At 43.5% G+C, this 288,358-nt stretch overlaps 3 protein-coding genes, 1 long non-coding RNA gene, 1 other non-coding gene and 1 pseudogene across 10 annotated transcripts; 3 read left to right on the top strand and 3 right to left on the bottom strand.

Moving 5' to 3' along the window:
* Positions 1–68,427: 68,427 nt before the first annotated feature.
* On the bottom strand, positions 68,428–68,534 carry LOC147378207 (U6 spliceosomal RNA). The gene has a single exon (XR_015154005.1). It is a non-coding gene; the product is annotated as a U6 spliceosomal RNA (small nuclear RNA).
* Positions 68,535–71,828: 3,294 nt separating this feature from the next.
* Positions 71,829–88,451, top strand: DDX18 (DEAD-box helicase 18). Its single transcript, XM_086367418.1, has 14 exons — positions 71,829–71,993; positions 74,165–74,722; positions 77,150–77,290; positions 78,677–78,812; positions 79,399–79,499; positions 79,619–79,818; positions 79,911–80,025; positions 81,874–82,013; positions 83,022–83,183; positions 83,519–83,671; positions 84,283–84,396; positions 85,751–85,807; positions 86,130–86,307; positions 86,769–88,451. Exons 1-14 carry the CDS (start codon positions 71,909–71,911, stop codon positions 86,909–86,911), a joined length of 2,283 nt encoding a protein of 760 aa, XP_086223544.1. The 5' UTR covers positions 71,829–71,908; the 3' UTR covers positions 86,912–88,451.
* Positions 88,452–108,426: 19,975 nt separating this feature from the next.
* On the top strand, positions 108,427–131,629 carry LOC147378205 (5-hydroxytryptamine receptor 5B). Of its 2 annotated transcripts, XR_015151502.1 has the most exons (3): positions 108,427–112,256; positions 129,010–129,504; positions 129,941–131,629. XR_015151502.1 is itself a non-coding variant. In XM_086367399.1 (2 exons), exons 1-2 carry the CDS (start codon positions 111,468–111,470, stop codon positions 129,340–129,342), a joined length of 1,122 nt encoding a protein of 373 aa, XP_086223525.1. In that variant the 5' UTR covers positions 108,427–111,467; the 3' UTR covers positions 129,343–131,629. The 2 variants fall into 2 exon arrangements, 1 of the variants encoding a protein (XP_086223525.1); XM_086367399.1 differs by having other exon boundaries at positions 129,010–131,629.
* Positions 131,630–136,778: 5,149 nt separating this feature from the next.
* Positions 136,779–240,219, bottom strand: CCDC93 (CCC complex scaffolding subunit CCDC93). Of its 4 annotated transcripts, XM_086367335.1 has the most exons (25): positions 240,022–240,219; positions 235,768–235,881; positions 233,692–233,786; positions 226,431–226,542; positions 220,363–220,461; positions 219,436–219,492; positions 206,328–206,428; positions 205,722–205,739; positions 199,512–199,548; positions 196,679–196,771; positions 196,256–196,306; positions 195,314–195,400; positions 175,416–175,532; positions 171,588–171,650; positions 162,272–162,345; positions 161,367–161,448; positions 160,140–160,211; positions 158,838–158,891; positions 157,188–157,250; positions 154,400–154,508; positions 152,339–152,421; positions 150,095–150,132; positions 148,316–148,400; positions 145,941–146,054; positions 136,779–141,468 (listed from the first exon to the last, which is right to left on the bottom strand). In XM_086367335.1, exons 1-25 carry the CDS (start codon positions 240,061–240,063, stop codon positions 141,415–141,417), a joined length of 1,914 nt encoding a protein of 637 aa, XP_086223461.1. In that variant the 5' UTR covers positions 240,064–240,219; the 3' UTR covers positions 136,779–141,414. The 4 variants fall into 4 exon arrangements, with proteins under 4 accessions (XP_086223461.1, XP_086223468.1, XP_086223479.1 ...); XM_086367342.1 differs by lacking the exon at positions 205,722–205,739; XM_086367353.1 differs by lacking the exon at positions 220,363–220,461.
* Positions 189,165–189,716, bottom strand: LOC147378204 (large ribosomal subunit protein eL42-like; annotated as a pseudogene). Its single transcript, XR_015151497.1, has one exon. The product of XR_015151497.1 is annotated as a large ribosomal subunit protein eL42-like (transcript).
* Positions 240,062–259,280, top strand: LOC147378202 (uncharacterized). The gene is made up of 2 exons (XR_015151498.1): positions 240,062–240,422; positions 258,962–259,280. It is a non-coding gene; the product is annotated as an uncharacterized LOC147378202 (long non-coding RNA).
* The last annotated feature ends 29,078 nt before the right edge of the window (positions 259,281–288,358 follow it).

Below are 288,358 nucleotides of genomic sequence, written 5' to 3'. Positions count from 1 at the left end.
ATTCCTTACCACTTGAGCCATCGGGGAAACCCATTCACCACCCTTACCATTTCAGTTAATTTTGGATTGCATGAAGCTCCAAAAGACATTAGATTGCAGTCTGCTTGTTTCCCACCAGCTATGTGTGGGGAATTCCTACAATTCCTTCCTGACTCTGTCTAGCATCCCCTGCTGCAGGACTGCTCCTTCCCTCCCAAGCCAATTTCAATACCAGCAAACCAGTGCATCCATATCTAGATATCATAGCACTTCTTGTTTGATGTTCAAATGAACTATATGTAAGCTTTTTCAGAGGAGTCACTGTGGTGTGTGCATTGTGTTCCTCCAATATAACATAGTTTCTAGCACATAGACAGTTTTCAATAAACGCTTATTGACCTGAAGATCTCTAAGGAAAGAGAGTACTCTTCTCACTCAATAATCACTAAAGGTTTACAGAAATCAGACACAGGGGAAAGCAGTAAGTCAGTAACTCATTTCATCAATTCACCTGGTAACTCCTTAAGGAATTAACTCTAAGAAATAAAGGTTTTTCTTTCCTTCATTAAATTCAGCATACTTCCTAGAATCTCCTAGAGTTTCATATTAAGGATTCTCAGTTAATTGAGTAGACTTTTGAATCAAAGACCTCAACAAAAGGGTCTACAATTAATTACAGCAGTAAGATCTAACACAGCATTTTCACTTTTTCTAAAAAGCACCTTTCCATTTGATAAATAAAAGCTCTCAGGTCACTGTCTTTGAAATTCTTCTGTGCCTCTTACAATGGGTTGAAGAAATGCCTCACATGTCTTGGTAAGAACCTCTTGGCTGTCTCAAGAGCTGAGCTGAGGTTCTGGAGACTAGAAACCACTTCTGGTGCTCCCTTTATGAAAGCTCATGACCTTAGGCGTATATATCAACTCCTGTTCCTCAGCTTCCCCATATGAAAAATAGGAATAATAATCTTGCCTACCTAATCAAGACTATCAGCTTCAATTCTTCTTACACCATGACCAAGCATCACTGCAGCTGTTGGAGGCTTCCTCAGCACTGCTCGTGTACACATTCCCATTAAGAAAAATATTTGATGCTGCTGTGGTGGCCTACATATTCTAAAAACAACCACAGCATATCTCTAGCTTCACATACTCTTTCAGTATTTTGCCACTTCCCCCATGGAGAGTTGGAATCTATTTCCCCTTCCCCTGACTCTGAACAAGTCTTCATGATGGTTTCTGTAAACAGAATATATGAAAACTATGTTGCATAAGATTTGAGGTTAGGTTTTAAAAGGTGACATATCTATCCATCCTTTCATCCCTCTACCCATTCTTCAATATGTTTTATTTTTTTGGATGCATTTCAAAGTAAGTTGCAAAGAGAATTCCCTGGTGGCCCAGTGGTTAGGACTCCAGTCTTCCCACTGCAGGGAGCCCAGGTTCAATCGCTGTATGGGGAAATAAGATCCCCCAAAACACATGGTATAGCAAAAAAATGGAGACATCAATACATTTCATCCCTAAATACTTCAGCATGCACGTCACTAAGTAGAGCCTAATATTTATTTGCAGTTCTATTTTGGCAAAATATATGTAAAGTGAAATGTACAAGTCTTACATGCCCAGCTGATGAACTTTATTTCTTGATCTCACTCATTGATATTTGGGGTTGTTTGTTACCAGAGCATAACCCAGCCTATCCTTGATGATTCATCTATTTTATGCTATGATGTCACTCCCTAGTTTCCTTAAATCTTTCCTTCAGTCTGCCACACATGCAGCCTGGAATTGGTGGACTGGGGGGAGGGGAGGGCCAAGGAGGTCTCCAGTCTAGTGATGTGGTAACAAAATGGGACAGTGCCAGAGTAGTCAGAGCTCAAGCAGAGATTAAGAACTCTAAACAAGCAGACTGGTGTGAGAGGCAACTTGAAGAATTGCAAGTATTCCTTCTCCTTCTCTCCACTCCCACCAAGACTACTAGAAAATATTGGAAGGGAAAATATAAGAGTATCCCCTTATACCCTGGCTGGGGATTATAGCCAACTTGACTTGACTTTGCTGGCCTGGTTGATTAACATTTCCTCCTTGAACACTTTCTTGGTTTGGCCACCAGGATCACCCTCTCTCCTGATTTTCCTCTTGCCTTCCTGGATACTCATTTTCAGACTCCAGTTTCTCCTCACTTCTAAATGTTGAGGCACTTCAGAGACCAATGTCTGCATCTCTTCTCTTTGCCTTCCATACTTACCCCTTTACAGATCACATCTAGCTCCATGTCTATAAATACAATCAATATGATAAAAATTCTCAAATTTACATCTCCAGCATGGATTTCTCCCCTGAACTTCAGACTTAATAATCTGACAGCCAAGCTAACATCACTACCATTAAGTGTAACAGGCACCTCAAACTTAACATGTCCAGAATGGAACTCCTGATCATTCCCCCAACTTTCATTCCTCTTGTTGTCTTCCCCAACTAGGTCATGTTCATGGCAACTTTCTCCTTACAGTTGCTCAAGCCCAAAACCTTGTAATTGGCTTAGATCTCTCTCTCTCTCTGTCTCTCTGTCTCCCCCTTCTCTGTCTCTATCTATCTTTATCTTTCTTTATCTTTCTCATTATTATGTTAAGATTCAGTCTTATCTTTACCTTTAGAGTTTATCAAGATTCTGATGATTTCTAGACAGTTTTACCCCTACTGTCTTGGCTAAGCTATCTCCATCTTTCCCCTGGATTATGTCAATAGATTCCCCATAGGTTTTTCTGACTCTATCTTTGACCTCAACAATCTATTTTCAGCCTATCAGCCTGAGCAATTTAGTTACACGTAAGTGAGAACACAGCATGCTTCTGCTTACACCTTTCCAAGGATTTCCCGCTCACTGAGCTAAAGTCCTTACCAAGCTATAAAACCCTGCCTGATTTGGTCTCCCCTTACCTCATAACCTCATCTCCTTCTCTACTCCCTCTCATTCACTGCTCTCCAAACACATGTGTCCCTTGTCTATTCTCAAATATATCAAGCACCCTCCTGCCTGGCCTAAATCAAGGGAGTGTTCTGCTAACCTAATTAAAAGGTGTACTCAGTCACAGGGGCTTCCCTGGTGGCTCAGCAGTAAAGAATCCGTGTGCAATGCAGGAGACAGGGATTCAATCCCTGGGTCAGGAAGATCCCCTGGAGGAGGGCATGGCAACCCACTCCAGTATTCTTGCCTGGAGAATTCCATGGACAGAGGAGCTTGGTGGGCTACAGTCCATGGGGTCACAAAAAGTCAGACATGACTGAAGCAACTTAGCAGGCAAGTACTCAGTCACAGGTGCTCAGAATATCAATTATGTCCACAAGGATGAGACTGATTTTCTCCTTCTAATCTGCAGGTATCAATACAAAGGCAGCAATCTGCTTTTATGGACACAAGAGGACCTGTCATAGCTCTAAGCTTTGCATCCACTTTGCATCTTCCCATGGGACTATCCAAAAGAGAAAGCAAGGGAAGTACTAGCAAAGGGGCTTGTATCTCAAGTGTCTTATCTTATCAGAAAGGCAAAGCTTTTCCAAAGGGCACCAGCAAATCTCCTCTCACACAACTCACTGTACAGCATACCCAGTAGCAAAGGGGAAGGTAATTACTGAGAACTAAAATATTACCTGCCGTATCAGTAAACAAAGGATGTTGCAGCCATCAAGTCATCACACTTCAGCTGCTGAGATGGTGACCCCTGAGGGAACTCAGCATGGAGACAAGGATGGGGTTTGTCTGCAGCCACTCAACTGTGCATCCAGAGGAGACACAGGATGAGAAAGCACAGCACACTGGCCCCAGGCAGCTGAGGTGCATATCAAAGGAATGATTTTAGTGAGCCTAGAATCTTGCATCTTCCCATACATAGGAAAGTGCTAAATTCCTTAATCTGAGATATCTGGTTTTCTTTCATTAATAGTAATCTTTTGCTGCTGCTGCTGCTGCTAAGTCACTTCAGTCGTGTCTGACTCTGTGCAACCCCATAGGCGGAAGCCTACCAGGCTCCCTAATAGTTCAGTTGGTAAAGAATCCGCCTGTAATACAGGAGACCCTGGTTCGATTCCTGGGTCAGGTAGATCCTGTTCCAACTATCTGGTTTTTGTTGCAAAATCTCCTGGATATCCTGCCCCCCACCTCTGTTGTCTTTTTAGAACAGTTTTCTCAGTGTTATCTGAGATGCTGATCCTGGACTTGAAGTCCTCAGAAAGTCCACCAAATAAAACATAACTCTCAACTTTTAGGTTGTGCATTTTCTTCAGATGACATTACCATGATAGTCACCATCCACCTCACCGAGTCTGAGCGCGTTGTGGCAACATCAAGCAGACACTGTAGGAACAAAGGAGGAATGGGACAACCACTAGATTCATAAAGAGGAGCCCTGAGCTCAAGACTTGCTCTGCTGTGAACTTTATGACATTTATAAGTACTGCCTCCCTTGTAGATCAGTTTCCTCACCTGCAAAGTGAGGCTTGGCTAGCCATTCCCTTCCAGATACAATTTTCTCTTATTCTGTGAACTTCCATGTGTCGTTGTAAAGATTTGAGTCTTCCTATGTACCGCTCCTCATGTATGTATACAACTCCTGAAATGATGGAAACACTGGGGTGTCCTTGATCATCTATTTTAAAAAGAGAAGGGAAGTTTTAATGAGAACATTCTGTACTGCTAGTACCCTGCTGGTCTTCAAGAATAAAGGATCTTTTTCTACCATTACTGGCATTTAAAGAACAGCCTTGCAGATTCAGTAATTAGGTCTCAAAATTATTCAGCATAAAATTATGGCTTCCCAACAATTATTCTAGTGAGGAAGTTAGAATGACCCTCTCCTATCTGTGTTGCTAACAGTAATTCCTAGCCATTATCTTATTACTCAATTTAAAAATGAGAAGATGGAGACCATGAGACCAGGATTTCTGTCATTACCAGAATACAGTATTGAAGTTCTTATATGACCATGTGAATAGGCTTGGCCACCTGCTCTCTTAGAGTCATTTGTGCTGAGAAGTGGAAAACAAACAGTGAGCTCCAAAACATCCAGGGGAAGGCATAGAAAGATTAGTCTATTTGTTGAAGATGAGAATGAAAAAAAATAGAGGACTAAATCACGTGTTTTTAGTTATTGCATGAATAAAGTGACAAATAAATCAAATGCTTTGCCAGAACAAATCAGCCATCTTACTTCCTTGCTCCCTCTGCCTTTGGCAATGACTCACCTTGACTATTATCATTTGTTGGCCCCACTTCTTTGATTCTCATTTTCCTGCAATAGAAATTGCAAAAATACTTAGAAAGAGAAAATCACAGTTCAGCCTTCTGCCCTTGCACACAGAGATTCTTTCAGCTCACCTCTTACCTGAGTGGAACTAACATTGATTCAGGTAAGCCCTCCCTCAGCAGCTCAGTTTCCATAGGGTGTGTCAACCTTACCCCCCTTACCTAGCTGTTAGGGTCTCTGGATTCATCCTGCAATGCTGACACAAAATGTAAATACCTTAAACGTTTGCCCAGAACATTAAACATGCTGCTGGCTTCTGGTATTTATCAAAAGCTGAATTTAAAGAAAAATAAGTGTTTTTGGAGAATGTGTAAAATCTATCGTTTTTATCCTTCCATCCAGATATTCTAAAGTTCACTCTTAAATTAAGCTAGACAAGCAGAAATTGTGAACAAAGACTGTTTTTGCCCCTTTTCCTTTGCATACTGACTTGGGCTTTGGTGTGACATCATCAGTCTACATTGAGAAACACAAGAGACACCCCAGTGGAATCCCAGGTCACTACATAGAGGATGCCGAGGACACTGCTGTATTATATGGTGTGCTCATTAGGGTGAATCCAAGAAAGAATGTTATTCTTACCATAACATCAAAATGAATTGTGCCTCTCCTTAGAGATGGATTTGTTTTTATTCTCATGTACTCTAAATAGTATAGCCAATCAGATGTTCCTTCTCATTTAGTTACTAGAATACTTACAGAACAATCTGAGGCCCATCTGTTTCAAGAGTAACAGATTGCATACCCTGCATTTTTGTTTTGCCTTCATTCCCGGCTTTTTTTCATACCAACACCAATAACTTTTCTCTTTGTTTCTAACCTAATTCTTTTATATATATGTGTGTGTGTGTGTGTGTGTGTGTGTGAATATATATATATATATATATATATATATATATATATATATGGGTATAATTGCTTTACAATGTTATGTTATATAACAAAGTGAATCAGCTAAATATATTATATATATACCCACCTCGCTTGTGGGGCTTCCCTGATAGCTCAGTTGGTAAAGAATCCACCTGCAGTGCAACAGACCCCTGTTCGATTCCTGGGTTGGGAAGATCCCCTGGAGAAGGGATAAGCTACCCACTCCAGTATTTTGGCCTGGAGAATTCCATGGACTGTAGAGGCCATGGGGTCGCAGAGTCGGACATGACTGGGCAGCTTTCACTTTCACTTTTGCTCATGGACCTCCCTCCCCTTCTCTATCCCACCCATCCAGGTCATCATAGAGCACTAAGCTGAGCTTCCTGTCCTTTAGAGCAGGTTCCCAGTAGCTATCTATTTCATACACAGTAGCGTATATATGTCAATCCTATTCTCCCATTTAGTCCCACTCTCCCCTTACCCCACAGCATCCACATGTCTGTTATCTATGTCTGTGTCTCTGTTTCTGCCCTGAAAATAGATTCATCTGTACCATTTTTCTAGACCCCACATATATGCATTAATATATAACATTTATTTTTTTTTTCTTTCTGACTTACTTCACTCTGTATGACAGATTCTAGGGCCATCACTCCCAAATTTGTTCTACAAGGTCACCATAACCCTGATACCAAAACCAGATAAAGATGTCACACACACGAAAAAAGAAAACTATAGACCAACATCACTAATGAACATAGACACAAAAGTCCTCAACAAAGTACTAGCAAACAGAATCCAACAGCCACAAGATCATATACCATGATCAAGAGGAATTTATCCCTAGAATAAAAGGATTCTTCAATATACACAAATCTCAATTAATCCTATTTATGGTGTTTTGAAAAATTAAATGTACTCTTTTAAGTGATCTGAATCATTTATGGATAATGCAGCTTCCAAGTAATGTCAAACCCTTGCAACCTCACGGACTGTAGCCCACCAGGCTCCTCTGCCCATGAGATTTTCCAGGCAAGAATACTGGATTGGGTTGCCATTTCCTTCTCCAGGTTATCTTCCCAATTCAGGGATTGAACCCTGGTCTCCTGTGTGGCAGGCAGATTCTTTACCGACTGAGCTACCAGGGAAGCTCAGGGAAGCTTTATGAGTAATAGAGGGAGAGAAATATATTAATCTGTTCAGACAAACTAACATGAAAGTCAATCTTACCAAATTTTAAGAAGTATTTTAGATGTGGTTCTGCTTCCCAAAACCTCTGGGAGACATGGTAATATGCACGAGATAATCTGATGATTTCCTCATAAGTGCCAACTAACCAGTGCTTCAGCCCACAGTGGCTCAAGCATCTTTGGGAAGGCTGTGTTTAACAACTGTGCAGAGGAATAACTAATGGTGGGAAGCAACATGGCAACTGAGTATTGTCATAGAACTGGGAGAATGAAGGCTAATCAGATCAGATCAGTCGCTCAGTCGTGTCCGACTCTTTGCGACCCCATGAATCACAGCACGCCAGGCCTCCCTGTCTATCACCAACTCCTGAGTTCACTCAGACTCATGTCCATCGAGTCAGTGATGCCATCCAGCCATCTCATCCTCTGTCTTCCCCTTCTCCTCCTGCCCCCAATCCCTCCCAGCATCAGAGTCTTTTCCAATGAGTCAACTCTGGAATGAAGGCTAATATTGTGTGTTTTATTAAACATACAACTTTTTGCCAAAGCCCAGCCTTAGCATGGTAAGGAGCAACATGTGAAAGATTCCAAAAGTTTGACTAAAGGAAAGTTGATGGCACAGAATGTCATGTCAGAGCAAATCAGATAGTGTGTGATATCCATAACAATTCCACACAAACTTAATCCACCACCTTAGTTGATTAGATCGTGTAATTGTCACATGTATAGATTAGGAAGCTTCACTTTTACTCAGAATGAAGAAAGTTTAAGATTGAAAATGAAAAATACAAATTGCTGGTAATATCAGCTGCTGTAAAGACAAATATAGCTTGCAAAATTGTTAAAGGCTAAATCTTTACATTCTCTGGACTGAATATTGGGAGGCAGGAGGTGGGATCTACAATGGATGTAATTCAATTCTTGTATTATATGTTGCTAAAATGACATTGCCTGATATTAAAAATTCTTATGAAATAAAAAAAATCATCAGAAATAAAATGCAAGTCTTGAAAAATTGCGCCTTCCATCCCAGCCTCATTCCAAATCAAAATATGTACCTCTTTTATTCATAAAATGATACATATACTTATGAATAAAAGTGCGAAGCTGGGCATTTTGAAATGAGTTATCTAACCTCTGAAAGCAAATAAGATCATTTCCTTTCACATCTCTTCACTCTTAGCAATTACCTGACTGAATTTTAACCTGACTCTGAACAGGGAGGGAGCATCTCTTTGGCCTGGCTGAATAATACAGCATCTATATGCATGTTTTCTTCCTTTCTAAAAGCCTATATCTTAATAAGATTTTTTATTAATTTCTTCAACAGATTTCCACCATCAGATGTGCTGGTCATGCATCACAAATAGCCCACATTTTAGTGGTTACTGGTCATTATGTAAGTGAAGAAGGAAACATCTCCTTCTGTGCAACTCAATGATTTAATAATTATTAATGAGACATGATGGCTTTGTACATTTCTGACAGATGATTAAGTTCACTATAAATGTTTAACATTGCTCTCCGAGGCCTGGAGATGTGATGCCAGACGCCTACCCATCCTTCACACAATCAGAAAAGACAAATTAGATTATGGCAATATGGCATATTATTGATTTTTTTGTAATTATTTACAAACTGCAGGTAAAATGTAAAATGAGAAAAAGCATGTATGATGATGGCAGGTCAATATACTTGCAAGATTTCCCCCTATACTCCTTTGAAAGCAATTTATCTTGTAGGCAGTGGTGTTAGGATAAGTCAGGCCAGCTTCTTGAGCTGTCTTCTTGCATCAAGCTCTGGATGGCTGGAGGAGCCTCGTCTTTACCCTTTCTGTCAATCCTTGCACACAGGAGCTTTGACCCACAGACCAAAGTTGCCAGTCAAGATCACTTCAAATTTTGTTAAATATAGATTCTTGAACCTCTCCTCACCCAATTAAACCAGAATCTCTTGAGGTAGATATGATCTTGGGTAGCCTCAGTGTTAAAAAGAAAGCTGAGCACCGAACAACTCATGCTTTTGAATTGTGGTGTTGGAGAAGACTCTTGGGAGTTCCTTGGACTGCAAGGAGATCAAACCAATCAATCCTAAAGGAAGTCAACCCTGAGTATTCATTGGAAGGACTAAAGATGAAGCTGAAGCTCCAATGCTTCGGCCACATGATGTGAAGAACTGACTCATTGGAAAATTATGTAAACGAAGAGGGGAACATCTCCTTCCCAGACCCTGATGCTGGAAAAGACTGAAGGCAGGAGGAGAAGTGGGCAACAGAGGATGTGCTGGTTGGATGGCATCACCGACTCAGTGGACATAAGTTTAAGCAAGCTCTGGGAGTTGGTGACAAACAGGAAAGCCTGGTGTGCTGCAGTCCATGGAGTCGCAAAGGGTTCACACGACTGAGTGACTGAATTGAACTGAACTGAGCCTCCGGCTTTGGCCTGCAGTGAAAAGCAGCGTTTGAATTTCCAACCAGAGGTTGGGAAAGCATCAAATCCTAGCCACTAGACCAATGATCAGTGACAAGGCCCTGGCCCTTTGACTTTGCAGAAAGGGACTTTCAGAAAGAAAGTAGTGAAACAAGCAGTGTTTATTAGGAGGAAAAAAAGAAAAAAAAAACTACAGTATGTGGGGATAGACACGTGGGAGAACTCAGAGAAAGTCCCTGAGTCATGCCCTCAGGGTAGTTTAAGTTACTTTTATGGGACATTTCTTCCAGTTTTCCTTTGCCCAGTCATTTTGATTTGCCTAGTTCACAGTCCATATTTGGAATATTTCAGGATCTTCCCATGTGTATGTGCACATCTCTTACCCAAGGTGGATCTACCAAAGAGGGCTACAGGTATGATCACTCACCTAGAGCCAGATATCCTAGAATGTGAAATCAAGTGGGTCTTAGGAAGCATCACTACCAACAAAGCTAGTGGAGGTTACGGAACTCCAGTTGAGCTGTTTCAAATCCTAAAAGATGATGCTGTGAAAGTGCTGCACTCAATATGCCAACAAATTTGGAAAACTCAGCAGTGGCCACAGGACTGGAAAAGGTCAGTTTTCATTCCAATCCCAAATAAAGGCAACGCCAAAGAATGTTCAAACTACCACACATTGCACTCATCTCACACACTAGCAAAGTAGTGCTCAAATTCTCCAAGCCAGGCTTCAAAAGTATGTGAACTGTGAACTTCTAGATGTTCAAGCTGGATTTAGAAAAGGCAGAGGAACCAGAGATCAAATTGCCAACATCTGCTGGATCATCACAAAAGCAAGAGAGTTCCAGAAAAGCATCTACTTTTGTTTTATTGACTACGCCAAAGCCTTTGACCGTGTGGATCACAACAAACTGTAGAAAATTCTTAAAGAGATGGGAATACCAGACCACCTGATCTGCCTCCTGAGAAATCTATATGCAGGTCAAGAAGCAACAGCTAGAACTGGACATGGAACAACAGATTGGTTCCAAATCAGGAAAGGAGTACATTAAGGCTGTATATTGTCAGTCTGCTTATTTAACTAATATGAAGAGTACATCATGAGAACTGCTGGGCTGGATGAAGCACAAGCTGGAATCAAGATTGCTGGGAGAAATATCAATAACCTCAGAAATGCAGATGACACCACTCTTATCACAGAGAGCAAAGAGGAACTAAGAGCCTCTTGATGAAAGTGAAAGAGGAGAGTGAAAAAGTTAGCTTAAAACTCAACATTCAGAAAACGAAGATCATGGCATCTGGTCCCATCACTTCATGGCAAATAGATGGGGAAATAGTGGAAACAGTGGCTGACTTTATTTTGCGGGGCTCAAAATCACTGCAGATGGTGATTGCCGCCATGAAATTAAAAGACGCTTGCTCCTTGGAAGAAAAGTTATGGCCAACCTAGACAGCATATCAAAAGGAAGAGACATTACTTTACAAACAAAGATCCATCTAGTCAAAGCTATGGTTTTTCCAGTAGTCATGTACAGATGTGAGAGTTGGACTATAAAGAAAGCTGAGCACTGAAGAATTGATGCTTTTGACCTGTGGTGTTGGAGAAGACTCTTGAGAGTCCCTTAGACAGCAAGGAGACCCAACCAGTCCACCCTAAAGGAGATCAGTACTGAATATTCATTGGAAGGAGTGATGCTGAAGCTGAAACTCCAATACTTTGGCCACCTGATGTGAAGAACTGACTCCTTGGAAAAGACCCTGATGCTGGGAAAGATTGAAAGCAGGAAGAGAAGGGGATGACAGAGGATGAAATGGTTGGATAGCATCACCAATGCAATGGATGAGTTTGAGCAGGCTCTGGGAGTTGGTAATGGACAAGGAAGCCTGGTGTGCTGCAGTCCATGGAGTCGCAAAGAGTTGGACACAACTGAGTGACTGAACTGAATTGAACTGATGGGTAGAGCAACTCTTAACATAACTCCCCTTTTAACTTTCAAGGAGCTCTTCTGCATATTTGTGGTTGGGATGGTCTCCTGACTTCAAAAATGAGAAATATATGGTTGGGGTAGGGCCTAGCCTCATCTCTTAATTGTCCTGCTATCCTTGTCTTAGAGATTTGGTCCACAGAGAATGAATCTCCTAACTCTTTACCCTGGGTAGAGCCCATCTACCTCCTGCCTCAGTCAGAAGTATCAGTACTTTATTTCTAACTTCAAATGTTTCTAAAATATAGCCAGACTTGGAGAACCCCTACATACCATGGGCTTCCAAGTGGTGCTAGTGGTAAGGAATCCACCTGCCAGTGCAGGAAACACAAGAGAAGGAAGATCCCCTGGAGTAGGAAATGGTGACCCACTCCAGTACTCTTGCCTTGAAAGATTCCATGGACAGAGGAACCTAGTGGGCTATGGTCTATGGAGTCACAAAGAGTGAGACATACGGAGCATACATACACACAATATATATACCATCTGCTGTGCCATATTCAAAACATGAACCCAAAATTCTTTGACAGGCCTCTCATTAAGAGGAGCAATCTAGGGCCCCTCATCTAGAATCTGATCTCCATGACAACTTGACCAAAACATTAAAGCAAAAGTGACACCACGCCAGTTTCCAAGATCAGTCCTTACCAACTGGCAGCTTCTATTTCCTTCTTGTCTCTTAAGACTTCATTCTTGGAATCTAGCTACCATACTCTGAGGAAGCCCAAGCAGCCTGCAGGGAGGGGCGGCTCATTTGGAGAGAAAAGGAGGCTCTGACCAAGAGTTTAGCTGAGCCACCAGACTTACAGCTCTATGAATGAGCCACCTTGGAAGTGACTCACAGTAGGCAGTGCACAATAAACTTGTCCAAGGTCTCATCACAGAGACATGCTGTCCCTGCCAACCCCTGGCCAGACTTCAGATTCAGGAGCAAAATAAATAAACATCATTATTTTAAGCCATTAAATTTATGCAGTGGTTTGTTAGGCAAGAAATAACCAGAACATCTGTTTACCCAACTGGTGTCATGGAGAGGGATTTGCTTTTTTAAAAGTTGAATGACAAGCATTAATGGGCTTAATGCTTTTAAAAAATGCAGGCTTTGGGGTGGTCCCAAGATGGTGGAGGAATAGGGTGGAGAGACCACTTTCTCCCCCACAAATTCATGAAAAGATCATTTGAATGCTGAGCAACTTCCACAAAACAACTTCTGAACACTGGGGGAGAACACTAGGCACCCAGCAAGGCAGCCCATTATCTTTGAAAAGAGGTAGGACAAAATATAAAAGACGAAGAGACAAAAGAGTTAGGGACAGAGACCTGACCTGGGGAGGGAGTCATGAAGGAGAAGTTTCCAAACAGTAGGAAATCCTGTCACAGGTGGGTCTATGGGGAGTTTTGGAATCTCAGAGGGCAACATAACCTGGAGGGAAAAAAAAAAACACACAAAGAATATGCACCTACCGCAACTGCCAGCAGAGAAGTAGCCCAGATGCTCGTGTCCTCCACCAGCAAGCAGGGGCTGGACAGGGAGGTGCGGCTGCATAATCAGAGCTTAGAGTAAGGACCAGGCTTGAATGCTCTGAGAATGATCTGAGGGAGCCAACGTGAGATAGCAACTCAAACTGTGGGAGCACCAGAGAGCAAAAAAAGAGAGAACTTTCCTGTGAAAGGCTCTAACGCACAGCCTGGCCTACTCACAGAACAAAGGATTGAGCGAATACCAAAGGAGAGCTGCTGCTGCTGCTGCTGCTAAGTCGCTTCAGTCGTGTCCAACTCTGTGCGACCCCATAGACGGCAGCCCACCAGGCTCCCCCATCCCTGGGATTCTCCAGGCAAGAATACTGGAGTGGGTTGCCATTTCCTTCTCCAATGCATGAAAGTGGAAAGTCAAAGTGGATTCGTTCAGTTGTGCCTGACTCTTAGCGACCCCATGGACTGCAGCCTACCAGGCTCTTCTGTCCATGGATTTTCCAGGCAAGAGTACTGGAGTGCGGTGCCATTGCCTACAGCTAGCTGGCTGCATACAGCCCCCTCCCTCCGCCCCCCCACCCAGGCCACCCGCTGCCAGAGGCAGAAAGGCATGTGAACGACAGCCAGAGCCAGAAGGCAAGAGGCTGCTGCAATCTCAGCCCCAGAGACCAGCGTCCTCCACCAAACTGTGAGCAGGCTCCCGGTTGCTAACCATGTCTTCCTGGGACCCTGGATGGTTGACATCTGCCAGGAGGGTCAGAGCCTGAGATCAGCTCCCCAGAGGAGACACACAGCACACTTGAGACGGTGCTCTCACGGCACACTCGGGAAACCCAGCGGCTGGGAACAAGGAGGTGATTAAGATGCACAGCCCACCTGGGACAGTGTGCTAACCAAGCACCTGGTTGTCTTAGCTGCTCAGACCTGGGAAGAGCACAAAACGCACACCCAACTGAGTCTGTGCCCTTGCAGAGTACCCGAGAACCTGAGCAGCTTAGACCTGGGAAGTGCACGAAATGCAGACCCTACTTTGGACAGTGCCCCTGCAGAGCACCCTAGAGCCTGAGCAGTGTAGACCCAGGAAGCACATGCCACAGTGAGCTGGGGCAAACCCAGTGTGGTCCAGACACTGTGAACACTCCCCCCACACACAAGTGATATTTGTTTGCAGTGTCTCTCCCTCCCCACAACACAACTGAACAAGTGAGCCTAAATAAGTGACCACCTTCACCCGCTTGTGTCAGGATTGAAATTAGACACTGAAGAGACTTGCAAAAAAGGAAGCCAAAATACACAAAGAAGAGGGAACTGCTCTGGAAGTGACAGGGGCAACAGATTAAAACCCTGTGGTTGACACTGACTAAGCATTGGAGGGGGCCTATAGACTTTGAGGACAACTACAGGCTGGAACAAGGAACTATCTGAAACTGAACTGACCCCACACTGCCCACAACAGCTGCAGAGAAATTCCTAGATATATTTTACTGTTATCACTTTTTAATTTTTTTAAATTTCTTTATTACTCCTTTAATTTTCATTTTTATAACATACTATTATCTTGCAAAAAAAAGACCCTAGTTCTAAAGCAAATTTCACATATATATTTTTGTTAATTTTTGTGATTGATTTTGTTCGTATTTTTAATATTGTTTTTTTGAGAATATAACCTCTACTCTAGATTTTTAATCTTTGCTTTTTTGGTATTTGTTATCAGTTTTGTTTAAGAAGCTAATATTCAGTATCCATTTTCACTTAGCAGTGTGATTACTGGCTTGACTGCTCTCTCACTTTTGACTCTGCCTTTTCTCTCCCAGGTCACCTTTATCTCCTCCCTCCCCTTTCTCTTCTCTGTGTAACTCTGAATCTCTCTGGGTGTCCCAGACTGTGGAGAGCACTTAGGGAATTGATTACTGGCTATATTGCTCTCTCCCCTTTTGACTCCCCCTCTTCTCCTCCTGGTTACCTCTATCTCCCTCCTCCCTCTTCTCTTCTCCATGTAGTTCTGTGAATCTCTCTGGGTGTCCCTCACTGTGGAGAATTGTTTCACCATTAACTTAGATGTTTTATCATCTATGCTGTATGGATGGAGAAGTCTTAAGGCTACTTTAAAAATAATACTGAAAGCCAGAGGCAGGAGGCTTAACTCCAGAAATTGAGAACATTGGAGAATGCCTGATTCCAAGGAACATTAATAGACAAGAGCTCACCCAAAAGCCTCCATACCTACACTGAAACCAAGCTCCACCCAAGAGCCAGCAAGCTCCAGAGCAAGACATAAAACACTAATTCTCCAGCAAAGCAGGAACACAGCCCTAATCATTAAAAGACAGGCTTCCCAAAGCCATGCCAAACCCATAGACACCCCAAAACTCACTATTGGACACTTAATTGCACTTCAGAGAGAAGAGATTCAGCTCCACCCACCAGAACACAAATGCAAGCTCCCCTAACCAGGAAACCTTGACAAGCCACTAGTCCAACCCCACTCACAGGGAGCAGGCTCCCCAATAAAGAGGAACCATGAACTTCCAGCCTACAGAAAGGGTATCCCAAACACAGCAATATAAACAAAATGAAAAGGTAGAGGAATATTCAGCAGGTAAAGGAACATGATAAATGCCCACCAAACCAAACAAAATAGAAGGAGATAGGGAGTCTACTTGAAAAAGAATTCAGAATAATGATAGTACAGATGATCCAAAATCTTGCAAACAAAATGGAGTTAAGGATAAATAGACTAGAGACAAGGATTGAGAAGATGCAAGAAATGTTTAACAAGGACCTAATGGCACCCCACTCCAGTACTCTTGCCTGGAAAATCCCATGGATGGAGGAGCCTCCTAGGCTCCAGTCCATGGGGTCGCTAAGAGTCAGGCACAACTGAGCGACTTCACTTTCACTTTTCACTTTCATGCATTGGAGAAGGAAATGGCAACCCACTCCAGTATTCTTGCCTGGAGAATCCCAGGGACAGAGGAGCCTGGTAGGAGGCCATCTATGGGGTCACACAGAGTCGGACATGACTGAAGCGACTTAGCAGCAGCAGAAGAAGAAGAAATAAAGAAAAGCCGATCAATAACGAATAATGCAATAAATGAGATCAAAAGCACTCTGGAGGGAATCAGCAGTAGAATAACTGAGGCAAAAGATAGGATAAGTGAGGTGGAAGATAGAATGGTGGAAATAAATGAAGCAGAGAGGAAAAAAGAAAAAAGAATTAAAAGAAATGAGGACAACCTCAGACACCTCTGGGAAAATGTTAAATGCCCCAACATTCGAATCATAGGAGTCCCAGAAGAAGACAAAAAGAAAGGGTGTGAGAAAATACTTGAGGAGATAATAGTTGAAAACTTCCCTAAAATGGGGAAGGAAATAGCCATCCAAGTCCAATAAAACCAGAGAGTCCCAAACAGGATAAACCCAAGGCAAAACGCCCCAAGATACATATTAATCAAATTAATGAAGATCAAACACAAAGACCAAATATTTAAAGCAGCAAGGGAAAAGCAACAACACACAAGGGGATCCCCATAAGGATAACAGCTGACCTTTCAATAGAAACTCTTCAAGCCAGAAGGGAATGGCAGGACATACTTAAAGTGATGAAAGAGAAAAACCTACAGCCCAGATTACTGTACCCAGCAAGGATCTCATTCAAATATGAAGGAGAAATCAAAATCTTTACAGACAAGCAAAAGCTTAGAGCATTCAACACCACCAAACCAGCTCTTCAACAAATGCAAAAAGATCTTCTCTAGACAGGAAACACAGAAAAGGTTTATAAACTCGAACCCAAAACAACAAAGTAAATGGCAGTGGGATCATACTTATCAATAATTACCTTATATGCTAATGGGTTGAATGTCCCAACCAAAAGACAAAGACTTGCTGAATGGATACAAAAACAAGACCCCTATATATGCTATCTTCAAGAGACCCACCTCAAACCAAGGGACACATACAAACTGAAAGTGAAGGGCTGTAAAAGATATTTCATACAAATGGAGACCAAAAGAAAGCATGAGTAGCAATACTCATATCAGATAAAATAGACTTTGAAATAAAGACTGTGAAAAGAGAAAGAAGGACACTACATAATGATCAATCTAAGAAGACATAACAATTATAAATATATATGCATCCAACATAGGAGCACCATAATATGTAAGGCAAATACTAACAAGTGTGAAAGGGGAAATTAACAGTAACACAATAATAGTAGGAGACTTTAATACCTCACTCACACCTATGGATAAATCAACCAAACAGAAACTTAGCAAGGAAACACAAAGTTTAAATGATACAATGGACTAGTTAGACCTAATTGATATCTATAGGATTTTTCACCCCAAAACAATGAATTTCATCTTTTTCTCAAGTGACAAAGAACACTCCAGGATAGATCACATCCTGGGCCATAAATCTAACTTTGGTAAATTCAAAAAATTTAAATCATTTCAAGCATCTTTTCTGATCACAGTGCAGTAAGATTAATGTCAACTACAGGAAAAACAACTATTAAAAGTACAAACATATGGAGGCTGAACAACATGCTTCTGAATAACCAACAAATCATGGAAGAAATCAAAAATGGAATCAAATATGGATAGAAACAAAGGAAAATGAAAACACAGCAACCCAAAACCTATGGGAGTCAGTAAAAGCAGTGTTAAGGGGAAGGTTCATAGCAATACAAGCTTACCTCAAGAAACAAGAGAAAAATCAAATAAATAACCTAATTTTACACCTAAAGCAACTAGAAAAAGAAGAAGTTAAGAACCCCAGGGTTAGTAGAAGAAATAAATCATAAAAATTAGAGCAGAAATAAATGAAAAAGAAACAAAGGAGGCTTTAGCCAAAATCAACAAAGCTAAAAGCTGGTTCTTTGAGAAGATAAATAAAATAGACAAACCATTAGCCAGACTCATCAAGAAAAAAAGGGAGAAGAATCTAAATCAACAAAATTAGACATGAAAATGGAGAAATCACAGCAGACTGCACAGAAATACAAAGGATTATAAGAGACTACTATCAGCAATTATATGCCAATAAAATGGACAACTTGGAAGAAATGGACAAATCCTTAGAAAAGTACAACCTTCCAAAACTGAACCAGGAAGAAATAGAAAATCTTAACAGACCCATCACAAGCATGGAACTAGAAACTGTAATCAAAAATCTTCCAACAAACAAAAGCCTGGGACCAGATGACTCCACAGGTGAATTCTACCAAAAATTTAGAGAACTAACACCTATCCTACTCAAACTCTTCCAGAAAATTGCAGAGGAAGGTAAACTTCCAAACTCATTCTATGAGGCCACCATCACCCTAATACCAAAACCAGAGAAAGATGCCACATAAAAAGAAAACTACAGGCCAATATCACTGATGAATGTAGATGCAAAAATCTTCAACAAAATTCTAGCAAACAGAATCCAACAACATATTTAAAAATCATATATCATAACCAAGTGGGCTTTATCCCAGGGATGTAAGGATTCTTCAATACAATTTGCAATTTGCAATTCTTCAATTTGCAAATCAATCAATGTGATACACTGCATTAACAAATTGAAAGATAAAATACATATTTCAATAGATGCAGAGAAAGCCTTTGAAAAAATTCAACACCCATTTATGATTAAAAAAAAAAAAAAACCTCTCCAGAAAGCAGGCATAGAAGGAACATACCTCAACATAATAAAAGAAAGCCATCTACAATAAATCCACACCAAACATTATCCTCGATGGTGAAAAATTGAAAGCATTTCCCCTAAAGTCAGAAATAAGACAAGGGTCCCCACTCTCACCACTACTGTTCAACATAGTTTTGGAAGCTTTAGCCACAACAATCAGAGAAGAAAAAGAAATAAAAGGAATCCAGATTGAAAAAGAAGAAGTAAAATTCTCACTGTTTGCAGATGACATGATCCTCTACATAGAAAACCCTAAAGACCCCACCAGAAAATTACTAGAGCTAATCAACAAATAAGTAAAGTTGCAGATATAAAATTAATACACAGAAATCACATTAACAATGGGAAAACAGAAAAAGAAATTAAGGAAACAATCCCATTCACCATTGTGACAACAAGAATAAAATACTTAGGAATAAATCTACCTAAAGAAACAAAAGACCTGTATATAGAAAACTATAAAACACTGATGAAAGAAACCAAAGAGGACACAAATAGATGGAGGAAATATACCATGTTCATGTATCGGAAGAATCAATATAGTGAAAATGAGTATACTACCCAAAGCAATCTACAGATTCAATGCAATCCCTATCAAGCTGCCAACGGTATTTTTCACAGAACTAGCACAAATAATTTCACAATTTGTATGGAAATACAAAAAATCTTGAAATTCCAAAGCAATCTTGAGAAAAAAGAATGGAACTGGAGGAATCAACCTGCCTGACTTGAGACTATATTACAAAGCTACAGCCATCAAGACAGTATGGTACTGGCATGAAGACAGAAATATAGATCAATGGAACAAAATAGAAAGCCCAGAGATAAACCCACGCACCTATGGCCAGCTTATCTTTGACAAAGGAGGCAAAAATACACAGTGGAGAAAAAACAATCTCTATAACAAGTGGCGCTAGGAAAACTGGTCAACCACCTGTAAAGGAATGAAACTAGAACACTTTCTAATACCATACACAAAAATAAACTCAAAATGGACTAAAGATCTAAATGTAAGATCAGAAACTATAAAACTCCTGGAATAAAACATAGTCAAAACACTCTTTGATATAAATCACAGCAGGATCCTCTATGACCCACCTCCCAGACTAATGGAAATAAAAACAAAAATAAACAAATGGGACCTAATTAAACTTAAAAGCTTTTGCACAATGAAGGAAACTATAACCAAGAAAAAAGACAGCCTTCAGAATGGGAGAAAATAATAGCAAATGAAGCAACTGACAAAGAATTAATCTCAAAAATATACAAGCAGCTCTTGCAGCTCAATACCAGAAAAGTAAACCCAATCAAAAAATATGCCAAAGAACTAAACAGACATTTCTCCAAAGAAGACATACAGATGGCTAACAAACACATGAAAAGATGCTCAACATCACTCATTATCAGAGAAATGAAAATCAAAACCACAATGAGGTACCATGTCATGCCAATCAGAATGGCTGCTATCAAAAAGTCTACAAACAATAAATGGTGGAGAAGGTGTGGAGAAAAGGGAACCCTCTTATACTGTTGGTGGGAATGCAAGCTACTACAAGACCTTTTAGAACTAACACCCAAAAAAGATGTCCTTTTCATTATAGGGGACTGGAATGCAAAAGTAAGAAGTCAAGAAACACCTGGAGTAACAGACAAATTTGGCCTTGGAATATGGAATGAAGCAGGGCAAAGGCTAATAGAGTTTTCCCAAGAGAACACACTGGTCATAGCAAATATCCTCTTCCAACAACATAAGAGAAGACTCTACACATGGACATTACCAGATGATCAACACCGAAATCCGAATGATTATATTCTTTGCAGCCAAAGATGGAGACGCTCTATACAGTCAGCAAAACAAGACCGGGAGCTGACTGTGGCTCAGATCATTAACTTCTTATTGCCAAATTCAGACTCACATTGAAGAAAGTAGGGAAAACCACTAGACAATTCAGGTATGACCTAAATCAAATCCCTTATGATTATACAGTGGAAGTGAGAAATAGATTTAAGGGACTAGATCTGATAAATAGAGTGCCTGATGAACTATGGATGGACATAGTTCATTCGTGACATTGTACAGGAGACAGGGATCAAGACTGTCCCCATGGAAAAGAAATGCAAAAAAAGCAAAATGGCTGTCTGGAGAGGCCTTACAAATAGCTGTGAAAAGAAGAGAAGTGAAAAGCAAAGGAGAAAAGGAAAGATATAAGCATCTGAATGCAGAGTTCCAAAGAATAGCAAGAAGAGATAAGATAGCCTTCCTCAGCAATCAATGCAAAGAAATAGAGGAAAACAACAGAATGGGAAAGACTAGAGATTTCTTCAAGAAAATTAAGATACCAAGGGAACATTTCATGCAAAGATGGGCTCAATAAAGGACAGAAATGGTATGGACCTAACAGAAGCAGAAGATATTAAGAAGAGATGGTAAGAATACACAGAAGAACTGTACAAAAAAGATCTTCACAACCCAGATAATCATGATGGTGTGATCACTCACCTAGAGCCAGACATCCTGGAATGTGAAGTCAAGTGGGCCTTAGAAAGCATCACTACGAACAAAGCTAGTGGAGGTGATGGAATTCCAGTTGAGCTATTTCAAATCCTGAAAGATGATGCTGTGAAAGTGCTGCACTCAATATGCCAGAAAATTTGGAAAACTCAGCAGTGGCCACAGGACGGGAAAAGGTCAGTTTTTATTCCAATCCCAAAGAAAGGCAATGCCAAAGAATGCTCAAACTACTGCACAATTGCACTCATCTCACACACTAGTAAAGGGATGCTCAAAATTCTCCAAGCCAGGCTTCAGCAATACATGAACCATGAACTTCCAGATGTTCAAGCTGGTTTTAGAATAGGCAGAGGAACCAGAAATCAAATTGCCAACATCCACTGGATCATCAAAAAAGCAAGAGAGTTCCAGAAAAACATCAACTTCTGCTTTATTGACTATGCCAAAGCCTTTGACTGTGTGGATCACAATAAACTGTAGAAAATTCTGAAAGAGATGAGAATACCAGACCACCTGACCTGCCTCTTGAGAAATCTGTATGCAGGTCAGGAAGCAACAGTTAGAACTGGACATGGAACAACAGACTGGTTCCAAATAGGAAAAGGAATACATCAAGGCTGTATATTCTCACCCTGTTTATACTTCTATGCAAAGTACATCATGAGAAACGCTGAGCTGGAAGAAGCACAAATTGCACAAAAAGCACAAATTGGAATCAAGATTGCAGGGAGAAATATCAATAACCTCAGATATGCAGATGACACCACCCGTATGGCAGAAAATGAAGAGGAACTAAAAAGCCTCTTGATGAAAGTGAAAGAGGAGAGTGAAAAAGTTGGCCTAAAGCTCAGCATTCAGAAAACTAAGATCATGGCATCTGGTCCCATCACTTCATGGGAAATAGATGGGGAAACAGTGGAAACAGTGTCAGACTTTATTTTGGGGGGCTCCAAAATCACTGCAGATGGTGATTGCAGCCATGAAATTAAAAGACACTTACTCCTTGGAAGGAAAGTTATGACCAACCTAGATAGCATATTCAAAAGCAGAGACATTACTTTGCCAACAAACATCCGTCTAGTCAAGGTTATAGTTTTTCCAGTGGTCATGTATGGATGTGAGAGTTGAACTGTGAAGAAAGCTGAGCACTGAAGAATTGATGCTTTTGAACTGTGGTGTTGCAGAAGACTCTTGAGACTCGCTTGGACTGCAAGGAGGTCCAACCAGTCCATTCTAAAGGAGGTCAGTCCTGGGTGTTCTTTGGAAGGAATGATGCTAAAGCTGAAACTCCAGTACTTTGGCCACCTCATGCAAAGAGTTGACTCATTGGAAAAGACTCTGATCCTGGGAGGGATTGGGGGCAGGAGGAGAAGGGGACGACAGAGAGTGAGATGGCTAGATGGCATCACTGACTCTATGAACATGGGTTTGGGTTAACTCTTGGAGTTTGTGACGAACAGGGAGGCCTGGCATGCTGCAATTCATGGGGTCACAAAGAGTCAGACACGACTGAGCTACTGAACTGAACTGAACTGAACAGCCACTAAGGAGAACAGTGTGGAAATTCCTTAAAAAACTGGAAATAGAACTCCCATACGACCCAGCTATCCCACTGCTAGGCATACACACCAAGGAAACCAGAATTGAAAGAGACACACATACCCCAATGTTCATCACAGCACTGTTTAAAATAGCTAAGACATGGAAGAAACCTAGATGTCCATCAGCAGACAAATGGATAATAAAGCTGTGGTACATATACATAATAGAATACTCAGTTTCAGTTCAGTTTGGTCGCTCAGTCGTGTCCAACTCTTTGCAACCCCATGAATTGCAGCACGCCAGGCCTCCCTGTCCATCACCATCTCCCGGAGTTCACTCAAACTTACGTCCATCAAGTCAGTGATGCCATCCAGCCATCTCATCCTCTGTCATCCCCTTCTCCTCCTGCCCCCAATCCCTCCCAGCATCACAGTCTTTTCCAATGAGTCAACTCTTCACATGAGGTGGCCAAAGTATTGGAGTTTCAGCTTTAGCATCATTCCTTTCAAAGAACACCCAGGACTGATCTCCTTTAGAATGGACTGGTTGGATCTCCTTGCAGTCCAAGGGACTCGCAAGCGTCTCCTTCAACACCACAGTTCCAAAGCATCAATTCTTCAGTGCTCAGCTTTCTTCACAGTCCAACTCTCACATCCATACATGACCACTGGAAAAACCACTCAGCTATTAAAAAGAACTCATGAGAATCAGTTCTAATGAGGTGGATGAAACTGGACCTATTATACAGAGTGAAGTAAGTCAGAAATAAAAACACCAACACAGTATATTAACGCATATATATGGAATTTAGAAAAATGGTAATGATGACCCTATATCAATACAGCAAAAAAGACACAGATTTAAGGAACAGACTTTAGAATTCTGTGGGAAAAAGCGAGGGTGGGATGATTTGAGAGAATAGCACTGAAACATGTATATTACCATATGTAAAATAGATAACCAGTCCAATTTCAATGCATGAAACAGGGCACTCAAAGTCAGCGCAGTGGGACAACCCAGAGGGATGGGATCGGGAGGGAGTGGGAGGGGGGTTTGGGATGGGGGACAGTGTGTACCCAGGGCTGATTCATGTCAATGTATGGCAAAAATCACCACAATGTTGTAAGTAATTAGCCTCCAATTAAAATAAAGTAATTAATTTCTTTTAAATGCAGGCTTCCACCATCTCTTTGGCTGAAATAATGAAATTCTTTTTTCTTAATACATGGTATAGCTTCTCCATGAAGCCTTCACAATGTACATTAATTTTCTGCAATTTTTTCCAATCATCTCATCTTATTTACAAAATTAACTATCCCTTTAGTTACATAAAATACAAGATCAAAATATTGGATATTGATTTTCCTTTGAAAGATAGTTTGGTGAGAAGATAACTGTAGTCTTTGAAGAGCCAAATTCTGGGGAAAATGTATAAAGGCTTAGATGGAATTGATTTAAAAAAAATCAGATTGAATAAGTAAAGAATGCAATGATGGATAGAAAAATTACCATATAAGAGTGGGAGGGGGTTGTCTACATAGTGAGGAGTTAAGTGCAAACAGTGGGCCTTAGTGTATTCACCAGTCAGCTCCAGCTGCTGTAACAAAATGCTACAGACTTGGGTGTCCTAAACAACAGAAATATGTTTCCTTGAAGTTCTATAAGCAGGTAATCCAAGATCAAGGTGCCAAGATTGGTTTCTAGTGAGACCTCTCCTCTTGACTTGAAGACAGCTGCCTTCTTATTATGATTTTTCCTCTGCACATGTTGGAGAGAGAGAGAGATCTGGTGTCTCTTTCTCTTCTTATAAGGATATCATTCCTATCAGATTAGCCCTCAGTCCTTATACTTCATTTAACCTTAATTACGTCCTTAAAAGCCCTATCTCTAAATACAGTCACATTGTTTGTTAAAGCGTCAACGTACAGATTTTAAGAGGGCACAATGCAGTCCATAACAGAATGGGAAATTGGGAATCCTTGGGGAAAGTGGAGAAGATCTAGACAAAAATATACCTTTCCTATGTGCCCCAGGACGGGTGGTCTTTTGATCATTATTCTTACAAATGGCAATGACAATAATAACCATCACTGACCAAAAACCAAGTACCTGATATTTCACTTTATCATGTTTGCTCCTCAAAACAACTCCATAAAATAGATTATATTTTCCTCATTCTTTACAACTAAGGAAGCTGAACACAAGCAATTTCAATAGCTTATCCGTCAGCTCATAGCTAGTGAAAATCATAAGAATTTGAAAACAGGTCTGTGGACTTCAAAGCTTCCATTTGCAATGCTAAACCAAGCCACCTATTTCTTTCATTCCTTTGTCCATTCAAAAATTATTAATTGAGCACCCATATCATCCAGGTTCTATGTGTGACCCTAGGGGTGCAAAGTCAAGCTGCGCCTTTCCAAAGAAAAAATTATTCTGACACTATCTTAGATAGTAAGGAAGACTTTATTCAAGGAACCACTGCAATGTTGTGGGGTACGAGGGGGCAGTTGCAACAGGAGAGAAGATCAGGATCAACCCTGACTATATCAAGGACATAGGGGTTTACAGCCAGAGTAGGATAAAAAATTACTAAGAGGTAACAGTAGGGATAACAATCCTTGCTAGACCGACTCAAAAGTAGTCTTGCCAGAGACAGAGCAGTGCGATAAGATGTTGAGTGTGGGGGATTTAATTAGATATGAAGGGTAGGGGATTTTTTTGATAGACTGACCCAGCAGGATTTTTGTTTAAACTGGACTACGTGGCCTGAGGACAGGGTCCAAATCAAACTCTAGACCAGAAGAGGACTCAGAGGAGCCTGACTAAAGTTGGGTCAAGGAGAGAGTCTTTGCTACCTTGCTTACAAAGAGCTTAGAGTTTAACGACAAGAAAGACACCAGTGACCAAATTGCAATGTGGCAAGATAAATCTGTGGATATTATTCCATGCAAATCACTAGGCTTCCTCCAGTTCTCAGAAAAAAGTCTTTGGGCCCATATACTCTGGTTTTGAAATTTGGCAGAGAAAAGCACAGGAGGTGCTGTAGGTACCCTTTTTGAAGCCAAGCTGGTGATGTCATGGTCAGGAGACTGGAAGCACTTGAGAATGATCTTGACCATGGATCAGGTTCCACTTCTTTTTGACACTCAGTAGCTTCAGAAATCCAAGTTATCCCCAGAGGCCTCCCATACAGGTTTCCTCAGAGCAAATCAGTCATTTCTTCATGACACAGTCTTTGTTTTTCTTCTCATCTGTTTCCTTGGGGCCACTAACCAAATTCACAATTTGTGTTCAGCCAGGCCAGAAGCACAGGATGCTATGGGACCATCCTTGCCTCTTGATTCCATTTTTGTTTTAAAATCTGGATTCCTTGGAAGGGCCAAAAGCAATCTGCTCCTAAATTGACTGGCTTTAAGAACTCCAGCAGAATTAATGGTGCTGGTTTACCCCAGTTCCCAAAGCAAACCTGGATATACTGCCAGATTGACTGGAAATGGCCCAACTTGATTCTGAAATTGCTCCTAGAGACTGGAGGCACATGAAGGTTTTCTGGGGCTGTTTAATCACTGACCAGGATTGCCAAGAGGATCCCAAGGGAAGAAGCCTCGAGAGGTTCCTATTGTCCATACCTCACGTCCTCTGCTTCCTCCACCACCAGTTCTGTACACTTGTATCTCTTCCAGTCTCCTCTGTGCTAGAGGCCTCACCTCTGTCTCCAACCTGCCAAGCAAAAATAGCACAGAAATTATTATATATTTTTTTAATATTTGAGACTACTTTTTGCCCTACACTCTCCAAAACACAGCACTGTTGAAAATACTTAGATGTGCCATATAAAACAAGAAAATTGCAATAATTTGTCCCAAAGATTTTCAGAAAAGAATGTAAAACACTAGCGTATTTACATAGTCTTTAGCTCAGAGTGTTATATTTCTATTATATATTTAGTTGGACTTCCCTGATAGCTCAGCTGGTAAAGTATCCACCTGCAATGCAGGAGACCCCAATTCAATTCCTGGGTCGGGAAGATCTTCTGGAGAAGGGATAGGCTACCCACTCCAGTATTCTTGGGCTTCCCTGTTGGCTCAGATGGTAAAGAATCCACCTGCAATGAAGGAAACCTGGGTTCAACCCCTGGGTTGGGAAGATCCCCTGGAGAAAGGAATGGCTACCCACTCCAGTATTATGGCCTGGAGAATTCCATGGACTGTATAATCCATGGGGTCGCAAAGAGTCAGACACGACTAGGTAACTTTCACTTTCATATATTTAGGTACAGACCTACCTTTTCTTTTATTCCTAAGTTCTGCTTTTTTATTGGAATATGATTGCTTTACAATGTTGTGTTAGTTTCTACTGTACAACACTGTGAATCAGCTATATGTGTACATAATCCCCTCCATCTTGAGCTTCCTTCCCACCCACCCCCATCCCATCCCTCTATGGCATCACAGAGCACTGAGCTGAGTTCGCTGTTCTATGTAACAGCTTCCCACGAGCTATCTATTTTACACATGGTAGCGTATATCTGTCAATGCTACTCTCTCAATTCTTCCCCCTCCATCCCCCTCTGTGCCCACAAGTCCATTCTCTACATCTGTGCCTCTGTTCCTGCCCTACAAATTGATTCATCCTAGAATTTATATACTGACAAACTTGTATTTTCAAACTCCAAGGTATTTCCACAAGACAGTTTATATCTGGAGCAGCCCTGGAGTCTATGCCCTGGCTGATAAAGGATTTAGATGTCTGAGGATGTCAGGCAAAATTCCAGTGAGCAAGGAGCATGAGATGACCTAAAAGAAGGAGCTAGGATGAGAGACAGTAAGTTTGGGAAAACCCTCTTTCCTGATGGACAACAGAAACAACTGAAATGCCCTGGGGTTCACCGTGGCAAACAGTGCAAATGACTGAAATCCTCTTCTTTCCACAGATGTCAATCAGGGAAGGGGTTCTCAAGACAGGACAGGGAAGAAATCAGGTAGCTGCATAGTCAAATTGCTGAATTCTTTCAGCTGTGTAATATTGCCAGCACAAGTTTGGAAATGTGTTTAGATATTCTCAGTGATGTAAATAAACCATCCGAGTTCTGTTATACTCTATTAGAAGAGATAGGAAAGGGGTCACATATTCAGTGACCTCATACCTGGTCATGACCTAGAAAACATCACTAAGGCAGGTAATATACAGAGTGAAGCTCCTCGGATGTAGCATCACTGGATGTAACATAAGCATAAGGGTGGGAGACCAACAGGACATGCCTGAGAGTTGGATTTGACCCTCAGTCAGCCTGTTTTAAGACTTCTGTGACCCAGAAGTTCTAGGATGGTGAACATACAGACTTCTATAATGTGATAGTTAATTTTATGTCAACTTGACTGGGCCATGGGGTGTCCAGATATTTGGTCAAACATTATTCTGGGTGTATCTGTTGCTGGAGTAGATTTAAATCAGTAGACTGAGTAAAGCAAATTGCCCTCTTAGTGTGGGTGGATCCCATCTAATCTGTTGAAGTCTTGAATAGAGTAGAAAGGTTGAATAACCAAGAATTTCTCTCTGCCTATCTTCAAACTGCTATGTCAGTCTTCTCCTGCCTTTGGACTTAGACTGAAAGTGAAACTTACTCCATCTACTCTCCTGGGTTTCCAACTTGCTGACTGCAGACCTTGGGACTTGCAAACGTTCATGATCATGTGTGCCAATCCATAGGATTATATAACTGTATGCATGTTACATAATCAAACATGATGTCCTATTTGTTCTGTTTCTCTGCAGAACCCTGACTAACATTCTTAGTAACCTTGAGGTGGATAAATCAGCCCCTGTTTCAACAGAGGAATCAAGTGACTGACAAACAGACAGATGGACAGAGACAGAAAGACAGAAACAGATGCAAACAGGTACAGAGCAGAGACACACATCAGAAGCAATAGAAAGGAACAGAACAAACAAACACACAAAAGAGAAAAACAGCAGATAGGCATGCACACAGACAGATACACACACAGAGGCAGAAGCACGAAGACGGGAAAAAGATGAGAAAAAATACAGTAGCTCAAGCTTTTCTCTATGACGTGCTCACAGAGCTTTATTTCTCTATTTCAGGAGTACATCTGAGGGGAAAACATTCCTCTTATATCTTAAATGCACCTCTGCCCAGTCAGAAGCAGCTGCCAAAGATGCCTGTGAGCCAACTGCCTGAGTGGACTGCACAGTGTCCAGGAGGAAAGGAACAGCTCCGACCCATCACAGATACATACTAACCTGCAACCACATCCCAAGCCTGAGACCCGGTCTCACCTCTGCAGGTGACACCAGGTAAAGACCGTGCCCTGTAAATGGGCATCTCAACACAGCTCCCCATTAGTCAGCTCAGACCTGACTCCCTCCTCCCCTGGGGCCAATTAAATCAGAATCTCTGAGGCTGGATCATCGCTGCTTTTTCTAAGCTCCTCAGGGGAGCCAGGAAGCAAAGAGGTCTGGGTTCTACTGCTTAGTGTCATACTCCTGGGTTGCAGAGTTCAAACCTGAGAGCAATGCAAGTCACCAGGTTCAATGACATTTGTCACCTGGGCACGTGACAGTTACCACTGACATCCCACAAGGTCTGCTTTCTATGCCACTCTTTTCTAATATTTATTTATTTGCTTGACTGCCCCAAGTCTCAGTTGCCGCATACAGGATTTTTTTTAGTTGTGGCATTTGGGATCTTAGTTGCAGTATGTGGGATCTATAGTTGCAGTGTGTGGGATCTAGTTCCCTGACCAGGGATCGAACCTGGGCTCTGAGCATTGGAAGCACAGTGTTTCCATCACTTCCACTGGACCATCAGGGAAGTCCCTCTATGCCACTTTCAAAGCTCCAAAGAGCAGGGACTAAAAACACAACCTCACATGGTCACTCCTTGGTGCCAGGTTAAGTGCTCTGCATTAACATTTCCTCGTTTACTCTCACAGCATCCTGTCTCATATGGATATTATCTCCGTTTTCCAGGTAAGGAAACAGGTCAGAGAGGTTAAATGGTTTGCTAAGATCAAATAACCAGAACGTGACAGAGGCGGGATTTGCAACCAGATCTTCCACTCTGCGGCACAGAAAATACAGTGAGGAAGGAGAAGCTCTGGGTTTTCTTCCTTTCATGTTTCATGCTGTCTTCCACACAGATGGTTCTGGTAACAACCAGAATCACCTTCTGTGCAGAATCAGGAAGGCACCCGGGGCTTCTGTCTCGGTGATTTTATTCTGGCCACGCCGAGTGCACCATACGCCGTCACTTACTTCAGCCTGGCCTGGGAAAAGACACAATTAGAGCAACAGCCCATCACAAGTGAGGGGGTGGAAGAGCTTAAGTTTCTTCATTGACTTTAATTAAGCTCACCAGAGAAGTAAATCACAAGGGACTCTGCAGAACTTTCTTTAGTTTTATTTATCTTATTCTTAATTCCAATTTAACAAAAAAATATTTTCCTCAAACCTACTCCACCGGGTTAGAGCTTTCTTTATCTATTAAGAAACAGTGCCATCTACTGACACATTTTCACAATGTTCATATAAACCGTGGAAAAAATAATTACTGTTGTTTTTACACCTTAGTTATGAACACTGTTCTGCTCTTAAAACCATATATATTATTTTCTTTTATAGAGCAAATGACAAATGGGTTTGGAATTACAGTAGGACTTTTACCAGCAGGTGTTGAAAAGTGGAGCCTACAAATCAAGATTTGATGAAGTGGGGAGCCAGCTGGCCAGCTCTTAGATGTGGAGCCAAGGTGCCCTGCACAGCAGTGACCACATCTGTTCACCTGAAACTGCTTGGGAGCTACACAGCCAACCCTGGAGGGCATGAACCCAAAATATCAAATCCCTAGGAGTCAATCTAAAAATGGCTGTCTGAGGAGGCCTTACAAATAGCTGTGAAAGAAGAGAAGTGAAAAACAAAGGAGAAAAGGAAAGATATAGCCATTTCAATGAAGAGTTCCAAAGAGTAGGAAGGAGAGATAATAAAGCCTTCCTCAGTGATCAATGCAAAGAAATAGAAGAAAACAATAGAATGGGAAAGACTAGAGATCGCTTCAAGAAAATTAGACATACCAAGGGAACGTTTCATGCAAAGATGGGCTCGATAAAGGACAAATATGGTATAGACCTAACAGAAGCAGAGGATATTAAGAAGAGGTGGCAAGAATACACAGAACTGTACAAAAAAGATCTTCACGACCCAGATAATCACTATAGTGTGATCACTCACACTCATCTACAGCCAGACATCCTGGGATGTGAAGTCAAGTGGGCCTTAGGAAACATCACTACAAACAAAGCTAGTGGAGGTGATAAAATTCCAGTTGAGCTATTTCAAATTCTAAAAGATGATGCTGTGAAAGTGCTGCACTCAATACACCGGCAAATTTGGAAAACTCAGCAGTAGCTACAAGACTGGAAAAGGTCAGTTTTCATTCCAATCCCAAAGAAAGGCAATGCCAAAGAATGCTCAAACTATCACATAATTGCACTCATTTCACACGCTAGTAAAGTAATGCTCAAAATAAGCCAGGCTTGAGTAATACATGAACTGTGAACTTCCAGATGTTCAAGATGGTTTTAGAAAAGGCAGAGGAACCGAGATCAAATTGCCAACATCCATTGGATCATCGAAAAAGCAAGAGAATTCCAGAAAAACATCTATTTCTGCTTTATTGACTATGCCAAAGCCTTTGACTGTGTGGATCACAATAAACTTTGGAAAATTCTGAAAGAGTTGGAAATACCAGACCACCTGACCTGCCTCTTGAGAAACCTGTTTGCAGGTCAGGAAGCAACAGTTAGAACTGGACATGGAACAACAGACTGGTTCCAAATAGGAAAAGGAGTACGTCAAGGCTGTGTATTGTCACCCTGCTTATTTAACTTGTACACAGAGTACATCATGAGAAATGCTGGGCTGGAAGAAGCACAAGCTAGAATCAAGATTGCTGGGAGAAATATCAATAACCTCAGATATTCAGATGACACCACCTTTATGGCAGAAAGTAAAGAAGAACTAAAGAGCCTCTTGATGAAAGTGAAAAAGGAGAGTGAAAAAGTTGGTTTAAAGCTCAACATTCAGAAAGCTAAGATCATGGCATCCAGTCCCATCACTTCATGGAAAATAGGTGGAGAAACAGTGGCTGACTTTATTTTGGGGAGCTCCAAAATCACTGCAGATGGTGATTGCAGCCCTGAAATTAAAAGACTCTTACTCCTTGAAAGGAGAGTTAGGGCCAACCTAGACAGTATATTAAAAAGCAGAGACATTACTTTGCAAACAAAGGTCCGTCTAGTCAAGGCTATGGTTTTTCCAGTAGTCATGTATGGATGTGAGAGTTGGACTATAAAGAAAGCTGAGCACTGAAGAACTGATGCTTTTGAACTGTGGTGTTGGAGAAGACTCTTGAGAGTCCCTTGGACTGCAAGGAGATCCAACCAGTCCATCCTAAAGGAGACCAGTCCTGGGTGTTCATTGGAAGGACAGATGTTGAAGTTGAAACTCCAATACTCTGGCTACCTGATGAGAAGAACTGACTCATTAGAAAAGACCTTGATGCTGGGAAAGATTGAGGGCAGGAGGAGAAGGGGACAACAGAGGATGAGATGGCTGAATGGCATCACCGACTCAACGGACATAAGTTTGGGTAAACTCCGGGAGCTGGTGATGGACAGGGAGGCCTGGCGTGCTGCGGTTCATGGGATCGCAAAGAGTCAGACACGACTGGGAGACTGAACTGAACTGAACTGAATCTAAAAATAAGTGTGTTTGACTGCTAGACAGGAAATTAGAACATTATTAAGAGAAATCAGATCATATCAGATCAGTCACTCAGTTGTGTCCAACTCTTTGCGACCCCATGAATCACAGCACGCCAGGCCTCCCTGTCCATCACCAACTCCCAGAGTTCACCCAGACTCACGTCCATCGAGTCAGTGATGCCATCCAGCCATCTCATCCTCTGTCTTCCCCTTCTCCTCCTGCCCCCAATCCCTCCCAGCATCAGAGTCTTTTCCAATGAGTCAACTCTTCGCATGAGGTGGCCAAAGTACTGGAGTTTCAGCTTTAGCATCATTCCTTCCAAAGAAATCCCAGGGCTGATTTCCTTCAAGGTGTATGTAAATAAATGGATACCCTTTATGGGTTGGGATACTTAGTCACAACAGGAGTAAAATATCCCCTCAAGAGAATAAAATTGGTTCAGGAGGGATGAAAAATCTCACTATCCTTATCTGTGTGTAAGGCACAAATATATAATATATCAGTGGCATTATCATTTCATGAAGGTAGAAGGGTAATTAGGGAGGGAAAATCTAAGAAAGACTCTTTAGGGGAATATTAGGGAAAAAAAGGTTGAGAAGCACTAAATTAGAAGATGCGATAATATAAATATACCAAGTCTTCTAAACCAGTTTATAGATTTAATTCACTTTTAATGAAAACTCCAACAGAGTGTGTGTGTGTGTGTGTGTGTGTGTGTGTGTGTAAACTGACAAGATGATCATACATGTACATTGAAGGGAAAGGAAGGCTGAGCAGTGTACTCTGTATCAAGACTCACCATAGTGCTGCAGTAGCAGGACAGTGTGGGCCTGGCCCAGGGCAGGCTGAGACCAGTGTAGACTGAAGGGCCCAGAAACAGACTCATGTACTTTTGGACACTTGGTTTACAGAAGAGTGGAGAAAGGACTATCTGGTCAGCAAATGGCACTTGGATTTCCATATGAGAGAAATGAAAACTGATGCTTCATAATTTCTGGCAGATTATAGACATAAATGTGAAAGTCAAAACAACAAAGCTTCTAGATCAGAGGTTCTTAGAGTGTAGAGCCCAGAGCAGCAGGGTCAGCACTCCCTGAGCAAGAAAGCGGCATGCAGCCCACACAGCCGGGCTCACATGAGCTCTCCAGCTGCCACTGATGCACAGGCGAGTTTGAGAGCCACCGTTCTAGATGCTAATTTAGGGGAATGCTTGCATGATCAAGGTAAAACATTTTTAAAAAGGCTTCCCAAACAAAACATAACTATAAAGGAAAAGATAGGTAAATAAAAGTGTAGCTCTTGTGTTCAGCAAAAGATACTGTAAAGTTAAAAGGCAAACTATGTGGAAGAAGAAATTTGCAACATAAAACTGACAAAGTCTCATATCCAGAGCTTGTAAAGAATTATCAGTAAGAAAAAGACAGCCCAAAGGAAAAATGGGCAAGAGACCTCAACAGACATTCCTTAGAAGAGGACGTCCAAATGGGCAGGTGCCCAGTGTATTTGGAAATTAGAAAAATAAAGGTCAAAACTACAGTGTGATGTATTTACCGATCTATCAGAATAACTGAAATTAAAAAGACTGTCAACATCCAAGTGTTTGTTGGTGAGACTGTAGAACAGGAGTTGGCAAACTTTTCTTGTAAAGGGTCAAATACTAAAATTTTTTAGGTTGTGCAGTCAAGAGATAAAACCAATGTATATACACATATTTATGTATACGTGGTGTTTATATACATACATGTTACGTTTTATAATTCTAGTTATATAGTTAAAAACTGTAAAATACACTTATATTCATGTATATACACATATTCCATGTTTAAGTCTGCTTCTTGGCACTAGATATTCAATGTACAAAATAAATGAATCAGTTACCTTTTAGAAAGTATGTTTCTCTTTAATTAACATATTAATTATATAAACAAAATAAATTGTATTTCCTCTAGAGCTGATGTCAGTCTCAATTTCCACATTTGCAAGAGAATGGATCATCAGCTTTCACTCCAAATACTTTGATAATGTGTTTCGTAAAGACATTTTAAGACTGCAGGATGATACTTGAAGGCACTTTTGAGACATGCCTTGCCAAATGTTGTCACTTCTCTACTTGAGCTGTTCTTAGGCGTTCCCAGGTGGCACTAGTGGTAAAGAATCTGCCTGCCAATGCAGGAGACTCAGGCTCAATCCCTGGGTCAGGAAGACCCCCTGGAGGAGATGGTAAGCCCCCCCAGTATTCTTGCAGGGATTTGGAGACAGTTGAGCATCTGAACAATAGAAGACTGAACCCAGGAATCTATAAACACAAAAATATTCAACAAAGGAGCCACATTCAGTACTGCCTTATTTATTCAGTGATGTGAGGGAAGGTAGCTCTTCTGATACATTGAGTTTCTTTCTTTGCATTCAGTAATTTATCCATTCAACAAACATTTCCCTAGAGCACACCATGCCAAAACTTTTATTTTCACCATTTTAATGCAAATATTTCTGAAATATTTTGTATCTTTTTCTGCCTTTTACACAAAGAAGACTGCGTATAATTTAATCTTTTCTTAATGACTCAACCTCATTATGGAACCAAACTGTACTCTAAAATGTTGGCTATACATTTTAACTGAGAAGCTTCATTATACAATTATATGTATAATTCATATATATATGAAATAGATAAAAAGAAAAGCTGAAATGAGAAACAGGAGTGTGGCAACTTCCCCCACCCCACTTGGTATTCCAGGAACAACACAGAAAACCAACACTTCAGGAATTATCATTGGAAACCTCTGGTATACTCAGTCATATGCAACTCTTTGTGACCCTATGGACTGTAGCTCACCAGGCTCCTCTGTCCATGGGACTTCCCAGACAAGAATACTGGAGTGGGCTGCCATTTCCTATTTCAAGAAACCTCTGGTACCACTTTCAAAGTGGTACCAGAGTAACACTTTCAAAGGCTGATGAAAGATAAAAGACTACTCCTGTGTTCAATGATCCTAAATTACTGTCCAAAATTGCTCTCTTGTTTTAAGTCTGAATGTGCTTTATAGTGTCCTTCTCAATGGTGGCAATGGCTGCTTATCAGCATGACTCCCTGTAGCTACTCTCCTCTGCTCACCCGCCCTCAGTACTGTGGTTTCTGCAGATGAGAAATCAAAAGAATCACAGCAGTCTTCGTACGAGTGTGGGTAGATCAAGATTCCAGAGAGGCTCCTTCTTGAATAAATACCATGGGCTTTAGATTCTGGACCTTGAGTGATCTATTTTGACAGTTACACATCTGTTTTTCTAATTTCCAGGTTGCTAAATGTATCAACTTAGAAGATGAAGTGTAAGTGTTAGTTGCTCAGTTGTGCCTGACCCTTTACGACCCCATGGACTGTAGCCCACCCAGGTTTCTCTGTCTATGGGATTCTCCAGGCAAGAATGCTGGAGAAGGTAGCCATTCCCTTCTCCAGGGGATCTTCCCCACCCAGGGATCAAACCGGGGTCTCTCACATTGCAGGCAGATTCTTTACTGTCTGAGTCACCAGGGAAGCTCAGAGTTTGGGAAACCACAGTTTTAATGGAACAGAATGTAGTATCTGATTTCACATATGTATAAAATCTAAAATGTGGACAATGTCTCAGAAGACTTCTCTACTCACCAGATCTATGTTACTTGAATCTCTCCTTCCAGTTCTTGCCAAGTGGTTATCTGTTTATCATTGAATATAGAGCCAGAGAACTTTCTGGATTAGTTCTATATTTATTCAAGCCTTACTAGAATCTTTTCATGTATTATTAAATATTTGTATTTGGCATAATTTTAATTTTGAATTCGATGCAGGTTTCAGTAAAACTATAAAATTCTTCAAAATACTTGAGACCACGTATACTTCAGGTAAGTGATGCTAAACCTATAAAAATTAATTCAAAATATAAGCAGTATAAACAAATAATCTTTCATAGCTTCCCAGTAAATAGAGCCTTACTTCCTCTATCTAATTTTAAATAGTATGAATTCCTTCTCCCCAAAAGAGATCATTTAAATAAAAAATAACAGCATTTTTAAATGATGCATAAACTATTGATAGCTATCTGTGAGAAATATTTCTCTAAAAACTTAAATAAATTGCCCAGATTAATTTTTTTTTTTTTAATTAAGGCTACAAATTATATCCCCTTTGAGCAATTAACAGTTGCCTTGCAGGTACCACAATTAATTATTCATTTGAAAATAATTCAAGGTTCTTGACATATAACTAAGGGAAATTCAGGATAGATCTGATGCAAAGAATGGAATGTTAAGAAAACTCACCACACACTCAGAACAGACTTTGTGAATTCCCAGCTATTTTAGCTCAGTAGAAAGGTAGAGGGAAAAAAGTTTTTTTTTGCTTTTTGCTTTGAATTTAAGAAGAAGAGAATCTTTTTTCTTACCACAACAAATATCAAATTTACACAAAACCTTAGCTCATCACATAGAAGCCAAGGCATAAAAGATTATTCAACATTACAGTAAAAAATTGTAAAACACATAGTACATCAAAGCCATTTCATCAGCTGCTGCTACATTCTGGGCAACAGTATCCATGGGAGAAAGCCAAATGTTAAACAGGGACCAAGGCACCCCTCCAATTTGCACCGAGGATATTTTATCAGCTCTGCTCACTGAAAGAGATTATAGTCCTTGAAACCAGATAGAAACGCTTTCAGGGCCCCCTGGTGGTGATTTACAGACCTTGGACGTCAGATGAAAACGACTATGAATCAAATAAATCAAAACAGCCAGGGCCCAAGACCAGGTTCTACAAACAAACATCTCCTCTCCAGGACGCTTAACATTTGTGTGTGTATTGTTTGTCTATCTCAGCCAGAGGTGATTCAATCTCCCGACATGTAGCCTCCCACAGTTAAAGTGTTTTTTCATGCCTCTCAACTTGATACAACTTTAAAAAAAAAAATGTTTAGTGCCTTGACACAAATAACTCTCTCCCTCTCCCTCTTTAGAAAATTTTAACCAAAAGCATATTGTACAATACTGTGCTTAGTGTTGTACAATACAAACATAAATCTGCATGGAGTCTACTTATTTACTTATTCTCAGCACTGGCAAATGAATTACTGTTGGCTTAAATCTTTTAAGTGTCAATATGTTGTCAGAAGTAGTGGATTTAATAGGATAGAAAGGAGTATATAATGATGTTGACCAAGAACTGCAACCCCCCAAAAAGGAAGCTAATCAATGACCTCTTAAATCTGGAATGGTCTACCTCGCCAGATGAGATTGATCCAATCAACCACTCTTCTAAATCTAACAGAGAGGTATATGGCCTAAGTAGAGCCTGAACTCACCAAAGGGCTTCCCAGGTGGCCTTCCAGGTGAGCAAAGAACCCACCTTCCAATGAAGGAGACATAAGAGACACAGCTTCGATCCCTGGATTGGGAAGATCCCCTGGAGGAGGGTATGGCAACCCACTCCAGTATTTTCGCCTGGAGAATCCCATGGACAGAGGAACCTGGCAGGCTACAGTCCGTGGGGTCACAAAGAGTTGGACAAGACTGAAGCAACTCAGCACGCACAATGAATTCATCAAAGAAACTAAACAACATGTTCAACACTTGGCCAAGTATTATAATCAACTGAGAAGTGTTTTGTAATGAGGAAGCCAGCCTACTCCCAGAGATTCTGGTTTAATTGCTTTGGAGTGAGGCCTGGACTTCAGTACTTTGTAGAAGCTCTCCAGATCATTCTTAAGGACAGTCAGGGCTGAGAAACCCTGCACTGTTCCCACAGGCTCCAAGCCAGGCAGTCAGTCCGGCTGCGGGCATGTCTGCTTGTGGCTGAGTCCAGACTACAAAGGGTTACTTGTCTCTTTCAAGTTGCGAACAAAATAAGGTGTTAGGTAGGAAGCTAGGCATGAGCAAGGAGGGGTGGCCTAGCAGAAAAGGCTGCAAGCGGATCTCTAAACCCCAACCCAGACACACCCAGGAGAGCTGGCAGATACACTACAAAGTTACTACAGAGACTTTTCCAACTCCTGACTACCTGCCCTAGGCACACAGTGGATACAAACTAACCACAGAGACTTACTCAAGTAACCTTAGGCAGCTAGGAGCCCATTCAGTTCAGTTCAGTGGCTCAGCTCAGTCCTGTCAGACTCTTTGCGACCCCATGAATTGCAGCACTCCAGGCCTCCCTGCCCATTAAGGGTCCATAAACATATACATATGATTATAATAGGCTGAATTATGGGAAGACACACAAAGAGCCTGCTGGTATACAACTTGCAATTGTCAACTGGCCTTGAGTGTGTGCCCATTTGCATCTCCTTTCATTGACTGGTGGTGGGTTCAAGCCCTATTTTGCACAGGGCACAACCAAAAGTAGGAAACAGGAAGTATAAAAAGGGAACCCAAGAGAGTTAAGGATGATGACTCCTTTGGGACTGGGCTGCTTCCATGTCTTGGGAGTGTCTGTCTAATAAAAGATCTGTCTGCTTGAGCTGAATGGGAACTATTAGTTCTCTGTTGTCTTAAATCTTTTAATCTGTTATTCCATATTTTTGTTAAAACAAGAACTGAAGCAGAGAAATAAACTCACCTGACAAAAGTGTAACCTCACCACAGTTTATATTGAAGTTACATTGTTGGAAAATTCTGTGTATGCTGCTGCTGCTAAGTCACTTCAGTCGTGTCCAACTCTGCGACCCCATAGACGGCAGCCCACCAGGCTCTGCCATCCCTGGGATTCTCCAGGCAAGAATACTGGAGTCGGTTGTCATTTCCTTCTCTACTGTGTATGCTAAAAGTCATGCAAAAATACTTTGTGTTTCTATGTAAAATGGAGTTCAGTTCCAAGCTCAGATGATTAAACACATAAATATGTACAGAAGTCTTGTTTGAAGTGAGACTTTCTATATCTTGTATAGAAGACTGTCCTGTGAGCTTTAGGATAACACTCTGTTCCTCTCCTGCTAAATGCTTCCAATCATTTTGGGATGTAAACAAAAATGCTCCCACGGATTTCCAAAGATCCTCCTTGGTGGCAGTACTGCCTCCATGAGAGGTGAGTAACAGCAGCCTTTGACTTTAGTACTTAACACAAGCCCTGTGCCCTCACAGAACCCTGCTTTTCCTTTGTCATGACACATCCCCATGTAAATATTCAGTTATTGTCTGACACCTTCATACTCAGGGCACCAAGAGAACAGTGACTATGTCTGTATTTTGCTCACCATTGTATTCCTAGTTCTTTGCATGGTGCCAGCACAGAGTGGGAACTCAATCAGGTCTGCTGAATGAGTGACTGAACATGATTTCTCTGGTGCTGAGTGCTGGCCAGAAAAGGTACTAATGGGAGTCCAGAACATTTAACAGGACTGTTACCTTGATTATTAGAGTTCAAATGTTTCTTTCCTGTTGTCTTAGATCAGGTTGCTATAACAAAATCCCATAGACTAGGTGGCGTTATAAACAATGGAAGTTTATTTTTCACAGTTCTAGGAGATGAAAGTCCAAATTCATGTTGCCAGCATGGTGAGGACCCTCTTTCTGTTGCAGAGATTTGACATCTCAAAGTTCCACGTTCAGGTTGCCAGCATGGTGAGGACTCTTGTTGTTGCACAGTTGGCGTCTCATTGTATCCTTATGTGTAGACATAAGGTGGAAGTGAGCTCAGATAGTTCGCTTCAGTTTAGTTCAGTCACTCGGTTGTGTCAGACTCTTTGTGATCCCATGGACTGCAGCACACCAGGCTTCCCTGTGCATCACCAACTCCCTGAGCTTGCTCAAACTCACATCTATCAAGTCAATGATGCCATCCAATCTCTCATCCTCTGTCATCCCCTTCTCCTTCTGCCTTCAATCTTTCCCAGCATCAGGGTCTTTTCAAATGAGCCAGTTCTTTCAATCAGGTGGCCAAAGTATTAGAGTTTCAGCATCAGCATCAGTCCTTCCAATGAATATTCAGGACTGATTTCATTTAGGATTGACTGGTTTGATCTCCTTGCAGTCCAAGGGACTCTCAAGAGTCTTCTCCAACACCACAGTTCAAAACTATCAATTCTTTGGCTCTCAGCTTTCTTTATAATCCACCTCTCACATCCATATATGATTACTGTAAAAACCATAACTTTGACTAGACAAACCTTTGTTGGCAAATTAATGTCTCTGCTTTTTAATATGCTATCTAGATAGGTAAAGCTTTTCTTCCAAGGAGCAAGCATCTTTTAATTTCAGGGCTGCAAGCACCATCTGCAGTGATTTTGGAGCCCTCAAAAATAGCCTCTCACTGTTTAATTTTTTCTCCATGTATTTGCCATGAAGTGATGGGATCAGATGCCATGATCTTAGTTTTCTGAATGTTGAGTTTTAAACCAACTTTTTCACTCTCCTCTTTCACTCTCATCAAGAGGCTCTTTAGTTCTTCTTTGCTTTCTGCCATAAGGGTGGTGTCATCTGCATATCTGAGGTTATTGATATTTCTCTCAGCAATCTTGATTCCAGCTTGTGCTTCATCGAGCCCAGCATTTCTCATGATGTATTCTGCATATAAGTTAAACAAGCAGGTTGATAATATATAGCCTTAACGTACTCCTTTCCCGATTTGGAACCAATCTGTTGTTCCATGTCTAGTTCTACCTGCTGCTTCACCTGCATACAGATTTCTCAGGAGACAGGTCAAGTGGTCTGGTATTCCCATCTCTTTAAGAGTTTTCCACTGTTTGTTGTGCTCCACACAGTCAAAGACTTTGGTGTAGTCAAAAAAGCAGGAGAGTTCCTGAAAAACATCTGCTTTATATGTTTTTCTGGAACTCTCCTGCTTTTTTGATGATCCAACAGATGTTGACAATTTGATCTCTGGTTCTTCTGCCTTTTATAAAACCAGCTTGAACATCTGGAAGTTCATGGTTCATGTACTGTTGAGACCTGGCTTGGAAAATTTTGAGCATGAGTTTGCTAGCATGTGAGATGAGTGAAATTGTGCGGTAGTTTGAACATTTTTTGGCATTGCCTTTCTTTGGGATTGAAATGAAAACTGACCTGTTCCAGGCCTGTGGCCACTGCTGAATTTTCCAAATTTGCTGGCATATTGAGTGCCAAACTTTCACAGCATCATCTTTTAGGATTTGAAATAGCTCAACTGGAATTCCATCACCCCCACTAGCTTTGTTGGTAGTGATGCTTCCTAAGACCCACTTGACTTTGCATTCCAGGATGTCTGACTCTTGGTGAGTGATCACACTATCATGGTTATCTGGGTCATGAAGATCTTTTTTGCATAATTCTTCTGTGTATTCTTGCCACCTCTTCTTAATATCTTCTGCTTCTCTTAGATTCATTTCAGTCTTTTATTGTGCCCATCTTTGCATGAAATATTCCCTCAGTATCTCTAATTTTCTAGAAGAGATCTCTAGTCTTTCCCATTCTGTTGTTTTCCTCTATTTCTTTGCATTGATCACTGAGGAAGGCTTTCTTATCTCTCCTTGCTATTCTTTGGAACTCTGCATTCAAATGGGTATATCTTTCCTTTTCTCCTTTGCCTTTTGCTTCTCTTCTTTTCTCAGCTTTTTGTAAGGTCACCTCAGACAACCATTTTGCCTTTTTGCATTTCTTATTCATGGGAATGGTCTTGATCACTGCCTCCTGTACAGTGTCACGAACATCTTTCCATAGTTCTTCAGGCACTCTACCTATCGGATCTAATCCCTTGAATCTACTTGTTACTTCCACTGTATAATCATAAGGGATTTGATTTAGGTCATATCTGAATGGTCTACTGGTTTTCCCTACTTTCTTCAATTTAAATCTGAATTTTGCAATAAGGAATTCATGATCTGAGCCACAGTCAGCTCCCAGTCTTGTTTTTGCTGACTGTATAGAGCTTCTCCATCTTTGGCTGCAATAATCAATCTGATTTAAGTATTGACTGTCTGGTGATGTCCATGTGTACAGTTTTCTCTTGTGTGGTTGGAAGAGGGTGTTTGCTATGACCAGTGTGTTCTCTTGGCAAAACTCTGTTAGCCTTTGCCCTGCTTCATTTGTACTCCAAGGCAAAATTTGCCTGTTACTCCAGGTGTTTCTTGACTTCCTACTTTTTCATTCCAGTCCCCTATGATAAAAAGAACATCTTTTTTTGGTGTTAGTTCTAGAAGGTCTTGTAGGTCTTCATGGAACCATTCAACTTCAGCTTCTTCAGCATTAATGGTTGGGGCATAGACTTAGATTACTGTGATATTGAATGGTTTGCCTTGGAAACAAACAGCAATCATTCTATCATTTTTGAGATTGCATCCAAGAGATAAGAAAGCCTTCTTCAGCGATCAATGAAAAGAAATAGAGGAAAACAACAGAATGGGAAAGACTAGGGATTTCTTCAAGAAAATCAGAGATACCAAAGGAACATTTCATGCAAAGATGGGCTCAATAAAAGACAGAAATGGTATGGACCTAACAGAAGCAGAAGATATTAAGAAGAGGTGGCAAGAATACACAGAAGAACTGTACAAAAAAGATCTTCACGACCCAGATTATCACGATGGTGTGATCACTGACCTAGAGCCAGACATCCTGGAATGTGAAGTCAAGTGGGCCTTAGAAAGCATCACTATGAACAAAGCTAGTGGAGGTGACGGAATTCCAGCTGAGCTATTCCAAATCCTGAAAGATGATGCTGTGAAAGTGCTGCACTCAATACACCAGCAAATTTGGAAAACTCAGCAGTAGCTACAAGACTGGAAAAGGTCAGTTTTCATTCCAATCCCAAAGAAAGGCAATGCCAAAGAATGCTCAAACTACCGCACAATTGCACTCATCTCACACGCTAGTAAAGTAATGCTCAAAATTCTCCAAGCCAGGCTTCAGCAATATGTGAACCATGAACTTCCTGATGTTCAAGCTGGTTTTAGAAAAGGCAGAGGAACCGAGATCAAATTGCCAACATCCGCTGGATCACGGAAAAAGCAAGAGAGTTCCAGAAAAGCATCTATTTCTGCTTTCTTGACTATGCCAAAGCCTTTGACTGTATGGATTACAATAAACTGGAAAATTCTGAAAGAGATGGGAATACCAGACCACCTGATCTGCCTCTTGAGAAATCTGTATGCAGGTCAGGAAGCAACAGTTAGAACTGGACATGGAACAACAGACTGGTTCCAAATAGGAAAATGAGTTCGTCAAGGCTGTATATTGTCACCCTGTTTATTTAACTTATATGCAGAGTACATCATGACAAACGCTGGACTGGAAGAAACACAAGCTAGAATCAAGATTGCAGGGAGAAATATCAATAACCTCAGATATGCAGATGACACCACCCTTATGGCAGAAAGTGAAGAGGAACTAAAAAGCCTCTTGATGAAAGTGAAAGTGGAGAGTGAAAAAGTTGACTTAAAGCTCAACATTCAGAAAAGGAAGATCATGGCATCTGGTCCCATCACTTCATGGGAAATAGATGGGGAAACAGTGTCAGACTTTATTTTCTGGGCTCCAAAATCACTGCAGATGGTGACTTCAGCCATGAAATTAAAAGACACTTACTCCTTGGAAGGAAAGTTATGACCAACCTAGATAGCATATTCAAAAGCAGAGACATTACTTTGCCAACAAAGGTTCGTCTAGTCAAGGCTATGGTTTTTCCTGTGATCATGTATGGATGTGAGAGTTGGACTGTGAAGAAGGCTGAGCGCCGAAGAATTGATGCTTTTGAACTGTGGTGTTGCAGAAGACTCTTGAGAGTCCCTTGGACTGCAAGGAGATCCAACCAGTCCATTCTGAAGGAGATCAGCCCTGGGATTTCTTTGGAAGGAATGATGCTAAAGCTGAAACTTCAGTACTTTGGGCACCTTGTGTGAAGAGTTGACTCATTGGAAAAGACTCTGATGCTGGGAGGGATTGGGGGCAGGAGGAGAAGGGGACAACAGAGGATGAGATGGCTGGATGGCATCACTGACTCGATGGACGTGAGTCTGGGTGAACTCCAGGAGTTGGTGATGGACAGGGAGGCCTGGTGTGCTGCGATTCATGGGGTCGCAAAGAGTTGGACACAACGGAGCGACTGATCTGATTTGATCTGACTGCATTTCAGACTCTTGTTGACTATGAGGGCTACTCCATATCTTCTAAGTAGTTACAAGGGCAGATAGTTACAAGGGAATTAATTCCATTCATGAGGACCCCACCTTCATGACCTCATCTAATCTCAGCCACCTCCCAAAGGCTCCGCCTCCTAATGCCTTGAGGGCTGTAGAGTTTCCACATAAGAATTGGCGAGTGACACAAAGGATGGGGGGAAGGGATAGTTAGGGAGTTGGGTATTGACACACTGCTATACTTAAAATAGACAACCAACAAGGACCTACTGAATAGCACAGGGAACTCTGCTCAATGTTCATGGCAGCCTGGATGTGAAGGTAGTTTGGGGGAGAATGGATACATGTATATGTATCACTGAGTCCCTTAGCTGTTCACCTGAAACTATCACAACATTGTTTGTTAATCAACTATACCCAATGCAAAATAAAACGTTTTTTAAAAAATAAAATAGATAACCAACAAAGATCTACTGAACCTAAGCACAGGGAATTCTGCTCAATATTACCTTACAACCTAAATGGGGCAAGAATTTGAAAAAGAATAGATACATACACACATATAACTGAATCACTTTGTTGCCCACCTGAAACTATCACAACATTGTTAATCAAGTATACTCCAATATAAAATAGAAAGTTTAAAAAATGAATTAGGAGGTGTAACACAAACATTTGATCCATAACACTTGTTAAATTGAATACATTTTTCCTTAATAATTACCAAGTTAAGTTTGTGCTCTCATTTACAGTAATACCAAAGTAAGAGCCAAACCACATGGTTCATCATAAGCCCTCAAATATAGGTGAAAGGACCAGAATAAAAGGTTGTCATAAAAGCTAATCTGGAAGAGGTAGAAACAGAGAGCTTCTGGTTCAACTTACTGTCTTCAGGTTATTCACAATTAATATGAGTGGTCAGGGTAATTAAGCACCTGGAAATTATTCATATATTCAAGTTATCACAATTGCTTTATTTCACATGTGATTATCAAAGACAGAAAGAGTTACTCCAAACTACAAAACTCACTGAAAACTAGCCAAATCCATTCACCATGGGCTAAAAGAGGGTTTGATCAGGCATATGACACAGAAGAGAAAAAAGATAAATATTTTTGATATCAGATCTTAAGAGCTTCCTCATTATAAGTGATATATATTTGAGTCTCTCTTGTCAACATATTTTTATGATATAGAAGGAGATATCATCAAATCACATAAATCTGTCCCAGTTTATTTACATTCTTATTTTTTATTAATGTTTTTATTTTTAATTGAAGGATAATTGCTTTATAATATTGTGTTGGTTTCTGCCATACATCAGCATGAATCAGCCACAGGTATACATATGTCCCCTTCCTCCTGAACCTCCTTCCCACCTCGCACCCCATCTCACACCTCTAGGTTTTCACAGAGCACTGGATTTGAGCTTCCTATGTTATACAGAAAATTGACCTTAGGTAACAAGCCCAAGGACTGCAAGGAGAACCAACCAGTCCATCCTAAAGGAGATCAGTCCTGGGTGTTCTTTGGAAGGACTGATGCTAAAGCTGAAACTCCAGTACTTTGTCCACCTCATGCTAAGAGTTGACTCATTGGAAAAGACTCTGATGCTGGGAGGGATTGGGGGCAGGAAGAGAAGGGAACGACAGAGGATGAGATGGCTGGATGGCATCACCAACTTGATGAACATGAGTTGGGGTGAACTCCGGGAGTTGGTGATGGACAGGGAGGCCTGGCATGCTGCAATTCATGGGGTCGCAGAGTCGGACACAACTGAGCAACTGAACTGAACAAGTCCAAAGAGCAAACAGACAAGATTTAAGCAACAGGATAAAGACTTCCAGAAAGGATGGCTCTGGGGAAAAAAATATAATCCCATGGTAAGAAAATATTCATGATAATTACAATTTTTTAAAATTAAAACAAATAGTAAAGAAAAAAAGATACTAAATTATTTACATGAAAAACAAGACAAGTAAAATAACATCTCTGTCAAGTCATATTTGTATGTGAACAGTGAAGTAAGCATTAACTAATAATTAAGAACTATAGCATGACTATGTCAGGAAGGATTAAGAGGAGATCCTATTTAATATAGGAGAAAACTCCTATCTTTATAAAAAGCCAGGAAAGCCTAAAATTTTTAGACTAAGATATAGCAATATATAGGTTTCTGAGAAACAAGATGCTGTTCACTAGAAGAGAGAGCTTAGCACGTTAAAAGAAGTTGCCACTGGGATTAAGACTGAAGTAGGAGACTTATTTTTATTGCAAATGTCAAGATATTTTTTCTTTTATTATTTACTACTATTATCTTAATAACTTTTTAGTACTTAAGCTTCTGAGAAGGTTAGTAACCAAAGAGAATGAGCCACAGAAGCTTTTAAAGGAAATATTTATCCCATTCTGAACCTTGTTGAAAGTAGTATGATTTAGTACACTGTTTCAGTCACAAAAATCCAAATTCTCAAGACCTCAAGTACAAGTGCAGAACTTGAGCAATTACTGCTATATTTTCTCAGACACTGCTTTAGGAGCAGACTGTGAACTGAAAACTTCAAACTCACAACCATTATGACTTAAGCTAAACTGCACATTTCTGGGTGACTTTGTGACCATAAGTTACCTTAAGAGCTGAAAGCAGTGAATGAAGTCTACAGGTTTAGCCCATATTTTTATTTGTCGGTATGTGTGCATGAATCAATATCTCGTTGTGACTTCTTAAAAAAAAAAAAAATATATATATATATATATAGTTGAATAGGTATAAAGAACTGCAGTGTACTCTGTTGAAAAAAAGAGAGATTGTGTTTCTTTTATTAAGAACCTTCATGTTGAAAGAAAAAAGAAGTTTGTTACAGAAAAACCCTGTTCCCTAGGGAAAACAGGGATTTTTATTATTTCAGAATGATGAGCCTGTCAGTCTGTAAGTCATGAGTTAGAAGCAGCATCTGAAGCTGTGATTAATCAGCTCACTATTTAGTTGACCCTATGTAGCCTTCACAGTAAGTATAAAGATCTGCAGTGCTAATGATGCTTCAAGTAGCAACAATGGAAGTAGGTTCTTAACAACAAAATTCTTTGAAGCTTTCTAAGTAAATGTGGGGTCTGTGGAGAGGTGATCTAGTAAACAGGACTTTGTGCATTATAGTTCAAATCCTGTGCCTCTCAAAGGCTTCATTCTTCCCCTGCCCAAGGTGTCTGAGCTGTACTGGGAAGAGGCCATGCAAAGAACTAAAGTAGGACTGAGAGCATGTTCATTCATTCCAGTCTTTCCTACTGAGTCCTGATTACATGCCAGGCACCACACTGTGTGCTGGAAGACAAATACAACATGTGCCCTCGACACCCAAAGCTCAGAGTACAAAAAACATATTTTTGATGAGCTCTCTGGCTACTTCCAGCCTGTATAAGGCTTCCTTTACAGACACTACATAGCAAGCCAGAGGAACACATTATTGGCATTGTTGCTATTGTTGTTCAGTTGATAAGTTGTGTCTGATTCTTTGAGACCCCATGGAATGCAGCACACTAGGCTTCCCAGTCCTTCACTATCTCCCGGAGCTTGCTCAAACTCAAGTCCATTGAGTCGGTGATTCCATCCAACCATTTCATCCTCTGTTGCCTACTTCTCCTCTTGCCCTCAATCTTTCCCAGCATCAGGGTCTTTTCCAATGAGTCAACTCTTCACATCATGTGTCCAAAGCATTGGAGCTTCAGCTTCAACATCAGTCCTTCTAATGAATATTCAAGGTTGATTTCCTTTGGGATCAACTGGTTTGATCTCCTTGCAGTCCAAGGGACTCTCAAGAGTCTTCTCCAGCATCAGTTCTTCAGTGCTCAGCCTTGTTTATGGACCAACTCACTATGTATTATTGGCATTATACAACGTTTATTGATAGGACTGTTCCAAGCATTTGATGTGTACTTATTCATTTCATTCTCTCAACAGCCATGCTGCTGCTGCTGCTGCTAAGTTGCTTCAGTCGTGTCCAATTCTGTGCGACCCCATAGACAGCAGCCCACCAGGCTCCCCTGTCCCTGGGATTCTCCAGGCAAGAATACTGGAGTGAGTAGCCATTTCCTTCTCCAATGCATGAAAGTGAAAAGTCAAAGTGAAGTTGCTCAGTCGTGTCCAACTCTTAGCGACCCCATGGACTGCAGCCTACCAGGCTCCTCCATCCATGGGATTTTCCAGGCAAGAGTACTGGAGTGGGGTGCCACTGCCTTCTCTGCAACAGCCATGCTAGGTAGTTACTAACATCATCTTCATTTTACAGATAAGGAAACAAAACACAAAAATATAAGTATCTGACCCCAAGTTTACACAGCCTGACCCTATGACTTTGTAAGTATTGGGGATACCAGTTGATTAGCCTTCTCACACAGACATAAGGCAAACCAGGTAAAAAGGTGGAGGAGAATTAAGAGACATTCTTATTTCATAGCTACAGTGAATTTCCCCAAGAAAAGGGGAGAATCAACACCAACATAGCTGCCTAGATTGGCACTGAGCTAACACAGTATGCTCATGCAAGCCTTCCTTTGTCCACACCTGTCCTGTCACCTTAGGAAGTCACATGCTTGTGAATTCGTAGCCAACTACTTGCAAAAATGAGCCCATGAGAGTGTAGCACTAAGTGTAAGACGTGGTCATCTCAAGTTGAGCAGAGATTTAAAGAAAGAGGGGCAGAGGGGAGGGGAGGTGGGGAAAAGCAAGAGAAAATGACTAACCATGTATACTGTTCTAGCACCTTCAGCTCCATTGCACCTGGAGACGTCTACTGCATGGGACAATGAGCCATGCACGTGGCAGGAAGATACACGCAGCTGCCCCCTAAGAGTCAACTAGAACACACAGGTGTGTCACAGAAGGACCAGCAATGCCTACAGGAATGTCCTAGAAAGTTCTTTGTCCATGGAAACTTCTGGGGCAGTTTGCCACCCTCTGTTCAGGCCATGTGGTAGAGAGCTCAGTAAGGGACAGTGACTGGAAAAATAGGTCGAGTAACCTCCCCATTGTCAATATGTGATTGTTTGCCTAAGAAGAAAGTACTTTCAACCAACGACAGTAACAAAAAGAACCAGACTTCTCTGGCCTGGTTCAGTGATAAAGAATCCGCCTGTCATTGTAGGAGACATGGGTTGGATCCTGGATCCAGAAAGATCCCACATGCCCTGGAGCAGCTGAGCCCATGTGCCACAATTATTGCCTGTGCTCTAGAGCCCGTGTTCCACGACAAGAGAAACCACCATAATGAGAATCCCATGCACCGAAATGAGACAGCAGCTCCCACTCACTACAGCTAGGGAGGAGCCCACACATACGAAGACCCAAAACTGAATAAATAAATAAAATGATTGTTTTTAAAGGAGAAGAACCAATTTGCCATGGAAAATCTAGAAAGCAAATGGCTCTGCATTTTTTCCTCCCCCTTCTCACTGACCCACCCATGGAACAAGCACAAGAAGAGGGAAGAAGAAAAGTAGCAGACAGCTGCCTCGCTTCTCCCCTTAGATCTTTGGAGAGGAACACCTAGACTGCCCTAGAGGGAGAAGGGACATTTGAACTGAATAAGAGGTTGACATACTCAATAGGTAGATTTTTTTTTTTAATAAGTAAAGATGAAAAGTTAGAGAATCAAGCTGAACTATGTCTAAGGAAACCTCACAAAACAGCAGATACAAGGATCTGACAGGACAGGATAAGAGTTTAAAAAGTCAAAGTGTAAAATGTTTGCACCTCAGTGAGCCTGAGATCCTCAGTCAAACCAGTTTATGCTCATGCTCAGTCACTCAGTCGTGTCTGACTCTTCGTGACCCCACTGACTGTAGCCTGCCAGGCTCCTCTGGCCTTGGGATTTTCCAGGCAAGAAAACTGGAGCGGGTTGCCATTCCTCCTCCTGGGGAATCTTCCTGACCCAGGGATCAAACTGATGTCTTCTGTGTCTCCTGTATTGACAGGTGGATTCTTTACCACTGAATCACCTGGGAAGCCCATTAAACTAATAATAGTCTGAAAAAAATATTCAATTAATATGAAAATAATCTCAAGATATATCTTAAACTATGAAGTCCAAAATATGAGACATTTTTGTATTATCCTAGGCTGAATAATTCAAGTTTGAGGCTAATTCAATGGCTAATTATAAATGATCTACTACTATCAATGAATACTTGATGTGAAACATGAAGTTTATTTTAAAAATTAATAAATAGCGAGTATAAAATATACCATGTGTACTGGACAGAGATAAGCAATTAATGCCTATAAGACAGATGAGATTAGCACTAAATATCAAAATTCTAAAGAAATAACTGATTTTCACTTGGATTTGTGCCTGAATCCTGAGCCAGATTGGCCACTGAGCCATCATCAGTATTTGGTATTTCTCAGCTCATATGTTTCATAGAGTGATTAAGAAATAACTTTTAAAGGGTGCTGCTGCTGCTGCTAAGTCGCTTCAGTCGTGTCGGACTCTGTGCGACCCCATAGATGGCAGCCCACCAGGCTCCTCTGTCCCTGGGATTCTCCAGGCAAGAACACTGGAGTGGGTTGCCATTTCCTTCTCCAGTACGTGAAAGTGAAAAGTGAAAGTGAAGTCGCTCAGTTGTGTCCGACTCCTAGCGACCCCATGGACTGCAGCCTACCAGGCTCCTCCATCCATGGGATTTTCCAGGCAAGAGTACTGGAGTGGGGTGCCATTGCCTTCTCTGTGAATAGACTGATAAGTCATCCCAAGGAAATGTACCTTCTTGTTTCTTTTCTGCCTCAAAAAAATATTTTAACCTGAAGTACAGGCTAAGATCGGGTTTTCCTGGTGGCTCAGGAGTAAAGAGTTCGCCTACAATGCAGGAAACGCAGGAGAAGCCGTGGTTTGATCCCTGGGTCGGGAAGATCCCAGGAGAAGGAAATAGCAAGTCACTTCAGTATTCTTGCCTGAGAAATCCCATGGACAGAGGAGCCTGGTGGAGCTACAGTGGTTGCTAAAGAGCTGGACACTGGACTTAGCGACTAAACAACAACACACAGGCTAAGGTCAGGCCTCCCAGGACAGTATATGGAGATCCCACCAATGTTGGGCCTAATTCTCCTTTCCTGATACGGGGGCCACTTGGCCCCTATGTTTTAGTGGAATTGTGTTCTTTGTATAAAACCAGAAAATGTGGTCCCCATGTCAGAGTAACTACAGGGCCCAAGCGTTGAAACAGAAGACCCCATATGATGCACCAAAGATCCCATGTGTTGTGACTAAGACCCAACACAGACAAATAAATAAATAATTTTTAAAAGAAGAATACATTTCTTCTTTTAAATTTCTCATCAATCAGCATGCCTAGTGTTTGTGTCAGAGGGGACCCAGCTGCACCTTCTTCCAAGAGAAAAGCTGTCACAGTTCCCCTGAGCCTCTATATAGAAAGCTGATACCCCAACATTGCTTCCAGCTCTGGCATTCTATGAATCTTTCCAGACACAATAACTCTGCCTCGTCCATCCCAGATCGGGCCCCCAGAGCCCCGTCTGGAAAACAAGTCAGATGTTCTGGCAAAAAGGATGAGTGAGTCTGTGCACAATTTCACATAAACCCAAGTGAGGAAAACTTCGGAAGTTTGCAGCAGACTGTTCTCCATAATAGGCTGAAGAATCAAGCCAGCTACTCATAAATTTCATATTTTTAGTATAATGTTCAATTAAGGTGTATGAAGATACACTCCTTCAGGTTTTCAATAACTATAACTCTAAAAATGGATAAGCAGCATCGGTTTTCAATGTGGCACTTCAAGAGAATATCATTTCCATAATCATAACCCTCCACCTAGGGCAAATGCATCCTCTTTCCTTTGATGAAGAAAGGTGACCCAGTTAGAGATGTTCTTCCCAATCAGTCACATGAATGTAGTTAGAATTTCAACTCACATTTCCAGTATAAAATACAGAAATCCTTCCACCAGATGCTTTGATGGGTGCAGTTTAATTAAACTTACTCAAAAACAATAACATGAATATGTGAGGGATTCATTTCCCTTGCCTCTCATGTTCTCACCTTAGTAGAAATGCCAGTCCTCAGCTCTAGGTCTTCCCCACAGTTTTTGGTCTTAACTTGTTGTCCCTATTCCTACTGAACTCGCTTTTAATTCTGCTCCATGTGCATGAATAATAGCTGATTATGTCCTTCAGTTTCTAGGGGTATTATAAGTATTACCTCAAGATGTATTGGAGGTATTTTATATAAACTAAATAGGGCTTCCCTGGTGGCTCAGTGGTAAAGACTCCACCTGCCAATGCAGAAGATGCAAGAGACTCAGGTTTGATCCCTGGGTTGGGAAGGTCCCCTGGAGGAGGAAATGGCAACCCACTCCAGTGTTCTTGCCTGGAAAATTCCATGGACAGAGGAACCAGGTGGGCTACAATCCATGCAGTTCCAAAGAGTTAGACATGACTGAGCACACACACAAACACACGTATTGTATTACATGTCATTTCAATATATTTATACATTATAAATTGTTATATATTTATAGACATATGATACTGTTAGAGACTAATTTATTACTCCCATAATAGCTTACCACCCCCACTGTACCCTCAATGAACACCCTCTATAGGTATCACCTTCTATAGGTAACGGCTCTCTTTTTGATAATATTAACCAGTAAATCTCAACAGTTTTATCCTCCAAATTTACCCTTGATTCTTACTTTTCTTTCCATTTTCCCTGTCATTAATTTATCTAAATAATTTAAATCAATTCACTGAGTGCCTACTATGTACAAGGCAAGAGTTCTGGAACCCCAAGACAGTATTTCTGTCTTTAAGTGGCTCACAGTGTACTAGAAAGAAAGATAGTGAAGAGAACACAGTACATTCAGGGTGAAGGAAGTACCAGCAGAAACACAACACACATGCAATCTCCAGGAGGGAGTCAGCAGCCCTGCCCCCGAGGTTTGGGGGAGCTCCGCAAAGGGGGCCGCATTGAAGCTGAGTCTTGAAGGATGACAAGAAGGAAGCTGATGGGTGGGCAAAACGAAGCAGAGGCAGGGAAGGAGGGACGGGTGTGCCAGGCAACAGAGATCACATCAGGGCATGAAACAAGCACTGTGAAATCCCATCACTTCATTCCTGGATAGCAAAACAGCTACAAGCTAATAATCCGACTGCCAACGCAGAGGACACAGGTTAGATCCCTGGTCTGGGAAGGTCCTACACGCTGAGGGGCAATTAAGCCCATACGCCACAACTACTGAGCCTGCACCCTAGAGCCTTTGCTCCACAACAAGAGAAGCCACTGCAATGAAAAGCCTGCACACCGAAACTAGAGAAAGCAACTAAACAAAGACCAGGCACAGCCAAAAATAGATAAATAAATATTCTTTAAAAATTCTCTCCCTTATCCAATTCCTCCTGACCATTACTGACCACAACAAAACAAAACAAAAACAAAATCCTCCAAAAGCATAACTTTGGTCACCTCCCCCCACACACACCTTTCCCAAGAGTCTATATTGTAATAAATTATGCTTTAAATCTCTTATTTAAGGACCTTAATGGTCTATACCCATATTTCCTTATCTTCCCTATAACTTACTCAACTGCTCTTAAAAATTTCTAATGACTCCACCTACTCCCTTGCTGATAGGAGGTTTAAGTTTAACCACACCTCACACATCCATTACATTATTCCACAACCAAACCTATAGACACTTAGGGCCAAGTGTTACTGTCCCTCTTTTACCTGCTCCATTTGCCAAAACCACTGGGCAATTGACATCACAGGCTAAGAATTTTATACAGCAAAAACATTTGCCTCATTGAGTCTGTCTTCTCCATCTGCCCATAGGTACCCAAGTGTCAATCCATCCCTACCTTCTCTCATTCAAAAGATATCTGTGGGCCATCTATTATATGTTGTCAGTGTTGTTTAGTCTCTCAGTCATGTCCGACTCTTTTGCGACTCCGTGGACTGTAGCCCACAAGTCTCCTTTGTCCATGGGATTTCCCAGGCAAGCATTCTGGAGTGAGTTGCCATTTCTTCCCCCAAGGGATCTTTCTGGATCAGAGATCAAACCCTTGTCTCCTGCATTGGCAAGTGGATTCTTTACCACTGAGCCACCTGGGAAGCCCCTCCATTACATGTACTTCTTAAGCTGAATGTTCCTACTAAACCCATTTTCCCTTTCCCCTTTCTCCTCTCCACCACTGCCCTCCAAGCTTTCTTTCTCTTCCTGCATTCTATGCTGCACATCTCAAGCTGGAAGTTTCAGAAGCATCTTCTCTGCTCTTCCCTTGCTCTTAACTGCCTCATCCAGCTGGTCACCCAGTTATGTTCATTCTTTCTCAGAAAGTATATTCAAACTCCCCTTGTTCCAATCCATGACCTTCACAACATCGCTACTGAACCATTGCAACAGCCACCATGGATCATCTTGCCTCTATTCTCTCCACTGTGTCAGAGAGGTATTCTTGAAGCAGGGTGTCAAACATTTATTGTGGGCCTCCCTAATTCCAGGTACTGTGCTGGTTTTGGAAGTCCAAATGAGAAGGAAGACATCTCTGACTTTCACCAAAAGTGTGGGAGTTTTGGCTAATTTAACTTTATATTACCAAACACCTAGCCAATTACCTGTCATTTAATCATTGATGAATAGATACTAGTTGGAAAGAATTAGTGAATACATGAAAAGTTCTAAGTGTACACAATCTCTAAAGATGAATGAAATAACATTCCTGTCTTCAAGAAAGGAAAATTAGCTGTGAAGCAAAGATCCAAACAATAGGTGCAACACAGGTAGGTATCTGATAAATTGCTTAAAACCAGTCGGTGAAGAGTCAGACTTCTCACAGTTTTCACTGCAGTAAAACAGATGGTTGGAGGTAGCAGTTGCTTCTCTAAACTCACCCTCTGAAAGTGGTCCATTTTCTAAATATTTTAGGAAAATTCGTTGACCTGGTGGCTGTTGAAATTATTATGAAAAAAAAAATTATCACATAAATCGCAACACACCCCTGGGAAAGATGGGGTAAGTGAGCATGGCGAAAAGGGAAATCTTAGGTTGCACTCCTGTAAAATAAAGAACCAGTAAAAATGACATGTTGGGAAATAAGATGTAGAATTTACCAGCTCTGGCTGGTAGCCACTACACTCATTTACTCACATGGATTAGTTAGAAAATGGCAAAAATCCTGGGACAGAAAACAGACAGTAATGGAAAAACTGGTGAAATCTGAATAAACCTATAATTTAATTAATAGTAATTTACCAATGTTAATGTCTTAATTTTGACAAACGTCTTAAAGCTACATAAGCTGTTAACATAAGGAAAGCTAGTTGGCTCATACTATCATTGCAACATTTTTGTAGATCTAAAGTCATGCTGGGACTTCCCTGGACGTCCAGTGGTTGACTCTGGGCTTGCATTGCAGGGAGCACTGATTCAATCCCTGGTTGGGGAACTAGGATTCCACATGCCACTCAGTGTGGCCAAACAAAAACAAACAGAAAAATTCATGACAAATAAAAAGGGTCTTAAAGTAAATCCCAATTCTGAACTCTTATTTCCACTAGGTACTGGATAAGCAAGGATGAGTCTACGATTCAATCACCAATGAACAGACTGGATCAGTGGTCAGACTGGAAGGCTCAGGAGGCAGATAGTCAAAGGAAACTGTCTTTTTGAAGTTCTCACTTCCTTCACACCCACACCACCAATCCCTACTCAAGCCTCGCTCCCCAAGCCTAGCCCCAGGGCTGGACTCCACTCTACTCCACTGCTCTTCTGATCCTGTACAGTTATTAATGAAATATTAAGACCGTCTTTGCCAGCCTTTTCTCTGACCTCAGATCTTTGCATGACTGACTTTGGCTCCACAAAAATACCTCCCACCCTGAGCAGCAAACTGCCCTGGCTCCCCACCCATCTCTCACTATTATATTACATCATCTTGTGTTAATGTCTCTCCAGCATTTAGCTGCCTGTAAAGTTATCCTGTTCGTTCACTTATTTGCCTGATTAACATCTGTCTCCCCTCTCTAGGCAGTAAGCTCCCTAAAAACAAGGACATTGCCTGTCTTATTCACTGCTGATTCTCAGGGCCCAAAGCAGTACCTGGCTCAGAGTAGATTTTCTTTTTAATTATTTATCTTTGGCTGTGCTGGGTCTTTGTTGCTACACATGGAGTTTCTCCAGTTGCAGTGAACGGGGCGACTCCCTAGCTGCGGTGCCCAGCTTTCTCATTGCAGTGTCTTCTGTTGTTGCAGAGCATGGGCTCCAGCGCTCACAGGCTTCAGTAGTTGTGGCCCAAAGGCTCTAGAGTGTGGGTTCTGTAGTTGTGGTGCACTGCCTTAGTTGCCCAAGGCATGTGGGATCCTCCCAGACCAGGGATTAAAGTCATGTCCCCTGCACTGGCAGGGGAATTCTAAACCACTGGACCACCAGCGAAGCCCTAATTTTTTTTTTTTTTTCAGTAACAAATGAATACTTATTGAGGGAAAGTTTTGTTATATGCTTTATACCCACTCCAGTCCCTAGAACTAGCTATAATAATCATATATATCAATAATCAATAATGACTTGGAGAATTGAATTGTACAATGCTCCCTAAAATGCTCTCTCATTTTCACATCTGTCAGTTCACTGAAGAAGACATTTCTCAAGCACCTGCCATCTGTTTAGGACACTACAGAAATACAGAGAACCAGGGTCAAGCCTTGAAGAAGGCAATAGCAATCCACTCCAGTACTCTTGCCTGGAAAATCCCATAGACAGAGCAGCCTGGTAGACTGCAGTCCATGAGGTCGCTAAGAGTCGGACACGACTGAGCGACTTCACTTTCACTTTTCACTTTCCTGCATTGGAGAAGGAAATGGCAACCCACTCCAGTGTTCTTGCCTGGAGAATCCCAGGGATGGGGGAGCCTGGTGGGGGGCCGTCTCTGTGGTCGCACAGAGTCGGACACAACTGAAGTAACGCAGCAGCAGCAGCAGCAGCAGCAGCAGCAGCAGCAGGATCAAGCCAATTGAAGGACGCAATACCCTGCTTATTTATAGTAATGTAACACTTTCCTATATATTATAGGTGGCTAGCCCCGACCGGTACGCTGAGGAAGCTGAAGTTGAACGGTTCTATGAAGACCTACAAGACCTTTTAGAACTAACACCCCAAAAAGATGTCCTTTTCATTATAGGGGACTGGAATGCAAAAGTAGGAAGTCAAGAAACACCTGAAGTAACAGGCAAATTTGGCCTTGGAGTATGGAATGAAGCAGGGCAAATGCTAATAGAGTTTTGCCAAGAGAATGCACTGGTAATAGCAAACACCCTCTTCCAACAACACAAGAGAAGACTCTACACATGGACATCACCAGATGGTCAACACTGAAATCAGATTGATTATATTCTTTGCAGCCAAAGATGGAGACGCTCTATACAATCAACAAAAACAAGACCAGGAGCTGACTGTGGCTCAGATCATGAACTTCTTATAGCCAAATTCAGACTTAAATTGAAGAAAGTAGGGAAAACCACTAGACCATTAAGATACGACCTAAATCAAATCCCTTATGATTATACAGTGGAAGTGAGAAATAAATTTAAGGGCCTAGATCTGATAGATAGAGTGCCTGATGAAATATGGAATGAGGTTCATGACATTGTACAGGAGACAGGGATCAAGACCATCCCCATGGAAAAGAAATGCAAAATAGCAAAATGGCTGTCTGGAAAGGCCTTACAAATAGCTGTGAAAAGAAGAGAAGCAAAAAGCAAAGGAGAAAAGGAAAGATATAAGCATCTAAATGCAGAGTTCCAAAGAATAGCAAGAAAAAGATAAGAAAGCCTTCCTCAGCAATCAATGCAAAGAGAGGAAAACAACAGAATGGGAAAGACTAGAAATCGCTCCAAGAAAATTAGAGACACCAAGGGAATATTTCATGCAAAGATGGGCTCGATAAAGGACAGAAAAGGTATGGATCTAACAGAAGTAGAAGATATTATGAAGAGGTGGCAAGAATACACAGAAGAACTGTACAAAAAAGACCTTTATGACCAAGATAATCACGATGGTGTGATCACTGACCTAGAGCCAGACATCCTGGAATGTGAAGTCAAGTGGGCCTTAGGAAGCATCACTACAAACAAAGCTAGTGGAGGTGATGGAATTCCAGTTGAGCTATTCCAAATCCTGAAAGATGATGCTGGGAAAGTGCTGCACTCAATATGCCAGCAAATTTGGAAAACTCAGCAGTGGCCCCAGGACTGGAAAAGGTCAGGTTTCATTCCAATCCCAACGAAAGGCAATGCCAAAGAATGCTCAAACTACCACACAATTGCACTCATCTCACATGCTAGTAAAGTAATGCTCAAAATTCTCCAAGCCAGGCTTCAGCAATACGTGAACCATGAACTTCCAGATGTTCAAGCTGGTTTTAGAAAAGGCAGAGGAACCAGAGATCAAATTGCCAACATCTGCTGGATCATGGAAAAAGCAAGAGAGTTCCAGAAAAGCATCTATTTCTGCTTTCTTGACTATGCCAAAGCCTTTGACTGTGTGGATCACAATAAACTGTGGAAAATTCTGAAAGAGATGAGAATACCAGACCACCTGACCTGCCTCTTGAGAAACCTGTATGCGGGTCAGGAAGCAACAGTTAGAACTGGACATGGAAAAACAGACTGGTTCCAAATAGAAAAAGGAGTATGTCAAGGCTGTATATTGTCACCCTGCTTATTTAACTTATATGCAGAGTACATCATGAGAAACGCTGGGCTGGAAGAAGCACAAACTGGAATCAAGATTGCCGGGAGAAATATCAATAACTTCAGATATGCAGATGACACCACCCTTATGGCAGAAAGTGCTAAAAAGCCTCTTGATGAAAGTGAAAGAGGAGAGTGAAAAAGTTGACTTAAAGCTCAACACTCAGAAAATGAAGATCATGGCATCTGGTCCCATCACTTGATGGGAAATAGATGGGGAAACAGTGGAAACAGTGTCAGACTTTATTTTTTGGGCTCCAAAATCACTGCAGATGGTGACTTCAGCCATGAAATTAAAAGACGCTTATTCCTTGGAAGGAAAGTTATGACCAACCTAGACAGCATATTTTAAAGCACAGACATTACTTTGTCAATAAACGTCCTTCTAGTCAAGGTTTTTCCTGTGGTCATGTACGGATGTGAGAGTTGGACTGTGAAGAAAACTGAGAACTGAAGAATTGATGCTTTTGAACTGTGGTGTTGGAAAAGATTCTTGAAAGTCCCTTGGACTGCAAGGAGATCCAACCAGTCCATCCTAAAGGAGATTAGTTCTGGGTGTTCTTTGGAAGGAGTGATGCTGAAGCTGAAAACTCCAATACTTTGGCCACCTCATGCGAAGAATTGACCCAGTGGAAAAGACTCTGATGCTGGGAGGGACTGGGGGCAGGAGGAGAAGGGGATGACAGAGGATGAGATGGCTGGATGGCATCACCAACTTGATGGACATGAGTTTGGGTAAACTCCAGGAGTTGGTGATGGACAGGGAGGCCTGGCGTCCTGAGAGTCATGGGGTCGCAAAGAGTCGGACACAACTGAGCGACTGAACTGAACTCACTGAACCTTACAAAGAATAGCATCTAAAATTTTCTAGAAATTTATTTCAAGCCTCCAAATGCAGTGATTAGAGAGTGAGTCAGTTATTTTGGATTAAATTCTAAGGGGTTTGTGAAATAGACTGATTTCTTTTCTCAGTGAAGTGAGCTTGTTTTTATTTGAATCAGAAGAAATTTTGTACACACAAATCTGCTTTTTATTTTACAAACATTTGTCTAAGGCTTAAGGATCTCAAATGAAATCGAAAGAACAGTAGGGGGAAGGCACGATCCACATTATATTTAAATATTTTTAGAAGGCAAATAAAAGACAGCATCTCTAGTCCCTGTTCTTCCTGCCTGTAGCCCAATGCATGTGCACAGTGAGCATTAAATGAACAAATTAAGTCTATTCCCAACCCCATTCCCAGACCTGTCACGTGCTTCCCTTCTCACTGTGCAGTTTATCACAGCTGTTTTGCACGCAAGATATGTAAGCTCCACAGAGGCAAGCCACATCAATCTTATCCACAGTTCTACTCCCAGAGCTTAGCACTCATCAATCACATATTCCTGGCACAAATATGCTCAGAAAATAATTGCAAAATAAGTTAACTGAGAAGTGAATATGTTCTGGGGAGAAAGATACCCGAGATGAGGAACACAGGCAAAAAGTTTTAATGACTTAAAAATATATACTAAATAGATACTAAGATAGGCTCTAGCAGTGAGGGACCAAAGAATTTTCAGAGATATATGTTTTTAATTGCCACCTCCCCAAATCTCACAGATTGTTTTCTGAAGTCCAATTCAGTGATGCTCATTTGTTTAAAAGACCTGTCTTGGAAATTCACTCTATTAAAACATCCACCTCTAATTTTAAAGGTTGATGTAAGGTTATCATCTCTCATCCTTTCATTATAATCTAGAAAAAATGGCATCAGTAGCCTTATATGTGACTACTGAAAGGTTGTCAATCCCTGAAATTGAGCATTCCCATGCACTTTAAGGGAAGATGAAATCTGTATTAATTGTTGCATCAACTAATGAGTGAAGGATTTGAAAATCCCTCAAGTGATTTTCAAAGTCACAGACCCAATACTCAGGTGTGTAGTCATGTGTGTGTGTGTGTGTGTGTGTGTGTGTATAGACAGAAACAGATATATACGTGTATAGATTCTGTGCTCTTCTATGCGATGGTCAGATTCAACCACAAGAGAAGGCACAGGAGAGGGTCAAGTAAACTTTATTGTACTCATTGGTACTAGAATCAGGAGGTATGCCATACCATGCAAGGCCACGTGGGAAAGCACCAGCACCCCACACAGGCAGAAGCAGCAGGACCAAAGTGGGAGCATAGGCCACAGTCTTTACTGGTTGCTCTTCAGGAAAAGCATGGCAAGGCAAAATAAGCAGTTTGCAGTTGACTAGTTTGGATAATTTAATTGGATGTAAGCTGTAGCAGGGGCTTCCCAGCTGGCTCAACAGTAAAGAATCTGCCTGCAATGCAGGAGACATGAGTTCAATCCCAAGGTCGGGAAGATCCCCTGGAGAAGAAAATGGCAACCTACTTCAGTATTCTTGCCTGGAGAAATCCCATGGACAGAGGAGCCTGAAAGGACTGAAGTCCATGGGGTTGCAAAGAGTCAGACACAACTGAGTGACTGAGCATCAGTTCAGTTCAGTTCAGTTCAGATCATTCGCTCAGTCGTGTCCTTGCGACCCCATGAATCGCAGCACGCCAGGCCTCCCTATCCATCACCAACACCCAAAGTTCACTGAGACTCATGTCCATCCAGTCAGTGATGCCATCCAGCCATCTCATCCTCAGTCATCCCCTTCTCCTCCTGCCCCCAATCCCTCCCAGCATCAGAGTCTTTTCCAATGAGTCAACTCTGCATGAGGTGGCCAAAGTACTGGAGTTTCAGCTTTAGCATCATTCCTTCCAAAGAACACCCAGGGCTGATCTCCTTTAGAATGGACTGGTTGGATCTCCTTGCAGTCCAAGGGACTCTCAAAAGTCTTCTCCAACACCACAGTTCAAAAGCATCAATTCTTCTGTGTTCAGCCTTCTTCACAATCCAACTCTCACATCCATACATGACCACAGGAAAAACCATAGCCTTGACTAGATGGACCTTTGTTGGCAAAGTAATGTCTCTGCTTTTGAATATGCTATCTAGGTTGGTCATAACTTTCCTTCCAAGGAATAAGAGTCTTTCAATTGCATGGCTGCAATCACCATCTGCAGTGATTTTGGAGCCCAAGAAAATAAAGTCTGACACTGTTCCCACTGTTTCCCCATCTATTTCCCATGAAGTGATGGGACTGGATGCCATGATCTTCGTTTTCTGAATGTTGAGCCAACTTTTTCACTCTCCACTTTCACTTTCATCAAGAGGCTTTTTAGTTCCTCTTCACTTTCTGCCATAAGGGTGGTGTCATCTGCATATCTGAGGTTATTGATATTTCTCCCAGCAATCTTGATTCCAGCTTGTGCTTCTTCCAGCCCAGCATTTCTCATGATGTACTCTGCATATAAGTTAAATAAGCAGAGTGACAATATACAGCCTTGACGTACTCCTTTTCCTATTTGGAACCAGTCTATTTTTCCATGTCCAGTTCTAACTGTTGCTTCCTGACCTGCATACAGATTTCTCAAGAGGCAGGTCACACAATCTATAGGAGTGGCCCCTAGTTTCTTGGTGCCTGGCTCTGGGATGATTAAGGTAGAGAAATATCACCTCCAGGGGTACACAAGCCAGATGGAAGAAGTAGAGCTCTGCATTAGTTAGTTTGCGTTTTATAGGCATGCTCTTGGCTAAGTCATTTGCTATATCTCTAAAAATTGGCTAGTCCCCAAAGGAGCAATCTGTCCAGTCAGAAAATGTTTTTTAATATGTCAAAACTTCATAATATACAAAAAATTAAATATAAACAATATAATATATATATGAATATATTTAAACTGATATACATCTATTTAAACTGCCATATGTAGGGTAAGGGAGTCAGAGAAGGTGAGGTTCAGAAAAACAAGACTGGCATTTTATAGGAACAGATCACCTTTAATGAGGCCAGAAGGGGTAGCAGTCAGATTAGTGAGCTGCTGCACTAACCCAAGAAAAAAGTATATATAGGTATATATGTGGAAGTCTACTGTCTTAAGGGGGCCCATTCTTCTCCAAGGTTGTTCGGATTAGTTCTCTCTTAAACAACTGGGGCAAGGAATTCTGGAGATCCGCTAGAGGCTGAGACTGGCTGGGAGCTGGATGTAATCAACTTTAATGTCCATTTTTTTCTTCGGGTGAGAGAGTTTTTTGTTTTGCATAGAGTGGTGGGGAGGACACGGAGGGGAGTTTTAACTCCAGGCTGTTTTGAGCCTTGCAACTTTCCTTCATTCCAGACCCTAAGGAATATTTTAAAAAGAGAAAGAGAAGTGGGCGTCATAAATATTCAGGGCTTGTTCATGCTGATAAATGAGGGTCAGGGGTTTGTGGTCTGGGAGGAAGGAAGTCTAAGGCCCATAGTGTTGATCTTCTATTCTAGCCATCAGGGTCTCCAGCAAAAGAACAGTCTTGACTTGGTCTCAGGAAATGGCTCATATTCGGTCTTGGAGGAATCCCTGGAAAAGATTAAACAAACAAGGCCCAAAGGTGAGTAGGAGGATGATAAAAATGAATGGCCCTAGAAGGGGTAAAAGTTATAAAAAGTTCCTTGTAGCCACAGGGTGGAGATGTAATCTTTAACATGTCCGAACATGGATCCTTGAGGACTCGAGACCCAGATAATCTGCCAGAAGTTGTTCCAGGAATAATTGCAGCTGTGAGACCTATTGGCTCATCCATCACCATTTGGGGCCGGTGGAAGCTGTGAGAACTTTGGAGTTGTAGGGCTTGTGTGAGAAACTTGCTAAGTATTAGTCTGGCAACAATTTTCATAATTGGGGCTGCATAACCTTTTTTAACCAAGTGATGTGTACCCAAGGGGTGATTTCTTTTAATTTTGCAGCAGTAGGGGTCAGCAAAATTACCACATAGGGGCCTTGCCATTTTGGCGTTAGATCTGAGTGGGACTGCGTTGTCATATAGACCTTGTCTCCTATTTGAAGGGATGGGTATGGAAGATTGGAATGTGGTCGAGGGAGTAGGTCATCCATATGTTGACAAAGGGCATCTTGTGTCTGGGCAAGTAAAGGAAAAGGAAGGTAGCGTGGCAGTTGGGGACCATCCTGGGAGGGAAGGAGGCCTAATGGTACTATGGGCCTCCCATACCTGGCCTGGAATGGACTGATACTTAAGGGTTGTTTTTTTGTTTTGTTTTGTTTTGTAAGGCCTGGACCTTTAAGAGGGCTAAAAGGAGGAGTTTAGTCCAGTCTTGATGAAGTTCAATTGTTAATTTGGTCAGAGTTTCTTTTAGGACTCAGTTGGCTCTCTCAACCTTACCAGAAGACTGGGGATGATAAGGAATGTGAAACCTCCAAGGAACTTGAAGGGCTCGTGCAATATTTGGGGTGATTTGGGATATGAACTTGGGCCTGTTGTCAGACTGGAGGGAGGAAGGCATTCCAAACCTGGGGAGGATTTCAGTAAGAATAAGGCAAGCCACAGTAGAGGCTCGTTTGTTGGTAGTCGGGAAAGCTTCGATCCATCCAGAATATGTACCTACGAAGACTAGGAGAAATTTAACCCTTTTTACGGGTGGCATGTGGGTGAAATCTACCTGCCAGTCTTGTAGGAAGATGTCCACGAATTTGGTGGGTGGGGAAAGGAGGTGGGTGAATGTTAGCATTAGGATTTGTCCTCTGACAAATGGTACAAGTTTGGGTCAGATTATTTAAATAAGTCACATCGTCCTTAGTCAGTTCAATAAAGTTCTGAAGGAAAGCCTTAAGTACTTTTGCAGAGGGGTTGAAAAGGGAATGCAAATATGAAAGTAATGTGCGGACATTAGGCTCTTCAATTTGGGCTATAGTAAAGACAGGACTAACAGAGGTGGCCTGCTGCTTTGCTTTGTGATCTGCTATATTGTTATAAAAGGAGATAGGACCATGTCACTGATGTCCCTGGCAATGTATTACAGCAGCTTGTTTTGGGAGCTGAGCCTCATGGAGGAGTTCAGAAATAAAAGTAGCATTGAGAATAGGTGTGCCCTTCTGAGTCAGGAATCCCCTCTCCCTCCAGATTATAATGTTAGAATGTAATATGTTATAGACATACTTGGAGTCAGTGTGAATGTTTACACTGTAAATGTAAATGTTTACAGTGTAAACGTTTACACAAGGTGGCCATCCAAGCATGACAAGATCGAGTTGTTTAGATAAGTAAGCTAGAGGGCCCCATATGTCCCCCCTTTTTTGGCACAGAATCCCTAAGGCATGTCCTTGTTGAGAATGTACAAAAAGGAAAAAAGGCTTGGCATAATCAGGTAAGTAAAGAGAAGGGGCCTGTAGTAAATGTTTGATGAGAGTTTGTATTGGGGTGTGGAGAGAGGCGGGGGCCAACAAGGGTTCATCTAAGTTTCCTTGAGTAGCTTGGTAGAGAGGTTTTGCGTGGAGGGCAAAATTTGGGACCCATATTCGGAAGAAGTTTAATAGACCTAATAAAGCAGTTCCCTCTTGCTTTGGGCCCTGGGGGTCTGTGTCAAGGCTCGAAGTCTCTGCTGGAATTATTTTGGATGTGGGAGTGAGACGCAATCCCATGTAATCCATGGGATCCAGTGGTCCAATCCACCACTGACAGTGCTGGAAGCAATTTGTGTTTTGGAGAGCAAGACTCTGTAGCCCCAGTTGTCTAGCGCATTTAATACTGTCGCAGTGTGGACCAGGCAGTTATGGCGAGAGGAACTACATAACAATAAATCATCTACACATTGGAGTGAGGTAGTAGAGCCTAGGTCTAAAGTTTGTAGGTCCAGACTGAAGCAACTTAGCAGTAGTAGCAGTTGAAGGGCTTGACCGAAAAATTGAGGGCTATCTCTGAACCCTTGTGGTAAAACAGTACAAATTAATTGTTGAGATTGATATGTGTCTGTGTCTGTCCAGGTGAAGGCAAATAGGGGCTGTGAAGAGTGGTGTAGAGGTATAGTAAAAAAAGCATCTTTGAGGTCCAATACCATGAAATAGAGTATGTCAGTAGGAATATGTGAGAAAAGGGTATAGGGATTAGTGACCATGGGGTGTATGGATATTATGGCCTCATTGATCTTGTGAAGATCTTGGACTAGATGCCAGGAGTGGGGTCCCTTTTTGACTGCCAGTATAGGGGTATTATGAGGAGAACAGATAGGCCACAAAAGGCTGGCTTTGAGCAGTCGGGAGAGTATTGGTTTAAGTCCTTGTCAGGATTGTGTGGTCAGGGTATATTGAGTTTGGGTTCTTACCTAAGAGGGATTTTTAAGAAACACCTTTATGGGGAATGGTGTCAGGCTACTCCTGAGGATCTATCAGGGGAAGGTCAGGGGGCAGGTTTTGGGAGTGAGGGCTGGCCAAGGGTTCTGGTGTCATTTGGATGCAAAGAATTGATATGGAATCTAAGAATGGGAGGTTTATAGACGTTTGTAGCTTAGCCAGAAGATCGCGTCCCATCAATGCCATTGGGCACTGAGGAACCAGTATAAAAGAATGTATTAGTGTTGCCTTACCACAGGAACAAAGAGTGGAGGGGTTATTTTGGGATAGAAAGAGATGCCTGAGACCCCTTCGATGGCCACTTCTGAAGGTTGGAGAGGGCCCTTAAAGGTTAAAAGTGAAAAGGCCACTCCAGTGTCTGTTAGGAATGAGACTTTGTGTCCGGCCGCCGTGCCAGACCTGAAGCTCCAAGTCTGTCTGTATGGGGCAGACTTGGGGTCTGGAGCTTGGGCTCCATCACTGGAACAATTCAGGCACAGCTGAATCATCCCTCACTTCATCTGAGAAACCATGGTCTAGGGTGCCAGGGCCCCCTTGAGTCTGGTTCCTGGCCCATTATTGTTGGGCCTGGGGTGGACCCTGAGATTTGGTGGGTAGGAAAGTTATGACCAACCTAGATAGCATATTCAAAAGCAGAGACATTACTTTGCCAACAAAGGTTCGTCTAGTCAAGGCTATGGTTTTTCCTGTGGTCATGTATGGATGTGACAGTTGGACTGTGAAGAAGGCTGAGCGGCGAAGAATTGATGCTTTTGAACTGTGGTGTTAGAGAAGACTCTTGTGAGTCCCTTGGACTGCAAGGAGATCCAACCAGTCCATTCTGAAGGAGATCAGCCCTGGGATTTCTTTGGAAGGAATGATGCTAAAGCTGAAACTCCAGTACTTTGGCTGCCTCATGCGAAGAGTTGACTCATTGGAAAAGACTCTGTTGCTGGGAGGGATTGGGGGCAAGAGGAGAAGGGGACGACAGAGGATGAGATGGCTGGATGGCATCACTGACTCGATGGACGTGAGTCTCAGTGAACTCTGGGTGTTGGTGATGGACAGGGAGGCCTGGCATGCTGCGATTCATGGGGTCGCAAAGAGTCGGACACAACTGAGCAACTGATCTGATCTGATCTGATCTGTGTGAGGACAATCCATTTTCCACCCCATTGTTTGCAGGTGGGGCAGGGTTTGGTGGGTGGCTGGAGGTTTGGGCAGGACTTAGCCCAGTGTCCTGTTTGGTTACATCTGAAGCAGGGGCCTGAAGGGTTAGGTCCCATACAGGTGGGCCAAGGTTGATGGGCCAAAGGCGTTGAGTTTTTTTCTTGGATAGCTGCAGCAAATAAAGCATATTTGACCTTTCTTTCTTTTTCGTTTTTAACTTCTTCCTCCGTATTGTTGAAAACTTTAAAGGCTATTTCTAGGAGATCTTGCTGAGGGGTTTCGGGGCCCTTCTCTAACTGGCATAGTTTTTGGCAAATATCAGGGGCTGCCTGGCTTATGAATTAGATGTGTAGGTACAGAAGTCTGGCAGGGGTGGAAATATCTACATTAGGGTATTTTTGGACTGCCTCAGTAAGTCGTGAAAGAAAAAGGGCAAGATTTTCATACTTTTTTTTTTTTTAAATATGGAACGCTTCACGAATTTGCGTGTCATCCTTGCGCAGGGGCCATGCTAATCTTCTCTGTATCGTTCCAATTTTAGTATATGTGCTGCCGAAGCGAGCACCATACTTTTCTTAAAGCACTTCCCTAATCTAATTGTAGTTAACATGAATGTGAGAACTTTTCAGCATTCCTTCTAATAAACAGGTGATCATATGATCATACCGGATGCCAGAATCACCTGCTTGAAATGTCCACCGTGGCTTAGTTAAAGGGACTGCATCATCAGCTACCAGATTAGTCCTACCTTGGTTATGGAGTTGATCAGCATGAGTCAGGGCTGCCTGCCATATCTGTTCCTTTTCATCAGGGGTTAAAGTGGCATTTAGGACGTCATAAAGATCATTCCAGGTTAAATGATATGCTTGTGTAAGGTGGAGGAATCCTTTTCTATATCTAGTAGGATTTTTTGAAAATGATCCCAATTTTTCTTCAATTTGGCTCTTACCAAACATTGAGAAAGGCACATGAACTCATGTAGGGCCCTCTGGTCCCACTACCTCTCTGAGAGGGAACATGTATTTGCTTCAGGTCCTGGCCAATGGAAGGGGGTGGAAATCTCTTCAGGGGTTTTGGAGTCATGGCTTCCCATTTTGGAGGAAGAAGGGCTAGAGGATGGGGTCTGTCTCTGGAAGTTTTTCTCCAGGGCAGTAGGGAGGAGGCTCATCTGCCAGGTCAAAATTGGGGACTCAGGGTTTAGGGGGCCTTTTAGGGGCTTTAGATTTGGATTCTTTTGTAATGGAGGGGGAGAGAGAGAAGAACAGGATTTGATAGGGAGAAGAGTCCTTGCAGAGAGAAGGACGGCTTCTAAGATCCCAGAAGGCTTGAATATAGGGGACCTCTGACCATTTGCCATTCCATTTGAGGAAGTTAGTGAGATCTGATAAAATATTGAAAGTCCTGAACTCAGACCAGAGGTTTTGGTTATCCAGTTTGTATCGAGGCCAAATTTGAGTGCAAAGTGACTCTAGTTTATGAACCTTGAGATTGGTCAAGAGTAGAAGTTTGAGGTTTTGTTTTACACAGGCCAAGGGAGAGTCCCACAGGACAGATTGGCTTGACCCCGTAGCAAATGGCTAGTGACTGTCCGGTCGAGAGAAAAGATCGTCACCTAATCTTTTGACCGGGTAAAGAGAGAGAGAGAGAGACTCTGAAGGAGGGAGAGGCATCCCCCACAAACCTCCCCAGAAGGCCTTTTGGCCAGAGCATTCCTCAGGAACCCAGAAAGGACAATAGTCTATGGCGCCCTACAGTACCATCCAAGCTTACCTGGGCTACTGGGTCAGGAGAGAATTCCTGGTGGATGAAGGGAGGTCGAATGGCAAGAGGCCTCTGTCCTGCAGTTGGTTGGTCTCGTGGAAAAGAAAGTGTAGAGAAGAGGAAGAAAGAGAGAGAGGCCAATATTCTTTGGGTTACGTGGAAAACCAATAAAGCCCTGCACAGAACTTGTACTGCTCACGAAGGCACAGGGCGTCCTCTCAAGGAGGTCTTGAAAGCCCGGGCAGGGAAGTGAGCTCATCAGGCTTCCACACTCCAAAGAGCTGGCTGTGGAGAACGAGAAGGAACCTCAATTGCCCACCCGGGTTTCGGCACCAAAAATGTAGGGTAAGGGAGTCAGAGAAGGCAAGGTTTGAAAAATGGCACTTTACAGGAACAGATCACCTTTAATGAGGCCAGAAGGGGCAGCAGTCAGATTAGTGAGCTGCTGCACTAACCCAAGAAAAGAGTAAGTATATATAGGCATATATGTGGAAATCTACTGTCTTAAGGGGGTCCATTCTTCTCCAAGGTTGTTCGGATTAGTTATCTCTTAAACAGCTGGGGTAAGCAATTCTGGAGATCTGCCAGAGGCTGGGACCGGATGCGAGCTGGGCGTAATCAACTTTAATGTCCATTTTTTTCTTTGGGTGAAAGAGTTCTTTGTTTTGCATAGAATGGTGGGGAGGACTCAGAGGGGGCTGTTTTGAGCTGTGTAACTTTTCTTCACCATATATGTGTGTGTGTGTGTGTGTGTGTATACATATATGTATATATGTGTGTATATATACAACCTGAGAGATATGTGTGTATATATCTGTATGTGTGTGTCAGTTTAAATTTCTGACTCATTCTTTAACCTGCCTAATCGGTAACAACTTAAGCACATTATGGGTTGCCTCTGTTTTCTAGTACAATTCAATATGATTTCTCAATTTACTTACATTCTGTTTGAACTCCCTCCCAAGTTTTCTTCATCTCCCTTCTTCTCTATAATTATGTCTAATCCCTACTAGCTCAGGTCCTGCCACTCCACCAAACAAATTATTCTAGCTTTCATTAACCCTTCCAATTATTGTTCAGTTCAAACTGATTATTGCCAAGAGGAATTTGAGCCCACCAAGACCAATTTTTTTAAAAAAATATGAATTTCTCCATGAACTAGCTCAAATTTTTAAGGTAACCATTTTTTTTAAAATGTACCCTCCTCCACACACACACATAAAAAGGTCTACTAGCCAATCAGATTGTAATTTCTGTTCAGCACTTCTAAAGGGTCTATGCATGTGAGCTTTGGGGGTTTTAAACCTGAACTTTTCAAACTGGAGCTAATCAGTTAGTAGAGTAGTAGAATCAATTTTAATGCACACTAATCATTGGCTCAGAGGTTAAAGCATCTGCCTCCAATGCGAGAGACCCGGGTTCGATCCCTGGGTCGGGAAATCTCCTGGAGAAGAAAATGGCAACCCACTCCAGTATTCTTGCCTGGAGAATCCCATGGACGGAGGAGCCTGGTAGGCTACAAGTTCACGGGGTCACAAAGAGTCGGACACGACTGAGCGACTTCACTTCACTTCAATCAGAATATTTAATGAATTCAGAATTTAGGACGGGATGAATGGTATCAAAGGAAAAACATAAGAGTGAAACAAGTTAGATTGCTTTGAGAAATGTTATATTTACATTGCGGAGTAGCAAGCGACATAGAAATTGAATGTATTTCTCACCAAGGAGAGTGGTCAACAAGTTTGGAAACACATATCTGTGAGACTTAGGTATTACTCAACTTAAGTCGTCCAGAATCCGAAAAGAATAGGAACAGAACGGAGAAGGTAGACTGCCTAAGGCCTTGATTCTTCACTCTTCCCCCAGGGAAGCTCAAACAAAACCAAGTAGCAAGGGTGCGCGCAGCTGGCTCAGATACAATGGGAACCCCGTGCCGGGTCGCGCCTCCTTTCCCCGAGAGGGCGCTGCACAGAATCCTTTCTCCAAGGGTAGGACGGCGCGCGCGCCCGGAAGCACTTCCACCCCGGACGCATTTCCTCTACGCACCAAGGGTGCTCCCATGACGCATTTCCGGCTGGCTGCACTGAGCACGTGTGACTCGAGAGGAAATAACGTCATTTGGGAGAGCCGAAAAGCTGGGCTGTGGCGCCGCGGTGAAGGCTCTTTATCTACAACATGTCTCATTTACCGATGAAACTTCTACGCAAGAAGATCGAGAAGCGGAACCTCAAATTGCGACAACGAAACCTAAAGCTCCAGGGTGAGCTGCGCTGAACCTCTCGGCGGCCCGGGTTGTGGAGGGAGCCTGCACGTGGGCCGTGGCGCGCTACGGACTTGGTGACTGCGGCCCCGGTGTGGCGCTGGCAGCTTCCCCCAGAGCACGCGTGTTTGGGGAGCGGGGAGAGGCAACCCTGGGCAGCGCAGGTGCCGGCCCAGCGCAGGTGCTGACTCTGCGTTGCCCAGATCTTTCAACATCAGTTTCTCCTTTCAGAACGCGGACAGGACCCCGGTTGATTTTCTTTCCAGCTGTGCTTGCAGCTGAACCAGGCTGCCCCATTTGCACCCTCCCTATTCCGATTCCTTCACGACCACTAGGATCCACCTCATCCCCAACCCCCATTTCCCAGCAGACACGTGGGACTTTCTCATCCCCACGCATCTTCCTTTCACATCATCGATTTCTTGTGTGTATCGTTTCAAAACAAGCTGGCTGTCTCTCACTTCACGGACATGCCTGGTACCCTTGCTTTCGCCTATCTACCTGCACTCTGTCTCGACTCCTGCAGAACTTCCTCTCCTAAAGTGTCGCAGGCGCGGTCATACGCGTGATGCATATGCTCGTGCCCTGTCTTCCCTCTACTCCTCACTTTAAGTTACACATTTCTTGGGAGCTTCTGCGTATTTGTGTCCATAGCAAAGACCATTGCAAAGCATTTTACCTGAATGTGCTGCAGTCCATGAGGTCGCTAAGAGTCGGACACGACTGAGCGACTTCACTTTGACTTCACTTTCATGCATTGGAAAAGGAAATGGCAACCCACTCCAGTATTCTTGCCTGGAGAATCCCAGGGACGGGGGAGCCTGGTGGGCTGCCGTCTATGGGGTCGCACAGAGTCGGACACGACTGAAGCGACCTAGCAGCAGCAGCACGTTTCTTTACCTACCTCGGTTGCAGTCCTAAAATCCTTACAGGGGAGCAGACATCTTGAAGTTAGTTATGTCAGCCTTTTTAGGTCTTGTATAACAGCAGTCCCTAACCTTTTTGGCACCAGGGACTGGTTTCATGAAAGACAGTTTTTCATGGTGATTAGTGGGGCCGGGGCGGGGAGGTGGGAGTCAGCGGTTCCGGATGATTCAAGCCCGAATTACATTTATTGTGCACTTTATTTATATTATTGTTATATCAGCTCCCACCTAAGATCATCAGGCATTAGATCCCAGAGGTTGGGGACCTCTGCCCTGTTAGACTTAAGACCCCCTAGGGCAATGTTGGAGGCATACTGCCTTACAGTAGTTGGTTTTGTACAGAGATCAGTTGATTGAAAGAAATCCTGGAGGAGGGAACAAGTGTGTGAATTTTAGGAATAATGTTTTTTAAGTCCCCTAATGTTTACATTTCCTATGGAATAACAAAGCATTGCTGACTACGTCCGGAGAAGGCAATGGCACCCCACTCCAGTACTCTTGCCTGGAAAATCCCATGGATGGAGGAGCCTCCTAGGCTCCAGTCTATGGGGTCGCTAAGAGTCAGGCACGACTGAGCGACTTCACTTTCACTTTTCACTTTCATGCATTGGAGAAGGAAATGGCAACCCACTCCAGTATTCTTGCCTGGAGAATCCCAGGGACAGAGGAGCCTGGTGGGCTGCTGTCTATGGGGTTGCACAGTCGGACACGACTGAAGCGACTTAGCAACAGCAGCAGCAGCTGACTACGTCTTGGTAGTTTAAGATAACAAAAGGTAGTACTTTGTCAATGTATAAACAGAAACTTGTAAAACATTGTTAGGCATTTATGTACAATAAATATCAAGGCAAATAAGTAGTTTCATCAACAGAATTTTCAGTTCGCTGACAGGTGAGAAAGATTTGTCAAATACTTAATATGTATGTTTTGTAAGTACCATTGTTTGGTCCCATCTGTTTAAATATTTAACCTCATTGAAGTTTTCTTGTTTCAGACTTTTGTCTCCTTATGAACAGAGAGGTGGTTTTTTTGAAGTTACAAAATCAATGCAGCATTCCCTCCCTGTTTTTAATTTATTTGTGCTGCAGTGGAGTACTATAAAACTGGAACTCATTTTAACGTACACAACAGGAAAGTAAAAGCTAGGTCATTTCAGTACTGGAAGCCATGGCATTCCATGAGGGATTGCAGGGTCTCTAAGCAAGCCTCTCCTTTGTCATGATGTGTTTTTCCCTTTTTAAACAGGTGCCTCAGCCGTGAGCCTGTCAGAAACTCAAAATGGAGATGTGCCTGAAGAAACAGTGGGAGATGGAAAAGTTAAAAAGTCCTTAAAGCAGTCTGTGAGTGTGGGCTTGTCAGAAGCCCCAAATGGAGATATAGCTAAAGAAACAGTAGGAAGCAGAAAAGTTAAAAAGTCCCTAAAACAACCTATGAGTGCTGGGTTGGCAGAAACCCAAAATGGAGACACATCTGAAGAAGCAGGAGTAAGTGGAAAAGTGAAGAAGTCCCGAAAACAATCTATGAATGCGAGCGTGTCGGAAGCCAGCAATGGAGTCCTGCCTAGGGAAGCCACGGAAAATGTCAAAGCTAAAAAATCTGTTAAAGAGTCTGTAAATGTAGGCATGTCAGAAGCCCAAAATGGAGATGTTTTTAAAGGAACAGGGGAAAATGTCAAAGTTAAAAAAGCCTCCAAGAAATCCACCACATTGACCAGTGGAGAAGCAGCAATGCAGTCTCCCAATTCAGAATCAAAAAAGAAGAAGAAGAAGAAAAAGAGAAAAGTAGTGGATGATGCTGGGCCTGGTATGTACTTTTATTTTTTTTAACTTAAGCCATTAAGTTTTTCAAGTTATCATTCTGCCTTTCCTCTTTTTATTGTAATGTCCGCATGACATGCAAGGCTCCCCCCCCACCCTTACTGGCATGCAAGAAACCAGCCTGGTAGCTAGAGGAAACATCAGAGGAAGGTGCAGTTTAAGTTTTCTCAGAATACTGCTCTTCTTTGGCAGTTAACTGTCTGAGCTTTTTATAAAGTGTACTCTGACATAATATTTTAGATCTACCTATTTCCAAAGAGAATTGTGGAATTACTGACACTAAAGAAATCCGGGCTGGTTTAGAATCCATCTTCTTGAGTCTTTATGAATCAGAGACTTAACATTAATGATTCTTTCACTCACCTCTTTTTTTCCCTGGTTCCTTTTTCCCCACAATAAATTCCTATCTATTCAGAGCAGCATAATGATAATTAAAGTATGCAAAAATAGCAACTGGGAAACTTCTGAATAAATGGAACATTAATTTCCTAGTGAGTAGAATGGCCAGGATTGGGGAAGAGGGGTACTTTCATTTAGAAGATTATTGGACTGAATAAGTTTAGGTGAAAGAACAGGCATTTTAATTGAACTGTGAGTAGGCAGAGATTTCAGGGGAGGGTCGAACAGGTATCAGCAAACTGTTCAGCCTTCTGCCTGTTTTTGCAGACATGCTTAACCGGAACCCTGTGATACCCATTTGTTTACTTGACCTTTGTGATGACAGACCATACAGCCTACAAAACCTAAAGTGTTTACAGATCTGGTTCTTTGTAGATAACATTTGCCAACTCCTGTGTTAGCATGTCCTATTCACCTTTTGTCGGAAATAAAGTTTTCATCTAGAAAGATGCTTTGGATTTTTCAGACATGCCTGGCTGTGTTTTTACTGCCTACAGACTATAATGCGTTTGTAAATTATGAGAAACTGCTTAAACAAAAAGTGAAACAAGACAGAGACTAAAGCGTGAGGATTGACATTACAATTTTGATTTAAAGTGATTGTAATCCTGTTCTAAAATTGTTAGTGCCTTTGGGATTCTTATTCTGAGTATGCTGGAGGAAGTGAAATTTCTACTCTGAAGCACTGAATCACAGGACTGGAAATTTAAATCCTATTGATAACCTTGAAGAACTGTTTTAACAAGAAGAGAAGTCATAAGCCTTGAAGTCCAGCTGATAGTATTCATGGCCTTTGAACGTGTGGGTCGTACAGAGTTGATCATTTCCCAGAAAGGTGGTCATAAGGTCCAAGGAAGAGGCCAGTCCTGGGTTACAGAGTCCTGAGTTCCGGTTTAGGTCAATTCTGTTCTAACTAACATCACTAACTGCCATGAATTTTTAAAAGCACAGCATGGAGTTAACCTATTTGGCCCAGAGTAGAACATTTAAGAGCATGATGGGAGGTAGGACTAGGAAGGTAGTTTAGGGGACTGTGTTTTGAAAGTTGTGAATGTATGCTAAGAATGAAGAGCTAGGAAACCTTCCCTCTCCTCTTACCACTTACATTCAAGGAAGCAGCCAGCCAGTTTCTGTCACCCAGCTGAGTAGGTTGTTGCCCTTGCTTTGTAATCTGTCTCAAGTAGTATAAAGAGCCTTTTGTGTTTCTGTTCCCCTTTAAGACAAAATTAGCTTTTATAGAAAATTTGTGTTATGAGAGGAAAAAGTGCTTGTTATGGGTTTTTTTTTTTAATTAATCACTTGACCTTGTCTCCTTAATGAATTTTATAGAATTGGGAGTGTTTAGTTCAGCTTATAAAAAATTTCTTACTTAAGACAGTATAATAAGTAGTAAGTCAGAGAAGGAAGTATTATATCACTTATATGTGGAATCTGAAAAAATAGTACAAATGAACTTACAAAACAGAAACAGACTCAGAAACATAGAAAACAAATGTATAGTTACCAAAGGGGAAGGGGGGATGAATAAGTTGGGAGTATGGGATTAACAGGTGTTACTACCATCTATAATAGATGATAAGGATTTACTGTATAGCACAGGGAACCATTCAATATAATGAAGGATTTTTTTCTAAATATCAGTAATGCATATACCTATAACGTATGCATAACTGAATCAGTTTGCTGTTTACCTGAAACCAACACAATATTGTAAATCAACTATACTTTAATAAATACATATACTGTATGTAGTATATATGTGTATATATATACACAAAGAAGCCTAAAAAATAAAGCTTTGTTAGCAGATCTGCGTGTCCTGCTTGAGTTTTTTAATACAGCCAGATTTTTTTTAATCAGGAAAAAGAGGTTCTTAGCAAATTAAAACTGTAAATGTGTTAAGCTTTTGAAAATATGCTTTTTTTTTTTTTGCATCACACATCTGTTATTTTATGATCTCATTTGGTATTCTTGTTTTTAAAAAATTGGGGGGTATTTGTCCTTTAAACCAAAGATTCCAAAAAAGCAAAAGCTGAGGACATAGGAGAGGCTGAAGATGGTGCCCAGGCTCCTGAAGAAACAGAAAACCGTGTGGAGAAGCCAGATGACGAGGGTGAGGACAGCGAAGTGCACAGCCTGCCCCTGGGACTGACAGGTGATTATCAAAGTGTTTTTCCAGGTAGATTTCTAAAGTGTCACACCTCCCTGGATTATAGGATTTAAAGGTTCAGTTGTAGCATTTATTGACAAGACATGGTTTTATATCTAATTGCTGCTTTTTATCTTCCACATTGTGTGCTTTAGTTCTTATTTCTTTCTCTTATTTTTCCTTTTTCTTTATTCCTAACATTAAATATTTTGACATGCACACAAATAGCTCTCAGGGTCCTCTATGTCTTTGGTTTGTCACTTTCCATGTTACAGTAGGAAAGTCATTGGCATGGAAGTCTGGAGCCCAGAGGTTTAATGCTGGCTCCATTACTAACAGACAAGGATGAAATTAACATTACTGAGGGGCGTGTGCCAGGGTCACCTCTTCTGACCTCCATTTCTTTATCTGTAAAGTCAAGAGTTTAGAATCAATTGCTCCTATCTAGAAACGTCTAGCAGTTACTTGAGTTATTTGGTTTGAGGTTTTTGTTTATTAAAATAGTGAAGCCCACAACCCAACCTTTGCAATCAGAATTGCAAAGGTTATTACGGCAGTGGTTCTCAAGCAGGGTAATTTTACCTCCTAAGTAGGGGGACCCATCCCAGTTTTCCCATTTAAGGGGGTGCAACCCTTCAACCTCCTCTGTCCCAGGTAAACAATGGGAGCAGGTGACAAGTGTCCAGTGAGTAGAGGTCAGAGACGCTGCAGGACCTCCTATAATGCATAGGACAGCCTCTCACAGCAAAGAATTATCCATCCCAAGATGTCAGTGGTGCCAGGGTTGCCAGCGCCTGGGTTATAGCTGGGGTGTGTGTTGAGCAGGGAGCTCCCAGGTAGTCTGATGCCTTCCCCTGCTGGTGACCCACCGCACGCCTGATATATAGGTACATTCTCACCATCTGGGGCCATCTCTGACTCTTCTCAGTTGTCTTTTTTGGAGAGTTGCTATTTTGATTGATTTCATACTCAGTTTTTATACTGAGTGTTTTCTTTCTTTATTGCAGACTTCCTAAACATTTCATTTCTCTCTGAATTTTCCCCTGAAAGCCTCACACCACCACCCCTGCCCCAGTGTGCCCCCACCTTAGCATTTTTATTTCACATAAGTCCCTTGATTGTACCACCTCGCCAACTCTTTGTTATTTCATTACAGTATAGGCTTTAGATTACACAGCCGTTAGCAGTGGAGAAACTTGCAACAAGTATAAGATCTTTTTCTTGTTATATAGGAATGGTTGGTGTTTAGTCTTTTCTTATTGGAAGAAGCTCTTCTAAAGAAGCTTGACATCAACCCAGTAATGTTTTCAATCAGCAAAACAAATTTAGGAAACGCAATATTAACTGTTCAGAAAAGGTAAATTTGTTAATGATAAACTGTCTTCTGTTTAGGAGCTTTTGAGGATACTTCATTTGATTCTCTGACTAATCTTGTCAATGAGAACACTCTGAAGGCAATAAAAGAAATGGGCTTTACAAACATGACTGAAATTCAACATAAAAGTATCAGACCACTTCTGGAAGGCAGGTATGGTTAACATTGAGGTTTGGGCATTGGTCCTGGGCTTCCCAAGTGGTGCTAGTGGTAAGGAATTTACCTGCCAGTGCAGGAGATGGAAGAGATGCGGGTTTGATCCCTGAGTCAGGAAGATCCCCTGGAGAGGGAAATTCTTGCCTGGGAAATCCCATGAATAGAGGAGCCTGATGGGCTACAGTCCATGGGGTCGCAAAGAGTTGGACATGCCTGAGCACGCACACATACACACACTTAATATCTCTGTTTTTAGTGCCAATAGTTTGGGGAAAAAATACCAGTATGTTCTATGGATCTCACATTGTGTTTGATAATATACCTAACCTTCGTTAAAGGCTTTAGGTTATTTATTGATGTTGGAGAAAATTGTTCACTTCTGTTTTTAGCACAATTGTTATTTCTGAGTTAAGTGTTTAACCCACATGATTGATTTCAGTGATAGAGAAGGTGGGGACTCTTTTCTTGTTATAATCTAGCCTCAGTGCCTCAAACATGTGTCGTAGTCCATGGTAGGTATTCAGTAAATACTTGCTGCATGAGTAGAGCAAATATTTTTCTCCTTTTCCGTTTTATTTTTTAGGGATCTTCTAGCAGCTGCAAAAACAGGCAGTGGTAAAACGCTGGCATTTCTCATCCCTGCAGTTGAACTTATTGTTAAGTTAAAGTTCATGCCCAGGAATGGTAAGCCTGTGAGCCCGCTGTTTCTGTGAGAATCTTACTAGAAGTCTGTCATGACTGTGGGCGCACTCCTGGTGTAACTACAGTTTGACTTTGACCATATATCCTGTTTTACTTTTTAGGAACAGGAGTCCTTATTCTCTCACCTACTAGGGAACTGGCCATGCAGACTTTTGGTGTCCTTAAGGAGCTGATGACACACCATGTTCACACATACGGGTTAATAATGGGTGGCAGTAACAGGTCTGCTGAAGCTCAGAAGCTTGCCAATGGGATCAACATCGTCGTGGCCACACCAGGCCGTCTCCTGGACCACATGCAGGTAAGAGGACACTGTCGTGAAGCCCCATCTTCTGTCTGTGTGAAACGTACACTTCGCAGCTAACAGTTTTTTTCTGTCCTTTGTCTTGTCAGAATACCCCAGGGTTTATGTATAAAAACCTACAGTGTCTGGTTATTGATGAGGCTGATCGTATCTTGGATGTTGGGTTTGAAGAGGAATTAAAGCAAATCATTAAACTTCTGCCAAGTAAGTGGGTTGCATCTTCATGTGGTTTGCAGAGCAGCTGTTGGAAGTAGTTGAGAATTTTTCCTGTATGAAAACTGTTAATGTCAGCATTTTAATTTAACCAAGTGAGGTTGTTGTGCTGGTCAGCCTTAGAGGTAGTTTGCAATATATACATCGATCTTACTGGTAACTTACTACAATGGTTTTGCCATTTGAGAGCTTACAGTGCAAGTTAAACAGTTTTAACGTATGTCTCGTTCCTGTCCATCCCTGCCACCCCATCTCTCATCCTCCAGTAGTCATCGACTTGGTGCCTTCTGTGTTATGTTTAAGTCGTATGTACCTCGGTTATAGTACTTGAAACATTTATAAACTGCTTATATCTATAACAGTGTGGTTCCGTGCCTTATACGATTTGTTTCTTACTGCTTCATCGAGGTATAATTAACATCATAATCTTTACATGTTTTTACATGTAAAGATTGTTATGTTTTAAGTATATAATTTGATACATTTTGTCCTATTTACACCTTGAAGCCATCACCACAGTCAATACAGTGAATATTCTCATAACTCTCAAAGATCACTTTATGTCCCTTTGTGGTCCCTCCCTCTCTCCCTCAGTAGCAACAGCCCTCCCCTGCTTACAACAACTGCTCACAGGTCTCCTCTCTCACAGGTGGCTGTTGGTCTGCCCTCTGTCAGTGTAGATCAGTTTGCATTTTTCAGGGATTCGTATGAATGGAATCATATGGTATTACTGTCTTTTTGTCTCTTCTTGTGCTCAGCAAATTCTGTGATTTGTCTGTGCCATTACATTTTCAATAGTTCTTTGCTTTGTTCCTCCCTGGCATTCTATTGTTTAAATATGCCACAACTTGTTTATCCATTTAATTGTTGATGGATGACTAGGTTGTTAACAGTTTTGGTCTGTTACATATAAGGTGGCTATGAACATCCACCTACAACTCTTTATGGGTGTATATCGCCTTTTCTGTGGTGTGATTATCTAGGAATGGAGTGACGGGTGTTATGTTTAATTTGTATCATTTTACATCCCCATCAGCAGAGTATGGAAGTTCCAGTCGTTCCTGTTAAGTCGTTCCTGTTAAGTCTTGAAATTAGGTAGTGTTAATACTCCAACTTTGTTAATTTGTTTGTCTGTTCCCATCGTTTGCATTTCTGTATGAATGTTAGAATGTTTGTCAGTCTCTGTAATATCGATCATTGGTGGAAGATAAAGTTGGGTCCTTCAGCACATGAATGAGGTAGATCTCCATTTATCAGCTTCCTAATTTCTCTCAGAAGTGTTTCAGAGTTTTCACTGTACAGGTTTTTTCATACCTTACATGTAAAATTTTCCCCTTTATTGTTTTCATGTCTGATTGCACTGGCCAGACCCTCCAGTGTACTCCTGAGTAGAACTGGCGAAAGAACACATCTTTATCTCACTCCTGGTCTTAGGTGGGAAAGCATTCGGTCTCAGCACTAAGTGTGATGCAGATGCTGCACGTCTAGATGCCCTGTATAAGACTGAGGATGATCCCTTTCGTTCCTAGTCTGCTGTTTCTTAAATCAGGAATAAATGTTAAATTCTGATAGATGCTTATATTTCTGAATTCACTTTGCTAAAATTTTGTTAAAGATGAGTTGGAAAGCTGTCCTAAGTGAGCTTTAGCGGAAATTGTCCATTTCAACTCAGTTGTCAAATCTATAGACATAAAGTTGCCCTCGCTGTTCCTCTCTTACTGTCTATAGTGATACCATGTTTCTATTTTCTGAAAGTTCTACTTAACGCATCTTTAGTTGTGAAGCCGTTCTAAAAATTCCCTGAAAAATTTGGGTTATTTTTCTATGGTTGTGTTTCAGCACGCAGACAGACCATGCTCTTCTCTGCCACACAAACTCGAAAAGTTGAAGACCTGGCGAGGATTTCTCTGAAAAAGGAGCCTTTGTATGTTGGTGTTGATGATGATAAAGCTAATGCAACTGTAGACGGTCTTGAGCAGGTACTTCTTGTCACTGCCTTCCATTTTAAGGATATCCTTTGATGTTTCCTTGGAAGTGTTTGGAGGATCCTCTAAAAAGCAAATGGGTTAACGAACTTAATAAAATACCACCAAGTTTATAGGAGTAAAATGAATTTTGTTGTTCAATAATATCTTGCGCTAAGATGTGAGGTGAGTTAGAAGGTGGAGAGGCTGGTTTCAAGCATGTAACTGTGGAAATGAGGTGACAAAGAGCCAAAACAGCTTGAGTCTTTTGATGAGTAAAATATTTCTTTCCTGTAACAATTTAGCTTACAAACCTTTCATTGGTTGTTTAGTTTTTAAAAATATATTCACCTAGCTTTGTGATCGGAGAAGGCAATGGCACCCCACTCCAGTACTCTTGCCTGGAAAATCCCATAGACGGAGGAGCCTGGTGGGCTGCAGTCCATGGGGTTGCAACTGAGCGACTTCACTTTCACTTTTCACTTTCATGCATTGGAGAAGGAAATGGCAACCCACTCCAGTGTTCTTGCCTGGAGAATCCCAGGGACGGCGGAGCCTGGTGGGCTGCCGTCTCTGGGGTCACAAAGAGTCGGACATGACTGAAGTGACTTAGCAGCAGCAGCAGCTTTGTGATATTGTTTAGGATAGTGCACTTCAGCTGTGGTTATTTAGGATCTTGCCTTTAAGGACCTTCTAAAAATGAATCATTGATACATTTTGAAGGTTCCAGTTAATAGAGGTATTGGTATTACTATGATTACAAGAACTTGATAACCAGTAGTCTCAGAAATACGGAAAATATTTAGTATCCAGTGATTATAGCCAATAAAAGGAATCGAAAGATTTAAAATCAGTCTTATTTTAGGACTGCATTATTATAATGAAGGTAGTAATTTTGCTATAGGTGAGGCTTAACAGTGTATACGCCATGTTAATCTGTTCTCTCCATCAGATTATATTGGTTCATGAAGTTCAAAGTGTCCATTCGATTATTTTGAGTCTGTTCACTTGAACCTCTTCTAGGGGTATGTTGTCTGTCCTTCTGAAAAGAGATTCCTCCTGCTCTTCACATTCCTTAAGAAGAACCGGAAGAAGAAACTAATGGTTTTCTTTTCATCCTGTAAGTCCGTGAAATACCACTATGAGTTGCTGAACTACATCGATTTGCCTGTCCTGGCCATTCATGTAAGTGGTTATGATAAGCTTATTACAAACAGCTTACACTTAGCGAGTTATGTAGGTTGTGGGGATTACGGTATTGTCCTTGCCTCCAAACATAGTTCTGAGTAATTTGGACAAATAACAGGTGATGGGTCCTGTGAGGAGGGAATTTTGCTGGGGGTGGGGGCAGGCAGTGGGAACCTGAGAGGAGGAACCGATGCCATCGCTTGGGGAAACAGGCCGGGTACTGAACTTGACATAAAGCAGCTAACAGTTCCACAGTTTAGGGGTTCTACACCGAGACCTCCCACAAATAGTCTCAAATTTCCTCTGCAGTGGATGTTTTGCTTTGGTTCTAGGGAAGGCAAAAACAGAACAAGCGTACGACCACGTTCTTCCAGTTTTGCAGTGCGGATTCGGGGATCTTGTTGTGCACAGACGTGGCAGCTAGAGGGCTGGATATCCCTGAAGTGGACTGGATTGTTCAGTATGACCCTCCCGATGACCCCAAGGTAACTGGCATCCTCTAGTTATCTCCCCAGGTTCCCTGAGAAGTACCCCATCCCACAGATTATTCCTCAAGCGGCTCCAGTCATGCTTCAGCGTACAGCCATACAGCGACTCTGCAGTATCTCAGTGATGCTTCCAGCGTTTAAGGCTTTCACAGGACCCAGAGAGGGTGTGCAAGGAAATTTGAGAGGCATCAGTGGGACTTAACTTAGGAACATTGCCTGCTTGGGGCAGTCTATTAAACAGCAGTAGATGTCAGAGGAATAAAATGTGCTTATGGAGATAGATGCCAGTCTTTAGTATATGTAGTAAAATAAGTTTTTTTAGGTATTTTCAACAAAAGGTAGATTATATAAGTTGTCAGCCATTTGAATGTTTGCAAAAGCCCTTATGAAGTTGAAGCACACTTACTAGTCATTTGATTGGATCATAGAATTAATGTGAATGTCCTGTCCAGCTCTCCTTGGCCTCGGTACTATCTCTGTGGGGATGGTGCCTGCAGAAGGGATGGGGGACCACTAGCTTTGGGGAGCACGGCGATAGGCTGTGTGGCAAGCACCAAGGTTGCCGTGCAAGCCAGTGTATTACCTCAGGTCTTCTCTCTCCACCAAAGGAGTACATTCACCGTGTGGGCAGAACAGCCAGAGGCCTGAATGGAAGAGGGCACGCCTTGCTCATTTTGCGCCCTGAAGAATTGGGTTTCCTTCGCTACCTGAAGCAATCCAAGGTAAAGATCTTCACGTGGAAAACCTTACACTAGGGACAGATTCCTCTACGCAAGAATTGTTTGCCGGTGCACATGGCCTCAGGCACCGTTTCTAGGTGTGTCCAAGGGGTTCCTAGTTGTTACCATTCTGTTAGGACAGTTGGTGCAGCGGTTTAGCAAATGAGCCTTCTGTGGGTCTTGTCCAGGAAATATGAGCCAAAAACTACCCACAAAGCACTGTGCTTGAGCCCTGTGTCACTCAGGGGGCGTCCCTGTCCCTAGTCTTCCCACAGCCCTGTTGGAAGCCTCCTCTGCTCCTGCTCCCCTCCTGTCTTCACCTCACCCAAAGCTGCAGGGAGGCCATCTCCTCCTACCCCTTCCCCTTCCGGGCCCCAGTCCTTGCCTGGCAGTTAGCGCTTTACTGTCTGTAATCTCGGACCAAAAAGATAACTTCAGCCCTGAATCCGCCCTTCTGTCATGAGCTCCAGCATGGCCGCTGCTTATTGCCTTTCCTTAGTCTGCTGTTTTGAAAAGTGGGTTCTGTTTTAACTCCTCTGATTCTGGGCTCAGTCCACCCTCCTCTGACTTTGGCCTTTGTGCTGCCGAGTCTTGTGAATGCTTGTCGGCCTTGTCTTTCCTGGCATTTGCCTCCTTGTTGGCACAGTGTTGCCTGGTGGATTTTCCCCCACCACCCAACTAGCAGCAGGTCCTAGAAATTGCCATCCCGCCTTTGCAGTTTTTCTCTAGCTACCTGGTTCCTGGTTCCTCTGGGAGGGTGTTGCTGATCTCATCCCTCCTTCGTGTGCCCCCAGCCCAGGTGCTTATCAAGTTGTCTGCCCACTCACCTGTCTCCACCCAGGGCCTGGGACTCGGGGGGCTGTTCTTTTTCCCCAGCACCTGCATGGGCACTTTTCCAGTTGTCTCATAAGAGATGACTGGTAAGAAATCCCTCCTGTAGGAGCTGGTGGTCACAAACACCAGTTTCAGAAGCCCTGGTGTCACAGACCCCATCACAGGGCAGTGTGGTGTCAGGGCAGCTTTCCCAACACTGAGAGAAGAGCTAGTGGTTCTGTAAACTAGAAGCTGAAAGCTGCTTCATCACATCGCATCCACAGAGATGTTTATTTAGAGAAGAGTGCATCGGTGCATATCATTGCCCCACTTAGTTTCACAGCTTTTCTTTGAGGAGGGTTCCATTCAGAGTGCATTAGGAGAGGGGAGGTACACCTCTCCCATTGGCATTGGGAGACAGGGAAACAGGTGTCTGGCCCATGAAATTGAAGTTCCACAAGCCTTTTCCCTTCCGTCTCATGAGTGACTGATGAGTTGCATCAGACCAACCCGGTTTACTAACCTGCATGCTTTTGTTTTCTAGGTTCCATTAAGTGAATTTGAGTTTTCCTGGTCTAAAATTTCTGACATTCAGTCTCAGGTATGTGGGAGGGGTGGAGGGCGGGGGGGCATCCCAACCCTGCCTCTGTGGTGTCTCATTAACAGTCACTCTCCCCCAAGCCTCCCTTTCCATAAGTGGGAAGTCTGGACTTGAGTGACCATTGCTGTGTCCTGCGGTGCTGGTGAGCACATTCCTATACTGTCTACCTGGTTTCAGCCTGTACCTTACATGAATTTTGTCATTATTCTTACTGCACCCGGATTTTGCAGATATTACAAAGCTTGGAGCAAGTGTTTTGGAACAAATGTTATAGATGAATTGTGCTTTCTTGTATTAAAGCCAATATTTATTTCTGTTTCAGCTTGAAAAACTGATTGAAAAGAACTACTTCCTTCATAAGTCAGCCCAGGAAGCATATAAGTCATACATTCGAGCCTATGATTCCCATTCCCTGAAACAGATCTTCAATGTTAATAACTTAAATTTGCCTCAGGTTGCTCTGTCATTTGGCTTCAAGGTGCCTCCTTTTGTTGATTTGAGTATCCTTTTCTGTGTGGTTATAAATTTGTCCAGGAACTATGGGCCAGAAGCTTGACCAGGGGCTCTGGGGCTTAGCACTCAGGTTGGCTTGTGCTCTGGCTGAGGCCTGGGGCCCAGATGGTCATCTCAGGCACTGACCTCGTGTCAGTGCTCGCGTGGGGTAGTCAGGGTGGAGACGACAGAGACGAGACAGTTTATGGCTTTAAAAAAGGACAGTGGAATTTGAGTGGCAAAGAGAGCCAGGGAAGTTGTAATATGTTAAGTATTAACGGGGTTTAAAAATCCTACCTGCTAGTTTTAGCCCCCGGTCATGTGGCCACTCCTGATTCGAGTGTTCACATTGTGGTGGCTCAGGGAGGGGTGGTGGGGCCCCAGGTATACAGCTGGCTGGTTCTCCCCTAGGTGGTGGTTTGGAGTTGGTTGTCTTTGTGTTGCTGGATTTCCTTAATGCCCCCTTTAGATGTGAACACCAATGACGGCAAAGTTAGAAAGCGAGGCGGTGGCGGTGGATTTGGCTACCAGAAAGCCAAGAAAGTCGAGAAGTCCAAGATCTTCAAACACATAAGCAAGAAGCCATCTGACAGCAGGCAGTTCTCTCACTGAAGACATACCTTTGTCCTGAAACGGATTTTCTTTTTCTTGCTGTAAGAAAGGAATTTGTGTTACTTTAGGATTTGGACTCTTCTAACGAGTATGAATTGACTTGGGTTGCCGGCACTGAGGTTTCCAGTGAGTCTCCTTTTTGGGGATATAAAACAGGTCACGATGCCTTGATTGCCCAAGAGCAAAGCAATGCATCTTTCTAGTCTTTGTGATGATAGGATATTTCTAAGTGTAAATCTTTTTTTTTCCCCAAACTTGTTACTGTTTTAATGTAATTCTTCTGGTACCTTGCCTTCCTAGTGTCTGAAGCCTCTTGTGACTTGGATTGCTGTGTCAGCCCGCCAGAAAGGGCAGGTGACCCGACACTGGACAGGTGGTGGTGGTGCAGAAAAATTGTCTCAATTTTTTTTTTGGTTTCAGTTTTTTCTTGGACCTTAACAGTAGTTTTTTGACCCCTCCTGAAAATGTTGCTGTGTGAAAGGGCAGAGAGCTTTGGGAAATCCCTAAGAAGCACCTTCAGTTAAGGGGGCACTGGGCTTTTATATGCCAGACTTTGAAACAATGAGCCTTTCTCCATTTTACTTTTTCAGGAGTAAGAAATATGGGTTGTCATTGTTATTTGAATAAAGCTCCCATAGCAGTCCTGACATTGAGAGTAGGTTGGGGGAAATCCCAGATATTTTAGTTTCATTTACAAGTGTAGTCTCTGCTGTTCTCCATTTGGTCACTTAGCAGACTGAGGCACAAAGAGCGGTGGCACTCCTCAGTCAGATTTGTTTCTTTGAAGTGGTTTCGATTTTGATGAGTCCTTCCAACCCGAAATACTTCCAACAGTATTTAGAAGGCAAAAGCATCTTTTTGAGAAAAACTGCCTCTTCCAGACCCATAAAACGAAAATAGATTTATGGTGAAAACTGAAAGTGAGCACACAGCACAATAGCAAAGGCAGTGGTTTGGTCAGATGGAATTTTTGTTGTAGTAATTTTTGATTTCTGGTGTGTTTGATGTTTTATTTCTAGTGTGTTTTGTAACTACAAAATGGTTATTACGTTTTATAGTAATTTAAAACCAAAGTTGCTAGCATCATTTTACCGTTGTACCAGTTAATATTCAGATTCCTATTAAATGTGCTAAGAATATTAAATGTCGAAGAAATAGTCTGGTAAACAGCATTCCAGTAGGTAAAGAATGATACTGTCCCACATCTGGGCTTGACCACCGTCCCCCTCGCTGGACATGTCCTGGGCTTCAGACCTTGATTGTTGGACTCCTGGCGTTTAATACCTGTTTCTCTTTACAGTGACTTTTCTTTGTTTCAGAAATAATCATGTTTCAAAAAGTACACAAAAGCAGAGAAGAATATTTAATCACTGAACAGAAGCAAATACTGTTAATATTTTGATACTTAATCTTCCAGTGTTTTGTATATGTACTTTTAAATTTTTTTTATCAAAAGTGAAGTTAAATGATCCTCTACCCAGTATTTGTAACCATCTTGTTTCGTAACTTATTTTCCTGTGTCATTAAATAATTACATCAACTTTGTATCATTTATTACTGCTTTCACCTTGCTTGGTCCAGCCTGGACTTGAGTCCTGGATGCCTGCCTATCCCACCCAGCCTGTCTCTCCTTGTTACATTGTGTCTGGTGTCCATTGGTCTTGCCATTTGTGAGAAAAGCATATAAACAGTGGAAAGATTATTCTTACTCCTATAATGGCTAACCTCAGGACTTGCTGGGAGTCCTATGTGAGATTATGCTCACAAGGCCAGTCCAGCCTAGGGACATCCAGACAACCTGCCTGGCCAGGATTCACATGGGAGGGAGCCAGTCACCAGAATCTGCAAGGCCCATTTGCACACAGAGAGGACCGCTTAAGTCCCTGTGCTAAGAGCACAGCTGCAGGTGGCGTGTGTGGGGCCATTAATTTGACGAACAGGATTGAATGGTCTCTTTATCCAGCAAGGCCAGGCAGCATCACTATCCAAGTAGGAACCTTTAGGTCCTGCGGGCTGCAGGTGGTGTCATTGCAATTTCTAGATTTCTTTTGGTCTTAACTGCCCAGGTGCAAGCTGAATTCAAATTTAAAAGGGTCTTGTTTATTCAAAAATTCGTAGTAGTTAAAAAGTCTGGGACCAGAATGCCTGGATTCCAATTCCAGTTCTCTTTCCTGGGCCTATTAAATGAGTAGAACAAAGAATACCAAAACCTGCTTTGTAAGGTGGTATGAATTGAATGTAGTAACATGTAAGGTACTAGGATGGTGTCCAGTATAAAGCACTCGGTACCTGTTGGCTGTCTTTATCAGTACATAAATCCTACACGGAAGGCCCGCTTCCCAACAGCAGTAGGTACACGGACTCTGAAAAGCCTGAACCAGCTTGGGCCTTTTGGAGAATAGACCAAGGATTTTTGACAGTCCAGGTCCCCTGGAATTCTGATCAGACCTAAGTTTTGGGAAGTGTTCCAATCTTGTCATACCTTCTTAAGACAACCATCAGGTAGATTGATGCAGTTTTCAAGGCTACTCTTCAGACTAGGTATTCTGGTAGAACAATGACTTCATAAACCGTAAATCTTTATGAATTAAGAGCCTGCTAGGTGCCAGAAACTGTGGAAGACACAGATGCATATGGCTGAGCTCTTAGGAACCTTGGAGGTCTAGAGAAGTTGTCATGAGCAATTGTAACATTGTTTTCCAAGTCATGTGACAGATGCAGATACATAGAGATCCCAGCTATTTCTAAGCCTGGAAATTCTGCATCCTTGGATTCTGGCAGACTTCAGCTGAAAAAGAGGTGTTGGAACCTTCTCCATCTATGGATGACAGACTGTTGTTCTGGGACATGAGTTCCCAAATGCCACACAATGTACCACACAAGAAACCCTGAGAATTTTAAGATTTTTCTTGCCCCATGCCCAAGAGATTTAGCAGAGCAAAGGAATCGGTGATTCTCAGCACGCTGGGTGTGAGAACATCCAGTCTAGAATACAAACACATACACGATCTTGGTAAACCTTGTAATGCTATCATCTTGCAAAATAAAAATGCCCAAGACAGGAAAGGGTGTTAGTGTATTTAGTTATCCACAAAGCAGGGTGGCAAGAGGAAACACCTAAGACTTCTGGTAAGAAACAGCTGTGCCTTTGTTTGAATGCCTCATGTGGGAAAGCACAGCATAGGGCAGCCTTGGCCCCCATGTCTCCCCTAGACAGGCAGAGTCTCAAGATTCCCTGACAGTGCTCCATTCAGTTGGGATCCAGTTGGTTGGTGTTCACACAGGAGATGTCACATAGAGACAGCCATTCTTCTCTCTAGGACCCAGCATCTTCATTTGTTCGAGGGGCCGAGGATCATCTGATCTCCTGCCTGTGTTCAGAGAGCATGCCATGTAAGTCCTCCTGGGTTGTCAGGATCACCTCCCATTGGAAAGCAGAAAAGCCTCCCCTGTAGTCAGAAGGGCTATAATTTATGTATAAACGGAAAGGCTTCCCAGGTGGTCAAGAACCCATCTGCCAATGCAGGAAACAGAGCGTGCGTTCAATCCCTGAACTGAGAACAACAGAAAAGGGATCGGATGGGTCAGAAACAGAACAATGTCTTTTCGGACTTTTCTTGCTGTTGTACACCCTCTCCCCACGATGAAAACGTCATGGTTTCAGATACTTTAGGCCAGTAAAGCTAGGGAGGTGTCATACAATTCCTGCGAGTCCGCATCGCGCCAGCAGGGAGCGCCTTCAGCCGGCAGACCCCTCTGCGCCGGATCCCCGGATTGATCGTCCTCAATTTGTTGGCACAAGAGGGCGACAGGGAGGTCCCTACCGCTACCCGGGGGAGAGTGGGGGCGGCCACTAGCCAGGCTCCATCCTGCTCAGGGTAGGCGCGTGTGTCTCTAGATGCAGATGGGACACAGCAGCGAGCCTGCGCCCTTGATCCCCGACAGAGCGGGCGGTGCTGGCCAGGGCACAGGAGGCGTGGCTCGCAGCCCTGTTAACCAGGGCCGTCTTGCCTGGAAAATCCCCATGGACAGAGGAGCCTGGCTGGCCACAGTCCATGGAGTCGGAGTCAAACGCGACTGTAGTGATTGAGCACGCAGGGTGATAGAGGAATATTTTTAAAGGTCAGAAACCGCACGAGCAGTGGTCTCAACTTTGTTCAGATAAACTGTATTTGAGCATCTAATAAGGGTAAACCAGGTAATAACTAGACCAGGTAGCTCAGCTGGTAAAGAATCTGCCTGCAATGCAGGAGACCCTGCTTCCATTCCTGGATTGGGAAGATCCTCTGGAGAGGGGATGTGCTACCCACTCCAGTATTCTTGGGCTTCCCTGGTGGTTTAGCTGGTAAAGAATCCACATGCAATGTGGGAGACCTGGGTTGGATCCCTGGGTTGGGAAGATCCTGGAGAAGGGAAAGACTATCTACTCTGGTATTCTGGCCCGGAGAATTCCATAGACTACAGTCCATGGGGTTGCAAAGAGTCAGACAGGACTGAGTGACTCACTTTATGACTTGCCTGGTGGCTCAGACTGTAAAGAGTCTGCATGCAGTGCAGGAGACCTGGGTTCAATATAGGTTCAGTCCCTAGGTTGGGAAGATGATCTGGAGAAGGAAATGGCAACCCACTCCAGTGTTCTTGCCTGGAGGACCCCACGGACCAGGGAGCCTGGTGGGCTGCCACCTATTGGGTCGCACACAGTCAGACATGACTGAAGTGACTTAGCAGCAGCACACAAGGATTCTATGAACCAATATGATAAGCCTTTCAGAAATGTTCACTGCTATTAGCAGAAAAGGACATGTACTTTCGGAAGCAATAAGAGTCCAGGCGGAGAACCTGGGCAGAAGTCAGAGAAAGGAGGCTGGAAAGCCAAGCCATGAAGTTTGGATTTCAATTTGGTTTGCAATGGAGAAAAAGCAGGTGCTATATCAAATTGGGCATCAGGATTCGTGCTGGCTAATGGGTGTTTACGGTGGAGATATTGTTCCCTTGTGGCTTAGCCACTCAGTCATGCCTGACCCCCTGGACTGTACCCAGGCTCCTCTGTCCATGGGATTCTCTAGACAAGAATACTGGAGCAGGTTGCCATTTCCTCCTGCAGAGGATCTTCCTGACCCAGGGATCAAACCCACATCTCCTGCACTACAGACAGATTCATTACCATGGAGGCACCAGGGTGGCTTAGAATGGAGAGGACCAGGGTGAAACTGGAGGTGGGGAAAGGTAGGAATTAGGGAAAGAAGCACAGATATGAGACATTGTCATTCCAGACACACACCAAAGGAGGCGAGGGTGAAACCCGAATAGCTCGAAAAAGACCATGTGCTGACCACAAAGACAGGGGAGCAGAGAGAAAGGCGGTGGTTGTTGTAAGAATGAAATAAATCAACAAATGCAAAGCAGCTTCTGACACAGCAAGGACTGAACATGTTTTAACCCTCTTGTCTCCCATTATGAAAATGCTGTCTTGTCTTGCCTTGTAATTATTTCATGTGGCAAAGTTTTAGCTTCTGGGCCAGTTCATCAGCATACATACAAATATTTTCCAAGTCTCCAATTTTCTTGCTGATCATTTTTGTACTTTGTGCTTACACCTATTTCATATGGAAATTTTCTTCTTTGTTTCCTGATGTCTCTGCATCTAGACCAGTGGTTGCAACGAAGGTGAGTTTGTCTCACAGGTGACATTTGACAATGTCTGCAGACATTTTTGGTCGTCACGATTGGGAGGATGCTGCCAACACTTGGTGGGCATGAGCCAGAGATGGCGCTAAACATCCAAGAGTGCACAGGACAAGCCTCCACAGCAGAGAATTATCCAGCCCCAAATGTCAGTAGCATCAGGAATGGCAATCACTGATCTAGACCCTCCTTGAGGGCATGGCTGGATCTTATTTATCTTTGTACCCCTTGGTTCTAGCACAGAATGTGGGCTTAATAAACAAGGATCAAATAGAAAAGAAATCAGGAAATTTATGATTTACGGGCAAGAAGAAGGACTTCATTTGGAGCAAGTCAATGTTGAGAATTCAGCAGGATCCCAGGGAAAGAGGCATGGGGGACCAGAAGTCAAAAGAGAATTTGGAGCAGGACACTTTGAGCCATTCCACCACCCATGAGCATGGTGTTGAGTAACTGCTTTGTATGAGGTGCTGTGCTAGATGCTGTGGCATCAGAGCTGAGCAACCCCATCCTTACTTGTAAAGAATTCATGGTCCACAGGAGGTAGAGACACAGAGAAGTAAATCCAGTAGGAGCAGAGCTTGTGGGAGCCCCGAGGATGGGCCACTAATGCTGCCTGGGAATTCATGGATAATGTGAACATTGACCAGAGATACGAGGGACCAGGAGACATCGCCTGGGTGAAGAAGAAGAGAGAGACTGGAGGATATTCCAGGCAATGGGAATTGCTCTTGCCAAGAGAGAAGGGTGCCAACGCCTGGCTGAGCTGCATGAAAAGATGGTGAGGACTGAGGTGTGTGGTGGGGAATAGCAGATATTTGGAAAAGGGTGAAGCATTTGTGGATGGACAGAAAGAGGGTGGTGAAGAGTTTTGAACAGTAGCCATGTGGTATCCTGTGTAATGAGCCCCAATTTCCTGTTAAATAAAAGAGTTCTTGAACTGCCACTTTGTCTAAGTTAAGAGCTGCTGTAGTGTCCTGGAAAGGTAGTGCTGCTTACTTTTTTAGGATAGACAAGGCTTAACCATATCCTTGGGCAAAGGAGAGAGAGAGAGAGAGATTGAAGATAGAAAAGAGAAAGTGAGGGTAGTTGACGAAGAAGTTAGGCAGAGAAGGCTGGCAGGTGAGTAACTGATTTAAGTAGGACACTTTGCTGTTGGATGTCTTCCTCACTCTAAGTAAAGTTAAGAAATGTTTGTTTCCTAAGAGTGTCCCAGAGCATACTTGGCTTTGAGGTGTAAGGTGGCATTCTAGCTCCCCTGGCATGAGGTCCTGGAGGGTTTTCAGCTCCATAGGAATCCAGGTGAAAAGACCAGGTTCTGGTTAAGACAGGAGTACCTAAGATATGTTGGGATCTGTGGCAGCCAAAATAATGCTCCCCCCCCCAATAATGCCCACATCCTAATCCCCAGAAACCATGACTGCATTACCTCACATGAGAAAAGAAGTTTGTGGATGTGATTAAGTGATGATCTTGAGATGCAATGTTATCCTGAATTATCCAGGATGGGCCTGCCGTCATCATAGGGTGCTTATAAGAGGAAGGCAAGAGGGTCAGAGAAGGTGACAACAGAAGCAGAGATCAGAGGGTCGGGGAGAGATTTGAAGGTACTGCCCAGCCAACTTTGAAGATGGAGGAAGGGCTGTTAGCCAAGGAATGTAGACAGATGCTGGAAGCTGGAAAAGGCAAGGAAAGCTTCTCCCTGGAGCCTCCAAAATGCTCTGCTGACAGTTGATTTTAGTTCAGGGAGGCCCACTTTGGACTTCTGATTACTGTAGGATAAATTTGTGCTGTTTTACACCACTAAGTGTCCGGTAATTCATTACAGCAGCCGTAGGAAACTAATATAGCATCTTTCCCCATTTCCAGTTGAAAGACTTCTTTGCACATGTGCACATTTCACGGGATCTTGGTGACCATTTAGAAGACAGAATCTGTAAAATACTGGACTTCTCTGTTCAACCTTGGAACAGGTTTCACAGCTGTGGAAACTGGAGTTTAAATCTTAATAGAACTCCACAGGAATTAAAGACGCTTTAAAACAGGCTATATTTTGACCTCAAATTAGGCATCTGGCAGTCTCATTACAGACTCTCCTGCAGACCCCACTGTGGCAAAGAATTAAATTCACCAGCATTCTCTGCTTCCGAGGAAGTGTCCTCTGAGAATTGCAGCTGGATTGAACCTTCATCTGTGAGGACAGAGCACAGCAACATCCCTAACATGTTTGTTTCCCTTAATCCTTTCAAGTGCCTTTGGGGAATAAACGGTAGCGCAGTGGTTGAAGTCTTCAGTTTTTTAGCTCACCTTCATTTCCTTCAACTCTAAGTAACTGCTTTACATGCTAGAATAGGTTACCATAGCAATATTTTCTGAGCAATAGGTGGGCTGAATTGCACTATTGAAGACTCACAGGAGAAAATATGAAATAACAACCTGAGAAAGTCCAGCGAGCTGCAGAGAGTCGAGACTATTAAAACAAGGGGCTCAATGGGTTCCCTTGTGATCGATCAGAAACACTGTAGCCCCCAGCTCGAATCAAGTGCTGTGTGGGCAACTGTGAATCACTCCCCAAATCCCCACCTCCTCATCTCCAAGTCACCCATCCACGAAGCTCAAATGCTAAAAACAAATGAGGAGAGGGGGAATCTTTGAAATTCATATCCACAATGGGTACTTGACAAAGCTCTCCTATGGGAATCCTGGGAAGGTGGTGGTCATCATGCCAGGATAATTTTTGGATCTTTCTGCATACCCACATAAAAAGGGAGCAACCAAAGAGCAAAAAAATCCACAGGAAAAAAAAAAAAGAAAAAGCCACAGGCAATAATTACAACAAAAAGTAGGTTACAGAGAATCCTGTTGAATCCCACAGCACAAGTGGGTGGGACAAAGCAGCCAACAGCCACAGACCTGTTTGTTATTGGCAAAGTGCAGGAGGAAATGATGGGAAACCATGCAGTAGCCAATGGACCTAAGAACAGGAGCACCCCCAAAATAACCAACAAGGGGGCAATTTGCGACCAGCTGCTGAAACGAGGTTTTCCCACTCTATCGTGAGTAAGGGCAAAGTCAGAAGGGCTGGAGGAGTCTAGCCGCTTTGAACTCTTTTTGATAGCTCTATTGAGATATAATATAGAGGCATATTGGGCTTCCTAGGTGGTGCTAGTGGTAAAGAACCTGGCTGCTAATGCAGGAGATGTCAGAGACTCGGATTTGATCCCTGGGTCAGGAAGATCCCCTGGAGGAGGGCTTGGCAACCCACTCCAGTACTCTTGCCTGGAGAATCCCCATGGACAGAGGAGCCTGGCGGGCCAGAGTCCATAGGGTCATAAAGAGTCAGACACAACTGAAGCAACTGGGCACACACTCATAGAGGTATATTACTATAAAATTCTAGTACCATACAGTTTCACCCCTGAAAGTGTTTTTCATGTATTCAAGAAGCTGTGCAACTATCACCACCATCAATTTTAGAACATTGTCACCACCTCAAAAGTAAACCTGTACCCATTAGCAGTTCCCCCATTCTCCCTGCCTCTGGTCACTGACAATCACTAATATACTTTCTGTCTTTATAAATGTACCTATTCTGTATCATTCTTATAATTGGAATCATACAATATGAGTCCTTTTGTGCCTGGCTTCTTTCACTTAGCATGTTTTCAAGGTTTATCCATGTTATCACACAAACTTTTCAGGGCTTCCCAGGTGGCTCAGTGGCAAAGAATCTGCCTGCCAGTGCACAAGATGCAAGAGACCCGGGTTTGATCCCTGGGTTGCGAAGATCCCCTGGGGGAAGAAATAGCAACGCCTGGAAAATTCCATGGACAGAGGAACCTGGTGGGTACAGTCTGTGCCATTACAAAGAGCTGCGCGTGAGTGACTGAGCACCCTCACATGAACTACATTCCCTTTTAAGGCCAAATAATAATCCACTGTACAAATATACCAAATTTTATTTATTCATTTGTCCATTGATTGGCATTTGGGTTGTTTCTGTGTTGGGGTGTTATAAAAAATGCTGTCATGAACATTTGTGTACAAGTACTTATGTGGACACAAATTTTCATCTCTCTTGGAGTAGAATTGCTGAGTCAAATAGTAACTCATGTTTAATTTTTTTGTGGAACTGCCAGGCTGTTTTCCAAAGTGTCTGCACCATTTACATTTTTAACAGCATTGCACGAAGGTTCTGATTTCTTCACATCCTTGACGAAACTGGTTAACGTCCAACTGTTGATTGTAGCCATCTAAGTGTAAAGTGATGTCTCATTGTGGTTTTGATTTTTATTTCTTTGTTAACTAATGATGTCATGAAGATTTTCCTCCTAAAAATTGCAGAGTTGTAGCTCTTACATTTTGGTCTTTGATCTATTTTAGTTAATTTTTGTATATGGTGTAAAATAAGGATCTAACATCATTCTTTCACGTGTAGATAACCAGCTGTTCCAGCACCACTTTTTAAAGAGGATGTTCTTTCCCTCATTGGATGGTCTTGGCATCGATGTCAAAAGCCAACTGCCCATAAATATATGGGGTTATTTTTGGACTCCCTATTTCAGAGGTCTGTTTTACCTCTCCTTATGCCAGTACCACACTATTTTGATTATTCTGATTTTATAGTAACTTTTAAACTTGGGGATTATGAGTCCTACAACTCTACTTTTCTTTTACAAAATAATTTTGGCTATTTGGGGGGGGGTCCCTTAAGATTCTGTATAAATTTTAGGATCAGGTTTTTTATTCTGTGAGAAGGTCGATGTGATTTTGATAGGGATTACGTTGAATTTGTAGATCACACTGGGAAGTATTTCTGTCTTAACAATAGTGTCTTCCAACGCATGGGTATAAGATGTCTCCCTATTTATTAAAGTCTTTTGAAATTTCTTTCAGCAATATTTTGTAGTTTTAATTTACAAGTCTTGAACCTTTTTGGTTGATTTTATTCCTAAGTATTTTATTCTTTTTAATGATATTGTAAATGAAATTTAAAATTTCCTTTTTGAATTACTCATAGCTTGGGTGTGGAAATATAATTCATTTTGCATGTTGATCTTATTGCCTGCAACTCTGATGGATTTGCTTATTAGTTCTCATAGTTTTTTGTAAATTCTTTAGTGTTTTCTTCATATAACACCATGTTATCTGTGACATGTCTTAGTTCTTTCTTTCTGGTTTGGATGTCTTTTATATATTTTCCTGTCTAATTGCTGTGGCTTAAACTATGGTGAACAGAAGTATTGAAAGTGGGCATCCTTGTTTTGTCCCTAATCTCAGGGGGAAAGCTTTTAGACTTTCATCATTGAATGTGATGTTAGCTATGGGTTTCTCATATATATCCTTTATTATGTTAACAAAGTTCTCTTCTAATCCTAGTTTATGTATTTTTTTATCTTGGAAGGGTGATAAATTCCTCAAATGCCTTTTTTCCCCTGCATGCATAATTTTTTTAAAGATTTGGGAACAACACTCAAAGATTACCCTATATTTATTCTCGAGTTCATGTTTAAAACATACCAAAAAAAGAAAGTTTTATTTTCCACCGTGATTGACTGCCATTAGCCTTTCTTAAAGTCAGTAAGGAAACTAACAGCTAGTATTTGGCTGGCTGGGGAAGTTTTTAAACAAAGACAGTCTGAGGATTTCCAGAATTTGTCATGGAATCAATCATGACAGGGAAACGCGTGGGTCTGGTTGTAATGACTTCCTCATTCCTGTATCATTTCACCCTCAATGAAGAACACTATGATACTGGTAGCTTCATATCTTGCCAACAGAATATATATGTTATTCAAAAGATACAACAAGGACTAGCAGCTCTTTTGACTAGATGAATTCAACTGTCAAATTACTGAGGAAACAGAAAAATCTCCACTGGACCGTACAGGCATAACACAAGAGACTTGAGAAAGAAAAACAGAGAAAATCCTCCATGACAAGATCATCAGGGAAGTGAAAAGCAATTTGAATGGAGAGCTTTATAAATGTGAGCTCCTTTAAGGCAGCTTAGGTCAAATTTATCTATTTTTTAAAAGATTTGCAAAAAAAAATCAATAGAGAGCTAGTTTATTAAAACTGTTGCAAAGAAAGGGAAAAGAAATATACACATATTTCTACAATTAGGAATGAAATATGAACCACAATGAGTTACCACTTCACACCTACTAGGATGTGTATAGTTTTAAAAACAAGTGCTGGTGAGGATGTGGAGAAATTGTAACTCTCACACTTTGCTGGGTAGACTGTAAAAGGGTGCAGTTGCTGTGGAAAGCAGTTTCTATCCTAGCCTCCTGTGTTTTTCTTTCTTCTTTTCAGAGCCTACCCACCAACAAGTCCCAATACTTACAACACCTCCTCCAGGAAGCCCCACCTCACTGCTCTCTCCCTACTGAAGTTACCTCCTGTGTGTTTTGAATAGTGACTTATGACTCTTCGTTAGAAATCATCTTGTATTGCTCTCAACCTATTGAATGTGCACTTTTTCATCCATCAAACTGTGTCTTCGCCACTCTACCTCATCACAGATACTGCAGGTGCGGTTCCCTAGGACACAGATGCTAGGATGGAGACTGATGTGCAGGAAGTTTACTGGGGTGTGACTCAGAGGAAAACATCACCTTCTGGGGCTGAGCAGAAGCTGTGCTGAGACGCGATCTCCAAGAAGTCACAGTTAAGCCCCTTGGTTCTGAAGCTGAGATGACCCATCTAAGTCTCAGGTTGGGAAATGTGGGCTGAGACTTTATACTGCGTGTTGATCTTGGCTGAAGGGTCCTGGCAGGGGCTGCAACCTGGGCCGGGAGCTTCCTTCAGTGAAGGCAATTCCAGAGGATCTCAGGGGTATAGAGGGCTGTTGGCAGAAGCTTCCCCCAGCAGCCAGAGGACCGAGTCCTTCTATCCTAAAAGTGGAACTGGGTGTCAACCCTGAGGGCTAAAAGTAAGTCAGGAAAGAAAAGGGGAGACAGATGGAAAAGATGAAAAAGGGGAGGGGTCCATCAGTTTACTTTGCGTCTTGTTTGGAGCCAGATGTAATAAGGTAGTCACTCCCTTATTAGGGCGACGAGCTGCAAGGAGGCGAGAGAACCACCATGCAGGGTGGTGAAGTTGTCCTGTCTAAGGGGCTCTGCTGGTCACTGGCTGAGCCAGGATTTGTGCCCACGAGTGTTAGGCCCAGCCTGAGTCCCCCTTCACTGTCCTCCTGGTTGGCACACTGAGCCTCCGGTAACAGTAACATCATCATTTGGAAAGTATCTGGAGATGCTGAAGGAAAAGTGGGCGCAAAACCAAGAAAGACAATTTTGCAAATCCTCTGCTTTCTTTGTAATCCTTAGAGACTGAAAGAAAAAGTTCACAGAAGGAAAATAATTCTGTGCATGATAGAGGTATTTCTGAAAGGTAAACATTGCCTAAAATGAGCATATCCAGAGACCAGACTTTCTGTAAAGCTCAGAAAAGAATTCAAACTTTTTGAGATATAAAGAGTGTGCCTGGAATATGCTGGAAATCTGAAATTACAAACATCAAAGAAAGTCCATGGCGGAGGCATGATAATGACTCCCTATTACCACTCGAAGAAGATCAAATTCCAGTGACAAGAAAGATCCGAACGACAGCGGCAGGGAGGAGGAAGTGGAAGGCAGAGGTGAGCCCAGCTGGCATGATTTGGGCAACTTGAAAGTAGTATTCCCGCTTCCAACTTCCAAAGCTCATTTAGCGGTCAGTTATCACACCAGGAGAATAGGGACCACGGAGGCCATTCCTGAAGCGCAAGAATCTGAGTTTATGAGAACAACACTGAGAACACCACTCCTCTCTCCTGCTTCCCCCCACACTGGGAAAGAATTAAAGTCCAAGGCTTCTAGAAATCATGAAACCTTCTTCCCCCAAGGATCTTGGGCAGAATTGGGGTTTTTATCCAAGAGTGTGAGGCAGGACAGTGAGTGAGGGATTTTTCCTAGAATCTGTACTTAAATCCATGCCTTCTTCAAAATATTTCATGCTTTTCTCTCACACTTTGCAGTTAAAATTCACCAGCAAGCTAGAGATTGGTAGGATATTTCTTTATGGCTCTCTGTATTCATCCTGTAAAGCTGTAAATTAAATTTACCAAATATCATCTGATCTTGATCTATTTTTCTAACCAGTACTTCTCTCCATGGGGTGTTTCCTAGTTCACCTTTCTGAATGAAGAGACTTGGAGACCTTTGATTTATTTTGTTTTCTAAGCACAGTTTTCTTTTGCTCCTCTGGGGTTAGAAATGGCAACCATTGGTCATTCTAGGGTTGACGGCTCAGTTACAGGTGTGTGTGAGCTCAGTCACTCAGTTGTGTCCGACTCTTTGCAACCCCATGGACTGTAGCCCACCAGGTTCTTCTGTTGGGATTTTTACAGGCAAGAATTCTGGAGCAGGTTGCTATTTCCTCCTCCAGGGGATCGAACTCACATCTCCTGTGTCTCCTATATTGGCAGGCTGATTCTTTACCACTGAGCCACCTGGGAAGATCCGGAGTTAAATCAACTGGTCCTTGAAGCTCAGATAGGGTGAAGGATAAAAATTAGCCTGCAGGGAGGAATGTGAGTAATTCCAGATCTCATTACAGCCCTCCATCTCAATTTTGCCTTTCTGCTTAAAATGTAAAAGTCCACCTAGAAGACAACCGCTCTCTTCCATGCTCCCCCTTGTTTTCCTTATTCTGCTTTAACTCCTTCCCATGCGGGGAGGTAGCCTATGGAACATGAGCCAGAGGGCAGAGTTCTCAGTTCAGTGGGGCCAACCTGGGATGTGACCTATTGGTGCAAGGTCCTGGTGGTAGTCTTTATTATCATTATTGACACTGGAGAACTTTTAGCTGTAGGCCAAGAATCTTTGCTAGAAGTCCTTGCTTTAGTAAGAAAGGAAGGATTTTCAAGGGTTGAGGTTTGAATGGGGAAAAAACATTACCTTGTTTACCATGGAAAAGAAAGCAGCTAGGGAGAACATGGAGCCCACCTGCTAATTAAAACTCTTAAGACTTGTAGGAGGAACAATTACCATAAGGCACTATCTCTCCCACGTTCCAGCAAACAAATTAGCTTCAACACCCACATGGTGGAAAAACAAACATCAATTATGCCTGGATGCTTCCTTGAACAAGCTTTCTCTTCCCTATCTCTATCTGATCGTTAATGTTACTTTAATAGTGGGTTGCAGATAAGAAAAATTATTTTCACTCACTTCTATTCTAAAGCAAAGCCACCAGCAGTGGGGACAGTGGGATCAACTCAAACCCAGATTAACTCCTCCTTGTGTGTGAGGTGAGAAAAAATACCTTTTTCAACTCCAGATAGAACACAAATCTCTGGGTGGCTGAGGACCAGTGATAGTCATTCATAGCATAGGAGAGGAATATGCTTTTGTTAGATTTCAATCTAAAATATAATTGAAGAAATATGCCTTAAAATAGTTTCATAAAGGCAGATGGCATTATAGCATATGTTAATGTACAGAGGATGTGTTTCTAGATGTATTTCTAACTATAGATATAATGGGGTACCTGGCTGAGACTAGCCCCCATGCTTTTTAAAACCCTGATAAAGACCAGCAGTGGGTGTGAGGAGGAGAGATGGGTATTTTAAGGTCGCAGGCAGTTATTGCTTTCTTTGGAGGAGCAGGCCTGAATTTCACCTTTGCTGGCAGGCAGCTCCTCTGAGCATTTTGGTTATGCCAGGACAGGAGCACAATCCTTTCAACAGAGAATTTTAGGAACCACAAGGAGGGAAACTGGTTTGCATGGTTTCATAAAAGAGCATGTTCACTGTGTGTGAACTCCTGGTCACATTCCCCAAATATTCTCCAAATATGGATTTAGACTATTCTATCCTTACATTTTGTTTATTCTTGAGGTGTGTGTGTGTGAGAGCGCATGCTCTTGAGGAAGCATTCTTGTTCAAGAATTTAACAGCTGTATTAGGAGCAAAAAGGAGCTGGGACAGTAACAGGAAGGACACAGTGAGACGTCTTCATTTCACACTTGCTTTATAAAGCTTCACACAAAGCGTCATTGTGACTGAATAACTGCTTCCAAGGAAGGTATCTCTTTGGATTTTCATATTGCCTAAGTGAGGACAGAGACTAAGGAAAGGCCTTAGGAGGATGGTTTGTTTCTGATCGGAATAGACATCCTAAGGGCCAGATACCCCAAAAATGGGATGGGCTGTGAAGATTGAGGGGTTGAGGCTGGAACCCCAGACTGGTGCGAACTCCTCGTGGGCCCCCACTTGGAGGGACCTTATCACCTACAATAGGGTGATTCGGAACAGCCATATCCAATGCTCAGTGCTGTCTTCTGTGTGATTCCTGGGCAACTAAGCCAGGGGACCATGCCAATGTTGAGGAACTTTCTCTGGAAAGAGGTAGGAAGGGAAACTAGTAGGACTAAGACTTCTGTGGTGGAGCAGGACATTTGAGATGGGAGATGCTGGCCAGAGAGACAAGTCTGAATCACCCAAGTCAGTGGTTCTTAGCTGCACTGGTTTTGATCCCCAGGGAACGTCTGGAGACATTTGTGGTTGTCACACCTGGAGAGATGCTTCTAGTATCTAGTGGGTGGAGGTCAAAGGTGCCGCTAAATATCCTATAACAACTAACCCCATCCCCCACAGCAAAGAATGATCTAACCCAAAATGTCAACAGTGCTCAGATTGAGGAACTCTGGCTTAGACAGAGGTAGTAAATGCACTTGGATGTTCATATGCAAATATAATGCAAGCTGAGTCCTTAATAATCCAAAAGAAAAGGTTGTCTGGCAAGAAAACAACACAAATAAATGTGTCTGTTGAGGATCTAGCATGTGTCAGATTTTGTCACGTGTTTTGGGGTTCCGGAAGCCAATAGGACAAACTTCTTTTCCTCGTGGAATTTATAGTTGGGAGAGGAGACCCCTAAGAATCGTGTATGTTTCTGATCATAATTATGCTATTGGCTCTTGTGAATTAACTCATTGAATTCTCCCTATAACCCTGTGAAATATGTGCTCCTATAATAACCCATTTAATAAGACACTAAAGCCTATGGACGTAAGTACCTTGTCCAGAGTCCCACTGCTGACAGTGAGTCCCAATCTTTATAGCTTTTAAAATTGTTTTTATCACCAAATAGACTTTAGAGCTTCACTAGCTATGTGATTTTGGAAGCTTAATTTATCTTGCTTCTTCTTTTATGTGTAGAATGGACATAATGAAAGTATCACAGAAAGTTGTTGAGAAAAGTAAATATGTTGATTGATAGAAAGTGTTTGCACATAGTGAAGGTTAATAAGTCATGTAAGGAAAGTGAAGAGAGAAGAGCTGAAAACCTGCTTTAGACCAGTGTCCCCCAAAGTGTGATGATAGGATCAGCAAGAACATCTGGGAGATTTTTAGAAATGCAAGCTCCTGGAAATTCCTGATAGTCCAGGGGATAACCATGCTCCCAGTGCCAGGGGCCAGGGTTCAATCCCTGGTCTGGGAACTAAGATCCCACATACAGCAACTATTGAGCCCTCGCACAACTTAAGAAGCCTGTGCACTGAAGACTGTGCAATGTGACTGTGCAGTGAAGACCCAGAACAGCCAAAATAAATAATTTTTTAAATTATTTTTTAATTTAAAAATTGCAAGCTCTTGCCCCCAGCTCAGGCCCAACTCTGGGACTGGGCCCTAGCATCTGGGTTCAACAAGCTCTGTGGGTAATTCTGATGCAGGTTGAAGTTCAAGAACTCATGCATGAGACCCTTCTGAGGGCAGTGGTGTTTAGGCTGACACGGGAGTGCTTCTTTACCCAGTCCTAACTTCCTCCCCAACTACAAACTGTTCTGTTTTTTCAGTTTTTTTGGAACTCTATATTTCCTCCCTTCCCTTTTGCTGTTTCTTCACTTTTGCTTGGCTTCTTGACTGATCCCTTCTCCTTACCATCTATGACCAGGTATCTTCCTTGATACACTTCCACACCCTCAACTGCTCTCCACCTGTTACCAAGTCTGAGATCGCTCTGCTCCCGCAAGATAAGTCAATGAATCTGAGCAAGGTGTTGGGTTCAGGAAAGGACTTTATCCAGCTGACCCATGGATGGAGAAGATGGAAGGCTAGCACCTCAAAATAACCATTTTTTTCCAGGCCTGCTTGCCAGGTTCTTTCATGGATCAGGCATGGGAGTAAGAGGTGAAGAAAACAAAGTTAAAAAAACTATTCAGTCCTTGCAAACATCCCCTAGAATGGCAAACCTCAGGCACAGGAATGTTTTAGTTTCATTTCCTTACAGTCCTGCTCAGGTGGGCTTCTCTGGTTATCTCCCTGAGGCAGGCCATCATGTATGCTTACAAAAGGGACAGGATGCGGGTTAAAGTCACAGAAGCAGATTCAGCATAAATTCAAAATTAACCCTTCCAGTTTACACACCTTCAGTGAGTTCTTGACTCTCATTCCTTCACTCGCTCATTCATTCACGCATGCATAGATGCTCACTGAGCCATGGGAACAAGGGCAAGGAGAACCCAGCCATATTCTCAGGATCCCTGCTGCCTTTCAGTAAGAGGCAGAAACACAGTCCTGTCCCAGGACTGCCTCAGGGTCCAGCCAGAGCAAGGTCACTGCTGAGGCTGGGGCTGAGGCAGAGGTGGGGACCAGGACCAGCTTCTCAAAGGAGATGACACTTAAATAGGTCTGAGAGTTGATGAACTGATCGGATAGGAAAAGAGCCTGATAAAATAATGTTAAAAACCATCTGGAGAGCACAAGGGCAATAATACAAAGGGACAAAGGCTTTTTTAATAAAAGCAGAAGAAGGTCATTGCGGGAGATGCCTGGAAGCACTAAAGCATGGAATCCTCTGATTAAGGATGAAGGACATGTTCCACCTCTGTTTTCTTTAAGAGCAACACCTGACAAACCAGAAGTGAATGAACTGCAGGCACTTGCGGATCCGTCTCTGCCGGTCCCTTTGCTTTGTTTTTGTTCTTTTGTCTCCAAGCCTCTGCTCACCCCTCTTCCTCAGATGGCTATGCCTCCGTCCTCCTCCTCCACCTCCCCCAGGGAAAGTCCTCCTGTCTTTTAGTGTCCAGGTCAAAAGCTGCACCCTCTCTGCTCCTTCTCATTGGAAGTGACTCCTCTCCCGCAGCAAAACCAGATACCTTTGTTTCTACTTCTAATCAGCTGTTGGCACATTCTGCTGCATTCTAGTCCCATCACAGATAGATTTTGTTCTGTGTTGGATGAAAAGTCTTCAGGGTCAGAATAACATCTCACCTGCCTCTGAACCTCCCAATGTCTTGCCCCCAGGAGTCAGGACTGGGCTTTGCTGCACAGAATCACACACAACCCAGGTATGAGAAGGCAGATCACCAATTCCTGCTGGGACACACACAACAATGAGTCCAGAGAAATCAAAAAGTTAAATTCCTAAATCTATCCATAAACTTTAGTAACAGAAATAAAGGGCAGGAAAGTAACATCATTACAAAGTAAATTAAGAACATTGGTGGAGACAAAATCAATGGGTCTTATCTTATAAAAGAAAAAAATTTACTCAACAAAATGTAATAAAATTATAAATGCAAAGAGAGGAATGACAGAAAAAAAAGTATATGACAACAACAAGGATGAAAATCTGCTCTTTAATTACACTGAAATTGATCAATAGTATCCAGATTCTGATACAAAGTAGTTAAAGGGGATGAACAGTTTCTACACAAGAATATATACATAATAAAAATAACCATGTGGAAAAATCAGGGTTTTTTTAGCCATTGAAGAAAAGCAAACTAAAACAATTAAAATAAAATATTATACCCCAATTAAACACTTTTTTCCCTAATAAAAAATTGATTTTGGCAGGACTCTAGGTCTCTCTCTTGTTTCTCCAATGCCAGAGCTAACACAACATGAATCCATTAAATCTCTCTAGGGTACACTTTGAAAATATGTAAAAAGAGCAATCACACAATTCCTACAGTTCTACTCAGTTACTAAATTTGGGAGGAAAATATATCAAGGAAATAACCTCAAAAGGGTGAAAGAATTCTGCTAATTATAATTTTTAAAACAATTGTATTTGTTTATTCATTTCTGGCTGTGCTGGGTCGTCCACTGCTGCTCAGGCTTTTTCTCTAACTATGGCGAGTGGACTAGTTGCAGTGTGCAGGCTTCTCAGTGTGCTGGCTTCTCTTGTTGCAGCGCACAGGCTCTACGGCATGCAGGCTTCTGTGGTGGTGGCACGTGGGCTCAGTCGTGGCAGCTCACAGGCATCTAGAGCACCGGCTCAGTAGTTATGTATGGGCTTAGTTGCTCTTTAGCATGTGGGATCTTCCCAGACCAAGGACTGAACCCAAATCTCCTGCATAGGCAGGCGAATTCTTTTACCACTGAGCCACCAGGGAAGCCCTGCTAATTGTAATTGGAAAATCAGCAAACCAAAGACCTGACAAGAACTGGGCAGGGCCTAGGAGTTTACCCTGTTTGCAGGCTAACAAGCCACCGTGTAACTTTTTCATAGATGCTGTCATCCCAGGCCAAAGGCAGAAGACTATTCCTCTGGGCAGAAGCTGCAGCCGGAGCTCCATGCTCATGTGTACTGCTCTCCATGTTTCCCAAGTCCATGGGGTTCTAGAAAGGGCCCCAGGCTGGAGCCTGCATAGGCAGGGGGCTGGGTTACAGAGAGGAACACTTAGCTTGGGGGACTCCTCAGGGTCATAGTAATGGAAGCAAGCTTGCCCTTGGCCCAGGGGGAGGGACTCCTTCACCCTGTAAGGTGGCTTGCTGCACAAACAACTCTAAGAGATAGCCTGGATGATAATGAATCATGATAACCTTGGCCTGCCCTATATGAATGTGCAGGGGGTTTAGGGCCCTGGATCACCTCTCCCAACTGTGCTTCATTTACTCATTCAATATATCCATTCAAATTTATTGTCACCTTCTATGTACCTGGCACTAAAATACAGCTGACCCTTGAACAACAGGGGTGTGAACTGCACAGGTACACTTATACACAGATTTTTTTTTCCCTATAAATACCTCTTACAGTACCATTCAACCAAGCAGTTGGTTGAATCAGTGGATGTAGAATTGCAGATAGGAGGACTGATTGTAAAGTTATAGGTAGATTTTCCACAGTGCAGCACCCCGAATCCCCAGCCCCAGCGTCAACTGTAGATGCTCAGGATACAGTGGTGAATATATTTCCTGCCTAAGAAAAGCTTGGGCTTTCCTTGTGGCTCAGACAGTAAAGAATCCTCCTACAATGCAGGAGACCCCCTGGAGAAGGGAAGGGCAACCCACTCCACTATTCTTGCCTGGTGAATTCTATGGGCAGAGGAGCCTGGTAGGCTACTGTCAATGGGTTGTAAAGAGCTGGACACCACTGAGCAACTAACAAATACTTTCACTTTTCTTTCAAAAAGAGCTTACATAGTAGGGAGGCAGATATCAAAAAGGAATTAAATAAATAACCTGATTTACATGAACTGTTGTGAAGACATTATGAAGAGTGGGGCAGAGTTGCCTTTAGATAGAGTGATGGATTGTAGATCCGATGATCAGGGATGGTCTGAGATGGTAACACTGGACCAGAGACCATAAGGAAATAAGCAAATGAGCCACATGACTACCTGAGGGAAGAGCATCCCAGTGACCAGTATACCCACACCCCATAGCACTGGGAATGGGATCTGCTTGTCACCTTCAAGGAACAAGAGCCAGGGTGTCTGGAGTGTGGTGAGCAGAGAGTAGTCAGAGATGAGAGTAGGAAAGCCCAAGAGACAATACAGTTTTGTAATGGGCACAATATAGCTTTTTAAAATGACAAACAGACTTTTCACATGAAACAATTTATTAAAAAGAGTTCAGTAGGGTGGGAGGTGGGAAAGAGGCCCAAGAGGGATGGAACATATGTATATCTATGGTTGATCGATGTTGATGTATGGCAGAAACCAACACGATATTGTAATTATCCTTCAATTAAATCATCTTAAATAAGTTTTAAAAAAGAGTTCAATAAAAACCATCAAACTGAACCCCCAGTCCAGTGTATGGAGGTCTGCTTGGTATTAAGGACAGATGCGGGAGGGGATCAGAAGAGCTGAGCTTTGCCCCCACCATCAGTTAACAGGCAACAAACCTCTTGCTGTTTCTCCATCTGCAAGTGGGTAAGATCAAGTGAAATAAAAGGTGTGAATGTATTTTGTGGCTACAAATACTTGAGAGAGTACCACTGTAAAAACACAATCTACATCAAAAGGTCACAAGAAAATGGAATTTAAGCTTTGAAATAGAAATTTAAAATACTAGCAGCAGCCATCATTTATTGAACTCTTAGTAAACTATTAAACTATAGCTTTATAATAATCTCATGACAGATATAACTATCCTCATTTTTTAAATGAGAAAACGGTCTCAGAAAGCTTAAGTTGCTCAAGTCTCTGACCTAATACATGGAACAACATAAAAAAACATAACTATGAAGAGAGTATATATAGCAATATGAAAAATATTAAGAAAAATATGCAAAATAAAAAATTGATTTTAGGCATGAAAAATGTATGTGGATAGATGCAAAGAACGGAAAACAAAAGCATGCCCTGCATCTGACTGGAGCAAGATGAATACTTTTACATTGTTGATATTTTTTGCTCTTGTTAGAATGTTTGCCCAATAAGAGAGGGAGAAAATTCTTGTGAAACTATTTCAAAGACTAGTCACCATTTCTTTCTAAAGGATGGTGTTTGTCATGTCAATTTTCTCAACACCATCCCAAATCCAGCTTTTTCCACGTTTCATGCAAACCCTGCTCCTCAGCATTTACACCCGCTTGTCCATCTCCTGGTGGCTTGACTACTCACACTACTACTCACACTCACACTACTCACACAGCTATTCACACTCTGGCCAGGTCCCATCCTCCATTTATCTCTGCGCAACACTGAAATGCCTTCCTAACAATTCACTAAGCCTAAGGACTTCTCCCAGGAGAAGGCAATGGCAACCCACTCCAGAACTCTTGCCTGGAAAATCCCACGGACGGAGGAGCCTGATAGGCTGCAGTCCATGGGGTCGCGAAGAGTCGGACACCACTGAGAGACTTCACTTTCCCTTTTCACTTTCATGCATTGGAGAAGGAAATGGCGACCCACTCCAGTGTTCTTGCCTGGCGAATCTCAGGGACGGCGGGGCCTGGTGGGCTGCCATCTATGGGGTTGCACAGAGTCGGACACGACTGAAGCGACTTAGCAGCAGCAGCAGCAGCAAAGGCTTCTCCCACCACAGCATCACCCCTCTGTGATCCCTGAACAGTTCATCAATTTCCGATACTTGTTATCAACCACTTGATCATTATGCCTGAAAGTCCAAGTATTTTTACTCTGACTCCTTTGCCTGGATTGAGTCTGTGTGTGTCACCAAGAACAGTCCCACACAGGATGCAGAGCAAACGTCCCCAGTCTTTGAATGAATAAGGAAGGGAGAGCAAGGACATTCTTGCTGTCCTTGATCCCCAAAGATTTCTCCAGATGCCAGGGTGTGGGATGCCCAGAGGACCAGGGAAGAGCCCCCATCACCCACTGCAGCTTAGGGCATTTTTCCACAGAGAGCCCCTTCTGTGGACCCTGCTCAGCCTGAGGCTAGGTGTTAATAAGAAACCAGTGGCTGACGGTTAATAAGAAACCAAGCTGCTCTGACAAGAGATGGGACAGTTTGGGCTCTATGTTCTTTACATTTCTATTCTACTCCCAGGAACAGGCTGTAAGGCAGCTTTAAGTTGATTGCATTATGATTGAACTATTTTTTAAAATGTAGGAGACTGAAAACGGGGGCGGCGGGGCGGGTTAGGGGAATTTCATTTCTCATTGGTTTCCACCTTTGTCCAGGGGTCAAAAAAATATAACTCCATCTTCACCCTGGATATGAAGAACTGGAAGACGTGCGCTAGGATCAGGAACTTGGACAACTGCTAAGGGAGGGCGGGGTGGAAAGCGAGTAAGGTTGGGTTAGAGACAGAGAGGAGGTGGTGGACACGCCCTCATCAGGGCCTCGGCCAAAAAGCTTAGAAGCCGAGTTCTTTCTCTGTAGAGCCAGAGAGAGAACTTCTCAAGGCAGCACGAATCCTCAGAGGGGCAGAAGTGTAGTAAGGGAAGCCGCAGGCAGGATGGAGCCGGGTCGAGGCGCTTCCTCCTTGACGTACCTAACACCCGAGTCTCCTATTCACAGATACTTAGGATGGAGATCGAAGACAGCAGAACCTCTCTGTCCCGTAGAGGGCGGGTCCCTCTGTTTCTAGAGGTCAAACTGTACCTCAGGCGAGTCCCAGGGGTCCGGCTGCGGAATTCCTAGGCGATTGTGAACCTTCGGGGAGTCTCGCGTTAGGGTTCTCTCGGCGCAGAGGGGAGAGGGAGACCCACGGGACAGCCTGAAGGCCCTGCTCCAGTCGGCTGGTTCTCCAGACAACGCCGCCCACGCCCATCCCGGGTGCAGCTCTGCTCAGACTCCCGCCGGGCTCGGAGTCGCTGGCCACTCTCCAAACCCACTCTGCGCGCGGACACTCGCCATACCCTCGGATTCCCAGCCCTATGACAGCCCGCTCCCCTGGGAACAGCGAGGCAAGGCAGGAGGGAATGGCTCAGGGACTAAGGTGGAGGAGTTGGACTCCTGAGGGGGCCCACTTTTTTCTCCACTGGAAAAGAGACCCAGGAGGACTCAAAGGCGAGGCGCCAGAGGGGTGGGGAGCTGCGGCCCAATAAGGGACCAGAGTAGGGCGAACTGGACTCCTCTCTGCCCTCCCCATCACGCAAGGCCCCCTTCCACGCCCTCACTCGCCGCGTCCACCCCGAGCCCAGGGCGCGCTTGCGTCCCCGCGGGGGAACCGGGATGCCGCGCGCTATGGAAGCAGCTAACCTCTCTGTGGCCTCCACCGGCGTCGCCCTTCGCCTGGGACCCGAAGCCTTCAGCAGTAGCCCAAACCCTAGCGGGGTCATCGGATCGACCCCAGGTGGTGCGGCCCCGCCGGGTCGAGAACCGCCTTTCTCCGTCTTCTCGGTACTGGTAGTGACGCTGCTGGTGCTGCTGATAGCGGCCACGTTCCTGTGGAACCTGCTGGTTCTGGTCACCATCCTGCGGGTCCGCGCCTTTCACCGTGTGCCGCATAACTTGGTGGCCTCGACGGCCGTGTCGGACGTGCTAGTGGCAGCGCTGGTAATGCCCCTGAGCCTGGTGAGCGAGCTGTCGGCGGGGCGACGGTGGCTGCTGGGCCGGAGTCTATGCCACGTGTGGATCTCCTTCGACGTGATGTGCTGCACCGCCAGCATTTGGAACGTGGCGGCCATAGCCCTGGACCGCTACTGGACTATCACGCGCCACCTGCAGTACACGCTGCGCACCCGCCGCCGCGCCTCGATGCTCATGATCGCGCTCACCTGGGCGCTCTCCGCTCTCATCGCCCTCGCACCACTGCTCTTCGGCTGGGGCGAGGCGTACGACGCTCGACTCCAGCGCTGCCAGGTGAGCCAGGAACCCTCCTACGCCGTCTTCTCCACCTGTGGCGCCTTCTATCTGCCGCTTGGCGTGGTGCTGTTTGTCTATTGGAAGATATATAAGGCGGCCAAGTTTCGCTTCGGTCGCCGCTGCAGGGCTGTGCTGCCCTTGCCCTCCACCGTGCAGGTGAGGCGCGGGTTGGGGAATGGGGATTTGGGAAAGGGGTCGCTGAGGGACGAGGAAGCCTGGCGAAAGGGAGAGCTGGAGGTGCAAGTTTGCATACTTGGCGGAAGCTTTTCAGGTTGGCCACTCGGAGCGCACGCGGAGTTTGCCATCTGCTCTGCTGCATCGCACGCGGGGGAGCTCAGCACTCGCGCCTGGCGTGCACACGAAGGGTTCATGAGTAGATGGTGCGCGGGGAGGGGCGGGGCGGGGGAAGGAGTTCCAGCACCTACCCACTAGGACTGGAGCTGGAGCGGGCACCGCGGCACCACGCGGCTGAGAGGGGCGGCAGGAGCAGTGTTGCTCGGTAGCGTTGAGCTCGCGGCGGATCCCCTGTGCCCTCCGTTGCTTTTCTCCTGGAGCTATTGTATCCGTGGGAGTCAGTCGCCAGTTTCCTAGCCGCGGCTAGACCAAGCGTTACCGCAGGAGGCTGGAAATTCGTCCTGCCGTTGAACCTTCTGTGACCATTCGCCCCGTATTTTTGTCTCCACTGCACCCTCATTCACCCCTGCAGTCCCGAGACTATTCACTCTATTGGCCAGCTTCCTGCCAAGGGGAAAGGGAGGATAAAAATGAATCCAAGTATCACTTTTCTTTCACTGTCTCAACCTCAGTGGTATCCTTCAGTGACAGGACATTGGGGCAGTTACTTAATCTCTGTGGGCGTTGTTTCCTCCTCTTTAGACGTAATAGGGCTCTTGGCTTACGTGAGATAAAGAATGCAGACACTTGGCACAGTGCCTGGCAAACGGGGGTGAAGGGGTCGCAGTGCTGCCTGGAGCGAGGGGACCCTCAGGGCCAGGGCGTTGCCGGGCAATCTACAATGGGCGCCGGAAACGAATGAATGAATGAGGGAGGAACCTGCATTTGGCAAAACTTCTCTCCACTGTCTTTAGAATGGGGACTTTCTGCCTTATTTGTTTGTTTTTTAGTCTGTAATTCCTGTCAGACTCTTGAGACCCCATGGACTCTAGCCCACCAGGCTCCTCTGTCCATGGGGTTCTCCAGGCAAGAATACTGGAGTGGACTGCCTTTTCCTCCTCCTGGGGATCGTCCCAACCCAGGGATCGAACTTGCACAGCGGTAGATTCTTTACTGCTGAGCCACCTGGGAAGCCCCTCTGCCTTTTGGCCAGACCCTAATAGATCCTAGCTCCCTCCTCACCCTGGAAGCCTCGAACTTTTCTTTTGGGTGAGTGTGGGCTTAGGAATTATTGCCTCTTTCCTAATACAATGTATGGACCAGGGGAAGGGGACATGAGGAGGGAAAGAAAGAGGGTAAGTTTTTTTCTTGTTAGCTTTGTTTTAATTTTGTAAGTTAACTCAGATGCTTAGGTTATTCAAATGTGTGTATTTTTAAAAGCAGGCATCTCCCGCCCCCGACACCCTTCATGAAATGGCAGAGGAGTTTTGTCGGATAAAACGGGGAATGTCAAGTCTATAATTGGAAAGTGTTGTTAGGGGAGAGCTTTATTCAGAATTAATGATATCCTTTGAAAGGTCCCTTGGAAATGCCTGGGGTGATTATCCTTTTTCTATCTGATTGCCAAGGCAGGGCAGACTTTTACTAGCTACATCGATCCAGGGTGCACCCAGAGAAATCATGGTGAAATGGATGCCAGAAAGGCTTGCCATGCCTGAGTTTAGTATTCATTTTTGACAGACCCTGTTCAAGCAGTTGATAACAAAGCAGATGTGCCTGGATGATGGGGGACCTGGACAATCAGGATGGTCACTTGTAGGGGGAAAGTTCTCTGGGAGGCAGGGCAGCCTGGTGATTTAGCCACCTGCCAGCAATGAGCTTCTTTCACATTTTGGGCTGCAAGCTTTCTCCTCTAAGACACAACATTGGTCTAAGTCATGGCTAAGAGTCTTGAATCATATGATGCTGAGGTTGTAGATGAGATGGGTTCCAGAACATCCTGCTTCTTTAGGCTCCAGCAAGCCATCACTCAAACTCCTGGGTAATGTTGCAGAGTCAACAGTTGCAAGCTTGTTGACCACACCCAAACAGAAATTTTAACCTGCCAGAAATACATTAATTCTAATGTGCCAGAAATACTCTGTCTGTGCCTTCCCCCACCTGCTTTATAAAACAATTTAATTGGAGGATAGTTGGTTTATGATGTGTTGGTTTCTGCTGTACAACAACATGAATCAGCCATAAGTATATATACTTCCCCTCTCTCTTGAGCCTCCTTTGCACCCCTCTAGGTCATCCCACCCTTCTAGGTCATCACAGAGGCGCGTCTGGGCTCCGTGTGTTATACAGCAGCTTCTCACTAGCTCTCTGTTTCACACATGCTAGTGCATATATGTCAGTGCCACTCTCTCAGTTTATCCCACCCTCTCCTTCCACCCCTGTGTCCATAAGACCATCCTCTACATCTGTGTTGCTATTCTTGCCCTGCAAATAGGTTCATTAGGACCATTTTCTAGATTCCATATATATGCATTAACATGTGATATTTGTTTTTCTCTTCCTGACTCATTTCACTCTGTATAACCTGTTTTTCTCTGCATTCCAGGGGAAATGAGTAGAGCTGAATTTAGGTCCTGCAAAATGTCTTTATTGCTTTCTGTGGGTGATGGGAGCACTTAGGAAGGCAGAAGGCCTCTGGTCATGAGGTTGTGCACACCCTTCACCTTTTTCAGGATGCTGTGACTAGGTTCCCAACACTAAAATGGGATCAGGGAGGGATCTGCAATCATGCCTCAAGTTTTGAAAGTAGACATGGAAAGAAATGCTGACTGAGTGAGTTCCCTCTTGCAGGCACAGTGACCCTTTACCTTCTTCCTCTTATTTAATCCTCAGGCTCCAGACACATTGGCCATACAGTGTCTGTTTGTCAGGATAAGCTAAGATACGCAGAGTAACAGAATCCCCAGACTAATGGTTTAACCCAGTCTCACTCAAAGTTCAGTGTGGGTCCGGTGGCCCTGCCCCTGCTCTCTGCTCTTCTCCAGGCTTGTGGGTCCAGGCCCCTTGTCATCTTTAAGTTATGCTGTCTTGAACATGTGGTTTCTGAGGTTGCTGTGGAAGAGGAAGTGAGACCTGGAAATACAGCAGCTTCTACCTGCCTTACCCAGAAGAGTCCCTTCTGTTCACAGTCCATTGGCCAGATGCTGGCTGTGAAGGCTAGGGGAACTTATGGCTCTTTGGTGAGCATTAACCATCTTTGCCTCATAGCTCTCATTTTTGTTGTTGTTCAGTCTTTAAGTCAAGTATTACTCTTTGTGACTCCATGGACTATAGCATGCCAGGCTTCCCTGTCCTTCACTATCTCTCAGAGCTTGCTCAAACTCATGTCCATTGAGTTTGTGATGCCATCCAACCGTGACAGAGGATGATCTGTCATCCCCTTCTCCTCCTGCCCTCAATCTTTCCCAGCATCAGGATCTTTTCCAATGAGTTGGCTCTTCACATCAGGTGGCCAAAGTATTGGAGCTTCAGCTTCAGCACCAGTCCTTCCAGTGAATATTCAGAATTGATTTCCTTTAGGATGGACTGGTTTGATTTCTTTGTAGTCCAAGTGACTCTCCAGAGTCTTCTCCAGCACCACAGTTCAGATGATCCAATTCAGGTGCCATAAAGTGAGTTCATCCATGACCTCACTGTTACTGGGTGGAGAAGCTAAAGTCTGTCCTGGATCTATCAATAAAATCACTGTTCTTTTCATCCCTTTTTCATTATGATGTGCTTTCTCCAGGAATTTAATTTCTGAGCACTGTCACAAGCATCTACTTCATGGGAGTGAGACAGTTGTATCCCAGTCAAGGTTGGTCATGGGGATGTCAACTGAAAAAAAAATACAACCTAAAAGTTGAGAATTCTGTTTTCTTTAGCAGACTTTCTGAGAACTGCATCCTGGAAGACATGTTCTCAGATAGCTCTGAGGTTACTCATTGTGTCATCTCGTTGCAACCCCATGGGCTGTAGCCTACCAGGCTCCTCTGTTCATAGGGTTTTCCAGGCAAGAATACTGGAGTGGGTCTCCATTTCCTTCTCCGGGTGATCTTCCTGACACTGGGATCCAACCTGTGTCTCCTGCATTGGCAGGTGGATTCTATACCTCCTGAGCCATTGCAGAAGCCCGTCCATAGGGAGCAGGATCTCAAAACTGTGAACGCCTTTGTAGGAGAGTTGAACACAAGTGAATACAGAGGCACCACCCGCTTCTCTCATCCTTTTTCCCATCTCATAGATGGGACACCATGATGTAGTATATTCTGCGGTCCCTAATGCATCCCCCATGGGTTATAATTCTTTCCTACTATCCTATACTCTTTACTGCTTAGAAGAGGAAAACAGCAAAGTCAATAGAGATCGTTTGTTTGATTTTTAAAATGCAACATCAAACATTTTGTTCGTTTTAATTGTTTGTCTGATAGCTGTGCCTGATACCAGGGCATGCTTATTTATTAGGCATAGTGGATACACCACCGAGAGCCGCCAGACTTTTAGGGGCCCATGGAAATTGTTTAATTTCTTTTAGAGGGAAAGTGAATATAACAGTAATGAATATGTAATAATGAGTTCAGCCTTGATTATATTAGTCTTTATAATAATATGATCATAAAATATAATTTTAATATTTTTTAATGGAAGAATGGCCCACAGAGGCACGGATGCCTCAGGCTCAAGAAGGTTATAATGCAGCCTTGGTTGATACCTTCTTTCATTCACTCAATCAATAAACATGTGCTGGGAGACAGCGTGCACATTGGTTAAGAACCTGGGATTTGGAAACAAGGAGACCTGGATTTCAATTCTTTTTGTGCCACTTATTAACTCTCTAGCCAAGTGAGTTCAACTCCATCTGCATTTCCCTGTAGGTAAAATAGAAATATTGCTATCTGCCTCTTAACATTCTTATGAAGGGTAGATGAGATAACAGTGTATATGGAGTAACTAAAATAGTAAACCCTAAATGATGGCCACTGTACTATTTTCATTACTATTTTTTGCAATTTTTCTTATAAGTTATACTAACTTATAAGTTATAAATAATAAATTATTATTTTATACCTCTTACTGCTGTTACTCACCATTATAGGTGGATTAGTTATTTATTTCTTAACAATTACTCCTATCTTTAGTGTCTTAAAACAACAAACATGTATGAACTCAGTTTCTGTGGGTCTGGCATTGGGAACAACTTAGCTGGGTGGTCTGGTCCAAGGCCTTTTGTGGTTATAGCTGTGGCTCACACGGCTGTCAGTGGGAGGTCTCTAAAGGGCTGCTTGAGTGTCATCCCCAACATGGTAGCTGGCTTCCCCTAGTCTGAGAGTGAGGCAAGGGGAAAACTGCAATGCCTTTTATGATCTGTCTCAGAAGCTACATTCCATCACTTCCCTTAAAATCTATTCATTAGAAGTGAGTCACTAACTCCACCCCACCCTCAAGAGAAGGCGAATTAGGCTCCACTTTTGGGACATGAGTGAATGAACCTGTGAATGTATTTTAAAATCACCACAAAAGGCCACGCAGATGGTATTCAAGGTTATTTGACTTGTACTGGCCTGTGTACCAGGCAACATGGTAGCCTCTGAGGTTTCATAGAAGTGGTCTCTGCTCTCCGGGGATTCATGTTAGTAAACTACAATTACAGAATTATAAATGTAATAAAGTCTTAAATTATTTTATTTTCTCATCTGTGCTAGGTCTTCATTGCTGCACGAGGTCTTTCTCTTGCCGCTTGGTTGTGGCAAGCGGGAGCTACTCTCTAGTCGTGGTGTGCGGTCTTACTGAAGTGGCTTTTCTTGTTGTGGATCACAGGCTCTTGGACACACAGGCTTCAGTAGTTGTGACTTGCAGACTCCAGAGCTTGGGCTCAGCAACTGTGACGCACAGGCTTAGTTGTCCCGCAGCATGTAGGATCTTCCTGGACCAGGGGTTGAACTTGTGTCCCCTGCTTTAGCAGTCAGATTCTTAACCACTGGATCACCAGGGAAGTCTACAGTAATGTCTTACAGGTGTTCTGTCCAGAGTACAGTGGTCTTGAAAGATGGACAATATTTGGAAAAACACTTTGTAACCTGTAAAAGTCAAAATAAATGTGTAATATTGAACTATCGGGTTTGTAATGACTTGGACCTGAGTTTTAGGTAATGTCATATTACAAAATATTTGCCTCTCCAAACTAATCCTTCAGATTAGATTTGTGTTGTAAGCATACAGCATATAAGCCCTAAGTTACCTAAAAACTATACAGAACACTTGATGTTCTTGTCACATCTTCAATGTTTACTCGTCATTTGTTCCACCCCAAAGACTAAGGGGCTGTTGGTCTTGTGGACCTAGCCACGTGTGGGACCAGAGTTCAGTCAGAGCTAAGCTCTGGGAAGAGGATGGTGGAAAATCACCACCCTCATTCTGATTCCATCTATTAAAAGAAATATGACTCAAACCAGTCCTATGCCAGCATGCAAGACTATTTTAACCTTAGAAAAGTAAATTTTATTCATCAAATTGTAAGGTTATTTTAACTTTAGAAAAGTGAAGTTTGTTCATCAAATTGTATGGTAACAATACATCTGGCTTATCATTTGATTCTTTTAAGACTGATATCTAATTGTCTGAGAGTTTTCAGAACTACTTGCGTGGACAAAGGAGCATTTTCTCTAGACTTTTTAGAAATATCCCTGGCTTTCCCCTCGCTATAAACTTCTTCTTTGTTCTCTTCCATCATTACACTCATTCTGCCTCTTTATCTCTGCTTCTATTTCTCTTTTCCCTGGTTGGATTGTTGGGGAAAGTGCAGGGGAGACGAAGGGGGATGTAGACAAGGGGGATGGTGCAGGGATCAGGTGTCTTCCCCAGTGACCTTGCAACAAGCTACTTCTTAAATCCGTGTAGTTCTTGGAGAAGATTGAGTTTCTCGGTAGAAGAATGAGATTCAAATTCCATGGTTATTAACCCTTTCATGGGTCACAGAATTCCTTGAAAATTAAAGAAAGCTTTGGACTTGCTGCTCAGAAAGGCTTGTAGGCGCCTGCTTGCCCAGTGTGCCTACGGCACTGCTTGAAGCCCATTTGGAGGGTGATCCTCAGTCTTGCCTCCCTCCCACTCTTCAGAAGAATGGAACCCACAGTGCAGTAGGAACTGGGACTCTCCACAGCATGGCAGTGTTTGTCAGGGGAGCCATGGCCCCCTATGCAGCCATGTCAGGACACTGAGGCTGGAGGATGCCTGTGCAAAAGGCAAAACTTTCCCACTCTCCATTATACCCTCCTTCTATGCCAAGACTCTTTGGCCTGGGAGTTTGGGGACTTCAAGATAGAACTTTAACAGAGGACCTTCCATTGTCCTCCACCCGTAAAAGAGGATGACTAGATCAGATGATATTAGAACTGAAACAAATGTGGTGTAATTTTAAGTAACACACTTGATTACAGTTTCCCTTTCTCAGTACTAACTCCAGTGAGTCCTTAGCCATCCCAGGGTAATTAAGCACCCCCCACCACCAAATTCCTATTTTCCAAATATAATAATAGTAGCGAATGTCTTTTATGTTATGATCATACCCGAGTTTAGCATAACGGTTCTTTGTGGTGTATATAATTACACTCAAGGGAAAGGTAATTTTTTTTCAAGCCCAGCAGTGCTCTGCTTTTATTACTCTGTTTTTTTGTTTTTTTTTTTAAACAAGGAAACATCTTTATTTTCTGGTTTCTTTTGCACAAGGGAAGCTGCTGAGAAAACTTCCTGTTGTAGTTTGTTAGACAAGTTTTAGACAGCTTCTGTTTACTTTGAGGGGCTATTTTGGTTAGTTTTCTCTTCAAGGTGCCTTTGAGAAGTACAACTTGGAGCTTGGTTGTCTCTGTACAGCATGGGCAGAGAGAATGGTGCCCTGGGTACTCCATCTCCTGACCCTTTGAGTTCTGGATAGAAATGGGGAATTCCAGTTACAATCCGGATTGCGTTCAGCCAAGACTGGATGCCGCTCAATGTCCTCTGTCCTCTCCCAGAGGTCTCAGGGCTTGATTAGTCACCAGGGAGTGTGTCCCCACCGCCAGCCTCATGAAGAGCCTCGCTGTACAGGATGCCTGACCTGTGTGTCACCACCCCGACCAGTTGGTTTCAGAAGTGATTAGGAGCCGTTTTTCTTTTTCTAGTTCTTCTCAGGGTGTTCATCTGACAACATTCAGTTCAGTTCAGTTCAGTTCAGTCGCTCAGTTGTGTCCGACTCTTTGAGACCCCATGAATCGCAGCACGCCAGGCCTCCCTGTCCATCACCATCTCCCGGAGTTCACTCAGACTCACGTCCATCCAGTCAGTGATGCCATCCAGCCATCTCATCCTCTGTCGTCCTCTTCTCCTCCTGCCCCCAATCCCTCCCAGCATCAGAGTCTTTTCCAATGAGTCAACTCTTAGCATGAGGTGGCCAAAGTCCTGGAGTTTCAGCTTTAGCATCATTCCTTCCAAAGAAATCCCAGGGCTGATCTCCTTCAGAATGGACTGGTTGGATCTCCTTGCAGTTCAAGGGACTCTCAAGAGTCTTCTCCAACACCACAGTTCAAAAGCATCAATTCTTTGGCACTCAGCCTTCTTCACAGTCCAACTCTCACATCCATACATGACTACTGGAAAAACCATAGCCTTGACTAGATGGACCTTTGTTGGCAAAGTAATGTCTCTGCCTTTGAATATTCTATCCAGGTTGGTCATAACTTTCCTTCCAAGGAGTAAGCGTCTTTTAATTTCATGGCTGCAGTCACCATCTGCAGTGATTTTGGAGCCCCCAAAAGTAAAGTCTGACACTGCTTCCACTGTTTCCCCAAACATTGGCGGTTTACAAATGTCTGTGGGTGTTTTCTGAAGCAGCTGGATTTTTTTTTTAATTAGAGGGGAGGGAAGGGACATTCCTTTTACTTAAAGGGGACATAAAGTTGACATTTCTGAGATCCTGCCATGTATTATTGTCTCACTGTCATCCTCCAGGAAGCCCACCATACATGACAGATAAAGACCTTCATCGCTGGAAATGTAAAAATGGGAGCTCAGATTGGAATCCTGTCTAATCACTAATTTGCTCTGAGCCTTGGTTTCCTTATTCCTTAGTGACTGGCTACTGTTATAACTGAGTAAGGTGGGGTGTGGAACCACACGGCCAAGTAGCAGACAACGGTCAGGAACTCTGAAAGTCTGAGATTTTTCCCTGCTGGCAAGCTGACAAGTCAGCCTACCCTAGTTTACTGGATACTGACAAAAGACACGAGACTTCTGGGTCAGAGTCAAAGGACGTTCTTACTCGTGTTACACAGGCAGCATGAATTTCATGTGTGCGTTTGTTCTCTTCCCTTCCAAGTCCCATGCGACTGACATGGAGTGGGCCAGCTGGATTTGCATCACAAATAGTAGGGAAACTCCCAGATTAGGGAACTCAAGTCTGTATTGTCCAGGACTGAACAATATATAAACCTGCCCTTTGCTTTTCAGAAACCTGAATCTTTAATAATGGGTTGCAAGTAAATCTGTCTTCTTTTCTACCGGGAGATACTCTCTCACTCTTCCAAGGCTGTTTGTTATACAGACATCCTTGACAGGCTGGTCAGAAACAAGAGCTGTCAGTGCCTTTGCTGGCAAATGTGTAGAAACACAAGAGACTTAAGGAGACTTGTCTCCCCCAAATAACTATTTATTTAGTGTTTGTTGAGATTTTACTATAGACCATACATTACACTAGGTGCCGGGAACACTTCAGTGGACAGGACACTCATGTCCCTGCCCTCCTGGAGTGTTGATTGTGACACAATATTCACAATCAGAATGAAGATTCAGAATCCATGTCTTGGTATCAGAGTGCTTATGAGAATAGTGGGACAGGATATTTGAAATTGGGACTTCATGGAAAATTCCAGTACGTACTCCATATGCACTAGTCTACTCTAGTGTTAGTTGCTCAGTCACGTCCAACTCTTCGTGATGCCTGGGACTGTAACCTGCCAGGCTTTTCTGTCCATGGGATTCTCCAGGCAAGAATACTGGAGTGGGTTGCCATTCCGTTCTCCAGATCTTCTTGACCCAGGGACTGAACCCAGGTCTCCTGCATTGCAGGCAGATTCTTTACTGTCTGAGCCACCAGGGAAGCCCCAGTAGATGATTAATAAATGTCAGCATATATTGTCGGGCTGATTTGGTCCTTAATTAATTTTAGATGGAAAAGCCTCAGATTCTATGGAGATGTTTAGGTGAACTCATCTTTTAGGTCATGTCTCACAGTGGCAGAGAGAAGCCAAAGAGGCCTGGAGCCGGACAGATGGGCAGGCACCTTGGTTCTGCTTTACCCTGCTCATGTGACCTTGCTCGTAGCATCTGATATCTCCACACTTATGTGTACTCAAAGCACCTGTCCTTTTGCAGCAGGACAGAAGGTGGCAGGTGCTACTGGTTGTGTGCCTTCAACAGTCAGTATTTTTACCTTCAGATTAGTGGATTCTAGGAGTCTGAGACCTCTGAAGCCAGAAATGGTCTGTTTTATAATAGGTGTAGAGAGGATTGTCAGGGCTTCCCTGGTGGCTCAGACAGTAAAGAATGTGCCTGCATTGCGGGAGATCTGGGGTTCAATGCTTGGGTCAGGAAGATGCCCTGGAGAAGGAAATGGCAACCCACTCCAGAACTCTTGCCTGGAGAATTCCATGGACAGAGGAGCCTGTCAGGGCTACAGTTCAAAGGATCATAAAAAGTTGGACATGACTGAGTGTCCAACTGCTAGAGAGCATTGTCAGGGCAAAGAGGCTAAGGAGACATCCAACCAAAGAGGAAAGATGGAGAAGCTCAGGGCTGGCCCCAGAGCTGACTGCTAGAGCACCTAGACATTTACCAGGAAGCCGGAATCATTCATTCTGAAGGCATCCCAAGCATAAATGTGATCCTAAAAATAGGTTCTGTGTTTTCTCAGCTGTCAAATGGAGATAATTGCCTGAAGGTTTGGCATGAGGGCAGATCAGATCAGTCGCTGACTCATGTCCAACTCTTTGCGACCCCATGAACTGCAGCACGCCAGGCCTCCCTGTCCATCACAAACTCCCGGAGTTCACTGAGACTCACGTCCATCGAGTCAGTGATGCCATCCAGCCATCTCATCCTCTGTCGTCCCCTTCTCCTCCTGCCCCCAATCCCTCCCAGCATCAGAGTCTTTTCCAATGAGTCAACTCTTCGCATGAGGTGGCCAAAGTACTGGAGTTTCAGCTTTAGCATCATTCCTTCCAAAGAAATCCCAGGGCTGATCTCCTTCAGAATGGACTGGTTGGATCTCCTTGCAGTCCAAGGGACTCTCAAGAGTCTTCTCCAACACCACAGTTCAAAAGCATCAATTCTTCAGCGCTCAGCCTTCTTCACAGTCCAACTCTCACATCCATACTTGACCACAGGAAAAACCATAGCCTTGACTAGATGGAACTTTGTTGGCCAAGTAATGTCTCTGCTTTTGAATATGCTATCTAGGTTGGTCATAACTTTCCTTCCAAGGAGTAAGCGTCTTTTAATTTCATGGCTGCAGTCACCATCTGTAGTGATTTTGGAGCCCAGAAAAATAAAGTCTGACACTGTTTCCACTGTTTCCCCATCTATTTCCCATGAAGTGATGGGACCGGATGCCATGATCTTCGTTTCCTGAATGTTGAGCTTTAAGCCACCTTTTTCACTCTCCACTTTCACCTTCATCAAGAGGCTTTTGAGTTCCTCTTCACTTTCTGCCATAAGGGTGGTGTCATCTGCATATCTGAGGTTATTGATATTTCTCCCAGCAATCTTGATTCCAGCTTGTGTTTCTTCCAGTCCAGCGTTTGTCATGATGTACTCTGCATATAAGTTAAATAAACAGGGTGACAATATACAGCCTTGACAAACTCCTTTTCCTATTTGGAACCAGTCTGTTTTTCCATGTCCAGTTCTAGCTATTGCTTCCTGACCTGCATACAGATTTCTCAAGAGGCAGGTCAGATGGTCTGGTATTCCCATCTCTTTCAGAATTTTCCACAGTTTATTGTGATCCACACAGTCAAAGGCTTTGGCATAGTCAAGAAAGCAAAAATAGATGTTTTTCTGGAACTCTCTTGCTTTTTCCATGATCCAGCAGATGTTGGCAATTTGATCTCTGGTTCCTCTGCCTTTTCTAAAACCAGCTTGAACATCAGGAAGTTCATGGTTCACATATTGCTGAAGCCTGGCTTGGAGAATTTTGAGCATTACTTTACTAGCATGTGAGATGAGTGCAATTGTGCGGTAGTTTGAGCATTCTTTGGCATTGCCTTTCTTTGGGATTGGAATGAAAACTGACCTTTTCCAGTCCTGTGGCCACTGCTGAGTTTTCCAAATTTGCTGGCATATTGAGTGCAGCACTTTCCCAGCATCATCTTTCAGGATTTGGAATAGCTCAGCTGGAATTCCATCACCTCCACTAGCTTTGTTCGTAGTGATGCTTTCTAAGGCCCACTTGACTTCACATTCCAGGATGTCTGGCTCTACGTCAGTGATCCCACCATCGTGATTATCTGGGTCGTAAGACAGTAGGTGTTGCAAGAGGGCATCAGAGGCCAAACATACTGAAACCATACTCACAGAAAACTGGTCAATCTAATCACACTAGGACCACAGCCTTGTCTAACTCAATGAAACTAAGCCATGCCTGTGGGGCAACCCAAGACGGGCGGGTCATGGTGGAGAGATCTGACAGAATGTGGTCCACTGGAGAAGGGAAAGGCAAACCACTTCAGTATTCCTGCCTTGAGAACCCCATGAACAGTATGAAAAGGCAAAATGATAGGATACTGAAAGAGAAACTCCCCAGGTCAGTAGGGGCCCAATATGCTACTGGAGATCAGTGGAGAAATAACTCCAGAAAGAATGAAGGGATGGAGCCAAAGCAAAAAGAATACCCAGCTGTGGATGTGACTGGTGATAGAAGCAAGGTCTGATGCTATAAAGAGCAATATTGCACAGGAATCTGGAATGTCAGGTCCATGAATCAAGGCAAATTGGAAGTGGTCAAACAAGAGATGGCAAGAGTGAATGTCGACATTCTAGGAATCAGTGAACTGAAATGGACTGGAATGGGTGAATTTAACTCAGATGACCATTATATCTACTACTGCAGGCAGGAATCCCTCAGAAGAAATGGAGTGGCCATCATGGTCAACAAAAGAGTCTGAAATGCAGTACTTGGATGCAATCTCAAAAACGACACAATGATCTCTGTTCGTTTCCAAGGCAAACCATTCAATATCACAGTAATCCAAGTCTATGCCCCAACCAGTAACGCTGAAGAAGCTGAAGTTGAACGGTTCTATGAAGACCTACAAGACCTTTTAGAACTAACACCCAAAAAAGATGTCCTTTTCATTATAGGGGACTGGAATGCAAAAGTAGGAAGTCAAGAAACACCTGGAGTAACAGGCAATTTTGGCCTTGGAATACGGAATGAAACAGGGCAAAGACTAATAGAGTTTTGCCAGGTAAATGCACTTGTCATAACAAACACCCTCTTCCAACAACACAAGAGAAGACTCTACACATGGACATCACCAGATGGTCAACACTGAAATCAGATTGATTATATTCTTTGCAGCCAAAGATGGAAAGGCTCTATACAGTCAGCAAAAACAAGACCAGGAGCTGACTGTGGCTCAGACCATGAACTCCTTATTGCCAAATTCAGACTTAAATTGAAGAAAGCAGGGAAAACCACTAGACCATTCGGGTATGACCTAAATCAAATCCCTTATGATTATACAGTGGAAGTGAGAAATAGATTTAAGGGCCTAGATCTGATAGATAGAGTGCCTGATGAACTATGGAATGAGGTTCGTGACATTGTACAGGAGACAGGGGTCAAGACCATCCCCATGGAAAAGAAATGCAAAAAAGCAAAATGGCTGTCTGGGGAGGCCTTACAAATAGCTGTGAAAAGAAGTGAAGCGAACAGCATAGGAGAAAAGGAAAGATATAAACATCTGAATGCAGAGTTGCAAAGAATAGCAAGAAGAGATAAGAAAGCCTTCTTCAGAGATCAGTGCAAAGAAATAGAGGAAAACAACAGAATGGGAAAGACTAGGGATCTCTTCAAGAAAATCAGAGATACCAAAGGAACATTTCATGCAAAGATGGGCTCGATAAAGGCATGAGGGCGAATCAGAGTTATTCATTACAAGTGTCTGTTTTACAGTGGCTTTTCTGGAATTGTTCTTTGTGTCTTTTGGTTTTCTGTTTCTTCAGATGAGAAAAGCCATGCTTGTCAATCTTCTAGCAAACCAGGGTCTGACCTCATTGACTTGTTGACTTTGAGGCTGTTCTGGAAAGATTCCATGTCTGTCCTGTCCCTCTGCACAGGGTGCAGCAGGCTCAGGTGGAGCAGAGGGGGACTCTGCTGAATGCTGCAGTGGTAGAGGCTGAGGTGCTCTAAACCTAGTTAATTAGTGGATTCGCCTTTTCTGTTTCTCTTCCCCCAGGATCCCTTTGAACTGAATTGACCCCATGTGTTTCTTTTGTAGCATGACAAGGATTTGGAATTGTGTTAAGCGAGGAAGGAATTCAAGTGCCTGGGAGGTCATTGCGGTCGGCAGAGAAATCTTTTCAAAAGTGCCCATTAATCAGCTGAATGGGAGGAAGACAGACAAACCACCTACCGCTGCCCCTCATGCCCTGATGATATTGCTTCCTGAGCACAGTAGACCGCTAGTACTTGTAGGTGATTTCAGGATGTCACGTTCCCCTCAGACTTCCATTAGTGGGTGATGGTCATCCTTCCTGTGAGAACTGGTCAGTGTCACCTCTTCTAAAGGGGACGGATGAGCTTCAGCTCCCACCTGCCTCAGGGGCACCAGAAACCTTGGGATGGCTCATTAAAGAGGGGGTGCCCGCTGGTCTGCACAGGGTGCGTGTTTGCAGAGCCAGGACTTTGTAAGGGGCAGAGGGGTAGGGAGGAGTGAAGGGCTGGCTGGTCTGTCCTGGAGTCACCTGCCTTTTCCTTCTGTCTCTCTGAGTGGCAGGCGGGAAGAGGCTGGGTTTACACTCAGAAAAGAAAGGACTCAATTTTGTCCATATCACCATGATCTGTTTCAGGATGACTTACTGATTTTCCAAATAAATAGAGATGAGTGTTGGGAGGAGGTAGCAGAGACGGAGAATTTGAGGGTAGATCTTAGAGTGAGGAGCCCCAGGTTTGCACAGATCAGACCACCTGGGTGCCTTCTAAGCTCCATCCTCTCCAGGTGAGAGGAACTCGGCCTCTTCCCTTGGAGCCTCGAAGTCGGGTGGCTCTCCTGATGGCTGCTGCCAGTTGTGTCTGCGAGAGAAACTAGCTGCAGTCCTTGCCTGGGAGCCCCTTGCCTCTGTGTTTTCTCCAGCATCATGACTGGCAGCATTCTGGAAAGGAAGAGACATTCAGGTGAGGAACATGTGGTTGAAATGATCAGTCAACGTGGCAACTGTTTCCTAGGCACTGACTGGGTGTCAGGTGGTGCTGCCAGGCAGGTGCTGTACAAGGAAAACCCAGCCTGCTGTGCTTCAGCTTGGGCCAGAGGGACACCACGTGTAACACCATGATCACACACATGGCTACAAAGGAGGGGAACATGGTACCAGATCACAGAGATACGTGATTGAGTTTAAAGGGGCAACAGGGCTGCTCTGAGGCTGGTGGCCTTTAAGCTGAGACTCAAGAGGTAGATAGGAAGTGACCAAAGGCCAGGGGTGAGAGGGTGGAGTGCAGCCAGAGGCTCCTTAAGTGGCAGCTAATTATCACCACAAAGTCACTTACACTTTGTTTATTTTAAGCTAGGCAATACAAAATTATCTGCTAATTTAAAATCATCTCCTAATTCACTTAACACAGTAATCATTTAATTTCTTGCAATATTGATGTTTACAGGCAGCCTGCCTCTCTGGCTGTGAGCTTTGTGAGGGGCAGGCCTGGGTCTGTTCCATTCAGGGTCCGGGTCCCAGCCCCACCCCCCTCCATGAGTACTGAGTTGTGAGTGCCTGTGGCAGGGGGTTGTGCTGGGCGCACACACACATTCCCAGTGCTCATTCACAATCGCCTTATGGCGGGGAGGGGGCTTGGTCACCTAGCTTCATACACAGGAAATGGCTTGGCCAGTGGGGCTGGAGCTCAAGCCAGGGTCTGACACCAAGGCGCGTGTTCTTAAGTGCCTCCCCCTGTCCCCCTTTTTAGATCATATTATTATTTGATTGGAATTCCCTGGTGGCTCAGATGGTAAAGAATTATTTATTCTAATATCTGACATTGTGGGGACCACCACCACTCTCAGTCTCTGAAGAACCTTTAGGACATATTTTAACCTACAGTTTCAAGAACTTTCTTACCTGGCATTAATCTTTGGGGGTGGATTATGGCATCAGTTGGGCTTCCCTGATGGCTCAGGAGTTAAGAATATACCTGCAATGCAGGAGGCACAGGAGGTGCCCATTTGATCCCTGGGTCAGGAAGATCCCCTGGGGGAAGAAATGGCAACCCACTCCAGTGTTCTTGCCTGGAAAATTCCATGAACAGAGGAGCCTGGCGGTCTACAGTCCTGCCTGTAGGGTCACAAAGAGTACTACACGACTGAGCACACATATCCGATGATGATGGCATCAGGGCATCTTGTATGGGGCTGGAGGGGAGGGGCTGGCCAAGGTTGGGTGTATTGTATGTCACTGTACTGCCCAGCGTTATGCATTTTATCTTTGAGTTATGCATTTCCTCTGTTCGCAGGTAAAGGAGGACCCTCAGGAGGCTGAGATGGTGTTCACGGCCCGCCACCCCACGGTGGCCTTCCAGACGAGCGGAGCCTCGTGGCGGGAGCAGAAGGAGAAGCGGGCAGCCGTGATGGTGGGCATCCTCATCGGCGTGTTTGTGCTGTGCTGGATCCCCTTCTTCCTGGCCGAGCTCATCGGCCCCCTCTGTGCCTGCAGCCTGCCCCCCATCTGGAAAAGCGTGTTCCTGTGGCTTGGCTACTCCAACTCTTTCTTCAATCCCCTGATTTACACAGCTTTTAACAAGAACTACAACAATGCCTTCAAGAACCTTTTCACCAAGCAGAGATAAACCCAGGGCTTGGAGAGGGGAGGGAACTGGAATTTCTCCCCTTCATTTGTGATCTGGGCCAGAGCTGTCCCACCGCTGAGCATTAATGACATTTGGGAACCATACCACTTGGGCCTGGACTACAGGAGCAGCGATGCCAAAGGCCCTCCAGAAAGACAGCAGGTAGGTGGCAAGTGTGCAGCTATGCCCTCTCACCGAGTGATGCAGACATTGCTAATCGATCTCAGCATATCTTCCCACTGAGCTGGAACTCAGCCTAAGAATCCTTTCTGGACAGTGCATTCGGCAGTTATTGCTAATTGGCCAGAATTCATACAAGACTGGCATCCCAGGTGGGGCTAGTGGTAAAGAAGCTGCCTGCCAATGCAGGAAATGTAACAGACATGGGTTCAATCCCTGCATTGGGAAGATCCCCTGGAGGAAGGCATGATAACCCATGCTGGCATTTTCGCCTGGAGAATCCCATGGACAGAAGAGCCTGGCAAGCTACAGTTCATAGGGTTTCAAAGAGATGGACATGACTGAAGCAACTGAGATTTGCTCTGTCCTTTATCTGAAGCTGATTTGCTCTTCCTTTATCTCATTACCATATTCTCAGCACAGGGCCCAGTGACCTGTTTGGTGGCAGAACGAGTACCTGGACTCAAGTTTGCCTGAATCTTGACATGGGAAAATGAAGAGAACACAACCGAAATCTGACTGGATTGCATTCAATGTTGGCTTGCATTTTGTACCATGAGACCCACACATGGTGTAGTGGTTCCACTTGTACTTTTCTACTTGGATTCCAGCAAGGGGCCTTAGAGGAAGAGTCTAGGTATGGTTTGGAAGAGGGGGCAGTGATATTTTTAGGCTTCCTCTCACTATTGGATAGGATGCTTTATCATTGTGTTCATTTGACCTGGGCCTTGACTTAATGTAAGATCATTATAGAAGCATCCCGGGCAGAGGGAATCATTTACATTGAGTACTTCTTAAAAGCAAGTTGTTTGCTGACTAATTTGATGGCAACTTCTGTTGGACCTTTCAGACTTGAAATTTTTCTTTACTTAGGCCTTCCCTGACTACTCACTATAATTACAAAATGCTCAATTTCTGAGACAGATCAGTTCAGTTCAGTTGCTCAGATGTGTCCGACTCTTTGTGACCTCAGGAACTGCAGCACGCCACACCTCCCTATCCATCACCAACTCCCGGAGTCTACCCAAACCCATGTCCATTGAGTTGATGATGCCATCCAACCATCTCATCCTCTGTCGTCCCCTTCTCCTCCTGCCCTCAATCTTTCCCAGCATCAATGAGTCAGTTCTTTGCATCAGGTGACCAAAGTATTGGAGTTTTCAGCTTCAACATCAATCCTTCCAATGAACACCCAGGACTGATCTCCTTTAGGATGGACTGGTTGGATCTCCTTGCAGTCCAAGGGACTCTCAAGAGTCTTCTCCAACACCACAGTTCAAAAGCATCAATTCTTTGGTGCTCAGCTTTCTTTATAGTCCAACTCTTACATCCATACATGACTACTGGAAAAACCATAGCCTTGACTAGATGGACCTTTGTTGACAAAGTAATGCCTCTGCTTTTTAATATGCTGTCTAGGTTGGCCATAACTTTCCTTCCAAGGAGTGTCTTTTAATTTCATGGCTGCAGTCACCATCTACAGTGATTTTGGAGTCCCCAAAGATAAAGTCAGCTACTGTTTCCACTGTTTCCCCATCTATTTCCCCTGAAGTGATGGGACCAGATGCCATGACCTTAGTTTTCTGAATGTTGAGCTGTAAGCCAACTTTTTCACTCTCCTCTTTTACTTTCATCAAGAGGCTTTTTAGTGCCTCTTCACTTTCTGCCATAAGGGTGGTGTCATCTGCATGTCTTGGAGAAGGCAATGGCACCCCACTCCAGTACTCTTGCCTGGAAAATCCCATGGATGGAGGAGCCTGGTGGGCTCCATGGGGTTGCTAAGAGTCGGACACGACTGAGTGACTTCACTTTCACTTCTTCACTTTCATGCATTGGAGAAGGAAATGGCAACCCACTCCAGTGCTCTTGCCTGGAGAATCCCAGGGGCAGGAGAGCCTGGTGGGCTGATGTCTATGGGGTCACACACAGTTGGACACGACTGAAGTGACTTAGCAGCAGCAGCATCTGCATATCTGAGGTTATTGAGACAGATCAATTGATGATTAACTTTATGTAAGGATGTACTTGTAATTCCTTTTATTTTTGAACTTTTTATTTTGTATTGGAGTATATGGCTATACCCTAATAAAAAAAAGTTCAAAAATGATCAATGTTTTGATTTAGTGTCAGGTAAACAAGCAAAAAGCAAAGGAGAAAACGAAAGATAGAAGCATCTGAATGCAGAGTTCCAAAGAATAGCAAGAAGAGATAAGAAAGCCTTCCTCAGCGATCAATGCAAAGAAATAGAGGAAAACAAAAGAATGGGAAAGACTAGAGATCTCTTCAAGAAAATTAGAGATACCAAGGGAACATTTCAGGCAAAGATAAAGGACAGAAATGGTATGGACTTAACAGAAGCAGAAGATATTAAGAAGAGGTGGCAAGAATACACAGAAGAACTGTACAAAAAAGATCTTCACAACCAAGATAATCATGATGGTGTGATCACTGACCTAGAGCCAGACATCCTGGAATGTGAAGTCAAGTGGGCCTTAGAAAGCATGACTACGAACAAAGCTAGTGGAGGTGATGGAATTCCAGTTGAGCTATTTCGAATCCTGGAAGATGATGTTGTGAAAGTGCTGCACTCAATATGCCAGCAAATTTGGAAAACTCAGCAGTGGCCACAGGACTGGAAAAGGTCAGTTTTCATTCTAATCCCAAAGAAAGGCAATGCCAAAGAATGCTCAAACTACCGCACAATTGCACTCATCTCACATGCTAGTAAAGTAATGCTCAAAATTCTCCAAGCCAGGCTTCAGCAATACGTGAACCGTGAACTTGCAGATGTTCAAGCTGGTTTTAGAAAAGGCAGAGGAACCAGAGATCAAATTGCCAACATCCGCTGGATCATGGAAAAAGCAAAAGAGTTCCAGAAAAACATCTATTTCTGCTTTATTGACTATGCCAAAGCCTTTGACTGTGTGGATCACAATAAACTGTGGAAAATTCTGAAAGAGATGGGAATACCAGACCACCTGACCTGCCTCTTGAGAAATTTGTATGCAGGTCAGGAAGCAACAGTTAGAACTGGACATGGAACAACAGACTGGTTCTAAATAGGAAAAGGAGTACATCAAGGCTGTATATTGTCACTCTGCTTATTTAACTTATATGCAGAGTACATCATGAGAAACACTGGGCTGGAAGAAGTACAAGCTGGAATCAAGGTTGCTGGGAGAAATATCAATAACCTCAGATATGCAGATGACACCACTCTTATGACAGAAAATGAAGAGGAACTAAAAAGCCTCTTGATGAAAGTGAAAGAGGAGAGTGAAAAAGTTGGCTTAAAGCTCAACATTCAGAAAACAAAGATCATGGCATCTGGTCCCATCACTTCATGGGAAATAGATGGGAAAACAGTGGAAACAATGTTAGATTTTATTTTTTGGGGCTCCAAAATCACTACAGATGGTGACCGCAGCCATGAAATTAAAAGACGCTCACTCCTTGGAAGGAAAGTTATGACCAACCTAGATAGCATATTGAAAACAGAGACATTACTTTGCCAACAAAGGTTCGTCTAGTCAAGGCTATAGTTTTTCCTGTGGTCATGTATGGATGTGAGAGTTGGACTGTGAAGAAAGCTAAATGCCGAAGAATTGATGCTTCTGAACTGTGGTGTTGGAGAAGACTCTTGAGAGTCCCTTGGACTGCAAGGAGATCCAACCAGTCCATTCTAAAGGAGATCAGCCCTGGGTGTTCTTTGGAAGGAATGATGCTAAAGCTGAAACTCCAGTACTTTGGCCACCCATGTGAAGAGCTGACTCATTGGAAAAGACTCTGATGCTGGGAGGGATTGAGGGCAGGAGGAGAAGGGGATGACAGAGGATGAGATGGCTGGATGGCATCACCGACTCGATGGACGTGAGTTTGAGTGAACTCTGGGAGTTGGTGATGGACAGGGAGGCCTGGCGTGCTGCAATTCATGGGGTTGCAAAGAGTTGGACATGACTGAGCGACTGAACTGAACTGAACTGAAACAGCAAAGGGACTCAGCCATACATATCCATGTATCCATATGTAATTTAATACAGAATATCAGAAATAGAAATCTATTGACAAAATATCAGATTTACAGTAAATATTGCAGGAACTTCCTTAAGCCTAGTCTCTGTTCTGCCTCAAATCTCTCTGCCTGTAGGACATGGGAGACAAGGCCAGGAGGCTGTAACTGGAATTAATCTTGTCAGGATTTATTTGCTGATTAAGTTATCACTGAAGGGTCTTCATGTCCAAATCCAGTTCCATAAAGTTCCAGGCCTGTAGGGTGGATGTGGCTAACCTGGCAGTTTTATCAATTTTGTCCTGTATAAAGCATGCCATTTTTCTCCCATTTATCATGGCCCCCATGTTTCTTCAGGCATGTCTGAGGGAAATCTGGATTCTGTTCACAACTGCTGTCCTCTGTGAACATCTCTTCCATGTGGGGGTACCACCCTAGAAGTCTTCTCTTTGGCCCCTGACCTGCTCCCTCTGCACTGAAGCTGGATGGTACAGAGGAGTGTCTTTTAAACTCCAGGTCAAGTTGCCATGAAATCAGTTGGTGATCATCTCAGTCACTTATGTTCTCAACATCTGCACACAATCACTGCAGAATCTTAGTGGTGTATAGCAACAAGCCTCCTCTGCTGAGGTGTCTGTGAGTCACTGGGATTTCACTGGTTCAGGCTGGGCTCTTCTGGGCTCAGCTGCAAGCTGCAGGTTGGTCTCTGTCTGCTCCATGTGTGTCTGAACCTCCTCTGGCCAGCAGGGTAAGTTCTTCTCCAGAGAGGCTACAAGAGGGCAAGTCCAATACACAGCATGTTCTCAAACCTTTGCTCCTGTCAAGGCTGCTAACAACCCAAGACCAGGCTGAGCCCAAACTCAAGGGGTGAGGAAGCACATTCCACCTGCCAGGGTGCTGTGACAAGGGTGTCTGCTCTGGGGAGTGAAGAATGGAATCCAGTACAGTAGTTAGCATTTAAGTAGAACAGGAAAATTAAGTAGAACAGGAAAAACATTAGACTAGTATGGAAAGGGTATGCATTGTCTCTTAAAACTTTGTCTCAGGTGTGTTTCATGTAGATTATCAGTCATTGCTTAGCTGGGCTCCCTGTTTCTGCCCCTGCCTCCCCTGTAGTCTGTAGTCAGCATACCACCAGAGGTGTCTTTGTTGAAATCTTGTCAAAACCCTCCCATGGTTCCCCACACAGGTCCCCTTCCTGCTCCCCAGACTCACCTGCTGTGTGTGCTCCAACCTACACCTTGATACCTGCTCCTCTCTATGCCTGGAACTCTCCTCACACTGGTATCTACCTATGTGACTCATTCCTTCACTCATAGTGAGGTTTTGCTTATTAATATTTATTTAGTGCTAAGAACATAAATATCCTAAAGAAGGGGAAGACAATTAAGAAAGAGCAATTTTTTCTAAATAGGATTTTCATAATGAAAACACTCGTGAGTCAAACTTCTGAAACAGAAAAGCACACAAATCTAGAAAAATGCAAAATACTTTTTCTCTCTTACCTGAATTAACCTGAAGTGAAAGTGAAAGTGTTAGTTGCTCAGTCATGTCTGACTCTTTGAGACCCCATTGACTGTACAGCTCACCAGGCTCATCTGTCCATGGAATTCTGTAGTCAAGAATACTGGAGTGGGTTGCCATTCCCCTTCTACAGGGGATCTTCTTGACCCAAGGATTGAACCTGGGTCTCCTGCACTGCAGGCTGATTCTTTACCAACAGAGCCACCAGAGAAGCCCTGAATTAACCTGACAACACCTAGAATATCAACTTTGAGAGTAATTTTAAATCATGCAAAAAATAGTACTGGTAGCATTAAACCATAAAAAAAGTATCTGGCTTATATGTGACAAAAATAAAATGAAAGCAAGTAAAAGTAAACAGTTTATAGAATTCAGAGACAATCAGTGTGTCTAAAAAGTGAAAGAAAGGCAATTAAGGACAGGAGACACTTTGCAAAGCAGAATGCTACGGCAATGTCTACTGCTAGCCTAGATGAAAACAGGAGACTGTGAACACTGAGAATCACTGATGCGATGGATAAAAGTGTAGTGTCTCTAATAGGCAGCAGATCACCTGGCCCTCTGGTAAAAACTTCAGAACATAAACCGACGCAGTTTTCAGTTAAGAACGTAAAGTTTTATTCTCTGACCACTCATTATAAAATTGCAGCCATCACCGCTGTACGGGCCAGTCCTGAGCCGCGTCTTTGCTGAGTCAGCACATTGAAGCAGCATGTGACACAGTGTGTGCATTGCCTGTTTATGTGTGTTTCCCCACAGGAGTATAGCCCTAGGGAAACAGGTTCCTTTGCCTGCTTGGATCTATTCCCAGGGCCTGACCCAGAGCAGAACCTCAAATGTTTGTTGGTTGAATGAAGGAGTGAACAGGGATTTTTCTCATAGAACAAGAAATATGGAGACAAGTGGTCCCCAGGTTGGTTTGGAAGTGTGTCATGCCTTCAGGGAGCCAGGCTCTTTTCAGCCTTTCACTCCGCTGAGCTCAGAGTGCTGGGAGGTCCTTTCTGATGCTCTCGAGATGGTGAAGCCTGCTCCAAACCCCTTGCCCTTCCCCAACGAGCTGCCAGAACAGAAGCTCTTCTCTGCCATCTCAAGTTGATTATCAGTGGGAAGGTCTCCTCTGTGCTGGCCATGACTGGGTTAGACACCCATGTGTAAACCAATTCTTGGCAAATAGAATTAATGACTGTTTTCAAATGGCTGTCATGATTCCTCTCCTGGGGCTGCACACATTGCCACCTGGAGCTGAACAAAATCGGTACTGTAAAAACCATTTGGAAAACAAAGGGATGGGAAAGGATCACCCACAGCAGGTTTCCATGCGAGACAGGTGGGGCTCCCCTTGGACCATGGCTCAGAGGTGCCATCTTCAGTTATTAAAGCCCAAAGCCAGGGGAGCAGGGGTTCTATTGTGATCCTCAAGAGACGGAGGTGACCGTGCAGCAGCCATGGTCTGTCCCAGGATGCAGCCACTTCACCGTCCATCCCCCACTGTCCCTCGCACTGCCACTCAACCCACACAATGAGAGCAGAGCACCCCCCACTGCTTCATCTCCCCAGAGTTCTTCCAGAAGAGGAGGCCCCCTCTTCACTTCCCTGTTTTCCCTAAGACCTGAGAAAATGAGATCAACTACTTTGGGCTCAAGGACTTTAAATTTCTAAGGAAAGCGGATTTACTGACCAAAAATCTGACACCTTGTTTCTTTTTTTAAAAATGTAAACAAAGTGAAAATTTAAAAACTTTATTTTTTTAATAGATATTACATGTACATGGTACAAAATTCAAAAGATACAAAACATAAACTGTGAAAAGTAACCCCCACCGCTCATCCCAGAGGCAGCCGAAGCTGTCAGGTTCCTGTGGATCCCCCTAGAGATTCTCTAACTATGCGCGCACACAAGAAGTATATATACAGCCACATTTTCCCCACCCTCTTCATTTTCAGAAACAAACACTAGTAAGCCAAGTCTTTATCTCCACTTAACCATGCATCTTAGGGATCATTCCATGGTAGTAGATAGAGAATAGCTTAATATACCATTGTATGGATTTGCCACAATTTATTTAACCACTGCCCTATGTTGGTGGCAGTTTCCATCTTCTTGCTATTACAAATAATGCTGAAATGCAAATCCTTGTATATAGGAAAAATCCTTAGACGTAGCATTGCTGACCTGAAAGGTTTGTGCATTTGCACTTTTGATAGACACTGTCTGACTGACCTCCATGCAGTTGTACCGTGCATACTTCCGCCAACACAGTATGCTTCCAGGGTGCTTCCCACTGCTTGGTTTCATGTGGCTCAGTCATTTAACCAGCCAGGCTACCTTTATGCATGGTTTACTTTGAGCCAAGACATACTCCTGACCTAATCTCTGACAATAGTATGTTCCGTTTCCCCCCCACTCCCCCCATCTGCATGGGGGGCAAAAACCATCTGCAAAAAGTAATGCCTTTGAAAGGTCTGAAACCTCGGACACCCTTCTCATCTCAGCCATCAAGGTTACAGTGTAACAAACACTCTGAGACTCTCTAAAGTGGCTGAATAAAATCACCCCCTCATTCTCAAGCTAAGCACAAATCAGATGAAAGGTTCAATCTAAACTCTGCTAATACAAGGACACATAGCTGCGGTTTGTAGAAGCTATTTTACCCAGCCAGAGTTTCCTGATCACCCACTTTACTCAGACGCCAGGGAGACTGCAGAGAACACCACAGGTGACGTCCTTGCCTTTGCCGCTTACACCCCAGAGTGGAGGCAGCCAACAGGGGTCGCACAGGACTAAGGGAGTGTGCCGTCAAGACGGAAAGCAGGGGAGAGGGCAGGGTGTGGTCAGGGATGCAGGCTGACACCGAGGCATCTGTGCGAGCATCAGGTGTCTGGGAAAGCCCTTGTCCACAGTCTTGGAGGGAGAGAGGTCCAGGCAGAGGCAAGGCAGTGTGAGCCTGGCATCTCTGAGGAACTGACGAAAGGCTGACGTGGAGAGTCCATCGTATTCCCCACGTCCTCAAAGAGGCTGCAGACCAGCTGCTAAATCCCCCCTAACATTTCTACACATTTACTGTGAGGACAGGGAGACTATAACATTATTTTTTTATATAGCATTTTTAGCCTATCACCGTGTGCTATGAGACAGAACTGTCATGGCTGGGGCAAAGGACCAAGAGAAGGCCTGGGGACTCTGAGGACACATCACACAAGGCCCTTCTCTTGGCCAGTGCCAGCCACTTGGACAGATGTTGGGCCCTCGCCCTACGGGGGCTCTTCACTGTCCGGCTGTGTAGCGAGTCATGCTTAAGGCCACCAATGGCCATGAACGACTCAGAGCACTTCCTTCCTCAGTTTCATTCAAGTCAGTTAACTGCATCTCAGGCTCAAGCCATGGTAACTTGTTGCTAAAAGGCCACTTCCCTGATCACCTGCAGAGAGGGCAACACGAGGCTGTGCTGAGGTGACAGGGATCAGGTGGCATAGGTTTGCAGGCCATGGGCCCAAAGTGCCCTCAGGCAAGACTGCTCTGGTCAATGTGACAGCTCGAGGTCCCCCCTGTCTCCTGCGCCTGGTTTCAGGAGGCCCAGGAGCTGCAGGGATTGTCAGGGAGTGAATCCTCAGCCTGGGAAAGGTCTCCTGTCTACCAGCCCGTCTGCCTTCTGGTTTTGCTGGCAGGACAGCCAGCTCTCCACAGAACACGGGCAATGAACCCAGTTAAAACCACATCCTGCAGACTCTAATGAGAGCTTAGGCCTGATGCACTTGGGCTGTGCCCACTCAGGCTCCTGACGAGTAACCTCGGCACCTCCCTTGGTGCAATTAGCTGAGCAGTGACCTAGGAGCCTGAATCCAGGCCAAGGACAGTAACAAACGCAACCCGAGTGTCTTCTCAGGTGCCTGGAGGTCGTCAGTCTGTCCTGCTCACAGCGGCTCTGACTCCCTAAGGTGCACATGGAATGGGGGCCCAGCCCAGGGGCTTCCTGAGAATCCTAGGCACCAGCTGCCAGCAAGCTCACTGCCCTGACTGAACAGGGAGGACAGACTGCTCCTGGGGAAATCTCCTTCTCCTGGTAGCATATGTTTTACAACTGTGATGTTATTTTTCATCTCCAGAAAAGCCTGTGGGCTCAGCAGAGCAGCCAGCCATCCTCTGCACATACAGAATGGGTCCTGGGAGGCCCCCTGACCTCTGAGGCCTGACTATATAAAGCACATTTAACGTCCTCTTTACTCACAAAGGCACTATCCGTGCTGTGGGTTATCTGTAGCAAACAGAATTCTCAAGACTGGCTTTTGCAGTTTAATTCAAGATATGTTCAAGGAACAGAAACGGATTTATTATCTTTTTCAGGCCTTATCCCTTAGTCCTAAGGGACCAAAAAATGGAAACAACATCTCCTGATACCTCCCTATACCAAAACCGAATGAAACTCTGTGGAAACACAGCCCAAAGTCAATACCCCCACTTCCGGAAGACGCATCAGTTCCTCTGGATTAGCCATGCCCAACTTTCTTCAGTCATCCAGAGAGGGGGTTGCCACCATGATCCCCAGGATAACCCATTTCTCCTCCCACAACCTGGGGACAACACACAAATAGTCTACCTGCTCACAAGTTGTTAGGCCTGTGAGCTTCTCAGCAAGATCACCAAAGTGTTTTCCTGAACCTGAGATAGTTTACAGTTTTACCGTCCCCACCTTCCCTTGCCCCTGGAGCTCTACCTGCACTCTGGCAACCACTGGCTTCAGCCTCACTGAGTCCTTTCAAAATCCACAGGCTACCAGCACCCACCCAGGCGGAGAAGTACATGATCAGGAACAGTGCCATCAGCACGTGGGGGCACGGGGAGCAGCCTCCTCACTGGGTGGGCCTTGCTGGACCAGCACAGAAGCCAAGGGTCGTTGATCCAGCATGAGATTCTTTAAGTCTGTACACACCAGCCCTGCTTACTCCACACATTAGGGAACTAAAACCGAGCACAATGTCCCTGCAGCTGCACGCAGCATGCTCACTGCACGTTTAAGCTTTTACGTTTCATAGCCCAAACCTGCTGACTGGTACCTGCAAGGCTTGTGTGGAATGATGTGCAAGCCTTGCTCATGCTGGGTTCACTGACCCTGAACAATTCCTGAGGGCCGGGGCAGAAGGGGCTGTTTGGATGGACTCCTTCCGGGAGAAACCGTAAAGCCCTCTGTCTTTCCTTCAAGGCTCTGCAAAGGGTGAGTCTCTGCCCACCTTTCCGGACTAGTCTCTAAAGCCCCCTGCAGAGACTGGCCACCCACCCCTCTCCCAACAAGCATGCCTTATACTCTCCCTGCACTCTCTGAGTTTTAATCACATCTGTACTTTATCCAAAATGGCTTTTCCACTAATCTCTATTCAACTGTGATTCCTCCTTCGGATCCAGCCCAACCCAGCTGGCTCCGTGAAAACTTCTGGATCTCTGCACGCCTGGCTGCTCTTCCTGCTCGGACACCCTCAGCACCTGCTCAAGGCCGGTCCCTCCAGGATTTACACACTGGCCTGGACGGGGGTGACTGTGGGCGAGCCTGCCTCTGGGTCCAGCCCTGACCTATGCACAGCAGGGAGCATGTGATGTACTCCTAGTGAGAATGCACAAGACCACCCACAGACTGGCTGAGACTCACAGGAGAGCAGGGAGCGGTGAGGTGTCATTCTTACGTGCCAAGCTGAGGTCTTTTTTTTTTTTTTTTTGGTGAGATGAACTTGGGTGAGTGTGATGAAGCCAAGGGCAGACACTGAGTTTTCATTCTAGTTGCTACACCATTAAGGTTGCTGAGCAGCCCCCGAGGGACCAGGAACAAAAGGCATCACGGCAAGTGAGAGGCCCAAGTGACCAATATTCACATGGGCTGGTCGTTCAGCTAAAAGCCTTGTTTACTAAGAAAAGAAAAGTCCCCGTGGTCAAGCTCTGGGGCCACGTGCTGGAAGCCTGGGTGCAGGGTCTGTGTCCCCCTGCTCAGTGCTTCCTCCTCAGCAGCTGCTCAACTAACATTACTGAACAAATGAATTCCTCTTTATTCAGAGTCCATTCAAATACAGGTACCTTCATATGTGCAATGTTACTGGAGAAATAAAAGTAGAATCGACACAGAGAACAAACACTGCCCACATTTCTTCACTGGAGGATGGGTGTTATCCAAGCCACAATGTCTGCACCGTCCGATCCCATGGACAACAGCCACCATGGAGATGAAATGTGAGCAAACAGGAGGAAGAAAATATCCCGTGTTGAGATCATCACACCTACATCTCTGCTGCAGTGTCCAGAACCATTTCACCATCTCGGAGCTGATACATGGCGTTTAGACTAAGACATCAATGACGTGCGATGATGTCTGGGAATGTTCAAGAGGCCTTGGCTTTCACTTTGGACAGCAACATCTCGTTCTTGCGGCCTTCCTGCAGGGGAAACAGAAAGAGAGAGCAGAGAGGTGGGGACCGTGTTATCGCCCACCTCTGCATCCTTCCCTGTCCCTGGAGAGGCCTGTGGATCAGTGGACAGGCCTCCTTTTCCATTGCCACCAGTGTAGGGAAGGTTCCTGGACACACGCTGACCTTCAAGGCCCCAACAGTTACAAAGACTGACTGTCAGACTGAGGACAGGAGAAGATTAGGCACTGTCATCCCCAAAGACTTCAATCCCCAAGGGGCAGAAGCAGAAAGCAGACACTTCTCTGATCTTGGATGCCTCCAGTGAGGAAGGGGAAAGTCTTGGACACCACGGCCCAAGGAGTCCTAAGAGACAGCAGATGGAGCATGAAGAAGAGCTCTTACTCCACAAGAGCGAAGGTTAAGAATACCCTCAGCTTTAACAGAGAAACCCACAGCAGACAGAGGGAGAGAAACATATCGAGGGACACCTCTCCCATAAAGTGAGCTGTAGGAAACCCATCACTGAGGGTGCTGCAGGATGTGGACAAGGTCACTGGCCTCATCCCCTGTGTGCAGAGTCTGGCATCCAGGGTACAAGGCCATGGCTGTGTTGTTTTGAATCCCCTTCTTCCACAGCATCTCACTGTGCGTCCTCCTCCCCGTTTGCAGTGGCCTTGATAGCTCAGGATACTTTCGTCTGCTCGCACATCATGTCCACTTCCTCCCTGGACCGCAAGGAGCCCAGTTTATAGTGAGAGGTGAGCATGGAAGGGGAAGGACCTCGAGGGGTTGAGCCTTCAGTCACCACGCTGCCACTTAGTGTGGAAGAAAAACTTAGTCACCCTTGGCCCTTTCTGCATCCAAGACCCCCAAAGTCCCCAAAGATGTTTCCACCTCCCTGGGCCTGGCCAGATGCTCCCACTTCTCTGGAGGCCCTTTGCTCTTGGCTGCAGTGACTCTGGTTCATCCTCAGGGTTTCTGTATACCTTCCATTCAGAGCTAGGGAGGGCTGGGTGGGTGTGAAGCTGAGTTGTTCTGCCAGAAGCAAGATACTCTGACATTTTTTAAGCACATGTTTTTGGAGGGGGAGATAACTTCTAGGGGGTGGGAAGAGAAAGAAGGTGAAGATGAGTAACATTTGTTGTGTTAGAGAAGTTGAGAAGAAAGTTTTCTTATTTAAAATGAGTTATTGAGATTTGCTTGGGGGAAAAGCCTCCAGTACCAAAAAAAACAAAAAACGTAAGTGGGGAGCAGTAAAGATGAATATAACAGGCAGAGAGGCATACTATTACACTGGTAGACTGCTTTCTCTAGTTCTGTGTGTTTTTGAAAATTTCCATAAGAAAAAGATAAACAATATAATAAGGAATAAATAAGTTTTAATTGTTATTCACATAACGTTATGAAGGAGGAAAAAACAAAAAATAACCCGAAAACTAAAAACCTCAGAAGCATCAAAACTGCTATGGCAAAATCCCCAGCAGGGGTCGTTCTTCTCATCACACCACACTGAGACGAGGCTTCACGTTTTTGGTAAAGACATTTCAGGTGGTCATGCCTGGTGTGTGAGCACTACTTAATTCATGCAATCTCCTGGAAGCCTTTCAGGAGATGACAGAATGATATTGTCTGCCAGTTCAAAGCAAATACAGAGAAAGTCCTTTAGGTCTTTCTCCTCGCGTCTGCTCCTCGTCTGCTGAAGAAAGTATGGGGCCTGTTATGTGCCAGACACTGCGAGCTCCACTCACTCGAGATTATGTGCCCAAACTCAGCATCATAAAAATGTATGGCTAGCTTCGTCAGGGCCAGGCAAGAACCTAAATCTTAGTTTGGGCAACTTGTGAGAAACTGTGCTTTGAGAAACACGATTAGTTGGTGTAATACTGCCATTAAGGTGTTTTCAGAGTATATGTTTTTTCCCTGGCAGACTTGTTATTAACAAACCCTCCCAGGGCAAGCGAGTCAATGGAATTTTAGAGATAACTCAATGTCTCTACTCAAAATGGTCTTGATCCCAGAGGAGGTTGGAGTCAGGATGAGGGCATGACCTAGTGCCTTCATGGAGCCCACGGGGTCACAGGAGCTCAATTAATGTGGAGTCAGCTGTACCCCATAAAGGGATGATTGGGGTGGTCAAGGGGAAGCTGTGGAGGCTCAGTGGTAAGGAATATGCCTGCCAATGCAGGATATGCTGGAGACTTGGGTTTGATTCCTGGTCAGGAAAATCCCCTGGAGAAGGAAATGGCAACCCACTCCAGTATTCTGGCCTGGAGAATCCCATGGACAAGAGCCTGGAAGCCAACAGTCACAGGGTTGCAGAGAGTCAGACATGACTGAGCACACACGCATGCCAAGTGGTGTCAAAGACCATGTTCTGGATGACACTGCTCTGCATGAAGAATACTTACTGCCCAGCATGGTGCTGGGACCAGGATGAGGTAAGAATTCAGAACTGGGGAGAAGAAAACTAAGCAGGTCGGGGGAAAAACAAGCAGAGGAGGCGGAGCAGAGGTTCTGGGAGAAGATTCCATCCTGGGATGAAAATCTGATTTTTCAAACTGCTTTTCTCCCACAAATGAGATCTTACACGAATCTGCAACATGTAAAATGGCAGAATTACTCTAACTGGAAGGATGCGGTGGGAGCTGGGGAGCAGCAAGGAAGCCTTGACACCTGCGGTGGCCCCAACGTACCGCAGAGGAGCTTGAAAAAAATTCCTAAGATTTTAGAATGCTAACTCATGGTTTTAAATTTTTACCAAGTAAGATGATTAAAAAAAAAAAAAAAGGAGTACACACTGTCACCATCATTTTATAAGAGAGGCAATTGTAGTATCAAAAAATAAGACGTATTTTTTTTTTAAAAAAGGTGAGTCCTTTAAGTGAAATACATGTAGCCATCTGCAGCAAATATTCTATTCCCCTTCCCCCTTTTCCATCTTGCTTTGGATTGAAGGACACAGAAGCCAGCACACCTGGTCTGGTCTGGGGTCTTTATGGGTTCTGAGAGACCCACCTTCGGTCTCTGAGTGACAGTAACTGTGCCAAGGAGGCGGGAACATGGAAATCTTGACCTTAACATACCTGAGGGAACTGCTTCCTTCAGAGATGACCCCCAGTCTTCACTCCAAGAGCCTGCAGTGTAGTAAAGAGCTTTTCCATCTCACTTTTATTTGCTTTGATTTTGACAGCTTATACTTATCCTCCCAATTCATTTGCTCTTTGCTTCTGCTGTCAAAATGGCAGTGCTGGTGTGTCCAAGCAACATTTAAGTGTAACTCTTCTCCTCTGGGCCTTTTCTCTTTGTGTGTTATTTGGGAAAAAGAGCTCAGGTGGGGAGCGGTGGGTCCCTGTTTACTTCCTGTAGCTCTCTTGCTGGCCCTTTGGCTCCAACCCCTGCTGACCAGAGGCTTCCAAACGCGGAGCAGTTCACCTGGTCACTTTGCCCAAGACCAAGTTCTCACTGGGGAGGGGCCTTCCCTGACCATACCCGCTACATCAGTCCCCTCAAGGCAAAGGATGGAATTACTTCTGATTTGTTACTACTCGTTTATTGAAAGGATGAGACATTCTGAAATGCCTACAGTTGTGGCTCTCAAAAGTTACGTTACAATAATAGGAAGAAGCAGCAGAGAAGGAAAACTGGGGAAGGGAGGAAGGAAGAGCGAAGAGCCACAGAAAACATGTAAGAACAAAAACGTTGGTATGGAAAGGCTATTTTTTATTCCATTGACCACATGCCAGGATACAACTACCTTTAGCTTCCCTGTATCTTCTAAATTCACTAAAACCACAAAGATTTATATTAGAAAAAACCACACAGATTTATATTAGAAAAGGGGAAAGAAGTCCTGAAAATAAAGCTGATGAAATCTTGGCAAATGACAGAATGAAGTCTGCTTTCTGGAAAATCTCTTAAGAAAAGGGCACTTTCCTTTCTGGAATGATGGACAGTAATCCTGCCCAAGTGCAAGAGAAAAGACAGGGGTCAACATTTGGCAGAGGGTGGGTGTGACAGGTGCCAGACACGTGCACAGCTGGTCCCTACCCATGTGCATAGTAGGCCAGTGGCAGGATGTGAACCCAAGCCTGTCACACTCACAGTTCACTCCCCTCACACATGGCTTCTCAAGGTTCCCCGCAGCTTAAGATTGGGAGGAAGGGAAATGCTAGACGTGAATCTATACCAAACACTGTTTCCAGGTGGCCCTGCGATGCCATTTTACTTGTGAGCTTAATGTGGCTACAGAGTGTCAAGAAGATGAAGGGATGTTTCTTAGAACTGAAGTTCAGTTAGAGCTTCAAGATGGGCCACAAAACAACACAATCGTGAACTACTTAGATGTACACTTTACTGTCAGGTCAACTGCCCACTTGCTATTTCCATTTCAGACCAGTGGAAAACCAAAGAAATGCTCTGGTTTGCAGAGGTTCATCTTGGTGGGGGGTGGTGCTGAACAAGAATCTTGCCCAGCCTCAAGGGCCCCATCCCCCTCTTACCTCCTTGAACTCTTTCACGGTCTTAAAGTACAGCCTCTGTTTTTCTAACAATTCCAAGTACTGGTCGTTCAGCTGGTCTCTCCTCATCTTGTTTTCTTGTTTCTTCTTCTCCATCTGTTGAAACATTTTGGGAAGCAGTGATGAAAAGCCATGTTCTGACCAAGGGTGGCTGACAAGGTCCAGAAGGAAACTATTACTAACTTCTCCTGGATTTCCTTCCAGTAGTTTTCTTCTATGCATCATTTCTGAGGTTGTTTTTATTTATCTGCATGATACGGCATAGGAACTATAATCTGTTCAGCAATTCTCCTATCATTGGGCATTAACTGCTTCATTTAACTCTGTGTGTGTGTGTGTTTGTGTGTGTATGTGTGAGTACAATTTCACAAGAAACAGGTAGGCAGTTTCCTCTTTACTCAGGAACCCTTCCACAGGCCACAGACACCTGTTCTATTACTTGCACTCCCTGCTGGTCTGTTCTGTGTACACCCTGCACCTGCTGGTTCTGGGGGAACCTGTGCTCTGGGGCACAGACACTCCCCTGCCACCTCTATCTATGCAGAACCCATCATGGTACCCAGACACAGGGGGCTGTGTTTTTGTTTCATTTAAACAAACACAACGAAAGACATCCATTCAAATAAGTGCTGTTCTGCAGAGCAGACAGACTTAATCCATTTCAGTGCCAATCAACACTCAAAGTCTACCTGGAACCCTCAATGAGAACTATTTTTAGACTCAATGAATTCACTCGTTCAACAAAGAGTTCTTTGGTGCCAACCATGGGTCAGGTGCTGTGCCAGCCACCAGCAACACAGACATGAGAGGAGACAGCCCTCCCCATTCAGAGACCTGAGCACCCTCCTGGTGCCCAGCCACCTCATGGGGGTACAGACACAGCAGCAGCCTCTCTGCTGGCCAGCACCAAGGTGCCTTCATCATGAAGCTTAGGGCAGAATGGAGGGAATGAAGGTGTCAGGCCCATTTCCTTCCCAGGGAATGCTTCAGATAGTAACAGAAAGGGAAGCCAAAGTGGGGAAAAAACCCAATAACTTCCTCTTGTTCTTTACTATGAGCAAGACTACCTCCCCGAGGATGAGCATAGTGAGTGGAAAGTCCCTGCACTGAGGCTGGGTTGTTACAGGCCTGTGGTTGGCCAGGTTCTCTGCTCCCCACCTCCCTCTAACCCCAGATCATCAAGAAGGGACTCCACTCTCTCCTGCAAGACAGTCTCCCTGCCCTGGGTAAGTGGCCCCACACATGGACAGCTGCTGTCTCACTTTGCCCTCATTTTTGTGGCTGAATAGTCTTGTCACCAGTGACACTTTTTTTTTCTCTTCGGACATGATTTTGCTGACATCCTTAATAAGGAGATGAATATTTTGCTAGAGGGAAAGGGACATGGCAAGCTTTTGTCTGCAGTCCTTCTCTGGTGAGATGGGATTATAGGCAGCTTGAAGGAGTGGATTTTTAGGACAGGTCCTAAGGCAATTCTCTCATGTATTTACATTCTGGCCATGCTCTCTGGACTACTCCATCCCAGGACTGTGAAAGGAGATGCCCTTTGTCCCCAGAAGGTTTCACTGCCATGCCCAAGGACCTACTTTAGACACATTTCTAAAGTAGGACCAAAAGCAAGAGACATTGGAAGTGTTAGTTAGGATTTATTTATTCGTCTGCTGTGGTAGTGGGAGCCTATGGCTGCATGTCTGGCTTCCAGACCATCAGCAAGTTTTCTTTTCTCCTGACAAAGTGTGCATGCGAGGAGCCAGAGTGCAGAAATGCTCACGCTGCCCCTAGCCTGGACAACTCTCTGCAAAGCGATCTCTGGAGCCCCCACATCCCTTTCAGTTCCTATTTTCTCTTATGAGGCTCAGTATCCTCTCACTTTGGCAGAATTCAACAATTACGTGCATTTTTATAGGGAACTCCTAGAGACTAAAATGCTCTTGAGGTGTAAGGAATGGATCCCTGATGGCAGAATGTCAGGAATCGGAGAGCCAGTGAGGACTTGATTCTGGGCAAGAGAGAAGGCCTGCTGGTGAAAGTCAGCTTCCTCATCTGTGAAACAGGGGGAACACACTCACTTAAGAGGGCTTCTGGGAGGATGAGCCCAGTGCTTGACACTCGGTAGGTATTACATCCACAGAGCTGTTGCTAAGAGTCTTAACGACCGATGCAGGCAGCCTATGGAGCTGGCCTGCCCATGGTAGGGTCTGAGACCTTAGTGGGACCCCTTGTAGAGACACTGAAGATGTGTCTTCAGAATTGAGAGCACATCCCCAGGACAACTGGAAGAGACCTGCTTTCCCCAGGGCCTTCTCCCATCACCAGTGTAAAACTCTGGCCACATTACAGAAAAAAAGCAATCTGACCTTCATTCGACTTTGCTTAATTCCTTCTACAATCTGTTCCATCTGACGTAAAAACTGGTCCCGGGAAGCAGGGGAGGCCATGGCTCTGAAAGACAGACCAGCAGAGGTATGACCAGCAAACAGGATTCAAGAAAAGGGGAGGAATCGAGGAGTTAGTCCAGATAATGCCCCAGGAGGCAGACAGGCCTCTGCAAGGCCGGAAGGACTCATGGGGCCCCTGTGATCCCAGGCAGCCAGAGATTTTAAACAATGAGCAAGGCATGAAAATTAGCTTGGTCTGATAAATGAATATTAATCTGTTTTTCCCCCAACCCTCTCTACAATTTTTCTTACTAATAGGTACTTTCATAAATAAAATGTGACTGAAATTAACAATTTAAAAAAATTTTTGAATGGTGACAGGTACTGCTTAAGGAATAAATTTCACTTAGTTTTTAAAAATCTGAAGATTTAGAGGCACTGATCAAGGCACTGGCTGTCCAGTAGTTAAGACTTCACCTTCCAATGCAGTGAGTTGAGTCTGATCCCTGGTTGGGAAGCTAAGATCCCCCATGCCAAAAAACTAGAACATAAATAACAGAAGCAATATTGTAACAAATTCAATAAAGACTTTTTAAAAAAAGGCACTGTTCAAGATTGGGAGACATTTTCTGAGATTTTCCTAAAACCAGGCTGGTAAACCTGGTCCTGTTGCCAGGAGCAGCAGCTAAACAAGTGATGACCTAAAACATGCCTGTTCACTTCCAGTCCTGCAGAGGGACTGACACGGGAAGGATCAGAGCACACGATACAAGGATGAGAAGAAATCTTTCAAAGGATGGGCCAAGAGACAGCAGAACTTCCACAAAAACACTCCAACCTAGCTTCTCTCAGTTATTAGGAGATACAGATGAAGGCATCATTTTTAGAAATGTCACAAAGCTGTAAGTCCCTAACTGAATCTGAATATTAAATGGAGCTGTTTGTTTTCAATTAGAAGTGAAACTTGAAGTCCAGAGCTTGTAATCCATTAAGATCTTAGCTGCTGGTCATAGCAGAGTCCATGCTGGTAAGAGAGGAAGTCTTCTGGACAGACAGCCAGCCTGGGGCTGCCTGGATGAAGTCTTCGGGACAGACAACTAGCCTGGGGCTGCCTGGATGGCAGACAAGGGAATGGTCATCTTTGAGGGCTGGTATGATTTGAGTAGAGGTGGGCTTTGCTCTTCAGTTTTTAGAGAAAATATTTATATTTGAACACAGTAATTTAGAGTATGCACGTGACTTAAAATCTACCACCAAATTTGAAAACTATTTTTAAAAAATATAGATTATTTTATTACCTATATTTTATTTTTTAATTTACTTTTTTCTCTAACCAATGATTGAATCCAGGCCCTCCATGGTGAAAGAGCGGAGTCCTAACGACTGGAAGGCCAGGGAATTCCCTCATTATCTAAATTTTAAAGCATCTCTATGTTTGCAAAAACAAATGTTATTAATCTAATCTTAGTAGGACAAAAGTAAGCTACAAAGACATTATAGTAGTTAGGCATAGTCAAATTATTTGAAAGCTAACTTTCCCCCTAAGCTGTTCCTTGATGTTTTTAAAATTTGCTGTAATATCACTATGTTTTTGTAAGAACTCAAGGTCTGCATAAACCAAGATACATCTGCACACAGCAACAGGGGTGGAAGTGTAAGAATCCCAGCCTGGGCACTGAGCCTTGCTGCAAAACGGAGGTGAGCCGACGCCATGTAGGGCACACGGATACTGACTGGAAGAGAACGGACAGCACTTACTGTGAGAAGTTCTCATGAATGGAGTTCAGCAGGCTGATCTGGGGAGGAAGGAAGAACAAGAACAATAAGCAAAGGCCGAAAGATGCCTGTGCCACCCCAGCCACTGAAAGCCTGGCGCCTGTCTCTGGATAGTGCTTCTGCAAGGAACACACCTTGTTCATGCAGATGAAAAGTAACACAAAGACAAGAGCAATGTGTTCTCAGCCTCACAGTTTCCCCAGAGCCTCCAGCTGTAACAAGCATGACCTTGGTAGCATAGGAGAAGGGCTCCATGATGGGACCTAAACCCCAGCTGAGACACATCTAGGCCAACATTAGGGCTCCTTGGGGAAGCTGCACCACTGTCCTTTCGATCTCACCAAACACTGAACTTCATTTTCAGGGCCATCAGCCCAGTGGAGAGTCAGTGGGGGAGGGAAGGTGAGAACACTGTGCCCACCCTACTCCTTCCCACAGAGTTTCTGCCAATGTGTCTGCTGCCAGGCAGCTCTGAGAGCCTCCACGGGTACGTGCCCCATTCAAGGTCCCTCCCCCATGGAAATGCCATGGCCTGCACACAAGACCCTTTATCTGCCCCGATGACAGCCCAGGGCAGGGCTCTGAGTCTGGAGTTTAGAAACCTGGGTTGTCTTTCCAGCTCTGTCACTGACCTTGCTTGTGAGCCCAAAACTAAGCATTTACTATACTTGGACTCAGGCTCACACTCTGAAACATGGAGATGATATTCTTGTCCTCGACTCCACAGGCATGTTGAAAGCTAAAATATCACAAGTATAAATAGATTTGGAATAAAATGTACAAATTACCCAAATGAAAAGTTCTAACTGCATTAATATGGCTTGGAATTAAAAAGCCACCACCACCCTGCACACTCCTAAAGGAATGCAATAACCTTAAACACTGCTAATGAAGGGAAGTCAATGGGGTTTAAGGTTTTCTCACAAGGAGCTGGCCTGTCCCTGAGTTAGGGGACAAGTCTTCCCCTTACCACGTGGGAAGACCCCCAAGTCAGGGTGTGCAGCAGAGCGATCCCCCAGGTCTGATGAAAACCCTCTCAATGGACTCATCTGTTCAAACACTGATCAAATGTTTGTTATGTGTCTATCACTGTGCAAGGCCATGGATACAGAGAAAACAGAACCCAACCCCTCCTCAAGGAGTGCCTCTTGGAGGAGAGAGATTGATCTGGTTTGACTGACAAAAATAGGTAGTCAATAGGGAACTCAAACTGGGGCTATGGAACAACCTAGAGGGGTGGGATGGAGTGGGAGGTGGGAGGGAGGGTCAAGAAGGAGGGGACTCATGTCCACCTATGGCTGACTATGCTGATGAATGGCAGAAACCAACACAATATTGTAAAGTAATTATCCTTCAATAAAAAAAAAAACCAAAAATAAAAAATCGGCAGTCAGGATAACAATAGCCACAGAGGCTTCCATTTGTGTTCAGGTAAAAGATACATCTGTAATAGTATTCTTATTAAAGTGGTAATTAGTGCAGGTTGTAGGACGACAACGAAATAAAAAAAGATTCTGTCACCCTCAAGGTGAGGGGTAGGCAGGAACTAATACATATCACTGTGTGCTAGGAACTTCAGGGACACTGTCTCATTCATTCTATATCACTGTAGGATATGTGGTGAGGGTGAGGAGGTCAGACTAAAACCCAAACCCAATGACTCCAGAGCGCCCACCCCCGCCACCACACTGTGCTGCATGCTGCAGCTGTGAAGACGCCACTGCTTGTTTCTGAATACAGCTGCACACCCACCCCGAGCTGCTGCTTTCCACGGAGAGAGCTCCGAATCACCAGCAGATCTGACCTGAGTGAGAGTCGGAGCAATATGGAGCAGCTGCTCACGGTCACCCCTGCCACTCCTGCTCTCGACTGTACAACTGAAAGCAGTTCTTTCAGTTCATGCCTCTGTCTGACGCTGACGACTAAACAGCCATTTCCCCAGGTCAGCTCTGACGGCCCACCTTCCCCATTTCCTTTAGTTGGTTCCTTCCTTCATTTAAAGCTCAAACTCAACTTTCACCAACTCCAGGCCCTTCTCCATATGGACCTCTTGTGCTTCCAGGATGTTTCTTTTCAGGATGGTGCCTCTCGCAGGGCACCATACAACTGCTGCCCACTCTGCACGGTGACAGCCCCGAGGAATCGTGCACTTTCTGACCTTGTACCCAGCACTGGGCACGTGACACACACTCATCTATGTTATCTTCTTTCTATAAAGGCTCTTACCTCTTTTTCCAAATAAACCTTTTTGTCATCCAGGGTATTATATAAAGTGAAGAACTGCTTGGTTTCTTTGTGCACTGCCGAAACTGTAAATGCAGAGAAATCAGCAAGCACATGGGTGAGAAAATGTGTCAATGATCCCAAGTGCCCTCTCCCTGCTGAGATGCTGCAGGACTGGGACCTGCCGGGCTGGCGCTCACTTTCATTTGCGCGGAAGCCCCATCCATGGTGCACAGAGGCCGTGTGTGAGAGGCTGCTGCAGGCTGGCAGCATGTGGCAGCCATGATAGCCCTGCCAGGACAGGAGCTAGAGGAAGCTCCCTGCCAGTGTGCAGGATAGGGCATTTCTCTGAATTCCTCCAAGTGAGGGTCCCAGGAGAAAGGGGGCAGGGGTGAAGCAGCCCCATGCCAGCTCTTCCTGTCTGTGTGGCTCCCTCCCTTTCCAGGCTCCTCATGAGCAGGAGCCATAGTCGGCTCACTTTTGTAAACCCCGTGCTTAAGGGGAAAGATTTAACTTAGGGAAGAAACAATTTTCTGCTGAGAAACTGCCATTGTTGACACCTACCCTGACCATCTGAATTAAATGTGAGGACTAAAACATCTGGGTGGGGGGTAAAACATAAAAGGAAGCACGTATGCTCTGAGTAGGGACAGTGCTCCAGCTAGAACTAGGACGGATGGCTGAGAGGTCAACATCTCAAGGGAAAACTAGGTGTACTTTAGAGAAGCCTGGGAGTTTCCCAAGTGGGAACTGAGGGCCCTGGCCTCCTGGACCCGCAGACCAGCTTACAGGGGTGAGGGACACAGGGACTGCAGAGGCCCAGCTGGCCCAGACGAGGCAGGACTCTGATCAGGATTCTGAAGACTGTCCATCCAGTTATGGGGAGCTATGAAATATTAAGGCTTTTAAAGCAAGAGTGTAAAATGATGAAACTTATGTGAGAAAGAGCTCTTCAGGCAGGAGTGAGGAGAAGGCAGCTATAGCAGGACTCCAGAAGAAACAGACATGATACTATTCAGAAACAGAATTGGCAGAGCAGCATGAGTCAGAGAAGACGGGGGTCTAGCTGGGCTCGAGAGCAATCACAGTGAGTGAGGAGAAAGATGGGAGGGAGGCAAAGTCTTGTACCTGCCAAGTCTGAGGTACCCAGGAGACAAGCAAGAGTGGAGCCTAAGGAAGGGGTGACGGTCTAGGTCCTGTTTACTGAGGGTAAGTGAGGAGATTCTTGAAGGGTTTTGTCTAACAGAATGGAGAAAGGGTCCCAGGTGCAGGTAACAGGAGGAGTCAAGGCCTAGGACGTCAAAGTTCATTGTGTGCTGAACAGCAGTGTGTGGACTGGGGACGAAGAGGGCTGAGAGCAGGAAAGAGGCCCCCTGGCAGGCCACCTAGACTGGGGAGGATCCTGGACAGAATGAGAGAGCTTTCCTCCAGTCTAGGGAGCTTGTGAGGGTTTGTCACAGGAGAGAAGTGATACAACTAGATGGGTGGATGAGAGGGATTCAGAGAAGCAGCTGAAGACCAGTGAATGGTTACTGGGTTATGATACAAGGAAGAAGAGATACGGCAGAAGCACTGTGAAGAAAAAGGCAGTGACAGCTTTGAGGGTCACTTTGAACCTGATGAGACGTGATCCCTGATTTAGGTTGAGGGATACCCAGTCTTGAATGAACACGATGCTGTTAAAGGCAAGGATCACACGAGAAGAAGGTTCACAGAGAAGAAGGACAATGAGTGAGGACTGATCTAGAGATGCTGGGGTCACAAAGTTCCATGTGAAGTTGGAAAGTGGAGCCCGATGGCTGATGTGGATGAGGGTGGGCTGAAAGCATTATTCCAAGAGCTCAATCAGATTAAGCCATCTGTCCAGGGAGAGGGAGCCAGGGCTCCACAGTGCTGTGCCTGGGATTCTGGGCTACGTGGAATGAGTGGGCCTGATGATGAACTAAAGCCCTTTCCAGGGCTGGCTTCCATGGACAGCAACACCACGCTACAGTGGGTCAGAGCCCCTCGTCCCCTGCCCCTCCCAGGGCCAGCCTCAGGAGAGTGTGTGGTCGATGCACCTACTCTGGCGGTAGAGTTCAATAAATCTCTTCTGATACTGTATTAGCTCGGCTCGGCTGGGCACTTCATCAATCTTGCGATGCAAAATTGCTATTTCTCGATTTCTTCGAGCCTAAATGCAAAAGAGATGGGGAGACAACACTATTTGATGAAAGGCCTTATTTGTTCGCACAAAATATTGCCCCCACTCACCCTGTGCCTGCAAACCAGCCCTGGAATGCAGGCACACACCACCAGCTGGCTCCGACTCTGACTCCCACCTGGCAACACAGAGAGAAGGCGTGGCTGTGAACTGGAGCCACCAGTGTACGTGTGTGCTAAGTTGCTTCAGTTGTGTCTGACTCTTTGCAACCCTGTGGACTGTATCCCCCCAGACTCCTTTATCCTTGGGATTCTCTAGGCAAGACTACTGGAGTGGGTTGCCATGCCCTCCTCTAGGGGATCTTCCCAAGCCAGGAATCGAACCCGCATCTCTGAGTCTCCTGCACTGGCAGACGGGTTCTTTACCACTAGCATCACCTGAGAAGCCCCTAAACTGGAGCCACAGGAGGCATCAAATTAACAGGTCCAGAAGGAAGATTCTGAATGGGACGGTACCCCCGGCCAGCCCACCAGACCCCCAAGGACTCTGGAGCAGCTGATTCCCCAGAGCCAGGTGGGGACCAGAAGCGCTTCCCAGATGATGAGAGACTGATGCCACCCTGCTGCTCCATACAACTTCCAAATCCCCAAGCCTGCCTGAAAAGCTCCTAAAGCATCTTTATGGCATTTGCCCCCTCCCATGAAATGAACTGGGCTCTATTAGTCTAACTTTTCCTGATTGCATCTGGGAGGCAGAGCCGTGAGGGTGCAGGGGAGATCTCGGGCTCCGAGGCGGGGAATTTCCTGTGGGCAGCACTGGAGAAGGCTGTCCAGCTCCCCGACACATTCACAGTCTCAATGTTGCCCTCTCCTGAGCCTCCCTGTCCCTCCCTCTCCCAGCTACTTTATCACAGTGGCAGATGGGGACCTCTAACTCATTTGCATGCAAAACCCTTCCCAGTGCAAAACCCACTATGAGCTCTGGTGACCAAACCAAAATCAGGTCTGTGGCTTGAGCTAGAGTAGAGGGACAGATCTATTTCTCCTTTTGGCCAAGGCTATATTCCCCATAGGTGCTTGGGCTCTGACGCCTATGCTTCCCCACCCACCCCCCCTCCAGGAATCTATAGATACAATCATTCATTCTTTTCACTGCATCTTTAACCTCTCCTTTTCTACTGGTTTCTTTTTACTGGCATTTAAATATGCTGAAGTCCCTCATCCCTTTAAGGCCCTTCCTTAAACCCTGATCAGGGACTTCTCTGTGGCCCAGTCCTTAAGAATCCACCTTCCAATACAAGGGATGTGGCTTTGATTCCGGGTTGGGGAACTAAGACCCACAAGCCGTGGGGCAATCAAGCCCTTGAACTGCAACTAGAGCCCATGCACCACCATGAAGACCCAGGACAGCCAGAAAACAAAGAAAGAAAAAAGGAAACCGCAAAACCAAGTACTCAAATGGCTCTGACGTCTTGACTCCCCTCCCCTTCAACCCACTGCCGCTGGCTGCTCCAAACATCCACTGGAAATACTCTCGCCAAGGTCACACAGACCTTCTCTGTGCACCTGTGGCAATTTTCAGCCTCCAGCTCTCTTGACTTCTGGCAACACTGAACCTTCTTTCCACTGAGCCCTCTGCTCAGCTGCCAGGAGACCTCAGACTCCTGTTTTCCCTGGGCCTTGAGCTGCCTGCTTGGTCTCAAGCCTCACTGGTGGAGTCTTTCTTCCCCTCTTCACAGCCTCGATTACCACCTACACAGTGCTGACCCCCAGACCTCCAGCCCAGATTATTCCTACTTGGTGGAGTACCCTAACCTTTAAAAGCCCCACAGAAATTTCATGAACATTTCCCTTCACCATCCCATTCCCTTCAGCCCTATCCTTTCTCCTTTAGGCTTTTTCTCAATGAATAACACAAGGATCCATGCTAATGCCCAAGTTGGAAATTCTCCACCATCTTTGACTCTGCTTTTTTCTCTAACCCATCCCAAGTTCCATGGATACAGCTGCTCAGCCTCTCGGCCGTCAGTTTACTTCCATTCACCCTCATTGAGCCAGCTGTGGCCCAGGCTTCAGCACTGACGCCTGCAGCCCTTGGCTACTCCCACCAGAACCTGGCATTCCTTTTCCAGAGAGCAGAGAGAAGTTCCGGGTCAAAGTGCAACACAAGTTAACTCTTGGCTTTTAAGTGTCCATGAGCCAGAATCAGGCAACGGAAGAGATTTTACAATACAATTTTGACTCTACATGAATTTAAAGCCAACTGTGAAGCTTACTTTCCCATATCTGATAGCCTTCTCACCCCCGCTGCCCCAATATACCCCCTGACCACCCCAGGTTATCAACTAACAGCTAAAATGGGCACTTAATTTTTGAAGAAAAGTGCTTGACAAGAACCTTGAATCCTGCCTCCGGCACTTTCTAGCGGCTTGCACTTAACAGATTTGAGTCAATTTCTTCATACAGAAAATGAGGCTGACAGCTACTCTCCAGCAAAGGTGATGATCAAGTCAAGTGAGATGTTGGTGAAATAACAGACCAATGTGAGGTATTATAACCAACACCTCAATCCAGAGTTACACTCCAGACAGAAGAGCAAATAGTAGCCTTATAACTGAGTCTCTCTGGCTCTTAGATACTGAGATGCTCTTGTTCTGCTATAGGACACGCAAAGCTAGTCAGATGGATTTATCAGCTTGTTTTTACTCACCTGTAGTAGACGGATCTTGTAAAGTTTCTCTTTCTCCATGTTATACCGTCTGTCTAGGTCTTCCTGAAATTGGAAAAAACCCTCACAATTATCTGCAAATTTTTATTTTTTTGATGAAATCTTTTGAAGTTGAACAGTTTTTATATATCTCCTTCACTGTGAGGCTCCAAATTTCTTTTTTGAAATGGCTGAGTTCAGTGTTGAGTCCTCATCCTGTGAGACCCTTGACACTCTTTCACATCACTTTGTAACAACTCTTTCTTCTTCTGGGACCCAGGCTGAATCCAGGGTTCTTAAGTGAAGGATCCCCCAAATCCACGTGCCCTTCCTTCCCTTAACAAAAAAACCATGAGGAGGAGATAGCTGATATTTAAAGGGTCTGCAGTTCTATGTTGCTGTATTAGATGATGCTGGCTTGCTTATGTTTCTGTTTAGAGCTGCAATGTCCAATGTGATGCCACCAGGCACATGTGGCTATTTAAATTCATATTATCTAAAATTGAAAAAAATCAATTTCTCAATTGTCCTAGCCAACCTCCAGATGCTCAGCAACCATACACAGCTAGTGGCCATCATATTGGATAGAGCACAGATTGAGAACACTTCCACCACTGCAGAAAGGCCTTTTGGACAGTATTAAAAGACAGAAACCAGCCCCTCACTGAACCCAGTGAGGTAAGAGATGTGGCTGGATGGCTCACTGTGCTAGAGGAAGCTACAAAGGCGTCAGAGGTGCCCCTCTCCCCCTGTGTTTTTAGACACACACACCCCCACCAGCTCCTCCATGGGGCTCAGCTGCAGGCACACCCCAACAGCCTTCACTGTGGGAGTCCTAAAGTTCCCTCTCTGGGAGCCTCTGAGGGCACGAAGGGAAGAGGAACCTAAAGGAGGTGAATGGTAGAGGCTTTCCTGTGTTTCCCTTCCTCCTCCTCTTCCTTTTCTGTTCCTTTCTCCTGGAAGCACTCCTTTAACTCAGAACAGGGGTTGGCAAACCACAGCCCAACGGCTAAATCCAACAGCCCTTGAGCCAAATTTGCCTGTGCCTAGTTTTTTTTTTTATTAATTTTTTCATTGAAGGACAACTGCTCCACAGAATTTTGTTGTTTTCTGTCAAACCTCAACATGAATCAGCCGCAAGTATACACATATCCCCTCCCCCCTGAACCTCCCTCTGTGCCTAGTTCCATAAATAAAGTTTTATTGGAACACAGCTATGTCCTTTCACTTATATATTGACTCTGAGGACCAGAGTGGAACTGGCCCAAAAGGTTGACAATATTCACTAGTGGCCCTTTAACACTCCCTGACCTCAGAACGCAGGACCATAGACAGAGCTCTCTCCCTGTGCACTGCCCGCCCCTCAAACAGCCTGGCAGGTGTGGCCCTTACAGGGCTTTCCCCTTCCCAGCTCAGAGGCCAGGGTGGAGATGAAATGCCTGAGCCAGGTGCAGGGCCTGTGGGCTGTCCACAGGGAAGCTGTGCTCCACCTGAGGGGCAGGTGTGCAAGATGGAGCCAGGCCCTGAGAGCCCGCAGACGAGGAGGTGGCCACAGAGATGATGGAAAGCGGTGTGAGAAGCTATTGAAGACACAAAGCTGGTCACCATGCCCACAGGGGACAGTACTGGTCCTGAGAATGGGCAGGTACTTACATTGTGCGTCATCGCAGAGGTTAAGGCACCATGTGACTCTCCCCCAGAGAGGGTCTGCAGTGAGGAAAAGTGGAAAAAAAAAAAGAAAACATCATCTCTGAGGAAAGAAGCTGAGGGTCCAGAAGTAGGAAAGGGTGGGCCGCCAGTTTGCTGATCATGTCTGAACAGGGAACAGCCCGTACATGAGCCCTAGATTTTAAACTGTTCTGAAATGTCCATAAGTCACATTAACAAGCTAAACTCTGTTTCTGAATGCGAGTCAATCCCTCTAGCAAGGTGTTATGGCTAAGAAGAGAAATGCCGCCCTTAAAGTCTGAATTCTATACAAACCCAGAGGCTGGCTGAGCTGAACTCAGAGTTTCAGTGTTGGAAACAACTGGAAAGTTGGGGTGGTCCCACTATGGGGTGGTCCCAATTCACCACCCACTGCCCAGCCATACTCTGCTGTTGCTGCACCAGTCCTCATGGCTGTGGCTGAAGTGACAGAACCTGTCACGATAGGGAGGCAGCACCTCTGTGGCCTGTCTCCCTGATGAGCGGGGCAGTGTCCATACAGGCCCACGCCCAGCCCTGGCAGAAGGCCCTGGCTGCTTGGACCAGTCCCCTCCCTTCCCGGAGCCCCAAGTTCCCCATTTCCCCAAGCAAGGGGTACAGTCAATGAGGTCTGAGGCCATACCCTGACCTAAGCACAGAGAGCCTCAGCAAAGAAGCTTTGAATGGAGTATGAGAAGGGAAAACAAACCAGTGATCCCTACAGTCTCATTTGGTGAGAGAAACACTTTATTTCGTCCACACCAGTTCCTCGGAAGATCAAGGCCTCTGTTCAGAGAGCCAGTGGGGCGTGTTCTGAGCCAGGTATGCTCCCAGGTGACCAGAGCCCCGACCTCACATCTCGAGTGAGCTGCTCTCCGCAGCATCCATGTCCTGGGGCAGGAGTGCAGGGTGAAATCGGCAAACTGGCACACAGTCGAGAGGTAAATGGGACAAATGGGACCAGAGCTCAAGAGTTCCCAGAAACATCCATCCCTAGGGGAGGGGCAGCCGGGCTTGTAAACCGGCTAATGCGTGCCCCGGGCTTGCTACTGTCCACACTCAGAGCTGCTTTAATCCACAAAAAGAAGACAAAGTTCAGGGACACATATTGACAAAAACCACTTGAGAAATGAGTGTTCAGAGGACAAGGCTGAGGAAAAGTCTGGTCCCTTTCAGCACCAGACTCTGCTGGGGAGTCCTCTAGAAACCCTTTCATGGTGGACGTCACAAAGCCCCCAGCAGTCTGGAGCACCCCTCCACAGCCCGTACCTTTTCATCTCTGCCTGGCGCCCTCTCAGCCTTCAGGCTTTCGATTTCCTGCTGCAGCCGTGCCATCTCCTCCTTTAAAAGTAATATGAACATTTACAAGATCTGGACAGGCTAGTAACTCGATGTAACGATTTACCTTGATCTAGAGTCTTATTTCGGAGAAGGTGATGGCATCCCACTCCAGTACTCTTGCCTGGAAAATCCCATGGACGGAGGAGCCTGGTAGGCTGCAGTCCATGGGTCGCAAAGAGTCGGACACCACTGAGCGACTTCACTTTCACTTTTCACTTTCATGCATTGGAGAAGGAAATAGCAACCCACTCCAGTGTTCTTGCCTGGAGAATCCCAGGGACGGGGGAGCCTGTTGGGCTGCCGTCTATGGGGTCGCACAGAGTCGGACACGACTGAGGCGACTTAGCAGAAGCAGTAGCAGCAGAGTCTTATTTTCACATTTGTGAGTTTATGTGGGGACAAGAAGTCCATAAAGAACTAGCCCCCCAGGCCCCTGATTTTCAGCCTGGGAACGTCTTCTTAGGAGGGTAGAGGCAGCAGTATCTCAGTCAGAAGGGGTCTTTCTTCCCTAAGGGCAGGTGAGGCTCGCAGTAATCACTGGGACATGGGATGAATGAGTGGCTTAGAGTCAGTCCCAAGCCTCCTTCTCTTTTTCAGCTCTTCTCCACCTTTCCTGGGACCTTCCAGCCTGGAGCCCTGCCTCATCCAGCCCTCCTCCACTTGTCACCCTCATCTGCTTAAGTCAGATATAGCTTCTAGAGGGCTCCTACACCACAGGAGCCTCTCTCCCCCTAGATGCACAGAACTCAGCCCTCTGTTCCTGTCTCCCACATGTCACCTGTGCACACATCACTCCCACTATTGGACCAAGTGACACAGAGACATGTTAGGATTTTAGGGCAGCCCTAGTTTCTTAAGATACTACTCCTTTTGTAGACTTTTCTTTTAAATACATTTGTAAATTAGAAAACACTGTTTGTTAGACTGTGCTCTCAGTTTGGGGTTTGGCACACAGAGTTACTCATCCAAGTCATTTCTGGTGTCCTCTGATCACATCACAGCACCTTACTCCTCGTGCACACTACCACATACCTGCCTGGTGAACCTCCTCTTCCTATCACACCTGGATAGGACCCACAGCAGCACAAGGGGAGCGAAAGCAGGAGATTGTATGGGAATCTTTGTTAACATCTGATGACACCAAGCAACACTTACTCGACAATGTGCTTTAAACTCCTGTTCCTGACTTTTCAAATTTTCATTCATGGCTACAAGGGCTCTCAAGTTCTGCAGGATGCTGAAAAGACCAAAAAACAACTGACTTCAACAAATCACTATGATTTGATGAATCACAGTTTAAAACCAAGACCCCAGAAAAAAAGGAACTTTTTTCTTAATTTCCTTTGTCTCTCCCAAGAGTGTCTAATAGGCTGCCCACCAATGATAATGACCACCATTTAACAGACATTATTATTCATCTATAAACTGAGTCCATCGGGTCACATTCAAACAAATGTTACAGAATATAGAATTAAAATATCAACTGCAGAAACATCAATGTGTTTTGAGATTACTGTATATTTTTAATGATACCAACTACTTAAGACTCAGAGCACAGATAGAATCGGAATTTTAATTCCCATTTAAAATTTTAAACGTAAATGCTTTTAATTTAAATTGTCTAAAGATGATTAATTAAAAAAAAAAACAACAACCCAAAACCCAGCGTCTTGGCAAAAAAAGAACATTTTCATTCTTGAAGGACAGGGTAAGATCAGTGCTGTTAAAACCTGGTAACCATGGTTGACTCCAAGGGAGGAGGACTGGGTAGCTGGGGGCAGGGGCGGGAGAAGACTGTTCAGTGTATGTCTTTCTGAATCTTGCATGTATTACTTACTTTTTAAAAACGAGAAAACAGACAAAACAAAATACAAAACATAGCTGCTCCTGACCCAGGGGGAAGTGGGAGGAAGAGGAAGAAGGCAGCCCCGGATCAGGATCAGCGGTGAAGTAACCGGCAGAACAGTGCCAGCAGCCATGACCTGGGCTCCTCAGCCCCATTCTCTAACCACCAGCCACACTCACAGAGAAAATAAATACCACGTGTTGAGATCTCCTACCTCGGATCAGCTTTGGCCTCTATCTTCTCGAGAGCTGTCTGCTCTTTGTCCAGTTTCTCACTGTGACCCTTGAGCTATGGGAGAGAAGGAGGCACGTTGCTGGAGACTTGCCAGGACAGGAGGCGAGGGCTTCCATTCTCCTTCCTGGCCCACATCTGCGCCCTCTCTGGACAGGTGGCCCAGCCCACTGGACATGGCCGTACATTGAGAAAACAGGTGGACAAGGGGAACAGGATGGGGTTGGAGGGACAGCACAGAAACATCAAAACCACAGCCTTCCTGACACAGGTTGTGAGTAAAAGAAACCTTGGCAATACCTTTAAATCACAGCAGCAAGTGGGTGGAAAGCCAAAGTAATGCTGACAGCAGGTCCCTCTCAGTGGGAAGAAGTAAATAAAAGCAGCAGCTATGAGAGACAGACCTGGGTTTCAATCTCAGGATACCACTACTGGGGCTACTCACAGGGGCAGGGTTAAATCTCCTATCTTGAAAAACTCCATTTTCTTTCTCTGAGTCACTGGAGACTTTAAAAAGCAAACTTTAAGGAAACTCAGATTTTAATTTTTAAGCTGTGTAGATCTACCATACAATAGACTATTAAGCTGCTATTAAAAAAGAATAAACAGTTCTTTTATGATGATCTCTAACATTTACTGTAAGTTGAAGAAAACACATAAAACCATTACTCCAATGTGCATCAAGGAAGGTATACATGTATATATCTTGTATACACATGCATTAAAGAACCCACACGTTATTTGTATATGCACAAAAATTTTCTGAAAAGATTCACAAGTGATTGGTTACCCTCTAGATAGAGTAGCTGCTTGGGTTACAGGGGGACACCCTTTGTACTTTTTGAATTTTGAACTATGTGAATGTGCTACCTATTAAAAAAAAAAGTTAAAGAACTTCCAAGAGTTCTAGCTGAGAACAAGTGGCAGCAAGTCCTTCTTTCTCAAGTCCTGGGAAGTTCAGGTGATTCTGTTTGATGACAGGAGCGGGCACCTTGGGGACAAGAAAGATGGTAGCAGGTAAGACCGGCAAGAGGAGGACCACCGTGTAGATCTGGCAGGCGTGGGAAGAACTGGGCGGCAGGACTGGGGTCTGTGTCAGGAGCAGCCAGTGGGCTGTGCAGTGAAGCCTGCTTCCCTTAACCCAAGAGCTGGCGCAGGAGTCCCAGAGGCAGGCAGCTCCCAGAGAGCTGGCAAGACTCAGGAGGAGGGACAGTGTCCTGACCCCAAATATCAGTTACACTGGCTGATCCCACCAAACAATAGGGCCCCCCTTCCAAAATAGTTATGTGGAGCATGCTGCATAAAATGAATACAGAATCCACACAGCTGATAACAGAAAATTTCAGAATCACAAATAAGCACATTATTAACAATTATCACGTATTTTAAGAAAGACAAAACTGTAAAAAAGGTATCAACTCAACAAATGAATTCTGATCTGAAGGGACAGTCTGTAGATCAAGGAAAACTTCAGACACAGTCAATGCCCTTAGGCTGGAGAGGATCTTCCATATATAAAAAAAGAATCAACCTCCACATAAGAAATTAAAGTTGTGACTGCTGAAATTAGAAAGCACACAGGCTAGAAGGGGCCCTCCACTGCTGCAGGGGCCTGCAGCGCCTCCCCCACACGTCAGGGCTGCCACCCACCCTCTACCTTCCACACCCTGCTTTACTTTGCTGTATTCCAGGGAAGGCAGGTCTTTCCTGTTTTCCAGGGCCGCTAGGTTTTGCTGAAGAGGTAAAACCTGGCGCACTGGCAGGAAAGGGCTCAGAGTGCTCATGTGCCCAGTCCTTGTCGTGAACAGATAAGGAGACTGAGGCCCAAAGGCAGAGCTCATTACTGATTCAGGGTCCCGGTCTTCAGTTTTTTGACTAAATCAGGCTTCTTCCTACATTGTTCAGCACAGCCTCCCATTTTCCTAGATAAGAATTAGTTTGACTGCCTGACTAGATAGTAAGCTCCCTTAGAGGTCATGATGCCAGGTCTCCAGCACTGGAATCTGCACGGCCTTTCTGCCTCAGTTTCTCCAACAGCACAGCAGGGATATTAACGGTGTGCTGCCAGGGTTGACAGGACAATTCAGTGATAACACAAATGATGTGCCCACAGCACAGCCAGCACATCGCAATGTTGGCTGCAATTATCATGTGAGGATAGGGAGAGTATCTCCTATTATTAATTTGAAACTTCTACCTTTCTAGCACATGCAAGGATTCAAAAAATATTTTTTTATTGAAGGATAATTGCTTTACAGAATTCTGTTTTCTGTCAAACCTCAACATGAATGAGCCATAGGTATACCTATAGCCCCTCCATTTTGAACCTCCCTCCCATCTCCTGCCCCATGCCATCTATCTAGATTCACATAGAGCCCCTGTTTGAGTTTCCTGAGCCATACAGGAAATTCCTATTGGCTATCTATTTTACATATGGTAATGTAAGTTTCCACGTTACTCTTTCCACACATCTCACCCTCTCCTCTCCCCATGTCCGTAGTCTATTCTCTATGTCTGTTTCTCCACTGCTGCCCTGAGAATAAATTCTTCAGTACCATTATTCTAGATTTGTATATATGCGTTAGAATACAGTATTTCTCTTTCTGACTCACTTCACTCTGTATAACAGGTTCTAGGTTCATTCACCTCATCAGAACTGACTCAAATGCGTTCCTTTCTGTGGATGAGTAATATTCCATTGTGTATATGTACCACAACTTCTTTATCCGTTCATCTGTTGATGGGCATCTAGGAGGATTCCATGTTCCAGCTATTGTAAATAGTGCTGCAGTGAACAGTGGAATACATGTGTCTTTATCAATTTTGGTTTCCTTAGGGTATATGCCTACCAGTGGGATTGAGGGTCATATGGTGGTTTTCATACTGTTCATGGGGTTCTCAAGGCAAGCATACTGAAGTGGTTTGCCATTCCCTTCTCCAGTACACCATATTTTGTCAGAACTCTCCACCATGACCTGTCCATCTTGGGTGGCCCCACATGGCATGGCCTAGTTTCACAAGAGAGTTCCAGAAAAACATCTATTTCTGCTTTATTGACTATGCCAAAGCCTCTGACTGTGTGGATCACAATAAATTTTGGAAAATTCTGAAAGAGATGGGAATACCAGACCACCTGACCTGCCTCTTGAGAAACCTATACGCAGGTCAGGAAGCAACAGTTAGAACTGGACATGGAACAACAGACTGGTTCCAAATAGGAAAAGGAGTACGTCAAGACTGTATATTCTTACCCTGCTTATTTAATTTATATGCAAGTACATCATGAGAAATGCTGGGCTGGAGGAAGCACAAGCTGGAATCAAGATTGCCGGGAGAAATATTGATAACCTTAGATATGCAGATGACACCACCCTTACGGCAGAAAGTGAAGAACTAAAGAGCCTCTTGATGAAAGTGAAAGAGAAGAGTGAAAAAGTTGGCCTAAAGCTCAACATTCAGAAAACTAAGATCATGGCATCTGGTCCCATCACTTCATGGGAAATAAATGAGGAAACAGTGGAAAGAGTGGCTGACTTTACTTTTGAGTGAAGTTGCTCAGTCGAGTCCGACTCTGAGACCCCATGGACTGTAGCCTACCAGGCTCCTCCCTCCATGGGATTCTCCAGGCAAGAGTACTGGAGTGGGTTGCCATTTCCTTCTCTAGGGGATCTTCCCAACCCAGGGACTGAACCAGGGTCTCCCGCATTCCAGGCAGATGCTTTAACCTCTGAGCCACCAGGGAAGTCCTGACTTTATTTTTGGGGACTCTAAAATCACTGCAGATGGTGACTGTGGCCATGAAATTAAAAGATGCTTGCTCCTTGGAAGGAAAGTTATGACCAACCTAGACAGCATATTAAAAACAGAGACAGTACTTTGTCAACAACGATCCATCTAGTCAAAGCTATGGTTTTTTCATTAGTCATGTATGGATGTGAGAGTTGGACTATAAAGAAAGCTGAGCACCGAAGAATTGATGCTTTTGAACTGTGGTGTTGGAGAAGACTCTTGAGAGTCCCTTGGACTGCAAGGAGATCCAACCAGTCCATCCTAAAGGAGATCAGTCCTGGGTGTTCATTGGAAGGACTGATGTTGAAGCTGAAACTTTGGCCACCTGATGTGAAGAGCTGACTCATTTGAAAAGACCCTGATGTTGGGAAAGATTGAAGGCAGGAGGAGAAGGGGACGACAGAGGATGAGATGGTTCAGTTCAGTCGCTCAGTAGTGTCCAACTCTTTGCGACCCCATGAGTCGCAGCACACCAGGCCTCCCTGTCTATCACCAACTCCTGGAGTTCACTCAGACTCACATCCATCGAGTCAGTGATGCCATCCAGCCATCTCATCCTCTGTCGTCCCCTTCTCCTCCTGCCCCCAATCCCTCCCAGCATCAGAGTCTTTTCCTTTCAGTATCCTATCATTTTGCCTTTTCATACTGTTCATGGGGTTCTCAAGGCAAGAATACTGAAGTGGTTTGCCATTCCCTTTAGATGGTATCAATGACTCAATGGACATGAGTTTGGGTAAGCTCCAGGAGTTGGTGATAGACAGGGAGGCCTGGCGTGCTGCAGTTCATGGGGTTACAACGAGTCAGACACGCCTGAGCGACTTTGTAAAAAATGAGGTACCCATAGGTGCATGGGTTTATTTCTGGGTTTTCTATCTTGTTCCATTGGTCTGTATTTCTGTTTTGTACCAGTATCATACTTTCTTGATGACTGTAGCTTTGTAGTATAATCTGAATTCAGGAAGGTTGATTCCTCCAGCTCCATTCTTCTTTCTCAAGACTGCTTTGGCTATTTGGGATATTTTGTGTTTCTATACAAATTGTGAAATTTTTTGTTCTAGTTCTGTGAAAAATGCCTTTGGTAATTTGATAGTGGTAGCACTGAATCTGTAGATTGCATTTGGTAATATGTTATTTTCACAATATTGATTCTTCCTACCCAGGAACATGGAATATCTCTCCATCTATTTATGTCATTTTTAATTTTTTTCATTAATGTCTTATAATTTTCTGTGTACAGTTCTTTTGTCTCCTTAGATAAGTTTATTCCTAGATACTTTATTCTTTCTGTTGCAATGGTGAATGGGATGGACTCCTTAATTTCTCTTTCTGATTTTTCATTGCTAGTATACAGAAATGAAAGTGGTTTCTGTGTATTGATTTTGTATCCTGCAACTTTGCTAAACTCACTGATTAGCTCTAGTAATTTTCTGATACTATCTTTAGGGTTTTCTATATATAATATCATGTCATCTGCAAACAATGAGAGGTTTACTTCTTCTTTTCCAATCTGGATTCCTTTTATTTCTTTTTCTTCTCTGATTACTGTTGCTAGGACTTCCAGAACTATGTTGCATAACAGTGGTGAAAGTGGACACCCTTGTCTTGTTCCTGATCTTAGGGGGAATGCTTTCAGTTTTTCACCATTGAGAATAATGTTTGCTGTAGGCTTATCATATATGGCCTTTACTATGTTGAGGTAGGTTCCTTCTATGCCCATTTTTTAAAGAGTTTTAATCATAAATGGGTGCTAAATTTTGTCAAAGGGTTTTTCTGCCTCTATTGATATTATCATATGGTTTCTATCTTTCAAATTGTTAATATAGTGTATCACATTGACTGTGGAGAAGGAAATGGCAACCCACTCCAGTACTCCTGCCTGGAAAATTCCATGGTTGGAGGAGCCTGGTAGGCTACAGTCCATGGGGTCACAAAGAGTTGGACACGACTGAGCGACTTCACTTTCTTTCTTTCTTTCTATAGTTCCTTTTGGGAAGGAAATGGCAACTCACTCCAGTGTTCTTGCCGGGACAATCCCATGGACAGAGGGGCCTGGTGGGCTATGGTCTATGGGGTTGCAAAGAGTCAGACACGACTACGCAACTAACACACATACACACATCACACTGACTGATTTGCATATATTGAAGAATCCTTGCATTCCTGGAGTAAACCCAACTTGATCATGGTGTAGATCTTTTTTCTTCCCTTGTATTTTTTAACTATATAAGTCCGTTTAACATTTGTTGTAAAGCTGGTTTGGTGGTACTGAATTATCTTAACTTTTGCTCATCTGAAAAGCTTTTTATTTCTCCATCAATTTTGCTTGAACGATATCCTTGCTGGGTACTGTCAGCTTGACTGTAGATGTTTCCCTTTCAATACTTTAAATATATCCTGCCATTCCCTTCTGGCCTGCAGAGTTTCTGCTGAAAGATCAGCTATTAAGCATATGGGGTTTCCCTTGTATTTTTTTCTTTGTGTTTAGTCTTTGTTAGTTTGATTAGTACGTGTCTTGGCGTGTTTCTCCTTGGGTTTATCCTGTATGGGACTCTTTGTGCCTCTTGGACTTGACGGACTATTTCCTTTTCCATGTTAGGGAAATTTTCAACTATAATCTCTTCAAAAACTTTCTCATACCCTTCCTTTTTCTCTTCTTCTTCTGGGACCCCTACAATTCGAATGTTGGTGCGTTTGATATTGTCCCAGAGGTCTCTGAGACTGTCTTCAGTTCTTTTCATTCTTTTTATTCTGCTCTTCAGAAGTTATTTCCACCATTTTATCTTCCAGCTCAATGATTTGTTTTTCTGCTTCAGATAGTCTGTTATTGATTCCTTCTAGAGTATTTTTAATTTCAGTAATTATGTTGTTTGTCTCTGCATGTTTATTCTTTAATTCTTCTCCGTCTTTGTTAATTGATTCTTGAATTTTCCCCATTTTGTTTTCAAGGTTTTGGACCATCTTTACTATCATTACTATGAATTCTTTTTCAGGTAGTGTGCCTATTTCCTCTTCATTTATTTGGACTTCTGTGTTTCTAGTGTGTTCCTTCATTTGTGTAGTATTTCTCTGCCTTTTCATTCTTTTTTTTTTTTTTAACTTTATTTTATTTTTAAACTTTACATAATTGTATTAGTTTTGCCAAATATCAAAATGAATCCGCCACAGGTATACATGTGTTCCCCATGCTGAACCCTCCTCCCTCCTCCCTCCCCATCCCATCCCTCTGGGTCGTCCCAGTGCACTAGCCCCAAGCATCCAGTATCGTGCATCGAACCTAGACTGGCATCTCGTTTCATACATGATATTTTACATGTTTCAATGCCATTCTCCCAAATCTTCCCACCCTCTCCCACTCCCATAGAGTCCATAAGACTGTTCTATACATCAGTGTCTCTTCTGCTGTCTCGTACACAGGGTTATTGTTACCATCTTTCTAAATTCCATATATATGCGTTAGTATACTGTATTGGTGTTTGTCCTTCTGGCTTACTTCACTCTGTATAATAGGCTCCAGTTTCATCCACCTCATTAGAACTGATTCAAATGTTTTCTTTTTAATGGCTGAGTAATACTCCATTGTGTATATGTAACTGATAGTGTTGGAGGGCTTCTTTTCCCAGGCTTGAATTCTTTCTTCCTTTTGGTTTCTGCCTTCCTAAGGTTGGTCCAGTGGTTTGTATAAGCTTTGTATAGGTGTGATTTATGCTGAGTTTTTGTTTGTTTTCCCTCTGATGGGCAAGGCTGAGTGAGGTAGTAATCCTGTCTGCTGATGATTGGGTTTGTATTTTTGTTTTGTTTGTTGCTTAGATGAGGCGTCCTGCACATGGTGCTACTGGTGGTTGGGTAACGCTGGGTCTTGTATTCAAGCAGTTTCCTTTGTGTGAGTTCTCATTATCTGATACTCCCTAGGGTTAGTTCTCTGGTTGTCTAGGGTCTTGGAGTCAGCACTCCCACTCCAAAGGCTCAGGGCTTGATCTCCCTCCAGAGACCAGCCTAGATCCAATCTACCAAGAGGAATTTCACCCAAAATGAAAGGGCCTTTACTTGAGTTCCAAAAGCCAGTGCATAGGAATACAATGGAGATCTCTGACTCAGCAGAAACCATCGCTCTGCCCCCAGCCTGAGCCATGAGACCTTAGAAGGTAAAGAGAAATACTGAGACCTTGGAGTCTTGGAAGAGCTTGGAAACTAAAGCTCAAAAAATATTTGATTCAGTCTTTAGTACCAAAAGTGACTTGACAGCCACTTAGGATTTTATCAAGATGTTCTGCCTTGAATGTTTTCCAGACTGTTATACAAAGATGGGTCCATGACTTGGCATCCTTTAAGCCAGGACTGGGGAGTGTGCACAGGAAGACAGCAGGAGGGGTTCCACCAAGGAGCTTCCCATCTAATCCGAAAGGAATGGAATCACAGAACAGTGTAAAGAAAGCGGATGTGTCCAAATGCAACACGGGCATCTTTAGAAAGAATTTTTAAAAACTCCTCTAATTTGTTATCCTCATGCCTGCCTTCTCAAACATTCTGACAATAACTGAAGAGGCCAGTCCAGGTCAGAATCACAAAGCTTTGTCAGGTTTATAATAAGTCAGGGAACTAAGTGCTGCTTACTGCTAGAGAAACTACCATTTTAAAAGTGCAAATTCATACGAAATTAAAAACATAAAAAAAATAGGGACTGTCTTAGCTTCAGAAATGTCTCTGAAGATCAGTCCTGTTTCTACATGGTCCAGAAAGTACTAGGTGGGGACCTCACAGGGATAGCTGTTGCCTGAGCACCAAAGTCACAGGGAGGAGAGCTTTTCAGACCCGGATGAGGACTAGCTTTCCTTAGAAACAGGGACAGAAATAGAAAGACCTAAACTCCCCTCATGCCAGAGCTGGCATCTTGTGTATTTGCTTTTCTCACCTGGTTTCCTAGGTAATTGGAAGTGGTGGGTAAGCTATGCTGTGATGCTGATGGAGGACAGCACCATTGCAATCTGGGTTAGGAAATGGATCATGGGGTCAAAACAGACATACAACCCCATTTTCCTCCAGAAACTCCCTCCCCCATTCTACCAGGAGATCACTGGCAATTCTGAACAACAAATTATACCCTCTGTAGTTGTGTCATTTTACAAAAAGAGACCTTCTCACTCTCAAGGAATCCAGTGTTCTGGTACTTTCTCCAGCCTGTGGCTTGGGGAGCAGGAGTCATTTACTATGAATGATCTTCTGTGTTCTTTCACATGGCCACCCTGCTTGTTAGGCCCTCTGTCCTGAGGAAGCTTTTCTGCAGCTCACGGCAATCTTCCCCTCCACCCAAGACCCTGATGGTTTAGAACATGGTAGCATGGATAAACATGGCTCGAGACATGCTACTGTGTGACTGCCCTTTGTCCAGATGGACCTGAGCCCTGAGAAGGAGACCGTGACCCCTCCACACGGACTGATGATGTGAGTGTCCCGTTAGTAGTGCAGGTCAAACAATTCCCAACAAGACCCATGGAGGAAGGAAATCTGCTCACCTCTGTCAGGGTTTTCTTTTTTCCTTCGTATTTGGCTTGTAGGTCAGTATGACTTGCCTGAAGCTGTAAATGAAAGATAAAAGACATCTGCTCTCATTTGATCCTCACAACAGCACAGATACTGGCAGTATCCATGTTTGACAGATGAGAAAATGGGAGCTCAAAAAGATTTAAGCTGAGCAAATGTGGACATTTTAGATTCAATTAGCACCAACCATGTGTCAGGTGATGTACTAGGTATTCTGCATGAATCCTAACAATGAATTCTTACATTCAATGGAAGAAGACATTATTCTTATTTAACAAATGAGAAAGTAAAGATTCAGAAGGGGTAAATCATTAAAATTTCATAGTTGATAACTGATAAAGCTTAGATTCAAATTCAGGTCTGAGTTTACTATATGGCTACAATCAATTCAGTTAATGAACATGCTGGTTCATAGGATACAAATTGCACTCAAGAATCTAACATAGAATTTGTGTGTGCATGCTCAGTTGCTCAGTGTGTGACTCTTTGCAACCCCATGAACTGTAGCCCACCAGGCTCCTCCGTCCGTGGGATATCCCAGGCAAGAATATTGGAGTGAGTTACCATTTCATACTTCAGGGGATTTTCTCAACCCAGAGACTGAATCTGCCTCTCTCATGTATCCTGCATTGGCAGGGGGATTCTTTACCACTGTGCCACCTGGGAAGCCCTAGCATAAAATCTGACAGGAAGGCAAATAATGTCAGATTGGAGAAAGGAGTCAGGACTTCAATGAAGAGAAAGAAGGTGAATTACATTTACTGCTCAAAATCACACGATCATAAACTTATATCTCAAAACTGTCATTTCCCTTTTCTTTACCAAAAAAGGTGTATCCCATGCTGTCTATGAACTTTTACAGATACCTGAAAACATTCTATTCAAAGCTCAAAGGGTTTGTACATTTCTACTTTTGAAAAGGGGATGTGGTAGAAAACCAGTTAGATTCATCAAACACTTCAGTTGTTACTTGCATACAAATTAACAATGAGAAATTATATCTTATGTCTCAACAATTATTTCAAAATAACTCATCCCATTAAAAAATATATATTCATTTATTTACTGGCCACGCCATGCCGCCTGTGAGACTATTAGTTCCCCAACCCGAGATTGAACCCAGGCCCCAGAAGATAGAGCAAGGAGTCCTACCCACAGGATTTTCAGGGAACTTTCAACTTGGCCCATGTTTGAGCCTGTAAGCGACCTATTAGAATTACATCATCTACAGATGTAGTTAGAATTAAACCACCTACACTATCATTACTCCTAAATCGTGCTTCGAGTTACCCGTCTTTATGACTGATGCATTTCCAGCCAGGCCTCTCAGGAAGCCATCACAAGCAGAGGGCAGGAGAGATAAAGGCAGGGGAAGCTGGGAGCTTTGGCCTCTCCCTTTGCAAAGGGAGCCATCTGTGCAATAAGGACTCCTACTAAACTATCTGTATCACTGGTGGATGAGAGTATTTCTGGAGGAAGTTTGTTTTTCTCTTGAAATCCTAATGGTTTAACTCTTGAAGCTCCGGGAAGAGATCCTGCCATTTCCCACCTGTTTCACCCACCTTCCTGCACCAACTCCCAACCCTGTACCCACCCACCCATCTGACATTTACCCAAGGTTCTGCTCAAATGAGGTATACGGTAGAAGACAAAGAACACAGCACAAACCTTGCCCCTCAAGTTGCTAAACCAGTAAGCTGAGGATTAAAGTATAAGAAGAGCTTGGCCAGAGACAGGCCTGGGGAAGCCAAGGAAAGAGTCAGCTTGCTCATCAAGGAAGGCTTCACCAACAAAGACCCATGAGGGCTGGATCCTGGCAGGGAAGTAGGAACTTGCTAAGGAAGGGAAGATTCTTCCCTTCTCTTTAATTAACTAAACTAATAAGAGCTTCCTTCATCTTTTCTCTAACAGGAACTGTCCCAGTAGCTTAGCTAAGTTTTTGTCTTGCTGGAGTCTTCCATGATTCTGCCACCTCCATCCTCTTATTTATCATGAACCCCTATACTGACCCCCCAACACTTAGCCCACTGGTTAACACCACCTTTGGGTCCTCCTTCCTCAGTCTCAGGTTTCTTGTCAGTTAGCTACTAGCTGCCTTCCTGTTCTCTGCCTTTACAGCATATCCCCTGTTGGACCATGAGATGTTCTTCGTTCCTTCCCTTATTGTACTCCTCCTCCCATTTCTCTGTGGCCTAAGACTCGCTCTGTGGCTCCCATCACTAAGGCTGCAGGGGTATCCCAGTTGCCTTCGATCTACATGACCTTACAGATCATCTTGGACTTAAAGGGTCTGGATTTTCTCACATACTATTACGTGTAGAAGTGTAAACTAGTAAAATAATTGGTGAATAATTTGACAGTTTCTAGAAAAACTGAAAATGCATATATTTTTTGATCCAGCAGTTCCACTTCCTAAAATCCATTTTACAGAAATATTTATATATTTGCACAAAGATGACTGTACAAAGACGTTCATCATAGCATAAACTTACAACTGGGAAAAAAATCCTGGGAAAAAACCCTCATGAATAGAGGAACAGGTTAAATAAGCCATAACACATATATACTACGTCACACTAGGCAGCATCAGAAAGAACGAGGTAGATCTACATGCTCCGGTCTTGGCTCCACCGCTAACAAGCTGTGTGACCACAGGCAAGACTACTTCACGTCTCTGTGTCTCAGGTTCCTTGTAAATGAGAATAATAATAGTATCTCCTTCATAAGGATGTTACGAGAACTGAATGAGTTAATTATGAAAAATACTTTGTAATTACTCTTAAAAAAAAAAGTCCTTTTTAGCCATTACTATATCTGAGAGATATATGTGATAAAATAAATGAAAACCAAACTCAGTTTTTATAACCAAACAACCCGCCTTCCCCAGCTGAATGAGCAGATTTAAGAGCTTGCAAAGCCTAGAAAAGTGGGTTGCTTTAAGGAGCAGGACTGGACGAGTACCAGGAGAGTCTCATTTTTATCTTCATACAGTTTCATAGTAGCTGGTTTATTTATAGGGAACTTGGATTATCTCTATAATCTAAAAAAAGGGGGCTGAAGCATTTAAATTGATAAAGACAGAAAAAAGTGATGGCATATGTCTTCCCATCACTGCCTCCAGACCCTGAGAGCAGAGATCGCAACTTGTTTTTCTTTCACCACCATGGCCTATTTCAGTGCTCAGCACAGCGGTGCTCAGCTAATCTGTGTGAATTAATTAATGCTCTTCTTGCCCTGTGATCTTCTTTTAGAGGAGAAGTTGGGAAATGTTCTCTGTAAAGACCAGGTAGAAAAATATTTTGTTTTGTAGGTCTCAATTCTCCCACTGAAGCTTGAAAAGTAGCCACAGAAAATATGTAAACAAATGCATATGCATATATTTCAATAAAACTATTAATATTTACAAAAACAGGCTTCCCAGGTGGCTCAGTGGTAAAGAATTTGCCTGCCAATGAAGGAGACACAGGTTCAATCCCTGAGTTGGGAAGATCCCTGATGTAGGAAATGGCAACAACCCATTCCAGTATTCTTGCCTGGAAAATTCTATGGACAGAGGATACTGGCAGACTACCATTCATGGGGTCGCAAAGAGTTGAACGTGACTGAGTGATTGGCATGCATGCATGCATTACAAAAACAGGTGGAGGCTGGATTGCCCAAGGGCCAGATTACATGGATCCCCTATTCTACAGCCTCCTTTGATCTTTCTGACACAGAGATCTTGACTCCTTGCTAGTTTCTCCCTTCTTGAAGAATAGCTTTATTTTACTAGAATGAAATTATGAAAAAAAAACACCAACCTCTTCCAGTTGTTTGGTCTTCTGCAGAATCTGCTTGTTCAAGGAAATGACTTTTCGCCGATGTAGTTGGGAGATTCCTAACTTTTCTGGACTTTCTTCAGCTGACAGTTCAGACTGCTGTGGGAAACAAACAGAAGAACCAAAGGATTTAATTAGCTCACCTCAGTGGGCTAATCAGCCTGCCTCATCTGGGAGGAACACTGCTGGGCAGGTGGCCACAACCAAGCCCATGGGGCCCCAGGGTCCTGTGTAAAACTCACTCCAGTGAAGACTGTGACACAATGACCAAAGGCTATATCCAGAGAATCTACATTTCTGGCAAAGCAAACAGCATGTGCAGAAGCACAGGGATATATAATGGGTTAGGCTGATAATCACATAAGCAATAAGATCTTAAACATGAAGAAAAACATAGTCATCTTAATATCTACTTGAGATTATTCTGGAGCTATCAAAAATCATGAACTGATTCACTTTCATCAAAGTATTATAAGTATATGGTTAAAGAGTTTAACCATTCAGTAGCACTTATAATGAAAAGAAACAGCATTTCAAAGTATTCCCCCATCCATGGGACAACGTATTATTTCTATTCTGGTGTTCACAGAGGATGGATTTGAAAGGGGTGAGTGTTGCTGAGAGACACCAGGATAAAGGTCCTGAAACTGTGTAAAATGATGAGGGGATGAAGAAGAAGGGCTGGACAGGACACAGACACTGTCAGGACTGGAGGGGAGGAAGGGAGAGAGTTCTGGTTGGGGTGATGAGATGAATGTAGCAACAATACCAAGAAACCATGCAAACAAGGAGGCAGATGGCCACTGGAGGCAGCTTGGAGCAGATGATGAAAACAAACACTTGCCTCAAGACACCAGAGGGAAGCCCCAGGAAGAAGAAACAAGAAAGATGACCCTATTTCAAAAGGAGTCCTTAAAACCTGTCTCGGCTGATCACAGAATAGACAGCTTCATTCACCTGCCAATGAACACCCATTATAGCTGCACTACCTTCTTTACTGGAAATATCCCAATTCCAAGTTAATCACTGGTCTGAAGCTCAAGTGCAACAAAACTATTTGAATATGTGATTCTCTGTGCATGTTTTAACAGTGATCATCAGTTTGAAAGCTACGGGGAAGAGACAGAAATGTGAAAAGGAGGAACTGGACGGTATAGTCATCATTTATATTGGTTAAGAATTTCCCTGAATAATTCAGAGGCACCGTTAACAGACGATGAGTGTTTTTGCTGCTTAACAACTCTGGAGGTGGGAGACAACCAGCAGGATGTGGCTGCCTAAAATGGCAAGAAACATCATTTTCCATCTTGTGAGCTAGGAGGCCGTAAAGGAAACAGAAAAAAGAAGCATTTGGTATTACAACACAGCTAGCCCTGACACCTGAAATTTTTGGAAAATGTCAACTAACATACTCCAGCTTATCTGAGTTTCTTCATATTGGAGTTAACTTTTAAAAATGTAACATTGGGCACATCAAGATATTTTCCACCTGTAGTCTGGGGAAGAAGAACTATTTCTGAAAATTATTTGAGAGTATAAAAAAAGGGGGGGGAAGGAAAGAGCACTCCTTGATTTTCAAGCCACTTGTCAGAAACATAATTAATTATATCATGGGCTTTGCAGGTGGCTCAGTGGCAAAGAACCCACATGACAAAGCAGGAGACGCAGGAATCAGGGGTTCAATTCCTGGGTCAAGGATTCCCTGGAGAAAGAACTGGCAACCCACTCGTGTTCTTGCCTGGAAAATTCCATGGATGGAAAAGCCTGAAGGGCCACAGTCCATAGAGTCACAAAGAGTTGGACGTGACTGAGCAACTGAGCATGTACACATACAATCTCACCAGTTATATCTCCTCCACTTTGACTGCATCATCCTGAACTAAGTTATCAATTTGTCCACTTAGCTTGTTACATATTTAGTAGCTTTCTTCTTATAGTTAATTTCAGATTTGGGATTTAACCTTCATCTTAGATTCCTTGATACTGATTTCCAAAATGTCACTGGCATATCCTCGGAGCATTTTATTCAGTACTTTACTAGCAGATTTACACAAACCTTCTATCTCATGGTTAACTGATATCTGAAATGGAATTAACTCCCCAACACAGGGACTACCCCCATGGTGTGTCTCTAGGTTTGACATCATGATGTCTTGACTGCCCTGACCTCCTCCGACTGTCCTTTTGCCTCTGGATCAGGCCAAGCTATGATCAAGTGGGCTGCAGGGTATCCCCATCTCAGTCACCTCCCAGCAAGGCTTTCTCCAGGCTGCAAGGGTGAGGGGGTACGGATGTACACATTCAGTGCTATTCTGTACCTGGCATGAGTTGGATGATGTCTCCAACTCTCGGCATGCCTTCCTGCTGGTAAACTGCTTTTATGGCCAGGGTCCCGACTACATTTTCCACCTAGCTTTCACACTCTCTTATCAGTGTACCTGGCAACAAACACAGCCTTGTTGGAAACTGTGCCTTTGACACTTTCAAGAAACTTTCTTACAGGAACATCAGTAGCTATCCTGCTATCTGGAAAGAGGACTTCCAGGCTCACTGGCTCTCCTGCTCTCTCTCACTTTAAATTTTTAGTCACATGGTTCTTTAAGATCCTTTCAGGGTTCTTTGAGGTCAAAATCCTTTTCACAATGATACTAAGATACGATTTTTTTTCTCTCATTCTCTCATGCTCATACACTGAAATTTTCCAGCTGCTATATGACATGTGATGGTATCACTGCTCTGATGCTAACGTGTAAAACATTTTTCATTATCATTTGCAAGTGAATTAATATGTAAGCTTTCAGGACCTCCTCAGTAATTTTTAGCTTCCCAGGTGGCTCAGTGGGGAAGAATCTGCCTACTAATGCAGGAGACTCAGGAGATGCAGGTTTGATCCCTAGGTTGGAAAGACTCCTTGGAGTAGGAAATGGCAACCCACTCCAGTATTCTTGCCTGGAAAATCCCATGGACAGAGAAGCCTGGTGGGTCACAGTCCATAGGGTCACAAAGAGTCAGACACGACTGAGTGAATGAACATGCAGTAATTTTTAAGAGTTCGTACAGGCTCTTGAAACTAAAAATTTTGAGTCCTGTTACTTTAAGGGGCCTAGCTAACTCACCAACTGGGACAGCCTCACTAACACAGCTCTACCAGTGCAGTGGGCCCATCCGTAACACCAAGAGGGGATAGTTTTCCGATTCCACTTTTATTAGACAACTGCTTCAAACCAACCAGAGAGAAAATATTTGTAGTTCACAGAAAGGATGCTCAAGTCTCCATATAAACTTAATATTAAACAAGTCTTACGACAGTATATGTTCCAAGCAAACATGGGCTTTCAAAATCCTTTCTCTTGTTGCTAGGTAGCAATTCTCATTGCTCTGTGCAGTCCCTTAAATTTGTGTCTGCAAAGCATTCATGTCAGGATATTAAGTGCCATTTCCACATCTGACATTTCTCCAGTGCAATTAAAATGAACAATATGCACATGACCAAGCTCACAGTGCATATAAATTTGCAAATTCCTCCATTTGCCTAAGTCTAGAGATGGTGCTATGCAAACTTCTTTGTTTAATGGGAAGTTAGTTTTAGAACAGAAAAAAATCATTTATTCTAGAGCTGAACTGAAGAGAGTTCTTAATCTAGTCAACAGAAAGCTGATTGTTCTCTATTTGAAACACTTTCTGTGTTAAGTAACTGAAAATTTTCATTTTTCAAATACTCTCCTCAAAGCCAAGAGAACTAGACCAAGGTCTGTGAAACAGTATGACTCATTTGACATTCTGTTCACTGAGTCTTCTCAGAAGAAAACTGGAACTGACCAAGTTGGATCTTAAAGGATGAGACTACATTGGACAGATGGAGAATAGAAGGGGCTTTATAGTAAATCCTCGACAGAAAAAAATTAAGTCCTTGGGGTAAGTTAACTGATTTCTACTTGAAAAGCCCAATGTCTCTCAAAGAATGCCAACCACCTATAAATATTCCATTTGTGTTTACATTAGAGCAAGGGCTAAAATGCCAATCTAATTTTGTTCAACAATTTCAGATTAAGAACGTGCTTTCAAAACGACAGGGTGGATTAAGATAGCATCTAGTGCAGATTCAATGTTTTCTAATAACTGACAGATGTTTGCAGCTTCTATTCTAAGGGGAACCAGATATAAATGTCATTCAATAATATTAGTCCAGTTCAATGTAAGTAAATTCCTAAGAGAAACAAAAAATGATTACTTTAGCTAAAACTATATACTTTCATAATGGAAGACACCCAAAGGGTCATATCTACACATCTACCTTCCTAAGTAAACTCCAGGAGTTGGCGATGGACAGGGAGGGCTGACGTGCTGCAGTCAATGGGGTCGCAAAGAGTCGGACACGACAGAACAACTGAACTGAACAGAACCTTCCTGATATAGGAATCTCTCCTATGTCCCCCCATTAAAATATGGCCACTAAAGCTATCAATAATAAGGGATCCCTAAAAAATTAAGGGGTCCCTATATCAAGAGGATGCCACAAATTCTCCATACTGAGCAGACGAATTTCAGTTGTCGGACCCTGATGAACCCTCCCACTGAAAACAAGTAAACAGGCAATATAAAATATTCATTTTTTAATCTTAAAAAAATCTATGAGCTAGAATATGTAAGAAATCCTAGAAAGCCAAAAAGTGGAAGTGAGAATCCAGGAGGTAGGTGTACCCATGGAGGCTGGCTTTTTTCTTGAATGCGTGAGTGAAGTTGCTCAGTCGTGTCCAACTCTTTGTGATCCCATGGACTGTAGCCTACCAGGCTCCTCTGTCCATGGAATTTTCTAGGCAAGAGTACTGGAGTTGATTGTCATTTCCTTCTCCAGAGGATCTTCCAGACCCAGGGATCAAACCCAGGTCTCCCACATTTCAGGCAGATGCTCTACCATCTGAGCCACCAGGGAAGCCCTTTTTCTTGAGAGTATTTGCCAAAACCAATTGATCTCAAGCTTTGATTTTTAGAATTCAACAACTGCTTTGCATAATCCTTGGCACAGATGTAGGAAGGAAAAAAGTCTGCAATGAGATTTTGTTAGAACGGATATGCCCTTGTGCAGTTCTATAATCTAAACACACACACTACCTGAATGATACCAAAAATCTACTACATGCACAGTGGGCCTGAGCTGGGTGTGCCCAGGTGCACATAAGAGCAAAAGAAAATCCTCTCTGGAAGAATAGAGCTCCAATTCCAGGTCTGATAGAGAAATTTTCAAGCAGAATGAACTCACAGTCAAAAATCAAAAGCATACACAATTTCATGAGCAAAAGTCAGCAGAAACGAAGAGCAGAAACAGACATGTAAACTCAAACATACATGCTCATTTCTCCCTGAAGCCACAGAGATAAAGTATAATCACTTTCATATAACAGTTCAAGTTTTCTAATACAGAAGCATTCCAAGCTTTACAAGAAGATGTCAGCTCCTTTCACCATCTTGGCTGCTCTCCCCTGGATATACCCTAGCTCATAATCCTTTTCAAGCATTCCTGATGGAATCTGAGCACAGCAGACTGGGATGGAACCACCCACTTTCCCTTATCTACACTCTACTCTCACTAATGCAACAGCATACATAAATTTGCTTTTCAATATTCTTGACTCCCACTAATGAAATCCCATGAATTTCAAAGACCCATATTCATGCAGCCTTGCTGAGTTTTTGAAGCATAAGTCTGGGCTCCATGCGCAGAGGCATGTAAAAAACCCCAAACATCCCACTTTTACCCACACAAGCTAATGTCAGGTCAGATGGCATGCTCATCAAATCCTGAATTGGCATAACTTATTTTTCTGAAATAAAAGAGTTCATGCTTACTTTAAAAAAAATATAGTTTGGGCTTAAAATTTCAATCTAAGATATTTTTGAATGTTGATTCTACTCTCTAATGTATTAGCCACCTTTTCTTTTCTAGCTTTAAATGACACTTAAATCGGATGAAGCTAATTTCTATGTCTTCATCCAAATTGCTAAAGAACCTGAAAGGGTATAAGCTATATAGGCTGTGTGGCTTGGGACAATCCCACCAGGCCAATTCATTAGCTAATACCACAATACCATTCCCTGCATTGTTAGTTTGTACATATTGCATAACTTAGTCAGAATTTAGGAAATCCTGGAGCAGTTCTGAGACACAAACATATTATCAGCATCATTCTTTCCAGATTTACAGGGTTTTTTTGATTGTTGTTTAGTTGCTAAGTTGTATCTGACTCTTTTGCAACCCCATGGACTGTAACCTGTCCATGCGATTTCCCAGGCAAGAATACTAGAGTGGGTTACCTTTTCCTTCTCCAGGAGATCTTCTCAACCCTGGGATATTCTGCATTGGCAGGTGGGAGTGTTAACCACTGAACCACCTGGGAAATTTCTTCATCTCTAAATTAGGATTGGTTTAAATCTCTCTCACCACTTTCCTTTGTTTCATCAACTAACCTTTACTCAGATCCTATAACATGTAGGACAAAGTGTTAGGCATTGGGAACATGGAAAAAGACACAAACCTCACCTCTGGACCCTCACGGTCTAGTCAGGTAATACCTGCTCATTCATAAATAAAGGTGTTGTACCTGCCACCTTCTCCCCAAGCCTTCACTGTTTCAGAGAAAGAGAGAGTTTTGCATGGTCTTCTGGTTTCTTCTTCCTTCCTTCCTTCCTTCTTTCCTCCAACAAACGTTTATGAAAACCCCATTATGGCAAAGGTGATATACAATGCTCCCAGCTCTGGTTGACAGTATACATTCTAGTCCTGGCAAAGAGGCAGAGACAAATGAAATAGTGCCTTGTGAGCAGTGCTACAAAGAAGACAACAGGAGCTGATCCACGCATCAGAGGATCCACAGGAGGGACAGTTACCCGTAATGGCTATGGGTGAGTCTCCACTGAGGCTGATGGATGACTGGAAGAGGCTTCTGCTGAGTGTTATGATCTGCCAAGTGGCACAGTGGTTAAGAATCAGCCTGTAAGGCAGGAGATGTGGACTTGATCCCTGGGTTAGGAACATCCCCTAGAGAAGGAAATGGCAACCTACTCCAGTATTCTTGGCTGGAAAATTCCATGGACAGAGGAGCCTGGTAGGCTATGGTTTACAGAGTCACAAAGAGTTGGATATGACTGAGCACAGCATACACATATGATGTGTTAGGCAACAGAAACAGAGATGGAAGATGAAATCTTGGCCTTCCAGAAGTTTACAGATTTAGAATATGACCTGTCTAGTACCTGTGACCTTATGTGAAGAAATGGAGTCTAGGAGGAAGGGGTTTAAAAAATCCCTCCCTCCCCAGCCCTCATCACCATGATCCCAACCTGGTTTTTCTATCTGTGTCCCAGTAGTAGGGCCCCAAGAGGGCAGCTCCTCTCCTGTATCCTGCATGCCAATGTTGCTAGAAAAATGGTTTTTCTTTTTGGGTGGGGATAGGTGATGAGATTAGAAACATTCACCTCCAAGCTTATCAGAAATCACACTGGCTCTAGCTCAGGACAGATTCTCCAGAGGAGTCAGGGACTCCTGGTTGCTTAGCATCCCATGACCTTCTGACTCAGGCAAGGTCCTGGGGACTGGTATCTTCACCCAGTCCCCAGCCCTCTTGAACAATTACTTTCCATTTCACCTCAGTTGGGTATAATTTTAAAGTCATCCATTCTGCCTATTAACAGGAGAAAAGTTCGGTATAAAAAATACCCAACTGTCACTTCTCTTTGGGTAGATAGTGACATTTCGAGTGCCAACACCAATCAAGTAGCAAATGGCATCCATTTGAAAACATATGAATTACATTATTCCATAATTCTTCTTTTTACAGGCTGATTGACTCCTACCCAGGGGCTCCTCAGGGGAGCACCATGCCTCAGTGAGAATTTATAACTCTATCCCTGTCCTTATACCTGAAACTGCCTGGGACGTAGTACTGCTCAGTAGATGGTTGCTGAAGAAAAAGATCATTCCATCTAGGGGGTTATTTCTGTCAGCTGTCTGGCAGAAAAGAAATCATGCTGAAGACTTAAAATACCTATAAATTATAGCTATTTTCTTTAAGAAGACTTTGTAAAATTAATTGGAAATACAACACCAGAGCAGAGAAACAAAGCATGAGGAGGGCAGATGACATATTAGCCATTGATTCTCGCGGGTCAATGCCATCCAGTGTAGTTAGACAGAATCCCTAAGGACCTTCTATGAACACAGGCTCATGGCAGTACAGCCATCATGAATACTCAGCACCCTCTGGTTTAGTAACAGCGACGCCCTACCTTTGGGGAATCACTGTTTCCCACTCTCTCTCTTGTTCCAGAGGGGCTGCTGATCAATAAGCCCACCTCCTGGCCAGAGCAACTGGCTGAGGAGGAGTATGTGACCTGACCTGTAACCAACAAGTGAAAGTGAAAGTCCCTCAGTCGTGTCTGACTCTTTGCAACCCAAGGAATTCTCCAGGCCAGAATACTGGAGTGGGGAGCCTTTCCCTTCTCCAGGGGATCTTCCCAACCCAGAGATCGAACTCAGGTCTCCTGCATTGCAGGCGGATTCTTTACCAGCTCAGCCGCAAGAGAAGCCTGTAACCAACAAAGGAGAACCCTTTCTTAGGACTTTACACACAGATATGGGAGGGTGCTGGAGACTGAAGCAGTCTGTGGTGAGGTCCCCCAGGTGATAGGGAGGCAGAGTGAAGCAAGTTTTCAAGGGCAGAGAGAGATGACAAGGCAGGTGAGTCCCTGGGACCCCTACCTTCATGGACACCCCCACCTCCTGTTCTGAGAGCTGAAAAAGGCTCTGTTTTGCTTATACCACCATTCCAGGCAGAGTTTCTATCACTTGCAACCAAAAGGCTCCTAGAAGGCTACTCTTGAGGTGAATGAGTGACAGAACTTGCGGCAGTTTTCTCGGCTGGTTGTATCATGTAGAGCCAACCTGACCATGGTTGAGGGGGGACAAAACCTACTTTAATGCAGACCACACCTACCAACGTGGCTGTCTGCTTTCTTTAGAGGAGACTTTCCTTCCATTGTTTGTTTGTTTGTTTGTTTTCCCGTTGGGTTTTTATATGTGCATCCCTGACCAGACCATGGCTATTACCTCTCTGTGGTTACACCCAGGTCCTAATCAACTAATGAGATGCCCCAAATGCTCTTGAAAAATAAAATTTCAAGACAGAATACAGGCTTCCGATGAACTGCCAAGAGAACAGCTCTCAGAATCAAAAGGTCAAAAGTAATTTGTGTCAGAATTTCTTAATTGCTGGACAGGAAAAAAATTTCAGAACCTACCGAGAAAAAGAATTCCTTCTAAAAATAAGTCTCCTGATGACCCAAAATGCCTCTTCTTAAAATAAGATTGAGATGTTGATAGTCTTCTGGCTAGGATATTACACTCTGGAGAGCTGGATGAGAACATTTCAATGTGGCATTTTCCAGTGATATGAAAAGCCACTCACATACTCCAAATAGAAAATTCCACAGTTTTCGATAGCTTAGGTGCGACTGTGTGTGAATGCTTGGGCTGCATCATTTTCCTTTTTACTTGTTTCTGTGGTTAGTTTCCAACATGACTTGGCCTCTTCACTCCACTCAGCCCAAGGTGGGCAGTTAGACATTGGGAGAGTCTAACGATGTTTTGTCACTGAAAAAAGCCTGGGAGGCAGACACTAAGGATGGCCAAGGAGGCTGTCATGCTGCCCTCTGAGGACACTACCCTGTCACAGAGACTGGTTTCAAAGTCAGACAGGCATGTATGCAAACCTGGTACTTATTATTAGCTACATCAGTTCAGTTCAGTTCAGTCGCTCAGTCGTGTCCGACTCTTTGCGACCCCATGAATCGCAGCACTCCAGGCCTCCCTGTCCATCACCAACTCCCGGAGTTCACTCAAACTCACGTCCATCAAGTCGGTGATGCCATCCAGCCATCTCATCCTCTGTCGTCCCCTTCTCCTCCTGCCCCCGATCCCTCCCAGCATCAGAGTCTTTTCCAATGAGTCAACTCTTCGCATGAGGTGGCCAAAGTACTGGAGTTTCAGCTTCAGCCTCAGTCCTTCCAATGAACACTCAGGACTGATCTCCTTTAGGATGGACTGGTTGGATCTCCTTGCAGTCCAAGGGACTCTCAAGAGTCTTCTCCAACACCACAGTTCAAAAGCATCAATTCTCTGGTGCTCAGCTTTCTTTACAGTCCAACTCTCACATCCATACATGACCACTGAAAAACCATAGCCTTGACTAGACGGACCTTTGTTGGCAAAGTAGTATCTCTGCTTTTTAATATGCTATCTAAGTTGGTCATAACTTTCCTTCCAAGGACCTAATTACACTTAAAAGCTTTTGCAAAGCAAAGGAAACCACTGACAAAATGAAAAGACAACTGTCGGAATGGGAGAAAATATTTACCAGTGATATGATCAATAAGGGATTAGTGTTCATAATACACAGCTCATACAACTCAATATTAAAAAAAAACCCCAATTAAAAAATGGGCAGAAGATCTGAACACACATTTTCCTAAAAAAGATACACAGATGGCTAACAGGCCCATGAAAAGATGTTCAACATCACTATTAGAGAAATGTAAATCAAAACCATAAAAAGCTATCACCTCACATCTATCAGAATGGCTATCATCAAAAAGCCTATAAATAACACATATCAGGGAGGATGTACAGAAATGGGAACCCTTGTACACTACTGACGGGAATGTAGACTGGTGCTGCACCTATGGAAAACAGTATGGAAGTTCGCCAAAAGCCTAAAAATAGAACTACTATATAATCCAGTAATTCCACTTGTGGGTATATATCCCCAAAAACCATAAATGTTAATTCAAAAACGGTACATGCACCTCAATGTTTACAGCAGCATTACTTAAAACAGTCAAGATGTGGAAGCAACCTGAGTGTCCATCAACAGATGAATGAAAATGATGTCACTGTATATACACATGCACACAAAGGAGTGTTACTCAGCCATAAAAAATGAAATTTTGCCATTTGCAACAACATGGAGGGACATAGAGAGTATTATGCTTAGTGAAAAAAGCCAGAAAGACAAATATTTTATGTCATCATTTATATGTAAAATCTAAAAAATAAAACAAATTCACATACAGAAAACAAACTAGTGGTTACCAGTAGGGAAAGGAGTTGGGGGAGGAACAAGATAGGGGTATGGGATTAAGAGATACGAAGTATTAATACTCAGTTCAGTTCAGTCCAGTCCCTCAGATGAGTCCGACTCTTTGTGACCCCAGGCCTCCCTGTCAATCACAAACTACCGGAGTTTACCCAAACTCATGTCCATTGAGTCGGTGATGCCATCCAACCATCTCATCCTCTGTCATCCCCTTCTCCTCCTGCCCTCAATCTTTCCCCACATCAGGGTCTTTTCAAATGAGTCAGCTCTTCACATAAGGTGGCCAAAGTACTGGAGTTTCAGCTTCAACATCAGTCCTCCCAATGAACACCCAGGACTGATCTCCTTTACGATGGACTGGTTGGATCTCCTTGCAGTCCAAGGGACTCTCAAGAGTCTTCTCCAACACCACAGTTCAAAAGCATCAATTCTTCGGTGCTCAGCTTTCTTTATAGTCCAACTCTCACATCCATACATGACTACTGGAAAAACCACAGCTTTGACTAGACAGACCTTTGTTGGCAAAGTAATGTCTCTGCTTTTTAATATGCTGCCTAGGTTGGTCATAACTTTCCTTCCAAGGAGTAAGCGTCTTTTAATTTCATGGCTGCAATCACCATCTGCAGTGATTTTGGAGCCCCCCAAAATAAAGTCAGCCACTGTTTCCACTGTTTCCGCATCTATTTCCCATGAAGTGATGGGACCGGATGACATGATCTTAGATTTCTGAATGTTCAGCGTTAAGCCAACTTTTTTACTCTCCTCTTTCACTTTCATCAAGAGGCTCTTTATTTCTTCCCTTTATGCCATAAGGGTGGTGTCATCTGCATATCTGAGGTGATTGATATTTCTCCCGGCAATCTTGATTCCAGCTTGTGCTTCATCCAGCCCAGCGTTTCTCATGATGTACTCTGCATATAAGTTAAATAAGCAGGGTGACAATATACACCCTTGATGTATTCCTTTTCCTATCTGGAACCAGTCCGTTGTTCCATGTCCAGTTCTAACTGTTGCTTCCTGACCTGCAAACAGATTTCCAAGAGGCTAGGCAGGTGGTCTGGTATTCCCATCTCTTTCAGAATTGTCCACAGTTTATTGTGATCCACACAATCAAAGGCTTTGGCATAGTCAATAAAGCAGAAATAGATGTTTTTCTGGAACTCCTGCTTTTTCGATGATCCAGCGAATGTTGGCAATTTGATCTCTCGATCCTCTGCCTTTTCTAAAACCAGCTTGAACATCTGCAAGTTCACGGTTCACATATTGTTGAAGCCTGGCTTGGAGAATTTAGAGTATCACTTTACTAGTGTGTGAGATGAGTGCAATTGTGCGGTAGTATGAGCATGCTTTGACATTGCCTTTCTTTGGGATTGGAATGAAAACTGACCTTTTCCAGTCCTGTGGCCATTGCTGAGTTTTCCAAATTTGCTGGCATACTGAGTGCAGCACTTTCACAGCATCATCTTTCAGGATTTGAAACAGCTCAACTGGAATTCCATCACCTCCACTAGCTTTGTTCGTAGTGATGCTTTCTAAGGCCCACTTGACTTCACATTCCAGGATGTCTGGCTCTAGGTGAGTGATCATATCATCGTGATTATCTGGGTTGTGAAGATCTTTTTTTGTGTAGTTCTTCTGTGTATTCTTGCCACCTCTTAATATCATCTGCTTCTGTTAGGTCCATACCATTTCTGTCCTTTATCGAGCCCATCTTTGCATGAGATGTTCCCTTATCTCTAATTTTCTTGAAAAGATCTCTCGTCTTTCCTATTCTATTGTTTTCCTCTATTCCTTTGCATTGACCGCTGAGGAAGGCTTTCTTATCTCTCCTTGCTATACTTTAGAACTCTGCATTCAAATGGGAATATCTTTCCTTTTCTCCTTTGCTTTCTGCTTCTCTTCTTTTCACAGCTATTTGTAAGGCCTCCTCAGACAGCCATTTGCTTTTTTTGCAATTCTTTTTCTTGGGGATGATCTTGATCACTGTCTCCTGTACAATGGCACGAACCTCCGTCCATAGTTCATCAGGCACTCAGTCTATCAGATCTAGTCCCTTAAATCTATTTCTCACTTCCACTGTATAATCATAAGGGATTTGATTTAGGTCAAACCTGAATGGTCTAGTGTTTTTCCCTACTTTCTTCAATGTAAGTCTGAATGTGGAAATAAGGAGTTCATGATCTGAGCCACAGTCAGCTCCCGGTCTTGTTTTTGCTGTCTCTATAGAGCTTCTCCATCTTTGGCTGCAAAGAATATAATCAATCTGATTTCGGTGTTGACCATCTGGTGATGTCCATGTGTAGAGTTCTCCTGTGTTGTTGCAAGAGGGTGTTTGCTATGACCAGTGCATTCTCTTGGCAAAACTATTAATACTATTTATAAAATAAATAAGCAACAAGGGTACCTTGTATATCAAGGATACATTATAGCCATTATTTTGTAATAATTTTAAAAGGAGAGCAGTCTATAAAAATATTGAATCACTATACTGTATACCTGAAAGTAATATAATATTATAAATCAACTGTATTTAATAAAGTGTTTTTAAAGTACCTGGCAATGAGATGGCACTTAGGGTGGATTCTTTTTTTTTTTTTTTTTGATGGCACTTTTATTTCCCTTCCCAAAAAACCAACTGAAACTAAATGAAGTAAACGACCTCAAATTTTTATTGTCTTCATAATAAAACAAAATATGAATCTCAAAACTATATCACTTGGCCCTTTCTCTTTTTATCACCTCCCAGCTCAAAATGCTTGCATCTCTTAATAGCCAGCACGCTCTTTGATCTGCAGTTGGGCTCACACATTCAAGACTCAGTACAATCTTCTTTGCAGTTTCACCCTTTTTCCGGAAAATCGGTGTAGTCTGCCCACCATAGCCACTCTGCTTCCTGTCATAACGCCAGATACAGAGAATCCTTGCCCTTCTTGTACTGTGTCACTTTGTGGGGCTGGTGCTTCCCACACTTCTTACAGAAAGTCCGGAGGGTTTTTGGAACGTTCACCATGTTTGTGAGAGCGATAACGGCACAGAAAAAAAGCAGGGTAGATTCTTCTGATTCCCCAACAGACCTGTGACCTACAAAATGTTTTCATATCCTGTCTCAGGGAGATGCTGACCAGGAAAGACTTAGTTGCACATGAGTCAAAATGGTGTACAGCTGGTTAACACGTGGCATTGAGTCACAGTCCCTTCCTGCCCTTGCCTGGCTCTGTTTCCTTCCCCTTCCTTCTGGTATAGTAGAGTGCAAGTACTACGGGGACAGCCAAACCCTTAGTTTTCTGCAAATCACAGTACTATATTCCTCTTGCCTGTAACAGTGAATGATAAGATGCAGGGAGCATGTTAGACAGCAGTACCACAAGGCACAGTGATGACTCAGCAAGCACATTCTGGGAAGGGTGCTCCTTCTGGTAACAATCAGAGATGGAGCTCCCTGGCTGGACTCTGTCAATACTCATGAATTATGTACATGGAAGCTTCTTTGTGTTCTTCTTCCCTGTTGCTTTACAGGAACATATTAAATTGAGTTACACATCTCAGGGACTTGCTTTGAAACACATGAATTAGGTACCATGTTATACTGTTATAAGAACTACTGAACTTTACCAGTGAAAGAGAAGCCTGCATATGTTTTTCACTTCATTTTTATTTTTCAGTGCCTGCTGACCGTCTAATGACTTGCACCAAGCAGGCTGTTTGATTCATTTCTGAGGCACAAAATCATTTTCACACTTTCATCTTCCAAAAAGTATTGTTCCTTTTTTTCACTAAGCAAAAATTCATCCTGATCTCAGCCCAATTTGGGTTTCTTTCAAGTTCCACCAAAAGGCTTTCCATCTGAGCATTCTTCAATTCCATCTTTACTTTCAAGCATTTCATTACTGAGGCCCTGAAGGTAGGGGCATGGATTTTTAGATGAATTGCCTTATTTCAGTCCAATTTATGGCAGTAAGATTAAAGAGAAAAACAAACACACCATGGTGGACAACTCTGACAGAGCCCCAGTCTCTGCAAACATGGTGGGATGAATGTGATTGCATGCACATCAATGTCACATAAAACTGTAATGTGTGGAGGGGCTTCACTTGCTGAAACAAGTGGTAACGTTGGAAAGGCACAGCTGGCAAGGGACTGAGGGTAGCCTCTAGCTGACAGCCAGACCTCAGCCAACAGGTGTCAAAGGACTGAATGCTGCCAAGAACCATGTGAACTTGGAAGTGGATCCTTCCCCAGTCGAGCCTCAGATGAGACTACTGCCCAGGCCAGCACCTTCACTAACTTTGTAAGAGTCTGAAACAAAGGACCCTGCTATACTGTGCCAAACACAGAAACCATGAGATAATACACGATGTTATTTCAGACCACTGTATTTGTGTAATACTGCTATGTAGCAACCCATACTAAATTCACAGAAAAAGAGAAAAGCAACCCCTGACATCTGAGAGCCAATCTGGCACTCTCAGCAAGGCCCTGGTGTTGCTGGGAGCTGGGCTGCATTCACACGAGGCTTTTGTGTTAAATATAAATAACTCCAGAGGACATCAACATCAGACAGGGTCACAAGGTTCAAGGAAAAAAACATAACCACTCTGTAATGTCTGTATATGGGCAAAAACATGAACACTATTCAAATCCCCTAAACGATCAAACATCCCCCTATACTGGCTAATATGAACACAGAGCTTTAACTGTGATTCTTTTCCCTTGGCCCACAGAGAAGATTTCTTTAGACACTGATTCATCGAATTATCCCTCCTTAATGCATCTAACTCAGAGCAAAGCTCTACTTTCTCTAATCTTCCCCTAAATCACCTAAAAGAAGTCTGAATCCCATAAGTCTTTTCTAGGGCCTCTTTATTGAGATGCTGTATGATTCCCCACTGCTGTGTGGTCTCCTTCAACCAGCAATAAACCCAACTTGTCTAACTATGGGTGTGTTCCCAGAGGTCTTTGACTGGAGGACACTGACAACAGCAAACAAAGCAAATTAAGAAAAACAAAAAGCAAACATGATTTTATCATGGTTTGTTCATAAAAACAGAAGCATAAACCAAGAAAGCAAGAAAATAGAGAGCTTAAATTAGATCTAAAATACAAAAAAAATAACAAAGTATCTCCAAATGAGTATAAAGAAATTATTTGATAAACAGTATTAAGGTAAGTGGATAGGAACAGGAAAACTAGGATGGATCCAGATTGTGGACTAAATAAGAATGAACTCTATGTAGTATAAAGGATTAAACATTAATAAAAAATTATGAGCTGAAATGTAATGAATTACTTATCAGATCAATGTAAAAAGAACACTGCTATTTTGAAACAAAAAGACTGATCAATTTGGGTACCAACGCCTTGCATGAAAAGAAAAGCAATACACAAATCAAAAACAGCCTGAGAAATATGTGCATCACTGTGACAAAATATTTAAATCTACAATAGAGACTTTAATCAAATTTACAAGGAAAACATCAGATACCCAAAGGATAAGTGAGTAAAGGCTTCAATAGATCAGTCAAATAAGCAGAAAACAGAGCAAACAAAAACATGCAATCCTGTTCAAGCCACTCAGTGGTCCAAAGAGGTACTATTTTATAGCCACTAAGGTAGCAAGTTAGACAAATGAACAGAGGGGGAGACGCTTGGACCATCCTGGAAGTCCCTTCATGGAGGCAGTATTTTATATTGCTACAACTTATTTATAAAGCAACACAGAGGAGTCAGAATCCAATCTTTAGACTCCTACAAAATCTTTGCAAAGAAATCATTTGTTCAGATTTTACAAGAGGATTATCTACAATGGTAAACAAAAGTCTAACAACAGGGAAATGTTTAATGAATTGTGCTAGATTATCTAGTATTCACATAATTATGAAGACTAGAAACATGGAAAATATTTAGGACTTAATGTGACAAAAAAAATGCAGTTTATAAAAGTATAAATAAAGGTTACCATTAGCTGCATGGCTATAATGTGCCCCAGGCACTGTTTTGGGCATTTTTGTCACATTTCACTTAACCTTCACAATACCCTGCCATCCTGCCAGGAGAGTTATATTATTCTCATTTTATAGATGAAGATACTAGGGCAAAGCGATTAAATAAAGTGGCCAAGCTCACAGAGCTGGGAAGTTGAGGAGACAGATGTGAACCAAGACAGGACCTCAAATCTGTATTTGTAACTGCACTGTTTTACCTCTTTTACACACACAAGATGGCTGCAACTAGGTGCTACCATGGATATCTGGGACAAATACTGGATTAAATATGCAAACGTGAAATAACTGTCATATGGGAATAGGATTAAAGTCAATTCAACTACAAAAACCCTCATCTTTAATGATATATGATCTACCCAATACAAACAACATAATCAAGCAATGAATTGGTGAACTCCAACTCCATGAGAAGTTTTAATTATATGTATGCGTGTGTGCTCCATCATACCTGACTCTTTGCAATCCCATGGATTGTAGCCTGACAGTCTTCTCTGTCCATGGAATTTCCCAGGCAAGAATACTGGAGTGGGTTACCATTTCCTACTCTAGGGCATCTTCCTGATCCAGGGATCATACCTGTGTTTCCTGCATTGGCAGGTGGATTCTTTACCATTGAGCCACCAGGAAAGTATTTTAATTATACACATCCTTGGAAAAAGACCTGTCCAAAACTACTTCTAATTTCATTCTTTCCTGGCAGAGCAGAACAGAGGGACAGAACACAGAATACAGCCATCAGATCACTGCACAAGGGTGAGGGACGAGAAGCCCAGGGAGCCCAGGGATACAGCAGGAATCATGGAACTGCAGAGCTGATGGGGAAGACAAGTTAGCTTCAAGACTACAAGGCAAGGACATGTGTACGAAGGAGACCTATTTGCTTCCTCTCTTATAATAATCTAAGCTCCTACCTACTTACAGTGGGCAGGTATAAAGATAAAAGTCAGAGTCCCCGGAGGAAGAGCAGTGAGTACCCCGTATGTTTGTGTTTCTGTAAAAACTGAATCAGTGATGCTATGTGGCAACCTATGGGCAGGTACAGGTTCACCCCCTTGCCATCCAGGTCTGTGTGTGCTGACAGCAAAGCAAGACACTTCTTCTCAGGGCAGTGAATTAATCACTCTTTTCCACACCTATGTCTTCAAGTCTTGATTCTACTGGTACTTTCAGGATGACCTAAATCCTTGGTCAAATGTCAGATGACACTCTAACCACTGTCACCTTTTCTAGGTGGTAAATTAAAATAAAGGATGCTTTGGATTCTATTAGGCTTCCCTGATAGCTTAGTTGGTAAAGAATCTGTCTGCAATGAAGCAGACCCCGGTTCGATTCCTGGGTCGGGAAGATCCCCTGGAGAAGGGATAGGTTACTCACTCCAGTATTCTTGGGCTTCCCTTGTGGCTCAGCTGGTAAAGAATCCACCAGCAATGCAGGAGATCTGGGTTAGATCCCTGGGTTGGGAAGATCCCCTGGAGAAAAGAAAGGCTACTCCCTCCAGTATTCTGGCCTAGAGAATTCCATGGACTCTATAGTCCATGGGGTCGCAAAGAGTTGGACACAACTGAGCGATTTTCACTTTCTTTCACTTTGGATTCTAATGTGAAAGTTGGGTCAGAAAACCTATGTTAAGAAGCACAGACTTTGGGGGTGGGGAAAACAAGAGAACCCCATCCCTAGACATTCTATGCTGTTTTTTCTTAAGTTGACTTGTAACATGAGTTTTTATTTTTATTTCAACTTTATTTCTACTTCTGGAAGTGTGCTCACCAACAGAAGTTTGGTTTCCATGCTTCACCATACTACTGACCCCTTTACCCATCTCACCCTCCCTCTGCCCCTGCCCCTCTGCTAAACACTACTCTGTACCATTTTACTCAATCTTGCTCAGAAAGCCCCTCACTTTGTGTGAGACGACCACTATTGTGCTTAGAGCTGATTATAACTCCCAGATTACAGGTGACATCCACTGTCCAACTCCATCATCTGTGCAATCTCTTCAGAAGACCATTGCACAGAGGGTCAGGGCAGAGCTCATTTGTTGTCAAGGCTTTTGAGACAGGGAAAGTGAAAGTGGATGCTTGAACAGACATCGTTTTAGGCGGGCAGAGGGAGCAGGGTTGGGGAAAGGAGGATGTGAAACAAGGCCCTGTAAATCTGATTTTACTGATACTACATCTCAGCCAGACCAGAATCAGTTATGTGCAAAATGATTAATCACTGTCTCCCTGAAATATTCAAGGTCCTGCTGCCTATTCTTAGGATGGAAAAAAAATCTAATGCTGAAATATGACTTTCAGGCTTTTGTTCATTCTATACCCTTTTAATAAAGCAGGACATAAAATTTTGCCTTGGGCTTGGCTGAGTTATGGGGTTTATCTCCTAAGTGGCAAAGCTTCATCCCTCAGCCTCATCCACCAAACTGTCCCCAAGTTATAGGAAGCCTGCTAGAGAAGGAAAAATGTGGGTGTTGTCCCTAAGGCATCCATCTATCAGATGCAATAATTGCTCCAAGAGACAGGTTTTCTCTTTATATTTATAGAAAAATAGTCACTGTAGAAGAAAATGAATTTAGCTAACGGGCAAATGTGGATGGCGCTGCACGGTGGGTATTCTGACAAATCTGGCAGATGAATTACAACCTGCCTCCATCAGTGCTGGGAGGGGTAGGGAAGCAGAAGGACAAATTCTTGGGCATTACTGAGGCGATGGCTTCAGCTGGGTTCCCACCTACCTTTTCTGCATACTCAGACACAATCTGCTTGATCTCGGCAGAGCATAGGCCCACAATCTGGCCCACGGAGCTTGCGGTCGGCCGACTCTGCAATCACAAGGGAGGGTGTGCTCTCAAGGACACGCACTGGCTTTCACACATTGGAAACCCTGAGCATGACTACAGCAAAACAGATAACATTCCTGGGGGAAAAGTAATTTGGCTTTTCCTCACGTGTTCATCAACAAGGAAGGGAGAAAACAAGCCTCAGGACAAAGGTTACCTCACCTCACTCCCTCCTGAATCACTCAGCAAACTCTGTTAAGATTCTCCTCGGACCCTGGTTATCTCTAGAAAGTCATTCTTCACCATTTATACCCCATCCCATGGTTTTTGTTGCTGAGGATCATTAAAAAGAGCCTAAAAGGAACTTGGCAGGCATAGGACTCAGAGGAAGAAAGTGGAAATGGGAGAGGAAAAGGGATTTCAGAATTCCTGAACTACCTCCTGAGTGTCACAGATCTTTCCTACCGTAAAGAAGGATTCTCTTTCAAAGCACCTGGATAAACCTTCGGGACAGGTCGTGAGCTCTGAGAAAAGGGAATATAAATTCAGTGCCCTACCATCTACTCAGATGGTATAGGAGAGAAACAGGAGACAGGGGCTCCTGTTCTGAATGCCACATGTGGTTGTGGACAAGCAGGACTGAACCACAGCTCTCCCACATGGGTCCTGTGATGCCATCCAGCTGGGACATCCTGTCTTCACAAAGGTCCTTCAGGTCTCCCTCCGAGAGGTTCCCATGAATGGCAACACCGTGCATGTATAAAAAGTTCCCCAAAGAAAGATCCCAGGAAACAAGAAGCAGAGTGCTAAAAAGAGAGGGCCCTCCACCACAGAGCAGGTTGGTTCCAAATCTCCCTCTCCACACCACGCCCACCCTAGTGGCCACACCCGCCTCACCTCCTCATGTGCCATGGCGGTCATCTTGGTCATCAAGGACTGAATACGCTGCTAAAAGAGGAATGGGGAGAAGTAGTAGTGAGCAGGTCTGCCCACAAAAGGCTTAAGCTGGGTATCTAAACAGGGCTTTTCAGTGGAATCCAAGGGCTGTTTTACCCAGTCTCATTTTATGGTGAGTCTCATGAGAAGTGATGGAAGGAGACTGAAAAGAGTGTGAAAAAACAGCCAACGGTAGCTGGCCATTCCGGAAAACTGGAGATCAAAGTGATATTGTATACCTGTGGTGGATTCATTTTGATATTTGGCAAAACTAATACAATTATGTAAAGTTTAAAAATAAAATTTAAAAAAAAAAAAAAGAAAGTGATATTTCTCTCCAAAAGATTTATGCAGAAACCCTAGAGGGCCACATGGATCACTCACTTCTTCAGCAGCTTGAAGCTCATCCTCCTCGTGGGCATCAGCTTTTTCTGCAGTCAACAGCCCTGTCGGAAGTGCCGTTTTCTTGTCCTCAGCCTGGAAGGGAAGATGTAAAAACTGGCTGAGCACTATCGGTGGAGACAGTAGAGAAAGGGTAACACTGCAAAGAGCCATAAGTCAGTGAAAGAAAACACACAGATCTGCACAAATGACCCAGCCCCTGAGAAAGGACGCAAAATCCAGAGACCTCAGCCTCCACTCCAACCACATGCCAAACAAGTGGAGTCTTGGGGCTTGCTCAATGCCTGCCTCCGTCTCTGAACTACTCGCTGATTAAGTTCCTATCAGGCCATAGACCTTTGCCAGACTTATCCATGCACTGTGATTGGGTCTTCCCCTACTTTAATTTCTTTAAGACTAGATCACTGCCTTTTTTTCAGCTGAGGTGCATGAGTGGATATGAAAGCAATTTAGCAGGTATGCTGCTGCTGCTGCTAAGTCGCTTCAGTCGTGTCCGACTCTGTGCGACCCCATAGACGGCAGCCTACCAGGCTCCCCCATCCCTAGGATTCTCTAGGCAAGAACACTGGAGTCGGCTGCCATTTCCTTCTCCAATGTGGGAAAGTGAAAAGTGAAAGTGAAGTCGCTCAGTCTGTCCGACTCTTAGTGACCCCATGGACTGCAGCCCACCAGGCTCCTCCATCCATGGGATTTTCCAGGCAAGAGAACTGGAGTGGGGTGCCACTGCCGTCTCCACTAGCAGGTATGACTGGCATCTAAATACAAATAACAGAACATATCAGAGTGCTTTTGGGTGGGGGGGTGTGTGTGTCTACTAAACCATGATGAAAATAACTCCTACTATCAAGAGCTGTCAACAAAATTTGAAAATCGCTAGTTTAAAGGTTTAAAGGATAAGACTCTAAGCTGCTTGTCCTGATGCTCAAGCTCCATGCTATAAACCCAGCTCAGGTTCAAAATGTACCACACTCAGGACACCTGGAATCATGGCTGCTCCCCAAGCCTGCGCTGTGAGTCTAGAGTTCTTGGTTTTAGCTCCATCTTTGCCATTCACAAGCTACTGATCTCAGATTTACCTTCTCTGGATATTAGGATCTCTTGGGGTTGAATGAGAGGATTGGCCTCAGATATCCCTCTGAGACCATCCCAATTCTGGGATGTGCTTAAGCATATGAGTGGCTCCAGGGGCTGGCCTGAGCACTTGTGTATATATGCAGGGGATAAGACTTCCAGTTCAAATGTACCATCTGACATGAGAATGATAAGGCAAGGCCAATGTGAATAATATTTCATGGACATCTCATAATTTTTCCAACCATAATCAAATTGCCTTATTTCAGAATACAGTCATATACACAGACATTGTTTTCAGACCTAAAATTATATATTATACATACATATCAAATTCTTATATACAATACAGTTACCCCATGACACTCTAATCCAGAAACGCCTTGCTTTGGAGGAAATGGCTGTTTGGTTGAGTGAAAACACAAATGCGGAAATGAGAAAACCAAGAAAGATGTCATAATGAATGCATAAATGATTATTAATGGTAATAATAATGATGATAGTTCACACTTAGTAAATGTGCACTCTGAGTTGGATTATTCTACATCTTTTACATTTTAATCTTCACAACAGTGTTGTGAGATAGTACAACTTCTGCCCCCATTTTACAGATGCCATAAACTGAGGCACAACAATTAAGTGTACTGACGGAAATCACGCAGTGAAAGGGAGGAACTAGCATTTGAAACCAGCCAGTCTGGCCTTAGAACATATGCACCTCAGTGCCCTCTGAGGACTGAGACAACGACCACAGGAAGCAGGGGGAGGCTGGGGTCAGGGAAGGCTCCCAGGAAGCACCGGGAATGGGATCTAGACAGCGGAGGGGCGGCAGGAGAGTAGCGGGAGGAGCTGTGTCTCACTTAAGAAAATCCAGGGGTTGGGTAAGGAGTGAGAAAACAGGTTCACTGGACCTCAGCTGTGGACTCTTTAAGAGGTCACCAGCCGCTTTGGCTAGCACATTATTACTGAAAAGGCAGTAGGTAAGAGCACAGGCTTTGATGTCACACAGACCTGGGTTCAGATTCTTTTTATGGCACTTTAGGAGCTGTGTGATCTTGGACAAATCACTGAGCCTCTCTGAACCTCAGCTTTTTGATCTGAAAAACAGGAATGAGTATCTTCCTCACAGAGTTGTTTAGCCTGACCAAAGGGTCTGGACACTGGAAAGGGTAGCACTATAAGATTTATATGCCTGCCCTGCTGCTGGCAATTAAGAATCATGAATAAACACATACACATACACACAAAAATATGAATGAAGAGAAAACTCTGAGATTCCTTTATGAAGTTATAAAACCCCATCTTGACTTCCTGTTTTTTCCACTCCAAGCTTAGTACATAGCCAGCCTGTAACGTACACTGTGCTCTCTCTCACTGCCAGGAGGCTGTTCACACCCATCTAGGGTGTCTCTCATCAGATGAGGATGCTCAGGCCCCCATTTTAGAGTTATTAAAGCCCACATGTTTGACCCTGGGGCCATGATTTTCGATCACCCTTCATTTCCAGTCCCATGATGAGGAGTTGTCGCAGTTCCCCAACCTGCAGAGGCAGCAGATTGGGAACACCAGGAGGAAGATGCAGGGATCAAAAGCAGCTGGTACACCCCTGCTGACTGGGGTTGCTCAAGGACCAGAGCCTCGTTGTCCCATCCCTTTTGGGAGCCTGTCAGTGTCAGACAGAGGCAAAGTAGAGGGATACTTCCATATCTCAAATGTGCTCTCCCATTAGCCAAGCATTTCTTACCTTTTCTGTTTTGCTCTGGCGGCTAAATCCATATCTCCTGCAAGCCACAGAAGAGAGGAGCTCAATTATTACTCCAAAACAACAAAAAAAGTTGATCAAATGAATTTTAGTTGCACTCTTATATGAAAAGCACCAAAAAGAATTTTGGCTATTTGGTGACTGGAGAACATGTTTCAAGTGCCAAAACCACAAACATATTCCACTGTTTTTGAATAAAGGGCCCAGCATTCAATTTGCCACATAAATACTATCAATATAAATGGGAACTCTCCATGCAAAGCACACCATTCTCTTAAAGTGTGATTACTACTGTTTGAATACAGAACTATACCGATCCATAGTTTAAGCTAGAAGCCTTAAAAATATCTGTATATGTGAATGTGTTTGCTCAAGCTTAACATGCTCTCTAATGACTACTTTCATAACCTCACATCCAGCCCACTTTTTATTCTCAAACACAACCCAAGCACAATGCCAAAAATGTTGTGTGCTCACTTCACGCAAGTTTAAATTCAAAGACACTCACAGATGCACTTTAAACTAGCTTATTTTCAGGTTCTAATTAATATCTTTTTCTTTTAAGCAATACAAAAACCATTCGATCTAAAACAAAAACCATAATGCAAAACACCCAAACTCACTTACCTTTAAATGGTTTATAAGGAAATAAAATTACACACAACCATTTAAGAAAAACAAATTAAGGGACCCTGCTCTGCCTTCACTCACAGCTCACCCCACTTGCTGGGTCATGTGCTGGCTTCTGCCCTTGTCTCAAGCCTCCACTTCCACTCTCCCTCCCAATCCCTTATTCAACCTCCTACTGGCCTTATACGCATCTGGCAAGGCAGAGAACAGAAGCCCTCCTAGTGGGCACTGTCACCAGGGCCTCCGTTCCATGGACCCAGCTAACAACCACTGAGCCTCACCCCAGCAGCTCACCTCCCCTGCTCCTGGGCATCGGCGCCGAGCAGAGTTCTGCATATACTGTGCTGTTCTCCTGTCTCCTCCTACCTTTCTACTCACTCCTCACATCTCAGCTCTAAAGCCACCTCTTCCTCTGAAGCATGCCCAGACTTCACTTTGGATGCTTTTGGTCATTTCCAAAAGTCAGTTCCACTCAACCTGAAAATCTCAATCTAGGACCAGTGCTTTGCCAGACATGTGATGAGTGTGAAGGGAAAGACACACTTGGGCACAGGATTTCTCAGGATTGGGCTGACAAATCACAGGCTTAGTTTATAGTTGAGTCTAGTGCACAGCGCAGGTTGGGTAGTAGCAGGTCAGGACACTGGGTTTAGATTCTTCACCCTGATGACAGCCAGCTCTGTGACATGGGGGAAACTGCTTCACCTCTCTGAGCTTATCTGTACCACTGATAAGGTATTATAGACATGATCTCCAGCCCTGTTTAAACAGCTTCCATATGATTTCTATAAACTACCACTGACAGTATAGGAGGGTTAGAAGGAGACACAAACTACAGGCTGTGTAGTTTGGGTTGGACACTTTAAATTACAGCAGCACTCTGCCCTGGCTGATCTATCCCTGTGCCTGTACGTGTTCCCCCTACTTTCTGATCAGCAATCATGTCCAGCTGACTGTTGGCATGTCTGCATCCTTCTCCAAGAAAATGCAGAAATCAAGAAGCCAAATATATCACCTGTCCTTGCAATAGGCTGTCTTATAACTGGAGAGACCAGAAGTCATTGCCGGGTACACTGTGCCCATCCACAGATCGACAGGCCCACAGTTCAGAAGATCAAAGTTCAATTCTGAGTGTCCACCCAAATCCTGTACAAGACCTTATGGCAGATTCTGTGAACTGGCTTAGTCATCTTTCTATACTGTACAGGCCAGAAAACAAACAGCTCTATTTTCCACATTCCCTTGTACCCAGAGTTCTGAATACTATTTAAGTTCCATCAATGAGATGTATTTGCTGGAGTTTTGAATGTGTAACAGTTAGAGCAGGAAACAGTGAGAGCATAAGGGGTTCACTGTGCTCATGGGGATCACAGTAGAAGTAACCTGATTCTGGGCCAGAAGCTGTGACAGTGGTTTTCTGATCTTGGAAAAAGCGGTGGCTCTTTTGCCAGCAGCTGTGGTACCAGCTTCCCAGCACCACAGGCTATCTGCCAGCTTCTTGACCACAGAGGCAGCAGCAGCAGCCTCGGCAGCCCAGATCTACTGTGATGCTTGGGCAGTAACCCTGCTCAGTCCAGATCACATGCCTTAACTCTTCCCATCCACCCTCGTAATCAATCCCTTCTGCTGGAACTAGTGGGTGGGTTCTGAGTCCTGAACCAGGGACTCAAACCAGCTGACCAACAGAGGGTCTCTCCAAAGTTTCCCACTCCTTGAAGTGTCCTTGCACCCTGGGTATTCTTTTGTTTCCCAAGCCTTCAGTCTCTGGAGACCTTTAAGGGCAGAAGACATACCCTCAGACAGGCAGGTCTTATCAAAGATCCGGGAACTTTATGGATTTTCCAAATAAAGAAGTAAACAACTAAACATGAGTAAATTCAATTCCCAGGTCCAAGCTACTTCTCCTTAAAGACAGAAGCTCAGGAAGACTTTTCTGACCACCCCAAACTAGGCTTCTGTGCCTGTCCACCCTTATGCTCTCACTGTCTCCTCCTCTAACTGTTGGACTTTCAAAACTCCAGAAAATGCATCTCAAGGGCAGAACCTAAATAGTATTAACAACTCTAGGTGCAAAGGAATATGGAAAATAGAGTTGCTTGTTTTCTGGCCTGCACAGGATAGAAAGATGCTGGATGTCGACTAAGTAAAGTCTCGTACAGGATTTGGGTGGACATGTGCTTCTGTGTTGACACCAAAAAAAGCATTCGCACTCACTCCATAGGGTACAATTATTCTGTATTATATGCACTCTGTCTGTTAAGCCCTGGAGGGGAGGAAATCTTCTCCACTCACTCTTTTTCTCTATACTTTTAAAGTTGAGGTTTAATTCACACAACATAAAATTCATTTTAAAATGCATATTTCAGCAGTTTTTAGTGTATTCACTACTTTGTGTAACTAGTGCTGCGCCACACATATAACTTTAGTATTCACCTACCCAAGTTATTCTGAACATATTTAAATATACTCAAATAACTAAAGCATGTATTTAAAAATTTAACTTCATTATTAAGATTCTGTTTCTAAGCCACACTAGTCACACTGTAAGTGTTCAACAGTCACAGGTGGCTAGTGACCACTACATTGGACATCATCATTCTAGAAAACAAACATTCTAGTCTTCTTCCCTGGGGCACATTAAGACAGATATCAAATTATCTGGAACCCAGAACAAATCAGGGACATAAAAAGCCCTAAATACTAAGGACAATGGATTCTGTTCTTTGTTCATTCAATGGACATTTACTAAACACCTTCTGTGAACATATCATGGGCCTTCAGAAGGGACATAGGTTAGAAGAGATATGTTACATGCACTTAAAATGCACTTCCTCACACTGGCAGTTTCATAGTGTGGTTAGGTGTGTAAGTTAGCTCCTAAAAGTTTACTGAACCCATAATATAATTGAAATATTATAAAGATACCATTGTGTTTCAGTCTAAAATCAAAACTATGAGTCTTGTTTTTCCAACAACATAGTATTTAAAGAAATATACCTTAACATGTTTTTAACAAGACATACCAACCTAGATAGCATATTGAAAAGCAGAGACATTACTTTGCCAACAAAGGTCCATCTAGTCAAGGCTATGGTTTTTCCTGTGGTCATGTATAGATGTGAGAGTTGGACTGTGAAGAAAGCTGAGTGCCAAAGAATTGATGCTTTTGAACTGTGGTGTTGGAGAAGACTCTTGAGAGTCCCTTGGACTGCAAGGAGATCCAACCAGTCCATTCTAAAGGAGATCAGCCCTGGGTGTTCTTTGGAAGGAATGACGCTAAAGCTGAAACTCCAGTACTTTGGCTACCTCATGCGAAGAGTTGACTCATTGGAAGACTCTGATGCTGGGAGGGATTGGAGGCAGGAGGAAAAGGGGACGACAGAGGATGAGATGGCTGGGTGGCATCACCAACTCGATGGACGTGAGTTTGAGTCAACTGCGGGAGTTGGTGATGGACAGGGGGTGCTGCAATTCATGGGGTCGCAAAGAGTCGGACACGACTGAGCAACTGAACTGAACTGAACAGTCCTTAAGGCCCTCAGCATAGTTGCCCAGGCTCAAAATATACCCTTGAGCAACTGAAAGTCAAAAAAGGGAGGAGAAACTGGGATGCTGGCCTCAAAGTCAGATGCTCTATGGACCTAGGCTGAGTGACCTTTAACTGCAAAGAGGATACACTGTTTTCAGACCTTCTTATGTAGCAGTCAAAATATTTTCCCTCTCATCAAGAGGAGAAATGAAGAGGAAAACAAGCACTGACAACAAATGAGGGATTTAGATTCCTAGGTGGGGAGGAGCAACTAAGGGATGCCACAATGGTGAGGGAGAGGCTGGAAGGAGCAGAGTGAGACCCAGAACCAGCAGGGGGCCAGCCCTGCTTGATGAGGAAGGGAGGCAAAGAGGGTAAGGCTTGTCTTAAATGGGCTGGAGGGAGAACTAGAACTGGGGGGATGAGAACATAGGGACCAGGAAAACTGAAAAAGAGAGGCTCAGCATAGGATTCTCATTTGAATCCAAAAGTCATATTTATGAGCATCTGAGAACCAAAAACTGCTGCTGCTAAGGATAATAAAGATGATGGTGGTGGTGATGAAGATGATGCTGGTGATGATGATGTGGTGGTGGTGGTGATAGCATCTAATAGTTGACATTTACTGTTTTCTACATGGAACAGACTATCAAAATCCCTCATAAAGACCCTATTATATGACCCTCACCTAATGGGAAAGATCTCCATGCAGTGGAGAGCACTGACTAGAACCCTGAGAGAAGAGTCTAACAGCCAGATAGGAGGATAGGGGCCTTCCCAAGGAAGGGGAATAAATGAATGACTTCTCTGGGCTGTAAGTTTCATCCAATTTGCTCTGTCAGTTGTAATAACTCTTTAGTTGTTCAGTCTCAGAGCAAACAAAAAAGACTGGGCCTATCTTTCTATGACCAAGAACCAAATTATCACCAGAGGCTCAAACGCATTTTATATAATGATGATGACATGCTTTTGCAGTCCATCAGACCTGAGCTCAAGTCCCAGTTTGAGGCTCTTACTAGTTAACAGTTGACCTTGGGCAGGTTACTTTTTAACCTCTGTGAAAGCTGTCTTCATCATTCTCAAAAAGGGGAATGAACTGAATAAACCATCAGAATTCCCCACCTTCACAAATTCACCCTCTCCTTATCAGAAAAGCTAAAAAAAAAAAAAAAGGCAAAATAACCCCATCTCCTAAAAAACAAAAAAAAGCCTTCACCAAGCAGCTACCCCAGGCTTAGAAATCAGGAGCCAGCATGACCCCACCAACAAGAACTAAGGTGAGTACCGAGACACATATTGGATATTGGAAAAAATGAAGGTATGAACCATACAAACTAACAAAAAACACATTTCCCTGAGTTCTTTTTGGCTCTAGGACAGGTGAGACTCACAGAGGCTGTCTCTCCAGCTCTGGCTCATGTGGACCAGCACAGCCTTGTCTGCCCTCTTGCAGCTGGGGGGTGGCTAGAAAGCCCCCATCACAGTGTCCAGTTGCACAAGGTCCCACACCCCAAAGGACCCCACACTTGGGTTGTTGTTGCTGTCATGAAATTCTTAACGATTAATCATTATTCATAACTCTTAACATGGGATCCTGCATTTTCATTTTATATTGGCCCCTGCACATTAGGAACCGGTCTGGAGGTACCTGATTCAGAAGAGGAGTTCAATTCACAGCAGCAAATGGTGAGCATAGGGCAGCCCTCACAGCTAGATTAGGGCCAGAACTAACAACTTCCTTTTAATGAATGGACTAGCTTTCATTCTTAAGAGCCAGCATTACTCTCTCAAAAACAAACAAAAAGTGGCAATGGCAATTCCACTTGAGAGATGGAATTAGTAAGGCAATTAAACCTTAATTTCCTGCTGGTTCTCTCCAGCATCCTAGAGGGAGAAGCCATAGATGCTCACTCTGAGACGCTAGTGGCGGTGCCGTTAGCTCCAGCCCCCCAATGAGGGCTGGGTTATAAGCAGAGCAACACACAGCAACCACTCAGATGAGAGAGGAGGAAAGCACCAGGAGACATACTCACATCAAGGAATCAGTGACCCTAAGTAGAAAATTCAGGACATAAAGGAAGGTTAATACCCAGAGTCAAGCAAAAAAAAATCCAACGAGGAGAGGCATTTCTGTGTGTTTAAGTGAAAACTGAGGCCAAAAGAATTTTTTTTCAATTAGAGATATTTTTAAGAAGTGACAAAACAACTTCTAAATTCTTCATTTTTCTGTTCAGGACAATTCTTCACAGGAAACCAAAACTAGTATCTAACACAAAGTAAAGCTGCTTTAACTGCGGTTTCCCTGAATATGTTTACAAATGGCAGGGGCAAGGACGGTAGCCCACCCAAGCCTCCGTGAACACCCCGACATGGCCTGACTTCCTAAGGAGGGCAGAGCTGGGGCAGGGGAGGAACTACAGAGATTAGGCTTCTACCACCATCAGGGAAGCTACCCACAGAAACTGGACTCATTCAACACTGGACGGAAAAGTACTCGGTGTCGGAAATCTCGGGCCCAAAATTGTAAACTTGACCGGGTGAGAACTAACCAAGTTCATCCCAATGAAGTGATTTAAATCAGCTTTTCTTTTCAGTGGTTTTATCAAATAGATACTTATAAACAGGGTCCCCTTCTTTACCGGCCATATTCCAAAAGCGTGGCATGGATCCGCGACTCTTCATCTAGCAGCTCCTCTGCTCCCTGCTGGCGTTTGTATTTCCGACGAGGTTTGTAAGCATCCTAAGAAGTGGATGAGGTGGAGAATTACCGAGGGTGAAGAGGCATCTGGCCTGTCAGGGGCGGGCCTTCCTCCCCGTGGTGGTGGGTGTACAGCTCCCCTGTGGGTAAACAGCTGGCTGGGGTGGCTGCCTTCAAGGAGTCTGCCCTTTTTTTTTTAGTGTTGTAGCAAATACTTCCACCCAAGCCATTGTTGTCAACTTTGTTTTATCTTGGCTGGGGCTTCTTCTATCCTATAACACTTTAATATTTCATGCCGTCAAATTCATCAATCATCTTTTTTCCTAACTCAGGGATTGTTTTATATGTTACTTTTATAGATTATATTTAACCTTTTAATCTATTTAGAATGTCTTCTGGTATAGTGAAAAGTTGGTATGTATAGATATATTTTTCTCTGAATGGAAAATTAAGAACCCCAACATCATAAATTTAATAGTCTATCCTTTCCTTGATTTAAAACGGCAAACATACATACACACACATAAAACATGTACCAGTATTATCCTCTGCAATTTTTCTTGTTTAATGAGTATCCTGTATCCATTGTTCTTTTTCAAATTTCTTGGACATTCTTACACATTTTCTCTTCCAAATGAATTGCAGTATCAGCTTGTCAAGTTCATTATGAAAAATTGTTGAGCTTGGATTAGAATCACACCAAATTTATAGATTACTGTGGGAAGATCTGACATCTCTATAATACTGAATCTTGCCTTGAAAAGCAAGATTTATCTCTATTCAAATCTGTTTCATCCCTTAATAAAATTATCCAGAAAGAAATACAAATTTTTCACACACACTACATATCCAGACCTTTCTACCACCCAGAGACATAAACTGCAACAATCACCAATATAGATGTTAACCTAGTATACTTAAAAAAAAAAAAATTCTTTCATGGCAAAAGAAATCTCAAATTCTTAAATTCTAATACCAAAAAAGGAAAGTTGATATAAACCCTTCAGAGATATATCTATTTTTACAGAAGTGTTTGAGGTTTATCCTCAAAAAAAAACTTATAAAACACAAAATCCATTATAAGCTTCCAATGACTTTTAACTTATTAGAGTATTATTTAGTTATAAATATAGAAATAAATATAGATCCATCTTGTGTAGGACACATACTAAAACTGCATATACATATTTCCTAAACAAAGTATACGGCATGTAGTAGGTGCTCAATTAATGTAGGTCGTCACCCTGAGATGATCTGGTTTACCATTCTACCCCAAATACATGTCCTTTGTGACTGCAAACTGGCATCAAATAATACCTTAACAATATTTGTTCAGGGCTCTAGGTACAAGTAGGCAGTTGTTTGTGCAAGGTATTTCAGTTTACCCCTGGATCTTTTCTTTCCCACTGGCAGAGTTTGCTTGGTGGCTCAGATGGTAAAGACTCTGCCTGCAATGCGGGAGACCCGGGTTTGATCCCTGGGTCGGGAAGATCCCCTGGGGAAGGTAATGGCAACCCACTTCAGTATTCTAGTCTGGGAAATCCCATGGACAGAGGAGCCTGGTGGGCTACAGTCCACGGGGTCACAAAGAGTTGGACATGACTGAAGCGACTCAGCACATACACATACTCCACTTAGTAAAATCTCCACTTAGATATCACCAGGACAAGCACTACTATCTGGCTTCTCCAGACTGTGGTATTTTTAGGCTAATCAAAATTGTTCCCCTCTTGATAATTCTGGTTAACTTTATTATCATCTCACTTTTTATTAAGAAAAGTTTCAAGCATAAAGAAAAACATCCTTTCTGTAACATCTATAATTTCACCTATTTTGTGAAAAAGAAATGAAACAGGGTTCTGGGATGATTCTGGAGGGTTGTTATAACTCGCTGCCACAAGTATTCCTGTTTGCTGCTGGTGCCTACATGAACATGAATAGGAAGCTATAAATAACAAATCAGATTTATGAGGAAATGAAAACCATAATAAACTGGTATGACATCAGTTACTGTGTACGATTTAATTTCCATGGAGCTCTACTATTACAGCAGCTCTATATAATTGAGCTTAACTGCTACCTTCTTTAGTTACCATTCATAGAGTCAATGACCCAGACAGGAAGTTGGGTTCTTCTAAAAAAGGAATGACTCCAAAACAATACCATACTTGAACCAACAGCACAAGGACCTTTTATTCAGCCAAACAATGACAATGTTGGCCTTTGTGCAATTATTCCTTATACTTTAAAGCACCTCATACACATCTTACTTTTTGCATTTTATAACTACACTGTGGGCAGAAGCAGGGCAGATGCTATTACCTTCACCTTGCTATTAGACAAGCAGAGAACAAATAATTTGTCCAGGATTGCTAGAATAGGTACCCAGGTTGCTAGTCCCAAGGTTTCCTACTATACTAACTTGGCTCAGCCACTAGTCACTCCAGCTGAGCTCTTTCATGAGACTATACAATGTGAAGTGGCCACGTGGATCATTACAATGCTTTGCTTAAGTAAAGGACCTAAATGTTCCCAGGCCAAGTATAAAGAACTATTACTAAGTCACCCTTTTAAGAAACGAGTCAGGAACACTGATGTCTAGTCCCGTCTCTGCCATTAACAAGCTGTATGACCCTGCGAAAGGCAATTTCCCTCAGTGGACCTTTTTCCATATCTGCACAATGATGGCTGGACTAACAGATTTTGAAGGAGACTCCTAGTCTCTCATTCTTTGTGTTCCTAACCCTGAGAAGATAATGAGTTGGTAGCATAATTCCATCAGTAATTTAAAGTCAGAGGTTATTTTTTAACTATGCTTTCTACATCAAGGCTGTATATTGTCACCCTGCTTATTTAACTTCTATGCAGAGTACATCATGAGAAACGCTGGACTGGAAGAAGCACAAGCTGGAATCAAGATTGCCGGGAGAAATATCAATAACCTCAGATAAGCAGATGACACCACCCTTATGGCAGAAAGTGAAGAGGAACTAAAAAGCCTCTTGATGAAGGTGAAAGTAGAGAGTGAAAAAGTAGGCTTAAAGCTCAACATTCAGAAAACGAAGATCATGGCATCCGGTCCCATCATTTCATGGGAAATAGATGGGGAAACAGTGGAAACAGTGTCAGACTTTATTTTTCTGGGCTCCAAAATCACTGCAGATGGTGACTGCAGCCATGAAATTAAAAGACACTTACTCCTTGGAAGGAAAGTTATGACCAACCTAGATAGCATATTCAAAAGCAGAGACATTACTTTGCCAACAAAGGTCCGTCTAGTCAAGGCTATGGTTTTTCCTGTGGTCATGTATGGATGTGAGAATTGGACTGTGAAGAAGGCTGAGCACCGAAGAATTGATGCTTTTGAACTGTGGTGTTGGAGAAGGCTCTTGAGAATCCCTTGGACTGCAAGGAGATCCAACCAGTCCATTCTAAAGGAGATCAGCCCTGGGATTTCTTTGGAAGGAATGATGCTGAAGCTGAAACTCCAGTACTCTGGCCACCTCATGCGAAGAGTTGACTCACTGGAAAAGACTGATGCTGGGAGGGATTGGGGGCAGGAGGAGAAGGGGACGACAGAGGATGAGATGGCTGGATGGCATCACTGACTCGATGGACATGAGTCTGAGTGAACTCCGGGAGTTGGTGATGGACAGGGAGGCCTGGCGTGCTGCGATTCATGGGGTCGCAAAGAGTCGGACACGACTGAGCGACTGATCTGATCTGATCTGATCTTATGCTTTCTAAAAAACATGACATCAATTTATCTTTGGCCATTAACAGTGGCAGTAATAGTAATTGTTATCACTTATTGAATGTGTGGTATGTGTCAGGCATATACTGCTCTGTATGTGCTACCCACTTGACCTTCACACCCATGAGGGCAGTTATCCTTGTTTTATGTAAACAGATGATGGAACAGGCACAGAGGTTAAACAGCTTGCCCATGGTTACAAACGCAATAAATGAAAGAGAACACTTCAGAACTGAGACTCTCAAGCACCTGCATGATGTGCCCTACCTCAACTGTGATCACCCTTCATGCTGGGCCCTGATCATCTGCTCAGCATATGGCAAAGGAAACACGAGTGTGGTTGGGGTTAAGAAGTTAAGGTGACCCCTCTGTAAAGCAGAGACTTGTGTACAGTGAGTGGCCCAGTTCTCCACTTCTCAGGACTGGCTACAAGTCAGGTTCACCCATCAGAGCCATTCCTCTGGGTCACATTCCAAATGGCAAGGAAGAGGTGGGAAGAGTTCAGCTCCACAGCTGTGTCCGCAACAACGCTCCAGTCACTGCCCCTCAGCTACGGCAGGCAACCCCTTCATGAAATAACCAGAGGGCAGCAAGACAGCCACCGACAGCCACTGCCCTCCAGAGCTCCAGGGGGCCGGACCACACCATATTCTGCAGGAAGCACATCTCATTTTCCCAGAGCTCAACTGGCAGCCCAAACCTGACTCTAACAGACACCTCCACCCACCGGTCGCTGAACAAACACTGCCTTCCACCTAAAGGGGCTCCATTGATGTCCCCTTCAGCAAGCACAGGGCCCTAAAACATCCTCTAAGAAAAAATTATTCTGAGACAAACAGGTTTGTCTTCATTTTTGCATTAATAAAACCACCACTACCACCACCACAAAAATGAAGCCCCTGGGAACTGAGTGGATGGAATGGTGAGATAGATGGATGGTAGTCATGTCAATGGGTAGGAAAGTCAGCTGGGGAGGAAGGTTTTCCCCAGACATCCCTTAAATCTTGTTCGTTCCCTATTCTCTCTTACAAGAGCTCCACTATGCAGGTCTGCGTTCTGCTCTATGAGGTCTAACGAAAGTTCCACTTCAGACCCCCTTCAAACTGTACCAAACAGCTAGACTCAGTAGGTAAGAAAGAGGCTGCTGTTTTGTATACATGAGCCAAGATGGCTTCTGTACATTGACTTCTAGGTTTATTTCTTCACAGCGTACTGAGACGCACTGCTCAAAACCCTCCAACTCTTTACACACCCAATTATTCACAAGATGCCCCACTAAGCAGAGTTTTGGCCGTTTACAGTCTGTCCACACTGCATGCTCTGCAAAACTGCCCCATCATTTCTGAACCACAGATAGGAGAAGCCCGAGACTATACAAACCCCAGACTGCAGCTGCCCTTCAAATATCTCTAACCCACCAGGGGCTTCCTGCCCCCACCCCTGCCCCAGGTTCCCTTGTTTTCCTTCCTCCCCTTCTGGACTGTGGCCCCTGTGCCTAGGCCTCAGGATGGCTGCACACTGGGAGGGCCTCCCCACCCTGCAGGCAAACCTGTTAAAGCACTGCCTAAACAGAGCTTGTGGTGCTACTGACCCTGACCCATCACATCTTTCCCCTTGATGAGCCCCAAAGTCCCCTGCATCCCTTACAGCTGCAGTGTCCCTACTTTCACCCCACACTCTAGAATGCAGCTGGGCACACAGTGAATGCCTAGTTATTAATACTATTACTGAATGAACATATGGAGTCAGACAGACAGGGTTTAATCCTTGCCCCTTTGCTCTCTCTCCAGTTTGGGGCAAATTACTTTAACCCCTGACATTTTCCACCTGTGAAACAGGTATATGGAGAGAGACATAAGGATTAGTCAATCTATCTGTTTAACATATCTGACACACATTAAGGCTTAAGATATACATACAAGTGTGTTTTTCCATTATTAATAAAATGTACTAATATGTATTTTTTCTTATGTTGCCATATGTACATTTTATGTCCTGGGTGGAAAGGCCTGCCTCATGGTGTTTCCTATGGAAGAGTACAGTGGAGTTTTAAATGACATAGTCTTTTAGAGAACCAATAAAAAGTCTTCTTTTTTAAAAAAATTCTCTCCCCTCTGGTCTCATATAAAATTCTAAACATTACCAAAAAATGCTCAACAAACAGTAAATAAACATATTTTGGGGGCTCTGGATAAAATTTCATAGCTGCTCTTTATTCAAGGTTGAGAGGGAGTAAAAGATCTCACTGCACAGGTCCCAGGTACTTCATGAATATGGAAGGCTGACAGCTCAGAAAAGGAGGAAGTAAGCTGTAAAATAGCACATAAGGTGAGACACATGAGCAATTATGATGCTGAAGTGGATGGGTAAGGGGAGGACTGTCCTGGGTGGCAAGTTTCATTTTTTTACATCCTTTGAAAATACCACCTCCCATCAAGCAGGCCTTCTACAAACCAGTCAGTTATTCTATAAAACGGGGATATGGCCAAGTCAAGAAAAGAATACATTTCAAAGGCGAAGCAGAAGTATTGAGAATAATCCCCAGGAGGAAGAAAAATGAGGCCAAGACAAAAAGAGCTCAGAAGTTAAAAGTTCACACAACAGCCTTTCTGCCAGGCAATCTGGCAAGAGGTCCTATAGACTGGGGCATAACCTCTGAACCAATTTCACTTCAAGGAAATGTAACCCAAGTAAATAATTAAAGACAAAAGAAAAAAAGTTAGCTATGGGGATGTCCTACATAATAGCCAAAAAAAAAAAAAAAAAACCCCAAACTAAAGAACAAAACCCAAAAAAACAAACTAAGCTAGTTAAACTAGTACCACACAACGTGTAATGTTCAACCACTAAAAATGCTGTGGGGGCTTATTTACTGGCATGGAAATATAACCTTGATTATATTCTTGAGCAAAACAAGCACACAATAAAACAGAACATACAGAATCATGCTATTTTTTTTGTAATCTCTAATTCTCTATATTAATATCCATAACTCTTATATTTCCTACTTTGAATATCAGTGGTTATCTGTGGCTGGTGGTATCATGGGTGATTTAGTCTTTGTACTCTTTCTCCAGTTCCTAATTTTTCCTTAGTATTACTACAGCACTAGTATGTAAGAAAAACAACCTTTTGTAAAATTAAAAATCATGCACCAAAAAATACAGATGAGCCACACAACCAAGGGCAAAGGCAGAAAATTGGAACAGTCGTACAAAGATGGATAAAGACAAGAATAAGCTAAAAATTTTTGAAAAAATTAAAATGTTTAATATTTAATTTTGAAAGGATATTATATCTAAGCAAGAGTAAAGTCTGCTTGTTGAGGCACAATGAAACATGTTAATAGATGGGAAAAAAGACAACACAACCAACAGTCTCCACTTGGCATCCATTCTCCAGCTAGACAAACGGTCTTCAGTGGGGCAGGCACAGCAGATGCCCTCGTAAGGGCAGCGCACCCAACCACTCTGCATGCATTTGACTCTCTGGGACCCTGATGACTACTATCCCAAGGTCCTGAAATCAGTCAGGAACATGACTGCAGAGTTAGTGTCAGGGATATGTGAGAAATAAGACACCAGGTGAAGAGTGAGCAAACTAGAGAAGCACCAGCACCTGTTGTGCCTGAGGAGTCAGATGGAAAATCAAAACCTGGCTGCCTCTTCTCAGCTCTGCAACTGTGCAGGGATTTTACTAGCTTTTCTCAGTTTCAACTTCTTATAAAATGGAAAAATAACACATAAGTCCTTTAGTGTTGATGAGAACTAAATGAGATAATGCTTGTAAACCTAATTACATGCCAAGCACACAGCAGGCATTCAATCAGTACATGGTAGCTGCATTTGTATTTTATAAAAGGCTGGGTCTAGAAACCTGCCACCATATGTTAAACTGAATTTTAATCCTTAATTTAAATTTGGGACTCTACAGAATAGACTGGCCTGTAAGGGGCAGGTAAGAAACAGTGATGAGCCATGTGGAGGGCAGAACTGGGGAGAAGAAAACATCCTTTACAACCTGACACTTCCAAGAACCACACCCTGGTAATGTAGGAAAGACTTCATTCCTTTTCCTTGCTGCCCTGGTGGCTCAGACAATAAAGAATCTGCCTGCAATGTGGGACACCTGGTTCCATCCCTGGGTTGGGAAGATCCCCTGGAGAAAGGCATGGCAACCCACTCTAATATTCTTGCCTGGAGAATCCCATGGACAGAGGAGCCTGGCAGGCTACAGTCCATGGGACTGCAAAGAGGTGGACACGACTGAGCAACTTTCACACTTCACACTCATTTCTTTTACAAGGGGAGGGACTCTCTGTGAGGAGAGTGACTAGAAACAAAACCCAGTAAGCTGTTCTATTTTTACAGGGGTCACAAGAAGATAACAGGGATGCACACTTGACTCTCTGACAAGTTCCTGGGACTCTCACTCCAAGGCTGCAAGGAAGAGCGTGAAGAGCTGTGGGTGAGCAGGAAGGAAATTAATGGCAACAGGGTTCAGCTAAGGAACCTAAGAAGGCAGCATCTGGAAATAAGAAGTACTTTCAGTAGACAAAGAAGAATATAAATAAACAAAACCCAAAGGCTACCTCTGGCCATCCATAAAAATTCTTTATCATTACAACAGTAATGTAACACCAGATGGTCATTACAGAAAGCAGACTGATTATATTCCTTGCAGCCAAAGATGGAGAAGCTCTATACAGTCAGCAAAAACAAGACCAGGAGCTGACTAAGGCTCAGATCATGAACTCCTTATTGCCAAATTCAGACTCAAATTGAAGTAAGGAAAACCACTAGACGATTCAGGTATGACCTAAACCAAATCCCTTACGATTATACACTGGACGTGACAAATAAATTCAAGGGATTAGATCTGATAGACAGAGTGCCTGAAGAACTATGGACAGAGGTTCATGACATTGTACAGGAGGCTGGGATCAAGAAAAATAAACATAAAAACACAAAATGGTTCTCTGAGAAGGCCTTGCAAATAGCTTTGAAAAGAAGAGAAGCAAAAGGTAAAGGAGAAAAGGAAAGATAAATGCATTTGAATGCAGAGTTCCAAAGAATAGCAAGGAAAGATAAGAAAGCCTTCCAAAGTTAATGGGAAAGACTGGAGATCTCTTCAAGAAAATTACAGATACCAAGGGAACATCTCATGAAAAGCTGGGCACAATAAAGGACAGAAATGGTATGGACCTAACAGAAGCTAAAGATATTAAGAAGAGGTGGCAAGAATACACAGAAGAACTACACAAAAAAGATCTTCACGACCCAGATAACCATGATGGTGTGATCACTCACCTACAGCCAGATATCTTGGAATGTGAAGTCAAGTGGGTCTTAGGAAGCATCACTATGAACAAAGCTAGTGGAGGTGATAGAATTCCAGTTGAGCTATTTCAAATCCTAAAAGATGATGCTGTTAAGGTGCTGCACTCAATATGCCAGCAAATTTGGAAAACTCAGCAGTGGCCACAGGACAGGAACAGGTCAGTTTTCATTCCAATCCCAAAGAAAGGCAATGCCAAAGAATGTTCAAACTATTGCACAATTGCACTCATCTCACACACTAGCAAAGTAATGCTCAAAATTCTCCAAGCTAGGCTTCAATAGTACATGAATCGAGAACTTGAAAATGTTCAAGCTGGATTTAGAAAAGGCAGAGGACCCTGAGATCAAATTGCCAACATCTGTTGGATCATGGAAAAAGCAAGAGAGTTCCAGAAAAACATCTACTTCTGCTTTATTGACTACACCAAAGTCTTTGACTGTGTGGATCACAACAAACTGTGGAAAATTCCAAAAGAGATGGGAATACCAGACCACCTTACCTGCCTCCTGAGAAATCTGTATGCAGGTGAAGAAGCAACAGGTAGAACTGGACAATGAACAACTGACTGGTTCCAAATCGGGAAAGGAGTATGTCAAGGCTGTATATTATCACCCTGCTTATTTAACTTATATGCAGAGTACATCATGAGAAATGCTGGACTAGATGAAGCACAAGCTGGAATCAAGACTGCCAAGAGAAATATCCATAACCTCAGATATGCAGATGACACCAACCTTATGGCAGAAAGAGAAGAACTAAAGAGCCTCTTGATGAAAGTGAAAGAGGTGAGTGAAAAAGTTGGCTTAAAACTCAACATTCAGAAAACGACGATCGTGACATCTAGTCCCATCACTTCATGGAAAATAGACGGGAAAACAGTGGAAACAGTGACAGACTTTATTTTGGGGGGCTCCAAAATCACTGCAGATGGTGACTGCAGCCATGAAATTAAAAGACACTTGCTCCTTGGAAGAAAAGCTATGACCAACCTAGACAGCATATTAAAAAGCAGAGACATTACCTTGCAAACAAAGGTCCATCTAGTCAAAGCTATGGTTTTTCCAGTAGTCATGTACAGATGTGAGAGTTGAGCACCTAAGAATTGATGCTTCTGAACTGTGGTGCTGGAGAAGACTCTTGAGAGTCCCTTGGACAGCAAGTAGATTCAACCAGTCCATCCTAAAGGAAATCACTCCTGAATATTCTTTGGAAGAACTGATGCTGAAGCTCCAATACTTTGGCCACCTGATGTGAAGGACTCATTTGAAAAGACCCTGATGGTGGGAAAGATTGAAGGCTGGAGGAGAAGGGGATGACAGAAGATGAGATGGTTGCATGGCATCACCGACTCAATGGACATGAGTTTGAATAAGCTCCAGGAGTTGGTGATGGACAAAGAAGCCTGGCGTGCTGCAGTCCACGGGGTCGCAAAGAGTTGGACATGACTGAGCGACTGAACTGAACCGAACAACAGTAAACCTACTGGCAGTCAACTGAGGGGTAAGTTCACACATTTAAAAAAGGCAATATACTAAGCAATTTGAACTATTAATCAAAGAAGACCTCCAATTTTTTCTCCATTTTCCTGTATCTTGATATTATTTTCTAAAGAGCTGCAGACAGCATTTTATCTAGCATTTTATTGCATCCTGGCTCCGTCATCACCAATGTGACCTTGGGCAACCTACATAACCAATCTGTGCCTGAGTTTCCTCAACTGTCAAAAACAAATACAGTTACTTCATAGGGTTGTTGTAAGGACTAGATAAGTTACATACAAATGCTCAGAACAACGTTTGGACACGACATATTTGTCATTATCTCCTTAAATTCCTTTAAGAATTTAAGTCACGTTGCTAAGCAGAAGACAATTTTCTTTAAAAATTCCATTACAAATGAAGAGAGGAAATAATATGTCTCTAGAGGACTGAAATATTTAATAGGTAAAGGGACATCAGGTGCAGTTTCATTGATTGGATAATCGATAGCTACACTGGCCTTTTTATTCTTGGTGACACAGTCAGAAAATGTAATGTTTCTCACTCTCTCTTCAGGGCTTCAAGTGAGATTTACACGTGAAGATATTCAATAAACAGTAACTATTTTGTTTTTTTAACTTTTGGGCTTCCCCGATGGCTCAGTGGTAAAGAATCTGCTTGCAAATGCAGGAGATGTGGATTTGATCCCTGGGTCAGGAAGATCCCCTGGAGAAAGAAACGGCAACCCATGCCAGTATTCTTGTCTGGAAAATTTGATGGACAGAGGAGCCTGGTGGGCTACAATCCATAGGGTTGCAAAGAGTCAGACATGACTTAGCAACTAAACAACAAATTTTTCACTTTACTGTTTTTGAAAAGGTGATAAGAGATTTAGTTTTTATAAAATTCAAATAGGACAGAGTTTATGGGGAAAAGAGAATTTCCCTTCCTCTCCTGCTCCTGGCTCCCCAGCTTCCTGTATTTGAGGTAACACTGTCATCTCATTCTCAGTTCTTTCCAGAAATGAAGCATCACTTAAAACAAGGGAAAGCAATAGCAGACCCAACCAACTGGTTATTATTAGTCATGAAAATGCGATCAGGAGAAATCTTTAACAGAATATAATGCTCTACTGGTGAGAAGGGAAAAAACTATAAATTTATATTCAAAGCATAATTCTAATTCACTATAAACATATACATTAAAAACACAGAAGAAATATGTCCAAAAGTGGCTGTTTCTGTATTGTTAGATTAAGGTTGACCTTTTTCCCTCTGATTGATCAACTTTTTCAAAGAAAACTTTATTTTTTTTTTTTATTTTTTTTTTTTATTTTTTCTCTAATTTTATTTTATTTTTAAACTTTACATAATTGTATTAGTTTTGCCAAATATCAAAATGAATCCACCACAGGTATACATGTATTCCCCATCCCGAACCCTCCTCCCTCCTCCCTCCCCATACCATCCCTCTGGGCCGTCCCAGTGCACCAGCCCCAGATGTTCTAAACTGAACATCTATTTCACAACCAGGAAAAAAAAAATTACTGTTCTATCATATATTCTTATTATTAATACTTAATACTGCCACCAAATCTGAAAACCCCATCCAGCTTCAGAATGTAACTTAAAGGTTTTCCATACCTCACATTTCCCAAAAGAATTGTGGGAAGATACAAATTATAACCATAAGCTGACAAGACTTTTAAATGAGCATTTCATGTCTTTCATCATCAAGCTATTGTTACTCTTTTCAGAGTAACTGCCTGGGGAGATCGCACATTTATTCTTAAAGGAAAAAAAAAGGCAAAATAACTCAATAAATTATTTTCTAAAGAAAGAAAACTTACACCTAGGCATTGAGGCTTCATTTACATGTAGGAAGGTTGGGGGGTGAGGAGTGGGTGGCGCTGACTAGGTTCTGCTGGGCTCTGGCCCTGAATGTTTAGAGAAGGCCCAAAGCTCTCTCTGGCCCTCGCGCTGGGTAACTGAGCATGTGGATACAGACCCTGTGGTTGAGGCTCACTGCACTTGGGACAAAGGTCAACTCGGAGTTTCCCACACAAAGCTCAGAAGCTGCCTTTCCAAAGCCACCAAGGCAGTGATAACCTCTGTATCACTTTTAGTTCGTCATCTGTTCTCTGGAGCTCTGTGAAGTTTGAAGTTTATAGTCACCACTGGCACAAATGAGGAAGGGCTCCGAGTCTGAAAAATTGGAAGTAAGGAAAACACAGGGCAGTGGTTGTGGCACATTCTACCCTGAACGCTAGTATTAGATGCTGGGCACGCACAGCAGGCAGGGCCTCCCTCACACACGCACTTGAGGTCAGCTGCTGGGCAATCTCCACAGACAGAAACCTCAGGGAGTGGTGGGAGTCGGGGGTGGGGCAGAGGCTTCTGCAATTTAAAACAAAGGGCTACTTGGAAGCTATGACCCTATGATCTTCCCTGACAGGAGAACTTGGGCAGGGAACTCACAGAGAGGTCAACAACTGTCCTGATGGCCTTTTCTTTCCTCTTCATGAAGTCATCATCCTGCAAGACAAGAATACACAGGGATGAAACAAGTCCTGTGTAAAGACTGAGACTCAATTAGACTGCTCAGCAATCTTAGTTGACTTCTCATCACAACTTTGTCTGAAAAAGTCTCAATTTTCTAACAAATTGGAATACACTGAGCATGAAAAAAGTGAGGGCCTCTGTCAATGGCTCCAAAACAGACCCCTACAGCTGGTAAGAAAAAGAGGAACCACAGAGTGTAGAGGCGAAGACAAGTGTTCTCAGTTCAAATCCTCTGAGTTCTGAGACCTCACCAAGTTACCTCACCTCTAAGCCTCAGCTTCTCCAGGGGCAGGAGCGACCATAAGGATCAAGAAGCAGAAGGCATGTAGCGCGCTGGAACTGGAATGTAGCAGGTATCTGACAGAAATCAGCAGTTATTGTTGCTGTGATTATTACTCAACTGCTACTACAGGTGTTTTATCCTAAGCAGATAGTCTCTTGAAACGCTTCATACAATTATACAGAAATATGCCTGGAGAATCCCAGGGAAGGGGAAGCCGGGCGGGCTGCCGTCTCTGGGGTCGCACAGAGTCAGACACGACTGAAGTGACTTAGCAGCAGCAGCAGCATGCTCATGTTCTTGTAATTTTAAAAAAGGTCTGGATCAAGTACCAAAATTGAGAGAAAAGGACAGAATTACAGAGCTTGGCACTCAGTGCCCATTAGAAGAGGGCAATTCAAATGAACCAGGAGGTCCAGTTTCAGTGCCGACCAGGTGGGTGCAGAGATGCCATACAGTTGGGTAGGAGCACAGGGGAGCCTGAACTTATTCTGTTTCTTCCAGGGGGTCCCTAACTGTGCATTCAGGTTCTCAGCTGGACAAGAAAAGAGCAGAACACTGACCTCAGGCAGACTGTAGGTTTTCTGGAACTGGGATATGGAGTAGGAGCGGATGTAGTCACCCATCTCTTCTTTTGTTTCTATAGCTCGCTTCACCAGCCACTGGGGAAGAAAGTGCAGAAACGTGAGCTGATGGGGATGAAACACGGTGAAGTAAAGACCAACTCAGAGATGGCACAGGTCCTGAACCTGAATCACAGAACATGAACTAACCAGGTGACAAGCAACCATCAATACGCACTGCTTTGCAGGGAAAACAGCCGCTGGGCATCTGGATGCTGAGATCAGGGGGACTGGAGCTGAGAGCCTCAGAGGAACCTTTGAGCCTTGCTCCAGGTGCCCAGGCCTCAGTTTCCTTCTCTGCTAAAGTGGAGGGCAGAGTATCATTTCCTTTCACCTCACAGAGCGACTGCGGGAGCAAATGAGACACAAGTACCAGATGGCTCTGTAAATACTGGAGCCCAACACAAACACAGCTGCTCCCCAAAGCTTCCTGTGTCTAATGGCAGACCTTAATGGACTCTCTCCATCTCGTGCTGCTTGTGCCACAGACCAGAGAAAGGAAAGAGAACCAGTGAAAATACCCAGCATAACCCTTGTCTGATAGGTGAAAAAATCCCTTGGATATTCAGATTTGAGACCACGTGTGCCAAGGACAAGCCTCAGACCTCAGACGTAGCTTAGCACTCACAGCACTCATCCAACACTGTAAGGCAATGGGCACTGACCGCGTTTTACAGAACTAGAAGCTCAGAGAGACGACATCAATCCGTCCAGTGATCCATAGCCAGCAGCTGCTGGCCACAACCCGGAGGGTCCACCACCAGGACATAGCACGTCTGGGCTTCGTGCAATGCTTCCCAGATCTACAGAGCTGACATGTGCAAGGAGCCACTCCTCATGTCTGCTGACTTATAGCTCCAGGGAGCTGAAACATTTACCTGCACACACCCACACCCCACAACCTGGGGAAGGCCCAGGGACTCTAAGCGTGAGAATGCAAAGTACAAAGACAACCTTTACTTTTCCTCCTGACTCTGCACTCATTCCCATTATTACTGAAGACCTTTCTGGAGGTGTGCCATGCTCTCTTCAGGGAGCTACAACATCTCAGGGGAAGTTTCTATACAGCTGTTGTGCTGCCTCAGAGGGCACAGCTGCACACAGCAGAGGGCTCCTGCTCAGGAACAGTGGGCAACTCAAGTAAAGGACATGCCAGGAAGCAGTTGCCCACAAAAGCAGTTCAGTTCAGTCACTCAGTCATGTCCGACTCTGCAACCCCATGAATTGCAGCACGCCAGACCTCCCTGTCCATCACCAACTCCGGGAGTTCACTCAAACTCATGTCCATCAAGTCGGTGATGCCATCCAGCCATCTCATCCTCTGTAGTCCCCTTCTCCTCCTGCCCTCAATCCCTCCCAGCATCAAAGCCTTTTCCAATGAGTCAACTCTTCACATGAGGTAGCCAAAGTATTGGAGTTTCAGCTTTACCATCAGTCCTTCCAAAGAACATCCAGGGCTGATCTCCTTTAGAATGGACTGGCTGGATCTCCTTGCAGTACAAGGGACTCTCAAGAGTCTTCTCCAACACCACAGTTCAAAAGCATCAATTCTTCGGCCCTCAGCTTTCTTCACAGTCCAACTCTCACATCCATACATGAGCACTGGAAAAACCATAGCCTTGACTACACAGACCTTTGTTGGCAAAGTAATGTCTCTGCTTTTGAATATGCTCTCTAGGTTGGTCATAACTTTCCTTCCAAGGAGTAAGCATCTTTTAATTTCATGGCTGCAATCACCATGTGCAGTGATTTTGGAGCCCCAAAAAACAGTCTGACACTGTTTCCACTGTTTCCCCATCTATCTGCCATGACGTGATGAGACCAGATGCCATGATCTTAGTTTTCTGAATGCTGAGCTTTAGGCCAACTGTTTCACTCTCCTCTTTCACTTTCATCAAGAGGCCTTTTAGTTCCTTTTCACTTTCTGCCATAAGGATGGCGTCATCTGCATATCTGAGATTATTGATATTTCTCCCAGCAATCTTGATTCCAGCTTGTGTTTCTTCCAGTCCAGCGTTTCTCATGATGTACTCTGCATATAAGTTAAATAAACAGGGTGACAATATACAGCCTTGACGTACTCCTTTTCCTATTTGGAACCAGTCTGTTGTTCCATGTCCAGTTCTAACTGTTGCTTCCTGACCTGCATATAGGTTTCTGAAGAGGCAGGTCAGGTGGTCTGGTATTCCCATCTCTTTCAGAATTTTCCACAGTTTATTGTGATCCACACAGTCAAAAGCTTTGGCATAGTCAAGAAAGCAGAAATAGATGTCTTTCTGGAACTCTCTTGCTTTTTCGATGATCCAGCAGATGCTGGCAATTTGATCTCTGGTTCCTCTGCCTTTTCTAAATCCAGCTTGAACATCTGGAAGTTCACGGTTCACGTATTGCTGAAGCCTGGCTTGGAGAATTTTGAGCATTACTTTACTAGTGTGTGAGATGAGTGCAAGTGTGCAGTAGTATGAGCATGCTTTGGCATTGCCTTTCTTTGGGATTGGAATGAAAACTGACCTTTTCCAGTCCTGTGGCCACTGCTGACTTTTCCAAATTTGCTGGCATATTGAGTGCAGCATTTTCACAGCATCATCTTTCAGGATTTGAAATAGCTCAACTGGAATTCCATCACCTCCACTAGCTTTGTTCGTAGTGATGCTTTCTAAGGCCCACTTGACTTCACATTCCAGGATGTCTGGCTCTAGGTGAGTGATCACACCATCGTGATTACCTGGGTCGTGAAGCTCTTTTTTGTACAGTTCTTCTGTGTATTCTTGCCACCTCTTCTTAGTATCGTCTGCTTCTGTTAGGTCCATACGATTTCTGTCTTTATCGAGCCCATCTTTGCATGAAATGTTCCCTTGGTATCTCTAATTTTCTTGAAGAGATCTCTAGTCTTTCCCATTCTGTTGTTTTTCTCTATTTCTTTGCACTGATCTCAGAGGAAGGCTTTCTTATCTCTCCTTGCTATTCTTTGGAACTCTGCATGCAGATGCTTATATCTTTCCTTTTCTCCTTTGCTTTTCACAGCTATTTGTAAGGCCTCCCCAGACAGCCATTTTGCTTTTTTGCATTTCTTTTCCATGGGGATGGTCTTGATTCCTGTCTTCTGTACAATGTCACGAACCTCCGTCCAAAGTTCATCAGGCACTCTATCTATCAGATCTAATTCCCTTAAATCTATTTGTCATTTCTACTGTATAATCATAAGGGATTTGATTTAGGTCATACCTGAATGGTCTAGTGGTTTTCCCTACTTAAAGCAGTGGCCAGAAGTAACTCTAGGAGTACTCTTTTGTTGCTAGAATCCTCCATCTGTTTCTATCACTCCACTCCACCCCAACTCCAGACAGTAACCTCAGGCACTGACTAAAATCCAGGGGTGCAGGGGCTGAGGATCAGATGACATTTGGGGCTACTCCAGCCTCTCACCCACACCCCAGCATGGACCCTGGACATCTCAGGAGGCTGACTCCTGCTTAACTCAATTTCACTCTGCTTTCCTTCCCACCTGGAGATCCACTTTCTGGCCTTTCATAGTTGTTGCCTTTTCAAATCTGCCTCTGTTAATTAGATCTACACTGAGTTATTACTTGGCTGGATCCTGGAGAACATGCTCTGATGAGGAGGGCAAAGCCCACTGAGTCACAGGATTCCCTTAGAGACACCATGGCTCTGTTTCGGAGTTCCCAACCTGAAGAGCTGAGGAGGGAGCCTCTAGGATAGCCGAGCTCTGCCGCAGGGCCCTAGCTTTCAAGAACAATATCTACCTTCACAGGATTCACATGCCTCATGTAGAAGAAAAACATGTGACCTGGAACTAAGTAGCTGGAAGTCATTCCGCTGTCCCGCTGCATTCAGAGTCACCATAGCTGTGCTAAATGGCAAGAACTAGGGTGGTGGACCTCAGACCCACACAAGAAAGCTGTTCAGCAGGTCCCAGCGACTGGTCTACAATTGTTCTCTCACTTGTGTCCAACAAAACAGGAAACAAAACCACAGGCATGTGCTGAGTTTCTCACAGTGCTAAATGTAGTTAGTTGGAAAGACTGTTCTTTACTCTCAGAGTGAGGGTTAAATGGCCTTTCAAGAAATGATAGAAAAAGCAAAATAACTGTTACTTTTAACAATGTCCTTGCCTGCCAAAATACAGGTGGCAACCACAGATCAACCTCCATTTTTGCTTTAAAATTTTGCAGGTCCACAAAATTAAGAAGGCTGGTAACCATTTAGCTGAAGCTCTCACATCCAGACAGGAAAGCCAGGCATTCCATTCAGAACACAGACCATCAGAGACTCAGGATACCCAAACCAACTGCAGAAAATCACCTTCACACTCTTCTCATATTTGGACTATCATTTTGGTCCTCCAAGTTCTAGCACAGGACTGAGTAAAGTCTAGTCACAACAGATTCAGGTTGAGGCGGAAAAGGCAACAACTTCACAATATGAGAGTGTTGGAGGTTTCTGTAAGAATTTCCACAGGGCCCCTACTTCCTATTTTCACAAAAGGATGGGGGTACATTCCTCTAACGGACATACACATCAAATCCTGAGTCAAAGTACTAGCCTCAAATGTACAAATTTCAGTTACGAATTTCATATTTAATTTGAATAGTTCAGGGGAAGATTCGCAGCAGCAGTAACTACCACAGAAACAACTACGTAACACTTAGAAAGCACTGACTGGAACACGCTAGCCCTTCAGCCGTGTGCTTTACACATGGTAACTTGTTCAACTTTCGTTCTATCAGGTAGCTGCTATTATTACCTTCCACTTAACAGGTAAGAAGTTAAGACATCTGCCCAAGATCAGACAGCTGGAAAGTGGCAGAGTCAGATTTGAACCCAAAAAGTCTCCAGAGTCCAGGCTCTTAACCGCTACACTACATAACCTTCACAGAATCAGTGAACTTCTCTAGCAGGGGCGGTGTGGTTTTCCTCTGGGTGGCTGCACGGTGGTGGAGGGCGAAAGTGCAGGTTTAGGGACAAGGAAAAACTTAGAGGAATCTGCCTCTCCACTCCCTAGTTCTCTGCCCTTAAGCAAACTGATTATCCACTATGAGTCGCACTTTTCTCAGATGTAAGACTGGGATTACAACAGATGCTTCAAGCAACTCTATTAGGACCTGAGGCTAAGTGCTGTCCATATAGCAGGTAACAGAGAGAGTCCTTTTACTCCTCCTCTCTCTGTGGTACCTGGAGGAAAGTCTGAGGCACAAAAACCACACAGAATACAGGGACCTGTACAGCATGAGCCACTTCATTACGGGGTCTCAGAAAAGAGCTGGGCTAGAGATAAGTCTCATTAGAAATTTAGTCCTCAAATAAGGACTGAATGCCTACAAAGTGCCAGACATTCCATGAGGTGCCAAAGACACAGGACTGAGCAGGACAGTCCTGATACCTGCCCATGAAAGACAGAGATAAATAACCAGACACTTTGATGCACATGGTCACAAATATGGTAAGGAAGATCCCTGTGAAGGTAGGGACTATGCTGTGTAAGAGAATACAGCAAAAGAACCTGCTCTAGATCTGGGGGTCAGGGGAGCTTTCTTGAGGAGACCTGGAACTGAGAGCTGAAAGGATGAAGGAAAGGAGAGAAGGGAAGAGCTTCCCAGGCTGAGAGAAAGGCCCACGACAGGAAAGTAGTATGTGGGAGGAAACTGGAAAGAAAGCCAGGGGGCTAGAACATAAAGAACAAAGAAAACAAAGAATAAATTGAGGCTGGAGAGACAGAAGGGAACCAGAGCATGGGGGCCTCCCAGAAGGGCAATGAAAAGCTACTTGTGGGAAACATTCAAAGATAGAACAGGTGACTGAGTGGAATGAAGGTAGACTGAATACTGGCAACTTCTGAGGACAACATTAGGGAGTGCAGTCATGTTCTGTGGCCAACAAATCCATGCCACACCCATCAGATCCAGGATCTAGGCCAGAGAGCCCAAAAGCCAGACCCATTACAGGAATGCCGATGTTCAGAGGACAAGAAACCCCTCAGCCGCTCTCACCTGGACAACAGGAAATATGTGAATAAAATCCATCCCCTGGATCTGGTGGGGCTCCAGCTGGTGTGGACATTTCATTCTTGGCAGGACGGAGACGATTTTTTCCGATAGAGCTCTGCTCGGAGGGAAACAACAAGCCAAGAGTGAGAACGCCTTATGTGGCTCTTAAGACATCCCTACCCACTGGGCTGCATTCCAGAGGGATCCGGGGCTTCTCAACACCAGACTAGGACCACATTTCTCCTGGATGACAGCAAAGTCAGAAAAATAAGCACAATTTAGACCTGTATGCATGTAAGGCCACATAAGGTAAATTGCATTCACCCTTAATTCCAAGATCATGTTCATCCTACTTTTTATAAGAAAATATTTTGTTTCTTCATGATGTTATGGTGGTAGCTATTTTTTTTAAACATCCTTACACAGTAAAATAAAATGTTATTAGTGCTGCATGTTCTACATTTCACTTTGTTGTCTTTCTTTTTCCAAAAGTCTGGAAACAACTAGGTTAAACATTTTTTAAAAATGTTCTAAATATCATTCGTGTGTGCGTAGTTGCTCAGTTGTGTCTGACTCTTTCGTGACCCCATGGACTGTAGCCCACAAGGCTCCTCTGTCCATGGGATCCTCCAGGCAAGAATACTGGAATGGGTTGCCATTCACTTCTCCAAGGGATCTTCCCAACCCAGGGGTTGAACCTGGGTCTCATGCACTGCAGGCGGATTCTTTACTGTCTCAGCCACCAGAAGTTGAAAAACCATCCAGGCAACAAATTAATCACCAAACTTTGTGCCAGGTGCCCAGAATATTAAGACAAAACATGAGGTCTCAGGCTTGTGTGGAAAAAAATTTTTTGAAGTTTCTATTCTGTTAAGAAATATTTTTGAAATAAGCAATAGCCTTTAATTTTGATACTCTAAAATTAATCCTAGATTTGGAGGAACCACTCTTTTTCCAAAGACGAGTTTTCAGCTTCTCACAAGGGACATGATCTCTCTCTTCCACCTTGCTTGGTCCTCCCCTGAAGTGGCTGGAGGAGAGCAGGAGGCAGGCTCTCTGAAGCCCAGAGCATATCTGACCTCAGTCAGGAGGTGAGTACCCAGCCCCACTGGATGCCCAGCTGAGCCCTGGCCCGGGTGGGACAGTTTTATGGCAGGAGTGAAAAAAGGACGTGTGTGCAAGTTCGTTTCACCACAGATTTAAATCTGTGATCAGCTGCTATTTGATCTCTGATTATCTGGTTTCTATTTCTTGTATCTTCGTCGGATCAGATTCAAGAGGAGAGAGAACAGAGGTTTTCAGTGGGCTTGCTAACCCACAAAGCCATGGTACATAGCCTAGAAACTGAGAAATAGTCCAAGCTGTGGTCTTGTGGGGCCATACGGAGAAATGGGGGCTCCTGGCTCAGCCTACATGGACAGTTTAGGTTATATTCTCATCTAAGACATTAAAAAATTTCAGCCAGAGTGGCCTCATCTACAAGTATCAGACTATTTTCTAACAGATAAAGGCCATGGTTACAAGGTCAGCAGGTTCTTACTAGAGGCTTCAATTACAGCAAGTTTTGGGTCTATCTACCGAAAAGGTATCTCTTGTGCAAAGAAATCTTGCACACTTTTGTCTTTCTGCAGTTCCACAATCCTTTCCAGGAGACAGACATCCTTAAGACCAACACCTAACTCAGGCCTGGATAAGAGAAAATATCTAACTTAAGTTTCCCTTAGCACGTTTCATGCCCTCGCTCTTGGTAGGAACTAAGTAACCTTGGAACAGAAGCCAAATGGCTCCCAGAGAAGGCTCCCCAGAGAACACACCACACAACCATGTTTATATCTACAGTAGCTTCACAAGGCAGGAGCAAGCTTAAAGCTGCTGAGTGGAAACAGTCATAATCATAACATCAAGTCCAATACGTCAAGAGAAAAACAGGTGAAGAGGAGACGTCTGCTCCCTTACTGCACGCACTCACAGAAGGCAGGACTACCCACCTTCCAGGAGGGGAGGATGCGGGAGGACATGTTCACTGCAAACAGAAGCAGGGTGTTATTCATCCAAAAGGTCTGAGGCGTGGAAGCAAAGTGTCATCTGACTCCCAGAGGCCCTGTGGGTCCTCCTTTCTAAGTAGCCCATCCTCAGGACACAAGTATCTTCTCTGTCCCAGCAGGGAAGCCTGTGGTTGCCCAGCTCCTCCTGGGGTCCGAATGGGACAGTTTGGTAGAAAAGACTGACACACTCATTTGGCAACATTATCTAAAGCTCTCTCTCTGATAAGTTTTACTTTTTAATTTAATGTCCATAAGACTCCCATGTCTTGTTCCTTAATTTCTTTGAAATTTGTGAGGGGAAGAAATGGGTGCTTAATTGGCTCTGCTCCCCAGATTCCAAGCTTAGCAAGTGAAGATGGTCACACTCTGGCTTCCAGTCCTTGCTTGGGCAGGTCTAAGAATTCACTCACACCGGGACCACCTAGCCAAGTCACGTTCTGGTTTGGCAGGAGGTGAGCTCCCTCTAGTGGCTACAGATTTGTGGTTCTATGCAGGGAGGGTTACTGATAGCCCATACCATTCAGAAGCTTAAAAATCAGAGGCTGGGACACCAACACCATCCAGCCAACCCTCCACCTTCAGGCAAGGTTCTCCCTGGCCACTCCTCAGAAACGGCCCACTCTCCCAGTTCATAAAGGCCCTGAGGGAAGGATGCCCAGGATCATCTTGAGGTTTACAACCCTGTTAAACCTGCCTCCCAGAAATGACTACCAAGTGTGCAGTGTCAGCAGAGTGTAGAAGAAGCTGAAGGTACTATTAATACAAAGGGGTGGGGATGTGGGAGAAAACAGGCCGGCTTGGGGGCAAAAGTCAGAAAGACTTCCTGCAGAAACCTACCAGTCTCCATTTGGCTTTTCCCTGGAGCTCAAAGTGGATCCTCTGACTTTCTGAAAATCAGGGCAAATAACAATTGCAGAGGTCACCAGACAGGTTTCCCAGTCTATGCTTTTAACACACCCACTTTTCATTACCGGAGATAAGTTTGGTTCCTTTCATTTTCTAAGTGTTCAGTGCACTGTTTCCTCCTCCACTGCAAACAGTGTGAAAGAGAGTGAGTTAAACCAGGGTCTAAATTCCAAGCTCCACCACCCACTGTGGTACTTTTGGCGAGCCACCGGTCCTTCTGGTCCAACACTACCATCATAACATGAGGGAACATCCCTGTCCTGCCTATTCAAAGGTTGCTATGAAGGTCAAATAATAAAGTGCACATGCTCTCTACATAGGCGCCTAATAAACATGTGTTGATGTGTGTTGTAGAAATGAACTTGGTTACAAGCCTAAAATCTTATTTATGGACCTTGGAACATAGCACTCTGTGGTGATGGGATTTTAGGACAAACTGGGGATGCAGAGGGGAAGTTCAGGGAACCCACATGAAAGAAGGGTCAAGGAGGAGGATGAGGCCCCAGTGGAGGCCCACCCACAAACGAGGCCCGTCTGTGCCCCAGTGGGGCACAAATGGAAGATAAGCACGCCTGTGAGGCAAGCGTGGACCTCAGAGATGGCGCTGCCCTCCCATCAGCTGGCACGCGCAGAGGCGCTGCGAGCACACGGCAGTATTAGTCTGAGTTGTACCAAACCAGAAACTTTGTGGGAGGTCCCCAAACACAGAACACAGACTCAATGGACATGAGTTTGAGCAAACTCCGGGAGGTGGTGATGAACAGGGAGGCCTGGCATGCTGCAGTCCGTGGGGTCACAAAGAGTCGGACGTGACTGAGCGACTGCACTGAACTAACTGTACCAAACCAGAAACTTTGTGGGAGGACCCCAAACACAGAACACATCCCAAAACCAAACAGAAAAGATTTTGGATAATTCAGTGCACTGTGGCTATGACACTTCTACAGATAATAGAGACTCAACTTCCTGATGAATCTGCTAGGAGTCTGCTGGGTCTTTACAAGTAAACCCTGTCCCTAGCTTTGCTTTCACATCAAGTACTTACAGGAAAAATAATACACCCTCAACTCCTTAACCAAACCCTGTGGGGGCAGATGTGCTTCAGAACTCACAATTCTTTAGATGTTGTAGCTTAGTAGATTAAGGGGTATATACTATGTATTATATGGAGAAGGCAATGGCACCCCACTCCAGTACTCTTGCCTGGAAAATCCCACGGACAGAGGAGCCTGGTAGGCTGCAGTCCATGGGGTCACTGGGAGTCAGACACGACTGAGCGACTTCACTTTCACTTTTCACTTTCATGCATTGGAGAAGGACATGGCAACCCACTCCAGTGTTCTTGCCTGGAGAATCCCAGGGACGGGGGAGCCTGGTGGGCTGCCGTCTATGGGGTCACACAGAGTCAGACACGACTGCAGTGAATTAGCAGCAGCAGCAGCACTATGTATTATGTAAGACCCACTGAAATCCATAGCAGCATCCTATCATCAAAGAAATGAGTATTTCTGTAGCAAAATTTATGAATATTCACATAAGTGGGATCAACAAAGACCATAAATAACCTTAAGTCAGTCGGGTCATGTTTTGCTTCCAATTAAAGTTTTATATTCACACTTCAAAGAAAAAAAACAAAACACCAACATTTTCACTGTTTTTTAGATTTCAGAAATACAGACTGAGAATCCTAGCTTACAAAGAATGCAAAAGAAATCCGAGAACATCAGAGGTGCCACAGGTGTAAGAGGCAATCAGCTCAAATTGGAAAAGAAAGAGGCTTCAACCAAGAGTGTACTCGAGAAGGCAGAGAATTCATGTTAGTCAACAGACTGATTAAGAAGCTGGCTGATCTCAGCTACAGGTAAAAGTACATGCTTCTTTGTCAACAAGAAAAAAAGGCAATCAGAAATGCAAGGGGGAAAAAAAGCTTTGTAAACATGAAGCAAAATGCAGCGTGCTTGACTCTCAATGACTTCCAGCGACCACCTCCACTCGCTTGGGCCAAATACTTCACAGTCATCCTCCACGCTCCCTTACTCACACTCTAAATCAAATATGCCATGAGACCCTGTTGGTTCTACCTTTCAAACAGACCCAGAATGCCACCACTACCGGCCCACTGCCCAGGGGAGGATTACTGTAACACGCTAAAGAATCTCCCTGATTGCACCTTCACTCCTCTAATTCAGTATTCAGAGGAGGGGTCCTTCTTAAACACAGAACATACTGTGTTCTTCCCCTGCTCAACGCCCCCCACCCCCATGGATTTCCCACCTGACGCAGAGTAAACCCCAAGTCCTAAACCTGACCTACAAAGTGCTACCTGATCTGTCCCATGACCTCTCTGCACTTCCATCTGCTGCTGCCCCCTCCCCACAGCCCCACCCCCACCACACTACACTCTAGGCAAGCTTCTGCATGGGCCTTCACACTGGCAGTTCCCTCTGCCTGGAACCCTCATCTCTCAAGTCTTAACTCTAGTATCACTTTCTCAGTGAAGCCTACACCAACTTAAACCACAACTGCCTGCCATCCTACGTCTCTCCTCATACCCTTTCCTGGGTTTAGTTTTTTTCATAGCACATATGTCTATACACACGGTACTTATTTATTAGATTAGTTTTTGTCTGTCTCCTCCAATAGACTCTAAGCTCCATGAGGATAGCACATTTTTCATTAATGCATCCAGAACATTATGAATGTAAGGGTTCAATAAATCCACCCTTATGGTCCAGAAAATTACCATTCTTTTTCTGACCCCATCACAAATCTTAATTCTTATTGCAAATACTGTTAATAGATTTACTTTTAGAATTTACCTGTAGATAAAGCATGGACAACTTAACTGGTACTATAGAACAGACTATAAACAGGAGAAACTATATTAATGGGTCAAGAAATAGAAACTTAAATAGAGCAAAATTATGCAAGCAATCATAGAAAAGAAAGACAATAATTAAAAGAGTGGAAGTTGGAAGACAAAGGGGATGTAGTGAGTGGTACAGGTGAGCCAACTTCTTCCTCTCATTGGACTTGAAACAGTGTATACAAAGGTGGAGACATATTAGTGACCACAATGAAGAATCTAAAACCTAGACAGTCAAAGATAACTCTTTCCAGGGAATAAAACTAGGGTGTAAAATGGGAAAGGGAAGAGACATCCGCTGCATGTTTTGCTCCCTTTGGTAGTATCTGAATGTTTCTTGTACCTTCACGTATGTAACACCTCAATAAAAATAAAAGAACAAGAATACACTCCCCCGCTGGGTTGAACTGGATCATCAGGAGCAGAGCCACACACCTGGACTCCACTGCAACCCCCCAAATGAACTTTTCTCTGTGGGTGGCTGGACATGATGCCATAGCCCGCACACACAGGTGTCAGGATGCAGCACCCACTATTCATGGCTGGGCACTGATAGCAGTATTACTGTGTCAAACAGCATGAACTCCTTAACAAGAAGCCAAGAATGCCTTTTGGTCTTAGTGTTAAGGATTTTGGTGATTCCCAGGGACTAGTTTTTCTTCTACTATATGGAAAGTATAAATTGGATAATTTATTTTTTCTTCTTTTCATGTTTTTTCCTTCTTTTCAGCCAAATCTGTGTCCCATCCTTAGGAAAACAGGGCCTTCTGGCTCCTCACAGTTGTGTTCTTTACCCTCAATTCTGCCTTTCCTTCCCTTTTTTACCCTTTTTGCTTTGCTTAACTTTTCCACTATTATTGCTCCCCCATGCATGCTCATAAACCATCTTTAATCCATTTACGGGAGGACAAGGCTTCAGAAAAATGAGTAAGTAAATCACAGAATCCTATAGATCTGAGATCACAAACCCTCTTTCTATACATAAAGGAAGGTCACACAGCTGCCCACTGGCAGGGCTGGGCAGAACTGGCATCCCAATGATCTCACGAAATCATCAAGTCCCTGGTAAGCTACAGAAGATCAGCCAGGGCACCCTTCCAGGATGTCATTGGCAAGGACACAGGCAAAGTGAGGCTCTGCCTTATGCAGAGGCAACAGGGCGGGAAAGATTCCCCTCCCTTCAACTATCCAACTTCCATCCAAATTCAATGCCTTTGGAAGGAGATATTCAAGCAATCAACAGAAATTCTGATCAACAAAAAACACCAGAAATAGCCTTTTAACATCATAATAATATTAGATGACTCTCATGTGTTAGCTGTGTGACCTTGGCTTCTTTTAGTCCACGAGTGAAGCATCTGACACAACCTTTGGCACACAGCAAATGCTCAAGATTTAGCTCCTTTCTCACTGTTGAGGCTCATCCATGGAAAGCCCAATAACTTACATTTTCTGACCTATTGTAGAGTTCTCCTGAAAGAGTAAATCAACATCCACATCAAAGTTGCAAGTGGTGATGCACCAGGTCATTCCTCCCACCACCTGTAAGACATAAAAAAAATACCTATTTTCTCTTCCTAGTTTGGGAAGAAGGGAAGAAGTGCAAGGCAGATAAAATAGAAACAGTTTTTATATACAAAATTGTGTATCCTCAGAGAGAGACAATATGTGTCCTGGCTCCATCCATTGCAACTCATCTAAACTGCTGCTGCTGCTAAGTCGCTTCAGTTGTGTCCGACTCTGTGCGACTCCAGAGATGGCAGCCCACCAGGCTCCCGAGTCCCTGGGATTCTCCAGGCAAGAACACTGGAGTGAGTTGCCATTTCCTTCTCCAGTGCATGAAAGTGAAAAGTGAAAGTGAAGTTACTCAGTCGTGTCCTACTTTTAGCGACGCCATAGACTGCAGCCCACCAGGCTCCTCCGTCCACGGGATTTTCCAGGCAAGAGTACTGGAGTGGGTTGCCATTGCCTTCTCCCATCTAAACACCACTGCTGAATAAAGCTTTCTGCCAGGACAGGAACAGTCTGGATCCACACTGTTTAGTATGGTGCTGCCAGCCACACATGGTTATTGAGCACTTGAAACATGTGGCTAGAAGACTGAGAAGCTGCCTTCTAAGATTAAATGGATGTATGATGCATAGATTCTCTTTATACCAATGGGGACAGACATTAACTCTCAGCTGAGAGAAGCCTCAATCCAGTTACAGTCAAGTGCAAGACAGCAGAAGTGTTACGAGTTTTATGGACCAGATATGTGGGTAGCAAGGGGCACATTCTGTGGCTTATTACTTAATTTCCATACATCCCATTTTTTTCCTACCTAAAGGAGATGAGAATCTGTACTCTATTTTGTCATGGGACTTCTCTGAGATGCAAATGAGACCAAAGCTAAAAATCCATTTGAAACAAAACCTTTATAGACACAGCTTGATCTTAGAAAAGATCAACAATGAATCTTATCCCTGGCTATACTGTGGACTCATGCGAGATGCTTAATAAAATACAGATTCCAGTCCCAAGCCCACACCTAACAAACCAGAATTTCAAAGGCTGAGACCTAAACATCCGTATTACAAAAGAACCTGTTACATGCAGACAGGGCTTTGGCCCACGGGGGAACTCAATGCTTCCTTCTACCAGGAAGCTTGCCTGGCATGTCCTGGTTGATCTGGATGCTTCACTTCTGTGCATAGTTCATTGTGGCACTTAATGAATTGTGCCATTTATTCTACGTGCGTTGGTTTACTGTCTCTCTTCCCTGCTCTTCATAAGTCAGGCCCTTTGAGTACAAGGTCTTTGTTCTTATCCTTGTGCTCTCAACCCTACTACTATTCCTTATGTGTAAGAACTGTTCAAGGTTCTGCCGAATTAAATGACTTCATCCAACAGCGACTTCTTCCTTCTCCAAACCTAGCATTCAGAGCCCAGAGAATACCTGGCAACTATCTGTGAGCATCCCAACTTGGGATGAAAGTGAAAGTTAAAGTTGCTCAGTTGTGTCCAACTCTTGGTGACCCCATGGACTGTACAGTCCATGGAATTCTCCAGGCCAGAATACTGGAGTGGGCAGCCATTCCCTTCTCCAGGCGATATTCCAACCCAGGGATTTCCCAGGTCTCCCGAATTGTAGGCAGACTCTTTATCAGCTTTATCAACTTGGGATAGCTCCCTATTAACTTAAATTACTTTATCTTACAAGCTTTATTTTCCCACCCAAACTTTAAGCTCCTTGAAAGGAGAAACTATTGATTTTGCTTATTTGTATTTCTCAATCTTCGTGCACAAAATGACCTGAAGGTGTATTTTACTGATACATGATTATTTTAATAGGAAACAAAAACTTCCATAATGAATCTGAATCCTGGAGAAATGCAACATGGATAGAGAGAAAGAAAAATACAATCTCTTCTTCCTTTCCATGGTAAACCATGCCATCCTAACAAAAAAATACCCTACTGCCATGGTAAACCATGACATCCTCACAAAGACTAGCCTAATGGTTAGAAAGATTTCCTCTTACCTTGTCAAAAGGTGATAAGCCTTTAATTCTTGCCCTGAAATACCCAGCTGCAACCAAGAGCTCCAGAATTTCAGTCAACTTGACATTCTGCTCTTCATCTTCTCTTGTTTCTACCTAAAACGAAAGCAAAAGGCTGGTAAAAGCTACCTTGAATAAAGGAACACCAGGTATATTCCCTGATACCACAGACTCACTGCCAGGGAGCATATGATATTGGCAATTATCACTGTGTTCATGCAGTAACGTGGAGACACAGTGCTGCCAGAGTCACACAGAACAAGGTCCCCGCTCAACAAGCTGTTAATCATCATAGATGGGGGAGAAGACATGCACAGGTGTATCGACTGTTCAGCAGCTGCTGAAGGAATCCAGGGAAAGGAAGACTTCAGCACATTTACCACCCTGTTCTCTAACATGTGACTTATATAGCAGCTTCTCAACTGGATTATAAACTCCTTTCAGATGGAACAGGTGGTTTGTTTTGTTTGAACTTTACACTCATCTTGGTTCTAGAAGTTACTGACAAGAGGGGCAAGAACAAAGAATTCAATCATGTGGCCCCCCTCTGCACTTTGATCTCTACAGCAAATACAAGGAAGGCTTTCAACACAGACATATTACAGGGTTATTACTACCATGTAACAGGGCTGCCTTAAAAATAATATTTACTTGATACATTTAAATAGGATTTGATTTAAACAGTCTTTATTTGTATCCTACCTTCACTCCAGGCTGTTAACTCCAAGTTCAATATATCTAAATACACTAGTACTTTTGCCTCCATACATTTTACTGAACTGTGCCTTTCCTGTCTTCCATTATTGCAGAAAATAAACAACTCCTCTCTACAGAAAACAATGTCAAAATACCCTGGTTCATAGCCTCATATCCACCTCTGACTGTTCCCTTAGCCAACAGTGCATGATAAATCTTCCTTAATTATGCAACTCACATTTGTCCTATCTTCCATTTGCAAGTCATGCCAGGACAATGGCAACTGCCTCTCAATCTTTCTTCCCTAATAGTCTATCCTGCTCATTCCTTCCTAAATCACAGCTTTCCCATCACCCCTCTTTAGTTTAGCATCCGGCCCTCATCGTTAAGGCATCACTCATTGTCTACCAGCTAAGTTCCAAATGTCTTGGTTTTGCATTCAGATCTTGGGTTGTAAACTATCTTTTCAGCTCCATCCTTTACCTCCCACCAAAACAATCCAGACACAGCTGTGGCCAACCTAAACAAGCCCTGCTCATTCTCATTCCTTCACCGCTCTTCTGATATTCTCCAACCACCCAGATACCGCCTTCAAACTCCAGCTCCTATTTAATGTCATCTCTGCAGCTTAAAATGGTCATTCCTTTCCATTTCTATTTTATTTATAGTCTGTCATTCATACAATTACTAACCTCTTCTGAGTGGCATGCCTGTCTTTCCAAATAGACTATTAGCTGGTTGGGTGGGGGGGCGGTGGCATATATTCCATCTATTAGCCACGCATGTTTATCTCTCTGTTCTGAACAGCATTAGGCTCCAAGAACACACTTATTAAATATGCAATGACATGCTTACCATCAATCACATAAGTTCCATGACCTAAGCCAGTCATGTATTAACAACATGTTTTCATAGTCATGACACTGATAATGTAAAGTCAAGTTTATTTTAAAGTACAAACTTTCAGGCGAAGGAGCACACATGTTAACACACAGTTGAACATGGAATTATTAAAGAGACTGTTTATCTCCTGCAACAGGCAGTGATGGAGGCGAAAGCCTTGTGACACTGCTCATTTTACTTCCCTCTCAAATGACGCTGGTCCAGGCTAGCAAAGATTCTGAAGATTAGCATTCACTAATTCCTAGCAGATATGCAAAAATAAATATTAATTATTCACACCTTCTCTTCCTTGCAAAAGGTCTGTGATGGTTGAGAACCATCTACAAGTAGAGATTCAAATAAGAGAAAATAAAGAACAGTTACGGTTCACAAAAATAGAATAGAAAAGGAAAATGGGATAATATAAGTATTTTCTTAAAATTCCTGGGATATAAAAAAGGAATCCTTCATTTGTTCAATCACGTATCATGAAGACACTTCCAAGAAGAGGACAATACATCAGGACAACCCGGGAGGGTCCTCCCTGTCGCACCTTGTACCTAATGGGCACCCACTGCCCACACCTTAGCGAGCGTACAGCCCACACTTCCCATCTACCCACCCCAGAATGGAGAAGTGTACTTCTGCAATGTACCCTGTGAAGTAATTTTCTTGCACAAGACAATGAATGGGGAATGTTAATAAGACACCAAATCCACTTCATAGGTTAACATTAAAACAAAATGCAAAAGGGTCACTAGCTAATATGCAGTGAATAAAAGAATACTCTAGCTTGAAGTCATAAACATCACCAGGCTGGGTAACACATCCAACTCTTAAAACTAAAATTCGAATAAAAAGGAATGCTGTAAGCTCTTAAACTAGGAACACTAAACTGTCAGTTGTCTTGGACGATAGTTCATGTAAGCTGGAAGGCAGGGCCATGTCTAGCTATCTCTCTTTCCTTCACATACATACAAGCTTTTACAAAGTTAAATTTAATGAAATAACCGGACTAGTGATAGCTTAATGACACATACCATTCATATTCATACATACTAGTCTTTGAACTAAGTGAATCCTGTTTGCCTAACTGTCAGGAACTTGGAAAAGTGACAAATTAGACCCAGTCTCCTGACAGTGAAGGGTTAAACAAAGGACAAAGGAGGTGCAAGTTGTTGTTGTTGTTGTTGTTGTTGTTTCTAGAAAGACCCTACTGGTGGTACACTGGGGCAAAGAATTAAAGGGATTTAAATTAGAACCTGGGAGATGAGAAACAGTCCACAGCAAAGTGCCAGGCAAAAAACCTGATGAGAGCCTAGAATTTAAAAAGGCAAAAAAGAAATATAAAATCAAATCACAGAACAGATTCTAGTCTTCACAAACCCTGGTCCATCAAAGCAACTCGCATGTCAAGTGTTACCTAACAGAAGGGTTCTGACATTACCCTTGCTAGGTTTTCTGAAGATGATGAAATGGATTTGCATTCTGGGAGCAAACACTGACAGATTAATTCTGTTCTGCAATCACTACATCTCCAGCTTTTATGCACAGAACAGTGATCCCTCAATAAATGGTACTAGTGGGATTTAAGAACTAAGGATTTGGGGAGGAAGGCAAAGAAGCAAGACTGGCCCCAGGCAGTTAAGTGTGAAGGGACCACGCACCATGTCAAGGAATCAGTCCTTCTGACAAATACCTGCTTCAGAACCTTAGGAAGGGGACAGAGGCGCAGCATGGACTCCATTTCTTTCAAGAATCTAGTAAACTAGACTAGCTTTTGAGTAAATCAACTGGAAGAGAGCACAGATGCAAAACGTCTAGCTAAGTAATATTTGCGCCAAAAGGAAATGCACTTTTCCTCTCCTCCCAGATAATGTGTGTATAAATCCAGAAACCGCTGATCACCCCGTCCCTCGGGATCGACTGAGTGCTTAATAACAAACACCTCTGGAAGGAGAGGCAGCCTCTCTACCTTCTGGAAAAGCAGCGACGTTTCCGCCCGGCCACTCCGCACGGACGGAGAGCGCGTCTCCACCGCGGACACCGCGGTGCGCTGACCCGGCCGGACACGACCTGGCGCGCGCCCTGCTCCCAAACTTCCTCCAGCCAGCCTGGCCCGGCGTGGGGACAAACGCAGGGAGGCAATCCCCCCCGACACTACGGCGGCGGGTGCCGGCCGCCAGGACCCCGTGGGCCCGGGGAGGCGGCGATAGGCGCCACAAGGTCACCGCCCTTTGCACAACCCGAGCCCGGACCGTCCCAGCGCGCGTCTCGTGACTACTGGACGCAGGAGCCTCGGTCCTCGGGGCGAGCCGTGCGGAGCCGGGGGTCGGGGAGAGACTGCCGGAGGGTGCCAGAGAGGTGGGACCCCAGGCTCCTGGGCGCCTGGGGCAGCGTCGGGGCAGGTATTGGCCAGGGAAGGCTCCCTCCGTCCCAGGAGACCCAGCACCGTTTGAAGTTAGTCTCCGCCCATGTCCACAATGGGGAACTAGCCTGGCCCCCAGAGGACAGGGCCGGTGTTGGGGAAGCGGACATATCTGAGAAAGGAGGCGGGGAGCCCTAAACGCTGCTGGATCTCCCGGTGCCTGCGACCCCGCAGGCTCGGCCCTCGCTCGGAAACCCGGACGTGTCAGGGAGGGAGGAGGGGTTCCTTACCTCCGGGAGACCCTGGCCTTCCGGCCCCTTTGACAACCCCATGATCCCGTCGGACCGCCCTGAGGCGGCAGCGAAGCCCGCCGAGCGTCCGGAGGAAGCTGTCCCCGGCCCCGAAGCTGCTACCGGGGTGGAGTGCAGAGCGGAAACTTCCTCCGCCGCCGCCGCCGCCGCCGCCGGGAGCCTGGAGCGCTGCAGCTCGGTGGAGCATGCGCGCTGGGGCGGGAGTGTTGCGAGACTGCGCCTGCGCGAGGGCAGCCCCGGGCAAGGCCCGGACCCTCGCTGGCAAGGACGTGCAGTCCGGGCCGCTTGACGCTGTCCACGTTCCGCGTAGCTTCGCGCCGGGGCTCTGCATGTTCATCCGAGGTGCTTTATAAAAGGATTATTCCTCAATCTTGGGGAAGGTTTGTATCCTGCCTCCCCTCTCTGCTTCTCACGGGCATCGGATGCCCCAAGTGGGTTTGGTCCTCTCTGTGAGCCGAACTTCGGAAGCCCGGTTGCTCCCGAATCAGGGCTTGAGCAATGATCAACTTGGCTATTCAGACCCGGGCTGGTTCTAGTTCAGAATCGGGGTGTCCCCTGAGTTACACGCACTTGGGCAAACTTCTTGATATACGGACCAGGGAACCAAGTCCCCAAAAAAGGATTGTTAGGCTCGCTGCCTTCCTTCAGCCAGTAAGTGCATCGTGTTCACTCACCTTAACCACCCTCCGTTTCATGTTCTGCTGAGAGGAAAGTCATCTCTGAGGATGCAACTCCTGTAATGATGTCATTGTAGTTACACCATTTACCTGAAGCATACCTTGTCGGTCCCAGAGAATGGCATTTATATAAAGAAGTTATGTACCTAGCCACAAGCCTTGGGCACCGGCTCTATAATTATTATTTTTTTTCTTCTTTAAGCAATGAAGGAAGAGGTGACGTGTGAAACTCTTCCTGTAGAAAAGTTTCCTCTGTGAGTGTGTTGGGTGGGAGGGGCCGAGTGAGGAGTGTGAGGTTGTGAGTCCCTCGAACTCAAAGAGGTTGTGTGTGCGTATGTGTTCCTCTCTGCATCCCTAGCATCTTAAAAAGCAGGTACTCAGTTAATGTTTGCCTTAAAGAAATTCTCTGCGCCTTTTGCACTCCTCCTGGGCCTTTTCTTGACAGAGGAGAGACTTCTCTGGAACCAGAGTAATATTCAAAAGCAGAGACATTACTTTGTCAACAAAGATCCGTCTAGTCAAGGCTATGGTTTTTCCAGTGGTCATGTATGGATGTGAGAGTTGGACTGTGAAGAAAGCTGAGTGCCAAAGAATTGATGCTTTTGAACTGTGGTGTTGGAGAAGACTCTTGAGAGTCCCTTGGACTGCAAGGAGATCCAACCAGTCCATTCTAAAGGATATCAGTCCTGGGTGTTCTTTGGAAGGACTGATGCTAAAGCTGAAACTCCAATATTTTGGCCACCTCATGTGAAGAGTTGACTTATTGTTAAAGACGCTGATGCTGGGAGGGATTGGAGGCAGGAGGAGAAGGGGACGACAGAGGATGAGATGGCTGGATGGCATCACCAACTGAACTGAGAGTATCCAAGAGGTTGGAAGCATCATATGAACGACCATTTCCTTTTAAAATATACTTAGTAAATATTGCTAACGATATTTAGTAAGTTGAGAAATTTGAATATTCAAATTATGGTGTTATGAGACCAGTCTTGCCTGTGTTGTGTGGCACTTTACTTTTATCCACCGTGAAGCCAGGGAAACAATGTCTAAGGTGCCCACTTTCATAACTTCTTAAGTTCAGTTCAGTTGCTCAGTCATGTCTGACTCCTTGCGATCCCATGGACTGCAGCACGCCAGGCCTCCCTGCCCATCACCAACTCCCGGAGTTTACCCAAACTCATGTGCATTGAGTCGGTGATGCCATCCAACCATCTCATCCTCTATCGTCCCCTTCTTCGCCTACCTTCAATCTTTCCCAGCATCAGGGTGTTTTCTTTCCAATGAGCCAGTTCTTCGCATCAGATGGCCAAAGGACTGGAGTTTCAGCCTCAGCATATGTCCTTCCAGTGAATATACAGGACTCATTTGCTTTAGGATGTACAAGTTGGATCTCCTTGTAGTCCAAGGGACTTTCAAGAGTCTTTTCCAACACCACAGTTTAAAAGCATCAATTCTTTGGTGCTCAGCTTTCTTTATTGTTCAACTCTCACATCCATACATGACTACTGGAAAAACCACAGCCTTGACTAGATGGACATTTGTTGGCAAAGTAATGTCTCTGCTTTTTAATATGCTGTCTAGGTTGGTCATAACTTTTCTTCCAAGGAGCAAGTGTCTTTTAATTTCATGGCTGCAGTCACCATCTGCAGTGATTTGCAAGCCCCCCAAAATAAAATCTGTCAGTGTTTCAAGTGTTTCCCCATCTATTTGCCATGAAGTGATGGGACCAGATGCCATGATCTTAGTTTTCTGAATGTTGAGCTTTAAGCCAACTCCACTCTCCTCTTTCACTCTCATCAAGAAGCTGTTTAGTTCTTTGCTTTATGCCATATGAGTGGTGTCATCTGCATATCTGAGGTTATTGGTATTTCTCCCGGCAGTCTTGATTCCAGCTTGTGCTTGCTGCAGCCCAGCATTTCTCATGATGTACTCTGCATATAAGTTAAATAAGCAGGGTGACAATATATAGCCTTGACGTACTCCTTTTCCTATTTGGAACCAGTCTGTTGTTCCATGTCCAGTTCTAACTGTTGCTTCCTGACCTGCGTACAGGTTTCTCAAGAGGCAGGTTAGGTGGTCTGGTATTCCCATTTCTTTCAGAATTTTCTGCAGTTTATTGTGATCCACAGTCAAAGGCTTTGGCATAGTCAACAAAGCAGAAATAGATGTTTTTCTGGAACTCTCTTGCTTTTTCCATGATCCAGCGGATGTTGGCAATTTGATCTCTGGTTCCTCTGCCTTTTCTAAAACCAGCTTGAACATCTGGAAGTTCACGGTTCATGTACTGTTAAAGCCTGGCTTGGAGAATTTTGAGCATTACTTTACTAACGTGTGAGTTATTTTTGTAGTCTTAAAACTGTCCTTCCCTGAGATGGCATAGGATGAGGGGGACTAAAGGTGGATAATTTGTAGCCACTGTTGAATGACCAGGCAGGTACTGATGCCAAGGGACTCATAGCGCTAACTCCCGCAGCAGAGAGCTGTATTTAAAGCAGCCTGGGGAATAGGGCCTGAAGAATAATAGGAATCAGGTAGGCCACACAGGAGTTCCCTGTTGTAAATGCCTTTATCATGCTTTAAATAAACATGAGCAGCTATCTTTCCCAGTAAGAAACCATACTGTTTTACTGTCTGTGTAGACTAACAGTAGCAGAGTCAGTGTGTCCCCCACCCCACCCCTTTTTTTCAAAGATTCAGCAAGTCAGCCAAGATAGCAGTCAAGAAAGTTTGAGTAGCTCATGTTTACCTTGGAGAAGGCTTCAAACAGACTATATCAGAAAGAGGTTTGTGGGGACACAGATAAACGCATCTCTCCCCTTCTTCTGGCTTAGGGTACCCATACACACATTTTACTTCCCACTGGGATATTTGGGGATTAGGGATCAGTTTGTCCCTCCTCTGCACATCCAGTACAGAGATGTGTGATGTTCTTCTAAGTGTGAGATTCTCAAGAACCTTGCAGATGCTTTCCTTTCCTAGGTAAAAGTTTGCCATGGTAAAGAGCTTTCTGTTAGGATCATCTCTATTCTGGATGCATTTTTATAAAGCCTCAAACACGCTGTCCTTGTGTTTCTTGCAGCTTTTCCACTCTAGGGCCCTTGCTATAACCAAGAAGGGGAATTGTGAAGTCTTGAAGCAGGAACTTGGAAGGCAGCTATGGGTGTTTATAAAAGTAGAGTGACACAGTTTAGGATACATAGAGCATTATTGGCAGTGCTGGAACTAGAGCCTCAGATTTCTGATTCACAGTGTTCTTTTATCCTTCTGTCATTCATCCATCCAACCGTCAATCCAACAAATATCCCCGAATTCCTTTTACATCAGTGGCTCTCAAACTTGGCTGCACTTTAAAATCACCAAGGGAGTTTTAAAAGTTACCAATACCTTGGGTTCCACCTCCAGAAATTCTGGTTTAATTGATCTGGAAGGAAACATGAGTATTGAATGTTTCCCCTGGAATATATTGTTTATACACAAAACAATGCAGGTATATGTACTCGGGCAACATGATAGTAATTAGTGACTACATTGTTATTGTTAGGTTTCTTTTTAGATTACTGTGGCACATAAAATTTAAGATCCGTAAGCAAGCTAAAAGTCTTTAAGTGAGTTCTTTTTGAAAATTCTTAATTGTATGCTGATCTGTTCTCACACAGTAAAATTTTACAACACACATCCTATATTAAGCATGTCATATTTCTATAGTAAAAAATAGAGGGACCAGCAGTGCACCATTAGTGCACTCTATTTGTGCACAAAAAATAGAGGCACAAGCAAACCTAACACCCTCTGCTTTCAGACCCAACCCAGCATGTCACACACACACACACACTTGGATGAGTTCTACTGCATCTTTCCAAGCATTATACTCTTATTAAAGAATTCCAACAATTTCCATCATTTTCACAACCACACTCTATTAGCAACATTAGAAAGGACTTGACAAAGATCCAGCTACACAGCAATGAATAAATGCTTGAGAGCATCTGTTATATTCTGTATCTCCTGTGGAAAATGATATCCAGCTTTTTCTTGATAAAATTATTTAACATTGCTGCTGCTGCTGCTAAGCTGCTTCAATCATGTCTGACTCTGTGAGACCCCATAGACAGCAGCCCACCAGGCTCCTATGTCCACGGGATTCTCCAGGCAAGAATACTGGAGTGGGTTGCCATTTCCTTCTCCAATTATTTAACATTATACATTTCTTATTTGGAGGAGGAAGTAAATTTTTAAAACTTCACAGGTGACTTCGGTGAGCAGCCAATCCAAGAACCACTCTTTTTGTGCCAGAGACTATTTCCTGATGGTGGATATACTGCAGTTAGCAAACCAGATGAGATGATTAGTGACAGCAATTAAGTATGTAAATTAATAAGTTAGTATTGGATAGATGTAAGTGGTCTTCAAGAAAAAGAAACAGTGTAATGTGATAGGGAATAATGCGTTGGAGTCAGAGGCTCTTTTAGATCCAATAGCATGTACATCTTCTAGATAAAGGGGTCAGGATAGTGTTCTTGGGAGCCATTTGAGGGAAGACTCCAGTCTCAAGAAGGTGCTATGTATGGGAAGAACTCAGGGAAGAGCATTCCAGGAAGAAGGAGCATCTAGGGTGTTCTGGAAACCTCTGTTTGCCCCTCCAGACCCACTCTCGCCCACCCCACCCCCACCCCACCTCACCTTGCCTGCTGCCTTACAAGGCTGGCTGGTAAGGGTTCATCAGCAGGGCCTGGGGTGTGGCTGACTAGGAGGTGAAGATCTGAAGTGTGGAATCTAGAGTGTGGGGCCTGGAAAGCAGAGTATCAGTAATAATTTGACAGACTGTATCAAGAACTGAAAAAAATATCCTTGGACGAGATGCTTCCACTGCTAAGACTTAAAGTACAAGATCTTCATCATAGGACTTCCCTGGCAGTCCAGTGGTTAAGACTTTGCCTTCCAATGCAGGGGGTGTGGGTTCGATCCCTGGTCATGGAGCTAAGATCCCACATGCCTCCCAGTTGGAAAACCAAAACAGAATAGAAACAATATTGTAACAAATGCAATAAAGACTTTTAAAAAATGGTCCACATTAAAAAGAAACCTTAAAAAAAAGGTGATCTTCATCATAATATTATTTATAACAGAAAAACCTGGAAACCATGTAAATAGCCCACTAAAAGGGAATGGGCAAATACATTATAGTATATACGCTTTTGGTGCAAACCATGTTGTCAGTAAAAATGTTCACTGCAGCAGACCAGGAAGGAAAAGGGTAAGAGATGAGGCTATGTAAATATTAGCAATGTCTGCCCATCAGAAAATCATTAAAACATTTAAAAGACAAACTAGGAAAATATTCCTTACCCGTGACAAGAGTTCTTGCAAATGAGGAAGAAAAATTTAATAGAAAAATGAGCGGAAGACTTGAATAGAGAAATACTCAAAGCAATTTTTACTAAGTACATGAAAAGAAAAAAAAATCCAAAGCTTCACATTAAAAAGTTGTAAGCTTTGCATGGAAGTAATAATGTTGTAAGGACATTAAACTAATTGCTGTAACACTCCCTCATCATTGAGTAAAATTTTCAAGGGTTCTGGAGGGCAATTTGGCAAAGTTAATTCTGCCAAACTGTCCCCAATGGATATCAAATATCCACTGAATGTCTGCTGTGTGCCAGTCACTGAGAAGTGTTCTCAGTGGGGGTGAGGGGTTGTGATTCAGCACCCAAGGAGAATTTGCAGTTTTCACAGTGACTGGGAGGGATTACCAACAATTTAGCATCTAGCCACTATGGATGTCAAGTGTCCTGTATTGACTTTGAGTCAAAAGAATTGATTTGGCTGGAAGAATGTGGGAAGATATGAGGTTGTGCCGGTTCTGGGCAGAGATACTAAGAATCTTTCTGTTCATTCTGTCCATCATAAGAATATACCCAGGCAGTCACAGTTCCTTCTGCCTGGGCTCTTGAACAAGAAACAGAGAAGGGAGAGGACCTGAGACCCAACCCTGCCAAACCCAGCTCAGCCAACGCCCTGAGAGGACTGTCAGTATTTGCAGTGAGCAGTGAGCTTTGGAGGTTGTTTGCTAACATTGTCCTCACAGTGTAGTCTGACACATTCACCACACAAGGAGGAACTGCCCCTCCAGAGGCCACAAGCACCCCCAAATCTCTGACAGAAGTACAGTGGATACATAAAATCAACAAAATGGAGATGACTTTGCACAGTCAACAAATAATCACATCAAAACTGCATGACTGTATGTGAAATAAGTGCCATCGATGGTAGGTGGAAACACGAAATGAAGAGGAGGAGCAGGAGGAATGGTTTGAAGTGGAAAGTCAGTGAGAATTACTCCAGTGACATCCACTGAAGCCTGGGTGTGGTAAGAGGATAGCAGGGGAAAGCCTCTGGGCTGAGGCACCTGTGTGGGCAGAGAAGGGAGGAGCTGGGTGAGCCTGAAGGGTTGGAGCCCCGAGAGCAGTGATGGAGGGGCCCCAGTCCCCACCCACCAGTACCTTGTGGACCACCCCAAAGTGTTTGGATCTCACCTAAGCACAAGGACAGGTATCAGAAGGTTTGAAGAAAAAGTATTTCATAAACATGTTCATCTTATCAGTAGAGTCACTTTAATTCTTGTTCTACAGAGATGGACTCTGATTACTCATGTAAAACTCCTACCATTTTATGTTATGGAAAGCCATTCATGTTATGGGGATTCTAGTAAACAGCAACAGCTGAAACCCAACCCTTACACCATCTGGAAATGGTAGGAGAGGAAACAACTGACTCAGGAAGTGTACTTCTAAATAAACTGCATTTATATAACATTTTCCAAGGAATGACAGTTCCGTCAAATTTCCATGTGAAGCTAAACAAGAAAATCCAAAATTACTTTAGAGACCAAAAAATGAGTTTTTCTGGGTCAGTAGGAGAGACTTCTTAAATAGTCATAAGCAGAGACATATTGGGAGAGGGCAATGGCACCCTACTCCAGTACTCTTGCCTGGAAAATCCCATGGATGGAGGAGCCTGGTGGGCTGCAGTCCATGGGGTCGTGAAGGGTCTGACACAACTGAGCGACTTCCCTTTCACTTTTCACTTTCATGCATTGGAGAAGGAAATGGCAACCCACTCCAGTGTTCTTGCCTGGAGAATCCCAGGGACGGGGGAGCCTGGTGGGTTGCCATTTATGGGGTCACACAGAGTCGGACACGACTGAAGTGACTTAGCAGTAGCAGAGATATATTATGCTTTCATTATCTTGAAATCAAATAAAGTGGAAATAATTTACAAGTGAAAGTCACAAATATGTTGTATATTTCTGAAATTTTATCCTAAGACCCTTTACATTTCTTGTAAAAGACAAAAGATTGCAGCCATGTTTCTGGATTGTTTAGTTGGATTTGTTAAAACAACAAAAATAATCTGCTCCACCTACAAACGGAATGACATAGAAGTCATTAATTTGTAAGATTGGCACTTAAATCATCTAAAATTATAAAATACCATCCTAAAATTGTCATTCTAATAGGCTTCTATTTGAACGATTGCATGGATACATACTAAGTTGATTCAGTTGTGTCTGACTCTTGAGACCATATGGACCATAGTCTGCCAGGCTTCTCTGGTCGCAGGATTCTCCAGGCAAGAATACTGGAGTGGGTTGTCATGACTTCCTCCAGGGGATCTTCCCGACCCAGGGATAGAACCTGAGTTTCCTGTGGCTCCTGCATTGCAGGCAGATTCTTTGCAACTGAGCCACCAGGGAAACCCTATTTGAACCATTACTTAATAGCAATAAAAGTAAGAAAAAAAAGAAATCAGAATTATATTAATAGAGAGAGAAGAAATAATATTGTAGTTCTGGATGCTCAGAAGTAGACTCATTACACGGTGGCATCAACTTGGCAGGTAAGTAACTTCTGTTCTCAGGTTGTGTGGATAGAGGACTGAATCCATTGCTTAGGGCAGTGACATTTCTTGTCTCCAGCAGAGGATGTGATGGGCTGGCAAAGACCCTCGATAGAGAGAACTCTTGGGAAGTTTCTTCCTCACTTTCCAGAACAGGGGCAAGACAGAGGGTCCTCTTTTCAAAAACCACACACGTGAGCAAGGAGATATACACGTGATTGTTTATGGCAAGCATTGTTTGGGATAGAAATACTGACTGTGACCTAAATATTCATCAAATGAAGGCAAAATCAAATATTCATCAAAATATATGATATATATTCATCATATATAATTCAGGATATCTTCATGCTATGGTTTAATATCCAGTGGTGAAAGTGAACTAGAGTTATATGTTTGACTATGGATAAATATGAAAAATACAAAGTTGAATTTTTAAGGAAAGCAACTTTCATAATGATTTTCTGAATTTACAACCATTCAAAATAATATTATTCAATGTTTGAAAGTGAAAGTGAAGTCACTCAGTGGTGTCCAACTCTTTGCAACCGCATGGACTGTAGCCTACGAGGCTCCTCCATCCATGGGATTTTCCAGGTAACAGTATTGGAGTGGGTTGCCATTTCCTTCTCCAGAGGATCTTCCCAACCCAGGGATCGAACCCAGGTCTCCAGCGTTGTAAGCAGATGCTTTACTGTCTGAGCCACCAGGGAAGTCATTCAGTGCTTATGGATACATAAGTATGAACTTAAAGCATGGAAGTCTGCATGGGAATTATGCTCATGATTGTGATTCTCTCTTGGGGCAGGGAGGAGATGGATCAGGAACAGAGTGGGAAGCATGACCACAGAGCATCTTTTCAATCTCTAATGCTTTATTTCTTGGGGAAAGAAGATCTAAGACAAGTATGATATAATGTCAATATTTGATAAAGATGGGTGATAATTTGGCAACTTTATTATTATTTTCTGCATATTTTAATTATTTATGAGACAGGGTGCTCAGGGCTGGTGCACTGGGATGACCCTGTGGGATGGGATGGGGAAGGAGGTGGGAGGGGGGGTTCAGGATGGGGAACACATATACACCCATGACTGATTCATGTCAATGTATGGCAAAAACTACTACAGTATTGTAAAGTAATTAGCCTTCAATTAAAATAAATAAATTATATATATTATATATATGTGAAAATGAAATTAAAAACTTTAAACTATCAGCAAGAAAGAGGGGACAGAGGGTATAGACTCCTCTTTGGAGAAGTTTACTTATGAATCAAAGGAAAGAAATAAGATGGTAAGGAGTACATGATTGATGGAAAGTTTGTTTATTTGGATTTTTTTAAAAGATGGCAGAGACATGAGTATCTTTTATTAAATTGCAGGGGAAAAGCCAGTTGAGAAAGTAAAAGTTAAAAATACAGAATTGAACCTTAGTCCCTTAGCTCTTACAAATCACCCTAAAATGCATGCATATTTTTTGTCTCCCCATTATACTGTCAGCTCCTCAAGGAAGGACAGGGGATGTGTGTTTTCTGTTTATCTTCATACCCTGAACCTGCCTTGAACAAGTGTACCATGAAAAGCTGTAGGCCAGGCGTGGTAATATTAGCATAATGTGTGCATCAGAATGGCCACCAGGTGGCAGATGTGACAGTCAATGATCTTGCAAAAGAGTTCAGGTGGACCACAGTTAAAACTGTTCTCCGAGGTAAGCTTATGTAAGTGAAATACACCAATATTTACATGGGAATTCGGGACTATCCTATCATCTATTGATTTCTCATTTCGAATATCAATAGGTTAGCTTATTCTTGGAAAAAGCTTTGGGAATAAAAAAATGCAGTTGCATTGATTTGTGGTTGGAAAAGGGACTAGACATGTGTGCCCGTCTTCTCTCTGCCCTGAAATCCAAATAAAATGATAGCAAGAGTATGATTGCACAAGGACAAAGAGAATGGAAGAAAATGGAAGAGGAAACAAACATGCTATTATATCCAGGTCATGAAATGAGTTATACTCAATAAGGTGCAAGCAGGAAGCAACCTGGGTGTCGTCCTATCCCTCTTCTTTAAGTTGTTGTTAGAGTTCCTTTCCCCCGCACCTGGATCAAATCTGTGCATACGCTCTTATGCACACTTTGGGAGGTTAGAATATTTCCTTTTCGGGTAATTAAACAGTTCAGTCTAGTCTCACCTTCAGTCTTTCATCCAATTCATACCTTCTGCCCCTTCCTAGCATGAATCTGACCCAGAATTCTGCAAAATGAAAGTGAGGGTTCATGGACTATTCTTTTATCACTCTCACCCTACTTATTCCCACATCCACTAACTGATGCTTCTGCCCCTCCCAGTATCATGCCTAAGGGAAGTCGAAATTGGAAGAACACTGTATTTAATTGGGCGATCCTGCCTATCACTGATGCCTTTGTGTGACAGTTGCCCCAAGCTGATCCTTTCTTTCTTTTTTTTCCACAGAGATAAATACGGCATTTATTGGGTAAATGTTTTAGACAAACGTCCTACATTTTGCTTGTTTCAGTTCAGTTGCTCAGTCGTGTCTGACTCTTTACGACTCCATGAATCACAGCTCACCAGGCCTCCCTGTCCATCACCAACTCCCGGAGTTCACTGAGACTCATGTCCATCAAGTCGTGATGCCATCCAGCCATTTCATCCTCTGTCGTCCCCTTCTCCTCCTGCCCCCAATCCCTCCCAGCTTCAGGGTCTTTTCCAATGAGTCAACTCTTTGCATGAGGTGGCCAAATTATTGGAGTTTCAGCTTCAACATCAGTCTTTCCAATAAACACCCAGGACTGGTCTCCTTTAGGATGGACTGGTTGGATCTCCTTGCAGTCCAAGGGACTCTCAAGAATCTTCTCCAGCACCACAGTTCAAAAGCATCAATTCTTCAGTGCTCAGCTTTCTTCACAGTCCAACTCTCACATCCATACATGACCACAGGAAAAACCATAGCCTTGACTAGACGGACCTTTGTTGACAAAGTAATGTCTCTGCTTTTCAATATGCTATCTAGGTTGGTCATAACTTTCCTTCCAAGGAGTAAGCGTCTTTTAATTTCGTGGCTGCAATCACCATCTGCAGTGATTTTGGAGCCCCCCAAAATAAAGTCTGACACTGTTTCCACTGTTTCCCCATCTATTTCCCATGAAGTGACAGGATCAGATGCCATGATCTTCGTTTTCTGAATGTTGAGCTTTAAGCCAACTTTTTCACTCTCCTCTTTCACTTTCATCAAGAGGCTTTTGAGTTCCTCTTCACTTTCTGCCATAAGGGTGGTGTCATCTGCATATCTGAGGTTACATGTTTTTAAATGTGGTATGCCATCCATGGTTTTCTCTAGCCATATTTAGCAAAATGTATCCATACATAGATAAAATTGTTTTTTCTTTATTTTTAGTAACCACATATGTTTATACATAATACATGTAATATGTGCATCAGAATTTAGTTTTATCAATCACTATTTCTTGACATAGAACTAGTTTTCTTTTTTTTTAAATTTTCTAAAATGTATTTATTTTTGTTGGAGGCTAATTACTTTACAATATTGTAGTGATTTTTGCCATACATTGATATGAATCAGCCATGGGTTTACATAAGCTGATCCCTTCTGGTAGTACTTTTTGCCTACAATTTCAAGGGACTTTTGACCTTGTTCTGTTCTTCCCACACTTCATTGAGAGGAACACCATGTTGCCGATGTCTCATGATATTACCCCTGTTCTTCCATCTGCTTGTGCAGAACTATTAGGTGGTGGTGGTGGTGGGATCCTTTCAAGTTTCCATCTGCTTGTGCAGAACTATTAGGTGGTGGTGGTGGTGGGGTCCTTTCAAGCTCTTACTTGCCTGGTTTTCCACTTAGTTGCTGAAACTCAGGACTCATCCGTTCCACTTCCTCCCCTTCTCTCTTGTATGAAAATGTAAACCATTTCCACTATACTTTCTTATTTGTCCTACACAAGTATTACCAGGCAGTCTCAGGTGACCAGAAGGCACTAACCTCTCTGCCCCCACCCAGCTGACCCCCTAAGTCCAGAGGACATGGATCTAGTTCTCCCGTAAAGCTCTCTCTCCCCAAACTTTGCTGGTTGCCTAAGTGGCAGCATAGGTAGATCAAGCCCACAGGGGCCTGCAGCTTAGCAGAAGCTGGCTGGGGCCCAAGATGCTGGTCTCCACACACAGCAGACAATCCCAGGGGACTTGATTGTGTGTTGAGAAGTGTCTCCTTGCTGGGCCTGAGGGGGTGGGGGGAGGAGAACCATCCACACGTTCCCACTCCTATGTATATATTTTTTTAAAAAAAATCTTGACTCACTCTGTAAAGTCTCTAGCCTTTCTCCCTTCCCTCCTTCCTTTCTTCCTTCCTTGTTTCCTTCCTTTCTCTCTTCCTTCCTTCCTTCTTTCCATTCTTCCATGCTCTCAACCTCTATTTCTCCTTCCCTCCCTTTCCCCTTCCTTCCCCTCCTCTTTCTTACTTTCTCTTCATATATGCACTTGAGTTGGGAGGTAGACTAAGAGAACAAGACCTGTTTTACTGTCTCATAGTGAGTCTTGTGTGATGGTCTAGCATCTCTCTTTGGAATATGGGCGTACATTACATTCCGGGTTTTAAACCTGGGTTTTCAACTCCAAATTTATTTTTAAAAGCCTCACTTAACAACCTTGTATGCTGTAATTATATAATTATAATTATAGTTCATTATTAATTATAATTAATAATTCAAATATGAAAAAGTTCTCAGCAATTAAGAAAAAGCTGACTAAAAATTCAGAAGCAAAAGGTATTAAGAAGAGGTGGCAAGAATATACAGCAGAACTATACAAAAAAGATCTTAATGACCCAGATAACCATGATGGTGTTATCACTCACCTAGAGCCAGACATCCTGGAGTACAAAGTAGAGTGGGCCTTAGGAAACATCACTACCAACAAAGCTAGTAGAGGTAATGGAATTCCAGCTGAGTTATTTCAAAGCCTAAAAGATGATGCTGTGAAAGTACTGTACTCAATATGCCAGCAAATCTGGAAAACTCAGCAGTGGCCACAGGACTGGAAAAAGTCAGTTTTCGCTTCAATTCCAAAAAAAGGCAATGCCAAAGAATGTTCAGACTACTGCCAGTTGCACTCATCTCACACACTAGCAAAATAAAGCTCAAAGTTCTCCAAGCTAGGCTTCAACAGTATGTGAACTGAGAACTTGCAGATGTTCAAGCTGGATTTAGAAAAAGCAGAGGAACCAGAGATCAAATTGCCAACATCTGTTGGATCATCGAAAAAGCAAGAGCGTTCCAGAAAAACATCTACTGCTTCACCGACTACACTAAAACCTTTGACTGTGTGGATCACAACAAACTGTGGAAAGTTCTTAAAGAGATGGGACTACCAGACCACCTTACCTGCCTCCTGAGAAATCTGTATACAGATCAAGAAGCAACAGTTAGAACCAGACATGGAACAATGGACTGTTTCAAAATTGGGAAAGGAGTACATCACAGCTGTATACTGTCACTCTGCTTATTTAACTTCTGTGCCCAGTACGTCATGCAATATGTCAGGCTGGATGAAGCACAAGCTGGAATCAAGATTGCCAGGAAAAACATTAATAACCTCAGATATGCAGATGACACCACCCTTATGGCAGAAAATGAAGAACTAAAGAGCCTCTTGATGAAAGTGAAAGAGGAGAGTGAAAAAGCTGGCTTAAAACTCAACATTCAAAAAATAAAGATCATGGCATCTGGTCCCATCACTTCATGGCAATAGATGGGGAAACAATGGAAACAGTGACAGAATCTATTTTCTTGGAATCACTGCAGATGGTGACTCAGTTCAGTTCAGTTCAGTCACTCAGTCGTGTCCAACTCTTTGCGACCCCATGAATCACAGCACGCCAGGCCTCCCTGTCCATCACCAACTCCTAGAGTTCACTCAAACTCATGTCCATTGAGTCGGTGATGCCATCCAGCCATCTCATCTTCTGTCGTCCCCTTCTCCTCCTGCCCCCAATCCCTCCCAGCATCAAAGTCTTTTCCAATGAGTCAACTCTTCGCATGAGGTGGCCAAAGTATTACACCCATGAAATTAAAAGATGCTTGCTCCTTGGTTGCTGGGAGCCAGCGTGAGGAACTCCGCCTGTGGCAAAGGTCATGAGGAAGGAGGCTCAGCATACGCAAAGGCAGGATTGAGCCTCAGGAGTCCCCCTGGAAATTCTCGAACATGTACCCCCAAAACCAGAGTCTGCCTATTTTCTGCTTTGTGCTCTCACCTACACCTCTGACTTTACAGGGGCTGTCCCCCACTACCTCTCTCTGAAAAAAGAGTTAACTTACAGCTCCAGTTAATAAAGTTCCTGGGTGTGATAGTGTTTCAACCTACAAACTCCTTTGGAAGTCCTCTAGCCTGCCTGAATAGGTTTTTCTGGCCACATGTGATTGTTCAGAGCCTCCCAACTGTGAGAGGCATGAGATGTTCTAAACTGTCTAAATACAGATTCCTTTGATCAGTTAAAAGATTGATTAGAAATTGTATTGGGGAAGGGTTTTTCACTTGTTGGGTCAATGTTTGCTGCTAAGTCTCCATATTCCTTACCTACTATGTCCCTGGCAGTGTATTGATTAATATAATTGGTGTAAGTAGTAGCTTTAATGTTTGCAACCTTGGACCCTTGAGTTAATTCTTTTTCTTGTTATAGCCCACCACACCTTTGCTCTGTAGGAATGCAACTTTATCTAATGCTTTTGGAGGGTGGCGCCTGACTAATTACCTTTAGAAAAAAGTGAGTTTTCTGATGAAAGGGTCTTAAAATGTTAACAGGCCTCCGGGCCAGAAGATGATGCAAATCACCTAAACTTTTGCATATGATAAGTTTGCAGGAAGAAAGCCTGGCTTACTTCATGACTCTACCCCTTCCCCCATTATCCTCTATGCATAACTTAAGGTATAAAAACTACTTTGGAAAATAAAGTGCGGCCTTGTTCACCAAAACTTGGTCTCCCCATGTTGTTCTTTCTCTCACCTTCTGGCTGAATTATTCAGCCTCTTTTTTCCACTAAATTTTCTCACTGAGCTATCCTTATTTAACAGGTCCATATAGTCAAAGCTATGGTGTTTCTGGTAGTCATGTATGGATGTGAGAGTCAAACTATAAAGAAGACTGAGCACCAAAGAATTGATACTTTTGAACTGTGGTATTGATGAAGACTCTTGAGAGTCCCTTGGACTGCAAGGAGATCAAACCAGTCAATCCTAAAGGAAATCAGTCCTAAATATTCATTGGAAGGACTGATGCTGAAGCTGAAGCTCCATTCCTTTGGCCACTTTATTGGAAGGACTGACTCATTTGAAAAGACCCTGATGCTGGGAAAGATTGAAGGCAGGAGGAGATGGGGATGACAGAGGATGAGATAGTTGCATGGCATCACCAACTCAATGAACGTGAGTTTGAGCAAGCTCTGGGAAATAGTGAAGGACAAGGAAGCCTGGCGTGCTGCAGTCCATGGGGTCACAAAGAGTCGGGCACGATTGAACTACCGAACAACAGCAAAAAATTCAATAGAAGAGATGGAAGATAGAGAGAAGGAAATGTCCAGGAGGGCAGACATTGGAACAGAAGACAATAGAGGATGGAATTTTCAAAGAAATAATAAAAGATCGGAAAGATCCTCCAAATGCCAGGCATAATGAATGGAAAAGTGATCCACATCAAAGCCCAGTATAATGACATTTGAGAACACTATCTATGAAGCGAAGATGCCAAGATTTTGCAGAAGGAAAGACCAGATTACAGAGAAATGAGAATTAGAATGTCATGATTTCACAAGAGTAACACTGGAAGCTAAAATCACAATGGAGCAGCATGTTCAAAATTCTATAGAAAAATTATTTTAATCTAATAGAATCTGTACCCCAGTAAGATGTTAATCAATCAGGGCAATAAAAATAAACATAAACATGCAAAGTGTACTTGCTACTCAACTGTGATGTCCATTTTTCCTTGATTCCTTTCTAGTAGAACCTGTTGGGTGCAAAAATATGCTCAGTTAAATTTCTGTTAACTAACCTTGAAACCTTCCTCTGCCTGAAGAAAATAAGTCCCCCATTTGATCAAAGCTGCTGTCTTAATATGTTTTGTTGGTGCTTGTATTCCCAATGCCCAGTAGAGTAGGTTTTCAATGGCAAGTTTTTTAAATGAATAAATGAGTCAAATAGTGAAGATATATCATCCTTCTCTATCATCTTCCATGATATTCCCTCCCTCCTTTAAGACTTTAGCATTGAATTTATACTTTTCCCTCACCATCTTTGGCTCACAACCTCCATGACTTCAACGCCCCCAAGATCCTTCCAACCTCAGACCTCACTATGCCTTGACTTCTAAAGGGATGAATTAAATGATTCCTAAATTCTGCTCCTTCTTGCATCTTTATTTTCTTCTTCAACAGTTTTTTATCACCTCTCAGTAGAACAATTACCTTTCAGTACTCTTTCATCCTATGACACAGCCACCAGATTTATCATTTGAACAATGTGGCCCCCTCATTTAAAAGCTCATTTATTAGAAATAGTCTGTGGACTTTGTTTCTTCTACACAGTCTCATCCCAGCACGTCCTCCTCTTACCACACACAGCCACCCTAGATTTCTCACCTCTTCTCAAAACCTACTGGGAATCATCCTCATTCTTTGCAATTGTTTGTACTGTTCCCTCTGCCTGAAATTGAACTACTCACATTCTCTCCAGCCCTTCATCTCAGCCAATTAAAAATGTACCCCTTAAAAAAATGTACCCATTGTCCTAGAACTTGTTCCAATGCCACTTTCTCCCATGAAGCTTTCCTCAATGATTCAAGTACAATTAATCCCTGGAGCCTCTATGACTGCCAAACACTTTGCTATTATGTCTATTACAACATTTATCATGACAGTTAATACTATGCATGGCTACCTGCCTATGTACACTTATTGAGGATGTTCCATTTCTGTGATACTCCAAGACTTAGCATATAGTGCCTGGCACATAGCACATACCAAAAAATTGTTAGATGAACTGAATTGAAATTCAAGGAGCTATCTCTGACTGCGATTTAAGTCTAGTGACTTGTGGAAATAGGCAAGGGCAATGCATATCTACTCCCTTAGGAACATTGCCTCATAATTATTTTAAAAGTTTTCTATTTTATCAAAGAGCCTTAGAAACTGCTCCTTTTCAAAGCTCCACCAAAGTATTATTTTCCTAATTAATTATTGCAGAAGGATAACTATTGCATAAATCAATTTTCAACTTAGTTTGATCGTGACCACTAATGAAATAGATTGAAGATCTGGAGCCCCAAAGAGAATGTTTTCAGAAGAATAATATATTTTATTTGTCAGCAGTCCTCAGGTTCAATTTATGGTGAAATTAACTGAAAGTGGATTGCATATAATTGTCAGTTCATTGTCAGTCTGCATTTCCAAGGCCCAGAGTAGATAGAATGACGAAAGGTAATTTCGTTTTTCTTCGTAATTGCTTCTGGATAATACCAGAGCCTGTGAAAGAGAGTGTGAGGCTCTGCATTTTGAAAATTGCAAAGAAAATGCAAAGCTTAGGCTGAATACTAAAAATTCTGAATATGTCAGCTATAGCAGAATTAACCTTTCTAGATTTTTTTTTTCAGTCTGTTTCATGAAAATTGTCTACAACAGGTAACACAATTTGGGACTTGAGATATGAAAAACACTATTTTATGTATCATCATTAAGAGGATGGGGATCTGAGTCCAGTTAGCTTTATGATAATTTCTAAAAAGGGTTAAAGATCAACAAACTTTCTTTCAAACAATATAAGGAGTTGGTGGAAGTTTTTTAGGTACTTAAAATTACCAAGGAGGAGAATAATCTACAGCCAATCAGATGAATGAGCATCCAGTGAACAAATACAGAAGATGACCAGATGATGGTGAAGGAAGGATTAGAACTTGATGAAAGACAAAAATAAAATAACAACTTTAGTTTTCCGTCATTTGTTTGTATTTATTCTAAAAATAAATTGAGATGGGGAGGCTATTGCTTGCTGTAATGTCATGAATCATAATTAGTGAAAGGGACTGAAACACTATGCTGTCAGACTTCACATCACCGTTTCTTAGTGTGTGTTCCATTGAATAATACCTTGACTTGTCAACCTTATTTACTCCATAAAAGGGCTCCATGGTTCAGGTAAGTTTAGAAATGTTGCATATTGTTTCCCACCCACCCACCCTTAGAAAGTCAAAATGCGTGTTCACACAGGAAACACCGGGGGAAGCCCTACAATAGAAAAACTGTGTGTTTTGTCTGTTTCACAGGTGTGTTTGACTGTAGAGACTGACTGATGCCTCTTGGAGCACTGGTGTTTCCATGGAAGCCTGGCTGGGCAATGGTGTACTCGAGGACTGTGCTGGCTGTCATGCAGGCTGGTCTGGGTTTTTATGTCCCAGATGTTGTATCTGGGAGAGGCGTGCATGTACGATCCTATACTCATGTCAGTCTTTGACTCAACAGCACTGCTGTTATGCACAGAATGGGCAGGAAAAGTGGGAGAGAAGTTATATTAAATGAGAGTGTCTGTATTAAATCAGGGGATCCCCTAAATGCAAATTGGAAAATAAAGTGTTGCTACAGAAACCTTCAGTTGTCAGCTCAGTCTGTAGGAAAAGTACATTGAACACCCACTGATTTCTAAAGATTCTATAATGTGGCTCTCTGAAGACCCCTCCACAGGTCCCTATTGGCTCAGATGGTAAAGAATCTGCTGCAATGCAGGAGACCTGGGTTCGATCCCTGGGTTGGGAAGATCCCCTGGAGAAGGGAATGGCAACCCACTCCAGTATTCTTGCCTGGAGAATCTCATGGACAGAGGAGCTTGGTGGGTTACAGTCTATAGGGTAGCAAAGGGTTGGACATGACTGAGAAATACTTTCACTTTCTATAGGTCCCAGAGCTGAGCGCAACACCTTAACAACAGACTGAAAGTGGCTGCCTGCCTCTTCACACTCGCCTCACACTGCTCCCTCTTGTTGCTCCAACCTTTCTGGTGCTCTTTCCCATCTTCCAGAAGTCAAGCTCTTCTCTCCTCAGTACCTCCTGCAGGCTCATCTCTTTGAACCCGTCTTTTCTATTTCTGACTTCCTTGGGGAAGTCATGCCCCAGATCAGATCAGGTCCTCTTGGAGGCTTGGCAGCACTTTAAAAAAAATATTTATTTATTTATGGCTGCATTGGGTCTTAGTTGTGGCATGTGAGATCTTTAGTTGTGGTGTGCAGACTTCTCTCTAATCAAGGCTAGCAGGCTTAGTTGCCCCGAAACTATGATCTTAGTTCCCCGAACAGGGATCACACCCATATCCCTTGCTTTGGGAGGGGATTCTTAACCACTGGACCACCAGGGAAATCCTTTCTTGGTAGAACTTATTACAAATGATTAGCTTCCCTGGTGGCTCAGATGGTATAGAATCCAATGTGGGAGACCTGGGTTCAATCCCTGGGTGGAGAAGATCCCCTGGAGGAGGGCATGGCAACCCACTCCAGTATTCTTGCCTGGAGAATCCCCATGGACAGAGGAGCCTGGTGGGCTACAGTCCATGGGGTCACAAAGAGTCAGACATGACTGAGCGACTAGGCACACACACCCTATATATGGGGTTGTTTTTTAACATTGTATTGTGGTATAACATACACCCAGTGAAGTGGCCAATCTTAAAAAATCTTTGCATGTCTCTAAATCCAAAGTACCACTACCCAGGTTAAGCACAAAACATTTCTAATATCCCAGAAGGCAGGGCTCTCTTCTTCCATAAATGATTTTCTATTTTAGCTTTTATCATCATAGGCTAGTTTTCCTATTCTTGAACTTCTTACAGATGCTCTCCACTGTGGCTGTGAGAGGCACCCAGATTGATGTGTGTAACAGCATTTTATTTTACTGCTGTAGCATTTCACTGTATGAATGAACCACAGTTTATTTATTCTAAATATTGTTGACTCTCAGGGCTTCTGGAGAAGGCACTGGCACCCCACTCCAGTACTCTTGCCTTGAAAATCCCATGGACGGAGAAGCCTGGTAGGCTGCAGTCCATGGGGTCGCTTAGAGTTGGACACGACTGAGCAACTTCAATTTCATTTTCACTTTCATGCATTGGAGAAGGAAATGGCAACCCACCCCAGTGTTCTTGCCTGGAGAATCCCAGGGATGGGGGAGCCTGGTGGGCTGCCGTCTATGGGGTCACACAGAGTCAGACACAACTGAAGCAACTTAGAAGCAGCAGCAGCTCGGGGCTTCCCTGGTGGTCCAGTGGTTAAGAATCCACCTTGCAATGCAAGGGACACCATTTTGATCCCTGGTCTAGGAAGATCCCACATGCTGTGGAGCAACTAAGTCCATGGGCCCCAACTACTGAGCCAGCACTCTAGAGCCTGTGAAAAGCAACTACTAAAGCTTGATCACGTAGAGCCTGTGCTCTGCAACCAGAGAAAGCCACTGCAATGAGAAGCCCGCACGTGACAATAAAGAGGAGCCCTGCTTGCCTCAACCAGAGAAAGCCTGAGTGCAGCCACAAAAACCCCACCACAGCCAAAAATAAACATATAAGTAAATCTTGAAAAAAAAAAAAATAGTGTTGACTCTCATCCCTTCTATACTGTAAACGTCAAGAAGCTATAGAGCAAGTGCCTGAATGTCCTTGGGCTTAGGATTGTGCTTGGCAAAGAGAAGGAACCCAGACTTTCTACTGAAAAATGGAATGTTTTGTTGTTGTTGTTATTGTTGTTGGTGTTAATCCTTTTAAAAAGGCAACGCAGTTCTCTCCTTTTATGGATAGCATTAAAACCTGGAACATAAAGAAGTGAAGCTAATGCTAAAACAAATTCTCAAATCCAATCATATACAGCTATGCAACTGCACTGCAGGAAATGGCACAGATGGCCAGCAAGCTGCTGGAAGCCAGGAAGAGACAAGAACGGGTTCCCCTGCAGGTCTCAAAGGAACCTGCTGACACCTTGATCTGGACTTGGAGCCTCCAGAGCTGTGAGATGATGAATTTCTTTTGTTTTAAGGCACCTAGCTTGTTGTATTGGGTTGGCCAAGATGTTCCGTTTTTTTTTTTTCCATACAGTATTATGGAAAAACCCAAAAGGACTTTTTCTCCAACCCAATTCTTTGTTATGGCAGACCTAGAAAACCAATACAGAGTGTGGGAAGAAGGAAAACCATAGGTATCCCCCCTGCCCTACTGGCTGAGGGCACCTTCGTGGTGCCTTTGAGAACACACCTCCTGGATCCCCCACTGCAGTGAGTGCAGTTTGCCAGAGGCTCTGATCCATCATTGCACTGGCCTCAGGCCCACGCTACCCCGCTCCAGTGACTGAGTGCAGGAGAGGTCCTCAGGACTCTTCCAGGCAGCTTTGACTCAAGGACTCCTTCCCTCCTCTCCCTAACTTCCCTCTCTGTAAGATGGGAAAGGGGGCGGGGTGGCTGCAGTGGGGGTTCTGGACACCTCAACCTCAGCGATGCATGTGACCTGTCAAAGAGGTTGGAGCCTCCCACCGAAGAGCTGTGTACATGCATGAGCCTGAATTGGGAGAAGCCGGAGGAGATCCGTGGGGCTGGAGGAACTGCCCTGCAGCAGCAGGGTGAGCCTGCAGACCTGTGACAATGTGTGGGGCTAAAGTGGTGAGCATAACAGGGGCTGTTTCCCTTTTCTTTTTTCTAGACTTCACACTGACTCCTCTTTTGTCACCCTAATGCAGAACCACACAGGCAAGGGGTTCTCCTTAGTGTAGTTCCTACTTAGCTAAAGTGCCACAGTACAAACTACCACTGTTGTACTCTACATTGTTTCTGGAGAGTTCTTTCAGTGTCTTGGTTGGGGCATATACCTCTAACTACTGGTGTCCTGGTAAAAGACAGGAGACAAGATGGGGTTTGAACCATGAGCCACCCTAATCCCTCAGATGGTGGCACAGAACCTCATCCATGATCCTTGGTTCCAGGGTTTCAGTGTTTCCAGACATTAATTCTCTGGTTTCTTGTGGGAATCAGGGAATCAGGGATCAGGGACCCAACTGTAAAAGACGGGGGAGACTGGGGACATGTCAAATTGCTCTCATATAGGCTTCAAACAATCTTCCTGTTGTCAGCGTGGAGCCTTGCTCCTGCTCTCCAAGCTGCCTGGTGCCTTAGTCCTGCAGATTTCACGGTTCTTGGTGGTAAATCACTTCCCAACATTAACCCAAGTGGGCTCGGAGGGGGTCTCTCTTCCTCTCTACTCTGAAACCAGACACCAGTTCTCTGTCTGTTTTCCCACTTCCTAAAATGTCATCACATTTTTCACTGACAGTCATCAAATTTCATCCACTGTGGTCTCTTTTGTGCTCATTGTTTTTGCAGGTTAAGCTTTTTTTTTCCTTTCCCATTTTAGTCGTGTCTCAGGATGAAGGAAAACGTGAGCAATACATGGATCCAACCTACTGTTTTCAACACAAAGTTTTTACATAAACTCTTTAATCCCCAGCCCACTGGCTTTCTTTCCTACCATCCAAGGAACTCCTGGTGGGTATCTCCACTGTCCTGATTGCTGGGTCCCTACACTCTTCAAGCTCCATCTTGATTAAATTGTCTTTCCTGGCCTTGTCCACATCTGATTTTCACTCCTGTCTGGTGGACATTCTCTCCTGTGATGAGTCTCTTGAAAACTCCCTGATCGCTCCTCCAGTCTCCTTTACTGGCTTCTTTTCCTAAGCTCTGTCCTCACATGAACTTCCTTAGAGTTTTGCCTTTGCACCTGTTTACCCTGAACGCTCTTCATGGTTTCAATGACAATGCCTACGTGATGATTCTCAAATCTGCATCTTAATTTGTCTTAGGGCAGGACTCCTTGCTGCAAGAGGCAGAAATCTGGTTCAAACTTGCTTAAGAATAAAAGGGGGAATTTATTGGCTCGTGGATGTAACTGGAGACAACTCAGATGCTCAAGGCTGTACTTACATGGGGGTTTGTCTCTCTCTGTGTCTCTCAGCTCTCCTCTCCTCCATGTCCACCTCAGAGTCCCACAGTCCCTCTCTACAGAGTGACAGTTTGGCACCTGGATGCTCCACCATTTCATGGTCCTTGTGTCTCAAATCTCAGAGGAAAAAGCAGGTGTCTGTTTCCCTATGGCTGGAATGTGGTCTTTGTGAAGCACATGGCTTTGCAGACCTGCCTGTGTGCCTTCTCTGGGCCTGGTACAGAGACTGAGTGGCTGGATATGGCCTAGGGAAGAAGGGTTCCCAAGGGAAGGGTGGGCTGGGAAAGTCGTGATGTGGTGGGAAGAAGAGATACTACATTCATTCTGAGGTCTGGATTCAGGACACCAGGGCTGTTATCCTGGCTTTTTAGAGGTTTTATCCCTTGTCTTTACAATGAGGAGGTTGGATCTCTAAGGCACTCTAGCTACCATCATCTTTATTTTAATTCTATGAATAATGGACATAAAATAGAATCTTTTGGCGGTGCTCTGAGCACCAACTGAGGGGCAGCAGAGCATGGTGATTAAGAGCACGGACTCTGGATTCAGATTGCCGGGATTCTTCATGTGTCCGTCATCTCGGTGACTACTTTGTGGTTGTGTGACCCGTGCAGTCTCATAGGACCCCACAGACAGGGAGCCTCACCCTTGGTTTAAGGCTCTACTGTCAGATAAAACTATCAAGAATTCCAAGAGACCTCTTTACCCTGCACACTCATCATGGTTTTAGTGACAATGCCTACATGATGATTCTCAAATGTGCATCTTAATTTGTCTTAGGTCAGAATCTCTTGGAATTCTTGATAGTTTTATCTTTGACCTTATGTGTTGTGAGTGAAGTCAGACCAGACATGGAGTGTGCATGTAGGTAGAGTAGATGAGAGCGTGTGGGTGTCTGCTGTTCCCTGCCAGCTCATCCCCTTTTAAAACTCATGGTGCCTCGTGAGCACAGGCTTCTGGTGGACCCGCCACACGTGGGAACTCAGAGAGACTTCGACTGTGACAAGAGAAGCGTGTTGTGTCTGTGCCAGACTTTCCCTTTGAACCAGAACTTGCTGTGAAAATGCAAGGATGGTAGTGACATTCTAAGAAACGTGGATGACAGGGAACCTGACCACATTCTCTCTTATGTCTCTGGAGAAGGCAATGGCACCCCACTCCAGTACTCTCCCTTGGAAAATCCCATGGATGGAGGAGCCTGGTAGGCTGCAGTCCATGGGGTCGTGAAGAGTTGGACACGACTGAGTGCCTTCACTTTTGCTTTTCCCTTTCATGCATTGGAGAAGGAAATAGCAACCCACTCCAGTGTTCTTGCCTGGAGAATCCCAGGGACGGTGGAGCCTGGTGGGCTGCCGTCTATGGGGTCACACAGAGTTAGACACGACTGAAGCGACTCAGCAGCAGCAGCAGCAGCAGCCAACCATTTACACTAATAATATCATAGAGGGAAAAAGAATTATAATCACTTTCCCTTTCGGTCTTTCCTTACTCATCAGCAAGCCACAGGTGGAGAATACTGGTAGAATGCACATATCAAGTGAAGTAAAAACAGCTGAGTTAGTCCTGTGCAGGCTTTCTACTGCTCTGGTAAGAGCAGAATACATGCTACAGGTATAGCTGGCGAAATAATGACTTGTATAATTTTGGTTATTTTGCATATGAGTTAAATATTTACATTTAAAACTGGCATTGCACAATATGAAAATGAATGGCAAAGTTCATACTGCTAACTTAAAATTAAATTTTTCTTTGCTTAAAATGACATTAAACAGCAAATACAAAGACCATAAGTTGAGAGAGAGAGAGACAGGGATGAAAGGAAAAAACTTTATATTTAGTACCTTTAGTGACACCTTTCCCCTGCTTTTGGAGCAAGAAACCCCATATTTTCATTTTGCACTGGAGCTGCAAATTATGTAGCTGACACTTCATCAGCAAATTCCTCTTACCTCCCAGTGTCTCAGCTTCCTTATTTGCAAAATGAGCACATTAACAGTGTCTCTATCATTGGGTTGTTGCAAGAATGAACAGTGATGGGCACTCAGCAATCAGGGAATGTGGGCTTTTGCTATAAAGATGAGTTAGTATAGAGTAAATCCGTAGGTGATCTGATGTATCAATAATAAATTTCCTTGAATAACGACTATGTAAGCCAATCAGTTAACCAGCTAATTCCCTCTCTTTTACTTTACCTGTGTCTGCTTAGTTTGACTATTCCACTGTAATTTAATGTGTTCACTTACTTTACCAGTGAGATGATGCTATTTAAATAAGTCAGAATACTGCAGTCAGTGGCAAGACAAGTAAAGTCTAGAAAAATATTTCAGGAAGAGAACACTGTGGATCAAACTTTTTCAATTCCAAATAAAAGCAGAGAGGTAAGGAAGAATTAAGTTATTGTTTCTGTGAAAAATAACAACAAAACAAAAAACCAGAAAAGGATGTTTTCCACTTTCCGACAACAGGTGGCGATGTCGCTAAGCAAATGGAAGAAATTTTGTGATCAAGCATGAGAAAGCAAAGCTATAAACAACATACGGAAAACAATGCATATTTTAATTAGGTGTTAATAACGAGATATTGAATCCTTGTCTTCCTCCTAATTCATAACAGTGTTATGACAGCTAATTAATAAGTGATTGTAAAGGAAATGATTAATTATTTACAGTAATTATTGGAATAGCTTACACGCTTGTAATCATAAAATGGTTTTCAAAAGTAGACGGAGGCAAAGCAAGTTATTGTTCTCCTGTTGGAAAGATATGACAGTGTCTCTTCTGAAATGATTTCTATTATCTTTCCACACTGTCTGGCTTTATTAAACAGGTACCGTTATGCGTTTGTTCCATCAAGTTTCATGCCAGCCATAGAATATAAAATCATATATGTGCATTTTTTTAAAGGATCCCTGTCATCCGTATTTGAAATTATGTACATAAGGGTAAACATGAAAGCTTCCTTGTGTGTGAGAACTCTCTGGAAAGATACCAACCATAGAACAACCAAAAATAAAATCCTGGACCAGAAGAATAAAGCCTCCTCCTAGAGTCTCTGTTTCTAGTGTCTGCTTCTCATATATAAAAGCAAAACTAAAAAAGCAAGTGTATAAGCCCAAACTTCTCCTCCTCCTCTTCTCATTCCATATTTCAAATCTCTTTGAACTGCCTCATGTCTTCGGGATATAATGAAATCCCTTGCTCTGGAAGGAAGCCACAAAAGATAGATTTCAAGACCTTTTTTCCTTTCCTCTCTGCTAGTAGCAGAGCTAATGCAGTTTACTTATTAGATGAGTCACCATGGATACTGGTATATTCAAGCCAAGTCTAACTGAGTGAGGGGAATTGGAGAATTGAGGCAATTATCCTCATAATTTAAATAAACAAAAGTCCCCCTCATTTTCGTTTCGGTTACCTGAATTCTTCAGGTGAATGTCTAATTTTAGCTTTGAATTATTTAAGATGGTTCTTGGCTCTCATTAAATTTGCCAGCAGAGCTCTGGACTCCTTTGTTGCGAAGCCCTTTAAGGAAGGGTACCCAAGGCAAATGGATTCCTATGCTGCCTGTTTTCTCATCCCAAGCATTTCTACTTGGCAGTTGGGTAAATGATGGGGATAACTCAGGTCTAGGATGAAACATTTCTAAAGGGTAGGCAACATTCAGATCTGGAAACAGTTGCCTGGAAAGACCAGGTACTTTCAATCAGACAGAGATATTCCTGATACTGCGTCCTTTCTGTAAGTATGGTCCCCAACATATCCTGCATGGATCGAATTTTTCTCCACTGGCTCCAGTCCAAGCCACAACCTGCACTGACACTTGCATTGGAATTTTATGGATGGTCTTGCCTGCTTCTCCCAACCTCTCTTTTTTCTTCAGGCCATGTCCCAACTTTGCCCATGTAAATCCCCCCATCTTAATACCTTTAGTTTAGTGCCAGTCAACACTTTAGAGGAGCTTTGTGAGTATAACGCATGACTGTTATTTCCAAGTATGTGTGTGTGTGCTCAGTTGCCAAGTTGTGTCTGACTCTTTGCAGCCTCATGGAATGTAACCCGCCAGGCTCCTCTGTCCATGTGGTTTTCCAGACAAGAATACTGCAGTGCGTTGCCATTTCTTCCTCCAGGGCATCTTCCTGACCCAGGGATCAAACCCACATCTCCTGCATTGGCTGCTGCTGCTGCTGCTAAGTCGCTTCAGTCGTGTCCGACTCTGTGCGACCCCATAGACGGCAGCCCACCAGGCTCCCCTGTCCCTGGGATTCTCCAGGCAAGAACACTGGAGTGGGTTGCCATTTCCTTCTCCAATGCATGAAAGTGGAAAGCGAAAGTGAAGTCGCTCAGTCGTGTCCGACCCCTAGCAACCCCATGGACTGCAGCCCACCAGGCTCCTCCGCCCATGGGATTTTCCAGGCAAGAGTACTGAAGTGGGGTGCCATTGCCTTCTCCACCTGCATTGGCAGGCAGGTTTTTTTTTTTTTTACCACTGAGCCACCTGGGAAGCCCCATTTCTAAGTATAAGGCATCATATTACTGTTATTTAATATCCATATTCAATGCCGTCTTATTTATCCCCTTTTGCCTTTAAGTCATCATTGTTAGGGTTCAAAGAGAACCTTGGTGATGATAATTGGTATGGTGTGAGCCCCACACAACTATGTTCTGCATTTTTCCCCCCATACTGTGCATTTTGAAGGCTGACTCTTAACTTTTAGCTTTCACCACTGCCTGTCACATGTTTTGCTCTGTGACTCAGCATTGAGGGCTCCTATGGTGACCTCATCTCTAATTCCTTCACACCACACAGCAGCTCTGTGGCACCCTTAGAAGTTGAGTGTCTGACTGGACAGCATTTTGTGGTGAAAGAAGGTATACGATAGAAATGGACATTGGCCGCTGACTGACCTGGGCTTGAATTCCATTCTTTCATTTCCATGATGTATCCCTGCTTCATACAGCTTACCTTTTCTGAACTTCAATTTTTGTTTCTGTGAAACAAGGATAATACTACATCTCTCAGAGTAGTAGTTGGAAATATCGTAAATTATCTGGCATGAGTTGAGTGTTTAATAATCGAGGCCATCATTAGAACTGCTCTTCAAGCAACAGGAATGCAAATACTTTTTATTCTACTGCTGTTATGCTTAATGTCCTTTGTTTAAATCCACCTTTAAACAGGATTCTATCCATCAATACTTTTTTGTTGAAAACATAATGGGAACCCAACACTGCAGGGAACACAAATGATATTGCTCTCCTGTTAAGAAAAGGCATGAAAGAGAATAATAATAATGTCAATAATAATAGTGCCTAATACTAATTGAGGACTTTACTCTGTCGTGCTTTGTGCTAAATGTTGTACAAATTGGACCTCATTTCATCATCACAAGAACTCATTAAGCAATCAGTTTTATCGTTACCCCTGTTTTAAGAAGAAAGTGGAGCTCAGAGAGGTCAGGAGACTTGCCCAAAGTCAAGGACTTAAACTTGGGCTATCCGACTTGAGAATCCTAGTCTGCCGTCATTCTACTTACTTGCTCACATGGGCAGTATTAAGTGGTATGAAGAACAGTCTGTTTTAGAGAATGGAGGGGCCAGCATAGGGTGAATTCACCTGGGAGGTGTTTTAGAAGAAGTTATCTGAGTTCCACAAGGCTGTCTTTATGAGGGACTACTTGACAGCAAAATGTAACAGTCACAAGACGGTGCATCAGAAGTGCCCATGAAACTTCCCACATGCCAGGGCCTGAATCTTTCCAAGTAATTCACTGCTGGTAGAGGTGTCCCCCACCTCCTGTGATCTCAGTTCTCCTACATTCATCATTTGGACTGCATTGTTTCAAGAATCAAGGGATGCTGTTTCAGAAGGGATGCTAGGAGTCCCTCGTGAGCTCCAGAGAGAGGGTATGTTTACCCAAGATGATTCCCAGGGAGCCCAGCCAGCAAATCAGGCCTCCTGACTGCTACTCTGGTCCTCTTTCCACTTTGCCACATTGGGCCCCTACCTTTTAGTGCATCAGAGATGGGAGTAGAGGTTTTACAAAAAATCTTCCAGCTGTGTTTCAACTGCTTGGTGTACAGCCCTATTTGATACCCATTTCCTTCCAGATCCATTTCTACTCTTAATCAGGGCAGTCTGTAGCTACCAAAAGACATTATCAGTCATTCTACATCTCCCGCATCAAAATGCCATTCTATTGTCTGGCTCAGAACCAAACACCATATATGGTGGGCAGGGGGTGAGGGGGGCTTCTTGCTGAGAAGTCATGCTCCCCCTCCAAATGGAAATAACTGGAGTGTTCACACTCTAAATCCTGAGAGTTTGCTGAGATTTTTAAGTTGGCCATGCACCCTCTTCCTGCCACCCAATATATTATGTGTTTGGCTGGAGACTCTTTTAGTTTGGAAATAATGTCTTTATTTCAAACAAAAATTCAGAGCCTGGTTGGACAGACGCATAAACAGGTATCCGATTCGGAGTGACTTCTTCGAAGAGGCTGCCTCTTGCCTGCTGTCAGTTGGTCCCTGCTGAGTTGTTTGATGCATTCACTGCATTTTATATCACTTAATGTGGCTTATGTATCTGCCAATAAATCTGAAATACAGGTCACAGAATATGCAGCCCAAGGAAATCCATAAAAGTAGTAGAGAGAGGCTTTGCTAACTGCATCAGATGGCCAAAAGCTGAGGTCATTTCCTCTTGCTAAAAATGTAGACCTTCATAAATTATTTTTATCACCTCTAGAGCCAAGCAAACAGTTTTGCACAGATGCCAAAGGGGTTTCATTGCTTTTGTTTCTCTTTAAGCTGAAAACATGTTTCTCGTCTTTTCCAAAATGACTGTGCTTTTTGGGGGGGGCCTTATTTACATCCTAGCAGATCTCCTGTAAATCTAGGAACAGAAACACAATTGTTTCTGATTGCGGTCTTCAGTGACAGTGACACAAGCACTTGTGCTCAGAAGGTGGTTGTGATGTAGGTTTAATTAGTTCCCATGATTGGGAGTTGACATCGTTTCCTTTAAAACATGTTTAAGGAGACTTTAGGTATGCAGAGACAGTAAAAATGAGTGGCGAACATTCAGTGAAGAACTTTATATAGAAAACACTACTGAATTAACTTACAGTACATTTGTTAAACATGAGCACCTCTAATAATGACATTTCATTTAACAATGCCCTTTGTCTTTTCAGTTCATCAGTTACCTATTTCAGTAATGAACTGCAGTCATACCATTCTGATTTTCTCCTAATGTAAAGGCTCAGCTCACTTCACTACCAGTGAAGCATGATGCTATTATTCAGTTCCTGGCTTAGAAAAAAAGCTATAGAATATATCACAATTCTAATTGGCTAACAAATATTAAATGCTATGATTGTTAAGGGCACCCAGTGATTCTGTTTAGCTTTTGATGGGGATAAGTAAAATAAAGAAAGGGAAATGGTTTGAAGAAGGAAAAAAAAAAAGGTTAGCGTGTATACTTTATGAGCAGTAACCCAAGTATCCATTGAAAAAATATGAGCACACATTATATTTAATAGCTCAAGTGTTATCTTAATTCTTTATCAACAATTCATGCAGATAGCTTAATACCAAATATTTTAGTTAGGATTAACAATCTGTGAAACGGAAGGTTTAGCAAATGAGAGATGGAATTTGTTCTACCTGCAGCTGGAAGAGGAGGCAAGTGTGAGCTTCTGGAAGGCTGCGTCGTGCATGAGACATTCTTTTCCTGCCAAGTAAATGCGGCTAGATTTGGAAAATATTATGTGTATTGTAGCCCTGATTGATCCTTCCCATGGAAGGTAATGAAGCCTGTGTCCAAACTTATTTTTTTTTTTTTTTGTCCCTTTTGCAAAGCTTTCCTGGGAATGAAAGATAGGTGTCTTCCTTGTTTTCCTTTTTCCACGTGGCAGAATCCCCTAAAGCATCACCCCCCCTACCTCTCTTTGAACTCACCAAAACATCTCATTAGTAAAGGCGAGATTCAGCTCACCATAATCTTTCCCCAGCTGAGGCAAAGCTGCACAATTTACAATAGATCTTTGGAAAACAGCTTTTTACCGAGTGCTGCTGCATCTATAGATCTCTCTCAATTACCCACAGTAAATTTAGGCATTGTACAAGAGCAAATTTTACAGTCCATGAAGAGATGAAGTGAAATCTAGATGAAATTCATTGTGACAGATTCCCAGTTAGTGCTCTGATGTGTCTGTATTACAGAAGATAGACATTCTATTAGCATGGAAGCTCCCATAATGGACTGTGAATCATCTCAGGTAATAGAGATGCCAAGCAGAATGACTGAAAAGCACTATTGAATTCCATTAGAGCTCTTTGTTTTTAAATCAGTCATTTCTTGTGAATAACCAACTACACACTCCTTGACCCTATCTCCAAGTGATAATTGTGGACTAATATTACAATACATTAATCTGAGTTACTGTGCAATTAGTGCTTCAGTTGCAGGCTGATTTGGGGGTTCTTAAATGCAAACATCCACTCTTTGGGATGCTAGAACTTACGTTACAAATACACCATTTCAGAAATGGGTTCTTCTAAGACTCAGTTTCAACATAACTGGAATTGTTCCTCAGTCGTACTGTGCACAAGGATTTTGTATTTTGACTTTGTGACATCCCTACCCTCTCCCTTTAAAGATTTCCCCGCCTCAGACCAGACATTCAGGGTCAAATAATTTTCACAGAGGTGAGTCTATAAGGAAACCATTTAAAATAAGCCAGGTTAGCAAGTCCCTTAAAAAAAATCTTAAATGTGTAGCCAATCATTAGGAAAATAAAGAATATTACATTCTGCTGCATGAACAGTCCCACCTAATCTATCAATCAGGTATGATAGATCAGACTTAGTAATCATCTGAATAATTAGGGTTAAGATTTGTGCAGTATTCTGCAGCTTCGGGATGCCTGCACAATTAATTACTCTTATTCAGTAGAAAGGGTGATGTGAATTTTTCTATCCAATTATAACATAAATACAAAGTGCTTAGAGTAGACAACCTGAACAGCAGACATTTCTTCATTCAGTGCATTTGGTACAAATGCAATAATAGCTTGTCACAAGGCAAAGCTTTCTCTGGCCAAGAACTCTGAAGTTAATGCATATACATTAAAAACATAACACATCTCTTCTTGCGTCTGGTATCTTCCACCTGATTTACAAGGTAGGAGCAAAGTAATTTTGAAAGGGGATTGGGGTATCCAAAGTGCTGCAACATCTATTGAGTTGCTTCTATATGCTCCCATAAATCCCCAGGGACAACTTTAAAGAGAGTCGACTTTACATCTTCTGTCTACGATCATCTATTTTCACATCAGGATGAACAACATTATCCTCATCAAGGGAGGACCCGAGACCGGCGCCTCTACTTGAGGCTCTCTCCTTAATGTTGTAATGACAGGTGTAAGATTAACTTTGTTAGGTGTCTAGCCACTCATGCAAACTAAATTAAATTAATGGAACAAATTTCTCTCATAATTAAGATAAAAATTCATGTCAGCTGTAACCTTGCTGTACACTAATTATATACAAATGATTTATCATCTGCTTTGCCCAGAATATTAATCCTTACCTCATTGATAACTGCAGCCAGTGTTAAGAGATGAGAGTTGATTAACTATGACAGATTGGGCAACCACAGCCCTCAGTGCTGCACAACCAGTGAAACCAATAACACTCAAGTAGCTCTCCGTGTTTAAAATGCATTCCCATGGAAACAGATGCATGCTTAATGAAGGATACTGAGATTATTTTCAATAATGACTGATATTGGAACAGTGGGCAGAGCTGATCAATAACAATTAACCACTTAGTCTGCTAAAGACATGGTTAGAGAAAGCAGGTTATTTACACATTAGTAGAACCTTATTCGAAGACGAGGACTCCATAATGTCTCTATGCTGAACTGTTTCTCGTTCCTCTTTTCTCTCCGGCTGGGAGGGGTTGCATGGTGCAGAGATGGTAATGTGCCAAGCGCCCTCCTGTCGCCTCTTAGTGCCTGCTTACGAAATGAGTGATTGATGTTGCCAACGGTTCTTTGGATGCTCTCATGATAGCTGCCAAATGTATCAAGGAAAGTCCAAAAGCAACTGTGACCATGAAACTCATATTGCTTTGTAGGGATTTGGTTTGGTGGAAAACTTTACTGCCAAGGCGTAACTCAATTGTACAGAAAATTCTTTTGATCTTTCATTGTATGCTCTTTTATTTATTAAAGATCCAAGACGAGTGGTGCAGACATTTAAGGAAACTCTCTGCTTTGGACTCCTGTCATACTGACTGGAAAGGGCTTTAATAACATAAATTTAATAATAGATATGGCTTTCAAAGCTATTTGGAAATTTGCACTTTTATTTTGTATTAATTTGAATCACCCCAGGAGTCAAGATCTTGTAATGCTAATTACTAATATAGACTCCCAGAATCCCTGCCCTGACAGTCAGCTTGGAGAAATCCCAACTCCCTGGGCCAAAAAGTGTTAATAAAAAGTGATTAGCTACTTGGGCCGAGTCATATTATAATAATGCATTATATTTCCCTTGAATGGGTTATGTGCATTCTCATTTCTCTGAATGAAGAAAATGGTTGAGCGAGATGAAAATCAGGCATTTTAGCTCGCATTGTTACTAAAAGAATCAAGCTTTTAAAAAATAGGAGAATGCCTCTTTCTCCACACTTCTTAGACTTTAAACTCTAGATCTGAAAATGTAAAGAAACAGAAATATGCTCTGCATGTTTGCAGATCTAGTCCATCTATTTTTTTTTTGGTCATGCATACCTATGTGTGAACTGATGCTAGCAGCAAATGTCAACTCCTACATGCTGCATACGTGTGAGAAGTTTTAAGTAAAGAAAAGGACATAGCATCTTTTGTCTTTTAGCCCTGTGGGATGAATGTTCCCCACTTAAATCATCAGCCACAGGGTATCTGTGGCTGGGACTCCATACAGATGCTAATGAATTTGAAACAACGTTTATGTGGCTGAACAAAAATGGATCTTAAACACCCTAAGTCAAACACAGCAAACAAGAGATAGGCTGACACACTTCTATCAGGAAGGCAACCAGGATGTCAAACTCTTGAATGATATTAGGTGATCTCAGCTCTTTTTTACCATCTCAGTAAATAAATCTATGGATGATAAACAACCATAAATACTTGTAAAGAATGGTCCATAAAAACAAAATCTTAAATGTACCCCACATATCCCTCCCAAATCACTGTCCCCACCAAAAATGAACCTTTTGCTAAATCTCCAGGTGGAAATAGAATTGCATTTAACACAGAAGTAGTGTTAATAATATATATGTATGTAATATATGTGCTAATTATATATATAATTTTAACCTACAGGGACTCGAGTATTGGAAGCAAATAAAACAACATTATCAGGGAACAGATTCATGGGCATATCTGTTTATTATTTTTCCAAAAACACTATGATCTTACCCCAGTGCTGAGGACTTCAAGTCTTAGTACAACTAAGACAGTTGCACCCCAGTACCCTAGCTGGAAATGCAGTAGAGGCAATTACCCTTTCCCTCTCATCTGAACAACACAATTATTGGGAAGATAATAAGATTATCCAGGCTTTTGCTCCTTAAAATTATACTGAGGAACACTGACCGAAAATTGTTTCTTATGCATTCATCTTTAAAACAAATAAGGGAAGTGAGAATGAGCCACCAAGCTAATGAGGACCCTGAGACAGAGCCATAGATACATTTTCTCACTTGCCTAATGAGCAAAGTGACAGACAGTGAAACAGTTCACACTTGAGTAATTCTCTAGTCATCAGCAACTGCAGCGGGCCCCTCCTGCCGGGCTTTGGAGGGGGCTGGTCAGGAGATGTAATAAAGAGACCCCGGCTCTGCTGACCAGAATAAGTTATCACAAAGAGAGAGGTCTTGGGGTACACTCCCCGAGGACATTGAACCAGAAAAAAGAGTCCGTTTAAGGCATCTCCAGGCATTCATTCAATTAGAATTAAATTAAAACAATGGAGAAAAAGAATCACCTTATTTCTCACCAGGCCAGTGGCCTGAAGGGTGGCTAAAAATCTGGAAAGTGATGCCCTCTCCTCAACAGTGCTCTTTTAAACCATCTCCCCTCTTGTGGGCCTTGGTCTAATGCAGGTTTCATTTCCAGGGAGAGTGGGCAAATGGGAGTAGGGGATGGTGTGTGTGTGTGTGTGTGTGTGTGTGTGTGTATAAAACAAAAATAATCTTTTCACTGACTATTTTCAGGGGCCTATGAGACAGTTCACGGGTCGGGGGCTGTCTTGAAAATCCACTGCTTCTTCTGACATTGGCAGTGGGCTCTGTGCTACTTCAGTAGTTAGTGTTAGTTGCTCGGTCGTGTCCGACTGTTGGTGACCCCATGGACTGTAGTCCACCAGGCTTCTCTGTCCATGGAATTCTCCAGGCAAGAATATTGGAGTGGGTAGCCATGCCCTTCTCCAGGAGATCTTCCCAACCCGGGGACTGAACCCATGTCTGTCACATTGCAGGTGAATTCTTTACCATCTGAGCCACCAGGGAAGCCCTTAGCCAATTATACAGGGGAACAAACTGAGGCCCCAGACTGATAAGCAATTTGCCAGTGTTCACACAGTCAGTAAACCGAAGTATTGAGATTCAAATGTCAGCTTACCTGGCTCCAAAACCACTCAACATCTCACTGTTTTCCCTCTCCAGGAGGCTGGTGAAGGAGACGTAGAGTGAGAAGCTCGCCAGAGAAATGTGGGGAGAGGGTGCTTCTGTTAAGGCATTAGAACCTTGTGTCTAGAAAAACAATTCTTTGACCCATGAATTGAGACTTAATTCATCGAAGTTATTTTATCTAGTTCATGAAGAGAGTCTGCATCTTGCAGAGAGTCAATCAGAGGTACAGAGAGTCTGAAGAATAGCCACAGGCTGCACAGGTGAGAGGTGACGAAGCCAGGACAGACAAAGGTCCTTGGGCTCTCTCCTCTCACCTGTCTGCACAGAGGATGAGGGTTTGTTGATATGTCAGGTGGGGCTTCCCAGGTGGTGCTAGTGGTAACAAACTTGCCTGCCAACACAGGAGACATAAGACACTGGTTCCATCCCTGGGTCAGGAAGATCCCCTGGATGAGGGCATGGAAACCCACTCCAGAATTCTTGCCTGGAGACTCCCATCGACAGAAGAGCCTGGCATGGGGTCGCAAAGAGTCAGACATGACTGAAGTGACTTATCCCACACAGCATGCTGCTACTGCTACTGCTGCTAAGTCACTTCAATTGTGTCTGACTCTGTGCGACCCCATAGACGGCACACAGCATGGGAATGCCTAAAGCGAACGCAGAGTGATAGAAACAAATGATGTCCTGCAAACTGCGGTAAAGGCTTTTGGTTGCTTATATTTTTGCTTGTTAAAAATTTTCAGTAAAGAAACAGTACTTGGAACTCTTCCAGTTGGATTAGCATGAGGGGAAACTATATAGAAGGAGTTTCACCTTGTTTGTCTGTGATAACTGTCGTAAACCAAAGAGGTCTGGATTTGTTAAGAGGAGGAAGACAAGTAACGCCTAGGCTGTTGAATATAGTCCAACAAAAGAGGAATGGTTTTGATCTTATAACAATACTGGTTATTAACTTATTGGTGCCCTTTATTCATTAGGTAAAATACATGCGTGTGTGCAAACTCGCTTCAGTTGTGTCCAACTCTTTGCAACCATGTAGACTGTGGCCCACTGGCCAGGCTTCTCTGTCCGTGGGATTCTCCAGGCAAGAATACTGCAGTGGGTTGTTTCCCTACCCAAGGATCCAACCCTTGTCTCTGAAATCTACCTGCATTGGCAGGTGGTTTCTTAACCGCCAGCACTACCTGGAAAGTCCCAGGTAAAATACACTAATTCTAATCATAATGGCAACACTAAGGGGGGACTATTATTATTTCCATTTTACAAATGAGGAAACTGAGTTCAAAAAGAATATTTCACGCACATCACTTCCACTTTATCTCTGGGTCATGGCCAGCTGGCATGACCCAGGGGCCAAAGCTCAACATGGTGGCTGTCAGGACACCAACTATCCAATACGTTCCGTCTACAGTCATTCGTTTCAATGTCTCTTATATCATACATACACACAGTTTAAGACCTGTTTAAAATATTTAACACAGTATCTTCTCATCTTAAAGCTTTAATGATTTCTTCGAAGCTGGTCTGGTTCAGCCCCAGAGGGGGCTGATTCTAGCACTTAGAAGACAGCCTGGTTAACATGTGGCAATCCTCCATCTTTTAAAGGTTTTTTACTTTATTCAAATTACTAATCATTTAGAGCATCACTAAAAGCCTTTCTCCCTCGCTCCCCATGCATGCTTAACCTAATTAACTATAAATGAGGAAAATGCTATCCACATTAAAAGAAAATGTTAGCCTATAAATTATCCCACTCTTCCTGGTGAGGCTAAGAGCTCCTTTATAAAGCTCAAGCAGAGGCGGGGGTGGGGGGCAAACTCTCTGCTTATGTGTTCCCAATGCCCAGCTTCACTGAATGGGCCACAGAGTTTTTAGTTCATGGTGGGCCTCTTTCCCTGTATTGATTATGACTCCAAGTATAATTTCTCAAATTGTCCCCCTTTGTGTTTGCTTAAATATTCTCAGGAAACTAGAATAGTAAAATGGAAAGCCTCCAAAATGCCCTCAGGAGCCCCCTGGGATAGAAAAATAGTAAGTGACATCCTAGATTTGTCCTTCAGCACATGAAATTTTGCTCATCACCTGCCTCCTTAGACAGATTCAGTCAGAAAACCAGAAATCGCAAAAGCCAATTGTCCCACAGGCTGATTCCACACAGCCCTGTCCCCTGTTGCCCTCCTTTTGAACCACTCCATTAGGTGGGTCAAAACACACAGGGAAAGGTCTTCTGAACACTCTTGTTAGGAGTGCCCGTTAACACATTGCTCTGAAAGCCTAGATTAATTTATCAAATTATCCTAGTTTTAACCTTTGAGAACTGAGGGCAGGCCTCTGGCAGAACAGAGTATACATCAGGAGATTGGTTGTGGGGCAGGAGGAGAGGCTGGGAATGTAGATCATCTCCAGGGGAAGCTATCAGGGAAAGACCTTGAGCAGCTTGCACACTCAAGTGGAGGCCAAGTGCCAGGGACCAAGCTGTGATGACAAGGGACAGCAGTGCCCAAAGCAGAATTCCCCACTCTTCAACTTCTTCATAGCTGTCCCTGCTTTGAATACACTTGACGTGTTAGAAGGTTGTAGTAACTTAGAAAAATGCAATGTGTGTGCATACGTGCTCAGTCGTGTTTGACTTTTTGCAGTCCTTTGGACTGTAGCCCACCAGGCTCCTCTGTCCATGGGATTCTCCAGGCAAGAATACTGGAGTGGGTTTCCATTTCCTCCTTCAGGGAAACTTCTTGACCCAGGAATTGAATCCATGTCTTCTGCCTTGGCAGGCGGATTCTTTACCACTGAGACACCTGGAAAGCCCAGGAAAATGCAATGGGCATGAACAATCCTGATTCTCTCCTCTATGAAGCCCTCTCTCCTGGAATAATTTGTCCAGGCTTATGTTGTTCATTCAGGAGAAGGCGATGGCACCCCACTCCAGTACTCTTGCCTGGAAAATCCCATGGACGGAGGAGCCTGGTAGGCTGCGGTCTGTGGGGTCGTGAAGAGTCAGACACGACTGAGTGACTTCACTTTCACTTTTCACTTTCATGCATTGGAGAAGGAAATGGCAACCCACTCCAGTGTTCTTGCCTGGAGAATCCCAGGGATGGGGGAGCCTGGTGGGCTGCCGTCTATGGGGTCACACAGAGTCGGACACGACTGAAGTGACTTAGCAGCAGCAGCAGCATGTTGTTCATTCATTCATTGCTCTAGTCGCAGAGTTTATAACAAACCCTAGCTTATTTCTAAGGAGAAGGCAGTGGCACCCCACTCCAGTACTCTTGCCTGGAAAATCCCATGGATGGAGGAGCCTGGTGGGCTGCAGTCCATGGGGTCGCTAAGAGTCGGCCACGACTGAGCGACTTCACTTTCCCTTTTCACTTTCATGCATTGGAGAAGGAAATGGCAACCCACTCCAGTGTTCTTGCCTGGCGAATCCCAGGGACGGGGGAGCCTGGTGGGCTGCCATGTATGGGGTCGCACAGAGTCGGACACGACTGAGGTGACTTAGCAGCAGCAGTAGCTTATTCCTAAAGTGGGGGTTGGGAAGGACTAATCTTTGCGGGTATTAGTAGGAGGGTCCTGCCTCCAGGCTTGCTGTGTATTTACACCTCCATTTCTACCCTGGGCTCTGGGGAGAGAAAGAGGCTGTGATCAGGCTGCTGGGGGATGCCTGAGTCCAGGCAGGCTTAACAACCACATCTGCAGTCGATTCTTGATTATCCACACCAATGATCTGTAACCCAGGCCCAGGTAATCCCAAACAATTGACAATCCAAAAGGAATTTCTCTTTAGTTTTGGAATATGCTCTCATTTTTGCAGCTGCAGATTTCCTTCTGCCACATAGGCTTTCCTTGGTAGGATATTAAAAATCATTTATGTTCCTTTAGCCGGGCACTTGGTCTGAGCAATGACTTGAAGTCAGCTTCGGATTGAAAATTTGCCTACTCCATAGACAAATGATTCCCTTGCAGGCAGTTGAATTTGACAGTATCATATATTGCATAAAGAACAATCTGTCCAGGTTCGAGTTGTTCATTCATTCATTCATTCAGCCATTTGACACACATGCATTGAGTTCCTACTGTGTTCTAGCCACTATATCGTGAATTAAGGATTCAAAGATGAAAGATTAAGCCCCCGCTCTTGAGGGGATATTCTTTCTATTGGAGCTCAATGGAATAGGTTTTAGCATTTTCCTCTGCATATGTCTGTACCTACTACATATTCTTTTATCCTTCCCATGTTCAGCTTAGTGTCTATCTAGGCTTCCATTGAAAAGTTTCAACATTTGAGGGGAAGAGCAGTAAGCTGGTGCTAATGGTAAAGAACCTGTCTGCCAATGCAGGAGACATAAGAGACGTGGGTTCCATCCCTGGCTCAGGAAGATTCCCCTGGAGGAGGAAATGGCAGCCAACTTCAGTATTCTTGCCTGGAGAATCCCAAGAACAGGGGAACCTGGTAGGCTACAGCGCATAAGTTTGCAAAGAATCGGACATGACTGAAGTGATTTAACACACACAGTTGATACACATATGGTAGATTTTAATTGGTTACATTTTAAAAATTAGTATTCCAGCATTCCAAAAGTATAGTGTTTATATAATTTTATTTGGAGAAAATGTCAAAAGTATAAATTTCTGGCCCTTTATGAACATGTGATCTGGCTCCTTTCCCACCTACCTCCCACTCACACTCGACCTCTGCCAAGAAAAGCCCTGGTTGATGGGAAGGAGGTCTAAATGGGAGTGAGTGGAGGCATTTTAATACTCGAAGGAACCACTGCAAATATAAAGCAGTTGGTCTGTGGCTCTGTGCCCTGTGGTCACAAGGAATAGTTCTCAGCAAGACAGACACATCTTAAGTACTTTGACTTAAAAGGCATCAAATCAATTTATTTCTACAAAGTTGGCATGTTCCCACCCATGGAGCTGGAAGGATCCTGATGGAGTTCTGGGGCTGCTAGCTACCATTCTGTTAAGTCCATGCCTTCCTACTATCGTCCCCTCCTCCGACTTCCCTCTATACATGCTGATGGTAATCCTCAGTTTTTTTCTCAAAAAGCCCATAGAAGATAAGAATTTTGACAGTATGAAAACTAAGGTTAAAGGCCAGAGCTTGTCACTCACCTTATATTTTTATTCTTTTAAAACAGTAAGTGAAAGTGAAGTCGCTCAGTTGTGTCCAACTCTTTTCGACCCCATGGACTGTAGCCTACCAGGCTCCTCAGTCCATGGAATTTTCCAGGCAGGAGTACTGGAGTGGGTTGCCATTGTCTTCTCCAGGGGATCTTCCTGACCCAGGGATTGAACCCAGGTCTCCTGCATTGCAGGCAGACGCTTTACCGTCTGAGCCAAGGAGCCACCCTTTAAAACAATAAAGAGTGCACAAAAATTTGTGGTGACGTTTCATCCATTTAAATTAGTTACAATGGATGCTATATAATTAATTTTATCTTAACACTCATTATTTATTAGGGACTTCACGGGAAATCCCTCTTGGGGCAGATAAATGAGATATTTATAAATTGTTTATTCGGGTACTATGCAGGTTAGGGGGCATTTTCTCTCTCTGTCTTATCCTCTATCTGTTCAATGTTTGTTAATGTTATGACTCAGAATTATTAACTCCCATCTCCAAGATCTTGGGTCCCCTGTGGGTTCAGAAATGCAGAGTAGTTTGGGTGCCTAAGATGGAAGAAGTCCTGGGTGACCTTCATGGCTAATTTGGTGTATTTGAAATATCTGTTCAGCAGCCAAGATTCCAGCCTTCGCTCTGCTCTTGGTCCTGTTCATGCACAGCTTAGCCCTTTGCTTTCTGGAAGAAATAGGTGTCCCTTTCTCTCTCTCTCTCTCTTTTTTTTTTTTTTTTTCAGTTTCCTTCAGAATTCCTAATGTTTCACTACAAAAACTTTACGGCTCCTTTGCCTTTATTCTTTGTTTGCTATACTCAACACCTAGTTCTCTCTTTCTTTCTAGTTATTTTTAACAGGAGTGAATCACAAGTCACACAAATTGAAACTGAAATTTTCGTGGTTGCTATAGACACACTCAGAAGTCAATCCTTTAATACTCACATTTCCCGCAGGATAACTTGTGGTTTAGAGCCTTGCTCATGTGGTGTGTATATGTATGTGTGTGTATGTAAGTCTGTAGGTCGAACAGTGAGAACCAGGTAAAGCCACAAGAAGACCAACAGAAACAGCCTTGTAGTTGTATTTGTGAAGAAGCAGAAGGTGAGAGAAGGTCTCACTGGTCCTGCTTGTTAGGAGGGATGAAGTGAGTGCAAACTCTCATGAAGTGTCCAAGTCAGGTTTATTTTATAATGAATGTGATGATTTTCTATCCTTTGATAGAAAAACTCATTGTTTTATATAACAGCTAAATTTTAGCAAGTATTTATTGTGCCAGGCAGTATGCAAGTTTAAGTAAATGCATCTTACTGGATCTTGACAATGTTTCTATGCATAGGAGCTTTAATAGCCCCTATTTTGTTCATTGAGGAAGCTAAGAATTAAACTTGGGTATGTGTAACTCTGGGCTTCTAAGGTGGCTCAGTGGTAAAGAACCCACCTGCCAATGCAGGAGACTCAGGAAACATGGCTTCAGTCCCTGGATTCGGAAAATCCTCTGGAGGAGGAAATGACAACCCATTCCAGTACTCTCACCTAAGTAATCCCATAGATAGAGGAGTCTGTTGGGCTACAATCCATGGGGTCACAATGAATTGGACACAGTTGAGTAACTGAGAACGCATGCGTGAGTACTTGGCCATCAAGTGCTAATGACACAAAACTCATCCTTTAAAGTTACTCTCAGAGCAGTGGGACAGGATGCCAGTTAGATTAACATCTTTTTCCTTTAAATCTCATAATTGGAAGAAGGTAACTGGGATTAGCACTGCACTCTGGTCCAGGTATATATTGCTGGGTAAAAAGCCATCCCAAAATTTCTCATTCTATGGTATCTCATAATTTTGTGGCATAGGAATTTAGGCAGGACTTGGCTGAGCTCTTCTGCAAGTAGCTTTACCATAGGTGATTCAGTGTTATTCTTCAGGTGGGTGGGCTGCTCCAGAGTTCCTAAGATGACTTCAATTTCAGGCCTGCCACTTGGCGGGGACGGCTGGCAGGCAGCGTTCAGTTTTGACTTCAGTTGAGACTGTGATCACAGCGTGGTGATCGGATTTCTTATATGGTGGCTTGGGGCTCCCAGAGAGAGTGTTTCATAGTACAGAAAACAGAAGCTTCTAATATCTTAAGTTCTACACCCATCGTTTGCATGGCATCACTTGGACAGTATTTTCAAGGTTAACTGAAAGAAGAGGTCACTCACTATCTCTATCCCATGCATTCCATTTACATCCCTGCCAGGCTTCTGCCCCTCCTCTCCTAGTCCCTTGAGACTTCGTCCCCTGACACCTATCTCGCTGAGGTCACCAAGATGCTCCTCATCACCAAATTCAAAGGCTGTTTTTTTCTATCTGTGTTTTATGTGAGTTCTCTGGAATAGCTGACTTTGGCAACCATTCAACCCTTTCTTGAAGCTCTCCTTTCTTTGCTTTTCACAATAGTTTATTTTCTTCCTTCCTTTTAAATGTTGGTGCACCTCAGGGAGATTCTCTCCTTTGGCCTGTTGCTTTTATTTTCCATTAGTGTTTCTCCACTAAGGATGATAGTGCTACCCAGGGACATTTGGGAATGTTCAAAGTCAGTTCTGGTCATCACAGGTGGAATGCTATGGCGAGGTACTCAGTAGAAGCCAGGGGTAGAGGCAAGTATCTTTGATACGCAGGACAGCCCCATGCAACAAAAAACTCATGCATGCTCAGTCTCTCAGTCGTATCTGATTCTTTACGACCCCATGGATTGTGATTCACTAGGCTCCTCTGTCCATGGAATTTTCCAAGCAAGAATACTGGAGTGGATTGCCATTTCCTATTGCAGGGGATCTTTCTGACCCAGGGATCAAACCCTTATCTTTTGCATCTCCTGAACAGGCAGGCAGATTTTTTTACCCTGGGAAGTCCCACAACAAAGAATTATCTAGTCTTAAATATCAGTAGTGCTGAGATTCAGAAGCCCTGCTATGGTTATAAAAAGGGCACTGGGGAGAGGGTGAATCTTGCCAGCTTTGCCTTTGGCAGGGAGCTATCTCTGAAAAGGGCTCTCCTTGGTGAATAGCATGGTGTGATGGAAGGTCAAAGGCTTCATGGTAGATTGGTCTAGGTTCAGATCCTAACTCTTCCCAAAGTTGACCAAATCCGATAATCTATAGTAAATACTAAGTACACAGAAGCTTCATAAATGATAGTCTTTCCTTTTAAACCACATGATATAGTAGATATCCCCCTCAAGGCTGGACTTAGTTCACCATTTAAAACTTAGGCAGTACCTACTATATAATAAGAGTTTAAAAAATATTTGCAGAAGGAAATATGAATAAACTTGCCACCTTACCTCTTTCAGAGGTTGGTTGCCATGAGCTCTCTCTAGCTAGAGGTGGTTTCGTTGGACCTAGAGTTCAGAGGTGAGTTTCATAACTTAAATTGCACTGTTGCCTAGCCTCATCAGTATAATAATCAGTAGGTTTTATGAGCCTAGGTCACTGACTTGACACGTAGCCCTCTAATTAGAGGGCATGTGACTGCCCGTAATACATGGCAGTGAACATAGATAGCTTTGTTCTCTGGTCATAGCCAAAGCAGCAGAGAAGAAGAAAGAATTCAGAGACTTATGTGGTATTTCTTGGTCCTTATTATTGATACTAACTGTGAAAGGAAAGGTTTACATATTCAGGGAGTGGGGTCCTTTCTCTTTCTACTCTTTTGGTGTCTATGAAGAAGGCATCAACCTAATTTTTTTCTGTGATTCAAAGAAAGACTTATAATGGAGACAACTCTTTGGGATTTTATACAATGTAAATCACTGACATTTAACATCTCCCTTTATGTCCTGGTCTCCTTCTGATTTACTTTCCATATGGTCATAAAAGTAAGTAAGCTTTTGGAAACACGGAGCTCATCATGCACTATCCCCTACTTCCCATTAAATTTAGGATAAGAAAAGGAATTTCTTCCATAGCGTATTAACTCTCATATGGTTAGGCTTCTTTATTCTCTGCTATTCCTCTTTCAAACTCCCCTAACTTCTCAGACTATGTGAAAACCCCTCATAATATTGTATATATCTCCTTCATGATCTTTGCCAAAGTTATACAGTTTTTCACTTATTAGTGTCCTTCTTTGATTAATATCAGTCTCTCTCTCTCTCTCAGAAACTCCTTGCTCTAAGACAGCAGGGACTGTGTGTCTTTTAGCTTTCCATTGTACCCCTAGAGCCTGACATATAACATCTGCTCAGTAAATGCTTCTTAAATAAATGAATAATTAAGCAAAATGAATGATATCATTAATAAACATCACTTCCCCACTTCAGTTTAAGACCTAACCAAAACTTACTTTTGTTAAAATGTTACCACCATTGTGAAACCAAAGGTGTGAGACAGAAATAGAACAAGTTCATTGATGATGATGACAGTTAATATATATGTAATATTGATATGTAATTAAATAATAGAATAATTATACCTAATAGTTAACTCTTAGTATTTATGGAATGGTTACTGCATGCCAAGTACTATATGAGGCAATAAAGGTAAATATGGAGCAAAATCAGAAATGGTGACTTTTGTGCATGATCTCATTCAATAGGTCCATTAAATAGGTACAATTATTTCCCCATTTCATAGATAAATTGTGGAAGCTTAAGTCAGTTGCTCATGATAATACAGAAAGTTGCTGATAGAGCAGGTATTTGAACCCAGGAGTGACTCCAGAGTTGTTAACCATTAAACTGTATAAATTTAGAAGAAAACAGATTGGGTTAGGCAGATATCCTGGAGAAGGGAATGGCTACCCACTCCAGTATTCTTGTTTGGAGAATTCCATGGACAGAGGAGCCTGGCAGGCTATAGCCCGTGGGGTCACAAAAAGTTGGACACAACTGAGCAACTAACACTAGTGCATTAATCTGGGCTTCCCAGGTGGAGCTAAGAACCTGCCTGCCAGTGCAGGAGATGTAAGAAACTCTGGTTCAATCCCTGGGCTAGGAAGATCCCTTGGAGGAGGGCATGGCAACTCACTCCAGTATTCTTGCCTGGGGAATCCCATGGACAGAGAAGCCTGGTGGACTATGGTCTACAAAGCATTGGAGAGGACTGAAGTGACTTAGCATGCATGCAGCGCAGTAATCTAAGAGGTAGAATCTATCAGCAGACGCTGCCAATACTGACAGAGCCACCAGTATCCACTGCATGCCAGGCACTGTTTTAAGTGCTATATGCACATTTTCTTTAAAGCATTTCTACTGATAGGTGTTGTTGTCTTCACATTACAAGCAAGTCAACAAAGCTCAGGTAGGAGAGAGAGGCTGGGAAGAGAGAAAAGGCAGGTGGGACACTTGGAAACTTTCCAGTTTCTGAAGTCTTCAATATAACTTGTAAATTATATTTTAAAGGCAGGAAGCTTTTGAATTCAGACCCAATAAACTGAGAATTTGTCATACTGAGATACTGAATCATAGACTTTCATAACTGAAAAAGATCTGAGAAACCATCTAGTCTATACCCTTCATGGGGCTCCTGATTGAGTATAAAATTAGATAAATCTTAGGTAGCTCAAAACTTTTATTCAAATAATGTTATGATTTATAAGTCAATCACAATGTGCCATTTACAATGACTTACTCAATTTAAATGAATTAAATGAATGAAACCATGCCAATCAACTTATAAGTGCATTTGTGTATAAGAAAAGTGTATATCTTTATAAATATTTTATATTTTGTGATAGTTACTAATTCAGATAGGAGGTCACTTACAGGGTTCCTCTTAGTGGAGGAATGAGATATGAATGAAATTTTATTATCGAAAGAATTCTCAGGGCCTGAAGCACAGATTCCAGAGTTGAAAAGCACATTCCCAGAAGAGAGATAAAGGTCTCCCTCTCTCTCTCCTTTCCTCCCTCTTTTCGTTCGTTTTTTTTTTTATCCCATGTCACTGCTGTATTCTCTTGTTTTGAACAAGTAAGAATGGATCATGTTTTAAAGCTTTTGTCCTCTGGTCATTCATAGGATCTTGAATGCTTCAGGCTCCCTATGCCATTCTAAAGGAATAACTTTGAGTAGAAAAGATGACATTATTGGTGAAATTGAAGGCTCACCTGCATTTACTTTAATGGGAGACCCCCAATTCCCCAGGGGGAAAAGTCTGCACTATCACTGGGAACTCAGAAGAAAATATTATGTTCTAACCTTTTAAAAATTAATCTGACTATTAGCAGGGATCCCAACTGTATTTCATTCAAGCCATCATATGAAGGGTAGGATGATTAAACCAAGACAAATGTAGTGTCATAAGCAAATGTCATGCCATAGATTTACCTACCAACAAGACTTTGGCATGGTTCAGGTCAGAGGTTAATTAAAGACATCGAAAGGTCATTCTGTGATTAGGTGAAAGCAGACTTTTAATAGGGCATCAGTCCGACCCACACTGACAGAAGATTTATGCCAGCCGCAATGACACCGCCAAGAATCCTGCTGATAACAAGAGCCTCAATATTGGACTGAACAGAATGATGAATGGAGCACATATCTCCTCACACTTCTCATTACAAGCTCTTTCACTCCTGGTGGCACTTAGCAGCATTTATTTACTGGGGTTTGAAGGTGTGGGACAGCACAACAGTATATCTAATACTTTTAAATGTAGACTTGTGATATAAAAATGAAACAAGAGATAAGATTAGGTCTTTGAATAATTGCACAGCTTTTCTTCCAAGATTATATTCACTAGTACTAACATTATTTTTTCCCCCTAATGTTCTTTTAGTGTGTGAGCAGTTCAAGAAAATTAATTGTCTGAGGCAGAAGGTCAGAGGGAAAAAATTACTGATAAGCATTAAGCATGCTATAAAATAGTACCTCACGACAATCTGCCTTCCAAAGTCCTCAGCATGGGGACAAAAG

Source organism: Bos grunniens, chromosome 2, assembly GCF_055505025.1.
Source record: "Bos grunniens cultivar Pamir isolate PY7600 chromosome 2, Bosgru_T2T1.0, whole genome shotgun sequence".
Classification (NCBI taxonomy): Eukaryota; Metazoa; Chordata; class Mammalia; order Artiodactyla; family Bovidae; genus Bos; species Bos grunniens.
The sequence above is the reverse complement of the archived record's forward strand: the minus strand, read 5'-3'. Positions and strand labels throughout refer to the sequence as shown.

Coding starts and splice junctions, on each gene's coding strand:
- DDX18 (XM_086367418.1), top strand. CDS start 71,909: ATGTCTCATTTACCGATGAAACTTCTACGCAAGAAGATCGAGAAGCGG. Junction 71,994..74,164: donor ACGAAACCTAAAGCTCCAGG/GTGAGCTGCGCT, acceptor CTTTTTAAACAG/GTGCCTCAGCCGTGAGCCTG. Junction 79,500..79,618: donor AAAGTTCATGCCCAGGAATG/GTAAGCCTGTGA, acceptor TTTACTTTTTAG/GAACAGGAGTCCTTATTCTC.
- LOC147378205 (XM_086367399.1), top strand. CDS start 111,468: ATGCCGCGCGCTATGGAAGCAGCTAACCTCTCTGTGGCCTCCACCGGC. Junction 112,257..129,009: donor CCTTGCCCTCCACCGTGCAG/GTGAGGCGCGGG, acceptor CTCTGTTCGCAG/GTAAAGGAGGACCCTCAGGA.
- CCDC93 (XM_086367335.1), bottom strand. CDS start 240,063: ATGGGGTTGTCAAAGGGGCCGGAAGGCCAGGGTCTCCCGGAG. Junction 219,493..220,362: donor AAACCTACAGTCTGCCTGAG/GTCAGTGTTCTG, acceptor CTTGTCTTGCAG/GATGATGACTTCATGAAGAG. Junction 195,401..196,255: donor CCGCCATGGCACATGAGGAG/GTGAGGCGGGTG, acceptor TTGTGATTGCAG/AGTCGGCCGACCGCAAGCTC.